Raw genomic sequence first — 288,358 nt, 5'->3', positions numbered from 1 at the left:
GTCCTAAGGCACAGGAGTTACAAAGGCCTCTTGCCTCTAGCTGTTACGGAGCATCAAGTCATCTGTGCACTTAGTGTCAAATATAAATAAATCCAAACTGGCATGAGGAGAGACTTTACTCAAAAGTTATTGTAAAGGAAGGAAAGAACACAAAGCTTGTGTATGTGATTGTGGGAGGTGGTGAGGGGCGTTATTTAACGATTTTTGTTTTCCAGGATTATAGGGTTTATATAAACTTCCACATTTTCATTAGCAGTCCTTGACCTTGTAAGCCATTCAACAATCAATGAGCACTTATGTTCCTGAAATTGTCTTTGATTCTGCACATGTCAATGTTCCTGCCATTAATGAGATTATTGTCTATAGGAGAGATAGGTAGGCAAAGCAGCAAAAACTGCAGTGAATTGTATAATTCAAGAATGTACAGGCTGACCTGGAGAGCAGGGGGAAATGAAGCTTCTTTTCCTTCCTTCTTTTCCTTCCAAAATGAAGAGGAAACAGCCATCTAAGCTTTCTGGTATCCAATCTCCTGTCCTCCATTTTCCCCAAGATGCGACTGGTTGCAGAGATTGAGAAGGGATACTAGGGACATTCTTCTCAATGAAAGAGATCTTGCTCTATGTTCTGCTTAAGGTCTTGGGATAATCTTCTAGTAAGATCTGCCCACTCAGGCTTCATTCTGCTCTCTGGTGTAGGCACTGATTCTTGAGACACAGGCCACTCCACTCTTGAATTCTTAATTTATTAAAGAAAGTGCTTGTTGGTTGGAAACTAATACTCAGGCTGAAATGACTTTAAGTCCAGAGACTGCATTTATGAGCAAATGTAAGAAACGAAGAGGATGCCTTGGAATACGTCCCATGGAAAATCATCCAGAAAAATCAGGGCAGTTGGATCTGCGTGGACGGCGAGATGTTGGTGTTCCTTTCATTAACTGAAGGAGCAGAGGGAGACCAGCAGGGGTATGTACTGCAATTTAGACTTCATCTTGCAACTGCTGGGGAAATATTAGGTGCTTTTAATTTAGGAAAATGATCTGATCAGAACAAGCACCATGTTGGTATGGTTCGCCTTGTAGAAGATTGTCTGAACAAGCTTAAAACTGTGAGGTATGACTCAAGTCAGAAGATTTTTGCCAGAAATTATGGGCAAGATATTTTTGGGAATTAAATCATGACAGTGGCATTAAGAATGAAGAAAAGAGGCAGGATTTATGAAGGGAATAAGTACATCAAGTAAATGGATTTTGATAAATTAATGGTTTTAAGAAATTAGAGTCAGTCCTAAATTTAACACCTAACTTAGACAATTGGCCAGGTCATGAGAAAGATAAATTTGGGGTAACTTATTTCATTATAGATTTTGAAATGTAGAAATGAGGGTCCTAAGGAATGCCAAGGGGAAAAAAAATGGTGAACAAATTGATAGAGAGGTATGCAGTGTGGAGAGGGCTGTGAGAAGTGAAATTGAAGATCATTGGTTTGAGGAGAAGCTGTGGTCATGAGATTCTGTACCTTTCAATATGGCAGCCACAACATGGCCACAGAGCATCGAAACACAGCTCTATGCAGAGCGTTGAAAAGGGGCACCTTAACGCTGTTTTTTATTTAGTTTCAATTAATTTTAATTTAGTTTGTCACACATGGACAGTAACTACCACATTTAAAAAAGTATCACAGGGCCTCCCTGGTGGTGCAAGGGGTTAAGATGCAACCTATGAGGCTATCCACAGTCACTGCAGCACGAGCTCGATCCCCAGCCAGGGAGCAACACACATGGCGCAGCAATCCTCTCCTGTCTCCCCGCTTCTCCCCTCAGCAGTGGATTTCACTCAGTCTGCCTGTTCCGTTCCCCACTCTGTCTCTGGTGAATCCTCTCATCCACCCCCACACCTCTGTCCTGTACCTCAGTTCTCATATGCATGAATAAATAAATCTTTAAAAAAAAAAACAACAAAGTATCACAGAAAGTTCAACTGGATAGCACTGAATTGATTTCTTGAGAACAGCAAATAGGAAAAGGGACTAGGAATTTGACACTTGAGAACCCTACCATTTAATAAGATAAATGAAGATCTTAATTATAAGCAATAAGACTCTGTTTCTATCTAAGCATTCATCGCTCAGTCTCTGCCTTATTTTCTCATGTCCTAGTCTGTTATCATCCTCTAGTCAGCACCCCATTCTCACCATATTGGGCATCTACGTTGGTCTGGTTCATCTCTCCTGTAAATGCTACCTCTACTCAAGATCTAGCATGATATCCTAGCAGTTGCAGCCAATCTTTCTGGTACTGACCATCTCTGCTACCTTGAGTTGTACCACCTAACTACTCCCACTGTCTCTACTCAGCTGCCAGAACCCTTTTGGTTAATCTAATACTGACCCACCAGCATGTGGATGCTATTTTCTAGTCGCCTGATCACACTCCTCCATCACATTCAATAATTAGTGCGTGAATACCAGAGCCTTCCAAGTTCTCTTTGTGCTAACAGGTAAGTCCCAGAAAGAAACATCTGGCTGTGGGAAGGGAAAGCGCCTGGGAGTCTGGTGACCTGAGATTATTTGCAGCTATATTTTTATTTCCATAGTTTTTAACAGGCATGCAAGTCAGGGAGCCCTTTCATCGAGAAGAGAAGAACATCTGATATGATGGCAGGTTGGGCTATTTTGCAAGTCTCTTTCATAAATAAATCCCTCCACATTTGACTTGCTGCAATAGGGTTTCAGGATCAACTGGTTATATTAACATCGTGTTATCTTCACTCAAAGGATTCCAAAAATTATTAGAGATGAGATGGAAAAAAGCAAAGATTTTGCAGATGGAGGTGATTTAGCCTAGCTTTTCTCATCTACAAAGGGGACCCTTGTCTGTTTTATAGGGATGTCACATAATTTATTTTTTTTATAATAAATTTTATTGTTATATTCCCCATACAATTGCAGCCCCCCCATTCTGACCCCAATCCCTCCCCTCCCGCCCCCGCCCCCCTAAAAGTGTCTCTGGTTCATAGTTTTTTGTTGATTTTGATTTTCACTTTCTTATAGTTATTCATTTTCCTGGTCCCTTATTTAAGTTTTCTAGATTCCTGCTATGAGTGAGACCATCCGGTATTTTTCTTTTTCTTTTTGGCTTATTTCGCTGAGCATGATCCCTTCCAGCGCCATCCATGTTGCTGCAAATTGCATGTGTTTATCTTTTTTGAATGCTGAGTAATATTCCATGGTATATATGGACCACATCTTCTTGATCCAGTCGTCTATTTGGGGGCATTTGGGTTGTTTCCAAAGCTTAGCTATTGTAAACAGTGCTGCTATAAACATAGGGGTGCAGGTGTTCTTTGGAATTGATGTTTCTGTGTCCTTTGGGTAAATACCTAGGAGTGGAATTGCTGGATCATATGGAAGCTCTATGTTTAGTAGGTCCAGAAATCTCCACACAGCTTTCCACAGGATGTCACATAATTTAAAGCCTCTGGTATATTAAGTGGGGCCTCTGGTTGCAGTGGACAGAAACACAATTCCAACAAGCTTACACAAAAGCAGATGAATGAGAATGATCCATCAGTATCTCCCAGATGAGCTCAGCAAAATTCCAGAACAAAGTGGAGACAATGTTATCAGAAAAAGCCAGCACCTGTTCCCTCACTGTCTCCACGCTGGGCTTGGGGGTACATTGCCTGCATGTTGTCCTGAAGGCTGGCTTCCCATGGATCAAGGCAAACATGGTCAGAGGCAACCTCCAGACTCACACTCCATTTCCAGGCATCCTACCAATGTCTCCTCTGTCATAGCCCCGGTGTGGAAAACCCTAGAGAAGATTTCTCCTTGACCTATTTTGAATCAGATACAGCCAAGCTAGAAAGGACACTGACATAAGGCAAATATTTTTGAAATATATTCTAAAAGCAATCTACAAAGCAGATGCTTTTCACAACTGGCCAATCACCAAGGGTTGACCACAGCTGAAATAAATTATTGGTGTTCAACAATTGGGGGCATATTAGATGCGATGTTTGCAGAAAGATTAGGTATCAGAAGCCCTCTTTATTAAGAAAGGGACATCAATACTTTATCTTCATGTTGCTGGACATTTGGGATGGACACAGGCTAAGCTCCTCTTGTTTCCCTGCTGAGATTCTAGCAGATAAGAAGGGATGGGAATCACTATCAAGTAGAGTTCAAGGTCTCATGTTTATTAATGGTTGAACAAGAATCTAATCACTCCCAAATGTGTACTTTCTGATCATCTTTATCAGAGGACAATCCTTGAACATGAGAACAGAAGGGTATTTTCACTCCCAGCTCTGAAACGCCTAAGTATCTTGTGCAGGTCTTATATAACTTCCACACAGTGAAATATCGCAAAGCTACAGGGACTCTGGATGTTATGACAGAAAACTGAGAAAGAAAGCATAAGGGCAAGAAAGAAAGAGAGTCACAGTCCAGGCCAGTAGGAAAGGTCCCTAGGCAGAGAGGGTGGACTTTCTATATTATGTCTATCGAGATGTGTCCCTGCGGCAGCCGGGGTGTTCATCCGTCCTGCCATAGGGAGCACAGAAAAGCACTGTGTCTTCCACACTCTTCCCTGTAGGCCAGGTGGATTGCCAGAAGCGTCTTCCTGTATGCTGTGATGTAGAGCTACAAGCAGAGGAGCAGGAAGTTTCGCCCTAATGATGGCTTGACGTTGACTTACTCCACTGAGCTCACTTTCCCATCCAGTTCTTTCCAGCCAGTTTGGGAAGTTCTCACCTGTTTCTCTTCTGCTCCCTCCAGAGCAGTCTGTCTGTCCTCCTACAACAAATCTGTGTATCACATGCCAGTATAGAGAAACCTCTCTCTCTTATTGCCTTCCCCCCAAATAATCCAAGTCACCTCAAAGTGCAGACCAAGTCTTCCCATGGCACTGTCAGTATGTTCCAAACACCATCCCATAGAGTACATGTCTCCCTCCTCCTTTTAACGTATTTATCAAAGAAGCAATACTACCTTTTGCTCCTAAATCTTAACTAAATTTGCAGCAGTGAAGGGATAACACTGGGACATTTAGAAAAAAACATTCTCATCGCAACTTACGAACTGCAGTCAAGACGAGTGAGACCATTGACTGGATCTTAACCAGGTAAACTTTGCCTCCTTGGTATTTAACTGGGTTCTGCTTTAAAATTTACCAGCCCAGCTTAGCTTGAAGTTGAAACCAAGATTTTATTTTTTTTAAGATTTATTTATTTATTTATACAAGCACTGGGTACAGTCAGAAGCGCGGGAGGGTGAGAGAATTCACCAGAGCCAGAGCGGGGAGCAGAGCAGGCAGAAGGACCGAAGGACACTGCTGAGGGGAGCAGCGGGCAGCAGGAGAGGTCTGCGCGCCATGTGGGACCCTCCTCTGGTGGCTGGGGAGCAGCCGGGGATCGAACTGGCGCTGCAGAGGCTGTAGGCAGCTTTGCAACCGAGCACTCAACCGCTGCGCCACTGGGGAGGCCCTGAAACCAAGATTTTAAAGACATGATTCTCAAAGCATGCTATGGCTTGCTTTGCCCACTCAGGCTGCTATGGCAAAATACCTTAGACTGGGTGGTTTATAAGCAACATACCACATAACATATAATATAACATACAACGTTAACGTATTTCTCAGAGTTCTAGAGGCTGGAAGGCCCCAGATTGAGGTGTGGGCGGACTGGGCATCAGATGAGGTTCCCAATGGCCATATTTTTGTGTTGTCTTCTCTGGCCTCTTTTGTAATGGCACTAATCCCATACACCAGGGCTCTGCCCTCATATCTAATTACCTCCCAAAGGTCCCGCCTCTGAATACCATCACTATGGGGATTAGGATACTAAAACATGAATTTTGGGAGGACACATTTAGTCATTAATAATGCATTTCTCTGAATCATGCATATATATGCACGCAGATGTATATGTATGCGTGTGTGTGTGTGTATATGCAATATTCAACGTGCAATATTTTTCCCAAGTTGTTGTGGGAATTGCATATACTTGGAGAATTTCTTTTTACTGCTTTGAAGACTTACATTTTTTGAATGAACAAAGAATATGTTACGCTTTTGCTATTCATTAGGCATGACATTTTTATTCTGTAAAATAACAACATAAGTAAATATAGGAAATAATAAGTCAATATAAGAAATAACAAGAGGCTCACAGTGAATTCTCCAGGGGCAGATGTGAAACACGGTTTACATTTTTCTACAGCATAAAGTGAAATATTTTCCAAGAAGAGAATTTGCAAAGTGAATCAAACGTGGCGGAGAACTGTTTTAAAACACGCATTATGTTGTTTAAGATTTTTTGCAAGTGTTATTAAACAGATTTTATTTTCTTCCACAATTACTAACACAGTATAGGCACATAAAAAAAGTCGTTCAACGTCACTACTGAGGTTGCTTCAATCCAGACATGGGTGGATCTTTCTATGCAGGAGCCCAAGTTCAGCCCAAATGTCAGACTTGATGGCGGGACGTCCGTTTCTGCATTTTGGATTTGCTGCCCCTGGTGGTCTCTGGCCTGCTTCTTGGCAAGGGGCGCGCACCTCAAAAAAATCTCAAGGTAACACCCATCTTTGGAAGCTGCGCTTTTTTCCCTGACTGCTGGAGATCTCTTACTGCAGACAGACCTTGAGTCCTGTTCCAGCCTAGCCTTTTCCTCAGCCACCGACAGCCAAGAAGCTGCTTTCAGGGTTGATGCGCGAGCAAGCAGAAGAGCTTCCCACCTGCGCCTGTCCACCAGGTCCAAGGCCACGCTGCCGAAGCGCCCCCATCTCCTGGCAGCTCCGGGAAGGGCGCCTTCCTGCCCCTTGCTCTAGTGTGAAAAACCCTCACAACAGCAGGAATCAACCTCCCTGGCACTTCGCACTTTGGGGTCACTTACCGATCCCGTGTTAGCTGGAGATAGGACCAATATAGACCGGCAGGATCACAAAAATGCAGGGGGGGGGGGTGTGGGTGCAGGCAGAGAGCCCTCGAGAGGTGAGAGTTGAAGGTTTAGAAAGCAGCAGACGTTGGGGTCCCTGCTGTCATTGCAGCCACGAGAAGCTGTGGCGGAGCCGAGGCGTCTTGGGGTGCAACAGGGAGCCCCCGAGGCCTAGTCCCAGCTTCTTGAGCCAACGGAGTACCCAGGTACGAGGTCACCGCTGCTCGAGGCCACCTTCCTTCACAGAGGAAGCGAGGCTGATAACATCCCCTGCCCAGCTCTGGAGCCCCCCAGGCAGCTGCGTAGGACCCTCCCAAATGCAGCATTTTATGGCACCAGAGTCACAGCTCTCCCTCCCCCATGTCTTGCCAGGACAAAAACAAGCAGGAGCAGGAAGGGCAGAGGGAGACTAGAAACACAGGCTTTTAAACACAAAAGAGGAGCTGTCAATACAAACACAGGGTCCACTGCCAGCCCCCTCTGGGCGGTGGAGTCAGAGGTGGAGGATGCAGGTCCCTGCGAAGGCCCAAAACGCCTCTGGTGTGAGTCCTGACATCAAATAGTCGCCCTCGATGCTCAGGACTTTCCCTCCCTCCACCCTCACCGCTGCCTTAGGAAGTTAATAATATCTTCAAACACAATCACCTGTGTAAGGAAATCCCATCAATGGTTCTCCAGTTTTATGTGGATAAACATCACCGGGGGAACCTGAGGCCGGACCCTCAGGGAGCTGAGTCAGGGCCCCAGCACAGCAGGAGAGGGTGGTTTAGCCACATCCCCGGCTCCTGCAGGGAGGGCAGAACTGGACCCTCAGTGCACACACACGCCCACACCTGAGTGAGCAGGAGAAGCCAGGCAACACGCCACCCCGAGATCAGTAGTTCAGAAATACATGCTCGCAAGCCTCCCCTGAAATGCTTGTTAAATAAATAGGGCCCTAGATTTACCCCTTGGAAATTCTGATTCAATAAACCAGGCAACAGCAAGAATTTGTATTTATGCAACAATTGTCCCACTTCGGACCACACAAATGTGTCCTTTAAGTCAACTGTCTGTGGTTACCTAGTCACAGCCTGTCAGAAAGAGGATAAAAGTCCACTGCCTTAGGACCCCAGGCTGCAGTTCTGTTCTCTATCCTCTCCTTGAAAGCAGCATCCATGAGGCCTGCGTGGCTGGGGTCTCACCCCAATTCAGAAGGAGAGTGTTGCCTGCCTTGCCCGCCCTGGCTCTGTCTGGGATCTCGGCTCCTTCTCAAAGCCGTGATCAGGGCAACTGTCTAAACCTTATCACAAAGAGCTCCCAGCACGGAAATTGTGGAACAGACCGGCTGCATGTTGAACCTGATGAGGAGTAAAAACAGATCCATGGAAACCGTTGTCACAGCCACCAAAACTGCTTAGCCAGCAGCAGGAAGCAAACAAATCCACTGCAACATTAACTCAGGCAGAAGGTTCCAGCTCATTGACAGCAGGCTCGTTTGTTTTCCCATACGGCTCACACTGTCTACCTGGGCTGCGCTTGCAGAGCTCCAGCCTCATCGGGACAGAGCCGGCAGGCTGATGGATTTATGACACGCTGCCTCGATGACATATTTACCAGGGGCAGGAGGCTCGGTGCTCCAAAAGGAGAGGTTGCTGGACACTGAGCCTGCTGGGAAAATAGCAGTTAGAAGAATGGAAGAAGTCTGTGCTGGAGGGCGGCTTTAGGTGCCTCTTCCAGAGCCAGACTTCAGAGGTGGCACAGTGCCAGGACACCTCAGAGAAGGGGCACATCTCAGCACCCAGGTGCTACCTGTCTGCAACCATGAGGACATCACTTGACTCTTCCTAGACTCAATTTCCACCTTAGGAAAATAGGATTAAGTCCCTTCCACTTTCAAAGAGCAGCATAGCTGGACATAGCACCAGGGAGAAATGTGAAGGTGGTCACCGCAGACCCTGATGATGGAAAGATCCGCTAGTCACCCTAGCGGATGACTCGACTATTTCTGAGAAATAATTCCCTCACTTCTCGTTCGTTTTTATCTGATGCACAGGCAAACATGCAGCGTTAACTATGAAAAGGATTGTGGTTTTGATTGATTTATAGCTTTTGTCAGCTAGAAGGGCAAGGAAGAATAAAATGGTGATTATTAAACAAAGACTGGGATGAGAGCTTCGTGTCATCCTTCTCAATGAATGATCACAAACCCCTCTGTAAGTTGAAGACTATTATCTCAACTTTATGGGATGGTGAAACCGAGACTCAAAGAGGTTAAGTACTTTGTCTGAGATGATATAGCTTACAGGTGCAGAGCCAGGATTTGAGCTACATATGTACATTTATAGATATGTGGATACACTGTAGAGAGACACACATGATCTCTACTTACACAGATAGATACACTTACACATGCATAGCTCTATAGAGACACATATATCTAGATGATATAAATGTATATTCAGTAGAATGAATGAATTCCCTAAAACCAGAATTTATTTTCCCACCAGGGTGCATCATCTACACAATAGCCTTCAATTGTCCAACTATCTAATCATGCTTATTTATCATTTATCCATTCAACTTGCTCTTCTTCAACAACTGCTATGTACAAATCTCTGTTGGAAATATAAAGGTAAACTGGACAAGATTCTTTTGCCTGAAATTTTGATAGTTGATAGCAAAGAGTAGAATGTATACAGAAATTAACACAACAGCCCACAGAGCACTGTATGAGCAACAGGAACATTCCAGAAGGGAGAGAGACATGTTTCAGCTGAATCTACAGGGATGTTAGAATTTGGTTGTACAAAGATGGGAAGGAAAAATCATGGGCATGAAGAACAATCTGAACATTTGGCTCCAAGGCAGCATTTAATGCAAGTTCAGGGCGGGGGATAGTTGACAGAAAGTGGGTGATAATTTCAGTGAGGTAGGTAGGATGAACCCATAAATTTCTGCATCTATTTGGTAGCCACGGCTTCTGTACAAAACCCCTAGGAGCCGTCATCTTAGAGACACGCCATAGGCTTACTAGAGATGCATCTACTCCTGACAATTAGAGGCAGGGCAAAGTCTTCCCTCTTCAAGAGCATCCTAGATAGCCGTGACTCCATTTTATAATCTCAACATTCAGGAAAAAAGCTGGTCCCCTCTGCCAGCTGGAGTTGACAAGATGCCCACGCTGTTTTCCTCCATGACAGTCACCACCTGGAGTTAAAACATTTCAGAAGTTCCAAGAAGAAGATATAAGGAAAAGAATTTATATGTTGCTGCAAATATTGTTTCACCTGCCACCCCACATAAGATGAAAGGTGCCTGAGAAAGTGAAAATGCAGTGACAGGGATACACTTGGAGAAGCCAAAATTAAATTCACCTCTGGAAACATCTCCATTTCCTGCCTTAGATTTGTGCAAATGCTAATGACAAGGCTATCACATCCAGCATGAATATGATTAGCATAACTCTGCCTGATGAATTAATTCCTTTTGTAAAACTAAGGGTACAAATGTTTTCCTTTCCCCTTAATCCTCTCTAATAGATGCAGATTTGCCCAAAAAAAAGTTTTTTTTTCCTACTTTATGATGCATTTATTAGGTTGATTCTCACCTTATGCATAGATGAGGGAATGGGGAATATACTTAATTGTGATCTGTGCAAATACAGACCTTCCATTTTCAGGACAAGAGAGAGCAAAAATTATTTTTTTGGTTTGTTCTCAAGAAATTTTATAGTCACATTAAGATGATTTGTTGCTCTGAGATGTCTGATCCAAAAAAAATCATTTCTTTCCTATGCCTGAATGAGTTTAAGAAAATGAACAAAATTTTATTTTGCTTTAGAAAGTACAGAAGAGTACAAATATTTTGGAAATCAATCTGTCAATATGGATCAAGAAATATAAAAAATGTTTAATCCTTTGATCCAGAAATTTCATCTCTGGAATGTGTCTCAAGGAAATAATCATAAATATGAAAATCATGTATTGGCCCAGTGCCATGTTATTTATAATGATGAAAAAAAAGTTAGAAAAGACTTAGATGTTCAACAATAAAAGGATGGCAAAATAAATTACTATGCCACCTTTAAAGGAAACTATACAGATATTTTAAGGAATATTTATGAAAATTATAATACATGTATAACATGATAATTTTTATGATATAGTCATTATGACAGTGATGAAAACTAGTATTTTTTTTAAAGATTTATTGATTCATGCATACAAGAACTGGAATGCAGGCCAGATGTGGGGGAGGGTGAGAAGACTCACTAGAGACAGAGTGGGGAGCAGAATAGGCAGATGGACTGAAGACATTGCTGAGGGGAACAGCGGGTAAGACAGGAGAGGTCTGCCGCGCCATGTGGGTATCTCGCCGGTGGGTTGGGATCCAACCTGCACTGCAGAGACTGCGGATAGCTTCACAGTCCTGCACTCAACCGCCTGCGGCACTAGGGAAGGCCCAATGAAAACTAATATTAATTGACCACTAATAATAAGTGCTTTATACATGTCATTGAATTTTCACAAGATCCCAATGTGATAACCACTGAGGTATTATTTCGGACAACTGAATGTGAATCCACACTTATCTCTATATAAAAGATTTAATTAAAAAAATGGTTGGTGTTGACTTGAGCAAAGAGTGGAGAGAGAAAAGAGCCAGAAGGTAGCAGTAGGTGAACAAAAGACACCATAAACAGATTTTACTAGTATGTGTGAGATATATTTGGCAAGCATTAAATAAAAGGAAAAAATATCCCACGAAAGAATTGATTGGTTGACAAAGAGAAAAGAAAGAAAATGCCAAAGTTTGGAAATTCAGTTTGCAGGGTAGGAAAGCTAACTATTCCTAGGACCCTAGTGTAAAAGATGCAATTTTGAAAGACTTCATATGAAAGACTCAGTACAATTATTCAATTGAACAAGAATTCTCAAAAATTCTCAGCCCTGTGGCAAAGATCAGAAGGGTACAGCCTTCCCAGATATGGTTTCAAATGTCTCCTGATAACAGCTGCCCTTCACTAGAGAAAGAAAGAGGGCTTGCAGCAAAGAAGCTGAAAAATAAATCAGACTCAGGACTTAGAAAAGAACAGGGGTACAGTAACAAGCACATGAGAATGACTTACAAGGAATGAATCAGAAGCTTGCAAAGTTTGTAAGGAAAGTCTTTTTTCCCAAAGAAAATATGGAAATAGAATAAAAGTAATAATGGAAGAAGGGAAAATCGAAGACTTTGATCAAGATTCAAAGCAAGTCTGCATTCACCAGCCTTCCCTGAGCAGGAAAGAGGCTGAAATATCAGCACAAAAAGGAAATAACCCCCCAAGCCCTTCAGATGTGGCCGAGAGGTTGTACAGGCCAGGAACCCTCTAGGAGGTAGAGCAGTGACCTTGGGCCATGATGGGAAGGCACCTTCCTAAGTAGGAGTCGGATGGAGCCCAAGGTGGAGCTTCTCCCCTCTCTTAACGTAGGAAATACTCAAAATTTCTATCAGCTAGAAGGGCGAGGACAGTTTAGTATATTCGTTTTGATAATATGAGCTTCTGAAGTATGTTACAACTTCGATCTGATTCTGCAGTGTAGATCTAGGATTTGCTCTCTGGTAAAAGAGATTGTCCTTGTCTCCCTACAGCAAAACAGTACTTCTGGAGAGAGGGAAGATTACCAAGGGGATAATTAAAAAGAGTTATTGAACATAGGGCAAGACTCCAAAAGCTGAGCAGTCAGAATTCAGGAAGGTACTTCCCTGGCAATGTCTTCATCAACAGAAACAGGAGGCAGGCTTCCAGAAGGCTGAGCAGCCAGCTTCTTAAAGGAACACACCGCGGGTCGAAAGAGCTCACCCTTCCTACTCAAAAGGTCATCTGAAATAAAATATGAAATGTCTAGGGGATTGGCTCTATTATTAAATTAAATCAGAGTAACTGGATATTGCAATAGATATTTCAAAAGCTGTCGCAATAAATAACACCAAGATGGAGATTAGTTCCTGGTCTCATGAAGCATTTCATTGAATCGAGAGAATCTCTGTGTGTGTGTATTTAGGATTCGCTGAGCCTGGTCTGGGATAGCTTCCTGGACACAGAGGTGAGAAAAACTTAGGTCCTCTCTGCAGAGGACATCACCTGACAGGGGGACGCGGAGGCACAGGTAGTTGTGGGGGTGAGATGGAGGTAGCAAGCAGGGAGCAGCAGACGTCAGAAGCCCCAACAAGGGCTGGAGAGGATGCAGAGAGGGGAGCCCTCCCCAAGCAGTGTGGTTGGGCATGTGAACTGGTGCCGTCGGTTGGAAAGTGGTCTGGACTTACCACGACAAACTGAAACTGGAAAGGCCAGACGATACAGCAACCCCACTTTCGGGGCCCCATCTGAAGAATACACCAGCATCAATTCAAAAAACTGTTATGATTATTACCGCACTATTTACAATAGCTGGGACAGGAAGGTGACCCCAGGGGAAGGACCGCGTCATGAAGGTGTGGTGTGTCCGTGCCAGGGACACCGTTCAGGCACGAAGACAGGTGAAATGTGACCATTTACAGCAAAATGGAAGAAACTAGAGGGGAGATTGTGACATAAACGTTCCAGAGAGCTAAAGACAAATAGTGAGTGATCTCACGTATTTAAGTCATATAAGGAGAGTATTGAGAAGAACTGGGAGAGAGAGAGAGAGAGAGAGAGAGAGAGAGAGAGAGAGAGAACTGTGAGATGCTGCAGACGGCCAATTAAATAAGGAATAGTCACCCCAAAATGCCTTTGGTTCAAGAAAAAATGAGGGGAAATTTGGCCAGAACTTCCAAGACCCCAGGAACCCAGAGACCCAGGGATGCTATGAAAAGACTTGCTTATTTTTCTTTCTCACTCTGTGACCTGGGATGACTTTCCTCTCTGCATCTCAGCTTCCTGACCTGGAGAAGAGGAACCGCATATTAATTTCTTGATACTCTGCATAGTAGAAATGTGAAAGAATGAAAAATACACAAGTGGCTCGATGAGAAAGAAAGTGAGAATGGATACGTCTGGTGCCTGGCATTTAGTAACTGCCAAATAATGTCATGTAGCGCAACTCAAAATTGCCACCTTAAAAAATCAAAAGCCAACTCAAACAAACAAATCACCACAACAAAGTTCTCTCTGATGCCTAAGGACACAGCTAACGTTTTCCTCTCTGGGGGATCCCACAAGAAGAAACCCCTCTGTGGTAACACTAATCACATTGAATACTAATTGTTCTTTAATACACCTGTTTTCTAATGAAGAAGATATTTTTTCTAGTGATAGTGTTTTATTTTTATTTTTCACTGCAGGTGTAAATGAGTTTACATTTACAATGTTTTGCACTAAGAATATGTAATTTTTAATTGCCATCAAAATCTGCAATATGTATTATAGATTAAATTACTGGTCCCCATAAAAAACAGTATCATTTCAGACATTTTGCTGCAGCTCGGAGAAGTGATGTCATTTGCTCCTGGTCTTCTAGCTCATTCCGAAAGCTGTGCCCTTTGAGTTTAAATCAGGTGCTCCTTTCTATGCAGCTTCAGAGCAATGAAAACATGAAAGAAAAACTGGGTCAGACAGACAGAGGCCCGTGTCTCTAGGTGCAGGAAGGGAGGGAGGCTAAGCAGGCACTAATCAACTCCACCTCACCTATCTCAGATTCTATTTTTCCACAGCAGAGTTAGAGGCACTCAGCACAGAATTACCTTCTCAGGCGCTGTATAAATAAATAGCCAAAGAGTCGAGGTGTTCACTGAGATACTCGCTGATGCCAGGGTAACACTTATCTCTGGAGAGAGGAAATAGGATTGTGGGCAGAGAGTCTAGCGGCCTATCATTTTTTAAAAGAGCTGAAATAAATATGGTGGAATAACAACATTTGTAAAATACCTCAGTGGCGAGTACACAGGAACACACAGGTGGTGTTGCAGTCCATACTTTGAAAAATGCTTTAAATGTTTGCATGTTTTGCTTGAATTGAGGCTCTCTTCCATGTCCTTCTCAGCCCATGACAGATGCCTTCACTGGCTCACGCAGTGGAAGAACTCCAGGAACTAAATAGCTGGTTACCTGAATCAAAGGACAAGGAGAGAGTCGGGGTCCAGGCAGAGGGTGGAGCGTGACCATGGGCCCTGGGATCTTGTGGGAAGAGAGGAGGACTCCCAGCTAGGAGGAAGTTCCCTCTGGGGGAACCCCAGAAGTTGAGAAAAAGGCCCCCCACGCCTTAGGACTATTTCTGCTCATCTTATATTGTCCATCTACCCAGAGGAAAGAGGGAAACTCTTCTGATCATCCAGGGACCAATCTTTATGAGAAAAGCTTTTCTTTTTTATGACAAAATTTAACCATTCCTTTCCTCCCCAAAGGAAAGGTCAAATTTTCCTTTTCTCTTGATGAAAGGTTGATAATTCTCTAGCAAACATCTGTGGGATAAGAAAATAAAAAGTCTCCATTTCCAGTGCTTCGTGCTGAGAATGATGAAATTAGTAACAGCTGCCATCATGTCTGTCCATGGTGAGTTATTTCATAAATATTAGAAAGCAATAAAAGTGAAAAAAACCAGCATGGAGCTCTTGATATCTGAGCATGCAGATCCTATAATCTTTAGCAACTATCTGTGTTGTGATCACACTGGATAAATACACGTTTTCAGACTTTCAGAATCCACAGTTCCCCTTTCTTTAGGCCAGAAAAAAAAAGATGCTGTCGACCCAATGGTGCCACCTCGTGGTGCTAGGACGTAAGTTGTCTGAACTGGAGGATTTTTATTTTTTCCTCTGAGGTGAGGCTGTGACTGTCATTTATTGAGAAATTCGTTGACAACTGATGAGATAGCAGGTGCTTTCATCCATTCATTTCACAACAACCTAGTGAAATATCCCTTCATTTTCTACTTTAGTGCCAGTGGTGTCCAGGTGTCCAGGTGTGTGAGGGTGAGGTGAGCACGCTGACAGAAGTCGTCTGGTGCCCTGGAGGTAAGATTTAGTGGCAAAGCTTCTGACCCTGCAGCTTCTTCTCTCCCCATCGTACCTCACAGCCTCAACTACACCTGGCCACGAGGCTCAGAGCGACACAAATCTAGAGTTTCCCATTTCTGAAAAAGAAAGATATTCCAAATGGCTCCCTCCCTCCCTCCCTGGTGCATATATTGTTCATCAACCACAAGCCCCTGGACTCTTAGCCTCAGGTCCTGGCAGTCACTCGGCATCTGTCAGCCTCATCCAAGAGGCCACGTCACAAGCAAAGCATCCGAAGGGGCAAATAGATGGTTCTGACCACTATGAAAACTTCACATTCTAAAAACGATCTCTCAAAAATAACTGAGCAGCGAATTGAAAGAATCTATTCAGCAGTCCCAGTCTTGAATTTGAAGAGGGAGATTCTGGCAAAGTGTGGGCCTCGCAGGTTAGTTGAGCCCCAGGCTGCAGCACCGGAGCGGACTCTCCTGTGGCTTCAAACAACCCAAGTTTCTTTTTCTTTTCTTTTTTTTTTTAATAATAAATTTTATTTTTATATTCCCCATACAATTGCAACCCCCCCATTCTGACCCCAATCAAGTTTCCTTTTCACTGTATGCAGTTGGGTGTGGGTCTACAGCTGTCTTTTATCTGGCACCTTTTCCATCTAGACTCTCCATCTGGAAAGCAGGGTCCCTGGGTTGCTGCTGCGAGGGTTGGCAGACCCCGAGGCCCCCACAATGCAGGTGCTCAGCCCCTTGCGCCTAGCATAGGCTGGCCCAGCAGGTGCAGACAGAAGAACAAGAGGCAGGGCGGGGCAGGGAGGACAGGCGAGCAGCCCGTGTGACAGGTGGCCTATACATGCGTATGGGTGGCAGCAGACCTCTCCTGTCTCCCCGCTGCTCCCCTCAGCAGTGGATTTCAGTAGATCTGCCTGTTCTGCTCCCCACTCTGCCTCTGGTGGGTCCTCTCACACACCCCCAACCTCTGGCCTGCACCCCAGCCCTTGCATGCATGAATAAATAAATAAATAAGAGAGAACAGCATGTTCAACAAAGACAGACCAAAAAAAAGGAAAACGTTTTTGACGTCCTGGGCCCCGCTGGTGAGATGAGTCACCCTCTGAAACTAATGGAAAGGAATCAGCAGGTTTCTATGTGTGTTCTGCCTCCTGAGACGCTCCTGACTGTGCTGGGCCCAGAAGGGAAAGGAGAAGGTTGGCAGGACTGTTACTGGGCTGTCCACACCTTGCTGTCCCTGGTGCTGGTCAGTCGTGACGATCACCTTCACCCTGGCTCCTTCTCTCGGCCGTGTCACTTTGTGGTTCTGGTTATTGCAGTATCCGCGGCTATGCCCCAGCTCTCTGTCTCCTGGCTTGGGATGATGTGAAAGGGCACAGAGATTTTTTTTTTCCCTACCCTCTCAGTTTGAGATCAAATAAAGATCAGTGTGTGTGTGTGTGTGTGTGTGTGAAGTGATACCCCAGAATTCCACAGCAGTCAAAAATCTGAGTCTTTAATTTTACAAGCGACTGCTTCCGAAGCTGTGTGGATTGACTTAATTCACTCCCTTTGCATCACTCATAAATCTGAAATCCTGTGTCTCAAACCAGAAGAAAATCAGGTGAAATTAAAAGACCGTGAAGCCTAGGATAAATAGAGTCAGGACCCCCGCGGGAAGGGGACCCGGGTGTCTAAGACAGGGTTAGAGTACGGGACATGGGCTCCAGAATAGGAGTTTCTGAGAGTCCAGGAGGAGGTCGCATCCCGGGCAGTCCCCAGCACTGCAGGCAAAGCCGGCCATCCTTATGCCGAGCCGTCTTCTGGACCCCAGCTGGCCGTGAGTGTGGAATTTTTTTACTTGAGGTGACCTTGGTTCATAGCACAGTATACGATTCAGGTGTGTCTATTCAGTGTAAGTCACCACCCCGCACCCACCACCAAAGCAAGCAGAGTCCTCCACCAGAGCCAGCCGGGCCTCTTCTGCTCCACTGTTCCCTCCCAACCTCCACCCGCAGCCTCTTCCCAGCCTTGCTTTGGCTTACTTTTATTTATCTAGTCCTTTCTTTTGTTTCTTTATATTTCACATACTGAGAGAAATCATTCTGTATTTGTCTTTCTCCTCGGACTTATTTCACTTGGCATCATCCCTTCCAGTTCCACCCATATTGTCACAGCAGCTAGATCTGATCTTTTTCACAGCCGAGTAATATTACACACACACACACACACACACACGCACGCACACGCACACACCCCACATCTTCTTTATCCACTCCTTTCCTGTTAGATGAGCATGGTTTCAATTACTTGTGTTCCAGTTTGGGTGCTGACAGGGGTGCTTTCCAGTAGTTGCTGAGGCTGCCCGACCTTTCCAAGTTCAAGGGCATCGTAAGGGACTTACAGAAAACAGGGTAAACTGGCAAGCAAAGGAAGGGGAAACATTACTATGTGCCTTCAAGATCTAAATGTGCTTCCCTTAGGGAGTCCCCACAGCACTTTCAGGTAAGGTCAGTGTGACTAAGCCAGATTCTGTGGACACTGAGGATCACCACGAAGCTGGGCACCCGAAGCTGCAAGGCTGCTGGCCCAGTAACAGAATCTAGTCACCTGATACCCTCTGTCCATGCTGGTTTCCCTGTGTTTTTGAGCTATGTACAAAAAAACAAATTTTTGTAATTTTGCTGTGAGATTCTAGGCATTTTCCAGAGCATCTCAGTCTCTTGTTTTTATTTTCAGATTTATTTATACCAGCACTGGGTACAGTCAGAAGCGCAGGAGGGTAGAGAATTCACCAGAGCCAGAGCGGGCAACAGAACAGGCAGACTGATGAAATACACTGCCGAGGGGAGCAGCGGGTGTGGCAGGAGAGGTCTGCGCCCCATGTGGGACCCTCGTCTGGCAGCAGGGGATGGATCCGGCGCTGCAGAGGCTGCGGGCAGCTTCACAGCCCAGCGCTCAACCGCTGCGTCACCAGGGAGGCCCGCGTCTCAGTCTCTTACCAATGAAAACTACTTAATGAGAAATGCCATAGTGGATTTTCCAGTAAGTTGTTTCTATTTAGCTAAGGAAAATTAAAAAGTCATTAAAATATCAGCATAAATATTGGATCATAGTATTTAAATATGCCTGGAAGGAACTGTATATAAAATGCTTAAGTGAAAAAAATCAGGATACAAGATGACAAGGTCACTATGGAGACACTTATTAAATATTGTGCGCTTAATGAACTAGTAGGAAGAAATTAAAATCCAAGACTCACTATGATCTTGTAACAATGTTAGAATTAGGAATGATTTTTTCTTTTCTTTTTCCTTTTCCTCTCCAAATTTCTCTAATACCATGGTTTTCTAACACAATTCTCATTAAAAACTGATCATTTGGTTGTTATCATTGTCAACAGCAATTCAAAATAGATTTTATTAAAACATAGATTTTATTAAACCTATGCTAAATACTAAAACGTAGGTTTCAGTATTTAAAAATACATGTTTATATAAGTGTATAAATATTATATAAACAGCATAATATATGCATTATATGTATTATATACACACATGCACGTATATTCTACAATTAAAGATTTGAATTTAAATTTTTTTAAGATTTATTTATTTATGCATACAAGACCTGGGGTGCAGGCCAGAGATGCAAGGGATGAGAGGATTCACCAGAGCCAGAGTGAGGAAAAGAACAGGCAGACTAACTGAAATCCACTGCTGAGGGGAGCAGGAGGGAGACAGGAGAGTTCTGCTGCGCCATGTGGGTAGCTCCTTGGCTGGGGATTGAACTCGTGCTGCAGTGGCTGGGGATAGCTTGATAGCACTGAGACTTAAACTCCTGCACCACCAGGGAGGCCCCTAAGATCTGAATTTAAAGAAAGACCTCCTCGATACGACATTGAAACATTTTCCTAGTTTCTCTGGTGCCTGCTGATCAGGACCGAGGAAATGACACACATTTGAAACTTGGCAGGCGCCGCTGCCATCCCTCCGGACAAGACCTGCCCCTTCCTCTCGCCCAGGGACCCAGAGGACACAGGTTGTGCTGGTGACCAGCTAAGCTTGAGGGCGTGCTCATTAGCTCCAAGTCGTGTTCAGCAAAATGCTAAGTGGGCAGGCGGGCAGCCCTGTTGGGAAGGTAATAAAATACTCATTAAGGCTCATATGCCCGTGGACAGCCTCCTGGTTTTGCTGACATGTGATGAATTTGGTGCCCAGGCCAAAATGCTTCCAGAGGAGTCGCCCTCCTTGTGAGGTTTGGGTGGGATGAGGCGGGGGAGCAGGCCTGGCATCCCCAGCTCACCGCTGCGTTCAGCAGGGCCAGCCCCTCTCACACAGGTGGTGAATAAAAACATGAATAAAACCCCGGAAAACAGAAATCACAAAATCCAGGATTTTCAAAACGGTTTATATTTTGTTAAAAAGAAAGGGGGGTGATGAGCAGGGGAGCTAGGAAGGAAATCAGAGGGACAATCCATGGAGCCCCAAATGTCAGAAGTTTTCAGCCATCTGTCAAGAGAGTTCTTTAAATGTGTCGTTTCTAGAATATTCCAGGCCAGGAGGCAGCGCTTCCTTCTCACCAGACAGATGACTTCTAACAACAAGAAAGCAGATGATGTAAATATCTCCATGTGAGGATCTAGAAGGCCAAGTAAGGAAAAGCCACTCTTTGTTAACCAAACCAGTCTTAACCTAAAAGAGGACGCAGGCCGTGGGCTCACGCTTCTGTCCTAAGTGCAGAAGCCCTGGCGTTTGCTGATGGGCAGATGGGCAGAGTCATCCTTCGTGTATGCACTCATTCAAGAATGCAGAACCAACCTTTGCCAGCTGCTGAGCTGAGCGCTGAGGAGAATTTAGACTCTTGCTTTGAGGGTGTTCCCCAACCACAGAGTTGCTGCCACCCAGGAGCCTAGGCTCAGCCCCTGCACACCCAAAGGATCCAAGCCTGCATTTTACCCAAACGCCCAGGTTTCACTTGACAAGCATTGCATCAGGCAAGTCCTCTAGTCTAGCAAGATACCTGCCTCTTCCACATGTTCCCATGTGGGGTCCCCATGACTGGCATATGGGGACCACCTTTTCCAGGTCCTAAATCGGAAGTGGCATCAAGGGCTCAGCCTGGAGCCCTTGGGGGCCTCCATGTCTCCAGCTGAAAACACTAGGGGCGAACTTGCTCCTGCGTAACTCAGGGATTTCCCTGGGACCTTCCCAGCAGTGTCACCATCAAGGGCTCCAATCGGGCTCATCAGAGTCACCCCGACTTCCTACAGCTCTGTCTTTTCCGCAGCTCCTCACCCCTCCTCCACCTGCACATGTTACTCTGCAGCACCCTGCTTCCTTCTCACCCTTCTGGACCATCAATGAGCCACTCCTCATCCTCCTCATCCTGGGTTTTGAAGCCAAGGTCTACACCAGCCCACAGAGCAGGAACGGGCTGTGCCGATTGGCTCGCAGGTCAGGGAGGCGAGCATCTCCCTCCGTGGGAGAGTGGTGGTAATGCCAGTAGTTGGTTTCACTGCACTTTGCTGGCTCCTTGTAGCTCTGCTGTTGTTTTCTCCATCTCAGCTTACTTCTATGCTCGATCCACCACTGGGTCCTTGTGTTCTTCATGTGTGTGAGTCCAGGCACTCACTCAGGCAATATTTGCTGATTGCTGGCTGTGTGACAGGTGTTGGGCTAAGCTCTACAGGTTTGGGTGAATATACACACTTTATGTATATGTATACATATATTATATATTTGCAATCACCTATTTGTAAACTAATTACACACATTATAACATGGTCTTATTTGAAAATTATTTACTTCCAAGGAGACTTAAATGAACAGGTGTAGACTTGGCATTTTCAATGACCCAAGTGCAGCAAGACATCCAAAGCAGCCAGCAGAGGGCAGAAGACCCTAACAAAAGGTGGATAACCAGCCTTCAGAGTGTAATCCTCCTCCTGAGGGTCTGCTTGGTGCAGGATCTGAGGATCAGGGACCCCTCCAGCAGGTGACATCTGGGGGGGCTTGTTTAGCTATCTGGCGAGCGGTTCTCCATGTGGGTGGTACATTTTGGACCATGGAGGTCACCTTCAGGGTTAAATGTTGGTGCCTTTCTCGTCACAGAAATGAGTAGGGCAAATAATCCCCCTTCATTAGGCAATTTGGTGATTCAATCTTGGAATGAAAGGAGATAAGGCAAGAACAGACATAGAAATTCTCCTATCTGGGGCCTCCCTGGTGGCACAAGGGGTTAAGTCTCAGCACAATGAAGCTATCGGCAACCACTGCATCACGAGTTCGATCCCTGGCCAGGTTGCTGACCCACATGGCACAGCAGACTTCCTTACTCGCCCGCTGCTCCCCTCAGCAGTGGATTTCAGTAGATCTGCCTGTTCTGCTCCCCACTCTGTGTCTGGTGAACCCTCTCACCTCCCACCCCACACCTCTGGTCTACATCCCAGCTCTTGTATGAATAGCTAAATAAATCTTAAAAAAAAAAAAAAAAAAGAAATTCTCCTGTCTGTCAGGCTCTGTATTAGCCATTTATGGGTATCAGTTCTTTTAACCCTTGCCAAGAACCATGAAGTAGATGCTATTTTCATCGTATACATGAGATATCAGTGCTCAGAAAGGCCAGGATATTTGGTCAAAGATACAAACCTAATAAGCAAGATGATACAAAACTCAATTCTGGGACTCTCGGATTGAGAATCCGGGCTCTTTCTATTGCACCACTGGACCACTCTCGAATGCTTTCAATAATTATTTACTGAGTTTCTACTGAATGTGCTGCCAGGTGTTGTGGTTTTCGGAGTGAATAATAATGCATGGCCTCTGTCCTCCAGCAGCAGCACTTAGTGGGGCTAAAGATACAAACAATTTGGCCAGCATGTGAAATGGTAAAATACATTAAGCATTAATACATTAAATAAATAATAGTTGGCTATTAATAATTAAATCAATTATTAAAATAATATAGCTCATCATAGAAAATAAGAGCTTTGCCTTAGATGCACGAGGAGTGTTGCTGGCCGACAGCTACCAGCTGCTGTGCTTTAGGGGTCCCCTGTGATGCTCAGAGCAAGGGGGGGGGCTCTCTACAGACTAGGATCTTCCTGTGAAACATACCTCCTGTGGTGGGAAGTCCACCCAGACTCCAGCCTCGCATGTCTGGGATACCCCCTGATCTGAAGCGCTTCCTTCCCAATGTGTGCTCTCTCCTCTGACAGGTGTCAGACATGCGGTGTGCTCTAAGACTCTCCTCACCTGTCTCCCGCCCATCAGACACTAAAACATGTGCTCTTTTAAATGGAGAATTAGAGTTAAAGCAACAAATGCACTCATGATCCTGGTGTCATAAAACTGCAGAGTGCAAAGATATGGCTGCGTTGCAGAAAGATTCCCTTGTGGGCCTGCTTTATAGACACAGCTGACCTAGGGCTCCATCCACAACAGTGTCTGTTCCTCTAGGCAGGGATTTAGCCTCAAGGTAGGTTATGAAAGGTCAGAGCAAGTCGGTTCAGCTTCTCTAGTGACCAGAGTTAGTCACCTGAAGCACTGAGGTCACAGGTGCAGCCTTGATGAGAAATCAAAACAAATACCTGGCAGGTCAGCACCTTTGTCTTCTAGCCTTTACTGTGTGGATTTACAGAAAGTCAGGAACAGAATGACTAAAAGAGAAAAGAAAGCTTCTTCGCTCAAAGTACTGATCTGACTGTGTTGTAACTGTTGATATACTCGTCTGCTATTGTCACTAACACTTTAGCACCTCCTCTCAGATTGACTAGCCCTATAATGTGGAAGATGTGGAAGATGTGGAGAAGGGAGTCAGCAAATACTTGATGATATAATAATATACACCGATGAAGTTGTAGTTTGGTATTAGTTCAGTGCAATAATGTTAAATATCCCTTTTGAATATTATTATTCAAAATAGTAATATACGATAATGACTCATGTAGCAAAGTTCACACAAAGCAGCCATGACACCTGTATATCTTGTTCATTGAGAGACAAATAAACAGAAGAAAAGAGAACCAGATAGAAAACTTTGAGAGTTTAGAATATTACTGATGTGACACTGTGTGTAGATAGCACTGTAACAGCCTTGTGGTCCCCTGGGATAAGCACTAAGTTGTGTCTCACACCTCTCCATGCAGTTGATGATATTACTCCCCTAACTCATATTTCCGCTAGTGGAAAATAATCAATTAGAATAAGTTCAAACCTTGAAGTTGGGAAGGTCTTGTATAGGGTTACTAAAAGTCCCAAGGTTAGAACATATCTGTAATTTTAATAAATTTGAAGTAGAAAAATAAAATGCAAGTAATGGTATGACTGTTGAAAAGGATATGAGTCAAAGGTAAATCTTAATGTTTGGGTCTGAGACACTGAGAGATTGCTGGTGACATTTTCTAAGATATCTAGGAGTAAAATAACAGAGGAGGTAAAAGATCTATATGTGAAAGCTATAAGATTCTGTTAAAGGAAATAAAAGAAAACACTAAGAAATGGAAAGATAACCTATGCTCATGGGTTAGGGAAATAAAGATCATTACAATGGCAAAAACTAAAGCACTTTACAGATTCAATACAAAACCTATCAATATCCCTCTGAACTTTTCAAGAAAATAGAGCAAACAATTATAACATTTGCATGGAACCACAAAAGGTCCCAAATATCCAAAGCAATTCTGGGAGAAAAGAAGAAAAACAAAACTTCATACTCCCTGACATTAAATTATACTACACAGCAACAATAAACAAAACAGCATGGTATTGGAACAAAAAAAAAAAAAGAAACACAGACCAATGGAATAGAATAGAAAGCCCAGAGATAAACCCACACAGATACAGAGAGTTAATAATTGACAAAGAAGCCATGATATACAATGGAGAGAGGAAAGCATCATTAACAAATGCTGTTGGGAAATATGGATTTTTCTCATACCAAAAAAAAAAAAAAAGAAAGAAACTAGATCCATACTTCCCTCCACATGCAAAAATGAACACAAAATGGATTAAAGACTTAGATATAAGACCTGATACAATAAAAAGCTGAAAATAATACACGGTGGACAGCTTGCAGGACATTAATTGCAAAGACGTCTATGAGGATATTTGCTTAGCTTCAAGGGGAACAAATACAAAAATAAACACGTGGAATAACATCAAACTAAAAAGCTTTTGTACCTAAAATGAAACCATTGCAAAAAACAAAAGGGAGAAGATACCTGCACATCACGCGTCCATACAGTACTAATGCTCAAAAGACATCATTTAAAGGATGTTGAACAATTTTTCACTTGCCTTTAGGCCCTCTGAATCTCTTCTCTACCAAAATATTTATTTAAATCTTGCCCTTTTTTAAAAAATTAATGTCTGTGTTACTGTTGTTGAAGTGCATAAGTAGTACATGTATTTTGAGCATTATAAGCCAGATGCTGCAAAAAAAAAACAATTGCTTTGTACTTATTTACTGCCACAGACGTGCTTCTTGGGTGTTTTCAGAGTGTTCAGAAGTTTCAGAGTACATCAGCTCTTGGTGCAAATCCTGCCATTTAAGTCTAACGGAAGAATCTTGAGCAAATTGCCAAACCCAGCTCCATGAAATGAATGAAATAAGATCACAGACCCAAAGCTCAGGGCCCAGCCTGCCCTGCCCCTACTTCTGTAGCAGAAGAGTAAGGAAAGTCATCTGCGCACCCCCCCCAACAAGAGCCCCAGCTCCCCAGGCCCTTCCGGACATGACTCTTAGGTTTCAACTCAAAAAAGCGGACTGACCACGGAGCGGCCGGTGGGCAGTCCCACTTCAGCGACAGAGCTGGCTGACAGAGAAAATAAACTGGATGAGGAGCTGTCTCAAAAGCAGTTTTATAAATCAGACCCTTGCTAACAGCCAGAGGAAAATATCAAATCTTTCTCCCGCTCTCCCAAGCTCTGTGAAATCCGGTCTGTTTTCCAAAGTCCAGGCCTCAGAGCCCTCCGTTGCCTTGAGAAATAGGCAACGGGACGGGAAGGGACCTGGGGGAGGCCGGCAGGGAGCTCTGGACACACTGTTCTGCTAAGAAGGTGGAAGCGCCGTGGCAGAGGTGTGTGGTCCCGCCGCGTGTAGGCCAGGCCGAAGCCTCCCTCCCCCAGAAACTCATTTATCACCTTGATGGTTTCAGCTCATTTGCAGCCAAGTTATTGTCACCCTTAAAATAATGTGGCTTGACAGGGAAAAAATGAAATCCTTGTGAAAAGTTACATAGTCATCACACTCTGGAGTCAAAATATAGACTGCAGTACCCAAACACGGGGCCCTGGCTGCGGCGGGTGGTATTTCCTCTCTCCCCCAGGCTTGGTTTTCCAACAGGACATTAACATTTATGTCATGTTAACGTGCACCTAGGCGTGGCGTGTGGCCGCCTGCCATGGACACGGAGAAGCACGGGCTGGGGCATGACCGCCAAGACCTGCAGGATAAATGGAGACGCGTGTTTCCTCGCCCAGAGAGTTAATAGTGGGCGACGAGTTAAATGCTCAGTCATCCCCTGGTGCTTACACTCCATCTCAGATGTCAGGAAACTCCTAAATCTTGCGGTGCTACCAACCACAACTGCTTTGCACCCCCAGAACCAATGGAGCCACAGTTGGCACCTCCAGACTTGCTGGTCACCCCGTTGCACCTGGACTTGTGACCTCGATCCACAGTTGCTGGCCTCAGGCTCCCCGTCTGTGAAATGGAGCGATATGAGTGTGCCTGTTTTTTGCAGAGGATATGAAAGCGATTATGGAAAATGACCCACCCTGACCTGTGCATGCTGGTGATGAGCCTGGCAAGGCAGGCTCTTCCCCCTACTTTCTGTTTGGCATTCCTTACCTTGCAAGACTTTAAGATTGTGGCCTAGATACTGCCATTTCCTAGATCAAACTCAATTCCTACTATGGCCTGCAGGTCAGAGCTGCCAACGTTAGCCAGTATTATTATAACCCATGTCTCCTTGCGTGTTGTGATTATTGTTTTAAATTGGAAGTTGCTAAATTTCCTTGGCCCTTTATCTGCGGTACTATTTGAGACTTGGATAGAAATAATGTCTCCTTTGGAATTGATGTTTCTGTGTCCTTTGGGTAAATACCTAGGAGTGGAATTGCTGGATCATATGGAAGCTCTACCTGCACCCCTATGTATATAGCAGCACTGTTTACAATAGCTAAGCTTTGGAAACAACCCAAATGCCCAAAAATAGATGACTGGATCAAGAAGATGTGGTCCATATATACCATGGAATATTACTCAGCATTCAAAAAAGATAAACACATGCAATTTGCAGCAACATGGATGGCGCTGGAAGGGATCATGCTCAGCGAAATAAGCCAAAAAGAAAAAGAAAAATACCGGATGGTCTCACTCATAGCAGGAATCTAGTAAACTTAAATAAGGGACCAGGAAAATGAATAACTATAAGAAAGTGAAAATCAAAATCAACAAAAAACTATGAACCAGAGACACTTTTAGGGGGGCGGGGGCGGGAGGGGAGGGATTGGGGTCAGAATGGGGGGGCTGCAATTGTATGGGGAATATAACAATAAAATTTATAAAAAAAAAAAAAAGAAATAATGTCTCCTGAGATAAATTGTGGAACATCGATATAATTTGTTTTGCTTCTCCCAGAACTTCCAAACATTATCCCTTTATTACTTTTATTTTATTTTTCATTTTATTGCGTTAACCTTGGTTTACAGCACTATATATATGACTCAGAGGTACACGTTCATACCTCTTCGGATGTACATCGCCCACTACAGCAGCAAGGTACCCAGAATTCTCCACCATAGTCCACCGGGCCCCTCTCCAATTTGCTCTCCACCAGCCTCCTCTGATCACCTTAGTTCTACAGATTTCTAGGGTTTGTTAGAGATTTGGTTTTGAGTGAACCTTTATTTTGTTTCTCCATATTCCACATGTAAGTGAAACATCCTGTATCTTTCTCCTTCTGACTTATTTTACTTAACATCATCCCCTCCAGCTTCATCCTTGTTGTCACAAAGGGCAAGAGTTCATCTTTTTTTATTCCATTGTGTATATAAACCACATCCTCCTTATCCACTCCTCTACCCTTAGGCACCACATGGAGTTTTTCCCACACATTGGCTATTGTAAATAGTGCTGCAGTGAACATAGGTGTGCATCTATCCCTTCAAATTAGTGTTTTGTATTCTTGGGGTTGGTACCTAGCAGTGGAATTATTGGATCACATGGTAGATCCACTTTTAACATTTTAAGAAACTTCATGTTGTTTTCCAGATGGGCTGGCCAGTCTGCTGTCCCACAACAGTGTCTGAGGTTTCCTTTTTCTCAATTTAAATTTTTCTGTTGAGGTTTAGACAGAGAGATAGGGTAAATGCAGCCCCCTCACCCAAGAGTTGTCATCTTATAGTCATTGAGGGAGTCTTTAATACAGCAAATTTTCCCATTCACCCTTTCCACATAGCCTGTGATTGAACATTTCTCCTTCTATGAGGCTGACCATTCCTTGGGGGTGTCAGCTTTCTACCAGGAAGGCACTCTACACCTTTGGCAACATGTAGGTTCTGCCCGGCCACCCCGGGAGGCCATGCCAATTTGCCAGCACCTGCAGAGTCAGGATGCATTTCTCAGGGGTAAGCAGCTGGGCTGCTTAAACCCAAGTTCCCAGCCTCACTTATTGTGTGGTCCCTGTAGATTTCTTTCTTTCATTTTAAGTTCAGCAAAGGGTTTAAAACCTTCTTGAAAGTTTATTTTCAAGGAATAAGTTTTTTGTTTCAAGAATACATATGTGTGGCCCTTTGCAGGGGGGAGAAATGGTCAAGGCATGGGGTGGATTGCCCCACCCAGGGCGAGCCTTTCCTGTATCCACCTGAAACAGATATCTTCCTGCAGTCGTGGGCACAGTCTTCTTGCCTCAAGGCTGGTGACCAACGTGCCAAGCTGCCTGAAGACTTTCTGATGGAGATTAGGCTGAGAAACCCCAGCTGTGGAACCGAGATTCTCCTGACCTGCTCTTTTATAGCTGGTTGTGCAACTGCCTCATCCGTGGGGTTTGGCCCTGCCTCACTGGGGTGCAAAACTGCAGACTGTGCAGGTGGCTTTCGCTTTGACTCATTGCGGTGGATTTTTAGTCTGTCCAGATTTTGCTCATTTGTATGCAAGACTATGCATGTGTTTTATATATATTTTAAAATACCAATTTATTTTGAAGTGTAATAAAGTACAAAAAGATGGTTATCTGCCTCTGCTGTCCTTGTGAACTGGAAATCAATATTCTTTCTTACATTCAAACAGTATTCTCTCCCTATCTAAATTCAAGACCTGAGCTTATTCCCTCTTACCACCCAAATGCGTGAATATTATTGTGCATCTTTTACTGACAAAATTGTTTTTAAATTCAGTTTTCTTGATAGGTCTTTCAACCCATAGCATTATTTATCTCTTATATTGTGAACTTACTTTACAAGAATAACATCTCTCTGCTAAGACTCTGTTGGTCTACAAATGTCTGGAGGATATACTTCAATTGAGTCATATAAGAATATGATATTTTTTTCATGTCCATTTGATCTCATTAATAATTTATCAGGACAGATTACTAGTTAATGATAGATTTAATTATCTTATATTTGAGGTATGTATTTTCTAATGGTACATTTAAATTTAGTTTGGAATAAATTTTCTGGAAATATATGCCAGGATCTCTGAAAAAGTTTTCATAATGCAATCTTATAAATTTACTTATATTAATTTATCTTACAAAGCATCAATTATGCATTAAACTTTTGTTTACAAAGATATGAAGGCTAGTCATTATATTTTTATATATCTGAAAAAGATGACAACATTATGAACTGAAGTGTATAATTAATTAAATTATGGTATACCATATGATAAAATATTCAGCAATTAAAGATAATTTCCAAGAATACTTAATTTTGAAAATACGTTTACAATATATGAATGCATAAACAGAAAAACCTGTAAAGATTATATCAGTTCCTTGTCTGTATATGATTATTATATCTCTATTATCTATCAATCATCTATTTACCTATGCATCTATTTATCTATTATCTGAGTCAAAACCGAGGAAATTAGATAATCTGAAAATTCAGTTCTAATTGTTTTACATGATATAATTCTAGTATTTTTGTTTTTTATTTTTCATGTTTTCTATAGTTAATAACATTAAGAAGAAGGAAAGTGGTTCTATTATCACAAATATTTGTTCAAAGTGTTTGAGAAATAGCAAAGTTAAGAAATGAAAAGGGAGAGGAAGGAAGGAGAGACACTTTTTATCTTGGCAGTTTCCATTTCACTTTGGATACATAAAGTAAGTACAAAATTGAAAGCCACCGATGGATGAAGAAGGACCTGGTGGTGGTGTCTCCAGCACCTACAACTCATCAGCTCCGAGTCTGCTCGCATGTAGGAAGGCAACCAACCCGCCAGGGGCTCCAAACAACGGCCCAGGGCAGCAGTCAGCAGAGATCATCCCTGCTGTCTTCAAAGGTGGCTCAGACCACACATTGGGGGGCGCTCACAGGGCGACATTCAAGCATTCAGAGAAGGACCACAGGCCCGGGCCTGATGGGAGTTGAGTGGGCAGAGGCCTGGCTTCCTGTGCCAGAACCTAGTGAAGCATTAAAGGAGCTGAGTGAGGTCACGTTTACAGAGACTGAAGCAACATTTCTGCATCACACCGAGCACTGGCCCTGTGCTTCTGGTATTTGGAATGAGTGTTTTCTTGTCCTCTTTTCCCTTCGAGTGCTATCTGCATCACTGGTACCCAGTTCTGGGCGTGAGGGTTAGGGTTCCAGAAAGACAGTGGGGTTGGGGAGCGTGAGAGAAGTGCTTCACACTGTGGAGTCTTCTGCCAAAGCCCATCGCTATTTACCGAGGGCTGATCTGTGCCTTCTCTGTCTCTCCTAGTCTCCCTTTCTCCTGCCTTGATGTGTGGCTGGATTTCTGTTTTGCTCTTCGCCCAAGGGCTCCTCTGCCATCTCCACCTGTCACATCGCCGGCATTGGATCCACTCCACATACCTTCTTTCCCATCCAGCTTGACCCGGTGCCACTCTGGTAAAATCAACAGTATTGCGACTAATGTGTGCATTTAAGGACTTCCCCCCTAAGAACTGGACAAAGTCCTCTCTTTTTTTTTTTTTAATTTTTTTTATTTTATATATTTTTTACATCCTTTTTCATTTTTGCACAATGTATGCATTTTCATCTTGGTTATATTCCCCATACAATTCCCACCCTCCTTATTTTTCAATGTCTATAAACACCATGTATACCAATTTGTCAACCACTAGAGGCCAAGACAAGAACACAGGGAAAGGACATACAGACATATTGTAACAGGGTGGTCCCCAGGAAAGGGGGAGGTTCCAGGTTCCCTGCCCCACCCAAGGAAGGGTGGAGCTGAGCAGGAAGAGGAGAAGCTGCAGAAGAGACTGAGGAAGAAAGCAGGATGGAGCCAGGAGATCTGGAGGAGGCGCGTGGAGCCTAGAGACACGTGAAGAAACTGCGCTTGTCTTTTGGTCCCGGACTGGGTGACACAGATGTGGGTGAGACCCATGGGGAGGTGACAATGGCAGCTTTTATCTTGATGTTGATTTTGCTCTTTTCCTTCTGGGCTTGTCTGATTGTTTCTGACCCTTTGCTGTGGGTCCCCACTGGAAGGTGCTTTAGACTCATGGCAGGCTTTGGGGCCTTGCTCTGGGCCAATCCCATATGGATGGACTTTTACCCACGAGGGGAAGGGTAACTTTGGGTGCTTGATTTAGAAACTAGACTCTTTGCCTTACCTGTATTGTTTCCTAGTTTTATTAAAGTTCCTTCCCATTAAAGTCTCCTATGTTTTGTGTTGATGCGGCGGATGGCAGAACCCATTTAGAATAGGCAGGTTTACGGGGTTTGGGCTGCCCCTCTCCCTGTCCTATAACAATATGACATACAGACATATGACATACAGGCACAAAGAGCTTTTAGTTACCCTTTATCACGCGTGGGATATCTTATACAACCAGTTTTACTCTACAGGCTCAGACAAAAATCTGAAACCCCCAAAAAAATGTGGAGCATTGCTGGCAGAAATCACAGGTTCCAGTTGTCATCCTGTTAGGGGGAGAGGTTGTCCTGAGCTAATTCCATGCAGGCTTTGTGGACTCCACCCCAGTCCAGACCAAAGCCATCAGGACACTGGGAAAGATAAATCCCGTCACCACCAAAGGGAAGGTGGCTGGGACCTGAGGGTGGAGTTAAGCAGCCAGGGTTGGTATAAAACCAGACGCGTGGGACTTGGGGTCTCTCGCTCGGTCGCTCGCCTCCTGGCTTCACGGCTCCTGGCTCGCGGCCAGCTCTCAGAGCGCCATTTGGGATTCCAGATCGGCGGATCGGGTAGGATGCATTTAAGACTTTATCTCCCACTTTTCTCCCTGAGTTGTACATTTCCTCATTTGCCCTTCCCTTGCAAATAAACCTTTCATGAATCTTTTGTGTGTGCCTGCAGTGGAGTATTGATAAGTCCTTTAAAGCGCACGGGTGAGGACCCACAGTCAGGCACCCCATTTTGTATAGGTGTTAGGGGGGGAAAGGATGTCCCAAAGCTAATTCCATATAGGCTTTGTGGACTCCACCCCCACCCCAGGTCAAAGCCAAAGACACTGGGAACTCCACATCCCATCACCACCCAAGGGAAGGTGGCTGGGACCTGAGGGTGGGGTTCAGCAGCCAGGTTGGTATAAGGCCAGACACGTGGGCTTTGGAGGATCCCCCATTTTGGCTCCCCGCCAGCTCGCAGCATCCGGCCAGCTCTGAGAGTGACTTTGGGTTTCCAGGTCGTCGGATCGGGTAGGACGCATTAAAGACTTTATTTCCCTATTTTCTCCCTGAGTTGTACATTTTCCTTATTTCCTTTTCCCTTGTAAATAGACCTTTTATTACCCTTCTGTGTGTGCCTGGAGTGGAGTATTCATAAGTCCCTTGTAAGCGCGCGGGTGAGGACCCACAGCCAGGAACCCGTTCCATATTGGGGCTGCTCTATAACATAGGGGCTGCTCTGTAACAATCCTGTTATAGGACAGGGAGAGGGGCAGCCCAAACCCCCGCAAACCTGCCTATTCTAAATGGGTTCTGCCATCCGCCGCATCAACACAAAACATAGGGGACTTTAATGGGAAGGAACATTAATAAAACTAGGAAACAATACAGGTAAGGCAAAGAGTCTAGTTTCTAAATGAAGCATCCAGAGTTACCCGTCCCCTCGTGGGTAAAAGTCCATCCAAATGGGATTGGCCCAGAGCAAGGCCCCAAGGCCTGCCACAAGTCTAAAGCATCTTCCAGTGGGGACCCACAGAAAAGGGTCACAAACAACTGGACAAGCCCGGAAGGAAAAGAGCAAAATCAACATCAAGATAAAAGCTGCCATTGTCACCTCCCCACGGATCTCACCCACATCTGTGTTACCCAGTCCACGACCAAAAGACAAGCGCAGTTTCTTCACGTGTCTCTAGGCTCCACGCGCCTCCTCCAGATCTCCTGGCTCCATCCTGCTTCCTTCCTCAGTCTCTTCTGCAGCTTCTCCTCTTCCTGCTCAGCTCCACCCTCCCTTGGGTGGGGCAGGGAACCTCCCCCTTTCCTGGGGACCACCCTGTTACAATCCTACAAACCTAAGACTTTGGAAATAGGAAGAAACAGTTTTATTAATTACAAGAGTTTCATGACCTTGTTTATCACTTCAGGATTTTCAGTGTTTTAGCCTTTTTATTAGAAGCCAATCCTGGGGTATCCTGTATAGCAGCTAAAAAGCCAAATCAACAGTTAACTTTTAAGCAAAAGGAGTCATCTCTTGTTAGCCACCACACAGGCAATACTTGGGATTCCTGGAACAGAATGAGAAAGCAAAATCAAAATATCAGTAATTAACTTTCAATTAAAAGGAGTCATCTCCTTACTTCTGTGAGCCACTCTGGGACAGAAGCTGAAAGACAGATCCAACATCAAAGCACAGATGACACCTCCCCCACACTAGGGAGGGGCAGCAACAACACAGGTATGGAAACCTGGTACAGTTACCTGAGGCACCATAGAGAGTGTTTTCCACAACAGACCTTCCTCAGTAGGAAGCAGAAACTTAGAATCTTGTCTTACACCAGCAATTAAATCCAGAATTCCAATGGCAAACATGCCCAGAACAAATTGTGTAGACAAAATTCACAGCAGCAAATCCTTTCAGATGCAGACAAAATCTTTTTAATTTTTTTGATCCAGACTTTGCAAAAATTCAAATTATCTCTAAGAATCCATCAAGGGTACCAGCAATTACCAGTTACTGCTTAAGGCGACTCTTTCCTTAACACCCAGGCATACATTTGCTAATTTAAACACCACTGCTCTGCAGTTGGCTTGCAAAACCCCTCAGGCAGAGGTCAGGAAGTAGTCAAAGTCAAAGCAACATATCACGGAAGAATCATTATTGCCTTTAGAAATGCTAATGAAACCTCAGAGATCACAATAAGAAAAAAGGTCTGAAGTCCTAGCAACAAGCACTTCTGTATTTTATGAGAGCCTGCCAAGTGGCCTCAGATGCCATCTTTGATCTGGCCACATGGTCCAAGGTACTACCTAATCTTTTGAGTAAAATTGTCTCACAGAACAATTTCCACAAAATCAAATCGCTTAGCAAGTTACTACAAATAAATGACAGACACACAGAATCTTCACAAAGCCCAAGCCAGTTTTTCGACAGCAAATCTACATATGAAACAAACACACTAGAGAAACCAAAAATCACATTTGTGTTTATGGTAGCCAGTGCCATAGGGAAGCCCAGTTTCCCCATGGGGCGGACTAACCACGGATGGCTCTGTCCCAAATCACGGTGGGCACCAAATCTGTTCAGAGCAGGGAGAGGGGCAGCCCAGACCCCCCCAAACCTGCCTGCTCTAAATAGGTTCTGCCATCCGCAGCATCAACACAAAACATATGAGACTTTAATGGGAAGGAATTTTAATGCAATTAGTGAACAATACAGGAAAGACAAAGAATCTAGTTTCTAAATCAAGGGCCCAAAGTCACCCGTCCCCTCATGGGCAAAAGTCCACCCAAGCGGGATTGGCCCAGAGCAAGGCCCCAAAGCCTGCCCCAAGTCTAAAGCGTCTTCCTGAGGGGACCCACGGAAAAGGATCAGAAACAACCAGACAAGCTGGGAGGAAAAGAGCAAAATCAAAATCAAGACAAAACCGCCATTGTCACCTCCCCAGGGGTCTCACCCACATCTGTGTCACCCCGTCCACGACCACAAGACGAGCGCAGTTTCCTCACATGTCTCTTGGCTCCATGTGCCTCCTCCAGGGCTCCTTCTGGCTCCATCCTGCTTCCTCCTTCCTCAGTCTCCTCTGCAGCTTCTTCTGTCCCTGCTTCATCTCCACCCTCCCTTGGGTGGGGCAGGGAACCTGGAACCTCCCCCTTTCCTGGGGACCACCTGCTACAATACAAATGAGAAAAGCTAACTAGGGCTCTAGTCAACAATTCTGATTTGCGGGGGGGGGGGGGGGGGGGGGGGGGGTTCTTCCTAGCAATAAGTAATTCTCCAACACTAGCTGGGGGCCCTAGAAATCAGCTTGACTTTGACAGTACCTAGAGGTCAGATCCCATCAGGAAGGACTCAGTCCAACAAGACCACCCCTCCCCCACCAACTCAGGAGCCAATTAAAGTACTGACTAAAGAGCCTTAGGTTCAAAGTTTCAAAGACCCCAGTTTTGGGGTTTGATTAATTTGCCAAGATGACTCACAGAACTCAGAAACATTCTGCTTCCTAGATCATCGATTTATCATAGAACGGTATCATTCAGGGAGAGGGAGATGGACGGGATGCATGAGGAATTTTCACATTGGAAGAAACTGGTTTCTTCCGTAAGACTCGGGAAAGGTGGGAGCTCCCATGTCCTCTCTGGACTCACCATACTCCACTTTTCCACTAACCGGGAAGCGCACCAAACATTTTCTTTTTGGGATCTTAGGGAAACTTAATTTTATTGGCAAGATTAATGAACTCACTGGTCATTGGAGATCCATTCAAAGGCCAATCCTTTTCCCCTCCTGGGAGGTCGAGCAAGGATTTTGAACTGACTCTCCAACCTCCAAATTACATGATTGTTCTAGAACAATGAGCCCCTGCCCTTGTTTACTTTCCAAAAGTCACTTCATTAACATAGCAAAGACACTTTTCTCTTCCCATCATTTAGGAAATCCCCTGGATTTTAAGAGTAACAGAAATGGGAGGATGACCAAATACTTGCTTTTATTAATTGAATCACAATGTCACAGCTAATCCATGGCATTCCTTCCACATAATTTACTTGCAAGAGGGTAGACTATTGGGATGTGACTTTAAGAAAACCCACACCTGTCTGACTGCATTAGTAATATTTTCTCCTAAAACCTCAGTTTAGCCTAGAGTCGACCATTGCTTCACTCTGGATGTGGAATGTCACTAACACGCTTCATGCCTCATATTTCTCATCTAAGAAGTAAGAATATTCTGGGTTTCAGCATTCCTTCCCAGTTTTAGATTTTATAAAACTTTGATAATGTTTTCCTCTGTTTTGGTTTTATTCTATTATCATCTGAGTTGCATTCTTTGATTTTTAGCTGCCATTCTTTTGATTTTAGCTGTATGAGCGCTATACCTAAATATTAATAACAAAAGAATAGATTTTCACTTAAAAAAAAGAAAGAAATCTAGTTCTGAAGTCACCATTAAGAATTCAAGGTTTTGAGATAGATAACATCAAAATAGTGCATGTTGACCAATGGTTCAATAAAGAATAGCCAATATAGATCAAATGCCTCAATGCCTCATGGTCAGCCACCAAGGATATTAGAAAGAGTTAGTTGCCCTTTGGAGCAAGTGCTTTATAAACAGACAAGTAAATGCAGAGGAGAGAATCTATGGCATGCAAACACCTAGATTACTTAGGGGAGCTGTGGAAACGCACTAAAAGAAGCAACAGCATGTAAGATGCATATTGAACTCATCAGCCAAAAATAATTACTGAACCAATGATAATCATTATCATCTATACAACAAAACGAACTGAGACTTTTCCTTTGCTTTGAAATAGCTGTTTCTTTTACATTTTTCTCTTATCAGTCCAAATTCCCCAAGACAGCTCCGTGCTCACAAATATCAATACACAGACATGAAAAACCACAGATCTCTGCCTCCAGGAGCCCAGCCAGCCTGCCCCGGGGGAGAACGCTCAGAACCCGGCACAGCTGTAAGGCTTTTCCCTTGACGTGTGTGGCATGGAGCTGCGTGTAATGAATGGGAAGTGATGTGGAACCAGAATTCAGAAGGATCCAGGTCCCACTGCAGAGAAAATCTACCCAAGAAGCAGCTGAGTACATAAAAGGTCATAAAGAAAACCAAAACAATGATATTCCCCATTGTGACTGTTTAGTCTTTCTGTAGAGACTCCTGGGGTCCTGACTGTTATCTATTTTTAATATCACTTGACCTGAAAATTTATGCTACCATCTGGAAAAGGAGGGAAGATTTTCCGTAGCTCGAATATAAGTGAAGAAACAAGATGAGGCAAGTGTTTAGGTGGAGAACAGGACGTGACATGCACTGATGCTGATTTACAACCCTGCACACCTGAAGCATATATAATGTTATAAACCAACATCCATTCAATCAAAAAATGAAAAGTCACCAACCTTAAAGTGATCAACAAACCCTTGGCTGAAGGAACACTGAGGAATTAGAAACTCAAGGCCTGAGGAGCGGTGACCAGGCTTTGCTTACTGGCACTCCTTCCTTTCTCATCCTAGATGAGCTATCTGGATGGCAGCCATTGGAGAGTCTGGTGCAGCTGGGCTCATGTGATGAACGGATGTGCCCCATAAACTACCCATAATGTGCAGGGATATTTTTCCTGGAGTTCATGTTCAACATGCGCACTGCCGCCCTCTCACGAAGCACCCTGATGGTTTTCTTGTGGCCCCAGATGAGAAGAAGTGACAGATCTGCTCTTCAGAGTCAGATACGTGTCTCTCACCACCTGGACAGCCTTTCCACGTGAAGCCTCAACAAGACTTTCCCCTCTACTTCTTACCTGAATCCACCAGAGGAGAACTTTCCATAAAGCAGTTCACCCAATATTTACCGAGTGGCTCACACAGACTCAGACTCCAGGGAGCTGTGGAGACTGTCTAGTCAAAGGGCCTTGTTTTACCGAGAAAATAACAAAACCTGTTTTACTCTTGATCTCCAATTCATGAACTAATTCTCTATGCATGAAGAAATATACAAAGGATGGAAGGAAGGTCTATTAGTGTTAAGAAGGACAAGAGTTTTGTGAGAAAAGATAAGGGTCATTTATTGTGTTGAAGCATCATAAGATAAGACCCCTACCCAGAACCACCTTATCTGCCAAGGTCCTTACCTACAGCACCCACATAGTGAGCTGGAAGCTGCTTCAGGAGCTTTGCTCATCGCAGAGATCATGCCTCTGACAGAAGCACTACCTGCTACCCAAGCTTAAAAGCAGCTTCTCAAATTCCTGGCTGTGAGACTTCGGGGAAGCTAACCCAAACCCACTTTGTCTCCTAATCTGTAAAATGGGGGTCACTATTGTGGCTGTCTCCTAGGGTTAGAGTGAGGCTTCCATGGAATAATAAAGACAAAACGACCCAAGACCACGTGAGGCAATATCCTCATGTGAATGCTCATATGTTAGCTTCTATTTGCTGCATCCATTTGGCAGATACATTTTCCAAACTAAAGCTTCTCCAGTTTCTTCACTATCAATCATTTGATCCTCATGCAAAAACGAAACAAAATACTGCCTATATATGCAGTCTTTTGATCCCTCTGATCTTGGAAGATAAAGGCAATTTTGATGACCTTTTGCCCTATTGTAAAGCAGCCATCCCAGAATTTCCTGCCATTTCATCCAGTCCTGGGCGTAGCCCCAGAGGCCATTTTGAGTTTCTCAATTATTTGCAGTTCCATAGAAACTGAACCAGGGCAGAAAAAAATAGATCTTTACTCCAAAGTCAAGGACGTAGGTCACCGTTGCTTACCCCCCAGAGAGCTAGTTCTGATTTCTAGCATTCATTCTTTTCCTTTAAACAAACTCTAGAAGAAGGTTCAGCCAACTACCTTTGTTCGAAGGGACATGAATGGAGCAAACACTAAGAGCAGAGCTGTATCACTGACGATTCGGTCTGGCCGCATTAATAGTACCTTAAACAAGATAATAGTTCAGTTTTTTCTTAGGCAAAACATGTCCAGAGAAAGACAGACCAGGCTGATGAGATGATACATGAAAGATATCATCAGAGATTCAAGCAACATCTACAGTTCTGCTGCACCAGCCTTGGCAAGTGATGTTCATCCTCAGTGCTGCTTCCTGGTGACAAAATGGCCACTGAGGCCCCACCCATTATGTCTGGATTCCAGGCAGCAGAAAGGAGAAAGTGTCTAGTGCACAGGGTTCAACTCCTAGCGAAGTTAGTCTTCTTTAAGAACCTTCCCTAGAGGCTCTCAATTTATCAAATCCATTTTATATCCTCTGGGCTAAAGGTGTGGTAAATGAGTAGTCACAGTCTGGGGACAGCACTTGGGGTCAATTTTTTTATTCCTTCTACCTAAATGACCATGGAATGACCCAACACATTGCAGGTGGAGGGATATAATTTTGGAATCCTCCAGACTCCACTATCAGATGTTAAAAGAGGGTGCAGTACATGCCTGTGGGCTCTGCTTATATGCCCCATCTCCTACCTTTGTACTCTAGGTACCTCTCAGCAAACAGCCTTGGACAGGTGTGGCCTGACTGCACCTGTGGCCTATGTCGCATTGTATAAGTCTTGTCCCAGAACTTCAGAGCATCTGCCTCTTGGAAAGCTCCAGAAATGTGTTCAGTTGTTGAAATGCATGAAGCTCCCTGGAAGCGCTGGAGTTACCATCCCCTGGGGAATTCAAAAAAGGGGACTGAGAACTGGGGACAGGGCTCATCAGAGAGGCCTAGTGAGGCTCAGTCCCAAATGCCCATCAGTGATCCACCTGATGAGATACCCTTGAATAGGCTTTTCTCGTTCTCTGTTTCACATTTCCCAGCATCCCAGCCCTTCCCTGCTAGCTCTTCCCCAAAGACCTCCCCTGTATCAAACTCTTATCTCTGGCTCTTTTTAGAATAACCCAGGCTAAAATCAGGACCTGGAGTAACATAATAAATCTATTTTCAAAATAATAACCTGACTTAAAATGTTGGTTTTCTGCACAGTGCAATTTCTAATTGTACTGTTATTAGATTATTGTCCCAAAATTTCTCTGAGGATTCCCTTTATAACAGGTAAATAATCTGTGGAAGGCTGTGGAGCATGAGGTGGAGACTGTGGATCAGAATCCAGAAGGCTTTTCCTATCCTGGCCCCACCCCTTAGGCTTGTTTACTCTCTCCAAGCTTCACTTTCTTCTTCTGTGAAATAGGGGAAAAAAAAAAAAAAAAAACAGAAAAAATCCATCATACTTCTATCAGTTCTAAGACTCACCTTTTAATAGAGACAGAAAAAAAACAAAACAAGCAAAATAAAATTGCTCAAGGTCCCAATCTGAAAGACACCAAAGACCAGAGATGAACAACTCTGAATTTTTTTGTTCAAGGTGTGCCTTGCTGGAGACTCCCCAGAGGGCATGAGGAATGACAATGGCCAGGTGAAGGCCTCCTTTTCTGTCGAGAGCAGGTCTAAGTCATCTGTTCTGCAGCAGACTGTCATTCTTTTGGGCTCCCCAGGCAGTTTTATAGCCATGTGTCATCCCCTCAGCACAGACCCCAAGAGGAACGCAGGATGGGGTTCCAGCCCCGCCAGCAGATGCATGCACCCGTGCGCCCCTTCCCTGCTCATTCCCTTGTCTCTTCATCCATCGTGTGCCCGCCATGACCCAGCCTGGGGATGGGCAGAGGAAGTATATGGGTGAGTGAGACTCAGGCCTGCCCTGCACGTCTCCCCAGTCCGGTGGGTAGAACAGGCAGACAGACTGACAGGTGCCACACAGGCGCCGTGGCCAAAGCAGCTATGGGATGTCTCCGGGCTACAGAGGATAAGGTCATCCTGCTCACGAAAGAGAGGTGCCTGCCCAGCCGGGGAGAGGATTGCTTTTCACCAGACAGCTGGTGATGAAGGGAGTTCCCGTCTCTCTTTTATTTCCACTAAGATATGCTACATATTTTTCACCTGATAGTGCTGTGGGATCAACACCACAGCCATTTCCGAGTCCATGCACACACCTTTCTCTGGTGTGAAGCGGGGGAGGAAGGACTGGAATAAGACTCCACAGATGCCGACTCCAATCTGAGGTTCTCTTCAGTTTTCTCATTGGTGGTAGGGATAGTGGGGTTCACCTCCCACGTCACTATGGAGCTAAGTGGGGGAGCACCATGTGCCCCAAGGTGACAGACATCCGGCGGGATTCAGCACAGCCTGGGATCACCTGTTGTCTCTTTCCTTTGAATCTACATTTGTTCCAGGGAGAAGGTGCTTCCCACTGTCAGGCCAAAGAACCCTAAAAACTGCCGCTTCCAGGGGAGATGGTATAGGCAATGTCAGGAAGGTTTAAAAAAAAAAAAAAAAAGCAAGGCAAAAAGCAAGGGAAGGAGGAAGCAAATCTATGCATGACACACGGGAAGGGCAATGTCTGCGTTCACCCCTGCATGTGTCAGAAGCAGATTCCACTTTGGCCCATGGCAAGTCCAATCCTTTAAACAAAACCCGAGCCTTAAAATGTCAGCCACGGGCGAGAAGCCATTTTGAGAGCTTACGCTGAGAAAACAGGCATTTTGAATGTGTTTGGCATTAGGGGCGAAGGGACAGGGACCCGCTCCCGACATGTGGCGTCCCTGGCGCCACCTTGCACACACACGCCCATCTGAGCCAGCCGGGACCGAGACCCTGCACGGAAGGGGAAAGTGTGTGGTGTTTGTACAGCTGAAAACAAGATGAAAAACCCCAGGCCCCTCTCACACCCCATTAGGCCCTGACGTGCATGGAGTGTTGCACTCAGCACATAAACACTCCGCTTGGGGAAGCCGTGGTCAGGGTGCGAGCGGGCGGGACAGTCCGGGCCGAACAATGGCATCTCTGTGAGTGGCGGGCATCCCTGCCCTGCGGCATTAATCATCGCTGCCCCCACGCACATTCCAGGGAGCCCCGCGGCCTTTGGGGATGGATAATGGGACAACAGGTAAGAAGACACCCAATCGGAAAATAAACACTCTTGAGTCAGAGTCAACACCGCGCTTTCCTGCTCCAGGGTGGCAGAGGGGGGAATAGGAATCTGGAGCAAACCCTCCTGGGCTTCTGTAGGGTCTGCTCCCCAGGGGTGGCACGGCGGGGGGTGGGGGGCAGTCTGTGGAGCTCTCTGCCTTTCTGCACCCCACACCTCTGCTTGTGGGGCTCCTTTGCTTGAGTCTTCTCCTCCACCCCCACATGCTGACTTGGGGGCACAGGCTTACTCCTTTTTCTAGACAATGGCACAGGCCCCAGTCTCAGGGAAACCTTTCTGTCTCCTGACCTGTGCTTCTCTGTCTACTCTCCCCTGTGTATCTCAGCACCCCACGATCAGACGTGTATTACATGCTCTCTGTGGAGGGGGTCCATGTGCCTGCGTTCCTGGTGCATGAGCATCCATTCTGGTTCTCTGAGGTAATATCATTGGTGCCCACGGAACCCCAGGCCCCCACCTTCATCTCTTCCCTGGTGGCTTCACACGGTTCTCAGCCCGCTGGAGTTGTGTCTGGTGCAGCCGTGTCCCTCCCGCAGAGGCGTTGGAGGCCGAGCCCTCAGGACAGATGAATGTGAAATTATTTGGAAGTGGGGATCTTGCAGATGTAATCAAGTTAAGATGAAATGACACTAAGTTAGGATGGACCCTACACCCGGTGACTGGCCGTCTTATAAAGAGGGAGACTTGGACACGGCCAAGGACTGAACTGTAGTCTCTCCAAATGTTCATGTTGCAGCCCTGACCCCCCAGTGATGGTATTTGGAGCCGGGACTTCTGGGTTGTAATTATGCCGTGTGGGTGGGGCTTCCATGATGGGATTAGTGCCCTATTGGAAGAGATATCAGGAAGTGTCCTCCGTCCCCGTCTCGCTACAGGAGCGAGCAAAGAACAGATGATGTGAACAGTCAAATGGCAGAAACCTACTGGCCAAGAAAAGAGGTCTCAGAAAGAAGCCTACTTCCTATCAAGCTGGCATCTTCATATGGGACCAGCACAAAACCTACCCAGGCTGGCATCTTGATCTCCCCTGACTCATGTGAGAAATGATCTTCTTTGATTAAATCACCCGCTTTATGGAATTTTGTTATCCAGAATCTCAGGGAAGGTGAAAGCAGGAATGGGAAAGATACAGCGACAACACAAGCAACTCCAGGGATTGCTAACAACCACCAGGCACCAGGGAGAGCTAAGAAGGACTATTTTCTTTCTTTTTCTTTTTTCTAGGATTCTTCTCTTGTGACTTCAGTAGAGTATGTCCCAGCCAGACCCTTTATTTCAGACTTCTACCTCCAGAACCGTGAGAGAACATTCCTGACACTTTAATCAGTGCAGTTTCTGGTAATCCTGGGAAACAATACAAAGGTGAAGGCCTCCCTATTCCTCTTTGACTGACCTTTTGACTTTTCCCCTCTCCCCTGAGTTGTAAGACAAGAACTTGACAATGTTTGTCTTTCTACCATCTCCTTCCCTATAGCCAATATAAATAAAAAGTTCATTTTTCCCACATTTAAGACAATAGGAGCGACACCTTTCTCGAACTATAAATCTCTGTCTCCTTCCAGGAATAGCTTCTCCTTTCCTTTAAAACCGAATTTCTCCACATAAGAGTCTGTCCTGCTGTCTCAGGTTTTCAAATTCCATCCATCCTTCATCCTGCTAAAATCAGGGTCTGCCCACACATCTTCACTAAAATCATACAGCAAAGGTCACACACTGTCAAACTCAATAATGTCTTTTCAGCTTTTACCTTCCTTTGCTCTACTGGAGAAGACCTAGACATTTCTTTTTCCTTCGTCTTCTTCAATTTGGGCTGCTGTGATAAAATACTACAACCTGGGCTGCTTACAAACAACAGACATCCATTTCTTCCCCTTTGCAGATATTTCTGGTATTGTCACACGGCACAGAGGGCGTAGGCAGCATTGGGGTCTCTGTATAAGGTGATAATCCCTTCCACAAAGGCTCCACTCTCACGCTCCTATTTCTTCCCCAGAGCCCTGCCTACTAATCACATCGCCTTTGGGGGTCAGAATTTCAACATACAGATCGGGGTGAGGGGGGACATTTGGAGAACACAGCACTTCTACTCGACTTGGAGGCTTGCTCTATCCTCCCTCATTGCTCTTTAGTCTCCTGGTGAGCTCAGTTTTTTCCATCTAAACCTGTATCTTCACGTAGCAGTGAATTCTGGCCTCATTCCTCTCTGCCTTTTATTCTCCATACACTTCTCTAGGCAATTCCATCTATCCAGTGTCTTCAATGATCATCTATTCCTTGGCAAATCACCTTATCAAGTGGTCATTTCCTGACCAGGCTTTAGCAATCCTTCGATAGGCATGAGCTGTGACTGCACCAAATCCTGACACTGTGCTTTCCTTTAGATTAACAATTACATCTTTAAATCATCTCTCCCTTTCAAATCTTCCTGTAAGCAGTCAGGAGGAGCTCTTCCAACCTCTACCCATCACCCTACTTTAGAGTCACTTACACCTTTTTAGGTATTTGTTACAGCAGAAGCCCACTTCTCACTATAAATCTCTGTCTCTGTCCACGCATGTGGCTAAGACAGAACGCCATGGACGGAGTAGATTATATTCCTCAGCATTCTGTATGCTGGTAAGTCCGATATCAAGACACAGGCAGGTGAGCTGTCTAGGGAATACCAGCTTCTCTGTTCATAGACAGAGCTGTCTTCTCAGAGTGTCCTCATGTGGCCAGAGAGATGCTGGATCTCTGGGGGTGTTTCTATAAGGACATTAATCTCACTCCGAAAGGCCGTACCCTTATGGCCCAGTCATTTCTCAGAAGCCCCACCTCCTAATGGCATTACATTGATGGTTAGAATTTCAGCATTTCAATTTTGAAGTGGTAGGGACATAAACATGTGGTGTGGTATATAGCACTACCGATTCCAAGGATGTTTGAGCTCTTTTTGGGGCACTATTAAGTTTCTGGAATATAAACAATGAACTGCTTTGTGGCATTGCCCAGTCTGCTGGGGGAGGCCAACTCATGAAGGAACAGTAGTGTCATGTGGTAAGTGTCACACAAAATAGGAGCACAAGGTTGTGCAAAATATAAACATGTATAAAGATGGTGTTGCTTGTGGATAGAAAATTCTGTTCTTACATTTGCCCGTATTAGCTAAACAGTGTCTCAGAAGATCATGTGGTCTTTCCACTGCCGTGACTTTATCATCCTTCCAGCCTTCTGTCTTAGAGGAGAGAGAGTGGCCTGTATTGGATCAGCTTGGGGACTTTCATGGAAAGTCTGGCATTGAGCAGCTACTTGAATTCTGTCAGATCTGAATGTACTTAAGTATGGAAAAGGCCATTTGTAGAGTTTAAATTCAACAGAGATTAAGTCTCACTTTCAATTTAATCACATATTTTTATAAGGTAAAAGCCACTAAGCTTTCAATACAGCAACATTAACCAGCACTTTAAATGCTTGTCATGTATCTGCAGGGCCCCCTTAGAGATCTTTAGTTTTCTTTAGTTTTTAATATTCTCATTATTGTATTATGAAGCATTCTTCAGCTATTAAAACCTATTTCTGCATAAGTAGAGATTATTTTACAATAAAAAGGGAAACGATCAGCTTCATTCAATTTTCAAGAATCTGCACTGTGGGCCTCCCCTGGTGGCACAGGCTGTTGAGCGCAGCGCTGTGAAGCTGTCCGCAGACTCTGCAGCGCCTGTTCGATCCCCACCGGCCTCAGAGCAACCCACATGGCGAGCAGACCTCTCCTGTCTCACCCGCTGCTCCCCTCAGCAGTGTATTTCAGTCTGCCTGTTCTGTTCCCCACTCTGTCTCTGCTGAATCCTCTCACCTTCCCGCACATCTGGCTTGTACCCCGGTTCTTGTATGCATGAATAAATAAATCTTTTTTAAAAAATCTGCACCAATTATACCTTTAGTGACAATAATTTGTATCAGGAACACATGGAAACCTCAGCTCTACTGGGAGGTCAGTGTGAGTAAGGCTGGCGCATCTAAGATAATGGGAACAATTTCACATAGTTGCAAACAAGCACAGCCTCAGCTCAGGACACCTCCTTTCTCTGATCGCTCCCATAGGATGGGAAGATAAGGATGCTATCCCTCCTCATCTGCAAACCAAAATGCCTAACAAGCCACCCCCATCACTCCCATCAAGCTCCTTTTCCCTGGGCACCACCCTCTGTGCTGGCCCGCTCTGGGCACAGGCTGTTCACTGTGGTCAGACCAGCAGGCTGGTCACTCATCACAGAGGACGAAGAGCAAACCACTCTAACGCCAGAGAAACCATCCCAGGAGGCGACCACACCCGCCAGAGCCTCTGGGGTTGGTTAGGTTCCTGGGGTGAGAGCTTTGTAAGACCTTGTTAGGTGTGATGAAAGGATAACATTGCATTCCCTTTGAGGTTACCCACAAAACAATGTCATTTTTATGAAAAACTACCTCAGAAGTTCATACAGAGCAACTTTTGTTTTAATCAACTCAAAGTTAACTTAAATTTTGGAGACTGACATTCCCAACTATGCCCAGATAAAATTCCTGACGATCATGTTTTTCCTTAATAAATGACCTCGTAACTCAGAAAGGAAAAAAATACTGCAACACGGTGAATTGTGTCTGAAGCAGTGCATTTATTTAATCTTTCTTTCTCAAAGACAATTTTATTGACCGAAGACATGGTGTACAAGACATCTTTTAATTTTTGTATTTTTGTAACTTGTTTTTGAGGTCACGTTGGTTGGCAACACTGTATGTGATTTAGGGTTCTAGGGTTCACAACTCCTTGGATGTTTGTCACCACACCCCACTTAATTGCAAAGCCTTCATCGTAGTCCATTGCCCCCCACATTTTCTCCGCACCCCCACCCTCACCCTCTGGCACTCTCAGCTCAGCGATTACATGTCTGGGTTTTGCTTTGGTTTCATTTGAGCCCATGTGAGTTTCCAAGAAAACCCAACCCCTGTGTTTCAAGATCATTTGCATTTCAGTCTTCTACATATTTTGTGGGTGTTATTGTATGTCCAAACGTTTTCCCACTTTAGAAAGAAATCTTTTTGTTTAGATTAAAAAATAACCCACTTAAGCTGCCGAAATGGAACCCAATCCATTAAGTTCCCCGGGGGCTAAGGTCCAAGTGTGTTACAAACTTGAGAAAACATATCACCATCTCTGTAACCAAAACATCAGGCATGGAAGAGTGTGTTCAAGGATGATTTAAAAGGATGTAAAGTAAGTCTTTTTAAAAACACTATGTAGGTAGCAGAAAAAATCCCCAGAAAATATACACTTGAGTTTATTAAACAAAAAGAAAAATCACATATTATGTAGCCCAAGCGATAGTCTGTGCCTTCGGTTGCTTCAATATATAAAAGTAGTTTTTCCTTTAAAATAAAGACCAAAGGAAATGCCCATTTTTAGCTCTTCCCAGTAGGAGGTCAACGTGGATAATCCAGTCTCACTTATCATTGGGACTGCTGAGCTGACTGCTAATGCCCGGACATAAGCCATGTGCTCCCCCACCAGCCCAATAAGCTCAGGCTTTGGAAGGAGCCTTATGGAGCAAAGTGCTTCCTTCCCCATAACTGTTTCATCCCGGCTGATGACGCCTAATCCCCTTACTCATAATTTTCCCAGAGATAAGCAAGTCCAAGTCATTTTGGGCCGATGAGAAGAGGCTTCCTTAGGGCTGTGAGAGGTTCTGGCTTTTATGGGCAGAAGCTGGGTTTGCAGCCTCCTCCAAGTCACGAAGGAGGAAACTGTCCCCGGGGCTGCTGGTGGGTGTGTTGGGGTGAAGGGGGAACTGGCTTTGGACGGGAGCAGTGGTTGACCCTGATGGTGTTGTTATTACTGGACTGACCATCCTTGAAGCCCACCCCAAGCCTTCCTTCCCATTTGAACGTTGTCAGTTCACGTTGACATGTAAGTTTAGGTTTCCATTATTTGCTGTCAAAGCATCCCCATTGATAGGCCTTTTCCTCTCATAATTTTACACCAAACCATCAAATGGGAAAGGCTGCCAGATTTCAGCCCTCCCTGGGCAGCAAGGAGAAGAGCTCCACTCTATCCTCTCTCCCCTGGGCCCCTCTGCATGGACGGAGCAGTGATTATCTGGTTGGGCAGTCAGCACAAGTGGACGGCGGACCTGGAGATCTCCCGCTTTCTTCTGCACTCATAGGGAGAGAGGAAGCCCCCAGGCCCATGCCGGTGTCTGCCTCTCTGAACAGGCAGCTCCCAAATGCCTGATTCAAGGAAGTGCAGACAGGGGAGATGGAGAATGCCCCAGATTCCCTCCTCATCAAGCTCCCTCCATGCTGGCTGACGATGCATGTTTACTGTGCCCTCTGACATAAGTTCTGTCTTTTTGGGGAGATTTATTTATTTATGCACACAAGAACTGGGGTACAGGCCAGAGGTGTGGGGTGGAGGGGGGTGAAAGGATTCACCAGAGACAGAGTGGAGAGCAGAAAAAGCAGATTGACTGAAATCCACAGCCGAGGGAAGCAGTGGGGAGACAGGAGAGGTCTGCTGCACCATGTGAGTTGCTCCCTGGCCGGGGATCGAACTCGTGCTGCAGTGGCTGCAGGAAGCTTCATAGGTTGTGTCTTAAGCCCTTGCGCCACCAGGAAGGCCCCATAAATTCAGCCTTAATTTGCACAGAATAAAAGGATATTAATTAACACTTCAGAACCCTGCAAAGGTGTTTATATCTGGTGGGAGGGGACCTTAACCTGCTTTCTAAACAATAATAAAAAGCACTCAGGAGTAACTTTTATATAGCAGGGCTGCGCTAAGTATTTGATGCATGTCAGTAACCTTCACAAAATGCTGATTTTGTATATTTATAGGTGAGCTAAGGCCTAAAGGGTAAGTTAGCTTGTTGATAAGCACCAGCACTCACATCAGTGCTCAGATCCATCTCATTTCAAGGCCATCTTTTGAAAAAAATTATTCTGACACTAAACTTACAGGTATACCTAGTGTTCAGCATGCACCACTTACTTAATGTGAAAACAATACAACCTTTTGTGAGAAAGCCAGGTGGGTCTTTCTTGTATGACTTCCCAAAGCCCATGTGACTTGGATGCATGCTCTCTTCGAGACAAGGACTCTGCAGCTATGCTTTATATGTAAGCCATTTCCTTCTGAGAATGTAATTTTCCCAATACTGAGTAAGAAAGTCCCACATGAGAGTGGAAATGCATGGGTAGGTTTCCTGGGCATCTTCCCCGAGGTGCATGGTGACAGATGTGGCAGAGGCTGTGGGTAGAGGTGTAGAAGAACCTATACCCAGGTCTTCCTCTGCCCAGCTGTGGCGAGTAACGTTTGCAGGTGGTAGCACTGCTGTGATATGTGTCTGGGATTGTACCTTCCTCTGCAGATCACAGCTTACCCTCAGTGAGTCTCAGGTTGGTAGTCAAAGGGGGGTAAATCTTAGCGCTATCAATCTATCTGCAGCCACTGCAGCATGAGTTCGATCCCCAGCCAGGGAGCTGAACTACGTGGCACAGCAGACCTCTCCTGTCTCCCCGCTGCTCCCCTCAGCAGTGTATTCCAGTAGATCCACCTGTTCTGCTCCCCACTCTGTCTCTCTCTGTGAATCCTCTCACCCCCTCCCCCAATCTCTGGCCTATAACCCAGCTCTTGTATGTATAAGTAAAAAAAAAAAAAGTCTGATGTTTGGTCCCCTTTTATTATGCTATTCCTGTCAGTTTCTTCTCAAGCCTCTAAACTTGTTTGCTACTTACCTATATTTATGGATATCAAACTTCACAATGAAATGCCTATTATCATAACAATGACACTATTATTAATTATGTTAATTTAATTCTAACCTGTTTGACTCTGACATAAGGACCTTTGCTTTCTGTTTATTCTTAGTTTGAGTGAAAACTACTTTGCTCATTATTTTTTTTTATTTTTCTGAGTCACTTTTACCATATGTATTTTTTCTATGAAAATATGGTTTGAATTTATTTTTGAAATCCATTCTAGAAATTGATAGACATTGACAGGATAATGCACTTTAATAATATTTATCAGTATTATTATTATTATGTTATTGTCTATAATGTCTTTCTAAGTTATGCTATTTTTGTTTCCCTGATGAATCATTTATACTGTGTTTTATACTGTTTATAAGACTTGGAATTTTTTTCCCCTATGTATAAATTGAAATAAATTTAGAAAAGACAAATAAACAAGAAAAAGATCATTTTAAAAAAATTTATAATCTCCTAAGATTTTACTGTCTGTAGAGGCAGCTATTAGAGACATGCATCAAATACATTTATAGCAAATTGCTAGCCAGTTGGGAATGAAGGATAAATAACCAGAATTTCCCATGAAAATGCTGACAGATACTCTTAAAAGAATCATTTTCATGGAAATGTTATATATCACAGCCATTTCATCATAATTGCTGTTGATTTGACTATTTTATGATGGTTTTCACACAGTTCTGGGGTGGTATTCTCACGAGTTCCTGAGGACACTGGGTTTACAGTAAGGAATATCTATAAGTTTGCACATTCCCATTAGTGCAAAAGAAAATCCATAAATAAAGTAGATGACCTAGCAAGAATTAGTCTATGTTTTCAAATTCAAAAACAATGGCTGTCTCTTTCAGAACACAAGATAAAAAAACACATTTTCCCCCAAACAGATCACCTGTAAACAATTTGGAATCAGATAAAATGATTATCTAGTCCTTTACGAGCCACTTATATGGGATATAAAGAAAGAAAACAAAGAAACAGATAAAACTAAACCAAAACAAACTCTAGAACTCTGTGTAACTGGGGCTATCAGAAGAATATTGTGGAGGTGGGGAACGCCCCGTGTGGCCTGCGGTGGAGGGTGGTGGGTGCCGTGGTGGTAGGTGCGGTACCTACAGTCAAGGAGGTGTGGCCTGTCCTCTTAGATCATAAACAGTGTTGCAACACTACCTGAGAAAGAATAAAACAATAGAAAGCATTCAATGAAGAACATCGGAAAAATCATCTCAATAACGTGCTATTTGGTTTAAGTGCAGGTAAATGTATTGCTTTGGTCACAGAAAACACAAGGCACATTTATCACATTTTTTTCTGAAACTACTTCCTTATGGCTTTTGCCCCTTCCTTCTTCCCAGACTGGGAACTCCTCAGTTTCCTGTCTTGTTTCTCTCCCTGTCTCTCATCGGCGGTGTTTTGCCTGACTCGTAACTGGTACCCAGTAATAAAATAAGAGGAATGAATTAACGAATGGGTTTCATAGGCTTGCACCGCTGGTAGTGACTCCATTAAACTGAAAATGAACACCAGCTTGTGTATGGCGGCCTGTCTGACACTCTGTAGATTCATGGGGGCAGGATCCCACCTCTCAGTCTCTAGAATCTGTGCAAGCCCCACCCACCATGTGGCTGAAACTTTAGGAATGAGAGCTTTTATTTTTTTTCTCCCATTTTTTGTAAGTGGTGCTGAATGATGAAAAAAAGGATACAATTCAAACTGCTGGTGATGAAAATAAATTAGTCGGAGGCATCCTGACGGTCCAGGAACTAATACGTGTGCCGAGCAGGCGCGTGTTTTTCCTGGCACACTTGGCTCCCAATGTAAGCAAGCCCAGAAGTTAGTATTTCATTACCTTACGCAATTGTATTATGGTGTTTGTATATGTCAGCGGTGTGTAGGGAAAAGATTAAAAAGAAATTTCTTGTTATAACATATTTTAAAATGTTCTCTATTTCTGCAGCATGGTTTATTTTTGGTTCTCTTTCTCAGCATGCAATTCTGACAATCTGGAGATAGAAAAATCTCTAACAGACACAAATTCTTTGACACAAACTCTATGCACATACAATAGCTGACATGGGCTGCCTACATTTGAATCCAGACTTCATTCCATAGCTGTGTAACTTTGGCAAGTAGAATAATATCTGGGGTGTCCTTTTTTTCTCACATGAGAATGTGTTGAATTTCTAAAAAAACACTATAGCACTTACCTGATCAGGTGGTTGAGTGCTATATAAAGATAATATGTGTCGAACATTAAGTACAGTGCCTGATACCTTTATTTTATTTTATTTTATTTTAATAGAGGCATGTTTTATTTATTTGTTTGTTTGTTTATACAAGCACTGGGTACAGTCAGAAGCATGGGAGGGTGAGAAAATTCACCAGAACCAGAGCAGAGAATTCACCAGAGCGGGGAGCAGAGCAGGCAGAAGGACCGAAGCACACTGCTGAGGGGAGCAGCGGGCGCCAGGAGAGGTCTGCGCGCCATGTGGGACCCTCCTCCGGTGGCCGGGGAGCAGCCGGGGATCGAACCGGCGCCGCAGAGGCCGCGGGCAGCTTCGCAACCCAGCGCTCAACCGCTGCGCCACCGGGGAGGCCCCCTGATACCTTTAAATATTCTATCAGTTAGCTATTTGTGTGAAGCAAATGACCTCACAACACTACAGATAGGTATAAATATGTTATGTTATTGGCACCAACTTTTCACCTTTCCTTGTATTCATGCTCTTTGCTTTTCAATTTTCCAAGGCACTCACGCTAAGGGAAGTCATGTGCAGGAAGTTTCTATACCTGCTGTTGGCAGGAGTCTTACTCATCACGTGAGCTGCACATTTGGAAACACATTTATTAAAAAATCTGGACAATCATGGTCTCACCCAGCGAAGCTCTGTCTCTTCGAAGTGGGTGTTCTCCAGTTTCCACTTGCATACTCGTGGGGTCTCCTCAGTCTAAACTCTAGGGGCAGCAACCACCAGGGATCTGCACATAGTAGGTAGGCAGATGTTGCAGCCAGTTCTCTTGCAGAACTAAATTCTGTTCTCTGACACCTTGAGCTTACAACTTGTGAGATCTGCCAGGGTCTTCAGGCACTTGTGAGATACATATGTGGCGTCTAGACTTCATACAAGCGGCCCGTGAAAGGATTCTTCCCTTCACTGCCATATCTTCAGTTCTCTGCCTGGTGGGACATCCGTGGCGGAGCTGGCTCACTTCTCAGGATGTTTTTAAAGATGTTGTAAGAAGAGCATGAAGAGAAATGAGACATATACAGAGGTTTCCAGTTATTCAAGGCAAGTGCTCAGAAGCTTGATTGGGAAATCATGCTGTTGAACAGTGAGAAACCTCTAAGTGTTACAGGGCGGGGAGAGGGGCAGCCCAGACCCCCCCAAACCTGCCTGCTCTAAATAGGTTCTGCCATCCACTGCATCAACACAAAACATATGAGACTTTAGTGGGAAGGAACTTTAATGCAATTAGGAAAAAATACAGGAAAGGCTAAGAATCTAGTTTCTAAATCAAGCACCCAAAGTCACCCGTCCCCTCGTGGGTAAAACTCCACCCAAGCAGGATTGGCCCAGAGCAAGGCCCCAAAGCTGCCCCAAGTCTAAAGCATCTTCCTGAGGGGACCCACAGAAAAGGTTCAGAAACAACCAGACCAGTCTGGAAGGAAAAGAGCAAAATCAAAATCAAGACAAAAACCGTCATTGTCCCCTCCCCACGGGTCTCACCCACATCTGTGTCACCCCGTCCACGACCACAAGGCCAGCGCAGTTTCCTCACGTGTCTCTCAGCTCCACGTGCCTCCCCAGGGCTCCTCCTGGCCCCATCCTGCTTCCTTCCTTCCTCCCTCTCCTCTGCAGCTTCTTCTTTCTCTGCTCTGCTCCACCCTCCTTTTGGGTGGGGCAGGGAACCTGGAACCTCCCTCTTTCCTGGGGGCCCCCCTGTTACAAAAGATGCTGATATTTCAAAAAGAAGACAAGGAACAATGCTGGGAACCAGGAAAGTCAAAAAGCAAGCTCCAAGTTGTGAAGAAAAACGAACAGCTTGAGGGGGCTGAGTTGCAATGGCGGCTTCATCATGAAGTGCGGAATCCAGGACACGGTTAGGCCTTGCTCCCTGCAGGGCCTGCAGGAGAGCGCGCAAGCACAGCAGACTGCGCCCTGGCTCCTGAAAAGCCCGTCTCCAGGTCTGTCTGACCACAAGCACCCAACAAACTCAGTAAGTAGTAGTTGTAGCGTGGCTGGAGCAAGAATTTGAAGCAGAGGGAAGATCTAGGGCAGAGAGGAGGGAGGAGAGGATGAGTAAGCAGGAGAGAGCACAGTTCTAGCGATCCCAGGGTAGGGACAGTGGATAATCAACACTCATGAGGTTTGTAGCCACAAGGCTAGGAGGTGAGAGGTGAGCTGGGTTTAATCCTGACACAGATTTATGAAGAAATTAGATTAAAGTTGTGGAGGATTGCCAGGCCTTAGGGAAACATGATGAGTAAGCAATGATTAGAGTCTTTCACCCCTACTCCCTACAGCCAGCTTCTCTGCCGGTCTGAGAGAGTGAGATCACCCCATGCACAGAGGACACGGGGCGCACGAAGTCAAAGTCCTCCCTGGAGCCCTCTCCACCAATCCCCCCAGCGCTGAGTCCAGCAGTTACTTTGGGGATCAGCTTGAGGGAACCAGGCAGGACCAGAGGGGGTCACGTGGGGGAAGGAAAAACAAGGGATTGTATGTTAATAAGACCTACCAAGAGTTTTGAATTCTGGGACAGGAATATAATGGGGTCCCAAGGGTTTGATTCCAGATCTTCAAAGGAAAAGGAAAAAAAACGGTATTTGGAGATTCAGACTCTAAGAAATGACCGAGCAGGATTTATCTTGGATTGACTCGATTGTTTTATGACATTAGAGAACACTACGATTTCCTTGTAGCGTTGGTGTTCTAGAAAATGAAGAGAGTGTGAATTAGAGAGCAAAGGGAATGGTGGTTTTATATAGAGCAGGACAATGTTTGACCTAAACTACCAATTTTAGGCCTAAATTGGCATTTGGTTACTAGGAAGACTAAATGGTATAATGAATGGAAACATGGACTCTGGAAGTAAACAGCCTGGGTTTGAATCCCAAATTTCCCACTTAATAATTCCTTTAGCATTTTATTTTATTTAAACTCTATGCCTCAGTGTCTTCATCCATAAGATGAAGCTGAAGGTGACTGCATGTTACCTGCTGAGAAACCATGTATACACACATAGACACACATAGAACAAATAAACTTCTGACTTATGTATTTGAGGGTAAAATCCTTCAACATCTTTATTATTTTATGTGTAGACATGCATTTATAAAATAATCTATAAATGCTGGCCCCAGTACACCAAGGGCAAAGGAGAGATGGCAGAAAGAGGTGGGACAACCAGGTGGGAAGCAGGGGGCAGTTTTAGAGTAGAATTTTCTACTCAAGGCTTGTTTTGGGGCAGCCACAGAGGCGGGCTCTGCCCTGACCCACCAGAACCTTAAGAGTTTATGTAGACTGAGGCCTTAGTGGGGTTCAGTCACATATTCTGTGCAGCAGGTCTCAGCAACACACACCTCTCTGGAGGCTGCTTCCTTGAGAACAGCCTCTGCCTTGGCTGTGGCCATGGGAGGGGGTCGGAAACCTTATTTTCCCAGGTTAACGAGACATCGCACCCTCTCAGTCACCTCCTCCAATAGAAAACACAGTCTGTTAAATGGTAAATTACGTGACATTTGGTAACCATTAATTACTTTTATTTAAAAAACAAGAAAAACATTAATAAATTATAAAAGAGCATTAATTCCACGTGGAAGGATTACCAGAATCAACAGCATAAAACCAAGACTCTTAGCTCTTCCACGTGTCATGTGTGTGCCGGCTCAGCCCAGCCCCTCAGGGGATCCCTCTCTCCATCCACAGGATGGACAATTCTTGCCTCACCTTGATCATGAAGGTCATGCCGAGGTCAAATCAGATCATGGGCTTAAACATCTTTGTAAGCTGCAAAACGCTTGACAACATTCATTGTAATGTTAGGCAATATCTCTAGCTTAAAAAATGAATCTTGGCTTTCCCATAAGAATTTGCTAGGCAGGGTCACGCCACAGCTTCTCTCAACCGAAGTGCTCCTCACAGACTGTCTCTTTTCTTTGAAAAACTTGCTTTGTTTTTCATGCTAATTCCAAGATGCCACACAATGGTCACCTGCCTCTCCACTAGATTATTTCTATTATTGTTACTAATCCTTAAAATAAATAATGTCAAGTCTGATGTTTTGACTGGGAATTTGAGAACATGGGACAGTTGAAAGTTATGTAAAATCCACCCAAAAATAAAGGGAGGGAAAATGAATTCACAAAAATTCAAAAAAAATATTTTTATCTGGAAGAATGACCGACTACATCCTGGTGGAGAAGGGCCTTCCTGGTCCTCAGGCAGCAGGGCCGTTTTACAAAAATGTGGGCCTCTTTCCTCAAAGCCCCTGTGCAGGGTAGTGGCAGGACAGGATAAGTTTGACTAACCTCACGCCAGGGTTCTTAGTGGGCTCTTAAGGTTCTGTTTTTATAGAGTCTTCCAAGTCCCACAACATTTAAAAGTGAAGAGATGTGCGTAGATAAATGCCTGTCTGCTGTCTCACAAACCCTCACCAGCGCTGTGGTTCCCAAGCTGCACATCACAGACCAGCTGAGCTTTCCCCACAGGGATCCGCCACAACATGCATTCGGTGCGACCTCAGGCTACATTTTCCAAGTGATGTTCATGTCTCTCCACAATCTCTTTGCGTTTCACTATTGTCAGTGCCTGTCAGCCGAGCCTTCCACAAGTCAGGCTCCGACTGCACGCACCTCCAACACTTCCCTGCCATTCCGCGATAACAAGACATCTAGCAGAAAGTTGCTGATCCTTTAGTGGTCAGTAAGATTAGGGCTCTGAGTATCCCTCTCTAGGATTACTTGCCCTCCAGAGTCCCCATGATGGTCACCGGTCCAGGAATCACATGTTTATACTCAGGCACATCTGGAGGCAAGGTTGTGGGTGCGTGGGCAAGGGGCAAAGAAATCACAGGGACGAGGGTTTTTCTTCATGGGGCTTCTGGTTTTCACAAAGAATCTTCCCCCAAAGGCTTCACAGCCTCATTGATCTTGCATCTCCTCCATGACCCCTGCTCCCCTCTGCTGCAGGCACCCCAGGGCCTTTGCTGTTCATGCGGTCGCACTCACTGCGTGTGGTTACTGAGTGCTCGACTCATACCTGGTCTGAACTGAGATGTTACATGTTAAATACACACAGGGTTTGAACGCATTTCAATAGAATGTAAATTCTCTTATTATTAATGTTTAATGTTGGTTGCATGGTGATATTTTGGAGCGAGGGATTCCTGTTCCTTTCATTTCTCTGTTCCTTTTTACCAGAAAAGATCGTGAAAGCATCACCTATCGAGGCTGGTTCCACTTCCTTACCTTTCACTTTGCACCACAAGCCCCAATCAGTTTTCTTTGCAGAAATGCACTACACCTCAACTATCAATGCTTCAAATGACTTTATTTTAAAATTCTGTACTGTGACTCTGCTTTTGCTGGCTCGGGTCTCATGTCTGACTTATTTTACTGTGCACAATTCCCTCTAGATCTAGACATATCATTGCAAATGGCAGCAGCCCACCTTTTCACAGCTGTATAGTATTCCATTCCATATATCACCCTATCTTCTGTATCCATTCATTAATTGATAGGTCCTTAGGTTGTTTCCTGGGTTTTGTTTTTTTGGCTTTTATAATAGTGTTGCAGGAAGCATGGCCATATATATGTACATACATGTCTTTGAATAAGTGTTTTTTTTTTTTGCTTTTTTAAAAAGATTTATTTATTTATGCATACAAGAGCTGGGGTACAGGCCAGAGGTGTGGGGGTTGAGAGGATTCACGAGAGACAGAGTGAGGAGCAGAACAGGCAGACTGACTGAAGTACACTGCTGAGGGGAACAGCGGGTGAGTCAGGAGAGGTTTGCTGCGCCATGTGGGTTTCTCCCTGGCCAGCCGGGGATCGAACTTGCGCTACAGAGGCTGTGGATTCCTTCATAGTGCAGTGCTTAACCACTGCACCACTAGGAGGCCCTTGAATAAGTGTTTTCGAGGAATCTCTGTGCTACTTCCCATAGTAACTATACCAATTTACATAGTTGATGACTCCATGTTTTTTAAAACCCTTCTCTTGGCTTCAACCCCACTATATGCTTATGGTTTCCCCTGACCTCACTAGATCTTCTTTCATTTTCCCTCTCTTTGTCTCTGAATATGAAAGAGGCTCAGTCCTGGGATTTCATCTCTCATCAATAGTCACTCTCTCAGGTACCCACTGTTTTAAACACCATTGGAAACTCAATGTGTCCAGAATGTTTCTCCAACACCTGCATTATTGACCAAATCCATATGTCCAACAATTACTGGGTATCTTTGCCTGGTTCTCTAACCCAGCTCTCATACTTAACTTGATTCTCTCTTGATTTGCCTCTCAATCTTCCCTGGTCTTCTCACTCCTAGCGTATGCCACGCATGTCTGCTCCATTGGGTAAGCCTAGCATTTAGAATCTACACTCTCTTTCTCCCATATCCAAACATAGTGTGTCTGATTGACATTATTATAAAGCAAATCTCAAAACTGATTCCTTCTTTCCATCTTACCTGGCTGCTTCCATCATTTGAACTATAGTAGTGGTCTACTAACTCTGCATCCATTCTCCATATGGTGGGCAGAGCGAGCTTCTATTTTGTAAATTACATTAGCCATTCTCCTACTTTAAAGTTGTTACCTTAAATGTTCTCTATTTCATTGGGATAAATCCAAATTCTTAACTCTGACTGGCTCCTGCTTATTTCTTCAACATTTAGAGCTACCCTCCAACTTTTATACAATGCTCCAGACAAGCTCTCCTTTTTAGAGTTCCTTGAACACATCAAAAATATTCTTTTTGGCTGCCCCCACTGTTTTTATTGCTCTTCCTTGATCTTTTCATGTCTGGTTCCTTCTTTTCATTTAGATCTCAGCTTAAATATCATGTTGCCAGAGACCTCATCCCAACTTCCCCATCTAAAGTCATATCCGGTCATATTTCAATTCCCTTTTTATCCTAGTCATTATAACATAGTATTTTTCTCATTTATTTTTCTTTAATTTTTAAAATTTATTTATTTTATTAAAATAAAATTGCATGATAACATTACACACATTTCATGTGTTTCTTATTGAGAATCAACCTGTACAATCTACATTAAGTTCATTGCTAAATGTCCAAATTTATTCTTCACTATATCATTGTCTACTTTCTCCCAATTTTTCCAACCACCTAACCCCTTCCCTGCTGGTAACCACGAATTGGTCTTATAGTCTAAAAGTTTATTTTCTCTCATTTATTTCATCTGTTTGTTCATTTGTTTTTTCTATGTAACTTATATGAGTGAAATCATAGTGTTTGTCTTTTTATGTCTTATTTCACTATGCTAAATTCCCCTCTAGATATATTCATGTTGTTACAAATAGCAGTTCATCTTTTTTACATTTGTAGAGTATTCCATTCCATAGATCGCCCCATCTTCTTTATCCATTCATCAATTGATGGATGCTTAGATTGTTTTCTGGTTTTTGGCTTTTGTTAATAGTGTGGCAGTAAGCATGGACGTATGTGTGTGTGTCTTTGAATAAGTGGTTTTGAGGAGTTTCTATACCTCTTTTCATAATAACTGTACCAATTTACATCACCACCAACAGTGTACAGAGTTCCCTTCCTCCCATAGCCTCTCCAATACTTATTGTTGCTTTTCTTCTGGATAATAGCTATTCTCATGGTTATAAGGTGATAGATCAATGTGGTTTGGTTTGCATTTCTCTGATAATATGAGATGATAAACATCTTTTCATGATCCTATTGGCCACCTGTATGTCTTCCTTGAAGACACTTCCTTGGACAAGTGTCTATTCACGGAGTCCAAGTGAAATCTCTGGCAGAGAAGGCCCTCATCTTGTGTTTCCCCTTCAGTGAGTTCATACAAGTAATACAGGTCTTAGGCTTAGGAGGCATAAACTCCTGATCCCCTCCTGCTATTTGTAAGCTGTGTGGACTCGGGAAAAGCATGTAATTGCCTTTGAACTTCTTTTCCTCATCTATAAAATGATGATATAAAAGAACAGAGCCTTGAATTCATTGGATTTTTACAGGAATCAAACAAGGCCAAGGATAGGAAAACCAAGCTGTAAATTGTAAAGTGGTCTCTAAGTATATGGTTTTGTTATTAGTCCCACAGATTAGTCATATTGGCAGATAAATATTAGGAGGCAGTTATCAAACATCACATCATCTAGACAGCCCTGGCCCTAGAAATGTTGGCATCTGTTCGTTTCACTCCATGATGGAAAAAAGAATAAATAAATCATAAATGATTAATTTAGACTTCCCTCCATGCCTCCCGTTAACAGCTCAAGCCCCCACCACACAGCAGGCTCAGTGATGAACTGGTGTGGTAGAACCTTCAGGATGGCGGCTAACCCTTCTCCAAGTACAACCAGCTGTGAAAACAAATTTAGCTCCACCAACATAGCAAAGGAGCAAAGTTTTTTCATAGGTTAGAGATATAATGTCCATTCCATTCAGAGGAATCCAAACCAAATACCAATGGCTTGTGGGGGTAAGAGGATGTTAAGCATAATAGACAGACTATCTGCTGGTTTACTGAAGGTGAAGGAGGAGACATTTGTCATAGTTTTGTTAGAAAATGAGACTTTATCAAAGGGAGCGAGGGTGAAAGGTCACCAGTTCTATTGGTGCGATTATTATCTTTACATAGCTGGAGTGCCAAAAGAAATGATCCCAAACAGAGCAAAACACAACAGACCTCACTGAAGCACTTCAAGATGAGCCCCAAAAAGCCATAGCACCAGACCCATTGGCTTCATCTTAATTTATCATCTCAGGCCTTGTTGACAAGAGTCGATTAGGTTTTCCATCCACCCAAGCTGAAGCAGATTCCATCACGCCAAACCACTTGGCAGAAGCTGGGACTGATGGTTACTCCTGAGGAAACAATATTTCAGTAATGATGCAACCATATTTTGTGTCCTTACTATATTCCTGAAATTGAACTTCCTGTTTATTATCTCAATTGACCATCCACCTTATGTGTTTCTTTTATCACTTTGCAAATGAAGTAACTGGGACTTAAGCAAATTGGCCCATCATCGCTAGATTCAGGAATTTGCTTTTTAGTGTGAATAAATGCAGAAATGAAAATCATATCAGACACAGGCTTTTATATAAGTATCTTCCCTTAGTGCCTTAAGGAACTGATAGGCCCTTGATAGGCAAAGCATATTTGCTATTTATCCTGACATTGTGCTCACATCCTTGATAGAGCTTCTCATGGTGGAAAACTTAGAAATCTCGAGAAACTCTTCATATGTTCAAACTAGGTTTCTTTAGTATTTGCCTTTGCAGCTGCCCATCAGTCATCAAGCTGCCCCAAACAAAGAAACTAGGGCTAATCTCCTGGTCCAGAGCAATTTTTCCTTCTGTGGAAACTTCTGGGAAGAAGTGGAGACTTCTTTCCTATTCTGAGTGTCCCTCTCTCACCTGGTGACTTGCCTTTAACCCCCTAAAGTCTGCATGTACTCTTTTTGTCTAGCCCTCACCATTTAGTAGCAACTTTGGATCATCTGCCTATCTTTTGTTCTACCTCCTTCCAGAAGCATAGCTTCGTAAAGTTTCCCATTTCTTTGAACAAAAACAAGGCTTTTGTGCAAACCTGTCACAGAACCAGAAGCAGATCCAAGGCTGTCATTTCCATGACCCTCTTCACTACTAGAGATTCTTCATGTTTTATTTAAAGCAATTACAGCTTCAACACCAATGTTGCAACATGAGCTGAAACTTAAAAAATGATTGCAGCCATCATCTATTGATTGTTGTCCATATAGCAGTTAGTTTACCAAGTCTTCCCATACCACAGGCAACCTTTTAAAAGACATCATGAAATTGGGGCCATGATCATTTTTTATTTAATAGATGAAGAAACTGAGGCAAGAAAAGACCAAGAGTTAAGTTAGGGGCCACACAATGACCAAGGAATAAACCCAAGTCCTGTAGGATGTTGATGACTACATGGACTTGGAAGTCAGAACCTTGACTCCAACTCATTTCCACCACTCCCTGTGTGCTCACCTGCCCAGCCCAGGCAATATCTTTGCGCGAGGACCTGTGTGTGAGCTCGAGAGTCAGGTTCCTCCCACTTATCGACCGTGAACCCTTGGACAGTTGAAGTGACCATCCTGTGCCTCAGCGTCCTCAGGTATAACAAAAGGCTCCTCATGGAATCTCTTCCCGTAGAGATTAAATGTGACAATACGGATAAATGTTTACAGCAGAGCCTGATCAGTAAACAGTCCGCAAATAATAGCAAGTGTTGCTGCTACAATGGAAAACCAGCGTCCTCATGTGTTAAGCAGGAAGAATATCTCATCTGCCCCATGGGACGTGGTGGGAACGCATCAGCTAGTACAAGCAAACATCATCAAACAGCACATACCGTTATCCTTTTGCTGTTCGTAGAGACTTGACACTGCTCGAGGCCTGGGAACCGCATCAGCCTTGTTTTTCTCTCTGTGGGTCATTTACAGACTTAACTCAGCCACAGTCTCTTCATGCAGGACAAAGATGCGGGCAGTTTCCCGGGTTGTGAAGACAGGGCAGGTGGTAGAACCAGCAGGGACAGGGCTCAGATGACCCCACCGGCAGCCCTGCCCCCTACACTTAGCAGGCAGACAGGGCACGTCACTGCCACCTCCCAGCCTGTGTCATGGCCCGGGGAGTGGCACCGGTCTCGCGGACAAGTGTGTCGTCTCAATGTGACATACAGAGACGACTATTTTCCACACGACTTCACTTCTCCAAGCCCTCAGAATCCAGCTCAAATCTGTGATTTCCCATGATTACAGAGCTGGGCTTTTCTAGTCAGAAAAGAGGGGAAAATATTCTATTAACTAAAGCCTATTAGAATTTTAGAATTGATTCAATGTAAGTAAAATTGTGTGCTTAGGCTAAATACTGATTTCTGTTAGGCAGAGTATAAAGTATTCAGTGTAAGTAAAGTTTGAGTACAGCGGTGCTGATGCAGTGGAAGGAAAGTCACCTATTGCTTTAGTCTTAATAAACTGATTCAGTTGAAATACAGCCACAGTCATCTATTTCTGGGCATTTGGGTTGTTTCCAGGTTTTACCTATTATAAATAGTGCTGCAATAGTCATAGGGTGCAGGTGTTCTTTTGAATCAATGTGTTTGTGTCCTTTGGGTAGATCCCTAGGAGTGGAATTGCTGGGTCGTAAGGTAGCTCCATTTTTACTGGATCAAGAAGATGTGGCACATATACACAATGGAATATTATTCAGCCATCAAAAAGATAAACTCATGCCATTTGCAGCAACGTGGCTGGAGCTAGAAGGAGTTATGCTCAGTGAAATAAGCCAGAAGGAAAAGAAAAATATCGGATCGTTTCACTTATAGCAGGAATATAGGGGAACCAAATAAGGCATCAGTGTCAAAAAATAATAACAGCACAAAACACAGCAAAGCAAAAACAGACAATTATAAACCAGAGACATCCTGCAGGGGAGGAGGCAGGCGAGGGATCAGAGGGAGGGAGGGAGGAGCACAGGGGACTGTGGTGATGGTGCCCGGGTGCCTTGGGGAAGGAAATTCTGTGGGGACTACACCTGAGGGGGTGGGGAGAAGCAAATATTGTTTAAAAAAATAAAAATTAGGGCCTCTCCAGTGGCGCAGCGGTTGAGCTGGGTTGCGAAGCTGCCCGCAGCCTCTGCAGCACTGGTTCGATCCCCGGCTGCTCCCCGGCCACTGGAGGAGGGTCCCACATGGCGCGCAGACCTCCCCTGCCGCCTGCTGCTCCCCTCAGCAGTGTCCTTCGGTCCTTCTGCCTGCTCTGCTCCCCGCTCTGGCTCTGGTGAATTCTCTCACCCTCCCGTGCTTCTGACTGTGCCCAGTGCTTGTATAAATAAATAAATAAATCTTTAAAAAAAAAAAAAGGTAAAAAAATTAAAAAATTAAAATTAAAAAAAAGAATAGAGACCAAAATAAATAAATAAATACAGCAACATGCGGAGCGAGTGGGAAGGCTGGGGGAGCCTTGGTCTAGAAGCGCTCAAGAGTGACCGGCAGAGGAGGAGAGGTTTGGTCTAACTCTTGACGTTTTCACTGATTCTAGTGTCCTCTCCTCCCTCCACCTCCAGACACCCACAGGATCAGTCTCTTCAAACACTTTCGATAACAATATGAGATAAATAGAAGCTCACAAGTGGCATTCATTTTAGCAACATTTAATAAGCACCTGCTGTATTCCAGGCCCTGAGCTAGTAAGACAAGGAGTCTGCAGGCACACAGGGACTTCAGATAAGCAGGCAACGATCCTTTGAAAATGAGAAGTGGTCCTCTGGTGGTGTAGGGAGTTAAATCTTGGCCCTACGAAGCTATAAGCAGCCTCTGCAGCACTGAGTTCGATCCCCAGCCAGCCAGGGAGCTGACCCACATCAGACCTCTCCTGTCTCGCCTGCTGCGTCCCTCAGCAGTGTATTTCAGTCCGTCTGCCTGTTCTGCTCCCCACTCTGTCTCTGGTGAATCCTCTCACCCCTACCCCCCACCCCGTACCTCAGGCCTGCATCCCAGCTCTTGTATGCATAAATAAATCTTTAAAAAAATAAAGATAAAAGATAAAACTTTTTAAAAAATAAAGTGAGTCATGCTTCGGATTCCACCTCTAAGTTCGGTGACCACAGCCTGAAACCTGGGGCTTCTACTTTCATGCATGTTCTGCATTTAATCTTTCCAGGTGAAAGTCTATTTTGCACATCACCTTGAAGAGGGCAGAGGAATTGCATCAGGCAGCAAAACCAGTGAAGCCTCAGGGAGAAGCAGTCCCCTGACCTCAGAAGCCAGGTGAGCCCAGCCCAGCGCCAGGTGTCTGGAATGCACCCTCCATAAAATGGGTTGGTGGGAGATAGTCCAGACTCTGCCCCAACTTGCGGGGTCTCACTGTACATTCTCCAACACATGGACAGTAAATATCAGTAGCTAACGCATGTGGACAGAAACGCTCTCTTCCTGACCTTTCCCCACTTTTATACTCCCTGCACACTCTGTGCCCCAACACCTGAACACACATGCCAACAACCTACCCTGAGACCCCAAATAAAGCCTTGCTGCCTCCAGGAGCTGCTTAATACCTAGGACATCTGGGGCAAGGCGAAGGTGTGTTTTGATGGGAAGCAAAGATCCAGGCTCTGCGGGATGCACAGCTGTCTGCCCCCTGCGCCTGGGCTCCGCCCCAGACAGCCTGGGGTCTCAGCGCCCTCTGCTCTGTGGCTATTGTCTGCAGACAAGCAAAACCTGCCCTGCCTTAGGGGCCTAATCCACTTCCCTCCCTCCGTTGTAAAAAGCAGCTTCACCTTCATTTGCACCTTCATTCCAATGCTCCTGGGCTCTAATGTGGCTGCTCTTCAGCTTCCCCTTTGAGTGCAGAGAAGCTCTGGGGACTCCTCGCATGATGCAAATGCTCAAAGAGAGCAGACCTGGGGGGGGGGGGGCGGCCAAGCTCCTGACCTGCTCAGAGCGCCCGGAGTCTCCACACGTGAGACAAGAATGTCACTTTTTCTTTTTCCCTTTATTTTTTATTATTTTATATATTTTTTACATCATTCATTTTTGTACACTGTATGCATTTTCATCTTGGTTATAGTCCCCATACAATTCCCACCCCGCCCCCTTATTTTGACCATAACAGGAATTTAGAAAATCTAAATTAGGGACCAGGAAAAAGACTAATTATAATAAAGTAAATATCAAAATCAACAAGCAACTATAAATCTTTTTTACTTTTAAGGTGGGTGTGTGAGCGCGCTTACACTTTCAGAAGAAACCATCACAGATGGGGGAGGCTTAAACAACAGAATTTACTGCCTCGCACTCCAGGTGTCAGAGGTGGGGTCCCTGTGGAGGCCTTGGGGGAAGCATTTGTTCCAGAACTCTCTCCTGGGTGGTGGATGCAGCCAAGCTCCCTGTGTCTTTACCTCATTTTCTCTGTCAGTTTCCGGGGAGCCATTTCGTTTTCTCATCAGGACACTCAGGACCTCCACGAGGACTCGCCCTAGTGACCTCATTTTAATATAGCTCCTCTTTAAGATGCTGTCCCCCAAAAGAGTCTCATTCTGAGGTTTTGGGGGTGAGGACTCATATGTTGGGCCGGCAACATATAACCCATAACAATAGAAGTGCACACATAAGCTGGTTGCTTAGCTGCGGGCTGCTCCTGGCCTCTGTGGCCCTGAGGGGCTGGTTTGCTATGATGACTCCAGTTCTCTCAGAAGAAGCACATCTGCTGCTGCTTCAGGCTCCTGTGTAACGTGTGCATTTTGCCTCCAAGGAGCAGGGCCTGATACAGCAAATCACAAGGTAAAGCAAGTTAGTTATGTTACAGGGCAGCCCCGATATTGAACAGGTTCCTGGCTGTGGGTCCTCACCCGCGCGCTTAAAGGGGACTTATGAATACTCCACTCCAGGCACACACAAAAGGTTAATAAAAGGTTTATTTACAAGGGAAAAGGAAATAAGGAAAATGTACAACTCAGGGAGAAAATAGGGAAATAAAGTCTTTAATGCATCCTACCCGATCCGCCGACCTGGACACCCAAAGTCACTCTCAGCGCTGGCCTGACGCTGCGAGCTGGTGGGGAGCCAAAATGGGGGACCCCCCCCCCCCAAAGCCCGCGTGTCTGGCCTTATACCAACCTGGCTGCTTAACGCCACCCTCAGGTCCCAGCCACCTTCCCTTGGGTGGGGATGGGAAGTGGAGTTCCCAGTGTCTTTGGCTTTGGCCTGGGGTGGGGGTGGAGTCCACAAAGCCTGTATGGAATTAGCTTTAGGACACCCTTTTCCCCCTGACAGTTACACTTGAGTGTGAGCTTCTCCCAGGCTCTCTCCACGACATACTTACACTCACTAAAACAAATTATTTGGCGTCATCTGAAATTCCAGTTTAACTGAGTCCTTCATGTTCTGTCAGCAACTCCAGCCCCACAGTGACACGCAGGAGCATGTGCCCCTGTATCGAGCATTCACACCCGTCACCTCTGTGCACTTCACATGCCCCGATTCCCGCCGCCTCTGAGTTTGGGCCGAGAGCTCATTCCCTCCCTTTCCCCAGTTGCAAGCTGAGGTCGTAACACCCAGTGTGGCTGCCTCAGGAGGCGGGAAGGAAGGAATTAAGGTTAGGGGAGGTCCTGCGTGGGCCCCAGCCCTGACAGCTGACTCGGGAAGAGGCCAGCTTGTCCCCTCCTTCTCTCCATCAGCACACAGAGGAAGCCATGAGCACACAAAGCCGACAAGCCAAGAGAAGAGCCCTCAGGATGGACCCTCCCTGGCTCGCCCGGATCTTGGACTCCCCAGCCTGCAGGTGTGAGTCTGTGACATTTTGTCGTGGTGTCCCTAACACACGACACACCCCTCATGTCAGCTCATCGAGGCTCATACGCAGAGAACGACTTCTAGCTAGGGGCTCGCTGTCAGCTGAATGAACGACAGGTCTTGTCATTTTGGATGCTGCTCAGTGACTTAGGAACCCGCCTTCTCTTTAGGGGTGAATCTGTCTTAATCAGTCCCCCCTGGCACCTGTCCTAACACATCTCCCCACATGGCAATGGCTGTTTGTTTGCTTGTCCGCCTGCCAGTGGGGGTCGGGAGACAGCAGGAACTGTCATTGCCATACTCATGCCTCTAACATTAAGCCAAGTCTTAATTGCTCTCAGTCTGCAATAGCACACAATCAAGAAGAAAAACTGACATGTGATGTTGACCAATGTTTTGGAAACACCTTCTTCCAGCTCCTCCAACTGCAGTCTTCTCTAGGCATGCCTTTTGGAGACAATCCACACCTCTGTGAAGGGCATTGCTGAGACGAGATCAAATGCTTCCTGCTGGAGCGGCGTCTCCATTGCCCTTGGAGGGTTGTCAGTGACCCCTAGAGCCGGTGTGGAAGTGGACCAGCAGCCGGATGGCTCCACATTTCCACATTCTTTCAGCTTGTTTTCTTAAACTGTGGCACATACCCAAGAGCATCCCAAATCCTCAAGAGACATGGGATTTCAGAAAAATCCTTGTCACTTTTGCAAAGCAGAAGTGTGAACTCTTGAGCCCAGGAAGAAAGAGAAGATTCAAAACATATACCGAAGGTTTTGAGCCATCTGCAATGATAGAAGGGGAATAAAAGGTGAGCGGGTTTTTTTAATGCAATATTTTGTTCCACCTGGGGACAAAGTGCCACACAGAGCCACCTCAAAGATTAAGGAAGGTCAGGGATCACAGCGTTGCCGTCACACAAACAGATTACCCTCTTCCTGGACATAGTGGTGCTGCAGCTGGCTCCTGGGAGGAGAATCATGGATCACATTGTTCTTTCTTCCATCTGATCCGACACCATGTAAACAAGCCATGTTGAATGGGAAAGAAATCCTTTCAGGCAAATGATTTCAATGCCGTTGGAAATGCTCACCTTGTGTAAGCAATCAGCTCGCTCTGTGAGGAGGTCTTCCGCGGAAAGCAGCCTTGAGCTTGGATGACGCTAGATAGATGACTGGGAAACATTGATGCAACACCTTACTTATTATTTAGCTATATGAGAAGAATGGTAGCTTATTCTCGATGTGTATGATTTCACTTCACGCAGCTACCCCGATAATGGTACCACTTTTCATAAATTATGATGAGAAAATATGCCACAAATTATTTAATAAAGTGATCACATCAGCATCTGAACCCATGTCTCTCTGTATGTAATTTATTAATTCAGTGGACATTTCATTGTAATTAATCATGTACATGATCATTAATCATTGGATACAAAAAGAATGAGCTATTTTATTTGAGCATGGTTTATTTTTTAACGAATAAAATTGAGCCACAAAGAGGTTGAATAATTTATCTATTTTCACATTCTCAAAAGACAGTTTGATCTTTACTCTCTGGTGAAGCAATTGAAGAAAAAAAGCAGTCAAGCTTTAAGATATGAGCTATTGTGTTGAGGATGGGATGTCGATAATCAATAAAAGGTATGACAATGCACCACCATTTGGGATGTTAGTTTTGTACTAAAAGTAATGTTTCTTAAAGTACTTATAAGTAACTCTCCTAAAAACATAAGAGACTTCTCTGGTATCAAAGGCAGTTGTTTGACAAAAAGGTAAAAAAATAGAGATTGAGATGCTGAGAAATATACTGCTAGATGGAAGGTCACAAAATGAGTGGATTGGGATTAAATACTGGTGATAAAGGTGGCAAAATGACAATCAGATTCACAAGTATATTTAAAATATTTCTTGAGAGTGTTTCATGTAAAATTTCTCAACTTGGGAAGTGGAGCTCAACAGGAAACATCCTGAGCTCCAGGTAGGTCTACCTGAGGTTTTTTTTTTTTTTTTTTTTTTTTAAGATTTATTTATTTATTTATGGGGTGCAGGCCAGGGGTGTGGGGGGGTGAGAGGATTCACCAGAGACAGAGTGGGGAACAGAACAGGCAGACGGACTGAAATACACTGCTGAGGGGAGAAGCAGGCGAGACAGGAGAGGTTTGCTTCACTATATGGGTTGCTCTTTGGCCAGCCGGAAATCGAACTCGTGCTGAAGAGACTGCGGATTGCTTCATAGTGTGGTGCTTAACCCCTTGTGCCACTAGGGAAGCCCGGCCTCCCTGAGTTTATCCCCCAACTCTGTAAATACCATGTGTGGACTTACAAACTAGCCCACCTCTTGGTGATCCAGGGAATGGATATATAATTATGCCTACTTCATTATATTGTTATGACAATATAATTAGATGCTCCTTTCAAAGCACAGGCTATGCCTGATGTATAATATACCTGAAAAAAATAGAAGCAAACTACTAAAAGAACAAAGCTTTCAAATGGAATATAGATATAATATTATATAAATGATCTTATTTCATTTTGAGCTAATAAATTGTGGTTAGACAACTTCTGACTTTGAAATGAGGATTATATCACCATGCCTTCGTTGAACCACTTTCCCTATTAACAACCTATGACTTATTTTGCCTCAAACATCATTGTCAATCAAAACAATCAATAAACAGTCACTTGGGCATCACTCACAGCTCTAAACCGTGGCATTGATTGAGGGAGGTAATATCACAGACAAGGGGACTATGGATTACGTGGAGAAAACACTGAATGCAGAACTGGCCCGATTTTGATCAAATCTTCACTCAAGGTACATTGCCTTTCTGAATCTCAGATTCCTCATCTGGAGACAAATAATTCAGGCAAAATTATATGTATGGTCATCTCCATTCCTCAAATGGAAATTATTACCATTTTAATGTTGCTTTAGTAATATGATACAAATATTAGTATCAATTATTATAATAAATAATTTGAGGTCTACTCCTTCCTGAATCGCCGCTTCAGTCATTAAACCCAATTACCTCATTATCTAAATTCACATAGATTATAACTCTGAACGGCATGGACAAGAATGGCTTTGAAGAAACCAACGTGTCACCTCACGCATTCGGAAAATAATCAAAAGTGTTGAGGCCATATGGCGAAAGGTCCAAGGTCTGCTGCTTCCTTTCCCCAAGCCCTCTTTTGATTTCCATTTCTCTCCCACATTTTGGAGTATTTATTTACCTTTAGCCGAGACGAGACTCTGCAGTCCCTAAAGGGGACGTGGAGATATTCAGTTCTGAAGAGGGACTTGGAGAAAACCATATTTCATGCCCACTGGCATTTGGAAGACCGTCAGACTATCTGTTGGGAAGTTTCTCACAAAGAGTATAAACAGAGAGTTAGAGGGTGGCCGAGCATTTGACTTCCCATCTGACTTGAAGCTCTCAGCACCTCTAACTCACCATCTGCAAGATAGATCATCAGAATGTAACAGACCATTTATTCTGATGACCTTGTTTTACTGATGTAGAAATTGAGGTCCTGAAAGCGAAGCAGTGTGGCCGAGGTCACAGAATGAGTTAGCGCTGCTCCCAATCAGAGACCACACTCTCAGCGATCCGGTTCCTTCTTTTAAGTCAAGCATGAGTTTGTGACAAGAAAGAATTTGGATAATTGTAAATAATGCATCACTATTGAGTCACCTGGCTGTGCTTCAGCCGCACAATGAATTCAGTTTGCAGAGGTTATGGGGTTCACTATCAAGGAGACCTTGGCTGAATCCATATTTTTAATTCAATAGTGTGTATTTCTTTGGACTATGAATGAAATGGTATAACCTATGCTAAGGAGCAGAGCAATGAGGACTCTGAAAAATCCTTTTTCTTCTTCTCAGTACACAGAGGCTATAACAACTTTACATTAGTCCCCGACACCCAGGCACTTTTCTTTAAAAAACCAGAGGCATTTCATGCACTGCTGCCTTTCAAAGAATTTCCCTCAGAGAAATTCACTAAGAGGATGAGCAAATTATTTTTAAGGTGCAAATCCATAAGGACAAAGAGGACAGGCTAGACCAACATTTTTAGAAGCTGGAAAGCAGATGCCTGAGCTGCAGTAACTAACTTAGCAGACTCACTGTAATAGATCCTTAAGGTGGCAGTGAAGGAAGCCAAGAAACAAATTGATTTACACCACCAAAGTCCCCAAAGTCTCAGAAATTGGCTTCTTCACAGACCGCTGAGGATGGGAGTGGAGGTGGGGGGTAAAAGCAAGAGGAAGGAGTGAAACACTATGAAGAGCAGTCAGATGGCTGGAGCTGCCCCTCTTTGATCCAGCATCCACTCACCCTGGTGGTAGAAAGAGGAGGTGTACAGCCTCAGAAGAGGAAGCAGTCTCTGGACAGACGGTCATATTTAGGCCCAAAGATGGGGTTACCATAGGGAAAGAGTGCAGGCTGAGTGCAGAAAATTTGGAGATGAATTCACCAAAGAAATAGACATTTCCCCCAGTCTGACAGGGGTTTCTGTTTCAGAGGGCTTAGCAGCACCATGCATGGAAACAATCCCATGTCAAGACTGACTCGCCATGAAAATTTTTCAGAGCAGTGAAGGAAAAATAGAGATCCTACAAGCTTGGGGGGGCGGGGCAGGCGGGAGGTGGCTTAGGTATGGCAGGAAAGGGAATCAATTTTACATACGAGATTAAGAATCGATCTAATTCTGCATTCTCAATAGCAACAGGGAAAGTTGGAAGGCAGCGGGTAAAACTATTAAACATTCTGAGAGACAATGACTTGCCTCCAAGAACGCCTAGGCGTGGATGACATCACGGGAAGATGCAGGAGACATTTTCAGACCCTCCAGGACCCAGCATCCCCAACCAGGTACTCTTTCTCAGAAACCACCTAACGGGCTTGGTTTGCTTTCTCTGTAGAAGGAAATAAGCCAGGAAAACAAAAACTGTGGGGTCTAGGAACCCAACCAGGTGACCCAACAGAGAGACAAAGCCCCTGCGTGAAGGGCGTGAGAGGGTGTCTGTGCAGGAGTCAGAAAGGGGACAGGGAGGAATTCCTCTAAAACTAAATATGGTCACTTCTAAGGTTTTTGTGCATATTCAAAGGAGACAGTCACAGCTGGAGATGATTCAGCTTAATTAGTCATAAACATACAAATTAAGCAAATAAAACAAAAAGAACAATCTTTTTAGGTATGGCAGGAAGGGGGATCAATTTTACAATACTTTGCAGGAAATGAAGTATAATCACATTATATTATATGGGTCCACTAAGAATACTAAGAGTTTATATAACTGTGATGACATAATACTGGGTGTTGAATTAAATAAAATTTCTAGATAGGTCTAAGGGGGAGGTGGGAAATAAAGAGTTGGGGACTGGGGGTGAAGAAAAGACAAAAACTTTATTTCCTATATTGGAAAACCAACATATAATGTCCAAAACAGAAAAGTCTAGAAGTGCAATCATGTCATTCCAAAATATGGCAGCAAAAACCAAAAGAAAAAAAAAATCAGTTCAAAAAATTATAAAAAGTTGCCTCCAGGAAAAAAGATAGCGTCTGGGGCAAGGCTGGGCTGCTGTTTCTCTTAACCAGTGTTGCACAGCTATCTAATCTTCTGATAAAGGTAAAAAAAAGAAAAAGAAAACCCAGTGTTTTCTAAGCTTCCGCTACAAGACTTGGCCATCTGGCCAACTGTAACCTACCAGATATCTTTATTAATGACCTCCCTTTGCTACGTCAGCCACACACAAATGACAAAACCATGTCATCCCTGGTGGAGGCAGCACTCAAAGGGTCCTTCTGGTACATACCAAGTTTAAATCCCCAACACTGACATTGAGATATGCCTGTCCGGTAGCACCTGAAAATGTCTTGCTCCACCCGGCCACCCATTGAAATCCTTGTCCCAAGAGAATCACTCAGGAAAGGCAGGTCGCTGCTCGCAGCTCTACACTAGAGGGAGATGTTGGTCTTTTTACCAGGCGCTCATTGCAGCGGGGAACAGCTTCTTCAGGCGAGGACTAGGAACACAGCCAGAGGCTTGGACGCGTTCCCCTTGGTCTTGGAGTGTAAAATGCTGGAGTTTGAGGGGATTTTGGAGGGCATCTGGGTCAAGTCTATGTGACCTCGCCCTTTCTGCACTTACGGAAACCAAGGTTCAGATATGAAGAGTGCTTTCTTAAGTCATGGGTAAGGAAGTGAGAAAATCAGAGCTGAAGCCCCAGTTTCCTTCCTTACTTAAGCTGGGCAAATCAGGAATTAACAAGAGAGAAGCTCAAACGTGTTGCTTTTTAGTGCAAGATCATGAGCTGGGACACAATAGAAACTGATACCATGGAACGTTTGCTGTGTTCCAGGCATACCCTGAATGTTGACCACGGGCCAGAATTTTGCATTATTTATTCCTATTCTAACTAAAATCCTGTGAGGTAGGAAGTCACTATTCCCTTACTGACATATGAGGAACCTAAGATACAGGGAGGTGAAGTTTCCTGCCCCAAAATACACAGGTAGTGATTAGCAGAGCAGTCATTCAAACCAAAACTACTATAGATAGATAGATATTGATAGAGGATGGATGGGTGGATGGGTGGATCGATAGATAGATAAATAGATAGATAGATAGATTTATACATAAATCGATGATTGGATAGATGGGTGGGCGGATGAATAGGTAGGGATGGATGGATGAGTGGATGGTTGGGTAGAGGTTTCTGACCTTAACCATCATGGAATTGTTCTGTGAAGAGGGAACAAGCTACTATCATCACCAGAGAAGCTGACTCTTATTTTTGCTCAGTTGACAGGATTTGTCCCCCCGAACCTCAGGAATTCTACAAGATCTCAGCCTAGTGGGCAGAGCTGCCTCTGAGTCTGACTACATGCTGTTCCCAATGTCTGTCACACTGCCCAGCTCAGAGCACAGGCTCCTGAAACGTGACTTGAGTGAATACACACAATCCTAATTACTTCACAAACAAATCATTTGCACAGAAAACATACTCCTGTCACATCTCATAATTCATACCATTTAAGGAAACTCCACGAAAGCTGTTATTGTCCCCTGGCCCATGGAGTTGATCAAACCGAATGCCTAATTCTTCCCCTAAGCCTGTAACACTGATTTTCAGTCCATAAAACACAACCATGTCACCGCGCGCAAGGCCAGCTCCTACGCCCGCTGCAGCACATCATGTCGCGAGCTGACATGTCACTGCTTACAAAACAACGAGCGTCTGTATCCTTTATTGCGCTGCCTGCCAAGTCCTCATCCTCCCGGGTCAGGAAACTTCTAGCTGGTTTACCTCGCTACTCTTCGGAACACTGTGGCTGGGGGAGCTCGGGCTCTTATGTAAAGAGGAGAGTTTCCTAATGGAGTTGACACCCAGGGAAATTTCCTCCTGAAGACTCGACACCCACGTGCAAAAAAATCTAAGATCCCAAGTCTAGAAGTTTGAGGAGTTAAAATTCCCTTGTTATCTGCCTATCTATCTATCTATCTATCTCTCTCTCTCTCTCTCTCTCTCTATCTATCTATCTATCTATCTACCTATCTATCTCTCTATCTATAATTTATGTAATATTTTGCGTAATTTTATTTTATACTTTTATAATAAAATATTTCATATTTCATATTTATTTTATGTATATGATAAATAATACATTATATAATATATAAAATATTTATTTAAAATAAATAAGATGTTTAATATTTAGAATATAAAATTTTCAGCTAAAATGTACACTATTTTAGCATTGGCTAGTTTACAGTTCTGTGAGTTTTAATGTGTGCATTCTGTAACTACCACTGCAATCAAATACACAACAACCCCAACACTCCCAAAACTTCTGTTTCTTTTTTACTGTATTCTTTTTCATTGGGGCAATGTTGGTTTACACACTGTATGTGACTTCGGGGTACAGGTGCACCCTCTTCAGGTGTGTGTCACCACACCACACCCCCCACCAATACTGCTACTTTTTTAAACCACACCTCTTCTTGCCCCAACCCCTGCCAAGTTTTGATTTGTCCCCATCTCTATAATCTTGTCCTTTGGAAGTCACCATATAAATGTCATCACAGGGTGTGTAAATTTGAGACTGGTTTCTTTAACTACGCAAAAGGAATTCTTTCTAGTTATTCTGTGTATCTATAGCTCATTCTACTTTATTGCTGCAAATGCTTCCTTTTATGGATGTACCACAGCATGTTTATCCACGCACCCACTGAAAGACGTTGGGGTTGCTTTCGATTTGGGTAAATTATAAGTAGAGAGGCCATAAACATTCACAAACAGATTTTTTGTATGAACCTAAAGTTTTCAGACTCTCAGGTTAAATGCCTAGGAATAGGATTGATGTGTCTTCTTATAAGTGGATGTTTAATTTTATTAACAAACTGCCAAGATATTTTCCAGAGTAGCTGTCACATTTCTACCAGCAAAGTATGAGAAGTGCTCCCCGCTACCCCCACAGCTGGGTATTGTCAGAATTTTTTAGGCATTGTAATAATTATATACTGTCATTAAGTGGTGGTGTTAATTCACATTTCCCTAAAGGTTTCTATGCTGAACATTTTATGTGCTTGACTTCAGTATAAGCCCTTTGGTAAATTGTCTTTCCAAACAGTTTTGCCTATTTTATTTATTTGTTTGTTTGTTTAATATTTTAAAAAATATTTATTTATTTATACAAGAACTGGGGTACAGGCCAGAGATGTGGTGGGTGAGAGGATTCACTGGAGACAGTGGGGAACAGAACAGGCAGAAGGACTGAAATGCACTGCTAAGGGGAGCAGCAGGCGAGACAGGAGAGGTCTGCTGTGCCATGTGGGTTTCTCCCCAGCTGGCTGGGATCGAATCCACACTGCAGAGGCTGCGGACAGCTTCACAGCTCAACCACCTGTGCCACCAGGGAGGCCCCAGTTTTGCCTATTTTAAATGGGTTTTGTTTACTAATTGCTGAGCTTTGACCTTTATATATATATATATATATATATATATATATATATATATTTTGTATACAAATCGTTTGGCAAGTGCATGACTACTAAATATTTTCTCTTATGTTTTGACACATCTTTGCATTGTTTAACAGCATCTTTCAAAGAGCAACAGTAAATAAATGGTTTTACAAAGTTGAATCAATGATTTTCATTTTAATTACACAGATTGTGCTCTGAGGATAATATGTAAGAACTTCTCACTTAATACTAGGTTACAGATATTTTCCAAAATTTTTAAATTTGGATCTGTGCTCTATTTTGATTTACTATGCATATAAAATATGAGATTTAGGTTGAGATTGATTGTTTTACATGTAGATGTTCAGTTTTTTCCAAAACAATTTATTGAAAATAATATCCTTTTTATTGAATTGTTTATGCATTATTGTCATAATACTCTCAAGGTTTATCCATATTATCAAAAAGGTAACATTGCAACTTTTATGTGACAGAGTAGTATTCCATTATTCACACACATTCACACACACACACATATTCCATACATTCATTGATGAATGCTTAGGTTGTTTCTATTTATTGGTTACTATAAGCAGTGCTTCAGTGAGTATAACATTTGATATACCATTTGAATTACGTTTTCATTTCTTTCTATTGATTCACACTGTGGCTGTACTAATTTATGTCTCATCAATAGTTCAGGAGCACTACCTTCACATTCTCTCTAGCATTCACTATATCTTCTTGTGGTGTGTGTGTGAGTATGTGTGTATGTGCTTAATGATAGGAATGAAATGATAACTTTTTGTGGCTTTGATTTATATTTCCCTCATAGCTGGTGATTTTTAGAATCTTCCCCTGGGCCAGTTGCTCATGTGTATGCCTTCTTTAGGAAAAAAATGTCTACTCAGAACTTCTGCCCATTTCTCAATCATATTATTTGTTATTAAGTGATATGAGTTCTTTACACATTTTGGATAGTAACCCTTTACCTGATACATGACTTGTGAAGATCTTTCCTCCTTCCAAGAAAAGGTTGACTGTTCATTTTGCTGGTTTCCTTCATTGTCCAGAAGCTTTTTAGTTTGATGTAGTTCCATGTGTTCATTTTTTGCTTTTGCTTCCCTTTCCTTTGTAGTCATGTAGGAAAAAAAATCACTGAGATTTTTGTAAGTAACTTACCACCTACGTTTTCACGACTTCTTGTTAGGATGGTCTTTTCATATGTGTCTCTCCAATGTCTAGAAGAAAGTAGATGTTTGTTAAATATGTGTTGAAGGCTTAAAAGAGGAAAGAAATGAATACAAATTTATTGTGTGTTCACTTTATAAGTATTTCCTTATGTAACCTGTCCAAGTTAAAAGAATATAATTGTTCTAGACATGTTTTGCAAGTGACTGTCCTTCATATTTCCTGTCCCAAAACCTTGTGAAAGGTGAATAGTCCCAACCCACAGTCTCTGCTGTCACAGACAATTGAATCAGGGTGGACATTTGCTCAAAGTTCAGCTTACCCAAAGACTGGCTAATAATATGGCTGGAAAGAAAAACATGAGCTAAGCCAATCACCGTAAGATCTCAGAGAATTTTGGAATTAAGTAACTAAGACAATATAGCCAGCTGGAGCAGAAAGATGGCACCAGGGAGATAGCTAATATTTTGTTCAACCTGATAAAAATAAAAGAAAAAAATATTTTCTAGGGAAGAGATAGAGAATCTCTAGACACATCTTTGGGACCTTGGAAGAGAAACTATGGTGAGAGAGAGATTAACTGAGAATATTTCCTACCTGGTTTCCCTTGACAGTTCACACCTAACTATAGATACGCAAATTTTTGACTTAGATACTGTTGAAACCCATGATTACTGTTTTAAAGGAACATTCTTAAACTTCCTGGAGTATATCTACTGCGTGCAATCTCCTGGTCAAAACAGACAACTATGGTCACTAACACAACAATCACTAACTTTCCTTCTTTTCTAACAAGCCCAGATTCTATTTAGATTTTTTAGGTTTGTCTGTGTACTCATGCTTTTCAGGGAAGGTCAATAGCATCCCCAGTCCCCGTGGGGATACATTTTATTTGGTTTAAGCAAAACATTATAGACCCTTTATGCAGGGGAAGAATTAACAAGATGTGCACACAAGAACACATGACATTAGTGACAGAAAGACTTATTCTCGTAAGTCAGCACATGCTGCAGCACAATTTAGCTTAAAACTATCTAAAATATTTTCTAAGGTCGGTTTATATTTGTCAAGGCATCCATTTCAAGTTTTTTTTAGCAAGAGCAGTGTTCAGATATGGCAATCCAATATAGATAGCAGGTAAAAATGAAGCAAGTCCTTGTGATGTAGGGGAGAAGGATCCAGAGGTCTGTCCCCTCTATGTCAGGACCATCCCCACCTCAAGGTGCCTGGAGTTGGGGCAACTTCCCTGAAACCCAAGACTCCACAGAATATCGTGGAAAGTTCTAGATTTGCAAAATGAAATTAAATGTGAACAATTATTAAAATGCCAAAACATAAAGGTAAAGAACAACATTATAGGATGACATTCACAACATCAAAGATGCACGCATAATACATTTATAGAGAATACTTTGTAGCTGTGTGTGCTTGAGGGAGTTGATTAGTCCCTCAGCCTCAATTTCAGCATCCATTCAATGGAGAAATAAGAATACCTACCTCCTCTTAGAATGTTTGGGAGGAGGCTCTAACCTAAATAGATGCGTGCCTGGTCCACATAAGCCTTGAGAGTAACTGGCTCCAAATTGTGATGAACAGTGAATGGGAAGACAGAGACAAAAGCTTCAGACACAGATTCCAAAACAGCCAAAATGCCAGGGCGCTTACCTCCTTTCATCCCCTTACGCTGTCTGCAAAAGAAAACTATGTCCTGCAGAGGGAGTGAGTTGCCCATCAGCAGAAGCATCCAAGCTGAAGTTGGGTAGCCACATTTCTACAACGCTACAGTGATGTGATGGAAGCCAGGTAGGGACTAAGATTAGGGGATCCCTTAGCTCCCTTTGAATGAAAGATTCCGTGATTATGTTGGAAGCTTTGGGAAGGTCTGCCAAAGGGGAATTGTGGGGAACCAGAACTTTCCTGAAATTTCCAGCTCATTTTCCAGGGTAAATGCAGCCCCCACATCCCTACACAGCACACCAAATATTAACCCCCCCCCACACAAACACACACATGTACACAGAGGCATCATTCATATGTTGTAACATAAATCTTTTCACCACAATGTCCATGGTTGTCAGAGAAAGAAATACCGATGTTCAGCCCTATGCACTTGGGTAGCCCAAATAAACAATGGTATAATACCCGGCATTTATTCAGCACCTTGAGCCAAGGACTCACACTTTATGCATGTTTCTTGTTTATCATTGCCACATTCCTGGGAGAAAGGCCGCTGCTTGGAGAGGCAATGAACTTCTGCTTTCGTGGAGCCCGGCTGTGGCGCTACTGTCCTCACGCCGGGTGCTCCTCAGCCTCTCTGGGCCTGGCTAAGCGACCTTCCCGACCACCTCTGGACTCTCATCCGGAGTCACAGGGGCAGCTGTTTCTCCTCACCGCCAGCATCGAAGGCCCCTGTGGGTGAGGACAGGAAGCCCCTGTCCTGTGATGTGCCTCGCCCTGTGCTTCAGCGACAGCTTCCCCTGGAGGATGCTCAGTCATTGGCTCCAGCTGGGGACCAGTGCAGGAAGCCGGGAGGCGCGGGGAAATCCCAGCCCCCACAATCACTAGCAGTGCCGTCTTAGGGGATGTGTGACCTCACTTGGCTCCCTGACCTACAGGTCAGGCCCCTAAGACACAACTTGCAAGGTTTTAGTTCACTCACATGGAATAAAGCATGTCAATTCCCTGGCACTTAGAGGAATTAAAAGTATTATTTTATTAGCATCATCTTGCCTCTGGGTTACCAAGATGGCTGATTCTGAACATCCTGGCCCCCCAGGACTTTGGAATGTGACTGTGTTGGGAGATGGGTCTTTAATTAAGTTAAAATGTTGTTATTTGAGTGGACTCTACCCCAATAGGACTTATAAATAGGGGAAGAAGAGAGTAAAACAGACACATGTAGAGGAAGACCCCAGGACGGCACAGGGACTGGCTGCCATTTACAGTCTGAGTCGGAGGCCTCAGGAGAAACCCACCCTGCAGGTCTCCACAACTGTGACAGCTTTCCTTTGCTTGAACCACCGATCTGTGATGTTGGGTTACAGCAGCCCTGGCTGGTCAATATGGCCAACTTGAGTCCACAGCCATTGGGTCCGCTCAAGCCAACTTGAGTCCACCTATTCCTGAGGTCAGGAGGCCCCTCTGAAAGATGGAGGAAATAATGGCCCAAGGTTCGGGGGGCACCTGAGCAAGAGAAGCGTGATCACACTCAGTGAGTTCTCCGGAGAAACCTCATGGCAAGAAAGCCATTCAGTGTCATTCCCATTTTCCCTCCCTATGACTCAGACTTGAGAGAGTCAGAAAATGAGTTTCAGCCTTGCCAGTGTAGCCCTGGGAACTTAAATAGCCGATTATCCCGATGGGCTTTGATTTTACTCAAGTAAATTCACCTGTCTTCTGCAGCCATCCTCCTAACAACCTAGACCAAGTTGGTAACCTGGGAACATTCAGGACACGGGAAAGATCATCATGTGTTCCTCAGAGGTGTACCACGGTCGAGGGGCTATTTCTCCCCCATTTTCTACTACGTTTCCTTACCCAGGCACGAACGATGTCCCATGAACAGCCAAACTGATCTACACGGCTGATGCGGTTGGTGTAAAGTCAGTGTTGAACTGAAGCGTGTAGAGCAGGTCCTTGAATAATGTTTGACACATTGTCATTCCATTATAATATTGCTAAGAAAAGTGCTGGTGGACATTATTTGAGGATCTGCTTTCACTGTAAGTCAGAGTCTTGCTTTGAGAAGCAACTTCTAAGAACCTATCCTCCTTGTACCACCCAGCCATGCAAACTTGGCGGTTCAGCGGGCAAGACAGACCTACCCACGTGAGTAAGTGGCGAGTACAGTCACCTACTGAGTAGCACTTAGGGCTAAGGTGATGGAGACAAGAGCAGGAGCAGTATCAGGTGTGGGGAAGGGTTGCAATGCCGCCGGAGCCGTCAGTGGGGCCTCCCTAGGAAGATGCATTAATGGCCGCACGTAATGGCTCTGGACCTCAGACTTTCGAAGCCGCTGATCAGAGTGGGCCCCTGGAGAGACAGGTGAATCCTTTGCAGCGCCGTCCTCCTAGGCTGCTCACACTCTCTCCTTGCAACTTGCTGACATGGAGAGTGAGGAGGTGAGGATGAGCTGGCTCTGGAGAAACCAGCCCAAAGCTGCCAAAGAGTCGCGGAAAATAGGCCCTCAGAAGCAAAGCACTGGTTCTCTCCAGTTTTTCTGTGGAAAATGTGTGTGTGGCTCAAACACCCCATCTCCGACTCAACTCAACCCCGAGGATAAAGCACAGGACGTGCCAGATCTCAGTTTCCCGGGGCTGCAGCCTGGCAGCCGCCTCACCCAAGCCTGGAGGAACAGCGAGAAAGAGCTGGTTATAAGAAATTTCCCCTTAGGGTTGGGTGGCCTGTGCGCACTGGGGTTTCTCTACAGCACGACTGTGGTTTCTGCTCGCTCTGAAGATTGCCAGAATGCTTGCAGGGATTAAAAACAGGAAATCCAATGATCCACATAAATGGTATTTTCCTAATGGTAATATTCCGCGCATTGAGAGGACACAGACCCGAGAATTGTGCAGGGAAACGGGACCCCTCCTGGCCTTCCTTTCATGTCAATAACTCCACTATGCAAGTCCTATGTCATTTTTTTACACCCACTCAACCTGTGACATGGCAACTTATGCGATTTGTGTGCTGAGAATGTTGCTTTTGCTGCTTGTCCCAGAAGTGTGGGGTCACTCGGTGGACACCCAACCACCCTCATCGGCCGCACATCACGGTTACTTCAAAGATTTGGAGATAAATTTAATGTCATTCCAATATCCTATGTCCCCGTCTCAGAATTCTGGGTTGAAGTCCACCAGTGAACCTTTAGCTGGAAGTGTAAATAGCAGACGTCATGGGGGGGCGGGGGTACCCCCAGCCCACTAGTCATCAAGATCTAGGCTGCTCTTCAGTTCAAAACATCTGTTTCTCTGATAGAAATAAAAGCCAGCAGAAAAGTCTGGAAAACCATTCTGTGCAAATGATCGAGAGCCCTTAAAATTATTCTTCCTGTTTAATTTAGCTAATCTGCTGTTCGAAATCTGAGATTATCAGAGGCAGATTTGCAGAGATTATCAGAGATAGATACACAAAGACATTCACTGCACCGTTGTTCACATGATAGGAAAAACAGGGAAAATCAAAAATACCTAATAGGGACTAATGAGTAAAGTTTGCTACCTCAACAAAATGGATGATCACACAGTCATCACACATGATGTTTTTCCACAAACACCAAAATAAAAAATGAGTGGGAGCACATCAAACTGAAAGCTTGTGCAGAGCAAAAGAAAAGACCAAAAAATGAAAAAGCCCCTATGGTATGGGAAAAAAATACTTGCAAACCACATATCTGATAAACAATAATAAACACACAAGGACTGCATGTACTCAGTAGCAAATAAATAATCCAATTTTAAAAACTGGGCAACAACACTGAAGAGACATTTTCTAAAGGGTCCACAGGTGGAAACAGGTATATGAAAAGGTGTTCAACATCACTAATCACCTGGAAAATACCAAACAATCTCACCTCGTGCTGGCGAGAATGGCTTACAGCAAAAAGACAAGAGATGACAAGTATTGGTGAGGAACTGGAGAAAAAGGAATCCTGGGCACTGTGGGGGAGCTTGCAAATCAGTGCAGCCAGGATGGAAGTTTCTCAAGTAAATAAAAACATCCAGCAATTCACCTTCTGGGACTACACCTGGGGAAAGGAAAACCCTGAGCCAAAGAGGTGTCTGCGCGCCTTGTTCGTGACAGCAGCATTCACAGGGGTCAAGACCTGGAAACAGCCAACGTGTTCATCCACAGATGAAGGAGCAAAGAAATGGTGGGCATGCTGGGATTTTATTCAGTCACAAAAAGGAGGAAATTCTGCCATTTACAACATGGATAACATTATGCTAGTGAAATAAGTCAGAGGAAGACAATTATTGTATGAGCTCACATATACAAGGATTCTAACAAATACAGAATAAAACCAAGCCAAAAGACCAACTCTTTTAAAAAAATCAGATTTGTATGACACAGAACCATTAATTCAAAAGGGCACCTGCACCCCTATGTTTATATCAGCGCTGTTTACAATAGCTAAGCTATGGAAACAACCCAGATGCCCAAAAATAGATGACTGGATCAAGAAGATGTGGTACATATATACCATGGAATATTACTCAGCATTCAAAAAAGATAAACACATGCAATTTGCAGCAACATGGATGGCGCTGGAAGGGATCATGCTCAGCGAAATAAGCCAGAAAGAAAAAGAAAAATACCGGATGGTCTCACTCATAGCAGGAATCTAGAAAACCTAAATAAGGGACCAGGAAAAAGAATAACTATAATAAAGAAAATATCAAAATCAACAAGCAACTATAAACCAGAGACACACTATGGGGGGGCAGGGAGAGGAGGGATTGGGGTCACAATAAGGGGGGTGCAATTGTATGGGGAATATGAAAAAATAAATCTTAAAAAAAAGAAATATATAAAATGTTTATTTAAAACGAACAAAAAAATCAGATTTGTGGTTACTAGGGTTGGGTTGGGGTGTGTGTGTGGAGGAATTGGATGAACGTGGAAAGGTAAAATACTAAGTGTGTGCAGTGTAACTGATGACTACACATAACACAGCTGTGTGGTGTGTAAGAAAGTCATTAAGAGAGTAGATCTGAGAGTTAACTTTGTGGGGAATTTTCTGTATCTAGATAAGATGTTAACTAGACACAGAGTGGTAATCCTGTCCATGGAGGTACAAGTCAACTCATCATGCTGTAAATCTAAGCTTATGCAGAGTTCTAGGTCAGATATATATTAATATATCTTAATAGAACTGATGAGCTTCTTAAAAATTATGTTTTTCAAGACTATGTAACAGCAAAAAAAACCCCACTTATGTTATAAATAATGTCAAATGAAAGACTTGAGGATACAGAATTATACATATATGGTAAGATTTCAAGTGAGTGTCTTGGACAGCATGTTGCACCCATGTGTGTCTATGTGTGCATTGAGAAGATGACAGGAAACTTGTCTGTTGCCACTATCAGTGATATTCATTCCATTATTAAACAGAAATTTTCTTTTTCACTCAGTACGAAGCCTCATATTATGTCACATCGTGCCATGTTATTTCACGGTGACATAAATCAGGGGTTGGCACATAGTACATGGACCAAGTGCAGTCACCATCTGTTTTTGTAAATAAAGTTGTATTGGAACACAGCCAGACTCACTGGTTTGCATATTGTCTATAGCTGGTCTTATACAACAATGAGAGTTGAGAAAGAGTGACAGAGGCCATATGGCTCTCAAAGTCAAAACATTTACCATATGACCCTTAAAAAATGTTGGTCAATGTCTGATGCAAATTTAAATCAATGATTCTCAACAAGGGGGATTTCACCCCCATGGGAGCCATTTGTCAATGTCTGGAAATATTTTTTGCTTTCACCACTGGGAATGCTGGTAGTACTGCCATCTGGCGGGTAGAGATCAGTGATGCTGCCATACACCCTACAGTGCCCAGGCCAGCTCCCCCAAAGACATGTCCAGCCAAGAATATTAAGAGTGTGGAATCTGGTGACACTTGTAGAGATGAGTCATTGCAATGTTTGTGGTATTCTAGATTTGGCTCACCCAGCCCTTGAGCATAGCTTCATGTTTTTCATCTGTGTGATGACAATATAACTTATTTGATTTTTCTTTATCATTTTTCATTACCCAATATGATAGGGCAGCTTAGTCATGCTTATTGGCACTATTTAAACAAAATTCTTTCTTACTAAGGAAATCAAATCAGTTTAGAAATAAGTGATCATTGATCACAAGGGGCTGATGGGTCCTGGGTGAATGGGTGGTGGGAATTTCACGGGGACTATAACCCAGATGAAAATGTACACATTGCGCAAAAATGAAGATTGATGTAAAAATATATAAAGTAAAAATAATAAAAAAGAAATAAGTGATCATTAACAATAAGATGTTACTACTGCAATACACATACTTTCTTTCACTCATTTTGCAGAGGTAGAGGAAAGAACTGTTTAAAAGCTTACAGATCCCTGGTTATGTTTTAGATGCCATCACATTCTGTTTCTTTTTTTTTTTTTAATTTTTAATTTTTATTTATTTATTTTTAAATAATAAATTTTATTTTTATATTCCCCCATACAATTGCAAACCCCCCATTCTGACCCCAATCCCTCCCCTCCCGCCCCCCACCCCCCAAAAAGTGTCTCTGGTTCATAGTTTTTTGTTGATTTTGATTTTCACTTTCTTATAGTTATTCATTTTCCTGATGCCATCACATTCTGAAGGAAGCTGAAACACATACTTTTTTTCTTTTTTTCTTTAAATTTTATTTTTATATTCCCCATACAATTACAACCCCCTTATTTTGACGCCAATCCCTCCTTTCCCCACCCCCCAACCACCGTAGAGTGTCTCTGGTTCATAGTTGTTTGTCGATTTTGATATTTTCTTTCTTATAGTTATCCTTTTTCCTGGTCCCTTCCAGCTCCATCCATGTTGCTGCAAATTGCATGTGTTTATCTTTTTTTGAATGCTGAGTAATATTCCATGGTGTATATGGACCACATCTTCTTGATCCAGTCATCTATTTTTGGGCATTTGGGTTGTTTCCAAAGCTTAGCTATTGTAAACAGTGCTGCTATCAACATAGGGGTGCAGGTGCTCTTTGGAATTGGTGTTTCTGTGTCCTTTGGGTAAATACCTAGGAGTGGAATTGCTGGATCCTATGGAAGCTCTATGTTTAGTAGGTCCAGAAATCTCCACACAGCTCTCCATAGTGGTTGGACCAGTTTGCACTCCCACCAACAGTGCAGGAGAGTTCCTTTTTCTCCACACCCTCGCCAACATTTGTTGTTGCTAGTTTTTTTAATATGTGCCATTCTCACTGGTGTGAGATGGTATCTCATGGTAGTTTTGATTTGCATTTCCCTGATGGCAAGTGATGTTGAACATTTTTTCATATGCCTGTTGGCCATTTGCATTTCCTCTTCAGAGAAGTTTCTTTTTAGCTCTTCTGCCCATTTTTTGACTGGATTATTTTCTTTGTTTTTGTTGAGTCTCATCAGCTCTTTGCAGATTTTTGTGATCAGTCCTTTATCATTAGTGTTGGGTGCAAAAATGTTCTCCCAGTCGGTGGGGTTTCTCTTTGTTTTTGTTATTGTCTCTTTTGCTGTGCAGAAGCTCTTTAATTTGATGTAGTCCCAGCTGTTGATCTTTGCCTTCACTATCACTGCTTTGGGTGATGTGTCTGTAAAGATGTCTTTGATGTGCATATTATGTAGTGTGAAACACATACTTTTGAAAGGACAATGGAAGCAACCACCAGGGCATCATTCCAAGCTACCTATGAAAAGGTGATATTTGGTCTGTTTGACTCAATAATCTTAACGCATGGTGGAAGGATTGCTGAATGTGATTCTAGAATGGCATGTGCTAAACCTGAAAGTGATAACCAATCCTGCTGAAGTCCATCTACTTCCACTCTTTCTTATGGACTCTTCCTTATTTTTGATGAGATGCATGTAATGTCTCAATTTCAGTCTCAATGAGCTCGCCGATCTTCTGGGAGACTGAATGAATGCATATTTATGAAATAACTAAAACTGAAGTAACATTTTATTCACTGCCACCCATCAGCCTGTGATCTACGTAGTTAGAGACAGAAAGGCAGTCTCACAGCTACCAAGCTCCCAGCACGGTGCCCAAGGTAAGCCCTAGCACAACACAAACATCCCATCCTCTGTGAAATGGAGGTCATGAAAATTATATTCATGAAGTTGTGTGAATACTAATGAGTTAATCTACATATGCCAAAGATGTTAGGTTCGGGGGGACCTCCATGGTGGCGCAAGGGGTTAAGACACAACCTATGAAGCTATCAGCAACCACTGCAGCACGAGTTCGATCCCCAGCCAGGGAGGAGACCAGCATGGTGCAGCAGACCTCTCCTGACTTGCCTGCTATTCTCCTCAGCAGTGTGTTTCAGTCAATCTGCCTGTTCTGTTCCCCTGTCTCTGGTGGATCCCCTCACTCTTCACACCTCTGACCTGTACCCTAGTTCTTGTATGCATAAATAAATAAAATCTTAAAAAAAAGACGTTAGATTCAGGATGTGGTAGATTGTATTATATGAACTACCACTTATTATTTTTCCACATAATGCTCAAAATGATCCTGTATGGGTAGCCATTATTAGGCTTATATACCAATGGTGGACATTGCAGCTCTAAGAGTTTAAGCAACTTGCCAGAGTTCATACAGCTAATAAGCGATGAAGTCAACGCCCTGCCAATTCACTCCAAAATGTTGAAAGGCAAACACACTGGTAGTTTCAGAACAGTTTCCGCAACCCGTCTAGATGACAGTGCGTGACAGGCTGCTAAGGAGTCTCCAGCTACTCCCTTAATCCTGCCCACTCACCCCACCCTCAGAGGCCCTGTCAGAGACAAAATGGGGGCCGGATGCGCGGTGATCCCGATGCAGAGAGGCAATCCTTATGTTCTTAGAGTCTGCCCTGTGATGGCATGATTTCATTCTACGTGCCTTGCCCTCATTTCAAAGGCTTCCAAGGTCTCCATTTTCAGGCTACAAAAACAGTCCTAAAAACCAACTTCTGCCAAATCGCAAGTAATTGAGCAAATTATGCTCCCTAATCACCCATCTTTCTTTGCGTCTCGCCCGTCAAACCCCTTCTCCTGACGTGCTCCGGGGACCCCAGCTTTCTAGCCTCTTCTCTGGTGTCATTCTAATTGGCACTAATAGCTTCACTAAAATTCAGGCATCAAAAAGGTCCCAACAATCAATTTATCCTTTGCCCCCGAGCACTGGCCTCTCTGTCAAGTTCAGGCACTACTAATCCACCTGGTGCTTCGTCCAGACAGCTTATTTTGTCTGCACCTTTTCTTCTTCCACGAAGAACTAAAATGATGACCATCTGCTTTCATTAGTGTGTCCCTTCCCCTCCTTGACCCGTAAGCCCCCATGGAGCTGTGTGGGACTCCCCAGGGCCCAGGCGAGCTGTGTTCCAGGAGTGACCTCAGGGTGGGGGCATTCCTGTGCGGCCCTCCCCCACAGCCGGCCCTTTCTTCCTCACACCTGGGCTGTGAAAAGCCGGGCTCCTCTGCTGATCCTTCACCTTCATCACCTTTGTTTCTGGACGAGGGTGAAAGATCAGACAGGTGAGAAGCGCGAGGTCACAGCCAGTGCGTCGGTTAGTGGAAAACGGGTCTTGGCAGAGGTGAGGCTTAAGAGGATTGTTTTGGGCTCTGCCTGCCAAACTAATCCTCCCAAAGTCACCCCATGAAAAGAAAGGTCTCCTTCTAGAAGGAAGGACCTCAGTGGACAGTTGAATGCTGTTTATGAGTCCACCGTCCTCTCCCCGACACAGACACTGCACACACACTTCCCAGACACACACGTGTGCATCCAGACACCGCTCGGACAGTTCGAAGAGATGCGACACGTGGCAAAGGGTATGAGGGAAGCAGTAAAAGCTCAGAGAGATGATAGACAGGCTGAGACCAGGAGACATAAAAACACATAGACGGGTTTTGCTATGAACCAAGAAAGAGATGGACATGCCATCACCTCTTGTAATGAGGATGAATAATGAGGATAGAGGGAGACGCCAGAGGTCTAAGAACCGACGAGAAAGTGGCTGTCTGGGCAGAGGAGAGAGGAGCGCCAGAGGCCGCTGGGTGCTGGTTTCCCGAGACGGGTGTAGCAGCAGTGAGCCTCTGAGATCAGGAGGGCGGTTGGGCTGGAGATGGGGACGTGGTAACCCGTCAGCGAACAAGCAGGAAGCTGTTGACTCCATCTGTATAAACCCCATTCTTTGCCTGTCTCCCCAGGACTCAGCTGTGTTCTGTATCCAGATTGGCCCCAAGGAGTAGTTAGCACAAGAGAGTGTCAACCAAAGTGCTTTGAAAATGCTGTGAGAACACCCGCAGACCACCCCACGGAAGACGCGGACAGTTATATAAGTGTCCGGGCTGGAGAGCTTCTTGCCAAATCTGTTTTTTTCTGCTTAAGAGTGGCTCCTTTGAGGCCATCCCAGACAAAGCCTATCACCTTGCTCCACATCTACCAAAGACTTTTTAGCAAATATCAAAGAAATTGTCAAATTGAGCTGTGGCCGTTTCACCTCATTTGATAAGAAGATTCTTGCTTTCCTTTTCTGTCAACCGTTCTTTTCCAGAAAACACTCACAGAGATAGTCTACAGTGTCCGCTTGGGAGCCCACACGCAACACGGATCAGGCACACCCAGGCGTGGCCCCTGCAGACACACTTCCAAGCCTCACCCAGATGAGTGGGAACACCTCGCCCTTAGCAGAGGCTGACTGATGCAGTCCCTGGAAAGGTGGGCCATGTCCTGTCCGCTGACCACACAAACCGGCCCTCGAGATCCTGGACGTCTCTAGGGATGCTGCCTGAAGTAGAGTAGGTTTCAATATTTTGCCTTAGCCTCTCCAAGAATGAAAATCTTCCTGTAGTGTGTGGGCAACGCAAGCAAAGATACTTCTTGGTAAGTCATCCCCTTGGTCCCTGGTCCAGTCTTTGCATGATAGAGATGAAGGCTGAAGTCGAAGAGATTTTTGCAAAGTTCAAGGGAAGAAAAGGTTTCTCCAGGATGCCATTCCTGGCTTTTTCTTCCTTTTTAAACCACCAAATAGCAATGGCCTTACCCTCTTTCCAAAGTGCTAGAGATTATTTAGGTAAACTCAGTTATTGGCAGTAATGAAGGTTTCAATTCAAAAGGCTCTTTCGGGTAAAGTGATCCAGAGTGAGAAGTGTTAGATTTGATTTCTTCTTACTGTAAAATCCAGATTTTGCATGGCTATAAGGTTCCTTTTTCAGGAAGCCTGGCAGGGCCAGGACTTAAGTCTAGCTCAACCATGCCTAATGCCATATCCTGTCATTTCCATACCCCTTCCCATTTCTTCTGTACATTCTTCCTTTTCTGACAAATTGAAGGATCATTCTTACCTTAGGATTTGGAGTCTCTTAATTCTGTGTTCAGTTGTACTCAGAGCTACTAGCACGTTTTTATTTTATTTTAATTTGTGTTTACCAAAGCTGTATCATGCACTCCATCAGGCAGTGGGCTCCTCTGGGCCCTTTCCAGAAAATTAAAAACATAAATTAAGTATAAATGGCCAAAGCCACAGAACAAGCAAGGCCTTCTTAGTGTCCACAGAGAGGAGTTCTATTACCGCCACTCGCTTTAGAGAAGAGGGAAGTTACCTGTAATTCTTGTTCTCTTGAAGGTGTGTTTTTTATAATAGGTCCCCATTCACCACCCTGCCTTCCCCAAGGAGTTCTTAGCTGCTTGATTTCTTTGGCTGCAGAAGAACAGGCAGTGGGGGCTGAGCACATTCCTATGACCCCTGGAGGGGATAGATTGCAGTGCTAACAAGAGTTTAGACTCTGTTTCTGGAGTTTAATTTTGCCTTGAGCTGTATGTGAAAAACCAGTCCTCTGTGATAAGGACAGCTCTGCTCTGTGGCAGGCGTGCACCCCTGAAGATGCCATCTCCTTATTAACGGAAAGCCCCCCCTTTGAAGTAATTGTAAGAAGACCACGTGCAGGGAATATGAACTTATTTTTAAGACCTTAGTCTTCCTATAGCTCCTTTTCTATTACTTTGAATCTAAACCAGGCAGACCCATATTTATAAGGAATCATCTTGGTCTCTCTCCCTCCTTAAGACTGAAACTTCTTGATGCAGGAGTGGCGATTCTGCCCAACCCACTTGGCCTCTGTTCTCTCTGGCTGGTGACTGCCTGATGAGGAGGAGATGCAACAGGATGGTGCAGACTCAGCAGGGGGGGAGTGCAGTGTTTGATTGATGACGTCTGCCTTGGTGAAGGAGAAAGCACAGACCTCACGCCATGTTCTTGCCATTCATCTTTATATCCCTGTGCCTAGCATGGTGCCTGGTGCGGAGAGGAGCTCCATAAATATTTGTTGTGCTGAATTAAGCAAAACTTTCCACCTGACTCCCTCTTTCTCTGAGTCAGAAGAACAATGATGGCAAGGTCACCATCTCTTGGTGGGAAGTGGTGGCAGTAAGGCCTCCCTCCCAGCGCAGAGCTGCGACCGTCTCGGGACCCTTACGCTGTTCAGTTGCTCTGCTGTGGACCAATGTTCCTCTGCTATAGGAGACTTTCATGGCCATCAGCATGGAGCTGTCGCTCTGTTAACCTCCACAATGAACTGAATCACAGCCTCTGGGCCTCTAGGTACTAGGCGGTATACTGGTGGGACAATTCTCTCAGCGCACCTGCCTTGCTCCATTAACCACCGACAATCAGAAGGCAGTGGCTTATGTGATGTAGATATTAGCTTAGCCCCCTCTGCTCAGGACCCCACCTCTGAACTTGGGACAGCCTTTGGACCCTGCGCTTAAACCTCAGAGCTGTTTTGCAGATGCGTCCAACGTCTGAGCCCACTCAGTTCTCCTCTGTCCATTCACCCCCTTCATCCTCAGGTTCCTCTGACTTATTATCTCATGCACCTCATGTCCTCAAAATGACACTTCTCTCCATTTGATGCAGCCCTGCAGTGGATTCCAACCCTAAAGTTGGTAACAATCAACTGAAGTCTGAGGTCCGTTATTTAGTATCTGTGAACCCCAGACCAGTTACTGACCTTCTCTGTGGCTTGTCTGCAGCTCCAAGGGGTCTGGGGAGGGCTGAGAAACAGGGGAGAACACAAAGGAGGGCAGTGGGAGAGATACAGGAGCACATGGTGGGGGAGCTTATGCCCATCAAAACACTATCAAGGGATGTCAGCAGTGGTGCTTCAACAACAATTAAAATAATTAATATAAAAGAAAGAAAAAAATGTATAAAAATAAATTGTCAAAACAGCAATAACACATTAAAGGCTGCCAAGAGGATTTGTATGTGTGTATATTGTCCAGTATCTAATACAACAAGAAATACAAGAAGTAATACCATTTATTAGCATCTCATCCCAGAATCTACGTAGCACTAGAATTGAGGGAGCAGATTAAACTCTCACAAGATAAACCAAAGAGCATAGGGCCAGGCCCCTAGCTTCTCATAACAAAAATGTCAGAAACTCGCGGGGACCCTAGCTATGCACGAGCAGTGACTCACCAAAGCCAATCTGAAATCTCCAGCAGAAAATCAATTTTTTGATTATTGACTAACGGAGAAAATAGAGTCATGAATAGGGCATTGGGCCAGAGTTCTGCAGCCTTTGTTTAAGGCCTTGTTCTTCCCTGCATCTCACTCAGCCCTCACCACGGTTCCCCTTCTTACACACAGGCGGACAGACTGTGCACCCAAGGTCTGACTCCTCATAGTCAGGGTCATTCGCCTGCCTTCTCCTCACCTGCATTCTGCCACCTGTGTCCTCACAAAAATGTCTGAAGGACTGAAGGAGTGTCCTCACCAAGTTGGACAGACAGAACCTGCAAAGACAGGGGTTGTCGCTCTCACTGAGGGCGTCAGCGGGCACAGATGCTGGGGGAGCTCCTGCCAGAAGCTCCTCCCACAACCTCATCCCTTTCCACATGGCACTCCTGCCTGAGGGCCTGTCTCAGAGGCCCCGGCCACTGGGGAGCTAGGCGTTGCCACGCCGTCGGCCACATCTGGCCCAGGGTGCCTGCTTCTACAGAACACACCCGAACAAGCATCAGGAGAACACCTCTCCCCACCTGGTGCGAAGTGGTCGACGGGCGAAAAATAACAAACATGTCTGCCATGGGAGGCAAACCTCAGCTGTCCCTGCTCGAGCAACACTGGCCTTTTTCAAAGGCACCAGCAGCCTAGCACTTGGGTTTTTCAGCAGCTCCTCAAAAAGGTGTTTGAAGAGAGGTGGCTTCTGAGAGACCAGCGTCTGGATACAGGCCTTTGTGGGAAGGCGGTGAGCCTTCCCATGTAGGAGCAACTACTCCCCAGTTCTTGCCCATGGTGGACTGCCTGGTCCCCTCCCTAGGAGTGGACACACAGATTGGCCTGGGCCCCGCTTCTGTGGTATCAAATAGGAGATCCAAAGACCAGAACCTGTTACCTGTCAGGGTGACAAACCCACCCAAATTTCACTTCTTAAAGGTGAGAAGTTTCTGGGATTATTGAAAACCTAACAAGATTATCTTATGAATATAACGGCTTCCTAAGTCGCTCAGGTGACTATTATCCTTATGAAAGGATAATATTTAGAACATTCTATAACTCTGAGCAGAAAGGGGCTCCAGGAGTGTATCAGTCCTCGGTAATATCTTCAAAACTCAGTTACCTTGCAGTGTGAATGTTCCTTCTCGAAGGTAAAAATATGAACCCTTTGGAGAGGTTCACTTACTCAAGATTGCCTGTTCTGGAGCATACACGATGAGGCTCAAACCCCACTTCCTTTCTCCAGGGAACACTTGCAGGGAGTCGGCTACCTGGGTGAATTCACCACAGCCCAAGCTCCAGCCTCTCAACCTGCAGGCTTGTGATCCTAACTTGCCAGGACACACAACATAGGCCCATTTCTTGGAGTAGACACAAGAGGTCTATCTGCTCACCTATAAGATGTTCCACCAGCACTTACCCCAGAATTCCCAGGTAGCCTGACTTTACATCACCTGCTTACAAAAGACTTACATAAGCAAACAGATTGCCTAGTACACCGAATCAGAAGAAGCACACCTCCTGTATGGTGCAAGTGTTTTCAGCTGTATGGACGTAAGTGCCCAGATATGACCCTCTAAGTAACAAGGACGAACCTGCTTCTGGGGCCTGCTGGCTGTGTCTTGGGGCCTGGTGACCTCCATTCCATGCGCGTCTTACAAGGTGTCATCAGCGCCTGCTCTGTGACTCTCCTTTCCCTTCACTTCTGCTAGCAAGTTCTTCCTTGTTGGCGTATCCTTTTATCTTTTTTATTATTTTTTGGGGGGAGGGGTAAGTTAAGCCCTTTACTCACAACTTGCACCCACCTGGGGGCTAACCTGTCTTTCCAAAATGGTGTCTCGTATCTCTCCTCTGACCCATTTGCCTGTCCATTTTGCAACTTAACTCTCCGAGACCTTGGGATAGGCTTCCTCTTGCCTCCGACCCCAGCACCCATGCCCAGATCTACATATTTCAAATGCAACTGAAATTTAAAGCCATTACAGAAGCTTTCCAAATGGGCAAATATTTGCCTCAATTATTCTATTTACAATTCCCAAAATATTTCTTCTGTCGAAGTCTGTGTACAAGAAGTGGCTCCCAAACCATTTTTAAGGGAGTTTTGACATCAATGAAACGTTATACTGGCAGGGTGAGTGAAGTGCTTGATTAATAAAGAGTCTCAGTGTTTTCAAACACATATTCCAAGCAGCCTCATTTGAAGAAAACCACAAACGGAGAATGCTTTGCTGCTCACAGTCACAAGGGGGTTGTGTGTTTCATTCCCGCTTACACAGTCCGCTTACTTTGGAGCTGGGCTAGGAAAGAAACATGGCCAGCTGAATAAGGCTACATTCAGTGACCCTGCCCTTCCACCCATGGGCCTGACGGGAGAACGCTATTACCCCTCTCTGCTACTGTTTTCTTAGTTTTTAACCTTTTAATACTTAATAATTCTCTAAAAGACCATCTCCAGAGAAGAGGCAGAGAGGCCGTCGAGCCCCATCGTGCTCGCGAGCTGGGGTCCTGGGACTCCTGGCTTAGGAGTTTGCAGGCTGTGCTTTTGGCACGCTGGACAGAAACGTAATTGAGCATGTTCATGTTAATTACTTTGAAGTGCTTTCCTCTTTTCCTTTACAAAAATACAGCAACTTAAATTGGGTCATTATTTCATATGTCTAAGATCCTGCTCAGTCACTTCGGGGAGCCTTAGAACTGGAGTCAGATGAATTAATTAAAAATGGGCCCCTCAGCTTCCTAATAAAGGAGAAAGAGCAAATTAAAATTAGAAAGTTGAGCTAAAGAATATATTGTCAAGGCAGTTACTAAAACAGAAATGTATAACAAAAATTTTTAAATCACAGAACATCCCCTTTAAACATCCCCTTTAGACCCTATTTCATTCCAGTAATATCTTTTGGATATTACCAAAAATACACCAGGAATCTCTACCCTTAATACCAAGACACTCTCAGATCAAAATAGAGAATTATCGTGCCAATAAGGCGCAGAGATGTTAAGAAACTTATCCGAAGTCACACAGCCAGTCAGTGTGACTCAGCTTTGGTCCAAATCCTTCCCTGACACCCTGGCAGAGCACCACCCCCTAGGAGCAAGACATCATTTGGAGATAAATAACCCACAGATATGGCTACTGTACTTAATTTTGCTGTAAGTTTTAAACTACTACTACTAAATTATTTGCAAGAATGATTATTACTCTTCAACAGCAAATGTGAGTGCATGCACATTTTGTATTTCACTTCTACTTCTATGTCCTCAGCTGGTAGAGGATGCTGAAATGGACAGAACGACCGATGTACAGCGAGCGTCACCCTCTGGGTGGTTCAATCTCACAGGTCACTGACTGCACGTGTTGTCTTGCTGAGAGGGAGACCATGGTGCTGGGCACGTGCTCCAGGCTGCTCTGTTGGAGGAAGAAGTCCCAAGGGGAAGACTGAGCAAAAGGAAGGGGCCCAGGTATTTTTTATCAGAATTACAGGTGCTCGCTGTTAGAAATGCGCTGTTAGACACCCAAGGATGCAAGAGAGCCAAGCAATAGGGAGGAGGCAAGGAGTTCATTTCATTTAGTTCACTTTTCCATGGCATTGGCCCCACCTCGCCTTCCATTACCTTCCAGAGGGTGGTGAGGATAAAATCTCACTTCCTGACCTCCATTTTCTCTACCTCTCATTACCAATCTGCTTCCAGGCTTTTTTTACTTGAATGATGTGTCACCTTCCTCCTCCTGCGTAACAAACCACTTATATCTTGGAGGTGAAGACTATGGCACACGCTTCTGTTCACCACTCTGCTGGGCAGCTAAGCTGAGCTCCGCAAGGAGGCTCATCTTGGCTCATGTGTCTGAGGCTCCTGCTGGAATGGTTCAGATCTGGGATTGCCGGGGAACGTCGGGCCTCTGTGTTCAAGGTGTCACCTGGAGTAATTGACTGGGGCTGGAAGATCCAAGGAAGCTGCCCTTACGCCTGTAATTCTGGCAGAAATGCCTGGATTCCCTCGTCCTGGTCCATCTTTCTTTTAGGACTTCTTCCTCCAACAGAGTAGCCTGGACCTTGTCACCCAGCTCCATGGTCTCCCTCTAAACTGAGCTAAAATGTTGAAAAAGAACCTCACTAAATGTATTAAACTAAATCAGAGTAACCATGATATGAAAATTGAAACAAGTGAACTATACTTAAAGAAGGAAATATGAAGTATAGATAAAAATAAAGTATGGGACTCCCCGGTGGTTCAGCGGGTTGAGCACAGCGCTGTGAAGCTGTCCGCAGCCTCTGCAGCGCTGGTTCAATTCCCGGCAGGCCAGGGAGAATTCCACATGGCACAGCAGACCTCCTCTGTCTCCCTGCTGCTCCCCTCAGCAGTGCATTTCATCAGTCTCCCTGTTCTGCACCCTGCTCTGTCTCTGGTGAATCCTCTCACCCTCCCACAACTCTGGCCTGTACCCCAGCTCTCATATAAATAAAAATAAACCTTTAAAAAAATAAAGTATGGATACTGTCATTTTAAAATATAATGTCAAAATACTCTATAGAATTCCAACAAATTTAGTCCACAGAATGCTAAAAAACAATACAACATTGATAGTATGAGTTTGGCAATAATTCATGGCCATCCCCAAAACATTTTGTAAACTAGCAATAGAAGGAAGTTGCCCAAATATAATTCCCCCCGATCACTAGAGGATTTCTCTCTCTCTCTTTTTTAAAGATTATTTATTTATTCATACAAGAGCTGGGGTACAGGCCAGAGGTGTGGGGGTGAGAGGATTCACCAGAGACAGAGTGGGGAACAGAGCAGGCAGACTGACCAAAATACACTGCTGAGGGGAGCAGCAGGTGAAACAGGAGAGGTCCACCGCGCCACGTGGATATCTCCCCAGCTGGATCGAACCCAAGATGCAGAGGGCGCAGACAGCCTCATAGTGCCGCACTCAACCCACTGTGCCATGGGGAGGCCCCCCTATATTATTTTTTATTAGATATTTATTGTTTTACAATGCACTGTAGGATTTTTTTTTTTCACTGTAGGGTTTAGAGCTACAGCTTCATAACTCTTCAGATGTGGCATATCCTTTAAATAAATGTCTTTTAAAAAGCCATTTTGCTGAAGTGAGCCCTATGTCTTTTCACTTGCAAAGAGCCTTGGCTGTCGTATCCGCACTACCAACCAACAAAGCTTCCAGTCTGGACTCACGATCCTTTCCACATAATCAGTTGCCAAATCCTGTGATTTTACTTATACGGTGTGGTTGGTTTTCATTTTCTCACTCCCCCCTTCCTATTATGGCCCTATTTTATGTGATCATTACCACATGTCTAAACTATGTCAGTGGCCTCCTAACCTGTCTCCTTTGCCTGTGGTTTCTTTTTCTGTCATCTATTCCTCCAACAGTTGTCAGATTATTATTGCACTAAGAATATCCTTGATGATATAACTACCCTGTCCCAAATCCTTAGATGACTCAATAATTCAAACAGAATGAAGCCCCAAATCCAAAAATGCCATCTGACAAGTTTGAACCTACAAGTCTAAGTGTAACCCTTCTTCTGTCCTCCCCGACCTTCTACTCAAGTCCAGTTGTCATCTGTTGTCTGCGTCAGGGCGTGATGCATTCTTGCCCTTTGCCCAGCCAAATGTCTTCCTTCCCCATGCCTTGCAAACCTCATGCAACCAAACCTAACATGCATTTCCAGCCTGACCATACTCACCATTTCCTTCCGAAATCTTCCTGAGAGGACTGAAAAGCTCATCTGCTTCTTCTGCAGACCCAGCGCCTCACCTCTACCAATATCCACACACTTGATGTTTCTACCTGTCTGCTTCTTAAACTTGAGCCTATTTTACCTTTTCCTTTTAGACATAACCAAGCCACATGTGCTGTTTTTCAGGACAACTGCATCAGGAAATGCAGATGATTAAGTAGAAATGGAAGGCTAAGCCAGGCCAAGATATTTCCATAACTCAGCCCATTAAACCTTGGGTAGATAGATAGGGTGGGACCACTGAGATATTTGTGAGAAGGTCCTGTATGTATGAATCCTTCTTTGAGTTTCTGGTGCCATTTGTGACTTGTGTGGTCATAACCCAATGGCCAATGAGGTCAGCAGAAACCCACTTGTGACCACACATGTATAACAGGGATAAATGACAGCAGCACCATTATTGAAAGAAGCTGAATAAAAATGTTTATCATTCTTGAGACTTACACTTCTGAGCCTTTTTTGTTTGCACAGTGGATGACATATCCCAAACCTCTCATTCCAAAGTTCAGGAACAGGGAGAACTCAGGTTAAGAGGCTGTGATGGTTCAGAACACTGTCAGCCCTCTTAGATGACAAAAGGTGTTCAAATGCTGAGATTTGGGCTTAAGAAAGTGTGCTCAGAGGCAGGAGAGCCTGCTGTAGGATCAATAGTACAGAGAAGATGGAAACTATAGCGAAGCAAAGGAGTTGAAAAAACATTGAGACTGAACAAGTTAAGTCTAAATTGTTCTTTAATTCTTCCCAAGAAATTGTTAGGAGAATATACAAGAATTAGCGAAATTGTCAATGCAAGGGTCAGCAAAGGAAGGTACTGTGTTTTCTTAGTAAAATGTCAAATGGGTAGGGTGGGGACAATTATCTGCTCACTTCAGGAAAATAGGTGGCCAGACAGAAAACTTTAAAAATGAAGTCATGTCTGAATTATCCTTTATTGGAATAATGGTGATGATGATGATGACAATGACAAAAATACCAATGCATGCTGGTCTAATATTTGTCATGCATTAGCCAAGCACCAGATGCAATATTAAAAATTTCTGATGTCGTTATCACACATAACTATCACAACCCCAGGAAGTAGATTCCATTGTTAGCTTTAATTTTTTTCATTATTTTATATTATAAATAAATGTAATGTAACCCATTATAGATGCCATGTCATATAGGTAACAATAAATACATAATAAGTAGACATATGTAATATATATATTATATATATAATTCATATATTATAACTATCATGTTTATTTTTATTTTATTACTATTTTACGGATAAGCAAAGACATTCAACAAGTTAGTTATGTTGACCAAGCATATAGCTAGGAGATGGTAGGACTGTGGAATCAAAAGAAGGTCTATCTATTCCAAAATCTGTTTTCTTGACCAATATATTTTATCTCCATGTTAAAACATCTTCTCAAACATTAAGGGGTACCTTAACATGGAAAAAGCATCGTTGCCGATATGATTTCAGAAGTCTCCATAATTTTCCACTCATCCTCCTTATTTTTTCAAATCAACAACTTGTTATGCCCCCATTCCTCCATGAAGAGTGCCCTCACGCCATCACGAGGTGCTGCCTTGCCAGTCCCACCAGCCACTCACCCGCGCTCCTTACTCAACATACACTGCTCTGCACCCCTCCCTTCCAGGCGCCTTTTCACTCCACCGCCTACAATGACCCCCCACTCTTCTAAACCTTCTTCCTGCCATGGAGTCAGGCATAGAACAATCCCATGCGTCTACGCCCTAATTTCTTGAATGACACTGAAAGGAGTATGAAGCAGGAGGACTGCAAGGCTGGATCACCGCGCTTCTGAGTGACCTTGGGTCCTCCTGTCACTTCCCTCTGCCCAGCGTACTCACTTCCAAACACGGGAGATGATCCCCAGAGTCTCACTCGGCTCCCGCAGTCCATAATTCCAAGTTCATAAAAAGGACATTGAAAGGGAGAGACCTTGGCTTTTTGCCTCAGGGATAAAATAATTAAGATATCACTTTGCAAAAAGAGTAAGTGAATTTCAACAGCATCTTGCTTGTCCGCCTGGAGCCGGCTGCCTCGCCAAGGCTGGGCTCCCTTTTGGACTCTATAAATTACCCAAGGACATAGGCTAATTGACACAGTTGAGAGGAGAGGGACACACATAGTCCCAGGCTTGGAGAGTGAGGCCTCTGTGGGGGAGCTCCTAGGCCTGGAGCAGCGCGGGCTTGGGAAGGGCTGCTGAAGGAAGCCATCATTCTGCCGACACATTCATAAAAAGATATTGTGGGAGGGCAGGGATCAGTCTTCTTATTAATCAACAAGGGCAGAATGAGAATTAACAAGCTGTAAGCTGCAATGAGGAATATCGAAGCTAAATATCAGGGAAATTGCGAGACCCCAGGGAACCGTTAGGCAATGGAACAGACTGCTCAGAGAAGCCATGAAGTCACTCTAATTGGGGACATTCAAGACACAGAGCAGATACACGTGTCCCAAGGGAGGGAGTTCCAGGGGAAAGTGAGGGGCTGGACTTTCATGGACCTCAATGACCTCAGCTTTAATAGCGGAGCCCGGTCTCAGGCAGAGTGGGCTGAGGTCGGGGTACGAGGGTGGGGATAAACCTAGAGTCAGGATGGTCTGGTTGTGGACAGCACAGTTGGGGGAATTTTCAGGAACTGGGTTCAAACATTAATTCACGCACGTTTTCCTTCTGAGATCAGTTTCCTTGGCTGTAGAATGGAGACCACAACGACCGTCCTGGGAAGGTCATGACAGGGATTAAATAAGGTCGCCTCTATGAGTCTCTCGGCATGGTGTCTGGCACATGGGCAGTTCAAGGCAAGTGGCATTTATGATGAAACGAGGGCCTCTCCGCCACAGGACGTGAGGCTGCGGAGGTTTCAGCCCCAACTTGCTTTTGTAGCTGGTCCTCGAGCTCTGAGGAGGCCACAGGTTCAGTGTTCAGAAATGGTGAAACTGAACCTCTGAATCCATCACACCTGAAGATGGGGTTGTTGTTAGGAGGAAGCCATTTTGAATCGATGTGGCCCCATGTGGGAAAGGCAGAATGCTTTACTGAGCGGCCCCAGTGCTAGGGAATAATGGGCCAAAGCTAGACAAGGAGCTCAGTGCCCTGCAAGGGGCAGGACCTCACGCCTGCAGCAGATGCTGGGGGTGCCCCGCCGCAGGCCATCAGTCCCTCCACACTTGCCCACAGTGGTGGAAAGCTCTGCATGTGCTCCCAGGGAGATTACCACTCTCTGGTCAACCCTGAATCTGCCTTAGAAAAGGGCCTTTGAGCCTCCCCGGTGGTGCAGTGGGTTGAGCACCGCGCTGTGAAGCTGTCTGCAGGATCTGCAGTGTGGGTTCGATTCCTGGCCGGTCAGGGAGAAACCCACATGGCGGGGCAGACCTCTCCTATCTCACCCGCTGCTCCCCTCAGCAGTGTCTTCGGTCCTGTTCTGCTCCCCACTCTGTCTCTGGTGAATTCTCTCACCCTCCCACACCTCTGACTGTACCCCAGTTCTTGGAAAAAAAAAAGAAAGAAAAGGGCCTTTGCTGGGGGTGGGGGGAAGCAAATATTGTTCAAAAATGAACAATGATGTAAAAAAAATTTAAAAATTAATAAAAAAATTAATTAAAAAAAGAAAAGGGCTTTTGCTGAAGGATGGTTAGTGAATCCTGCACAAGGTACAGCCCAAAGGACAGATTTGTTAATGCCCCAGAGCCAACCCTCCACTGATACAGGGTTGAATCCAATGCATAAATGAGTCTGGCCACCCATCCCTCAGGCAGAAAGTCTAGAATGCGTGGACCCTTCAGAGGTCCCAACAGAACCAAGCCCCCACTGCCTGTAGCTCCACACCTCTCCTGCCTGATTTTCATCCTGCCTGTCTGGGTCTCTCACATCCTCTTCCTGACCCCTGGGAATACTTCCCAAATAAATTAACTGAACTGAAATTCCAGGAGCAGGCTCTGCTTTGGGGGGAAATGAAAGCTAGGACAGTATCAGGACAAAAATTCAGAAGGACAAAAATTCAGAAGGGTGGGAACCTGGAGCGCAAGTCCAGCAAAGCAGGTCGGGAGCAGGCCTTGCCAGGGTGAGCACTGAGACACGGTGCCGTGTTCTCAGTCTTTAGTTTTGAGCATATCTTGGCACCTGATTGGTTGTTAATTAGGTGATTCCCCTTTGACATGCCTCCATCCTCCTCACAAAGGTGAGAGCAAAAGTTCCACACGTTCCATGCCTCCCGTCCTCTCTTCCCACATCTCACAGCCCAGATTCGATCACGCTCCTTTCATCAAGCAGCAACAGCTTTCCAAGATTCCCAGAGTATCTGGAGCTCGGAACTCGTCTGAGAGAATTCCTCTTGGCTTCGTGTGCATGATCTTCCGAGGAGCTCACATGCCAGTTGCGGACTAACCCACAGACCAGAGCTTTCCTGTAAGTGGCTGGACTTGTCTGTGGCAGCTCTCCTAGCTGCAAGGGAGGCAGGAAATTCAGTTTCTCATCTTCTAGAGTGAAAACAAGCAAAGAAAAGGAGTAAAGATGAGCACTTAGCCCGTGGAAAAGATCCATCCCAATTTTCCACATCAGCTAAAATTTTGATCTCAGGCTTTTGCAGAATGAAATCATGGCAAAGCTGCATAAGAACTGGAATGGAGGTTTTAAAAGAATCCGTGAGAATAACAGGATTTTCCAGGATTATTGTCACCTGTGAGAGAGAATTCAAAACTCTCACAAACATATGGGTGCAAAATAATAAACATCATTTGTTTCATAGATGGTGCTAGTACCAGAGATAGAAAGGGACTAGCATGGAAACTATTCTCATGGGACTCCCAGCCCAAGAGGTAACCAAGAAGCTGACTCACAGCCTCTTAGGAATATGCTCAGACCATCGCAGGCAGCCTAGACAGTGATGAGTGTGGTGTGCTGAGAACACTGTGGGGCTCAGGGACCTAACCCAGTTCTCCCCATGGTGCCCCATGGCACCTTTGAGTAATAAGAATGGCCCTAGCTCCTGTGTTTGGATTATAGATTATTTTTTATGTTTATTTTCCTTAACATGGAAAGGAACCATTGGAGTTATAAGTAGGGGAGCAAGGTGATCTGACCTGGATTTTTAAGAAAGCATCTTATAGGGATATGGCAAACGGGTTGTTGGAGAGTGAGTGGTAGGATACAGCTACCAGAACCTGCAGATGCTGGGAGAGAGGAAGGTAATCACCCAGCTCTGGGGCTGGGGCTTTGGAAATACCAAGGGATGACCCTATTCAGAACCTTAGAGTTATTATAAGCTGTGGAATTTAATGTGAAAATAGCAGGAAGTAGAAATGAGAGGGCCCCTGACATTTTTTGGCCTGAGTCATATTGGAAACATGTAGGTATTATTTATTGTGTTGGAGAAGACTGGAGGAGAGATGAGTTGAGAAGAAGAGTCTCTTTAGTTTGTGTTAAATTTGAGTTGTGTATGATTTAATGAAGGGGACATGTCAAGTGGACAGCTAAGTATCAGGCGAAGTCTCAAGTTAGGTAAGAAACACTCACTTCCTTGGGGAGAATTTCTATGGGGGGATCTGCTGGCAGCCCTGTGTCTGTGACTGAGTGCTCCTCACTGCCATCCATGAAATCCTCTGTCTGTTCTCATCCAACTCTCTTCATTTGCCTTCCTCACCTGTCTGTAAACTTGGTTGAGTTCAATGACAACATTTTATTTATCTTTGCATTCGCACCACAAGGTCCAGCACACATTTATTGATGACAACAGTATTTTGGAGACGAACAAAAGAGAATCTCTGCCAAGGAAGAGAAGCACAAAGGCCATCACCATCCCCCTCATCATCTCTGTGTCACAGGGGTTGACTATAAAACGATGGTTACTCACAGTCCATCCTCTGATTTTATTTTATTTTTTTAAAGATGTATTTATTTATTTATACAAGCACTGGGTACAGTCAGAATCGCGGGAGGGTGAGAGAATTCACCAGAGCCAGAGGGGAACAGAACAGGCAGACTGACGAAGAAATGCACTGCTGAAGGGAGCAGCGGGGAGACAGGAGAGGTCTGCTGCACCATGTGGGACCCTCGCTGGCAGCAGGGGATAGAACCGGTGCTGCAGAGGCTGCGGGCAGCTTTGCAGCCCAGTGCTCAACCGCTGCGCCATCAGGGGAGGCCCCATCTTCTGATTTTAAATCAATTATTCTTATCACTAATTCATGTAGACTCAGACTCCTAATAAATATAAAATTGACTAGTTAAGCTGGTTTCAGCCTTTCTTTGAAATATCTAAAAGAAATATCTCCTTTATTTGAGTTTTCCGAGGTGTTGCATGGAGCAATGGAACATGTGTCCCTTGTCTGAACAAGGCACCTACAATGCTATTAGGTGCTTTGTGTTAATTCCTAATTTGATCAGATATTGAAAACAAAGTCAGTAAAAAGTCATGCTGGTTACATGTCTGTCCTTTCCAATGATTGTTTTTATTCCCTTAATATTTTAAGTAAAAGGGCTAATGCTTTAGATTAAGTCTATTTGCATAATTTAAAAATGAAACTAGAGTTGCAGTCATGAAATTTAATAGACGCTTCCCCATGATTTTTCTAAAAGAGAAAATAATCTCCATGGTAAAACCACCATGAAGTAGATTATTTAACACATCAGTTGGATGCAACATGGAGCAATATGTTCTGATAGGAAAGATTTGCAAGAAGTAAGTTAGATTTTTTTTTTGTTTTCATTTTTTCAATTTGTATGTGTGCTTAAGGATTATTAATTGTGAGGTGCTACAATTATGACCAATATACTATGTTATTTGCTTGAGATTTTCAGAATCGTCACTTTACAGTCACCATCAGCCTGTAGCTTGTTCCAGTTACACTCGTTTGTGGTGATTAATTAACCCTGAAGAAAAGCTGACACCACCACTGGGAATAATTCTTTGTTATGTTTGACCATGCTTGTGTGTGTGTGTGTGTTAAACTACTTATGTTTATATCTCCTGAGGCCACATAATTTAATACTCAGTGATTTCAGATAGGTTTAATTGGTGGAAAACCTTATGTATTATTGCTAATATAAGAGGAAACTTTAAGGAAAGCCAAATTGAGTTTAGAAATTATCGTGCCATGGCGTTTAGCGATACCCACGATCATAGTCTACTTTTTTTAGATTATTTTCCCTCCCATAAAATGTAAGCCAACTCTACTTATGAAAAGTGCTTTTGTGCCCCTACATAGACAATGCCTGCCACATAGCATGTGTGCAATAAATAATTCTTGAATAAATGACTGGTTTAGTTAAAAGTTACCTTCACAGTTGATGACAGTGCTTCTCTTGAAAGGATCACCAGTTGATTGCTCTGTTGATATAACAACCCATTAAATCTGTGCAACCCTTTAAAATTAGCAATGCAATTTGCAATTCTCACAGTGCTATAATTTCTATGAGACTCATAGAAACCTCAGGGAGCAGAAAAAGAATTCAAGTCATAGCTGTATAGCAGAGCAAAGCCAAGGTGCAGGTGAAACAAGGAACTTAGCACAGGTCTCAGCTCAAATTCACAGTCTTTCAACAGCACCGCATTTTAGGGGTTAGAGGAAATCATGACAGTTGCCTCCCAAAGGAGCTCATGATTTTCTCTGTGGAGCTCATCAACCCCTCTGGGTGGGAGTGGGGTCCTGTGAGTGATTGTGAGGAAGAGGATATCTACCGCCTGGAAGAGGTCAAGTTCCAGCAGAATGTTGAAGAATTTACAAAGCTGGGAAGTGGGGTGAGGAGAGAGGGAGTCCCAGCACAGAGCTAGAACTTACACCCACTTCTGTCTTTCTCCCATCCCTCACCCTGCTTTATTCTCTTAGTAACTCTCAGCATTTACCTGACATTACAGTATATGCACACGGATTTGTTAATTTGTTAACCGCCTCACCCACAAGAACGCAGATAAACAGGGGCTCTGTGGGTTATCACCACTGCTTCCCCCACTCTTAGAAGAAACATTGGCACATGCTAGTCCCTTAATATCTGCCTGTGGGGTAAATGAGCCACACGTGCAGACACAGGCACGTAACACAGCCAGGGTCCTTTTGGAAAACTGCAAGTCATTCTCTCTTCCCACAGTCTGAGCTGATGAGATGCTGGCCCTCCACTGCTTTATAGTGAAGGACTCAATATATTTTCGTTTTATTTTTCCATAGCTGACACAGATTAGATTTACCTGAAACTTGAAGACACACCAAACGGAAGGTACTAAGCCAAACCCCCTTGCAGATTTCTGAGCTGGCAGCCTGTTACTCCTCACCAGCTCTCTGAGAGCTTCCTTACCCTCTTAAAACTTCTGGACTTTTTCTCCATATTCTTCCTTTATTAATTTGCCTTGTCTCCCTCTATTAATTTATTAATTAATCACACTAAAAAGTGTGGTTTTTTAATATGTCTTTAATTTCATCCAAAACAATATCAACTGATTTTGGGCCTCCCTGGTGGCACACTATGAAGCACTATGAAGCAGTCCACAGCCTCTGCAGCACGAGTTTGATCCCTGGCCAGCCAGGGAGCTACCCACATGGAGAGGCAGACCTCTCCTGTCTCACCCGCTGCTCCCCTCAGCAGTGTATTTCGGTCAGTCTGCCTGTTCTGCTCCCCACTCTGTCTCTGGTGAGTCCTCTCACCCCCTGCATCTCTGGCCTGTACCCCAGCTCTTGTATGCATAAATAAATCTTTAAAAAAAAAAAACAATATCAACTGGTTTTATTTTTTTTCAGCTTGATGATGCACCATTAGAAAAACAACTATTGGCATCTAGTTTTTACCAGAAACAATAACTAAAAACCATCCATTCTGTTACAAATAACATTAATTTTGCAATATCTATCACCTGACTAGATGACCATGTAATTTCTTGAACAAATTCAGGCATTAGTTTTAATGAGCTGGGACAACAGACATAAAGCAGGACTTCCCCAGGCGAACCACTTATAGGTCACCCTAGATGTAGCTAAAGAGTCAAAATACAGGCAGTCATTGTTTTGCTCTCCCTGGGGGTGTGTTTTGCAACTGGTTTATTTGAGATGCTTTGTTAGGACAGTATAGGGCGTAAGGTTTAAGTTTTCTTTAAAAAGATTGGCTGTATCTGCTTCAAACTTTTCCGTGTTAAGAGTATAAGTACTCGGCTCCTTACAACTTCCAAATTTCCATGTTGTGTCCACCAAATACCATAAGAATTTCTACGAAGCTGACAGTGGTAAGGGTTAATATGCACTTCTTTTAGATAGGGAATTGGGGCTCAGAGACACAAGCACAGTGATCCTGGAGCCCCAAGTCATGTCCTAGAGCCTGGCCCTTCATCACCTACTTTGGAATGGGGGTTTCAACTTGCTTGAACCCACAGACCATGGGAGCAGATATCTAGAAACTGAGCGGCCATCCGCAGTGGTATTTTATGTCTGATGATGCCTATAAAATCAATCAACCTTGCATTTTGTAAGCTATTCATATCTTTAAATTTTGTCTTCCTAGTAATGCGTACTCGTTGCTTCAGCTCATAACAAAACCTTTTCCTACAGCTAATTGGAGATATACTGGTCTAAGGGAGACCAGACAATGGCTGCAGCTCTCTGGGGTTGAGCTTCCTCACGTTTAAGACGGGGAAACAGTGGGCCATTGCACCAGGGCTGATGAAGCAACAAAAAACAATCAAGCTCTTAATTGATATTTGTGTAAGTCCTTTGAAAAGTGAGTTTTGAAAAATATGTTTGGGGGCAGAAGTGCAAGCAGTAGGGGGTGGAGGAGGGGCAACCTCAGCACCTCCTCTATGGTCCCTCCTGACCCCCTTTTCACGTTGAATGGGTTTGCTTTGACAGGTTTACCTTGGAAGCTAGGTATCCACTTTAGGCTGCCATTAAGGAAAGATGCTGATTTGAAAAATTCCAGCTTTTCTCGAGAGCATACAAAGTGCTTTAATACCCTTTATCTCAATTCATCCTCATGTAAAGACTCCCTCATGAAAAGAATTCGAAGACCACCAAAAATACAAACTGTGCTTAGGAAAATCAAATAAGTTGAGAAACATTTCCTTGCTGAAGTGTGTGTGTGTGTTCGTGTGTGCGTGTGTGATTGATGGGATGAATTGTATCCTCCAAAATATGTATAAGTCCTAACCCCCAGAACCCTAGAATATAACCCAATTTGGAGACAGGGTCTGATAGAGGTAATTACATTGAAATGAGACCCTAAGTGTGGGTCTCAAGCTATTGTGGCCAGTGTCCTTAGAAGAAAAGGAAATTTGGTCACAGACACAGAAATAGGGGAAATGATAGAAGAGAGAGAGAGAGAGAGAGGGTGTGTGTGTGTGTGTGTGTGTGTGTGTGTGAGAGAGAGAGAGAGAGAGAGAGAGAGAGAGAGAGAGAAGGCAGCTTCTAGAGGTCAGGGAGAGAGGACGGACCACATTGTTCTCTCACAGGCACAGAAGGAACCAGCCCTACTGCCAGCTCGGACTGGGACAGCCACCCCCGGGAGCTGCGAGGCAATTGCTTGCTCCTATGGAAGCCGGCTTGTCTGGGATACCTGCCTTGGGCGGCCCTATGCAGCGGATGGACGGCGTGGCATTCACAATATGGAATCGCTTAAGTTATTTTCACGTGTCAGGTAAGAAAAACACTTCATATGACTTCTGCCCCATCTATTCAAGGAATATTCTGTTCCTATTCCAAGGCAAGTGGTTCACAATTGTGGGTTTCTTCTTCATTTATTTTCTTTTCAAATTCTGCATTTGCAGAGGTTGCTGAAGCCCCCACTCAAGAGCTGCCCTGGAGGCTGGGGAGTCAGGTGTCATGGTGTGCGCCCGTGAGGCCCCTGGGGAGGTGTTTGTCCTCCTTGGGCCTCATGTTTCATTTTAAAGCGAGAAGACTGGAGAGGATGAACTCTGAGGCTATGTGTGATGGCAAAACACGCCCTGAACTCGGAGCGAGGAAGTCTGAATCCAGGTCCTAACTCTGCTACTGCTCAGGAGAGTCGCTCAGCTCCTCCGAGCTTTTGTCAACTCATTTGTAAAAACACGGATAGTCTGCTGGATTCACAGTGTGGCTGGGAGGACATGGTGAGATAATTGAACGTGAACACACCTAGCACATAGAGAATCCAAATGAAAGTCGATTTTATTTTCATTTTGACTCTGAAATCTAAGGGTATAAGCATTTTGATTGGATCAGACAGTATCTCAAACATAATCTGAACTTCTAGGAGGAAAGCAAGATTTGCATCTATGTAGAAAAGCCACTGTAGTCATCCTACATTTTAACTTGGTACCCAAATATTTTAAGGGCAGGGCCAATGTCGTCTGCCGTCACTATGGCTTGCCAGCACATGACATCACTTGGTGTTGAAATCATTCATCATCCTCTCTAATATCCCTCCTGTTGGCTGAGGTTTCTTGGATGTGTCAGAAATGATCTTGCTTAATCCAACTTGCCAGTAATGAGCATCTCCTATTCTTGGCCTTAGTGATCCTCTCTTAAGAAGTTTAAAATGCTGCTTTTGTTGATTATAATATAAGCGCAAAAGCTGCACCCAAATGTTCTGCTACTAGATGTGAAGACAGATGCTTTTAATTTCAGATGAGCCAGAATGAGGCACTTGTGATCATCAATGAAATAAGATCCAAGTGGATACTTAACACTCACAGCCAAGCCTTTGTGACTGCGTAAAGCCCAAAGCCTGCCCCTGAGAGAGCACAGTTCTCCACAACAGACTGATCCCTGGAGCAGGGATGGAGGCGGCATTAAGTCAGCAACTCAGAAAGAGTGAGAAGCTGTTGAATAATCCATCCATTCACTCAGCAGATACATATTAAGCATCTATTAGATGCCGATCTCAGTGCTGCTAGGTGGGGGAAAAAACTTAGTTCCTTTTCCCTTGGTCAAATCAATAAAAGTGTTGATGGGCTCTCGTGTGATCTGCCAAAAATAAAGATGACTGTCACAGGGTGGTCCCTTCAGAAATGCACAGGGAAGACATACAAAAGCCATTTATTACACGCATGAGGGGAAGCAGCAAATAGAGGTCAAACTTCCACTTTATCACTAATAGAGGCAGTACCTGGCAGCTCCTGACAGAGCCCTGGTGAGTATATCGGGAGTACAGAGCTTTAACCAGACCTCCCTATCACGCAGCAGCCATGGGGTCTGCAGCTTGGAATCTAACCACCTTTGACCTGCCCAAGGGGAGAAGAATTTGCAGAAGATCCGGAGGTCATTTACTCAGTTTCAGGGAGAATCAGAGAGACAGGCAGACAGACCAAAAAAAAAAAGGAATAAGAGAAAATGGCAGAGAAATGTGAGGCACATTAGTGGAAACCTAAAAGAATTTCTGATCATTAGACCAATCAGATGAACATGTGGAGATGAGGAAGAAGAACATTCCAGACAAAGAGTGAATATTCAGAGCTTGGAACGGCTCAGAAGATTCAAGCAAGAGATAGAAGACCCACAGGACTGGAGTCTGCAAGAGCAGCGTGGAAGGAGATGTGAGCGGAGAAGCAGAAAGCGGCCAGGCCACGTGAGACAGAGCTGAGAAGCTGGAGTCATGGCCAGCAAATCAGTTCACAAAGGGTCAAGCGTGCCCTTCATGGAATTAGGATTTTTACTGACCTTGGCTCACTTGAGCTGCTCTAACAATATACCAGTTGGGTGGCTGCCTAGGAATAGGACACTTCCTTCCAGTCCTGGAGGCTGGAGAGCCCAAGGTCAAGGTATCAGCAGGTCGGGTAGTCACCTCATCTATGAGGACCTGCGTCTCCCTAGATGACCATCTTCCTGTGGCAGAAGTGGGGAGCAGTCACATGGCGGGGAGCAAGGGGACGCCCCAGGGTCTCCTTCACAAGCACACTAATCCCATTCATGGCAGCTCTGCTCCCCTGACCTAACAGCCTCTCAAGGCCACACCCCCTAACACCACCACCTGGGGATTAAGATTTCATCATGTGAGTTTAGCGGAGACGGACCCACTTATTTCACTGCATTCACCATATAGAAACTGGTGAAAGCAACAAGACTAGAAAAAAAGTTCTAATTTCAGTTTTGTGAGTTGCTTGAGCCATGAAACCCTCCACGCGTGCAGTTCAGTCTCTGGACATCTGGACGACTGTCCACGAGGGCTGTTCACAGTAAACAATATTTGGGATTAAACAGCAACAAGTCGGCTAGGTGAGCCTGAGATCTGGGCCCAGTCGTCATCCAGAAAGGCAACTCTGCAAGTTGTTTTTTTTTTTTTTTTTTTTCATTCCTTCACAAGCCCTTTGGACACAGAGTGCCCCTGTGTGAACCAGCCAGGAGAAAGAAATCCGCTTTGCAGTGCCTGTAATCTGGAAAGCCAGGGAAGAAACATTTAAGCTGTTATTCAAACGAGTTTCATTCCAATTACTACTTTCCTGTCTGTCAGAGCCAATTATTCTCACTGTTGACACGCCATTGCCTGCTGAAGGAGGGGGTGGGGGGGGCACCTCCATATTTTTCTCCTGGTGTTTGCTTCTTGCTCGCCGCTGCTCCCGGGTTCTGCTATCGTGGCCTTGTTGATTTTCCCAGCGCAGCCAGAGCCACAGAGTTGCTTTTACGTGACCATAAAATAAAATGAATGTACACAGGCAAGGCAGCCTTGCTCAAGGCCCGTCCTGCAGCTGGGCGGAGACGCGCTCGGTGCCTACGCGGTGGCCGTTTGCTTTGTGACATCGCGCTCGCCAGCTCCTGTCCTAAGTGACAAGACAGGTCACTTTAGTCTTGTGACCCTGGGTGGAAGGCTGGTCCCAGACGGCCTTGAGTGGCTAATTGCAGCAGTTCATCAGCCCCGCCGGGCGCTGTCAGCACCTGCCTGGCGCTATCAGCTGAGGCTGTCCTCTCGGCTGGCCACTAGGTTGACTAAAGTCGCGCATCAAGGGGGATCTTTGTGTCCTTCTGAAAGGCAAGACTGGATCTCAAAATGATGGCAGCAGGTGTGCTACAGGAGATTGAAATTTTTAGGAAGTTATTCCTCTGCTATTTAAAAACACTTCTGAGATCATATATGTTCTCCTGTGCATTCCTGATGGACCTCAAGGAATCTAATGGGAATCTCCATGGGGTGCAGGGAAGACACAGGCAGGGCCACCGTACCGGTGCACTCATTCATATTACAGCCTAATCAAATGTATTTCTGCCTCCTGCTTTTTCTGCTTTGATCATGTTCAGGTTTTTGGTCAAGGAGTTCTCACACACCTGTCTGGGTCCATTCTGGCGGCTACAGCGAATCACCATAGGCTAGGAGGCTCAAACAACAGAGTTTTATTCTCACATTTCTGCTGTAAAATCAAGGTGCAAGCAGATGATAGATCCAGTGTCTGGAGAAATCCCACGTCCTGATTTGTAGATTGCTGTTTCCCCTGTACCGTTACAGGAGAGGGTGAGGAGGAGCTGAAGGGAGAGGGAAAGAGCTAGAGAGAAGCACCTTGGTCTGTTCATCCCTCTAAAGACGCTAATCCCATTCACGTGCGCTCCAGCCTCATGACCTAATTACTTTCCAAGACTCCACTTCCCAGCCCCACCACATTGGAAATTAGTGTATCAACATATGAGCTCAGGGCAGGGGGCACATTCAAGCCATAAAGTGCTGAAATTTCCTGTTCTCCAAAGCAGATTCTTCCTGTACACAGGCATACATACACGTGCACACATATCTATAGATCCATATCTTCTCCTATGTATTTATTTGTTTCTACTCAATGTCATGGCTGTTATTATGAGCCATAGTAGAACGGGTAAACTTGGAGATCTATGGCAAATTGAGATCCAGATTTTATTATCTTAAATAAGCCATTTTCTAAAAAACTTTAATTGCCAGATTTGTTTGCACACCCATGAGCTGACTGAATTTTAAATAGCTACTAGTTGTCTCATTGGTGTACCACAAAAGTCAATATTTTTTAATTCTTCCAAAAGAATATTAGAGACTGGGCCTCCCTGGTGGCCGAGGGGTTAAGCTCAGTGCTATCACCTCTGCAGCCTGAGTCTAATCTCTGGCCAGGGAGCTACCCACATGGCACAGCAGACATCTCCTGTCTAACCTGCTACTCTCCTCAGCAGTATATTTCAGTAGACTCACCTGTTCTGCTCCCCACTCTGTCTCTGGTGAATCCTCTCACCCCCCACACCTCTGGTCTACACCCTAGTTCTTGTATGCATAAAAAATAAAACATAAATCTTAAAGAAAAAAGAATATCAGAGATTTACAATAAGTGAAGGAGTCAGGGAGTGGAGATATTTTTCTTATATCTGTTGTACAGACACACACACACACATACACAAATGCAAAAACAACTCACTTGAAGATAACATGATCCGGGATCTCTTAAAGCCCGAGGGTGATCCTCTCAGCCACCTTTCATCCCTCCACTGGTCTTCAGGATCTAATAACTGTTTATCATGATGCAATGAATGATTAGCTCACAATCAACTGGTTAATTGTAGAGGAAATACCATTCCTTATTGTCAGAACTGTTCCTATAGTTTTGTTCTCTAAACTTACAAGTCATGTAGTGCACACAAGCTCATTCAATAATATGTTGACTTAGGCACAAGCATAAATACCATCATTTAAGGATTTTCTAAAGTTTCAAAAACATCAAACTCATTATCATTAGAGAAATAGCAGCCTGATGCTCTTCCACGTATCACGCGACTCTGTATTATTATTTATTCATTACATATGGGAGGAAGGGAATGGGGCCCTATGGTGTTCTGGCCTGTGTGGGCCCTGAGGTCTCACTCTGGCCCTCTGCTCTTGCTTTCTTTATTAGCTCCTACCTCCTCCACCCTCTGAATCAAAAATTTGGATGCTTTATTTCTGTCAAAGCACCTAATCTGGACTTTTGTGATGCCGACTAAAAGCAGTTTTCATGGCCTGCAAAATCTCTGTGCAAACACGACCATTAGCCACCTCTGAGACACCCACTGAGACACCCAGGAGCTGGATGGAGGCTGGACCCACGTAAGAGGCAGACCTCCACCCCAGAGGTGTTTATTTTTCTTTTAATCAATTAGTGAAGCAACACAGACCCCCAGAAATGCCAAAGGCCTCTCCCAAAGCACCAGCCGAGCGAAGGTAGAGAAGCCGGGGGATCCCCTGGTGAGTCGCGGCAACGTCAAGACAGCCCTGGGCTTTCTCAAATCTGAGCTCACCCCTCACCAGCCCCCCACGAGGCCTTCCAGGCAAAGTTGTCCCCTTGCTGTAGGACATTACAGGAAAGAGCCCAGTCGGCCCTACAGGGCCCCGGGGCTGGAGAGGCTGGACAAGGCCTGAGCCGCTTCAGCCCAAGGTTGTCAGGCCCCAGCACTAGGGTCTCTGCCACACTGAAGAGGTGGAGGGGGTGAGCCCAGCTGGTGCTCCCCTCCCTTCCTCTGCTGGCTTTTTATCCACTGCTGAACGACTCCCATGGGGAACTTTCCAAGGCTGCCACTTTACCTCCTTAATAATTTTAATTGCTATATATGCCTACTAAAATATAACCCCAAGGACTCTACATTACTCATTGGTTTGTCCTGTGGAGATAAAATTAGATGAGATTACATCCCCAGTTTCCTGAGGAACGCTTCAGGTAACTGAAGATCAGAGCCCAACAGTACAATCCATCTCTCAGGCTGGGTCACTCTCTCCCTCACCTGCTGCAGCCTGGGCTCCCCTTCCTGCTCAACACAGACCCCCAAAATTGGAGGCATCATTCCAAATGCCTTGGAATCCTGTGAATCCGTGAATAGATTTCAGGTCTCACACCACTCAATGGCTTAGCTGCATTCCTACTTAGAATAGCTGTTTTTTTTTTTTAAAGATTTATTTATTTATGCATACAAGAACTGGGGTACAGGCCAGAGGTTCGGGGTGGGGAGAGGATTCACCAGAGACAGAGTGGGGAACAGACAGACTGAAATACACTGCTTAGGGCAGCAGCTGGCGAGTCAGGAGAGGTCTGCTGTGCCATGTGGGTAGCTCCCTGGCCGGGGATCGATCTCGTGTTGCAGAGGCTGAGGATAGCTTAATAATGCTGTGCTTAATCCCTTGTGCCACCAGGAAGGCCCGGAATAGCTCTTCTACCCAAGCCTCTCCCAGTCCCCCCACCCCCATACACCCCCAGTCCCATCTATACTCGAAACCCCCACACGGGTCCTCCCTGCTATAATTACTGTGATGTGCTGACATCCCTTGGAGTCCAGCCTCAGTCCTCTTTTCTTCCCTCTTGAAGCAGCCATCAGTGGAGGCATCCATGCCCCCACCTCCACCCTCATCCCAACACCAAGGATGCCCAAGCTCCCTTCCTGCTGGACTCTCCCTGGACATATCCAGCATCACCAAAGCACCCCCATGGGGGTCTCAAACTCAGTAAGTACAAAAGCAAAAGAATCGCCTTCCTGGCAAAAAACAAATTCCTCCTGCTGTGTCCCCCACTGTCTTGTGTCTATCATGTCTCCTCAGTGACACGGGGAAGAAAAATGAAGTTATCCTTGAACTAAGTGATTTAGTCACAGTTTCCCAGCAAACTGGAAAACAAGAGTGGAGTTTAAATGCAAGACTCCTGGTTCTAAACCATTGGTTTTTCCGTGTCTGTTTATCTGCATCTTATTTATATTTATATATTTACTCAGGTAAAGACAGGCAAACACAACTTTTGAAAAGACTTGATTCCATTTGCTAATATGTGATGAGATTGATTTCGGCGACAGATACAATATATATTTTTATTCCTTGCCATTTTAGATCATCTTAGAGAAATACAGAGCTTGGAGATATAGTACAATTGGTTCTGAAGTCTATTTCTGTCCAAAAGAGGTGAGCCAACAAGGCCAAGCTCACAGCTGAGGCCAGGCACACTCTACCAACAGTTAGCTTAAACAAGAAGAACTTTGACACTTACAATGAGGGGAAAGCTTTCCATGAATTGCTGCTTTATTGAAACCTTGCCCAGCAGATGCAGTTTAAGTGGAAAGGGAATTTCTGCTGCTGTTTATAGGACTGTGGGGGTCAGATGTCAACCAGGGCCTTCTTAAAATGGACTGGAAGCCTTGCCTCTTCCTTGTCAGTCTCCATTTTTTCACTTATGACAAATATTTAGGAATTAAATAATTCTGTGAAGGAAGGCACGATGCCTTTTACAGGCTGCAAGCCTGAGGGTTGCCATGGATGTGAACTTCAGAGTTTCCACAGCATTTCTAAATATTTGCAGAGAACCATTTCCTGCTTCGAGAATGACAAAACTCTCACTCGGAGACTGGACACTTTAGTGCCGGTCGATTATTTCAGAAGAGTTGGACTTTGTGAAAATCCACACACAAATACGCTACAACATTTGGCCTTGGCAAGCTCGCCCAATTCTGGGAAGGTCAAAATAAAGGCTGAATGCCCCATCCTCGGGGCTGTAGCCGAGGGTCAGACATCACGGTGAAGCCACCACATAGGCGGCCGCTCTCTGGATGCAAGTGCTGGAAATAGGGCATGAAATCCTCTATTCGGGAGAACACAATCTGGTATTTTCCTAAAATGTGCATGATTGACTGAACGCATTCAGATAGAGTAACATTTCCTCCCCAATCCAACCTACTAACCTTCAGCCGCCTCTCAAATGATTTCATTATTCAGATATACAAAATTTAGCTTTTTTGGCCTCCTCTTGCTGCCAAAAATTTGCAAACCGTCACTAGGGTCTGCTAGATATCCCAAGAATCAACACTGTCTCCTTTGGGTGCGAAATGCCACCTGCATTCACTGCAGAAAGGAAGCCAAACCCCCACGTGCAGAATGTCTTCCACGTGCACATTCTACAGAGCCCTTGCAAACAGGGCTCTCTCAATGTTCCTGAGAACTGTGTGAGCAGGAGCTGCTTTCCCTGCGAGCACACCCCACTGTGTCTAAAGGTACATTCAAGACAATGAAGTTGCCACTGACTTATTCTTCAAAGGAGACTCTGTGACACTTTCTCCGGCTCACACAGAGGAGGTGTAGATCCACCCCCAAAGGCCATGCTGCGTCCACCACATCACCCATAGGGAACGTGACCATCAGCAGAGTGACCCGAGGCTCACGTGGGACTGAGCGTGGTGAGGCAGAGCTGGGATGGGGAAGCAGCGGCAGGGCAGGAAGTGCAGAAGCAGGAGCAGGGAAACTCTTCTGCGTTCAGGTCAGCCAGCAGGGGCCAGCTCCTAGCACCCCAGAGCCACGGCTGTTCTGGACAGGCCTGTCCCCGCAGCACAGCACGCTGTTGTCAGAACAAGGGGAGCGCTGGGCCTGAGAATCTACATTAAGGCCCCTGGGGCGAACAGCATGCATACCTTCCTTCTTTTGCCCGCAACCCAGGGGTGGTAGCGATTTATTGATGCTGTAGTGTCTGCTTAGACTCTTGGCAACTCCATCAGCTATGTAAACAGTCCTGCAGTCAGCTTCCTCTATGTAAATTCTTGACGTTGTCTTTGTATTCATTTTTAGATCCTGATTAAAATCTAAAAGGTTGTAAAGATTGAAAAGATGTTCAAATTCCACACAATCAGGGGAAATGAAAAGTGAGACTATATATGAACCAAGTTGAAAATAAATAGAAAATAGTTGACATGGCTGTAGAATGAAGAAATACTTGTACACGTAAGTTGGGGATGTAAATTGAAACAACAAATTTAGTTGAAAACAATTTGGTATTATTCTATATATGCGGACACTGCATACCCAGCACCTCTCACTTCTAATAATTAGAGAAACTCTTGCCCATAAGCAACATAACTTACACGTGTATTGGAATACTTGCTTAAAATCTAGTGATACTGGAAAGGAAGGAAGGAAACCCCAAATGAACATTAAGAATAATCTAGATGGCAAATTATGAGATCAATGGTTTTCTCTAAGAAGAATGAAAATGACTGAAATACACAAAACAGGACTTAAGTTGAAAATGCTGACTTAGGAAGTCATGGAGGAATATATAGAATCTATGTCATTTATATAAAGTTCAAACAGATAAAATAAAACATTTTGTTTTTGGTATAAAGATATGTCATGAAATTATTTTTGAAATAAAGAGAAAAGGAATGATTAGACACGGCAGTTACCTAGAGTTGGAGAGCACAGGGTTGGGGCAAGGCAGGAACCAGCAGGTGAATGCAATAGTTTGATAAAACATTGATTATTGAGTTGGATAGAGGATTAATGAATATTCATTTAATTATTAGACTTGTAATCCATGTGTGTATATACGTAGGTATGCAAACACATATAAACACATATGTATTTATTTCACATAATTTTTGTTTTTGAATTATAAATTATTTTTATAGTTTACATGCATAAATTATAAACATATGTGATTATTTAGCTTATTTTTATACTTACTTGCAGTTGGGAAACAGTCCCTCTAAGGTAGATCATTTCTTCTTTTTTAATTATTTTTTTTAAATGTTTACATCATTGTTCATTTTTAAACAATATTTGCTCCCCCACCCCTCAGGTGTAGTCCCCATAGAGTTTCCTTCCCCAAGGCACCCCGTGCACCATCACCTCAGTCCCCTGTGCTCCTCCCTCCCGCCCTCTGATGCCTCTCCCGCCTCCTCCCCTAAAGGACGTCTCTGATTTATAATTGTTCATTTTTGCTTTGCTGTGTTTTGTACTGTTGTTATTTTTTTACACTGATGCCTTATTTGGTTCCCTTATGTTCCTGCTACAAGTGAAACCATCTGATATTTTTCTTTCTCCTTCTGGCTTATTTCACTGAGCATAATTCCTTCTAGTTCCATCCACATTGCTGCAAATGGCATGAGTTTATCTTTTTTGATGGCTGAATAATATTCCATTGTGTATCTATGCCACCTCTTCCTGATCCAGTCATCTATTTTTGGGCATTTGGGTTGTTTCCAGGTTTTGCCTATTGTAAATAGTGCTGCAATAAACATAGGGGTACAGGTGGTCTTTTGAATCAATGCATTTGTGACCTTTGGGTAGATGCCTAGGGGTGGAATTACCAGGTCATATGGTAGTTCCATTTTTAGCAGACTGAAGCACCTCCACATAGCTCTCCATAGTGGCTGGACCAGTTTGCACTCCCACCAGCAATGTGGGAGAGTTCCTTTTTCACCACATCCTCCCCAGCGTTTATTGTTGCTTGTTTTTTTTTTTTTTTTTTTTTTTTTTTGCTATGTGCCATTCTCACTGGAGTAAGGTGGTATCTCAATGTTTTTTTGTGTTTTTTTTTTTAAGATTTATTTATTTATTTATTTATTTATACAAGCACTGGGTACAGTCAGAAGTGCGGGAGGGTGAGAGAATTCACCAGAGCCAGAGCGGGGAGCAGAGCAGGCAGAAGGACCGAAGTACACTGCTGAGGAGAGCAGCGGGCGGCAGGAGAGGTCTGCGCGCCATGTGGGACCCTCGCCTGGCGGCCGGGGATCGAACCGGCGCTGCAGAGGCTGCGGGCAGCTTCGCAACCCAGCGCTCAACCGCTGCGCCACAGGGGAGGCCCCTATCTCATTGTCTTTCTCTCTTTCTTTCTCTCTCTCTTTCTCTCTCTCTTTCTCTCTCTCTTTCTTTCTTTCTTTTTCTTTCTTTCCTTCCTTTCCTTTTTTTTAATTTAAATTTTATTTTTATATTCCCCATACAATTACAACCCCCTTATTTTGACCCCAAGCCCTCCTTTCCCTGCTCCTCATCCCCCATAGAGTGTCTCTGGTTCATAGTTGTTTGCTGATTTTGATATTTTCTTTCTTATAGTTATTCATTTTCCTGGTCCCTTATTTAAGTTTTCTAGATTCCTGCTATGAGTGAGACCATCCGGTATTTTTCTTTTTCTTTCTGGCTTACTTCGCTGAGCATGATCCCTTCCAGCACCATCCATGTTGCTGCCAATTGCATGTGTTTATCTTTTTTGAATGCTGAGTAATATTCCATGGTGTATATGGACCACATCTTCTTGATCCAGTCATCTATTTTGGGCATTTGGGTTGTTTCCAAAGCTTAGCTATTGTAAACAGTGCTGCTATAAACATAGGGGTGCAGGTGCTCTTTGGAATGGATGTTTCTGTGTCCTTTGGGTAAATACCTAGGAGTGGAATTGCTGGATCATATGGAAGCTCTATGTTTAGTAGGTCCAGAAATCTTTGATTTCCATTTCCCTGATGATAAGGGATGTTGAACATTTTTTCAAATGCCTGTTGGCCATGTGCATTTCCTCTTTGGAGAAATGTCTTTTAAGTTCTTCTGCCCATTTCTTGACTGGATTGTTTACTTCATTTTTGTTGAGTCCTGTGAGTACTTTGTAGATCTTTGTGATCAGTCCCTTATCAGTTGACTGAAGTGCAAAGATTTTTTCTCAATCAGTGGGGTGTCTCTCTGTTTTGGTTAATGTCTCTTTTGCTGTACAGAAGCTTTTCAGTTTGATGTAATCCCAGGTGTTTATCTTTTCCTTGACTTTCTTTGCTTTGGGTGATGAGTCTTTAAAGATGTTATTGTGCTCTGTGTCTTTACCTATATTTTCTTTACCTATATTTTCTTCTATATATTTCATGGTTTCAGGTATTATTGTCCAGTTCTTTCATCCATTTTGAGTTGATTTTTGTGCACGGTGAAAGGTAGTGGTCTAGTTTCATTTTTTTGCATGTGGTGGTCCAGTTTTTCCAGCACCCTTTATTGAACAAACTCTCCATGTTCCATTGCATATTCTTTGCTCCTTTGTCAAAGATCAGTTATCCATATAAATGTGGTTTTATTTCTGGGCTCTCTATTCGGTTCCATTGGTCTATGTGTCTGTTTTTGTTCTAATATAAGGTAGGTCATTTCTATCCCAAATCTCTCATCATTCTATATAATTCCAATATTAGGAAAATGCATAATTCTGTACCATAATGAGCTACATTTTCCCTGATTACCTCTTATCACTAGTTATTTTTCAAACTTCCTGCCATTGAATATGAAAGATTGTTATCTTTTGGTGGTTAGTTTTTAACTATTGTATGTATCAATTTCCCTCATCTGAAAATCGAAGAAATATTTCATGGGGTTTTTGTGAAGATGAAATTTTAATTTAAATTTAAAGAGAGTTAAAGAAAGCCTTTCTCAGGCTCTGCATAAACAAAATATGATAGTTTGTATATTATCAACAGCAACAGTCTTATTCTCATATAAAAATTAACTCAGAGCAAGCACAGAGACTGTCGAGTGTGGATGTGACAGTGCTCCTGAGAGGCCCCATAACAGGAGAAGGCTCACTGGCTTGTGCTCTGCAGAAGGGATTTCGCAGCTCAGCTCCAGCAAGGCATTAGCAGGACTTTTTATTAAACAACCGTGATCTTTGCCAAAAAAATTCCAACTTGCAAGCGAAGTAACCCGGAAGAAATAGTCTTGTGATCGGAAGCAAAGTACAAACAGAAATAAATGATGCAAATTATATGCCATTGATGAAGTTTTATCTTTGCATCCAGCAAGCTGGCCATCAGCTTAACCACCCTGTTACCTTCATTTGCTAGTCTCTACAGCAACTTAAAAACCTGTCTCTACACCATACTTCTAAAACACAAACAGTGATGTAACATTGGTTGACAATCAAAAAAATCAAAAGGGCGGACTCCGCCATCAAACAGCCAGCAGTCATGCCTTGAATCACAGCCAAGCAACCGTCTGACCTGATTTCCAAGTAAACCTTCCAAGTCTCAATTTTCTTCTTGAAAAAGATAACAAAGGTTAGCAACACATGAAGCAATTGGAAAGATTGCATGTGCTATTATTTATATTATAAATATTATGTTATTGACATTATAGTGGGGCGGGCACATTCAAAGAGAGCAACAAATGTCTCGACTCTCACCGTTCCCATCCCCATCAGCATGGTCTGTGCCAACCTGGCGCTACTGCCCATCCATTGCCTGAGACCTGGCACTTCCGCACACGGAGCCTGGTCAGAGGCCACTTCTTGACTCGCTTCCCTGTTGATCCCACAGACCTCAACTGAGTCTCCAGCGTCTACGTGATGCTTGTTAGGAGAACCCTTTGGAGTTCACTGGTGCTGTGCTCTTGGTTAAACATGGCTTCCTTGGTAGCAAGAGGGGAAAAGTCTATATTTTAAAAGGTTTCATGGACTGCCAAGAACTGTTATAAAACAATATTTTGATGAGTTATACAGTAAATGAATCAGAAACATATGAGCTTAATTTCCCTGAAAATACATGTGGGTTTAAAAATGAAAGGAAAGGAATCTTGGCACACTTCGCTATGCCAAACCCAAAATGTTAGAAAAATATTTTAAGATGTTAGGATGCACAAATCCTAAATGCAGCTCAATTTGCTCATCCTTCCGTGGCCCGCTCCCAATGTACCTGTTGAGCGTGGTCTGCCATAATCATAATGAGGAAAACCTAAATGCGAAAAAAACAGGTATATTGGAGCTGGATGCTCCAAGAGTGGGGCTGGCCCCGCCACAGGCTGTAGGACTCTCGATTCAGCACTTAGCCTTTTTGGACCTCGTCTCAGGAAAACAGTCCATGGGCTTGCAGACCTCACAGGGTTGTGGGGAGCGGCGAGAATGTGGGTTCAGGGAGCGTGGTAAGACCGGGGTGATAGAGACCAGGCTGAAAGGTGAGATAGTGTCCTCTGGCTGGGACACGTGTACAGATGAGCCCAGACCACATGTCAGGGTGAAGCAGGCATTCCCCAAGGGGCCCATGATAGCTGCAGAGAAAACGATAGCAATAATTAGGCAAGACGTGCAGGGTAGATGATCTGAACTACTCTTGTCCGCCAGTCTCATTTCCCTCAGACCTACTGTCCTCTACCAGGCCTGCTGAGCAAGCCACTGCCCCCACCCAGGAGGAGGGATCCCTCACAGAGAGGGTCTCCAACCTCAACTAGACCCTCAGGGGTCTTTTCCAACTCTTCTGTTTCCCTGCGTTTCTTCTATAATGTTAACTCCACACTCATCAGTGCACTCAAACACTTCTACTCAAACCCCATTTTCTTATTTACAACAAGGATGGGGCCAACATCATTAGCTGAATAATGGCATTAGCTAAATAATAATACTCTCATCTTTACATTTAGTTTTGTCCATCCCCATTGGCACTAGTGAAATAGAACCCAAAGTTAGCAGAGAATAGAACCCACAGTTTCAGAGGGTCAGAATCACAGAAGTCCGTGGGCTGGTAGTTCTGGTTCCATGTCCGTCACCAAGGAGAGCGTGACCACAGTCAGGCGAAAGGCCACAGAGATATTAGGTTAGTTGGTAAGGGGGAGGCAGCAGCTGTGTTCTTTCTATGTGATCCCACTTGGGTAAATGCAGCACCATCCTATGTGTGCAAACACACATCTGTGTAAATATATAGATGTCAAATAAAATATTAGTTGTCGGTAGTGGAGAATGTGGTTTATGGATGGGGTTGCTGTTATTATTGTCTGAAAGTTTTTCTCTTTTTAATTGATTTTTGTAAAGTATTATAAATCTATTTTATGTGTTAAAATACATGGAATTTTTGTTGGTTTTCAACTTTTAAACTCATAAACAATATCTACTTCGGTGAATGTGTCAGTAAACTTTTGCCCCAAGTTTAATGCACAAGGAAAGAGGTTCCTGACACTCAGCCCACTTTCTGAGTGTGCCGTCAGGAACGGAGTCAGCTAGTGTGGAAAGGCTGCAATGGACTAGAAGGAAACCCAAGTCTCCAGTGGCTGAGCCACTTGACTAAGTTCACACCGTCCATGGGACGTCTCAGGTCTTGTCCATAGATGATTGGTTTTACTCCAGAAGGAGCTTTGCAACCAGCTAACAATGTTCTGCAAACGGAGGGAAATTGTTCAGATCTTGACTCTATTATTTCCTAACTATGTGGATAGTGAATCCTTTAAGTAATCTCACAGATCTTTACTTTCATTGCCTGAAAAACTGTTGTAATTACACCCGATTTGCAAAATCATGTGACATAAGACAACCCTGCCAGGGAGTATGACCCAGAATAGGTAGTTAATAAACAGGTGAATGCATGTGGCGACAATGATGGGTAGCTAACTGGAGCATGATGACCAATTTTGTCAACATACTAGTAGAGAAAGAGGTTCCTAATTATAAAACACTCATTACAGAGATTATTCATCATCAGATATAGAACTGTATACATTTTACTTACCACTAAGTGGTCCTTTGTCTGTCTATTTGATCTCTCTCAAAATGTTCATTCTTTTAAAGAATGAACTTTTAAACTCTTTTAAAAGTTGTTTATTTTTCTTGAGAAAAATACTACGACTTCTTTTTTACTTGACAAAATGATGAATATATTATATGGGTAGCTAAAACTTTAAATTCTTTTTCAAGTGCTTTATACGAAAATATAATGCATTAATAGTAAGGACATTTTGCTATTTAGAGTCTATTATTATAATGTCTAGAATGACATAAAATTAATCTAAAATAGCTGGAAAATAGATTAAAAATCTGGGAAAAAAAAAAAAGAAAGCGGCAAAACACTGATGCCTCTCATCCATTGATTGAAATTGATAGAGTTAAGAAAGTTCCTAAGAATCAGAATTGTTTTCCCAATTACTTGTCAGTATCTGTCAATTACATAGATGCATCAACATATAAGGTGGATATTGTTACATCATTAAAAATATGTACAATTTTCTATATTATATATAATTATATTGTATGTATCATTATATATCATTAAAGATATGAGAACAATGGAATATTGTATGGTATATCCATTTGTTGAGGTGTGAAGCAGTTCTCTGAAACTTTTTTTGTAAACCAATCTACTAATGTAAACCAGTGAAATATACTAAAATATATAATGGTCCAGTTGCCATTTAAGAATTGCAATGTAAGAGTCCCTTTTTCAATTTAGAAAAACTTACAATTTAAAAGTCCCTCTTTCAAACAAAAATTCATTTTGAGCAAAAAAAAAAACAATAAGACTATAATTTTTAATTCAATAATTGCCTCTAAAGATTTATTTTTTTAAAGAAATAAGTAAAATCCTCCCCTTTGAAAGAGCCCGAAGCTGAGAAATAAGAAAATGAATTAAAATTCCTTAGTGTTTTAACTTTCCTACGTGAAAAGTTTCCATAGGCCTGATAGGGATGAGTTGGAACTCAGAGGTAGGAACCAGCCCTGTGGGTTTATCTGCAGAGATGTTGGTTAAACCCAGGACCTCTGTGACCTGTTCAGTGCTGGGTTTACATTGAAACTGTTATAAGTTATTACAGAGGTGAAGCAAAGCCAAACAGTCCAACATAAATATATCTGCAGACACACTGGCTACTATATATTCTAAACATGTCGGTAAATGAATAAACAGAGCTTTCTAAATCATTGAAGAAAATATAGTTAGTCCTAAAATCAATAATTTCCATTTTTCAACTTGAGCTCCTCTGTGAAAAAAAAAAGAACCATTATAGCTACATTTTTGGAATGTAAATCACGCGGACTGCCCAGCAACAACTTTTCTGAGATAACAGCCAGAACTTCACACTTCTCAGAGCTGTGTGAAAGCTTTTCAGTTTGGATACTTGACTAATCTCTCCCTGTTGAAATGGTTCCACTGCATTTCACAAATTAAATATTTGAGCCCTACAATTTCAACAGACTGACTCTGCATCTGTCTACAGGGACAAAGAGGTATAATCGGACACTCTGCTGTTCCTGAGCATTTGGGGAAAGCAGTGGCGCGGCTGGCTTGCCCATGAGCAGGGGACCGGAGCCAGCCGCAGCAGACCAAATTCTGTGGTCTGGTTTTATTTGCCTAGTCCTATAACTCAGGGCTTTAAGTCTGCACATTGTTGACCAAAACATTAATTGTGGCAAAATAGTTGGTGTCTGTACTGAAAGAATAAAACCAGAGTGACCCACATGGAGTGACTGTGAATTAGTTAAACAAGGGGGAAAGCCCTGAAGTCCTGGGAGATGGTGTTGGGGTGAGGCAGGAGCAGGGAGGCTGCTGGGTCGGGCCTGTCTGCTAAAGCGGTAGAGATGGGACGCCAAAGATCTGCTGGTTAATACTTCTTTGCCTTCCTGTTCTACTATGAATCAATGTGATTGTCTTTCTCTGTCATCTGAATTTCCTTATCTGTTAAACAGAATCAACGGTGATAACCTGCAGCCCGCTTTTCCTCAGAGCAATTTGCCTGCATCATTCCCTCTAGTAATAGTCTTTAGGAAAGTTAGATATAATCAATGAATGTTGGACACAGGTGAGAAAATCAAACCCAAATGGTCAAGAGAATTTCTCCAGAGGTGGAAGCTATCACAGGGGACTAGGAAAGCAGAAGCTTAAGATAACACATCCGAGTTCAGGAGAAAGGTTTTGATGGTGGAATGAGGTGATGTTGTTCTTTCTGCACTTAACATTATCCAGAATGTCCACTTTAAAGCTAGGGAGGAGGTACAACCTGCCCCAGGCCATGTCTCCAATCATCCAGGGAGACATGAAGACACCAGAGTACTAGCTTAGGCTCCTGGGATAAAGAGGAGACTTTGTCTTCTCTTCAACAGCCCCCGTACCTCAAAGAGTGAACCTGTTTATGGGGGCCAAGGATGGTATCATCTGATTGCAGAAGACTATGAAGGAAACCCTCTGCTTGATGCACAGAAGTGTCCAGATCTCTGAATGCCAGCCATCGTGATGGGCAAAGAGGAGAGCTTTTGGTTTTTTTATTCTGTTTTATTTGGTATTTTTAGCAAAAAAATCTTTTGGACACTAGGAGTACCACCTTCCCTGGTTATAATAAAAATTATTGTCTCTCTCACTTCAGGCAAGGAGCTTCCAGGACCTGGACTCAACACTAAAGCAACATCTGTTCTCACCTATGGAGAGATAGGTTCTACTTCCTGTTAAATATTTTCAATTGCTTAGGCACATAGGATTATTAGGATGATTAAATGATATCATATATGTAAAAGGCTAATAACACGGTGCCTGGTGTATAAATATGCTCAGAGAGTGTGAGATATTATTATAATTATGACTTCCTCACGCTACTTCCAACAGTCACTGTATTATTTGACCTACCTCTAGAATAAGGACTGTATTTTGCCCGATTTTTTCACAAGAGGGTATTATCAATCTTGAATTATGCAACAAGGGCTGTAAACAGCTCCAGAATATTCCAAAACAATGTTTGCTTTGGGGTGCAACCCAACACCTTTCAAAGGAACCGGAACAAGGTGTTCAGAGCAGATGCAAAGCTTTAAGCCTTGGCTTTGTTGCCCTTTGCCAGTTGCAAAAGGAAAAAGAGTGAATTTGCAAAAATACCCTCATGAGACTTCTTGGTATTTGAGCCTGGCTCAAGGCAGAAAATATGAAAAGCCCTGTGTGAAAACCTGAGTCTGCTTGGAGACCTCTGGCCAGCAGAAACTGACCCCGATACTCTTCACAAAGCAAACAAGTTTCTCAAAACCTGGCCACTTGCTCCTAAAGCAACTTAAATTCCAACACTAAGAATATGACTTATTAGTGATACAATTTCCTTCATGAGCAGATGTTGGATGCAGAGAATATCCCAACTAGGGCAGTTCAGATCCCCAAGCCTTCCTATTTTACTTAAGCTGTAGATGTATTTACACAGAAGTTTGGGCAGCATTAAACCACAGCGAGGCAGAGAGGTCCTGGAAGCTCAGTACAAACTCATCCTTCCCCACTTGAAAGGAATCTTTTGGCCCAAGAATTAGCCAAAGGAGTTTCCGGTTCATTTGGAATCCAGGTTTCTAGCACAACATGGCTTTTTGCTTCCCCCCCTTACCTGTTCAACCAACAAGCAAGCTAAGACATTAAGTATTTTTCCACGGCTCTCCACAAATGTGAAATGCTGCTTCTCGCTTGCATATAAATGAGACCTTACAGTTTATAAAATGCTCTTACCTGTTTCCTCATTTCATCTTCACAGGAACTCTGAAAGTGGGGTAGGTGGAGGTGCCAGTTGTGGGGTAAAATAGTAGCAACTCATACGGAATCAAAGGAGCTGAGCTCGGCGCCTAGATACACTACTGACTGTGTGGTCTTATATCAGTTAAGATTTATGTCAACTCTGAGAGACAAAAAAAAACAAAAACAACTTAATAGTGGCTCAGCCAAGATGGAAGTCTATTTATCATTCATAGAAGAGATTCCAAAAGTAAGCAGTCTAACACTGGTATGCTCACGCCTTATATTTTATTGCTCGACTACCCTCAACGTGTGGTTTTTCGCCTGGGTATTAAGATGGTTGCTTGTTATTCAACCATCCTGTCCACATTCCAGTCATCAGAAAGGGAAAAAAGGCTGAGAAAGAAAAGGAGCAAAGAGTGCAGGATACCTGCCTTCCACACCCCCATGTCCATCCACCTTCCACTTACAAGTCATGGTTAGAGTGTGGTCACGTGACCATAAGCAACTGCAAGGGAGGCTGGGAAATGCAACCTTATTTCAGGTCACAAACACAACTAAGTGATCGCAAGTTATATTTTAAAGAATAGTGAAGAAATGGGTTTTGAAGGACAACCAGCAGGCTCTGCCACAACCTCAAACAAGTTTCATGGACTCAACCTTGACTATTCTATTTTTCTATCTCTACCTGATCTTTATTTACTATTTATTCGACTTCTCTATTAGAAGGGAAATCCCATGAAAAGGAACCTCTGCTTAGTTCACCACTAGATGAACTACAATAAGCACAAGTTAAGTGCTGTTCTCTTTATCATAGCATTCAAGGCCTCCATACGTTAACTCACATCTACTTCTCTGACTTTCTTTTTTTTTTTTAAGATTTATTTATTGATTGATACAAGAGCTGGGGTACAGGCCAGAGATGCGGTGGGGCGGGGGGGGTAAGAGGATTCACCAGAGACCGAGTGAGGAACAGAACAGGCAGACTGACTGAAATACACTGCTGAGGGGAGCAGCGGGCGAGACAGGAGAGGTCTGCCTCGCCATGTGGTTTGCTCCCTGGCCAGCCGCGGATCAAACTTGTGCTGCAGAGGCTGCGGATTGCTTCATAGTGCGGTGCTTAACCCCTTGCACCACCAGGGAGGCCCCTCTCCAACTTTCTTATTACACATCTCCCACTGCTCTCATCCTTCATTGCTCTTCAAAGGAGGCATCTGCCTCCAATAACCATAAGCCTCCAGCCTTGTCTTCTATTCTTGTCAAGTCGCCTTTCCTTTGCTCATGCTGTGTGATAATCTCAACTTCTCTTTAAGACTCATTTCAGAAAGAGAATACGGTGACTTAGAGGGAAGGGATAGTAAATGAAAGTTTCATCAAGACCCATTCCAACTGGAACTTTCTTTATAGCATCCGTCTACTCCTATAGAGTGAGCATAGACTATACATTCCCTCTCTTTCCTCCACATTATAAGCCTTCCTCCAAAATTTCCAACTGCAGTTTCATTCTTCAAGTATCTATTGGCTTTGAACTCTGTGCCAAATTTTGTTAGAAAGAGTTTACTCTGTAAAGATATTGCATATACTCACTGCTTTCTTAAACATGTGTAATCATCTCTGCTCCTCAAAGGTAGCCTGGGTATCTATGAAGATAATTTGCATTTGGAACCAGAGCCACAGATAGGATTGAATATAAGAATTTGAAACACGCTAAATAAATACAGCCAGAGATCTTCTGTGCATCCTCACTCCTAGTTTGAGCTTGGTTTTCTCCCACAACTTTTTAAACGTTAAGTTCAGTTGGCAACGGATCTCTTGGGACCAAGCCATACACACGCGCACATAACTGTTGTGTTCCAATTTATGTCACATTCACACCAAAGAACCACATGTACCTGACCTCATGCCCGCTTTAGGAAGATGGGACAACTGGGCTCCGTGTAGTTGTGTGATGAGTTCTGGAAGTAAAAAGGCAAGAAAAGACAATTTCCTTAATTCTTTGACAAAGGATGGTTCTTGGAACTCCTGAAGAACAGTCATTGTAAAGATCCCACTTCACAATAATATCTTACCAGAGCTATGGAAAGGATATTATGAAATAGGATTTGTATTTTAGGTTAAGGAATATTTGCACCAGCTAGACATAGAAGCAGAATCTTGGTAGAATGTACTTCACTGGTGTCACAGAAAGAACACAGGCTGTAGATCCATTCCAGCGCTGTTGCTTGATGTGTAAGTTTCAATAAATACCTTCAACCTCACTAAGCCTCAGCGATTTCAGAGCTGAAATGAGAATAGCGAAGTTTCCTTTGGGGCTTGGGGTATTTAGTCATTTTGCATCGGGAGGACTACTCAAGACTTGAATACTGAAATGTTTACTACTTTTCAAGACAGCCCCTCCAACATTGGGATGGAAAGAACAAAATGAGCTGTTCGGCTGAAACAGAATTCCAGCGGCCCCAGATGCTCCGCTTCAAGTACGGCGCGTGCTGGGGCCGCCTTGGTGAAGAAAAGGAAAAGACCACGGATTCCCCACAAGTTGTGGAGTCGTGCCAGGCAACAGGCCAGGGAAGGAAAGTGGGAAATCAATCCTGGGTTCCTGGATGGGGAAGACTGAGGAAGAAATCGCTGTGTATTGTGGGTCTACTCTGTGCCAGCCTTTGTGGTCAGAATAGTTTTCGATGGTTCAGTTCAGTCCTCTGAGAAAGGCTTCATGGGGACTCAAATCTGGAGAAATGGAGACATACATGTCACTGTCACAGCCGTGCTCACTGAGCAAGATGCCTGTGTATGGCTGCCTCAGAAGCGCTATCTCTTTCTACTACATCAGTGTTGGCTATGTGTTTCTGAGTCACCGGGGCATTTAATAAAAGCATGCATTTCCAGGGATCCCTCTGGAGATCTTGACCAGATAGGGGCTAGGCATCAAGCATGTGAAGTATTGACAATCATACCAGGTAGTCTTTATGGCCAAGCAAGATTTGAATCCCCTTTTGCAGAGATACCCAAAGTATTAAAATATTCCAACATATCAAAATAGCACAAGATAGATAAGGGCTAAAAGATTTTATATATATCTTCCATAATCTGCATCATCTCTGCTCCCGTCCAGTCTTTTATCAAGCCATTTCATTGTTTGGGCAGATATACTCATGTCATGTCGATGATTAAAGCATCTTTTCAGCAGATTGGCCTCACCAGAACATCCCCCAACACACACATTCTGAGAGTCTGCCTGGAGGACCCGTAGTGGGTCAATCTCATTCTAAAAAGTCCAAGCAAAAAATTGTAAGTCAGATAATTGTCCACATCAGAGTGGCTTGAAGGGGGTTTTTCTTCTTAACTCTTCCTCCCTTTCTCTCTTTGCATTGGTCGCTACATTTCTGCTTTCTGAAACTTGCGTGGATAATCTGTGAATACCTACATCTTGCCACTAAGCTTTCCAACGCTTCTGAGCCTTATTTTTTTTTTTTCAAATGAGTCTTCTAAGACCCTGCTTATAAACATTACTTTGAGGTCAACTCATAAGCCAATGTTTGTGAAACATTCCCCTAATAACAGGAAAATTATTTGTTCCCCAGTTATCGTGGAAACAAAACCATAGCATCTCATAAAAATCATGCAATGCATTGAATGTTCTTTCTTTTTCTGAAAACTTTATGTGGACTGGACTCTCTGATTTAAAATATATCCACATTTACTTTGATGGAAAAGTTGTTTTTCTCATTATCTTTGAATAAAATTGAATCTCCATTTATATTATATATAACATATTTGAATATCCATATAAATGTATATGTGTGCTTTTTCTTATCTAAAGATTCTGCCATTCCTGTGTATAGATAAGGACACATAGCATTCACCTGTCACGTGCATCAACACAACAGCCTGAATCAGTTTACTAGATCAGTTATTGGTCCCAAGATTTTGTGACCCAGGATGGGAATTCCTTAGAGAGTAAATTATAGCTCCCTGCTGCCGGATCCTAAGCTAAAGACACTTAGGATGTAGCTATAATATTTGGGATCAGAATCTTCCCCAGCCTCTCTCTCAACCTCAACCTGATTAGACAAACCTACATTTTTTTTCCAGATTACATGTTGTTTCCATGTACACACTCACATTTGACCTTCATATTAACTTTGTAGGACAAATAAAGCAGAAACTGGAAACCCCATTTTACATAGAAAAAATGAGGAACCGCAAGATACCAGACTTGCCCAGAATTACACAGATCTCCAGTCTCTTTCCACACTCACATATTTCTTCTACACGCAGCAATCTCTTAGGCATTTCCATAAGATATTCTTAGTAAATTATTGCAGAATTCATATTCCAATTTAATAAGATTATGAAGAGAAAGCAACTTAATTCTTCTGCCCTTCTGAATCTGTATCATTACAAAAACCCACACTGTATTGCAAAAATGCTAATGCTAATTTAGCTAATAATATTTGTGCACCTCCCCACAAAACAGCCTTCAGAGTATAAATATGCAACTGTGCACTGCCCAACCCAAACAGCTCCTCCCAAGTTATCACTGAGAAGTTGAGACTATTTTTGTAAGCTCCAAAGGGCTAGACTGAGGTCAATATTGGTAAATATTAACTACAATATTTTTTCTTCTGAGTAGTCCAATCTGATATCCAGGAATCCAAATTGGATTGGGATCTGTGTTAAATAAAACTCCATTTTCATGAAATATGCTATTTAGCCAGAATGGGTGGGGATATAGAAAGAGGGAAAATTCATACCTCAGAGAGATCTTGACTCTATCGTCCATCAATCAAGGTGAAAAGCCCACTGCAATCCACTGAGATTGGATTTAACATAAACTTCCTGAGCTGAATTCCATTATTGCCAAAATAACTGGAAGGAAATCATTTAAATACTTTCCAGAATGCCAATATTGGGGCTTATCCAGCTTTTGACTAATAGAATTTTGAGAAGAGTTCCTTCTCCCTCAAAGAATTGCTAAAGCTTTATTTCTAGAAGAACATTGAAAGAGTGTTATTTCAATCTTCTAGTGAAAGATATCCTAAGGAAATAGAACCACACGCTGCTTCAAATGTCCAGTAATCGGGCCTCCCTGGTGGCGCAAGGGGATAAGACACAACCTATGAAGCTATCCGCAGCCTCTGCAGCACGAGTTTGATCCCCGGCCAGGGAGCTACACCCATGGCGCAGCAGACCTCTCCTGACTCGCCCGCTGCTCCCCTCAGCAGTGTGTTTCAGTAGATTTTCCTGTTCTGTTCCCCACTCTGTCTCTGGTGAATCCCCTCATCCCCCACACCTCTGGCCTGTACCCCAGTAGTTACATGTATGCATAAATAAATAAAGTAAATCTTTAAAAAAAAGTCCAGTAATGGACATAATGGCCTCCCAAGGATCGTAATGCCTTTGTTGGATATACAATTACATTAGTAGAAAGAACCAAAGTGCAGCGATCTAATGGAGGACATATCCACCCTTCAGCCAGAAGGGGGGAAATATGGGTGATAAATTCCTCATAGACTTCTTATAGTCAGGTTTGATATGGTCGTGGGGAGAACAGTTAATAGCTCAAACATCTGCTAGAATTCTCATTCAGTTCAAAGAAAAACATGCAAGAAGTTCTTAACTCACCCAATGATAATTTCCATTTTCAGGATCTAGAGGGAAAGAAATACAGTGTGGACATGATTCTTAAGAAGTAATTACTGGTTATGTGGAAATTATTTAACTTCAAAAATGGATTAGGACATTATATTAAATTTCATATAATTGAGAAAATCAACATGGTACAGAATTGGTATGAGGTAACTATTAAAAAGCCCAAAATAAAAATTCGTGTAATCTCATGACATTCATTCACTTATCCTATTACCTTTCCACTATTTTTAAAACATAAATTTTTATTGAGGTAACATTGGTTTATAACATTATATAGTGTTCAGTCATAAAGTATTTTAATTCTCTGCCATAAACACTACATCATGATCACCACCAAAAGTCTCATTTCCAACGACTCTATACACTTGACCCCTGTGGCTTTGCCTACCTCTGAACCACATTCCTTTCTAGTAACCACCTTCACTAATTATTGATTGATATTTATCGAGCACCTACTGTGTGCCAGGCTCTGAGAGGTGCTAGAGAATAAATATGAATAATATAGTATCTGACCAAAAGAGTTTTGATCTGGCAGACAACACAATAAATGAAGGATTTGTGATAAAGACACGCATGGTGAAAGTCATGTCCTTGTGACTGGATTCTTCTGTAGACATCACATCCTATACACATTCTGCATTACACATGTCTACGTGTTGGGCACGGAGTTTTCTGAGTTTCTAATAATTCTGAGTCAATGACTCTTAGAGAGTCATGCACAGTGCCTACATTAGTGGGAGAGTTTGTTCCAGCTTTCATCCTGATTCAATACACACTTCTAAAACACCACTAATAAGCAATCTAAGATGAGGGTAGGAATTAGCATGAGTAGATGAGAAAGCCTATGGAAGGCGATGGTGCGTGTTTCCAAGTAATAACGCAAGACCCAATCTTTAATTACACAACTCACAATCTGGACTCCAAGCAGGTGATATTTATCTAATGACAGTCCAACCATCCTTCAGTTACTGTCAAATAACTCTCCTGCACTCTTCTAAGGAGAAACCATACATGGTGTGATACTGTTCTCAGGTTTATTATTTTTCTCCCGACACAGACATGACACCACAACATCAAGAACCATGTCTTTGGCTATATTCAAATAACTAAAATACACTAACAGCCGCAATCTGTGAAGGATCGCAGGATTTCTGTGAGAAAATGAAAATGTAGATGCAGACATGATTTGCTGGGTTCCTTCAGGAGCTTTTGCAGGCTGCTCCATGTGAGACACAAAGGGCTTCTGTGACACACCTGGTGTGCATCACAAGTGGAGGGCCCGGGCCAAAGAAAATATACAGTAACCAGGAGAGTGAACCCAGGATGCAAGGCACAGAGGTAGCATCCGTGGATGTCTGATATGCCGCTGGCCCCGTCTGGTTAGAATCACATCATCCAAACTGGACCTGGACTAGACCTTCCCGGCCATCCCTCCAGCCCCTCACCGGCACAGCAGTCATCTTGAGGACCAGTTCCAGATCAACTTCATAGGTCTCTGGAGTCAAGAATTCCACAGATTCTATGGACAAGATATTTACCATTTTCTAAAAGGAAAATGCGTCATAGCAGAGATTTTCGTCAGTAAAATAATTGCTGTCAGCTTTTGAAACATAAGGGATTGGATTTTCTACTGTTCTCGGTAGAAGATAAACAATTGAGATAGGTAATAAAATTGCCCTGAGCAGTATGCAGATCTACGGGAGCCTCTGAACTGTACCAAGAGAATTCTGGAGTTAGCCCAAGGAAATGCTATGAATGCTCAAACTTATCTTCCATCGTAAAAGACCAGAAAAGTTGTGACCAGGAGTCAACTAAGATGTTGGGGAAAAGAAGGTGAAGCTGGAAAGCAAAGCTAGAGGTTCTCATCAAAAATAGCTGAGGAGGGCCTCCCTGGTGGCACAGGGGTTAAGCACAGCACTGTGAAGCTATGTGCAGCCTCTGCAGCATGAGCTTGATCCCTGACCGGCCAGGGAGCTACCCACATGGTGCAGCAGACCTCTCCTGTCTCTCCCGCTGCTCCTCTCAGCAGGGTATTTCAGTAGCTCTGCCTGTTCTGTTCCCCGCTCCGTCTCTGGTGAATCCTCTCACCCCCACACCTCTAGCCTACACCCCAGTTCTTGCATGCATAAATAAGTAAAATAATTCTTCAAAAATAGCCAAGGACACTTGATCTCTTTTGGGGTATGGTGGGGGGAAGGGGAGACAACTTCATATTAAGAGAAATACTATGTGCGCCCAGACGTAGAAGCAGAACAAATGTCCAATTTTGAAGGATCTGAAGATAGGCCCAAAGATAAAGCTGAGGAAGTAGAGTTTCAAAACAGGGTGATGAGATTAGTTCAAATTGCTGTGGGAGAAAGGAACGATCTCCTAAATAATTACCTTTAAGAGTCATTAAAAACAACTCAACAGTGAGCAGCGCTCTGTGGCAATCCAATCCCCGACAGAGAGGTGGTTGAAATGGGGCTGTTGTGAGTGAATGCGTGAGGGGGATGGGTGAGCAGGAATGCTGCACCCTTATGCTCAGCCCCTCGTCCTCTGGAGGAACTGGCAGCACTTCTGCAGAACCCCTGGCACTGACTGAAAACACCCGTTTTCAACGGTAGAGTGAATCATTCTTTATTAATTGTGTTGAGGATTTTGTGTACTCTACAAATCTATCAGGGTGATGATAATTTATTAATTAATAGTAATTGATTCCCAGTTACAGAAATTCTCTCACTGCATGCTTTGGAGATTAAAAAAAATATATATATATTGTCTTCTAAGTTTTCACCACTGAGCTTAAAGTGCCTCTGAGAGTTAAACTCCTTTTTCTTTTCTTTTCTTTTCCTTTTTTTTTTTTTAAATATCAGTGCACCGCTTGCTCTTTGGGGACAGGAGCAGTTTACATTATTGGGTACTGAGGGACCACCAAAACCAGGAAATTCATGTTTTATGAGATTTCCCCAAATCAAAGCAACTGGGTTATGGTCAACATCATCCTTTCATTCCCACTGGGGACTTTCAGAGAGGTAATCTTGGGGGCAAAAGAAACTTTTTCAGTGGAAATCACATGCACTTCATTGCTTGCTTTCCTGTTGAAAATCAAGACCCGGTTCCTGGCAATACATGGAGCTTCCGCGCCAAGCCAGACAGGCCTTTCTGTGCTGTTTTGCTGCTCATTCTTGCCACCTACATCTGTCACCTCACACAACACCTTATAAACCTACTTCTTGAATGTAAATTTTCTGTATGTATCAAAAATTTTAAAAATGATAAAATGATGATCCATCTAAGAATTTTGAGAAGCAAAGTCTTTAAAGAACGGAGGTTACTAGCGCCTGTCGGAAGGTTAATCAGTAGTCTTATAAATGGAGTTCATTACAGAATGTTGAAATAAATAGGGACTTGAGAGATCATTTATTTCAACCAGGCCTATGGTACAGACGGAGAACTTGAAACTCATTAGGCACAACTCATCGCACTGTCAGCGCTGAGCGCTACTCAGCCAGACGACAATCCGCCCTGACCCAGCCAGCCACTGGTCATTCTTTACCTCTGGGGTGTGATGAAGCCCTTACGAACAGGAGAACTGTGAAATCTTCCCCAAATGCACATATACTCAAGAGGTCTCATGTAGATTTCGGAAGATTTATTTACCTTGTGAGGTTCATCCTTGGGTCCCCACGGGCCGTGCCATTGAGCCAAGGATGGCTTCCAAAGGAACCACTCACACGGTTCTTGAGTGGACTCTATAATTCATGGATCAGCCAAATTAGAATGTAATTATTTGAAAGGGAAGGGGAGAGGCAAAGAGAGGGTCGGGTCGGGTCGGGTCTCAGCTATAAATACAACACAGCGTCTAACTTTTCCATACTGTAACCCTGGGAAAGTTACTGAACTCTTCAAGGCTCAGTTTCCTCATCTGTATAACAGGCACAATTCTATCGACTTTATGGGGAAAAAACCAGGTTAAGTGCTGTAATGAAAGTGCAATCATTGGCATTCCCTTGCCTTAAGATCAGAGGTGCCAAAAAGAGCTACCCCTGATTTCTGTGCCAGCCTTAAGAAGCTGATGTTAGCCCGGCAGTTTCCTGAACCCAGTGCCCCTCCTACAGCCAAAAGCATTTCAGTGAGTTTCACAACCATTTCCGGCCTGTCCTTCTTAACGGCTGATCTGCATTCCTTAAATCGTTGCATAAATCTCCTTCCATTGCTTTCTTTGCCTGATGGACATGGACCAACTGTTGCGTGTCACTCATCTATTACACTCTTATACACTTGAAGCCTGAGGACTTCTTCTAATTTTCTAATTAATCAATCACTCTTTTACACAGCGAATTCGGTCACCATTGATGGAGCAACCGCAGATGGCTGGCACCAACCTTGGTGCTGGGTGTGGCCTCAGAGGGAGGAAGAGGACAAGTTCACTGCCTGGGGCACTTGAGTCCGATGGAAGCTTGACAAATGACAACCAGGCAAGCCAGTTAAGTGCATTCTCTGCAGTCAAGTCCTGAAATAAATAGGAAGGCTTTCTGTGAAATGAGGCACTAGTCCAACAGCCCTCTTACCCAGCTGCGCAAGCTCTTAGAGAAATAAACAGCATCCTTTTAACCATCCAGGCAAGCTCACGGTTGAGCCAATTTATCTGTATCATCTACAAACAATATTTAACTTCATCTAAGGTAGAACGGGAGCCCAAACATTGGGGTCTGGGTCTGGATCTATGGCCACTCCGCCAACACTGGAGTGTTTCTGGGAGTAGTCAAGGCCAAGGACAAATACATGAGTCCTCCACAGACACGGCTGTCCTTGCTGAGTCCGGGTCTCCTGCTTACAACAGGGCCTTCAGAAGACCCACCTTATCCAGCTCTCAAGGTTGTGGAATGTCCAGAGTTCGGGGTTCCGGGCTGTTGTGGTCCTCTCTGGTTCTGTTGGGTTAGGAAAGATACTCAGGTCAATTAGTCTCAGTTTGGTCAAAAATCTAACAGAAGACTCGGGCTAGATGTTTCTAAAGGATTCTTCCCACCTCATAGCTCCAGCGTTTCATCTGAATGAGGAGGAGTCCTAAGACAGAACATGGGAAACGCACTTCTCAGCTGGGGAGATGGAGAAGCGGCCTGAGTCAAAGAGGGGTTCACTCTCCCCCAATATTTGTCACTCACGTGTGTGACTGCCTTCCACCAGTTTCGCTGGGGTGTAGCAGGCCAGCGCTCTCCCAACGCCACATGTCAGTCATGTGGGAACTCAGCTGCTGGGGATTTCTCAGGGTTGGCACACCAACAGGTGCCAGGTAACCTACTGATTGGGAGAGGGAGGTATCAGAGGCATGGACCAAGATGGGCAGCATAGAGTCTACCTCTGAGACGCCAAGGGGAAATTTCAATTTGGGCAAACATGGAAGTAATGTAAACTACCTCCACGAGCACCCTGGGCCTTCACAGGTGTGGGAGATCGCTGCTGATTTTGTTTTCCCACCACTCATATCCCTTCTCCTCTAACAGCAAGAGGCAATGGCTTCTCCCTTCTGCTCAGCTTGGGGTGGGCCTGGGAGCTAGTCCGTCACCAATCACAGGGTCTGTCCCTGGAGCACAATAACTCATGTGCCCTCAGGGAATAATGAAGAAAAGAAAATAGAACTTGGGGTTGACAAGAAATCCTGATCATCCTGAATCCCGTGACCCAGTCATGCCCAAAACTCATCTTTCATTTCCGCAGGCCAGTGAGGTCCTTTTTCTGTGGACAGCAGCACCAGTGCGGCCCCACTTCTCATACCTCTCTGTGCTATGAACCTCACCTCAACTCCGCGCCCATGCCCTGAGCCTGCACACTGTCTGCACTTTCCCACGCCCTCGCCCCAAATAATTCCTATTCTGAAATGCCCCAGTGAATGCACAGTCACGAGGCTGAGCATTCGTAGGCAGTATTGTCCTAAGGGAATCATGACTGTGGGGTTGTGATGTGCGTTCCTCTCTGCACCACGAGCAAGACTCCAAACGTGGATGAAGGTGAGGGAGGTCGAGCCAGACATTCCTGCTGCTTCTGTGTATGTTTCCCCCTCTGCGCTTCTCCCGGTTGCTCCACACACCTGCTTCAGACCCAGCTGGGCGTCAGGCACGGAGGGGCTGGGCATGGCCCCCATGGAGGGAGATTGGGGCTTTCTTCTTGGCCCATGGTGTCCACTGGCGGTGTGTGTTAAATTTGCTTTGGGACACAAGCTACAAGGTACAAGAGGCCTTTTTTGATTGAACAGTGAAAGGAGCCCATGAAAAATGTGAAATCATAATTTCTGAAAGTTGGAGAACTTAAAAAAAAATGTGGACAGCTGTTGGCTAAGGAACTGAGAAATGTTTAAGTCAGGAAAATATCCTAGGTAATGGAGCCAGGGAGGCCTGATCAGCGGTAAATGCTGCTAAGCCATCATTACACACGAAATAGTTATTAGTCATCTCTGTTTTTACCGAAAGCTTAAGGGTCTGAAGTCCAAAGCTCAGACTCCGTTCTCTCTATCAAAGGAAAAGCCCCGTCCCCTCCAGTACCAGAAACCTGCCAGCAGAACATCACAGGTCAAGCTAAACACACAAAACATTTCAAAGCCTCTGGATGGAAAAATAGAATCCAAAGTCACCGGTTCACCCTGAGCAGAGGGAAAGACTGAGGTTCGAGGGAGGTGAGGTACCCCAGGGGCACGGCGAGGGGAAGAGGGAACCCCAAGTGAAGCCGGAGGCAAAGAGGCCTGGAAACCCTCAGCTCCCCACGAGTCTTTCCCTTTCCGGCCCCCTCGTGGGCCAGTGGGTCACGATGTGGCTGGAACTGGAGTTGCCCCCTTGGGGCCTATATTGGGAACGGAACGTGAGGACCTGGTCTCCGATGGCTGACCCGGCCCTCCCCCAGCGCCACAGTGATTTTCCTGTGTTACCCTAAACAAGTCATCACCTTGGCCTGCCCCTAGTTTTCCCTAATTACAAAATAATTTCTTCTAATGAGGTCGGGTTTACCAGCAAGCCTGCATTCTGTGGTTTGAGGGGTGCCAGGAAGGCACCCCTGGGACTGTCAACCCAGCTCCGTAATTATCACACCCCCCCCCACTACACTTTTTCACCAGCGTGAAATGGCACCATTCACGAATGCAGTTTATCTAGAGACAGGTTTTGAGCCACCGCTTGTACAGCGTTCACGACACCAGGCACGTGGCGCTAGGAAGGGTCCGGGGAGAGGGAACGGACTGAACCCAACAGGTAAATCAGCAAACACACCTGCAGATGGAGACTTCCTGTAAAGTTAGGGAACAATGTGCTTGGGGAAAGCTTAGAGGTCTGAAGCTTAGTTAAGGTGATTAGCAAAGGCACTGAGGAGACTGGCATTTTCCTTGAGCAGGACTCATTAATAACTTTTATTTTCTTAAAATTTTTATTGAAGCAACATTGCATTATAACATTGTATAAGCGTCAGGTGTGCGTTGTCACAAATCAGCACGTGTATGCACTACCTTGCATTTATACTAACAGTCCAATTCTAGCCATCACCATAAAATTGACTCCTTTCATCTGATGAACTCACCTCCTGTTCTGCTTCCCTTCCGGCAGTCACTAATTTGGACTGAGAGTCAAAAAGTTTGCTTTAGTTTTGTTTAGTTCATTCATTTATTTTGTGTCTTTATGTACCACTTATGAGTGAAAACATAGGGTGCGTGTCTTTCCCCCACAGACTGATTTCACTAAGCATAATACCCTCTAGGTCCATCCATGTTGCTGCAAATGGCAGGATTTCATCCTTTTTATAGCTAAGTATTAATATTGATTAGTCATCTCTCTGTTTTTAATGGAAATATTAAAAATCTGAAGTCCAAAGCTTAGACTTCATTCTCTCTAATTAAAAAGCCCATCCCCTCCAATAACAGAAATAGACCAAGAAAGCAGAACAGAAATATATTAAGAAAGGTCAAGCTAAGCCTATGAAAGCAAAGCAATGCAGATTTCAAAGACTCTGGTTTTATATGTGTGTGAGTATACGTGTGTGTACATACACACATTTGTGTGTATTTGTGTGTACAAAAACATACATTTATAAATGTGTGTATACATACACACACACACACGTACACACAAACATACCCCAACCACATCTTGAAATGTACTGTGTGCTATGAAGATCCAGGAACACACAGTCTGGGTAGGATACTAGTATCTGCTGGCCTCTAAGCTGGAAAGGAACTAAATGTGTTCTGAGATTGCAAAGAAAGAGGCCACCAGGCACAGTGCATGGTATACATGTGACCCCAAGTTCTATTTTTTTTTCACTGCAACAGAGAAATAAAATAAATTATTTAATACTACTTTAGTATGAGCTGAAGAAAAGACATAAACCATCCTACCATGGTGTGGGGTTCTAGAAGGATGGTGAGGATGAGGAATGTATACTCTGTTCACTTACAACTGATACTCTATTTTTTTTAAAAAGGGGCCTATAGTACTTTAGAGAGTCATCAATAAGCTTGTGGAAGAGGGAGATGCAACAGGTGTGTGTGTGTGTGTGTGTGTGTGTATGGTGGTGATAACTATTTCAGTTTAAACATGTTGAGTCATTTATTTGAAGTCTTTAGATCAAACAAAAACATTTACAGCAAACCCTCTGATAGTGGGATTACAGGAATACACGTAACACAATGGAAGGCTTTAGCGTACTCACTTTGAAATTTGCATTTCTATTCTGGAAAGAATTTTGTGCTCAAAGTTTTTGTTTATTCTCCAACCTATCCACTTCTTAGAGTAATTATGTCCAATGAAACCAAAACGCCAGTCTTCTTCCATTGCTCATCATACAAACCTCATTTTTATTCATGTTTTCCAGTATCTCCCCAAATGCTTCTATTACTAAAATGCATTATTAAAAGCACCACAGTTCTTAGAATGGCAAATTCCCTACAGCTCCTTAAGATGGCATATGGTGAAATTGATTTGTTGTTCAATTAATAGGCTCCTTCCTAATCCCCTCCTCCATAAGTCGTGCAGCAGGTGGCAATTTGTTGGTCTTAACCAATGAAAAATGCACAACTGAGAGATGGAGTGAGAGGTCCAGAGCCTCACAGAGCCAGACAGGCTAGGAATGAAGAGGTGTATTTGGTGGCAATTAATTTGGTTGATAATGCAAGTGGAACAAAATTGCCTAGACAGAGAGTAGAGGCAAAAAAAGATGAGCAATAAAGGCAAAGGTCAGCCGATGCTCACACAGAAAGACGCAGGCATAGGAAGAATAAACAGTACAAAGGTGTCGTCTGAGCCAGTGACACACAAACCCACTAGCAGCCGAATCTTTTGAGGGCAGAGACCATCATTACTGACTTTAAATTCTCTGTCTCCCTCTCTATCCCATGATAGACACTTGGCCATTCCCAGTTGAGAGAATCTTCATTGTCTCCATCCTTTACTGGGTTTCTGCCTCCCATCAACTCTTGGAATTTCTCTTTATTTTGCCAAAGAGATGGGAAGGGGTGGGAGTGCTTACATCCCCCAGCCCACAGCTCAATCTTTTTCTAGCAGAATGAATATCAAAGCACCAGTCACATGCAGTAGTGATGTTTTATGAAGGCTGACGTGGTGATCACTGAGGTGTCTCTGCCAGGAAGGTCCAGGGCTAGCCTCCCTGGCCTGTGCTCACAGCATTTTCATCAACCAGTCAATATTTAACCTTGTTTTGTAGGTGTCTCTGTTTGAAGGTTAAGATCAAGGTTAAGGTGCCTGAAGGAAGCCTGTCTATACAAGTACGTTCTCCAAGGGCCACACCCCAGTCTTGCGCTGGGGGCACCCCCCGGGCACCTCGGTCCTAGGCTTGGGGGCTGCGTAAACAGTTAAAACTGCACCGACAAAAAAGCACCAAAATGCTAAAATACATGGCACCAAAGAGGCCATGGAAAGGCCACTGGTTTGCAGTGTGAGCACTGAAATCAGAAATAGGGTTGCTGTCCCCCTCGGCTGTGAAAATGCATAAGGGGTGGCACTGTCCTCCCCTCTGATTACAGTCATGAATGGCATCACAGTCTTGCGGGGTTTGGTTTCAGGGTTACAACAAGCTGTAGGATGTAGATCAATGTGCCACTCCCAGACCTATGAATAATGAGTTTCCTTGTCATTACGAATGAAGAAGTGGTGATCTGCTTGCATCACTGCAGCCCAGGCGTGCTCTGCACCAGGTGCACGTTTATCCCCTTAACCCTCACAAGTGCCCCCTGGGGCAGACCCAGGCGATGCCCACCTTGCAGATAAGGGAACTACGGACTGGGAGCTCAGGCGTGGCCTCCACCCCAGCCCAAAGCCAAGTACCCTTCACATCCCGGCATACAGAAACAGCCCACGGGTCTCGCCCTCAGCCTGGCCTGCCATCCACGTGCTTTCTGAAGCAAAGTAATCCTATTCCCAGGCTTGAATTCATTGGAACACTCCCCGAGGGGACAAATGAGGCTAGAATCAGTTTTTGTTTTAAATGGCAATTGCTCCCCTCTTTCTGCCAAACACAAATGACAGTTACTATGTGCTAGGCACTGCCCCCCACGGGGCGCTGACCAGGCTGTGAGTAACCAGCAGCTGCAAAAGCGATGAAAGCTCCGACGCCGAGACCTCCCAGCCCCCACCCGCCCTGTTGCAGAGATTCCATTCAGTGAAGCAAGCGCGTTGGCCATACTCCACCCGGAACACAGCGCATCTCTGTGCCCCGGTGGCCCCCGTCCAGGGCCGCCTCGCTCTCTGCCCGCGTGACTGGGACAGCCCGGAGCTGGGGGGCAGGGGTGGCCACCTCTGCCAGTGTAGACCGTGCCTCTCCTCCACCCGGTCTGCCACACCTCCCTTCCCGGCCCACCTTAGCTCTGGAGAGGGGACAGACAGGATAGCACCACGCTTCCAGAGAGGAGCCCAACCTTCAGGGAAAGAACAAAACAGACTAAAGGTGAGCGGACCTCGTGAACACGCCTTGCTCACACAGGGATTTCACATGTAATCCCCACCACATCTCTACAGGCAAAGCTTTACCTCAGTTTCACAGATGAAGAGACCAAAGCTTAGAGAGGGTCAGTGATTTCCCTCAGCCACAGGACTGGTAAGCAGGAAAGCCAGGACGGGCGTTGCAGTGTCTATATTTGAGCCCAGTGCCTTTTCTTGCTCTCTCCAGACAGGTCAGGAAGAAAAGCAGAGCATCCAGGCAGGAGTATGGCACAAGGAAAGGCCCTGGGGTCGGCTGCTCCACCACTACACACAATTCCAGAATGCTCTTTTTTTGCCTTGGCAAGTAGGATGAGCCCTGCAATCTTTCAGGGCTGCAATACCCCCAGGCTGCAAGCAGCCATGGCTTCGGGACACACCAAGAAGCCACTCAAGGCGAGACGAGGGCCAAGGAGACAGGCGCTGTCGGGAGAGTGGGGGCCAGGGCGGCTGAGGGTGCTCCCGAGGAAGGACATTGGCTGACACCTAAAATGGGAGCAGGAAACAACTGCCAGGCAGAAGGAAGTGCAGGCACAAAAGTGCAGGAAAGATTTGGTGGAAATTGAGACACTAAGAGTTCAGAGAGATGAAAGAAGAACCAAGAATCCAAGGCCATGAGAGGAGCCGGGCCGGCGTCAGAGGTAGCAGCGTCTCCCGCGCCAAGGCCGGAGAGCTCAGCGCAGCAGGCCAGGCCGCGGGCCTCTCGGCTGTCAGGGTCCCCGGTTGGGAGAGGAAAGCGAGGCCATTAAGCTATTTAATCTCCCCCCCAAGTCATTTCCTCCAGCTCCCACGAATGAATCATACAGTTTCCCTCTCCCCATCCACATGGCCTGGGTACTGAGGCTTGGAACAGGGGTCTGCTTTCCAGGTGCGGTCTCACCAGTGCCATATAAAGGGGGGATTATTCCCCTTCCTGCAGCCTGACTCCTCACACAGGCCGGCCCCAGCAGGTTTGGCTTCCCTCACGGCCAGATCACGTTACGAGCTAATATCTAATTTATAAGTTCTCTATCACACCTCGGTTTTACAGCATCGTGGCTTCCAAGTGAACATTCATTTCTTCCTCTTTCAAAATGAGTTGAGTGCCCTACAGCGAGGGTCGGAGAACAGAATGTACAACGGGTCCAATAACATCAAGGCGCCCCGAAGTGCTATCTGGCCCCGAGGATGTAACTTCATCCCCCGGTTAACAATCTGTAAAATGGGGTCTTAATTCTTTCTGCCATTTCAGAGCTACACAGAGTCCAAAGAAGGTGGAAAGTTTTATGCACTGGAATTCATTCTCATACCAGCTTTTCCACTCACCAGCCCTCGCATCTGCAGTTTTCCTATCTGTAACATAAACAAATGGAAATAAATGGGGTTCTAAGGTTCCCCTTAAACACAGCGTTCTTAGCTTGGCTGTGTGATTAGTAGCTACAAGATTATTCTGAGAGGTTCACTCACAACCTAAGATTTAATATCACGATCGGTTCATCACTTTTTCCCTTAAGTTTCAAAATTGTTAAGATTTTTGGAAGTAGGAATAGACAATAAACAACTTGGCCCTAGTTCACCCCACCCCGGGGCCCCTGTGTGTAATTCATAGCACCTGTCGCTGTGGCTTTGCTTTGACCTTGCTTTGGGACTATGTGACAATGGTGAATGTGATCCAAGAAGACCCGAAGCTCTTCTAGGATTGGAGCTTCTCTTGCTTTCTGCTACAGCCATGAAAAAGAAACGCTCAGCCTCTGAGGAAGGCTAGACTACTGTCTCCAGAAGAGGGTGAAGACCACGTGGAGTACACCCAACCTACAGACACCTGAGCAAGTCCAGCCACATGGGAGGCTCAGGAGTGAGCCCAGGCAGGTGCTGCGAGTCCTCAGGGATCTCGTCCCTGCTGATGAGCTGCAAGTAAATATCAGGCATGTGCTGCCGAGTGTGGGGGCTGTTTGTTACATGCAATATGGTAGCAGCCGACACAAAGCTGAACCTAAGAATTTTGCAATTTCTTTAGTCTACAGAAAAACACAATGGAGATTGTGTCTCCCAGCCCCATATTTCTGAATCTTCACGTATTCCTCTCTTCCTGCTTCAGCATGTCTCTCCTCTGAGTTAACAATAATCTTCCCTTCTCTGTCCCAGGTCCTTCCTTCCGACCTCCTCCCTGAGGATCACACCTTCAGGCCTTAGCAAGTAAATGCACCTTGACATCTTTGAGAGTAACTTTTCTTAGAAAGGTGGGCTTAAGAGAAGATTTCCTTCTAGAAACAATTGGCTACAACAACCCATTTTGTTTTGAGGTCTCAAAAAATAAGTTCCCATCTTATTATAGTCATCAAGGGGGGAAATGTTAAGTATCCTAGAGATGACATTGCCCAGCTCTGCTGGGGCTGCCACAGAACCTGGGAAGTGTGACAATGGGAGGACCTAGAGCAAAGAGCTGCATCTAGGGCAGGGAAGCCAAGTGTGGAACCTTCTTAGTGGGACTTAGTATGGAGGGAAAACTGGAGTCCTCCCTTAGAAACCATCATGGCCTGTAGGAATATTCCCAAGCCTATCAGCCTAGGTTGTTGCAGAAGAAGAAAGCCTCAGGTTTAGCAGTGAGGTTTTGCAGAGAACTGAAACCCCTGTGCCTGCAATTGTCACCTAGAAAGTCAATTAAGTAGAAGCAATTTAAGCTCTTGGTGGCTCTTTATAGTAACCCTTATTGACTCTTTCTAGAATAAGTCTCCCCTTTTGATGCTTCTAGTCTCCCCTTGATGCTTCTGGCACAGACATGAATGAAAATGAACGAAAGGGTATGATCACATGAATGCCAGGCAGTTTTTCAAAAATAGTTTTTCAAACTATTTTGCAGAATTGGGTAGCAGAGAAGGACATGATGATGTCCAGTGCTGAGCCCAGAATAGCTGCAGGAAAGTGAAGAGGCAGGTCGAGGCTGGAGGGTGGGGAAATGTGCCTCCTGGGTTGCCTCCAGTCCCACATCTCCTCCCACCCAAGTTCTGCAACATCTAGACTTAAAATGAAGACACTGGAGATGTCAACATCTTCATTAATCTTAGCAGACAAAGGGGACCAGGCTTTGTATGCCCAGTTTCCCCATCATAATTCAATAATCAGAGAGGTCCTCAGGGGGAGCTGATGAGGCAACATGACAGGCCGGAGTTTGACGCGCATGATGCCCCTACCCATGAGGGGCATGCGGGGAGTGGGGTGTACCGTCCTACCAGTGGAATCTCCGTGCTTGGGGGACATGGAGATAGACAGGGAACAGTCGAGCAGCTGGAGGGTTTGCTCTGAGAAAGGACAAGCTTGAGAACAAGGGGCAACCGACCACCCAGGAGCAAGCGTCCAATGAGCAGTTGACTAGAAGACTTAAAGCGAGTCCAGAACTCGCTGGCCTCCTGGTAATGTCTGTGCTGCAGGCACCTCCTTTTTCTTTCTCCCAAGCCCTCACCACCATCTGTCTCCTCTGTTCTTATTGTCAAAGCCTTCTCCCACTCTCGTCATAGTCACGGTCATGTCCCTGCGGAGTAGATCCCTTTTTTTAAAAAAATGGTAGAATTTCCTTCTTCATGTTTTTGGATCCACATGCATTAAGTGCAGGTCTCAGTGTTCAAGGACTTCTTTAATTAGCATTAAATTTATTGTGTGGCATTCAGAGAAGACAGGGAGGGAGAGACAGAGAGCCTATGTATATATGTTTCTGTAGAGTTAAATGCTGTTAGAGTAACTTAAAGAAAAAAAGTATAAGCATTTCCAAAGTCTATTCAGAAAGTGCAGCAGGTTGACATTGAGTAAAATACCACACATTATAAAATGTGTGAAAGAAGATGAATAGGGGCCAGCAAAAATACTTAGTGCCCTCGGGCGAGTAAAAGCTTGCGTGACGTGATTTCCCCGAATTCAAGACCTGAGGGAGGATGAAGGTACACATCCTGGTGTTTCTGTTTTCCTGAAGCGTCCTGACTAATACGCCAATTAAAGGAAACTTGGGAGTACCTATTTTAGAATATAAATGCCTCTGTCCTTCATCTTTTCTCTTAACGTCTTTATTTAATGCAATTCACATTCTACAAACTGCTCTGTCAAAGTGATTTTTTAGCGTAATCATCAACACAACTGAAGTCTAGAACATTTTCATTACCCAAAAATGAAACTTCCTCCCAATCAGCAGTCTCTCTCCACTCTAACTCCTCACTGCCAATCCTTGGAAACTGCTAATACACTTCTTGTGTCTACAGGTTTGCCCACTGTGGACACTTCATATTCATGGAAGCACACATCTGCGGTCTCCTACGATTGGCTATGTTCACTTAGTATATTGCTTTCAAGATTCATCCATTTTTTTTTTTAGCATTTATCAGTACTCCATTCCTTTTCATTGTGGAGTAAGACCTCATATGTATATAACATGTTTTACCATTCATCTCTTTATACACATTTCAATTGATTCCACATTTTGCTTATTATAAATGATGTTATTATACATTTCGGTGTGCAAGTTTTGATAGGTACTTTCAGGTCTTTTTCCCTAGGAACAGAGCTGCAGGGCCTTTCTCCTATCTTTGAGCCAGGGGAAAAGACTATAGAGTGGGCCAAGGAGGAGAGCTCATACAGTTAGCACAAAACCGCTGAGAATGCCATATGGGAGTACATTGATTTCCTTCTGCTGCTGTGACAAATGACCACCAATTTAGGGGCTGAAAATGATACATATTTTCATTTCATACTTCTGGAGTCCAGCAGGTGCACATTTCTTCTGGAGGCTCCAGGGAAGAATCTATTTCCTTGTCCTTTCCAGCTTCTTGAACTGCTTGCTTTCTTTGGCTTGTGGTCTCTTCCTCACTCTTCAAAGCCAGAAGCGTAGGATCTTAAAATCTCTCTCTGAAATCTCTCTCTCTCTCTCTCTCTCTCTCTTCAGAATATCCAGAATAATCACCCCATCTCAAGACTGTTAACTTCATCCATCAGTAAAGTTCTTTTTGCCACATGAAGAGTCATACGCACCCTGTGTTCATAATAGCACTATACACAACAGCCAAGATATTGGAACAACCCAAGTGGCCAACAATGAATAGATAAAGAGGTTGTGGAATACACACTCTGTGGAATACTATTCAGCTATTAAAAAGATGAAACCTTATCTTCTGTGACAACATGGGCTAGAAATTGATAGATCATGCTAACCAAAATAAATCACAGAGTGAAAGACAATTACTTGATGGTTCACTCATTATAAATAAAAAAAAACAAGCAAAACACAACAAAAATAACTCCTCATCTCTGAAAAATATATTGGCTACTGGAGGGGAAGCATGTGGGGGTAGGACAGAGAGGGTGAGTTTGTGTGTGATGGCACTGGAACCTGGGGACTTAGAGAGTGAAATATAAACATAATAAGATATGAAGCTGAACACTTGAAGACATACAATTTTGTTAGCCAGTGGTAAATTAATACAACTTTCTGTAAATATCTCCAAAAGTAAAAGAAAATTCATTCTAGCAGTTATACGCAATCACACTCCTGTTTTGTGTGTATAAATTCATGTTTAGTCCTCAATAGTCTTTCCGTGCATTTTCCTACTTGTTCATTCATCTTTTTTTCTGTCTTATTTCTTCAACAAAATGGCAGAGGCTCCAGCATGCGCTTTGCCTGTATCCTCTGTTCTATACCCAACCCTCATCATCCCCACGCAATGTGGTTGCTTCCATCTTCCCAAATTAGGAGTTGGGCCTTGGGGATGCTTGATGACAGCAACAACAGGAACCCTCCAGGACACAGAGGGTCGCTCTCCCACCCAGTGGACGTGAACACCACGCTTTTCTCTGTTGGATTATGTAATGAACACAGAGCAGCAAACACCGTTGACCATGGGTGCGCTTGAGACAGTTGCCAGCCATTACTCCTCACGGTATATTTAACCTAAGACATGAACTCTTCATCCATGAGACAGAAATGATCATACAATCTCCCAGGATGCCTCTGGCTAACCCAGCATATTGTCATGCCTGGGCGAGACTGGTATCCAAGCAATGGTTACTTGGAATGTTAACATGCATACTCATTTACTAATTTCTTTGTAAAATTTACCCTGTCTTTTCTAATGAAATGCTAGTATACTTTGCATAGGATACATTAGGGAGAACGTTTCATCTAGGATTTTTTTATATATATAAATGATGAAGAGGCAGCCTGGAATAGTTTACATCTGTTACAGAACCCCTGGGAGTAATTTGGAAGAAAAGACTCCAAAGCAGGTGGCTGGGCAGGACATATCAGTCTGTTTGAGGAGCTGGAAGTCCCTCAAAAGTTCACAATCTAAGGGAAAAAGGCCTTAAACTGTGAGAAAAGAGTAATTAATGAGTACAAACCCTGTTTTTATTCATCATGATAAAGTTTCCATACAGAGCCATAAAGAGATCAATTCCACATCTTAAATTCTCCCCTACCTCTGAAGCACCATTAACCAACAGGAATGAAATCCTGCTAGCACACGGCACCCACTGTGAATTAAGTGGACTAGATTTTATGTGCGTCTCATTTTTTTATCCTCACAACTGTTATAGGTTGGGCTATTTCCTCCTTAAATTCATATTTTGAAGTTCTAATCTTCATTATTTCCGAATGTGATCTTATTTGAATATCAGGTCTTTAGCAGTGTAATTAGTGACGTGGAGGTCCTTCACGTGGAACCTAATCCAATATGACTTATGGCCCTTTAAAAGAAAAAAAAAGTGGACACAGATATGTACTCACAGGGAGGACATTATATAAAGATGAAGGTAACGATTGGGGTGATTATCCCACATGTTGAGGAGTTAGCAAAGATTACCAGCCATCCCCCAGAAATTACAAGAAAGGCATGCAACAGATATTTTCTCACAGCTATCGAAAACAACCCAGCCAAGCTATATCTTGGATCTCTAGCTTCCAGAACTGTGAGACAAACTCCTAATGTCTGACCCACCCAGTCTACAACACTTTGTAATGGCAGCCCCAGCAAATTAACACAACGATCCACAGAGAGCGGTGCTATTATTTTTGATGATGTATGCTTACAGAGTTTGATTCCCTTGCCCAAGGAACCGTAAGTCGTGGTTGGCAAAGTTGATAGAACAGCTTTATTCCAAAGTCCATCCTGCTGACCTATATAGGTTCCAGTATTTCATCCTCCTTCTATTCTTTATGAAATGAAAGGATATCTCTTGTTATAAGGTTTCACTGGGGGGTAGCTTCACTCTCAGAAGCCAAGAATGTGTCTGAGACTCCTCATTTACACACATAAAGACTATTGACTGCCCCAATGAGACACATCGCAACTCTTTCATGGTCATAACTGACATGTAAACAGGATGTCATAGCATTTACTGCTGCTGGTCTAGGTTTCAGAGGAAGCCCTGTGAGATGTTGGCATCCCAGAGCCGGAACACACACATAGAGGCAGCAGGGTTCGCCAACGTGAGGCAGCGAGCAGCAAGCCTGTGGCCAAGCCAACACTGGGCGAGGATTCCATGCTGTCTTCCTGCCATGAACAAGATTTATCTGCTTGCTTCTTCTGCATCTGCTCTATCTGCTTCTTATCCACAAATCGGGAAAAACACCAGGCAGTCAAAGTATGGCCTTTGGAGAAAAAGCATGGCCTATGGAGTTGGGCAGAGGTGAGTTCAATTCTCAGTTACCTTGTGCAAGCTCCCCAGTCTCTTTAGCTGTAAAGTGGACTATTGTGAGAATTAGTGAGATTAAATTATAAAGTGTCCCCCAGAGAATCATGCTAGGATGCACTATTAAAAAAAAAAACACAAAAACCTGCCTTAATCCTAGCTTCAGCATTTATTTGGGTGCTATCTTGAGTTCGTTTTGCCTTCCTTTGCTTATCTGTTAATTCATATATATTATGGATGCAGTGGAACTTTCTATATTTTCTGTGAAAATGAAAGGACTCAACTATAAGGAATCTTAAGAGATATAAAAAATGCCCAGAATATAGAAAGCATTATATAAATATTTGTTTAATGAGTAAAAATGACTATACCCTACCTTGCCTCCAAGATGCAAAAGAACCTATTGTGATGAACATAAAAAAAGATCGATTTCACCTAGACAGTATCTGCATTCGTGAGGAAAATAGAAAATTTGAAAATATTATCTGTACTTTGAATACTAAGAATATTTAATGTCTGAATTTTAACTTGAACTCAAATACAAATGTTTCCCTCAGAAAAATCCTCTGGGAAATTCCTTTTCAGTTAACTGTAAATTTAATTGTAAATCCTCTCATCCCCTAGGTCAATATTACTACAAGTTAGACATACTTTAAACCACGTTCCTATGCAAATATCTTTTAGAAACACATGGATGGAGTCACCTCAGAAGAATTCTAATAAACGTGTTGAAAACCATGTCATAGCTGGGTTTGCTATCTGATAACTGGAGATGCTAGCAAGACATATCTCATAGGTTTCCTTTGGAAACCAACCTTAATGATCACCGAGTGTTCAAAGTCAATACCTATTAATGCTCGTACATATGGTATTAATTCTACATTAATTCTGTCAAAAGTGATATCATAGTTAGAAGTTCCAAATGATGACATCACTAAAACAACTTGGTTTTCATAAGCGTGGGACCAGTCAGTGCCAAAATCCAGTTCAATCTATTCATCCATCTATTCTGACAAGTTCAGTTTAATTAGTTCAGGGTTTCATAATGAAGCAGAGACGGGCTTTCTGTCCAACTGCCAGGGCCATTTCTATTCTCTTCAACTTAAGTGCCAAATGCTTACACTGCTTTGCCCAATTTATACCTTTGCCTATAATTACTGGTCCCCAAGGTGTGATTGTCCTTTTTCATAAGAGTTTGTGCAGCTGCCAACATGAAGTTGTAAATAAATTGTAATACCGTTGCTATGAGGTGTAAAAATCCCACAGCTCATATCCAGAGCCTTGTATAATAAACTCAAGTAAACATTCCATTTCCTGCAAGTGATTGTGGTCTGTGACTAGATTTAGAAAACAGGGCAGTAAGTCATCTTTCTTTAATGCATCGTTGAAAACAAAGTCGTATCCCATGAAACCCTAGCCCGTCCTGGACAAAAACAAATAGCTTATTTGTAAAAGACCCTCCAAAGGGGGACCGATTTTTCTGTCACTCACAATGTGAGTTTCATTTCTATTGGCACAAAGTGCTTAAACAATAACAGCCAAGCTCCCCAACAGCACCAATGCCAAAGTCTACGAGATGGGTTTTCTAGTACAGGAGACAACGTGCTGTACGAAGAAAGAGGGAGAAAATCAAAGGAAGGCAAACCCAGAGTGATGGTTCACGCTTCCCCTCACTAGATATATGACCCAGGTCAACTAAAACCACCATGCCTCACTTTCTTCAGCTATAGCTTGGGGGAAATGACGCCTCCCGATGGGATTGACATAACCACGAAATGAGATAATTAAACACAAAGCACCTAGCAACAGTCCTGTTCAAATGAGGGCGAGACAGAAATCATCACTTCTTCTTGTTCTTATTAATCGACAAAAACACTACATTTCTTGGTTTCCACTGGACCAACCCTTATTTAGCTGTATGGTGCATGTCACAGCTGAGAAAAAGCCCTATTTCTTCTAATATTGCTTTCTCTAAAAACTACTCATCTGAAAGGTGATCAAGTTTGCCAAAATGATACCCTAACTACAAATCTAGTAATTTCTAAACTGTCTTCAGACTATTGAGAATTTTCTCATGTAATTTTTTATCAATAAGAGCTCAGTGGTTATTTTTTGTGGTTAATAGAATTTAAAACAATCCAGTGCTTAATATCAGAATTTTATCCTATGGAACATGGAAGGATCATGGGTTCAACTTTTAACATTAAACTAAGTTTACACTTGAGCCAATTAGGTCTAGAAGTAATCTCTGATTAAAATCAGGTGCGCTCAACAATAGCCCAGAATTTATAGTGGAAAATTAATCAAGAGTAAAAATCCATTCCTACTTGTGGCCAAGATCATGAATGCTGTCAAATATACATGGTTTCTCCCAGCGCGTGTACATCTCGGCCTCCCTTGCAGTGAGTTGACTAGTTCTGGCCAATGCACCATAATCAGAAGTGATAAGTGTTGTCTTCGATTAAAGGAAGTTGAGTCAGTGAGCCTCTTCTGTCTCCCTTCTCCAGCTACAATTGACATAGCAAAAAAAAAAAAAAAAAAAAATGGAGAACTAGACATAGAATTTGTGTCAGTGAGAAATTAAGTAGGACAGTTAATATTAAGGATGCAGTAATTGTTTTCCCAGATGTTGTGTTAATTATCTATGTCTTTCTATTAGTCACAGTTCCAAGTTCACCTTGCTTTGTGTTCTAGAGAGGGTATCCATGGTTCCCAGCCTTTTTCAATCCCTCGGTTTAATTGGTGTCACTTTCACATTCTTTCCTTAAAAAGTACACCTCCTATTAAGTTGTACTCAGGCTTCAAGGAATGTTTCCCATGTACAACTGTCATGGAAAATCCACCATGAAGGGCATCATTTTGGTGATCATGACCTTCTCCACCGGGTGCCATATTCACTTTCTCTGGGTCTTACTAAGTCGCTAGGCACCCTGTTCTCTCAAAGCCTTAAATATTAATTTTTTAATACAGACTAGGTAAGTCTGTATTAGTTTTTGCAGCTGCCACAACTAATTATCATAATGTGGGTGACTCAGGAACTTGAACATATCTTTCTGGAAATAAATTTTAAGCCTAATAAAATGCTATGCTAGTGTGAGCCACACAGGATTCTCCCCCACTCTCATTTATATTGCTATCATCTGATAGCAGGTTTTAAAGCAGAGTTCGCCTTGGTCCTCAATGCTTTAGAGTTTTAGTTACAGAAAATAAAATATTTATGTTATATTCTTGCTAGTGGCTCCCATGTCCCTAGGATTCATTTCCATGGGTCATGGACAAACTGATCAATAGGACTTCATTAGACACTGATTGTCAAGGTTGTGTCATCAAGCCAAAATTCCATTTGGAAAGAACATTTTCTACCCTAACAACACCAGTGTCTCTTAATAACCTGCCCACCCAGCATTCAGCATTCCACTGGTCATTCATTAGGATTTAGATTTCCTAAGAATATTCAAGATATAAACCCAAACATGGACCCCAGTAACAGTGAATTTCTTGCATCTCTGTCTCATGAGACCCTGAGATCCTTGTAACCAAAGTGTTACTCATCTTTTATCATTTCTCACTGTCACAGCTTTTATTGACTTTCATTAAAGTGCAGGGGAATGACAAGCTAATATTGTAACATTTCAAAATCACACACTTAACTACCAATATCCTTGTCTTGAATAATTGGTAATTCTATCACTGTAATTTTAATATATCAGAATAGAAATGAACCTTAAGTCATGTCACTAAGTGTCTCATTTTATAAATGGAAAACTGACATCTCAAAATAATAAATGACTTACTCCAGATCACCCTGCTATTTAATAGCACCTCATACCTATCAACTTAGTGTTGGAATTGTTCAAGAACACTGGATTCTAGTAGGAAAACTTGGGTTTGAATCTTAATCCTGGCACTTACCAACTGCTGGGAACTGTTCTAAGAAAGTCATATGGCCTTGCTCAGCCTCAGTTTCCCCTTTTGCAAATAGAAATAGATTCCATCTTTCTAGCCATCTGTGAAACGCAATGAATGCTACACAGGGGAAAATGTCTTTTTTTTAAGATTTATTTATTTATGCACACAAAATTTAGGGTACAGGCCAGAGATGTGGGGCAGGGGTGAGAGGATCCACCAGAGACAGAGTGGGGAGCAGAACAGGCAAACTGAAATACAAGGCTGAGGGGAGCAGCAGGCAAGACAGGAGAGGTCTGCTGAACCTTGTGGATTGCTCCCTGGCCGGCCGGGGATGGAACTCGTGATGCAGAGCCTGCGGATTGCTTCACAGTGCAGTGCTTAACCCGTTGTGCCACCAGGGAGATCCCCATACAGGGGAAAATGTCTTGTAGATGATGCCCACAAAGAATGAGCTGAGTGAGCTCTTCGAGATCAGAGGACATGCAGTGTCCTTGATTGCTACTCCAGCATATGGTTCAGTGACTATAGAAAAGTTGAGCTAATGATCATGTTAATAAGTTAACATGTGAAGACTTGTGCTGTGAAATTAGAAAAGGGAGTCACCTTCAATAAACTGAGATTGTATAGAAATAGAGACTAAAAGCATCGCATCAGTTCTCATGCAAGTTCCATTACTAACTAGCAGTGCCACCTAAGGAAATCTCCTAGCCTCTCTATGTTTTCCCTCTTACCTGTAAAGGGGATGAGCACAGGTACTCACTGTGTGGGCTAAGGTGATAACCCAGTGGCACACAGCCTGGCACAGAGGACTGCCTATCAGTGTTTCCTCTTAAGTTTCATGTTCATACCCTTTCCTGGAATGGACTCTAGCCTAGTTCCCCTTTGTTTGTGTTTTAAGCCAGTTTTGGCACTTCACCATCATCCTGAGAGTTCCCATATGTTTTATCTCATTTTGCATTATTAAAAGAAAGTACAGATCACAGAAGACTTGTATTAACTGATGATTTTTCTCAGTAACAAAAGGCATAGCCAAGGATAAGCCATCGAGATGACATCATGTTGCATCAAAGCAGACCTCTGATACTGCAGGGGAGCTCAGCTTTCAAAGAATATTCCAGAGTATTAAGTAGGCCACCGATGAGATGTTCATAAGCTCCCCGGCAGTGATATAATCTTACCTGTGATTCTCGCTTGGTTTCCCAGGGCTCCTAGGAATGCCATTGTCTACTTAATCTGTCCTGAAGTCAGTAATACCATACATTTGTTGTCAACAAATGACTCCTTGCTCACAACCCGAAGTTACCTCCATAACTAAAAAGAGCCGTTCACCTCCCCGCCTGCCCTTACCGGTGCTTCTCCTGGCAAGACCTGCTCCCACTGTTCCATCCAGCTAACTAAGACTTTCAAAACACAATCAAGTGCCTCTTGTCACATCAAAAAATTCTGCACTCACTATACCTCTACACACACTTAGTTCTAAATCCCAAAAGGAAGGATCCAAGGCTGGTGCATATTTGTCAGTTCAGTGACACATTGCTATGTAGCCAGAAACAGGGTTTTTTTTTTGTTTTGTTTTAAGAAAACCATTTTAGGAGGCCTCCCTGGTGGCCTAGGGGTTAAGTTTTAGCACTTTCGCCAGAGAGCTGGCCCACATGGAGCAGCAGACCTCTCCTGTCTCACCCACTGTTCCCCTCAGCAGTAGATTTCAGTGGATCAGCCTGTTCTGCTCCCCACTCTGTCTCTGGTGAGTCCTCTCACCCCCCGCACCTCTGGCCTAGACTCCTATAGATTTCTTCCATACACGCACAAAATGAAGATCATTTCATTTGTCTATTGAAATAACATCAGACTACAACATAATGTGAGCTTCAGGTGATTCTTCACAAGAAATATCTTTATGAATGAGACATAAATCCATGAAAAAAAAGGACTTTGAGTTAAATCCTTATGGGTTGTTTGAAACAGCAGGAGTTAAAAAAAAATTGAAGAAATGTATATAAAGTAAAAGCCTGGCATTTAAAAAGCTTTACATTTTTTAACTCTTTTCCAGATGATTGGCATAAAATCTGTATTATTTCCCATTATCCATCTAGCTTGTGGAAAACTGATGCTCTATAGAAACATGAAGAACAATGAAATTGAACTATCCAAAAGCACAGAGAGTAGGTAAAGGGTGAAGTGTGACCAGCTTAACAATTACTGACAAATATGTTATTACTGCGACTCACCCCAGTGCCCACCGACATCAAGGCACAAAGGTGAGAAAAATAATGGCCACCAGGTACTGGAGGATCCCATATCTCAATGCCTGCAAGTCCTTCCTCTAATCATCACAAAAACCTTAGATGGCATCTAACTTAGCTGTTATTCTCATTTTAGAAATTTAAAAAGTCTTAAGGTTAATAAATGTTCAATGAATTACTCAGAGGCACAGAGTCAGGGAATGGGGGGTCTTTAATGTGACCCCTTCGCATTAATGCAAAGCCCATGTGCTCACTCCACTGCCTCAGGTCACAGCAGGTAGGAGGATAAAAAACGAATGCAGAATTTGAAATTATCAACTACTTAAAAATGTCCATAAGGACAATTCAAAGTTAATATTCTGTAAGAAACTCTTTTAATAGAGCAATAGAATTGTAGACCATAACATTCAGAATAGATTTTAAAAAGTCCATCATAAAGGCATAAAACCAAAGTGTAAGGTTCAGGCGCTAATTCAGTGTCCTATTTCTCTCATTTGCACATGTGCTTTGATAATGCATTTATTCAGTAACTCATCTGTCAAGAATTTCTGAGCAGGTATTTTTCTAGTCACTGAAAACATCGGGATAAATAAGTGATCCCAGCCTTCAGGAATTTTGCAGTCTCTAGAGAGACAGGCGCACAAATGCGCTGTGATAACAGTGTGTAATGTAACACTCGTAGCAGGGTATTCCTGTGTATATTTCCCTAAGCAGGTTTTATTGTCTTTTAGCCCTCCATCCTCCTTCTCACATCTAGCGCTCCCAGGATATCCAAAATACTGGAAATGAGGTTCACAGCAAGTTAATTTCATGCATCTCATTAGCCTAATACGAGTAGAGTGAAAGTGCTATGATAGTATCTGTCCTCCCCCATCTGTTCGATACTTGCATCTTTCCAAACATCCTATGACTCTCATAGAAGCTACCAGTTACCCCATGACACTCTCTATCCCTACTACTTACTACAACCTTTTTGACCAATTTTGGGCACCTGACAGAAACCAAGATAAGAAAAACTCCCCTAAGACTTTTGGTCTTGGGGCCAGGATCTTCAAGATTAGCTTCTCTGCTGAGCAAATGACATAAGATATAAATCTCAGGGGGCCTCAATACCACGTGACTCATTTTGGAACACAGCTGGTCCTCACCAGGCATCTCAGGTCTGTCTAATTGTCATCACCTTTTAGACACCTCAAAGCTAATTCAATCCAGGACGTCCAACGCCAGACTCATCCTCTGTGTCCTGAACCAGGTCATTTGTGGAGTTCTTCATTGAGTAGTGCTCTAATCCAATTTGTTATGCAAGACAGAAATTTAGGATTCATCATAGGTCTCCTCCTCCCCATTCTCATTACTTTTACCTATTCTGAGCACATCTAAATATGTCTTTACACTCTCTCCATATTCATCATGCCTAAGTGTCAACTACAAAAGTTTCTCCCTGGTCTACCCACATCCCATTGTTCTACATTCCATTCTTCAGGCACAGCCAGCTTTTCATGATTCAACTCTCATGCCAGAATCCTCCATTCTTTTCACTTCATTCTTTGACTAAAGTCCTATAATCAATCCTATGGGCTTCATGTTAATATCACCCCCTGTCTCATGCTCAAGAGCTCTTGTCTCACCACAACAGGACCTTTGCAGAAGGAGTTCCCTCCTACTTCTCAGCTCAGGTATCTCCACCTTGGAGATGGTAATTCTCACCTCCATGATGAGGTCAAGTCACTTCGCAGCAGCTCACAAAGCACCTTAGACCTTTTAAAACTCCAAATGCTCCCAGAATTCTGCTTAGGAAATGTACTGCAGCTGCAGAGCTCCATTTACTTGTGTGATGATCTGGATAAGAAAAATCTCCTCCACCAAAGTCTATGAGATAAGGACTAGGTAGGTAGGGACTAGGTTGGCTCTCTGTCTCCCTGCGACTCTAGACCCTAGCACAGGAACCCATTCGATGCTTTCCAAATATCCAAGATATTACATTGTAATCCTTAATTTATTCTACATATTTTTTTCTGATGAAGGTTGCAAGTAGAAGGTTGCAAGTATTTCAAATAGATTGAGAATGAAAACAAAATTTCTTCAAATAAGCCATTCTGTAAAAAAAAAATCTCTACTGTACTTCTCCCCACAAATGCAAGTTCTTCTCCCCACAAATATTTGTTCCATGCCAATTCCTAAATGCTAACTCTGAAGTCATAGGTTATTCTGTTGAGCACCACCTTCTTGCAGAAACCATCTTTAACTCTTTGTCTTATTCTCAACAGCCATTTGTGGAGTACCAATCACTTTGGCAACTGGACTCAGGATGAGGAAGCCGTGGCCCTAACCATCAGTGTGCTGGTATTCGGTAGATCCCTGGGTGACCACCTTTCCTGGCCTGTCCCTCAGGTACACATTTAATAAATGTCACAGGGATGTGGCAGTGGAAATTTACCCAACGCCAAAAGCCTTGGCAAAACAAAAACAAATATTATCTATGTATTTTCTCTAAGTGTCCCCTTAAAAACACTAGGCATTCTTCAGAGTTGGGTGAGCTCCGTGCTGAATCTAAAGAACCATCCTTGAGATGGAGAGACAAAGTAGACAGTCCAGATGACTCCTATGACATGCTGGTTGGCAAGGGACAAATACTGGCTTTCACGACCAGTTTGGAGCGTCCACGTGTTGGCCATAACAGCACATCTGACTCATTACCATCATTGAACACATCTTCATGGAATAACTATCTGAACCCAGTCCAGACAATTTCACTTTGGCCTGGCTTTGTTACTAATGTGATGTGTGTGACCTTGGGAAAGCAATTCACTTCTCTAGACTTCAAGTTCCTCTTCTCAAAATGAGGGAGTTAGAATTAGATTTCTAAAACCCTTCCCAGCTCTTACCTTCCAAGACCACCCAATCTCTTTGTTCTCAGCTACATTCTGGTTATTTCATTTTCAATATGTCACAATAGCCCAACCTGGTTACTAGGTACAAACAGAGGTAGAGATAGAGATAGAAACAGAGATAGATATATGCACATATAAATTACCTACATACATATAATCTATACATACAGCAATATATACATGTAATTTTCACGTTAGCAAAGGGTATTCTAACCTATTTTTAAAGTAGCTATGACCCACAGCAAGGCAACCCGTTCAATATTGGGGCTGCCCTATAACAGCTAGTCTTTTAATACTACCAAAAATAGGTAGGGAAAAGCCAAATCACATCTTGGCCAGGAAAATACTTGTAATTCCTGGACTCTCACCCCAATATTGAAAGTGAAAGTGCTGGGGCAGAGCACACCAGCAGCTCAGGCACTTCCCAGAGCTTCCCCTCAATATCAAGGGCACGTCAGCTGGTCAAGCAGCCATGGCAAAGATGACCACTGACCAAGAATAAGGGCCACAGCCTGATAAATACACAGTGTTCCTTCCAGGTGGCTGAGAGTTTCCTTTTTAAAATAGCTCAAAACCTAATATGATACAGTTTGTAGATTTGGGGGCCAATTCTAAGAGCCTATTGCCGTGGAGAGTTGAAATGCACTGCAGTGGAAAGAGCCAGTCTCCGCCCCAGAAATGGGCACGCCCAGTGCTGCTCTGAATGGCCTTGTTTTTGAGGAAATGGGCCTGCCATTCAGGCTGAAGGCAGGGGTGCGTGACTAATTATGTTTTCCTTTGCAAACTACTTCACATCCATTATGCAAAGGCCTTAAGGAGCTATTTCTAGAGAGGGCAGGCCACATACAGTCTTCACCATGAAAACACTCAGTAAATACCTTCAGGGGAAGAATGCCAGCTCCACAGTCATCTCCTGCCAGAGGCCTTCTCATTGGAAGAATTCGCTTCTCTTCTTGTGTTAAGTGTTATCAGGTCTCGCCAGCTGTTCTATTCAGAGTTGGGTTAAAAAAAAAAAATAGTAGATGGGAGATTGCAGTTCACTTCAATGTAGCAGGACAGTCTTTTTTTTTTTTTCTTTTATCTTTGGAGGAAATGTCTATTTTTTATTTTATATATATTACTTATTATTTATTTTTTAAACAAATTTGCTTCCCCCCACCCCCTCAGATTGAGTCCCCATGGAATTTCCTTCCCCAAGGCACCCGTGCACCATCACCACAGTCCCCTGTGCTCCTCACTCCCTCCCTCTGATCCCTCTCCCGCCTCCTCCCCTGCAGGATGTCTCTGGTTTATAATTGTCTGGTTTTGCTTTGTTGTGTTTTGTACTGTTATTATTTTTTTACACTGATGTCTTACTTGGTTCCCCTATATTCCTGTTATAAGTGAAACCATCCAATAGAACACCTGTACCCCTATGTTTATTGCAGCACTATTTATAATAGGTAAAACCTGGAAACAACCCAAATGCCCAGAAATAGATGACTGGATCAAGAAGATGTGACACATATTCACAATGGAATATTATTCAGCCATCAAAAAGATATACCCATGCCATTCGCAGCACCATGGTTGGAGCTAGAAGGAATGATGCTCAGTGAAATAAGCCAGAAAGAAAAAAGAAAAATATTTTATATATTTTTTACATCATTTTTCATTTTTGCCCAATGTATGCATTTTCATCTTGGTTGTAGTCCCCATACAATTCTCACCCCCCCTTGTTTTGACTCTAATCCCTCCACCCTTCTCCCCCCCATAGTGTGTCTCTGGTTTATAGTTGCTTGTTGGTTTTGATTTTTACTTTAATATAATTAGTCTTGATTCTTTGTGAGAAAAATGGAATGACTGTTATTCCAGACAAAAATAGAAATGCAGGTTCCCAAGGTGTGAAGTTCAGGTACTGTGGATAGCTGCACGGATTGGCAGACTGCTTTGGAACTTTCTCAACTTTGCATGTGTGGATGTACTGGAGGGGGCCCGAGTCACATCTCTTCCCTCCTTCCCTGCACCCTACACACCAGCCGTCTTTTTTGTTTGTTTGTTTGAAATTTTTCTTAAGATTGTTGGAAGCTTTCTCTTGTATTGATGTACTATTGGGTCATAACATGCCGTGAGTCAGGTGTTCTTCTTTAAAACCAGTTTCTTGAGGAGAGTCGCCCCTTTCCTGGTACATGCAATGATTTTTAGTTATTTTACCGAGAGGCACAGCCATCGTCATAAATCACTTTTAGAACATTTTCATTCCCCAAGATCTGTAGTGCCCACCCCTGCCCCAGCAGCCACTAACCTACTTTATGTCTCGATGAATGTCCCTTTCCTGCACACTCCCTTGCACTGGTCTCTTCAGTCTGGCTCCTTTCACTTAGCATAAGGTGTTTGAAGTTCATCCATAATACAGCACATTCGGTTGTTCATTCCCCATCATGGCGCTGCAGAGACACCCCACATCTTGTCTCTCTAGTCCCCAGGTGGTGCTCTGTGTGTGACTTGTAGCTTGGAGGCTATTATGAATGAAGTTGCTATGTATGTTTGCTTGCGAGTCTGTGTGTGAGCATTGCTTTGGGATAAATACTTGCTGGGGGTAGAATTTCTGGTCTATTTCATGCTTTTATTTAATCATTCCACACATTAATTCATTGACTATACAGTTATTTAAGTAAGGCTCTCTTATGGAAGGATATTAAGTGAATGAAATTTACTCTCTTGGAAGGAAATAAGACAAGCACATAGATGTAAAACCACGCTCTAGGAAGCTGGGTTCGGGAAGAGGAAGAGATTGGGTTCCTTAGGAAAACAGAAACGTTTCCTGGAGGAAGTAGGTCTTGCGTAGAGCGGAGAATAGCAGGATTTTGATCGCTGTCCTTCCCAGTGCTGAGCTGTCCGCTAATTCCCCAGAACCGTGTTTATCTGGAGTCACATGAAGAAGGATGGTCATGCTGATCCAAGGCTGGGATTCACAGCACAGATCACGCTCTCTGTAGATATGAATCTCAATTCTCTGGCTGGGATTTCCTCATTTTGAAATAGGAATCAGTCTTTTCCACTTGAATCTTTGCTTCGCTTACCTGCAGTCTGCCCGGGGGCTGGAAAGCCGTCCTTGAGATGTTGAATGTCAAGGAGCTTCCTTTGCAGCTTTCTAGGCTTGCTGCATTTTAAACGTGTGCGTGTGTGTGTGCATGTGTGTGTGCATTTCAAATATTACTCAACTAACAGGAAAAACAATGATGGCTAAACAGCAGGTAGAAGTAGAGGACAAGGAGGTAATGAATGCAGTGATTCCGGCAACACCAAGCTTGCAGGTAGAAACGCTAATCCAGGTTTTGAACTCGCCCCTCTTTGGCAAGACGATCTGCGACATGTGAGAAATCCATATGGAAAGTGTCCAGGCATTTGCAGCCGACTAAGATCTGGGCTCAAGAGAGACAAAAAGTTCTTCAGTGCCTCTTGCCAAGCACCTCACCGAGGACACGTGGCCACAGACCAAAGCAGCCTGTCGAGGGGCCTCTGCCAGGGATGGATTTTTTTAAAAATATGTTCATCATTTATCTTGGTAATTACAATCCAAGGGGACTGTAGTTCATTCTGAGCGTTAAAAAGCTAAAATGCTGCAATAGAGACTATGTTCCTGTTGCTTTTATTTTTTTTATATCCTTGTTTATTTTTTTCACCATCTAGGATTTCTCCCCTCCTGTTCTTTTTTCTTTTTTCTTTTTTTTTTAAATTATACAGCACGTAGGAGTGGAATGTCTTCATATCCAACTTGCCGGGACTTCGAGGACTCCTCCTGGGAAAAGTAACTGCACTCCTGAGCCTGCAGGCCGTGGCCAGCTGCTGTGACCCCCTCAGGGCCTTGCTTACTTTCTTCTTTTTGGTTACAATTTTCTAAAACGTGTGTCAGGTAAGTGCTGCACAGTGTTGGCATTTGGAGGAGCAAAGAAAGAAGGTTTTCAAATCATCGCATCCCTACATGCGATCAAGAAAGATGAGGGGTTTTCTGGACCTCGGGGTCCCTGAAGAGCAGAAGTAAAAACAATGACCAGCGTGCAGGTCAGACTTGACACCTGCTGGATGCGGCAGGGGTGAGGCCGAAGGAGGAGCGGGGGTGGGGGAGACCACCGTGGTGCTGTGTACTAAAACCAGACCTCAAGTCCTCATGGCTGACAGAAGTCACGCCGGGCCCCCTCAGCCTCGGGAGAACCTGCGATCGCAGCCATGGGGCTGGTGCCATCGGACCCGGAACCTCAAGTCTGCTCTGCTTTGCGAACCAGGCTCCTGCCTTCTCTGGATGGGACGCTCCTCCTGTCTTCTGACTGTAAGAGGGTGGACCCCAGGCAAAGGGGAGGTTCCAGGTTCCCTGGAACTGGAGGGTGAAGCTGAGCAGGGGGGAGGAGAAGCTGGAGAGAGACTGGGGAAGGAAGGAAGCAGGATGCAGAGCAGGGAGGAGACCTGGAGGCAGCTCATGGAGCAGAGAGACGCGTGAAGAAGCTGCACTGGCTTCTTGGTCCTCGACTGGTTGAAGCAGATGTGGGTGAGAGACCCGTGGGGAGGTTTTGATTTTGTTCTTTGCCTCCCAGAGTCTGACTGTCTGTGACCCTTTTCCATGGGTCCTTGCTGAAGGTGCTTTAGACTAGGGGCAGGCTTTTGGGTCTTGCTTTTGGGCCAATCCTGTTTGGCTGGACATTCACTAAGGAGGGGATGGGTAACTTGGGGTGCTAGATTTGGAAACTACATTGTCTTGTCTGTATTGCACACTCATTGTATTAAAGTTCCTTTCCATTGAAGGCCTATATGCTTCGTCTTGATGTGGCAGAGGGCAGAACCTATTTAGAACGGGCAGGTTTGGGGGTTGTGGGGTGCCCCCTCCTTCTCCATAAACAAAGCCCCTGATTGGCCTCCTTTTGGTCACATGGCTACCTTTTAGCCCAGAGTGATAAACCACCCTAATGGACAGTCTCTTCCTGGGGCTCTCCGAAGCACAATGGAGGCTAAGAGTAGAAAATTTAGGAGGGAGGCATCACAAGAGCAGAGACTGGAGGTGGCGTGGGGCAGAAATGATTAGTCATTCAGCCAATTATAGAAATGAGAAGTCCTTAGGCCCCACCGCTACAGCAAGCATCTGATGCTAGAGAAAGTATCTGGAGGCGCAGACCAGAGGTGGGGGATGGAGACTGAGGGCCATTGTGGAGAATCTCAGGTCCTTTCAAATCTACTTAGTCACACCCTGGAAGTAATTTATCCAACCATAGGAAGCAATGCCACAAAGCAATGACCCCTCCAGAAGAGAAGAGCCTCTATCAGTGCAATTTCTGCCCAGGCTAAGAGCAGCCTCCTGCCCTCCTGCGACCCTGCAGGTGCGTCTCTTCACTAACCTTCTCCCTTTGCAAAGCAGGGGCAGAGTTCCCCTCACATGGCTGCCCCCCAGGGACCATCTGGGCCTTTGCTTCCACATACCTGTCCCTTTCAGGGGCAGCTCCTCCTTCCCACTTGTGTCTGTGCCAAAATCTTTTCCTTTTATCTTTTTTTAATAAACCTGCCCTTTTATATAACTAGATGACTCTACCTTGGAGGGAAACTCACCGTGTGCCGCCGAAAGGGGAGCTCCTGCGGAACTTTTCTTAGAGGGAACCCAAGGACCCCGCTCTCTGATGCCAGTGTCTCTCCAAGATGTCGAGGACCACCGGGCGACAGGATGGCGGTGGCAGTCACCTTTGTCCTCAGCAGCTCTCTGAAGCAGTAGGTCTCCCGTGTCTGGAAGGAAGAGGCTGGCAAGGTTTGGCCAACATCCGGGGACCTGTAAGGAGCACTTGCCTGCCTCTGGAGCCCAAGGGCATCACTGTTACGATTTTCCCCCAGCAGCAAAATCTGGGTTCTTTCTACTTTAAGCAAAGCGAGCTGGACCGTTAAAGGCTGGAGTCCAACCGGCAGAGGCTCAGAGCAGAAGAAAGCGGGGAACATTCCAGGCAGTGGCTTCCACAGCCTCCCTCCCAGCAGAGAAGCCGGCATCCTCTGCAAATGTTATAGTGAGAAAAAAGCAGGCAGGGACTTTCCTCTGAGACTCACAAACACTCTACTTAAGGGAAAGTCATCCAGCACAACATTTGCTTAAATTAAAAATAACAATAAAAAGAAAAACTTGACATCTATTCCGAGCCAAAAAGTTGAGCATTAAATAATTTGGCTTTGATAAAAAAAAAATGGATGTTGTTTTGGATAGCTATATTTAAGCGATTTTTGCAAGCCTCAGAGGGAACTAAAAATGCCTTAATTGCTTCCTCGTTTTTACATACTTCATTATATGGAATTTCAGCAGCATCTGTCACCAAATTACCAGCATTACAAAAACATTGTATATTTTACACATAAGAACCCCAAATACCTGAAAATACCTCCAAGTATTTGAGGAGTCAATTGAGCATTTAAAAAAAATGTATTTAATTTCTAGTTAGGCTTGAGTGTCTGGGACACACCCTGAGGCTTTTGGTTTTTTTCATTCAAAATAGGGAATTTTCCATTCATTTCTCACTCACAGACCCGCTCCTGAGGAAGGCGCATCTTCTAAAACACAGGGTAGTTTATTCCCTTGATGTTTTGAAATATGAAAAGTGACAGCAGGGCTTCACCGGACAGAGCAAATGGTGAACGGAAATTTACATTTGGGGAGCCCCTACCAGGTGTCCCTGCAGATCGCTCGCGCCCCCCACCCACTCCGCTGTCTTGGGGACCCCACCTCAGCCGCCTGTCCAGCCATCACCACCGGTAATGCGGCCTTTGGGGGCCAGGGCACAGGTGGTGAGGAGCGATTTTCTCAAAGTCAGATAATATGGGGATGAAACTAGGCTGTAACCCCAACGAGGTGAGACACCAAAACTCGCTTGTCCTCAGAACTCACCACATGCGCTTCTACAACAGCCGCGGCCCAGGTCGCCTCCCCGTCCCCACCCTGAAGATTACCTGTGGCCAGTGTGCTGGCTCTTGCTTTGATTCCAGCGTGACCTCAGGGCTCGCTGGCCTCTCTCCCTCGACCCTGGGTCCAGGCGTCTTCCAGATCTGCACCAGTCATGGGTCATCACACACCATCTCCCCAGCGGGGCTAAATCTCAAAACTCTGCAAATCTGTTCTCAATTCTTCCCTCTCTGTTCACCCCAAACTTGCAACCAAGTCTTGCCAGTTCCTTCTGCATTCGTGTCAAAGTGGCCCGGCAAGCATTCGTGTCAAAGTGGCCCGGCAAGCTCGATGGTCCCCAGCCCCCAGCACGTGCCAACTGCTTTTTTTTTTTAAGATTTATTTTTATTTACTTATGCATACAATAACTAGGGTGTGGGCCAGAGGTCCGGGGGTTGGGGTGAGAGGATTCACCAGAGACAGAGTGGGGGAGGAACAGGTGGATTGACTGAAACACACTGCTGAGGGGAGCAGCAGGGAGACAGGAAAGGTCTGCTGAGCCCTGTGGGTCAGCTCCCTGGCCGGGGATCGAACTCATGCCCCAGATGCTGCAGATAGATAGTAGCGCTGAGATTAAACACCTGCACCTCCAGGGAGGCCCCACGCTGCTTCCCCTCCCAATCCCCTCCCAACATTTCCCTCTGGGCTCTGGGCACTCCAAGGCAGACCCTTCTCTCTGTCCCTGCCAAGTCCAGAGACTGACCTGGGGTATGGGCTTGAGTGTGGGCCACACCCAGGAATAGACATGACCTGTGACAGCACCTGTGCAAACCCCCTGGCGCACAGCAGCCACACAAACGTAGCGGGAAATGCGTCTGCCCTTTGACAAGTCTTTTTTTGACGTAGGTGCCTTTTCTGTCTCTGGCTGTTCTTGTCACTCCAGTCAGACACGCGGTTTGTTGCCCATCGCTCTCCTGTGCCCGCACCCCCTCACCTTCCTTTTGTGCTAGACTCCACCCTGACTGACCTGGACATGCCTCAGACGCATGGACGCACACAGCCAGCCCCGCCGTACAGACAACTCTACCGATGGCTCTAAACTCCAAGCATCACACACTCGCTATCGGATTTCCCTCTGTGGGGGCAGCACCCAGTGGTTTCTCCAAGGCTGGCTTGTAGCCACCGCCACCATGAGGACTTTTCCACCTACCCCCTGCTGGCTTCCTCCTTCAGGACTTGGGCTCAGTCGGCACAGCAGCCTGGGTCCAGGAAGGACAAAGGAAGCCAGGCTGGGGAGCACACAGGGTCAGGGGAGGGGAGCCAGTTGTACAGGCATCGCAGCCCCAGGGCCAGCCGGACATGGTAAGGGCATCCAGGCGCTGGCCACAGAAATATGTCAAGAAAATTGCTACTTCTGTCATGCCTGCATTTTGGTTAAAAAAAAAGAAAAGAAAAGAAAGAAATTCCAAGAAGACAGTCACACAGGAAACTCTTAGTGCAAAGAACTTCAAAAATATGGGTCTTGGTTTCTGCCACCTGCAAACATCATTTCTATTCCCTCCAGCCACACATCATGCATACTTTTTAGCCAGTTCCTGGTCTCAAACATTCCATCCACAGTCTGTGCAGCAAAGATTTCTGAGGAGCCCACGTTATACCTGAGACAGGGGAACTCTGAGGAAACTGAATGGTAGAGACTTGCTGCTTCCCTGGAGGGGACACTCCAGAACCTGACGGATGTCGCAGGAGGCCTGGCCCTGCAGGTCCTCACGGAAGCACCCATCCTGTCCCTTTGGACCCCATACCTGGACTGAAGGTCAACGGGCTCCACCAGGTAGAAAGGGGCTGAACTCTTCAAGGCAGGAAAGAATAAAAACCAAAACACCACACTGCTCCAGGGCACAGACCTCCATTCCTCTGAGCTGAACTTTATTGTTGTTCCAAAACATGCCTGCGTCACTCCTTGACCGACCCACATCCCCATCTGGTGTGGGCCCACCGTGGAAGACCAAATATATCGGCCTGAAGCATGTCACTTGCAAGTTGCCTGGATTCAGGTCTTGTCTGGGCCGAAGATTTAAAAGCCACCACACGCATGTCTCAGCTCTCGGTCGCTCATTTCTCTCTGCCTCATATCAAAGTAGCAGATCTCCCAAGAGCTGCTCCTTCACCCGGGTTCTAAGATGGCAGCCGACCTACGCCGGCCGACTAGACATAAATCACATAGTCACAGCCTTTGAGGTTCAGAGTTTGTTGTTGATGCAGCCAAACTGAATCGTACAGATCTTCCTTCATTTTCTGTGTCTATAGCACAGAAAAACACCCCATGTTCTATAGTATATAATAAACACCCTGCAGCGCTATGCTGTGTGGTATGATGATTATGTTTCATAGTAAAAGCTATCACTTCTATCATTCGTTCAGATTTTCTTTTAATCGAAGATCTAGCTAATGTCTCTGTGTCCATGGACCTGATTTTTCTGATTTCTACTAGCAGAAAAGCAGCTCAAAAACTCCTCCTGAACCAGATCTGTTCTTTCTTCCCTGTGTTCCATGCCAGCTACATAGTCTTTATAAATGGTGTTTTGTTCAATGAAAAGGTAGAGAAGAGAATTTGGGGGAAACACGCTGGCTGCAAAGAGCTGAGTTCTAGATCTAGTCAATTTCTGCACTAAAAATGAGACACATTCTTACTTAGGTCAAAGTTTCCTCGAAGAGACAATTTGCAACAGACTTTCCTTTATTAAAGCTATTTTTAATTCATATAAAAGCATACAAACACGGTGAGCCCAAGATGCACTGGCTGTATGAGAGCTTCACAGAGTGTAGGTCAGGACCAAGCATGGACTAGAAATTTGCCTAATGAATGAATAACTGAATGAATGAGGAAGTGCATGCATGAAACATACATGGAAAATTACTCTGGGCCAAGAAACATTGTCTACTAAGATCACAACGATGAAGGTGCCACCATCCCAAGCATGTAGAGAGCACAGGTTTATTACAAACCACCTTCAAGTTCTCCCTGGTGGTGCAAGGGGTTAGGATGCAGCACTATAAAGCAATCCACAGCCACTGCAGCATGAGTTTGATCCCCTGACAGGGAGCTACCCACATGGCGCAGCAGACCTCTCCTGTCTCTCCCGCTGCTCCCCTCAGCAGTGTATTTCAGCAGATCTGCCTGTTCTGCTCCCCACTCTGTCTCTGGTGAATCTTCTCACTTTCCACACTTCTGGCCTCATCCCAGCTCTTGTATGCATAAATAAATAAATCTTAGAAAACAAAACAAAACAAAAACAAACCACCTTCAATAAAATACAATGACAGACACACAAAACAAATCCCCCACAGAACAGCCACCCACCCAGCCTGGTATTCCAAAAGTGTTTTCACTGCTCACGCTGTTTGCCCTCTGGTAGAAGTATATTCAGAGTCATATTTGAGAAGCAGCTATTTAGGGATTACAAAATATCAGTCACGTGAGATGGGTCCCCTTAAGCATCATATAAAAATGGTTCAAGAAACTTAAGAGGGGCAGGAGGATAATAAAAACTAGGCTTCCATAAATTGGAAATAATGGAGAAATAATGGAGAAAACAGAACTCTTCAAACAACTGCTCTGGAGACATCCCCAGAGATAGAAATTTAAGACAAGAAAAAAATATTTTAAATCTGGGCCTGAAGCTTGATCACCAGGTACTGAAGAAGGAGCCGGTGATACTGTGTTTGTGAGAGATGCATGTCGTTCTCTGCAAGGGGCTGTGGAAGAGTTTCCTTCCAGGTGGGAAATTTAGAATAAGACACAGACAATCTCATTTAGAACAGGAGCTCCTATTAGCTCACGGCTTCAAGCACCATTATTTGCCCACGTCTCTATTTAGAACTCATTCGAACTTATATAGCATATTACATTTAATTAATTGAGTGTTTATGCGTTAAAGACTTATTTGCTTGTGACTACAGTGAAATTTCCAGGATTTATAACAGGAACATTTGAGAACAGTGACATGTGTTTGCCTCTGACTTGTATAGCTTCATTCATTATAATTTTTCCTGATGTTTTGCCTGCCATATTATTAACTTCCCCAAAGCCATGAAGTACCAGCTTGTCTTCTCACGGCAGAGAAATGAGAGGAATAATTATGAACGTGGAAATCCCAGTGAAAACACACTTCTATTGAAAGAGGCTAGCGGTCCAAGAATGAGCTCCCTGGATTTATGGAGACCATTAAAAAAAAAAAAAAAAAAAACACAAGCAGATGCATTTTTTTTATCCAGCATCTTAGAAGCCCCATATGCAGGGAAAAGAAATCTTTCATATATATCTGTGTGTGACACTGGGCAAGAGTTTATACTTTACTATAATTTATAAAGTCTGAATAAATCATCAAAGTCTCAAGTGCGTGCCATGCATAAATATTTAATCACTGCAAAGTGTTCTTTTCAAAAGGTAAGAGTTTGTAAGCACCGTGTTTGATTTGTAACTGACTCTGGGGGGCTCGGCTGAGATGTGTCCCTCACAACTCCTGGCTACTTAAGATCATGGGGGGGAAGGAGGGCCAGGCCCGGTTTCCAGGGGGATCCCTGCGAAGACGTGGGGCGGCCTGGGAAATCACTTCCATGGGGCCATAGATCAGCGGTCATCTTAAAAAGAGCTGGCTGACAGGACCACCAGAGTCAGCCGTGTTTATTGTTCAACCAGGTGCTTGGGGACCATCCAGACCCAAGTCGGATCATGTGAAGAAGCCAGCAGAGGAGGGGCCAGGAGCCGGGGGGCAGAGGACAGGAGGACCCGAGCAGGGGGAGGCAGGGCCCGGGCAGGCTGGGAGGCAGCCCACCCTCCGGGCAGAGATGTTGTTTGTGTTACAGCATCCTGCAGTCTCCATTGTTATTTCTCACAACACCCTGGCCTGCGCGGCACCCTGACCATCTGGGTGGCCTCTCATAAAAGGAAAAGAAGAAGCCCTTGATTTACATTCTTCCCCCAGATAGGTCCCGTGCCTTTCTGCTCCGGGGTGCCCTGTTTACCTGCCGGCCCATCATCTCGCCCTCGTTTACATGACCCTTCCTTGGTGGCCAGTTCCGAATCTTGATTCTAGGAGGAAGGCTAGGTCGGAAAATCATTCCCAATCTCCATCCTTTTTCCCCAAATCTGTGCCCCACGCTCCTCCATGTGCTGAAGCTTTTTCTCTCTGTAATTGTGGGGAAAGCAGTGAAACGCCCAGTCAGGGCAGGTTACTCAGGTGATGAGGTCGGGATGACGAATCTTTCTAAGATCTCATTGAGAATGTGCCATTGGGCATTGAACCTTTGCAAGTCTCAAAGCAAGATTTTGGGGTTTCGAGAACTCCCGATTTCAGCGTTTGTGAACGCCTACCATTTTTAATGATGTGGCTGGAACTGGGTGGGGGTGATGCTCAGTGAAATAAGTCAGATGGAGAAAGAAGAACACCACGTGATTGCACTCACATGAGGAACATCAAGAAATAAAGCAAAGGAACAGATAAAACTAAACCAAAGCAAATCCTAGAAATCTGAGCGTGTAACGGAGACGACCAGACAGGAAGGGTGGAGGGCAGGAGCGAGGTGGCCCCGGTGGATCACCGTGGAGGGCTGTGGGTGCCGGGTGCTGGCCTGATGGCCAACCTCTAAAGAGAGTGACCAGACCCTTCAGTCATTTACCGTGTTGGAAATTAATGTCACTGCAATTGAAAAAGGACATAATTTAAAAATAAACCTGACTTTCAAGGAATTATCTTCCAACCCCTTGGAAGTGTAACAATACTTGTTCAGTACCTTTCAGTATAATACTCCCTGCAGGGCCTCCCTGGTGGCGCAGCGGTTGAGCGCTGGGTTGCAAAGTTGCCCGCAGCCTCTGCAGTGCCGGTTCGATTCCCAGCCATTGGGCAAGTGTCCCACATGGCGCGCAGACCTCTCCTGCCAAGCCTGCTGCTCCCCTCAGCAGTGTACCTCGGTCCTTCTGCCTGCTCTGCTCCCCGCTCTGGCTCTGGTGGATTCTCTCACCCTCCCGCGCTTCTGACTGTACCCAGTGCTTATATAAATAAATAAATAAATCTTAAAAAAAATAATAATACTCCCTGCAGAAGTGACCTAAAGTTATCTTTTCACGACCATCTAGTAGCCAGGAGCAACTCCAAGCCTGATGCCCGCAGCCACACCAAGTTCACTAACAAAACTAACTGGAGGACCAGAGAACTGGGCAGCAGCCTCCCTCATCGGAATGTGGGGACAGTGGGTCCCGGGGTGACTGGCCCTGCTCATCAAGAAGGAAAGGGCTACTTCATCTCACCCCGACCTCTGATTCTGAGAAGCCGGGCCAGTGCGGCCCATGCTGCCAAATGTCTTTGAAAAGAACGTGTGATGTTTACAATGTGGTATCAAGCACCAGCTTTGCCTAGTGAAGTGCAAAGGCACACCTGGATGATAAACAATTTGTTTCAGAGAATGAAATGCATCTTTTGCAATCAAGTATGATTCCAAGAGAAAGGGTTTGAATTGAGGGACCTCACCTCACGACTTTTGCACAAGAACCAGTCCACTGAAATCACCTGACACAGAGGCTCTCTTTCCCAGAAAGCAAGGATCAGGTGAATGGGCCAAAGTGCAGAGAAGAATCAAAGTATCCTTGTAGGTGGCCTGTAAAAGGGTGTCCAGAGATGCCTGCCTCCCGGGGGTCACCCCCGTGTGACCAGCTTCTAGTGAGTTGCTTCTATGACGATCTTCCATCTTGCTTCCAGATTATCTTTCATCTTACTCCCCTATCTTTTATTTATTTTCTCCCTCTCTCTCCCCTCGATCCCTTTCTCTGGCAGGTGTAAGCCACCATATTGAGAACAGAATGATGGACAGAACCATGTGGCAAGGTACTAAGGTACTGATGTTTCTTGGAACAGCCAGAGCAAGCTGTTCAGACCTACAAGCAGGCATGTCAGTGACTGGGAAGCACATCCTCTAGCCCTCTACCAGTACAACCTTGAAACAACCGCCACCCAGACAACCTCTCAACTGTTGCCTGTGAGAAACCCTGAACCAAAGACCCCCCTCAGTCTCAAGCAGATCCATTCAGCCACAAAAGACAAGCGATAATAAATGGTCTGCTAAGCTGCCAAGCTTGGGGAAGCATACTTACACAAAACACATAAATAATATAATAATCCTTAAGCCAACCTTAAGACAGCTTCTCCATAAGTCACTGCTAAGTGCCGCCTAAAACACTAGTAGTTGAGATAAGATCACTGATAAAGAATAATTGAAAACCTCAAATCATAAATCACCTTACCCATGATTGTACCAGGTTGTACCAGTCACTGAGATCCAGCTTATAAATAAATAGACGGAGTGCACGGCAGGCCAGCAAGTGCTTTCCTGTCTATTATCCCAGGCATCTGTCACAGAATGCAGAGGACAGAGTTGACTAGCTATGACCGTCTCGTTCTTCAGCACAGAGGCTTAGTGATTCCCCAGCACAGACGCTAATTTGTGCTTCAGCACTAAATCTGATCTGCTTTTTCCTAAGCATTGCTGATTGATTGACTGACTGATTGGCAGGGTTAGGAGTAGCTGTGGAGACAGATGAGTAGACAGATACAAGGCGTCCTCATCTTTTAACAAAGCCACCTCAAGGGAACCGAAAGAAAAGTCATGAGTACATTTACTGAGCACACGAAGGTACTCGATAACCAGGCATATTGAATCACAAAATTAATTGGAATGGAAATGCTTGGCTTGGATTAAAATAAATTAAAATAGTTTAACTGAAGATGTGTTTTTTTGTGTCTTTTGTTCCTCTATTTCCCATATTTTATCTTAAATTGGGGAGTAAGGAGAGAGGAGTAAGCGTGTGGGCACAGCAGTGGATCTGAACGCTGGCTGTAACTTAGGACGTGTCCACTAACCTACAAACAGGTCTGAACCCAGGCTTGGACACTCACCTTATGCCACAGGCACCTGCTGTTCTCAGAGCAGTGCTCAGTTTACCCAAATACTTCACCAGGAAATCTCCTCCCCCCAGGAAATCTCCCTTTGCTCAGCGCTCTCTGGGTAGGAATCTGCGCGCCTTTGGAGTATCTAGTATACGCTGAGTGGGGAGGATGGTTGAGCGCAAGGTGCACAGCTGCCGGGACCACCACATCCCCTGTCCGAGTTACCCCCACAAAGCCCACTGCAGAAATCGTGATTCTGACTAAGTGTCTGGCCCAGGCCTGACAGACAGGAGGACCCAAAGTTCATGTTCCTGGAAGTAGCCGCCCACCAGCGACAGGCAGGAGGGAGGAACCAGCCCGCCATTATGCTCTCCTGATGGTCAACCCTGAAGTGCTGGCCACACATCTCCCCAAATCCCCCGGGATACTGGAGCCACCCGTGGAGGCCCCTTCTCCACGCTCTCTTGGTTTCCTTCTCTTCCCTGTGCCCTCTCACAGTTATTCCCTGAATCATCTCCAAAAGAAATACCTACCCTTACCTCTTATCTAAAGGACTGCTTCAGGAGAACCCAAGTCTGGGTAGTTTTCATCCATTCAGAGACACTTCTACTTTTTTTAAACTTCTTTTTTCATTTAGTGTTGGTTTACAACACTGTGTATGGTTTGGGGGTACAGGCTCACACCTCTTCAGAGGGATGGCTTCACACCAAAGAAGCACCCATGGGGTCCCAGCAGAGCCCATGGGGCCCCCTCTCTCCTTCCTACCATCTCCGCTCTCCCTCCAGAAGCCCCGTTTCTGCACATCCCTTGGGTTTGTTTGTTATAGTTTTGTCGAACATTGTTTCTTCATATTCCACATCAGTGAGATCACCCGACACTCGGCTTCCTCCATCTGCCTTATTTCATTTAGCATAATTTCCTCCCGCGGAAGAAATTTTAATAGATAAGATAGTCATGTGAGGGAAATAATGGCCGCAAGAAGCCTTCCCAGCAGCATCTTTGGGGTGTCCACAGCGTCTGTCCACATGACAGCAGCTGGGCTCGGTGGAGAAAGCCCGGACCCAGGGGGGAGCAGGACTCCCTGCTGTCATCTCCTCCAGCCCGCTGCTCACCCTGGTCAGTCCCCCTGAGCTCTCCAATCTTCAGTTTTTCTCTCCTGGAGATTTACAGTGTTGGATTATTTGGTCCCTAGGACGCTTTTCAGCTCCATGCCCATGAATCCATGGAAAAGGATGAAGTACATGGCACCTCTTTAAAGGTGTGTCCCACCAGTAATTAATAAACAAGCAGACTTTTCACACCGCGCTGGCTCTGCGAGGGACTGTTTAATTAGGCACTCGAGAGGTTCCAATCTGTCTAGACAGCTCTCTCCCTTTTCCCAAGATGCCTCCGGCCACGCTTCTCTGACACGGAGACAAGGTGCCCCTTGGCTGGAGATGCTGATTTTGCTGGGTGATCATTCTCACACCAGAGAGGCAGCTATGGAACTTTCTTTAGTTTTAATGCTGTTTGTCTTTCCGAGTGGAACTGAGGAGAGTGGTCCAAGAAAGAGTGAAGCCAGGCCGTCCAGGCCATACGAGTCACCACGAAGTAGCCTCTGGCAGAGGCTTTGAGTCTACCTGTCCATCATTAGCAGCGGCCTTTTAAGTCACTACCCTCTCTCCCACCCTGCCCTTGGGGAATAAAGTCTCAGCATTGAAACAGAATTTCCAAGTCATTTAATGGACACCACCCTTTCCCCACCTACACAGCCATCCTCCCCAGGAACTCTGACAAGCGTCCCTCAGCAGGGAAACGGATTCCTCGACACCCAAGGCTCCAGCTTGAGGCTAGGGATTGCCTGGTGCACAGTCGCTAAAGCCCCGATCTTCCAACATTTGTGGATAATCTTACGCAGCTCAACGGGTCTGAGGATTCGAGAGTGACAAGAAGTCGCTGTGAGTCGTGGGAGAGAAAGTCAAAGTGCAGCCAGTTGATTAGAAAAGCACAACTAACCTGGTGTGATCGAAAACGTGAAATTTTTGATCCATGTTCTTTTTCAAATGCACGTGTGAACAGACCAAGCTTTGCAGTTCACTCTCGTCCCGCCGCAGACACCCGAAGTCTGAGCTCCATCCAGTTACTGAAGAGTCTGCCTGAGACACTTTGCACATTTCACCCTCCGTTCAGGGTGAAGGGTCCCCCCACCACCACCCCCACCACCTACGGCAAGGTGGGCCGCCGTCCTGAGAGGAGGTTTGGCTCTTGTCTTCTTTCTCTTCCATCCTCCCCCACTCACTAGCTGCTGCCCCACACCTCGTAAAAGTCTAAAAGAAAGGGCTGCCAAGGAAAAGAGCAGAAGAAAGGACAGTTTTGCTGGAGTGGGTGGCTTCGTGTTCCCTGGGCCTGGCAAGTGGACAGCAGTAACTCTTTCCTCTGTGGGGGCTTTGAAACTTGTTTGGAAACTTCCCTGCTGAGCCCTCCTACTCCAACTCCTCTGGCCTGGGCAGTGCCTCTCCTTCAGTGGGGTGTTGCTCCCCACCCCATATCCCTCAGGGACAAGGTCAAATCCATTGTGTCATGTGAGTCCAAAGGCCCTCCCAGACAGCCCTCAGACCGGCCTTGAAGCAGCTCCAGGTTGGCTCTGTCAGCGTCTGGCCGTGAAACATGCTCTTGAACTTCTTCCTCCACTGGATTCTGCTCTCTCTGGCTGCCACAGGCTGCTATAGCTTTTCCAAAGTGATGTGTGTCTCAGTTCTTGGTGCCACAAACAGCAGGAAGTGTCGCTGAAGCTGTAAGGGAGGCCCCACAGAAGCCCTCCAAACATGAGCTAGAGGGTACACCCCAAACCTTTCCTCTTAGCAGGGAAAAAAAATTGAATTCACACATAGGAGAAATTCTCTGCAAAGAAAATAAAAACCCATTACTATTTGTCTCCATCTTCATGAACTTTTTATATTTTCAAAGAGGGGGCAAAATACGAGAATCATGAGCTGGGTCTTGACCATGGCCTTGGGGAGTTCCCCAAGACAGTCTGACTCACATCAAACGTGTACCATCCACAACCGTACAATTATCCCCATTAGCTGTTTCAAACACCCTCAAACTCTTTCCCCTGTGGTGACCACCAACCTGTTCTCTGTCTCTAAGTGCTTGCTTTTGTTTTATTTTGGGTTTTTTGCTTTGTTTCTTTATATTCCACATGTGTGAATTTATACAGTATTTGTCTTTCCTTGACTTATTCACACAGCATGACATTCTCAGGATCCATTCATCAAAAATGGCAAGATTTCATCTTTATATAACTGAGTAATATAATATCCCTTTATATATGTTATGTAGATCTCTACTCATCCATCAGTGGACATTTAGTTTGTTTCTATATCTTGGTTGTTGGCTGTTGTAAATAATGCTACGATGCATAGGGTTGCATATGTCTTTTTGAATTAGTGTATTTATGTCCTTCCGATAAATACCCAAAAGTAGAATCTCTGGATCACATGGCATTTCTCTTCTTCAATGCTTGAGGAATCTCCTTATTGTTTTCTATAGTGGCTGTGCAGTTTCCATTCCAAACAATAGTGAAGTTAGTTTTCAAAATTCTGTTCCAAATAATATCAGTGACAAATTATTTTCATTAGTTGTTTTAGGGAACTGGTAACATTTTTATAACTATGCCTGCAACAAAGAACACTTAATAAATATCCATGAAGTGAATTTATTAATAAGGTTAATTTGTACTTCTGGATTTCTAAACACTTGAGATTCCTTTGTTTCCAGTAGTTTTCCATAAGCTCTTGAGAAAGAGCTTATCACATAGTAGTTCTGAGTAAATATTTATTAAATGAATAAATAAATGAGGTACTTTTGAAATCTTAAATTACAACATTTGCACTTGAATTTAATAAGCAGTTACTGAGCACTGCTGAATACCTTTGGCTGCAGTCACCTCTCTCAGCACTCCCATAATATCCTGCCCTCTCAAGACAGTTATTAAAGTATATTGCAATAGTGATTTTACTCATCTTCCCTCCCTACTTGTAAAGAATGCATATTATTGATATTTTCTTTTCTGAACACCTAAGATAATCAAGACCGAAATAAGGGACAGAGAATGGATTGAATGGATACCTGTTTTCTGTGTTGGACAATGTGAAAGAGGAGAACATAACAAGTTATCATTTCTCATATAGTTACAGCACTTAATGGTGTAGTCTGGCATATGAAAAAGTCAATCTAGATGGTTTTGACAGGACTAACCACCTATCCTAAGTATTGAACCTGTATGAAACAGATGAACTAATTTACATTTTGTACAACAGACAATGGAGGGCTCTGTTCCTTGAGATACAAGAGGAACACATGAGGAATGATCAGCAGAACCAAGGTCCCAAAAGGACTCATCAACATGGAAAGAAAATTAATGACCAATATTGCACACAAATATAAAGAGGAAAATATTTTTTAAATATTGGTCATGGGCCTCCCCTGGTGGCACAGACAGTTGAGCGCCGCATTATGAAGCTGTCCGCAGCCTCTGCAGCGCCGGTTCGATCCCAGCCAGCTGGTATGGGTCCCATATGGCACGGCAGACCTCTCCTGTTGTGCCTGCTGCTCCCCTCAGCAGTATGTTTCGTCAGTCTGCCTGTTCTGCTCCCCACTCTATCTCTGGTGAATCCTCTCACCCTCCCGCGCATCTGGCCTGTTCCCCGGTTCTTGTATAAATAAATAAATCTTTAAAAAAATAATAAATAAATATTGGTGTTTCAAATTCAACAATATTTTGAAAAGACAATATATCATTATAAAGAGGAGTTGATCTGAGGAAAGTGAGGTTGTTTATAACATTCAAAAATCAATCAATATAAAGCTTACTCCCTAATCATGGGCACAAAGCAAGTGGGATACAGTCACTTACATAATCAAGTAAATTTTGACAAAACATACAAATTAATTTAAGGAGCTCAGACAGTTTTTCAATAAATTGTGCTGGAGTGATTAGTTATGGGGTGGGGGAGTGTCATATACACCCCTATCCCACACCATGAACAAAAATAATGCAGGTTATATACAAAAGTAAACTATGAAATAATAGGAGACTATATATTCATGATCTTGCTATAGGAAGAAATTATCTGGGCAGAACCTTGGAATTACTAGCCATAATTTTAAAAAGTGATTAATTAGATTGCATCAAATGGTATTTCTATGCATCAAAAGACACCATTAAGAAAGAGATGAGAAAAGCCACACACCAGAAGAAAATGCTTGCAGTATAAATCATACAAAGGGCTGTATCCAGAATACATAAAGAACAGCTACACCTCAAAAATAGTGTAAAGAAATCTATACAGAAATGGCAAGGGGGAGACAAAGCAAAACACTTGAACTGACATCTTAACAGGGAAGATTTAGAAGCATTTTAGACGTACATGACAAAGAGCTCAGTATCATCAGCCACAGGAAAATGCAAATTAAACCACATTGAGATGCCATGACACACTCACTGAAATGGCTAAAATTTTAGGCAGAAAATACCAAGTGTTGATGAGGATAAGGAGCAACTGGAACTCACACATTGTTGGTGAGTATATAAAATGGTACAGCCATTTTGAGAAATGGTTTGGCAGTTTCTTATAAAAGTAAACATACCTCTCTCCTATGATGTATGAATTCCACTTCTCTGTATTTACCTAAGAGAAATGAAAACTTATGTTCTATGTCCATAAAAATATTTGTCCAAGAATGTTCAGAGCTCTTTATTCAGGAAAGCCAAAAACTGAAAAAAAGAAACACAAATGTCCCAACAGAAAAAAGGAATATTTTACAGAATATGCATTGAACAAACAAATTTCAATAAATGTGTATAATAGAATGCTATTCAGTAATAAAAGAACAGACTATTGACACATGTGACAATATGGAATGAATCTCAAAATGGTGCGCTGGGTGAAATAAAAACAAGCACAAAGGGTGTGTTCTGCATGATTCCATTTATTCCAGTTCTGGGAAAAGTTCAACCAACAGTTTCAGGAAGAAATCACAAGAGTGGCTGGTGTAAGGGTGAAGGATGTGCAGGAATTGGCTAACGGGTGTCAAGAAGGAACTCCTTAGTGAAAGAAGTGTTTGTATCTTACAGGGGTATGCATTGTTCAGTTTGGAAACTAATCTATAGCTTAAGACCTTCATATTTCTTTAACTGTAAGTTTCAATTCAGTAAACTATGATATATTACTAATAAAAATGTGCTATAGAAATAATAATGTTGTAATAGAAATGATTGACAGGAGTGACATTGGTATAAAATTGGATGTAGGCAGCCTTAAGAGAAGAATGAGATCTGGGTCTTAAAGTACCAGTAGGAGATTGTCTATGGCATGTAGAACAAGACCCAAGTGGGGTTAGTAGTTTGGGGTCCAAGAATTTCCTGACATGACTCAAGTTTGAAATGTATAAGCCAACACAGCTAGGATGTAGTTAAGAGCTTGCAAACTGAAGTCAATCTGCCTGTGTTTATATTTCAGCTCCACAATTTAATAGCTATGAGACCTTGGACAAGTTCCCAAATATCTCTGTGTCTCAATTTTCTTATTTGTAAAATAGGAATGATAATATTACCTCCACTCATTTTTGTGAGCATAATATGCTTTAATACATGTAAAACACTTAGAAAAATATATGGTGCATACTTAGCATTCACTAAAAATTATGTGTCATCATTACTTATGTCATCTGAGGGAGAGGAAAGAATTTTCACCATGGGTTTTAAGAGAGGGGTGGGTGATAGGAGACAAGAATGACATGTGGAAGGTTTTCTATTCCCCAATCAATGCAGTGAACTGAATCATAACACCTATGAAAAAGTCAGCTGAACCCAGAAAACATGATGATATGTAGGGCATCTCCAGATGTTGTTTGATGTCCAGGTGGTGACCGACAGCTGGGAAGAGGTCATTCTCACTTGGGAGAGGTGCTGCTCACAGAGTTCTATGCAGTGGAACTACTAGGATACCTAACCCAGCAACAGTCTCACCCAAACACATATAACAAGGGAGGTGTCAGGTGTTGCTCGTCAGATGCCAAGAAGGGCACTGGGGGAAATGAGCCTGAATAGATATATTTCTGCCCACACATCTCATAACCTATCATAATTGCTGAAAATAACTGAAAAGACTTTGGATAGAGGCTATCTAAATCTATAGTTAGGAAGGTAAGACTTTGAGCTGACAAAATTTGCTTATCAATGATCATGTTGACCTCATCCATATAAGGTGTTAATTCCTGAGGACATTCAGAGGAGATAATTGGGTACATGTATTGTTATAAACATGGGTAGAGAAGAGAACAATACTGATATTAAATAGCCCCCCAAAAAGAGAGAAAAGCATCATCCACTAATATGTACCATATAGCCTATTCTTCTCATTCACGCATTCCATACTATGTTGATTTATTCATTCTGTATTTACATTGCAATGTCTAATATGCACATAACGCTGAACTATTTGCTGTAACAGAGAAAGAAATTCTAAGGCTGACTTCAACAGTTACAATATGTGTGAGAAAACAAAGCTGGCAGCACCTGGCAGCCATGTCTCATGCTCAGATCCTGTGCCACAGACTCCATGAACCCTCCAGAGGCACTGACACCACAGAAGTCTGGAAAATTGGGAAAGACATCCTGGAAAACATGAGCTGAGGCTGTTTGATGGGTAATACATTGGGCTAGTCAAGGCGAAGAAGCAAGGCAAAGTAGAAGAAAGGAACATTCATAAGAATGATTCTTGACTCAGAGGGTTCTTAAGTTTCTCCAGATGTGAAGGAATAGATGTGTATGGAAGAAAAACCATAGCTTCTAGGACATTTCCAATAGGCCAGGGACCCCAAAGTTTTAAGAGTCATCATTTAAAGGGCCAAATGGGTCCAACACATTAAGAGGAGATGGGTAGAATTGATTGCAATCCATCCTCTTAGGAGCAAACTCACCATAGAGTACCTCTGATCTCCTCGGTTGTCCTTACACCCCAAGTCTCATAACTGCGTCACCTATGGCTTGGGCATGAAAGCTCAGTTTAATCTCTTTATCAAATATTAGCTTATTTATTTATTTATTTACCTGTCTCACTGAGCTATGTCTTCCAATCTGATATTGCCATTATCCGTCAAGATAATGACACCTAACTCTTTCACCCTACTTCTGAATCTAGACTGTTAAGAGCAATGGTAGTAGTATTTATTGTTTTTCCCATCACTTCAACCCAATAGTCTCTCTTAGCTTTATTTTATTCTGCAACAGGCCAGGAGATTTCTTCTAGACTGCACAACTCAGTCAAATTTCTTTAGATATTTAGAAATCAAAAGATGTCTTCTAGGTAAATGAAGGTAACTTTATTTGGAGGTAACATGTTTGAAGGCAACATCTTGTTCTTCTGAGTGATCTGTTTCAAACTTTTTACCCAGTCAACTACAAAATCCCTGCGGGAATCAGCTGAGTCAGGATTGCCTTTGCCCAGCCAGCCCTGGCCAACATGAACATTTCATTCCAGAGAGGAAACTCTGCAAGGCAACGTGAGTTTGGAAGAGCTACTACTAAGATGATTCAGGCAAAGAGATATTTCAAGCAGATTCAACTTCTTCACAGGGTCTTTCTGCACTCATGGCATTCAAGTGTGAGCAAGGTTGTTCTCATTGGTGCTGCCAGCAGAGTCTCACACACAATTACTGCATTCCATCCTTCCCACCCAGAGAACACATCAAGTTCTTGGATTGGAAATCAAACGCCAGCTCTCTCAGCTGAGTTGCTATTTGCTATGCTCTCCAATTTCATTCTTCTTGCTGTGCCAAATAGAGAAATATTTCACCAACTATACCTGAGACCATTACATCAACCAGGAGGGATAAGACCCAGACATATTAACATTTTTTTAACGGAGTTAAATTTGGAAATGAAAAAGTACTTTGATGCAACCAGATGAATTCTATTCAAAGAAAAAAAATCAGACTAGAAAAATGAACATTATCCCTATTTACCATGACCCCTAGATCTAACTTCACTTAGTCATTCATTCATTCATTCATTCATTCATTCCACAAATACACACTGTCTTTTAAGGAAGGGGTTAGGAATCAAGAATACAAAAATCTTTTTTCTAAATTGTTTAGAGTCTACAATTTTGACAAATAAGTAAATCAGTAAGTATATAGTAATATACAATATTTAATAGATTGAACTTGTAATATCTGATAGAAAAGAGGGAACTCAAGTGTGCTGGGAATGGAAAGTTGATGTGTAACTCAGACCCAAGCTAAGGAAATGATCTTCAGGTGAGAAGGTCTTTGAATTGGAACATTACTACAGCCCAGGGAATTCTTGCTTGAGAGACGGCACAGAGATATTAAATTATGAGGAATTACATTACACTTTAGGGGCTATAGGAAAACTGCATAGCTAGAGAGCAGAACCCCTGGGAGAGGCATGAGTTGAGAGAGGCAGGCAGCACAGTCATTGACTATTGTGAGCTCACTTGTCATCTCTCAAGTGCTGTAGTCCAGGCGGGAGATACAGAGATACACACAAGCTCAAACTCACAAAGAAAACATACAGAAGAGACACATATGAAGCAAACCAGCATGTACAGTAGAACATGGTCCACTCCCCAATAAAATGAAGTAACTAAAATGTGTGGCATGCTTACTTTATGCCAACGGCTGCCTAAGAGCTTTATATGTAGAAATCTACTGCAGTCTGAGCTTCATTAGCACTGTTATAGCTTCACAAAGCACTATAGCAGTGGAGAAGATAGGGCCTATTCTAGATAGTCCAACAGAAAGAATTTTGTACAAAAACTTAGTTTCCAAGGTACTAGAAAAGCTGATAACAAACAGAGAATGGTAAAGCAACCCAAATATTAGCAGAAACATAAAGCTCCAGCCATACCAAGAGGGATGCAGATGGGTGGGGTGGTGTGCAAAGATGGGGTGATATTATCATAAATCCACCATGGAGGCTACCCAGCAGGAGCTGAACCTTAGAGGAATGATTCCAATGAGCTGACTTTTCCCTTCCTTGACCCACCAATCATGTACCAGCCTCTCCTGTTGACCACACACAGCGGGGAGGCCAGAGAGCCTGGGAAATAAGCTTTCAGAGAAAAAGCAAGTCCTGGACCTGAGAGCTGACTAGTAAGTGACCAGCACAAAATCAATGAGGTGGATGATATAAAAATCATTTTACAGATAAGGAAACTGAAGCACAGAGGAAGGAAATCATTGTATCTCAGAGTTGACCTCTAGAACCCATGTTCTTAACTACCCTGCCACACAGCCATCACGATTAAATAATGGAGTTCAATAGGAACTGAGGGAGAGAGCAGGTGGAGTGTTCCAGACTTAATGGTTCTTGTTCCAAGAACAGGAACACAGAAGAAATTCAAGCTCAGTACAAAACACAGCCTAACAGACAGAACCTATACCTGGTTTAAGGAGTTTAATGAATTCATCTATTGAGTTAAGAATGGATTGAGTGAGCCCCTTAAGTTGAACAAAATCTGGAGAGGAGAGCAAGAAGCAACTCCCAAGGTGGGAAGGATGATTATCACCAAAGACCTCTGTACGCTTGTCAGGTAAGAAGGAAGAGAAGAGAGAAAACAGGGCATACAGTGCTTGCTTATTGACCCTTGCAGCATCATGCAATTGCATTATGGGAATTGTCTCACCCCACAACAACCTCATGACCTGGAAACTATTCTTGTTACGTACATTTTAAAAAAAGGAAACTAAGGTTCCCAGAGTTAGGCAACTTGTGCTATGTCAGTCAGTCATTACGAGAACCTAGATTCAAACCGAAAGCCTCTAATTGCAGCCCTTCCTACCTCAGTTTCAACTGGTCAAGGAACTAGAATGTACAGAGACTGCAGAAGGAAAGGGGGGTGTCTGCTGTGAACCCATTTACAGAGAAGGGAGCAAGGAAGGGGCTGAGGTACAGGGCTACGGGCTGGCAAGGACCTAATAATGAAAAACAAAGTTATTGAGAAGCCAACAAAAATCCTTTTCAAATTCTCCTTTTGCAAAGGCAACTCCACTTATACTTTGATCTTTGACCTGGACCCATACAATTAATTCCACATCATATTTCTGCATATTGCTCTCCAAGGAGAATCAAGTTTACACTTCCCCCCATCCAAACCATAACAGTACTTAATTAGGTGATAATTTATGTAGTACTTAGCATGAACTTTTGGCACTTGCTGGGGAGGCTGTGCAAGTGTACACATGTTATCACCTGACTACATCAAGCCACGGGGACCGGGCATTGGTGAAATGTCTTGGGCTTTACAAGGTATTGAATGACTTTTATAACCCGGTAGTACCTGGCTTCCTGGTAGGCAGCACTGTCTCCAGTGAGTATTAATATACTGGTATTATGCCCACATGCACTTAAAACACTGATTTCGCACACTTCAGAACAACAATGAGCCTGGGAAAGCAGAGAACAAGATGTGGGGTGACTAGTGGGCCTTCCTGGGAGCCATCATTCAAGTTCAGGGACGTGGTGCAGCAGCAGAAGGGAATCATTCAGACCTACTCGGAGGAAAATGAACAGAACATTCCCTGCTGCAGACACGGTCTGTGGTGATAACAAGGTGCTGAACACTTGTCTCCAGCCCTTGTACCCCGGCCTCATCAATGAGACAGATCCAGAAATGGTTTTTTTCCAGGCACCCCATGAGACCTGTAAGGTTATAATCATGTGGCCCCAAAACACTGGAGATGCTCATGTAAGTGGCACTCCCATCAAGAGAAGGGGATCCTGAAAGAGTGCAGGTGCCTCAACTTGAGTGCATGTCTGGGTTCCAGCCCTTGGCTGGGAGGAACAAGACAATCCCATTACGCTCACGGATGAAAGACGAGAGAACACAAGGGACCCTGCTTCGACTCGAACATTGCATTGCATCTGTCCTCTCTAAACTGAACTCAATTCGTAGAGAATTGATTTCACGACTTGGTCCCTTTTTTGCTGATTCCAAGAAGCACCAGAATGATGAAGAGGGTACAGGTTAAGAATGTGGTTCTCCCTGGACTGTCCCAATTCATTCCATGCCCTTGGCCCTATTGAGCCAGGCAAAGTAGCTCATGTCTGAGAACCTAGTAGAAGGAAAGACGACTCACACAGAAGCCATTTGACCCCACGCACATTGGACAGCTGCTCCCTCCTGAAACGTGTTCCCTTTCTCAGCCAGGTCTACCTGGCTCGTGGTCCTCGGCCCACATTGCGGCTGGTCTTTCTCCAGCTTCCTGGGTGGGGTCCTTGACTGTTTCTTGCATCACGACCTCCTGTGGGCTCTGAGGACGCGACCGAGCACTGTGCTTGCCCCCACACCACCCCAATCTTGCCCTGGCTCGCCCCTGGCCCATCTGACTCTGCTTGGATACACCCTCTAGCAGCAGGGCCATGGACTCAGGATGAATGATGAAAGATAGCAAATCAAAACACAAACACAAAATGGCTTAAAAATTCAGCTATGAGAATAAAGTAAAAATGAATCCTTTTCCCCCTTCCTGATTTAGATCTGCCAAATAGAGCAGTAGTGTGTTCTAGATACTACTCCTGCAAAAAGACTCCAAATCAACTGTGGGTCTAAAGTGGTGTTGAAATCAAATCTATAATATTGTAGCTTTGCAAACCATGTACTTGTTCTTTCTCCCAGAATTCTTTTAACATGGAAAATAAGTAAATGTTATTCTCATTCTCGGTGCTGTGAGTAAAACAAAGATGAATAATGTGTGCTGGCTTCAGGGAAGGTGTAACCCAGCTGAAGAATTAACATACAAATGCTGCGGCTCCAGCAAGTCCTACAAGGCTGGGATCTCTGGCCTGGGAGTCTTCTCCGAGGCCCTGCAGTCTGCAGCGCTGAAAACCAACATCACCTCAATAAAAAAAGGGCATTCAGTCCAAAAGCTCCATTTGCAGAGGTCTTGAAGGCCTCCAGTGATAGAGGACTCACCGCTTAATGCAATTCATTTCATCTTTGAGCAATTTTAGTTGCTGGACGTTTTTTAAATGAATAAGTAAATTCATAAAATTGAAATAGATCCAATTAAAACTTTTTCCAAATATAGTTGGTTGAAACATATCCAGTAGAATCTCATCAGAAAACCTAAGGATTCCGTCCTAGTCATGTTGAACGTCAATTATTTGCAACTATCCCCTCTCTAGTTCTCATTTTCAGACACAATACCTTAAAGTTCTTGAATCACTTTTATGGCCCTAATTTTATGTCTCTTCATAATCATTCTGCACAATTTCCTCTTAATTCTGTCCTGCTTGCCTATGCCTTTGAGACCACGGAGCAATGCCAACAGATGAGATGTGGTTTATTTAGAGAAGATTAGTCTTTTCCTAAAAACTCATATTTTTAGTGGCATAGCTTTCAATGTTTTGAAAGCCACCTAGTACATATGGACCTTACAGCAAACTTAAACTCTTTAGAACGCCATGTGATGGTGTGGCTTGGCTACCTCTACATTGTCTATATGGCTGGTTCGGGGAAGCTGACTGTAAACCAGAGAACTAGAGCCCACACCTCCAGTTTGTCTTACTAATCCCAGTTGCTGCTCTGTCCTCAACGTTCTCACTTAGGTCATCTTCTCCAAGTAGGTCCTGTGAGCCTGTGTGCTTAGCAGATTCCCTACTGCCCATACGAATGCTAGTGAGGACAGGCCTACGGGCCATGCTCGGGGGCATGCTGCCAGAAAGTGTCCTCTATTCTGAAAAAAACCCCTGCACAGAACCCATTTTCTGCATCCCCTCCATATCTCCAAACTCTCATCCAAGCTAACCTCATGCTTCAACAGGACTAGTGCACAAATACAGACTAAAACCACCCCTGCCTCCCCCCATGCTCAACGCTTTAGGCAGAGATTCTGTTAACAGAACCATCTACTCTTCAGCTGCCAACCTTCTAAGAGCCTCCCTTCCCAATCTCAAAAAAAAAAAACAGTCTTCCTTTCAGTGGCTGGCAAAGAGCACCATTCAAACCCCCCCCTCCCCCAACTCACTTCCAACCGTTGTCACCACCAAGCAGCCAAGCTGGCCTCCTTGCGGTTCCCCGTGCACATCAAGCAAGCCTCTGCCCTGGGGAATTTGCACTTGAACTTCCCTTCAATCTTTCCAGCACTTACCCCATGTCTCACCGTCTCACCACATGAAGTCTTTTCAACATCACCTGTTCGCTGTGGACTCTTGTGACCAATCTGTGTGCAGCCACACTCTCCTGGCACAGCCCACCCTGTGCCCGGCTTCCCTTTTCTCCATAGCCCATGTCAATATCACTTCTGACATAAGGTCACGTTCACCTGTCTTTCACGGTTATTGAATATCTCCGGAAGAAAGCGGAACATTCAGGTGCATTGTGTACTGATGCCTCCCCAGTGCCCCTGGGCGCTTGACACGAGGTAGGCGTCTATATATTTGTTGAAGGAACTAACGAATGGTACGCTGGTGAGGTGATCCAACATCTTGTTTGTATTGATAGGTTTCATTTATTTAGCAAGCAGGGTGATTTCACTTAAGCTTGACATGGAGAGCGGGGCACTCAAAGCAGGGTCTCAAAGCATTTTTTTTCAAGCATCAAGATGCATCCTATGCCTAAGCCATGCAGGTAGCTCTCCTTCCATTAGCTCTCGCGTCTTGGCTGAAATGACCAGCTTCCACTCAACCCATGAAAACTGCAGACACAGACGTCTATTATGGGCTATTGCCCATACCCCCAAATCCCACCCACAGACTTAGAGCCTTACCTTCTCTCAATGGCCTCATTAACCAGGCAGCACCTTGGAGAAAGCAAAGGAAAAGCCTCCGGCAAACTTGTCCTGTGCTTTCACTGAAATTGCATTTGTACATAAATTAAGCCATAGACCTAGAACCCCATAAGGAACAAAGGTGGCCTTATTTTTCATGATTTCGAAATGATTGTCAATGTACGTCTTTGTGCCGTCTACCCCAAAGATCTCAGAAGCCTGGAGATGTCACCACAACTTTTTAACCTTTCTAGCAACTCATGGAAGCAACTAAAGGCTTTGAGGAGAATGGTCAGAATCAGTCCCAGATCCACCACTTTCTAGCTAGAGGACAGAAGTCAGGTAACCCCACCTCTCTGGACCTCAATATCATCATGTGAAGTAGGAAAGCAGTGATGGTGCCCACCTTACACGTGGTTGGCCTTGCATGTTATAGTGCCTGGGACAGAGAAAGCGCCCGGTGACAATCAGTGCTATTATTTCCTAGTTTTACATTTAGTTGCTTATATTCTAAAATAAATATAATATAGTCTCTGTCTTGGACAATGTGCTGAGTTTGGAAACTGAGAAGAAAAGTGATTCACTGTGCATGCCCCCAAGGAGTTCAGGGTCCAGATGGGTAAAATATCAGCTGGGATCAAAGCAAAAAGCAGGCGGCAGGCTCAGTGGGCCTGGGATTGTACTTGTGAGACAAGGTTACTGACAGAGGTGGCCAGGGCTGAGGAAGCCACACCGGATGTTGAAGCTTCAGGCATCAGCAACAGCGGGAAGCCTTCAGCATGCATGGGCTTGGAGCTGCAGGAGGACATGGCGGTACTGCAGAGACGCAGCTGACAGGGGGCCTGCGAGGGGGTTACCCACACCACTGGTTCAGGAGAGGGAGAGAAATACAGCTAGCTAGCTCTCCCTGCCTCCCTTCTTACTTCTCTCCTCCACCACCTTCTCTCTCTCTCCCTCTCCCTGTGCTTCCCACTGGCTGATTCAACAGGAAGGCAGCGAGCACTGAAGGCCGGCAGGAGCAGTTGTCCAAGCCAACCTTGTGGGTAGAGAGCTGGGGACGGGGGAGAAGAAGGTCTGCGTGAGGAGTGTGGGTCATCCTTGGCGCAAGGAACAAAACAGTCACCACCATAGTTCAGCACTTGTGCCTCACAGAGATCACCCATCTCTGTAGTGAACCCGCGCTGCGAATGAGGAATGTGTTTTTCCCGCACTTGTCAAGAAGGGGAACTAAGACGCCAAGAGAGCAAGCCACTTTTCCATCTCTGTCTTATCTGCTCTGTCTTGCTGTTTGATACAGGCACGTGTGCTTCCCTTGGCTCATAAAGCCTCCCCTTCAAACACTCAACAACTATTTATCGAGTCCTATGCGGAGAGAGTAATTTTCACGCAATACTAACCCTTTGCACTCCGAACCATTTTACGATATTTTGATGTAATTTCTTGTGCCATTTCAAGATAAAACTTCAGGGAAACATGCATGTCTCAAAAAGTTGCGTTGAAATAACCTCAATTACCCGTAATCACTAATAAATTGCAATGTCCCCTGAGAGGGGGCATCCGAGTGATATGCTAGAATTCCCATGTCCCCTGAGAGGGGACAGCAGAGTGCAAAGGGCTAAGTTTTCTACCTGCATTCTCTGTCCTTCTTGCGCAGTTAGGTGTGGCCATGAAGCTGAAGACAACCAGCGAAACAGGAGAGGAAGTGATTTGTATCACTTCCGCTTGGAACCACGAAAAAGTTATGCTAAAATTTCAGGGGCGTAGCCCTGAGGACATGTTCACACAGCTGGGAGATGCTCAGACCTCTTTCAACATGGGTCCCTGAGCAACTGTGTGCAGAGCCTCCTGCTGTCCCTCTCTGTGGCCAAGGCAAGAAATATGCAGTGGCGTGCAGGCATGGCTGGCTGCTCAGCATACCCTCGCCTCCCTGGCTAGTACAGGTGTTAATCTCTTGACAATCTCTTTGTGGTGCAGGAAGTGCCCTGGCAAGCAACTGTCCGGCTGCTCTTGACTTCTAGCCAGCACCACCCAAAACCACATACTTTCCACAGTGGAGAGACAAAGGGGGATCACTCTGTGGAAATGAAAGGAATCAGTGGCAAGATGTGTGAGCTGTCTTAAAGGACAGTGGGACCTTTGTCAGCAGACAAGGGACACAGATGGCTCTTCTGGAAGAAATGCGTGGAGACCAGCAATGCCAGGTGGAGAGAATCAAAAGGATCCCGCCATTATGTGGCATCTGTAAGTACGCCAAGCTTCGTATAGGATTGGGTATAGGATTGGGTATAGGATTGGGTCTAGTTGGCCAAAACAGTGTGGAGGGGAAGCGGATAAACCAGGAGGAAAACCCATAAGGAAATGAAATAAAGAAACTATTGAAGAGTTGACTCAATTTTAACACCAACAGTAAAAGAGAACCAAACCCCGACCTTTTGTCACATGGAAATCGAGAAATTGAAAGTGGGGTTTGAGGTGTTGACTCAGGAGCTGGTTCAAGGGGCCGCTGTCAGCAGTAGGGGTGTTGCTTTCCTTGCAGAAGTCACAGAGGCAGAGACTGAGCCTGGACGACCTCTGTGTGCCAGGAGTGACTTACGTGCATCGTAATTATTTATTTCACAAGCTGTGTGCGAAGAAGCACCATTCTATTGCACGTTATCATTCCAGCTTCATAAAAAAAGCCTTAAAAGTAAGAATTGTTTTTATCTTTTTTTTTTTTTTCAGATGAAGAAACTATGACACCAAGAGTTTCAGTAACTTACTCAAGGTCTTGCAGCCAGGAAGTAACAAAGTTGGCCCCAGGCAGTTTGACTGTGGACTCTGCTTTCCTGAGAACACTGCTTCCGTTTCCTTAAATACTCACCATCGGCCTGTGATGGGTATTTTGCTGCTGATTGTTCTTTTCCCACTTTGCAGATGAGCAAGTGGGTTCAAAGAACAACTCCTTGGCAGCAGCTGTGGCGAGTTCCCGTCAGACTCCAGCCGCAGCCAGACTATAGATGCCGGGGGTTTGTCTGATAAGGACACACATCTGTGCCTCCCCGGGGGCTTTTGAGCCAATTACACAAACCCATGTGGGTCTAAATACACTTCCAAAGAGCTCTCCTTACTGAGATGAGGCCTTCGATTCCTAAAAAAATCAATGAATCAATAAATGGCCATTGAACACCTACAGTGAATTAGATTTAAGCGAGACGTCCCAGACCACATAATAAATTGCCCCGATGCAGGGGTCTCACGCTCAGCTGAAAGCAAGATATACTATCTAACGCAGTGAAACGAACCCATTTGTATGAAACAATGAGTGATAGAATAGAGGGTGAGGAGTTCTAAGACTTCAGAAAGGGCAGGCTGAGAGTGATGAGGGCTGCGGTGAGTGGGAAGGTCTTTAATGGATGTAGAGGAGACCACAAGGCCACTTAGTTGCAAGTCCAGGGCAGAGGAGGAAAAGGTGCGACTGGGTCGATGTGGGAGACACAGGAGGTGGAACGGATTGGCTCAGTGCAGGGCCCGAGTTTCCAGCTAAGGAATGGCACACTGCTCTGTGATGGGCAGCAAGAGAGACTCTAAACCCACCGGGCAGGTGTAGACACCAGTTGAGGGAGTTCGTCTGGTCGCCTCGGAAGCGCTGCTTACATGGAGAATTTCTCCATCAGTGAGTCTGCCATCCAAGTGGCTTAATGGTGAGTCACCTGCACGTAACCTAAAGAAGTGAGAGAGAAGCAGGCCACCAGGGGAGGGAGGGCACTACAGGGAGAGGAGTGAGCAGAGAAAAAAAGCGTTTATAGCGCAGACAAAGACCAGGTTGTATCTGCTCATAATCAACCCGACCAAAATATCCCCTTAAAAGAAAGTTGCTCTCAAAATGCAAGTTAGTATTATTGAGTTGCCCCATTCCCATCAGGACTGTTTTCATTTTTAAACATGTGTGTGGTCACCTCCACATTGAAGAACTATTCACAGCCAGGGAAAACACCCCCAAAATCATTTTCCAGGGCATCTGTGCCCTTGTGGAGGCTGCCACAAAGTTTTAATTGAGTGGGCTTGAATTTCAATGGAAGAGCAGAAGCAGTGCATTTTCAAGAACTAATAATTCTGTAATTTTGTGGGAGGGGTGGACCTTTTTGGCACAAATAGGCAGAAGGCATCTGCCTTTCTCTGCAGCAGGCCCTCACATTTGGAACAAGACCAGGACTATCAAAAGTGCACGCTGTTTCTTTCCGCCTCGCTCAGAGGACCCCGGAGGAAATGTGCCCAGAAAGGGGCCTGCTTGACGAGAGGGTCACCGGGAGGTTTTCCAGATGGAACCTGCAGGAGAGGCCAGGAGAGGGTGGTCCAGCCGCACTGAGTCCTTGGTTTCCTGGTCAGCTTCCCAGTAACGGCAACACACTTCACTCCTAGGGGACTTGCATCTCCTGCACCCATTCATTCCCATGGATCTGTCCGCGCAGAAGGAGGGGCAGTTCAGGGAGACCCCAAGGACCGTGGACTTTGCTGGGTCCACAAAGGTGGATGGGGATCGTGGCCAGGAGGCCCCAGCAAGGCAGTGCAGGCAGAAAGAGTGCTGAGCTGTGAAGAGACAGGAATTCTTGGCTTCTGTACTCCTGGCCTCATGGGTCTCCGAATAAGTCAATTTGCCTCAATTTCTTCTTGTGGGGTGACTGAGGCCCTCATAACCCTGAGATTCTGTGATTCCTGACTCCCTTGGGGGGCAGGCAGGTACCCCACACTGACACCAATGTTACCCAGCCCCTGCCTTCAACATCACGAGGATACTCTACCCCTCCCCAGCGCATCCCTCGAATAGTTTCTCTACGTCCTTTTCCCCAACTCTCATTGGACTTGACAGCTTTGCGGTAATCCACTTCTACCATCCTAACTCCAACTTTCTCTTAAGCCTCCTGCTGGCCAGAAATTGGGGTTCAGAAGTGGGGGACCCCCAGGCTGAGGGCCCCCCAGAAACATGGTCTCGTGCCATGTTGCATTCCCAGTGCCTAGGGTCAAGACTGACATGTGGTATTTGGGGTTCAATGGAGGTCCACTCTCCAGGGAGCACTTCCTGAGCATGCCAGGTCCTGGCCATGCTGGGGGATCTAGCGAGAACCATGGGAGAGCCTCTTCCCAGAAAGGCGCACACAAAACGGCCGAGGCCAGCCAGGCAGGTCCAGGCAGTGGCGTCCCAAGAGCATGTCAGCCATCACAGGCGTCAGAGAGCTCTCGTCTCCAAAAACCCCAGGGCCTTCAGCTTCAGCTCAGTGCAGAGTCAAAATAAAGCAGCGTCCCTATGGAGGGGCCTTCTACTTTTTAGCTGATTTTCCCTTCGTTGGGAACTGCTCTTTCTCTGCTTGGTGTGTCCCCGATGGACCTATCAATCACATGACTTTGTCTTTTCAGGTGCAGTGGGCACAGCCATGATTGGCCAAGGCCGGGAATAATCACTGGACCAAGAGGACATGGGCTGGGCCACTAGGTTGCTATACGTGACAGAGAGGAGAGACCACATTGGCTTCTCCAGGATTACTATTTGGTGAATTTTTATCAACTTAGAGCTATCAGAAATGATCTGGGGCCTCCATGGTGACACATGGCTTATAGGCAGCGCTATCAAGCTATTGGCAGCCACTGCAGCATGAGTCCGATCCCCAGCCAGGGAGCTACCCGCATGGTGCGGCAGACCTCTCCTGTCTCCCCACTTCTCCCCTCAGCAGTGCATTTCAGCCAATCTACATGTTCTTCTCCCCACTCTGTCTCTGGTGAATCCTCTCACCCTCACACCTCTGGCCTACACTCTAGTTCTTGTATGCATAAATAAATAAATCTTAAAAAACAATGGTCTGGCTGCCATGGGCCTAAAAGTGAATATAAGCATGAAGCCAACAAAAAGGCAAAAGCAAAAGGTGGAGAGACACAGCCTTTTGGACCAAATTTGCATCTCTCATGGCTACCATGATATAAGCCACATGTCACAATAGAAGAGAGAGCTTTACGCAGAGCAGTGCTGGGCTGAGGCCCTGATGTGTTGACCAGAGAGGCAGCATCTGCCATTTCCCATACGCCCCAGGAGCTGAGGGCCAGTGGCAACTTGAAGGCAATTGGGGCAGAAGCCAAGGTTGACTGTGTCTTCAGATGGAGCCCCGGAGAAGCGTCTTGGATCCAAGAGAGGGGAGGAGCAGTCTGGGATAAGGAAGATGTGGGTGCTGTCCTCTCCTCTCTCCCGGCCAAGCACGGCAGAGACGGGCGTAACACAGGCATGGCCACCAGCAACTGACAACCTAGTCTCTATGCCTTCCAGCCAGATTATCTGATCATAACTTTCAAATTATCATCCTGAATAATTTTTAATATTTTATTGTGTGTCCAGTAGAGAGGGAATTTCATTCCCTGCAGTGCTACTAACTCTAAGGTCCTAGATAGTTCTCATCGCCCCAACAAGGTGTGAACACCTACAGGCTGGGGTCCTGGGTCAGGCATGCTGGGTGCCCCACTGGGCACCACAGTGCTTGGGAGGCATTCAATAAATATTCATTGGAAGAGTAAATACCACACAACAAGAAATTAGGGTTTTTCCCCCTCTATTGTAAAAACAAGGCAGAAGAAAAGCATTTATTGTACCAAATTATTTGTAGCAGTGAATTTTGCTCTAAAGGAGTCAACAGACCCCTATTACTCTAGGCCTTTGGCCAGGTCTTTAAAATATTTTTGTTATAGTAATATTTTTCTAACTATATATTCCATAATAAGATTTGACCTTAATTTGTTCTTTTACCACAATTGAAGTCAACCAGTTATAGGGCTAGAGGGAACTAATCAAAAGGAACTCAAAAAATGGAGACCATGTATTCTACAACTGCTTCCCTAGCAGATATTAATAGATGCCACACACACACACACCACGCACACACACCACGCACACACGTACACACACGATGAAAGAATAGGAGAGCCCTACAGATTGAACTGCTTGCTCCCCCTTGGAGAGTCACAGTGTGTCTTACATATGGAAACCACTGGGAAGTCCCACAGTAAAGACGCAGCTCCAACACTGATCACCTGGCACTCATCCACTTATTTGAGCACAACATCAATGAATACAGGTGAATCAAGTCCTGCAGGTGGAACCCCAGTTTGGGAAGCTCTGATCCAGCATTTCCTGCCAGTAGAGTGTCATGGAAACCACAGATGCTGCAGGATGGAGCAACATACCCTGCTTTGGGGATGTGGTGGCCTGACACTGGCCTCCAACTTGGCTGCCTGGAATATACTCTACAGTAATTGAAAGTGAGAAAGAACCTGTGGCTTTTCAAAAGAATTTACTCTAATGCTTTGTAGAAATCAAAGGATTGTAATAAAATTGCAGAAATAAAAGGTTAGCAATCCCTACTGTAAAATAAGAATAAAACCATCTATATTTTATAGAAGAAGTCAAGTCAACAGACCTTCCTGTGCCACGATATCTCTGGTTTATTGTCCAGTCTCCCACACCTTGCCTACCAAATGCAGCAAATCACTGTATCAGTACTTGATTATAGAAAAAAAAATAAGACTTCTTCTATTTCTCAATGAGCTCAGATAAAGGTAGATTAATGGAGGAAGTTGATTGAAAGAATAACCTTCAACAAGAAAGACTCTCAAAGTAGAGGTGTGAGGAGGCAAAAGAAAAGAATTTGGGAAAATAGGTGTGATTTTAAGAAACAGGGGTTCATGATATTCTCCAGATCAGACTGTTTTCCTCCAACACTGAGTTTTCAGATAATTCCTAAACCTCTCCCAGGACACCCCCTAGAACCAAAAGCTCTCACTTGCCTTTTGAAACCAGTCCTCCTTTTATGTCATCCACCAGTAGAGAAACCATCCGGCGACGACGCCATGTGCCCCAGCAAACTCAGACAGCTCTCTGCACTTTGTCTCTTTCCCTCTCACTTGCACTGATAATAAGACAACAGAGAATTAAAATCTGTGACTTGCGAGCCACTTTGGAAAACAGTTTGGCAGTTGCTCAAAATGTTAAACAGAGTTAACATGTGTGGAAATGAATGAAAATCAACCAGATGAGCAAAGCAAAGACTGTTTATTCAGAGGCAGAGATAGCAAGGGAGTCGGCCGCCATCATGAGGGTTTGGCAGAGACTCAAAGGCAGGCAGAGCAGTGGGAAGGCTTTTAGTGACAAGGAGGGAGGTGTCCGGTGTGCCTGATGGGAGGCTGTGGGCATGGGCAAGCTGTCGGATGGGTAAATGGAAGAAAATCATCCCGTGGACTGGTTAGGGATGCAGACTTGGCTTTGTCTGTTAGTCCTAAGTCAGAGACCAGGACATAAATTAAGGAAGTTGTCAATTATTAATGGAGTCCTGTTTGTTTTGGTCAATTGTCACAGAAGTTTATAATTTAGCTTTCTGGGTTGTTACGAAAGATAGCAACCTGGCTTTCTGTAAACCCAGCTTATAGCAGGCTAGATTTTGAGTTTATTTACCATAGACATGGAGAGATGTTCCCAGGCCAGTTGTGCCAGGTTGTGGGTCAGAGTTCTGTTTTTATATTTAACCTGATTGTTTTCCATTTGTATGTTCAGTTTCTTGCATGATTCAGCAAGTCTACTCCTAGGTATTTGTCCAAGCAAAGCTAAATAAATCTATAGAACACCTGTGTGCAATTGTTTTCAGTTCACAAAAGTCAAAAAGAAAAGGGGATGATTCATATGTGCAGCAACTGATGAGTGGATAAACCAAAAATAGTGAGTCTATAAAATAGGATATTATTCAGTAATACAAAGGACTGAATGAAACACAATACAATATGGAGCAACTCAGGAGACATTATGCTAAGCGGAAGAAGCCAGACTTAAAAGTTGATGTGCTGCATGGTTTCCTGGCTATGAAATGGCTGGAAGAGGCAAACGTATAGACATGGGAACTGTGATTACCCAGATGGGAGAGGGGCTGTGGGGACTGGCTGTTGATGGACACGGGCTTCTTCTGGAGGTGCAAGTGCTCTAGATTAGATAAAGGTGATGTCACACAACTCTGAGAACGAACTAAAAGCATGCTCGAAAAGGGTGAATTTTATGGCATATGATTACACTTCAATAAAACTATTTTTTTAATGTGTGATGTGTGTATATGCTCCAGAGCCCTCATTAGTTTTGTCAAGTGCATCATAGCTAAAGTACCTCCCTGTCCTTGCTTGAAAGCTGACCTGCGGAAGGAATTATTAGCCAGACTACAGAAAATGTTTGACTTTGCCCACAATCCTAGAAATCTCAGACATCTTTAGGATACAGAAATAAAGGCACAGAAAGGCTCTCAAAGCTAAACAACAACACAGGAATTGATAAAAGAAAGGCTTTGATTCTAATCTGTGATTATTTATCAAGAATGAGGGTAAATCCTGAAAACTTTCTAAATAAAGCAATGGGTCTATTAGGGATGCAGAGATAAAAGGATGAGGTCAAAGGCAACACCAACAATCTCCCAATTTGAGATTAGTGTTAAAGGTACTTGTGTGCAAAATTGCTGCAAACTTCAAATTAATTCCACACCATTCATTTCCCAGTGTTCAGGCATCCCCAGGCCTGAGACAGCCTTTTGCTGGCAGCTGAGCCAGCTGGCCTCAATTACCTGTTTTATTTTAATTTTTTTAAGCCACCAGGGTTTTCTTTAAAAAAAGGAGGGGGGAGTTTTTTTTTTTTTAACCAGTTATCTGAAGCAGCGTTTTTTCCCTTAAGACGTTGACATTCTGGCCACGTGGTGTGGCCCATTGTCTTAGGAAACAGAGTCCTCTCCCACGTATCAGCAGATCCTCTTTCCTGGAGCCAATCAGAATTGAGGAGCGTTTCAATAGAAGTGAAGTATAAGACCCCACTCCTTCCTGGAGCTGGGGGCCAAAACAGAAATGGACAGCAAGAAAGAAAATATACAACCATAAAGACAGAATAGAGTATCTTCAGTATGCTGAGTAATAGTAGCAGCAGTAGGTCATAATCCAAGATAAGCCATCATTATTACTTACATAGTGATAAGTAATGATAATTATTGTTAATAATTTGGTATGGGGGCCTCCCCGATGGCACAGCAGGTTGAGCGCTGAGCTGTGGAGCTGTCCACAGCCTCTGCAGTGCGGGTTTGATTCCCGGCCAGCCAGGGAGAAACCTACATTGCATGGCAGACCTCTCCTGTCTCGCCCGCTGCTCCCCTCAGCAGTGTATTTCATCAATCTGCCTGTTCTGCTCCCCGTTCTGTCTCTGGTGAATCATCTCACCCTCCCATGCCTCAGGCCTGTACCCCAGTTCTTGTATAAATAAACAAATAAATCTTTAAAAAAATAATTTGATCTAAATTTAATATATAATTCCATATAATAAATATAATAACATTAGCCTACACTTACTGAGCACTTACTATGGGAAGCGGGCTCCTCCCAACACTTAACAAGTGAGAGTTCTCTTAGCCAGGAAGCAGCTATCTTATCATTTGCACTTTGCAGATAAGAAAATTAAAGTACAATGAGCTTAAATAACCAACCAAGATCATAGAATTGGGAAGTGTTTTCTCAATATCAGCAGCAGTTATCAAGACTTGCCTCTGTGCCCCTTGCTTGAGATATTAACTTGCAGACACATTAATTACATTTTTGGTTCGAAGTGCTAGCCGTTTGCAAGTTCGAAGTGGCTTGTACAAAAATGGTATTTAATCTGCAATCTCTGAAGTTCTAGAAACTGGGAAAAAAGAATCTAATCAAATCGATTAGGCAAACATGAATTTAACAGGGTGTTCATATTCAGCCCTGCACTTATTTACTGAGTGAACAATTATTTAATCCCGTAACGTAACACCAATAAAAATAGGCAGAAAATTGAAAATAACAATGCGGTGGGGAAGATGATGAATTTTTAAACAAATAATCCAAAACCCATTAAATATGTTGAAAAGCTAACTATATATTACGCATGAAAAACATTTAATAGTTCCATGTTTCCTGCATATTAAGTACCTTAATATCAGTGGAAGCCTGGGTATTTCTTAACTATTTGAATACGATAGCCAGAACACACCCCAAATTTCAGAATGAAGACTATGTAGTTTTAGGTGCTGCAAACTCTTCTAAGTACATGACACACTCATTTTATCCCCACAATAACCCTGGGAACTAGATCCTATAATCATTTCCATTTCACAAGAGAAGAAACTGAGGCACAGAGATATTAAGTAACTGCAAAGGTCGCAGAACTAGTCATGATAAAGTTAACACTCTCCATCTGTCTTACAAGATAAGGTGTACTATCATGTAAAGTCATGCAGGTTGGCACAAAGTGCAGGGTTTAGACAAGTCTAAACCCTCCTGAAAGCAGTCAGGAAGGGCTTCCAGAGGGAGGCAACATCTCAATTTTCTTTCCAGAGGCTTGAGCCTGTTTCAGGTGCCCCAGCAGAGGCCACCTGGGGTGAAATGGATCAAGGCAAAAATCAGACCGTGACCTCCCCAAGGTCAGGACTTGGAACCAATCAAGTGTCTTTCCATAGTTTCACCTTAATTAGAGAGACTTTTGGGTGAAGCTGTAATCTGTCGTCTCACATGACATTTTTATCGCCCGCTTAACATTTCAAATGAAACATTTTTATTGCATTTGATGTTAGTTAAACACTTAACATGTCCTCTTCACGGTTACAATTTGCAATGTGTTCTGACTACATTAAGCAAATATTTAAGAAACATTTGGGCTGTTTTTCCATTTTTAAGTATTTAATCTGTAATAAACATATAGCATGTTAAAAATACATTTCATGTACAGTATGTGTTAAGTGTTAAGAATATATTTTTGAGCCGCCTTATTTGAGTCCGTCAGACTTTCCATTACAACGCTCTAATTTAAGGGGTTTTTAAACCAGCCATAAAAATCTCTTCATGCTGATATTTTGGGTAAAATATCTCTCCTTCCAGAAGGCTTTTTTTAGTTACTGGTGGTTTGTTTTGTAGTATTAGTACCATTAAAGAAAAAAAATGAGGTCTAAAACAAAGATTTTCCTCATAGGATGTTAGTGTGATCTGCTCTATACATTTTTTAAGCAATCCATATGTTAAGGGCATCTTGATAAGGATTCATAGAACTTACCCTAAAATTTAAAAGATAAAATGAAATGTGTTTGAAATGAATATTATCTATATGTTTCTAGATTGTGTTGAAATAAAGATTCAAGGATGTAAGTAAAGATTCAAGGATGTAAATAAAGATTCAAGGATGTAAATAAAGATTCAAGGATGTAAATACAGCTGCTGCTACAGTCCCCGGAAACCCCAGCACAGGAAATAGTGCAGCAACTTTCCTTCAGCACATCACAGTCCACACGCCGGTTTCACATCCCTTCACTCACCTACCTGCCCTTCAGGCTGCTGAGAGGCAAAGGCGCTCATCACCGTGACTCCCAACTCACTGGTAGGCAGCAAGCAAAGTCGTGAGGAGGTTTAGTTATTTGTCCAGAATCACACAGCCAGCTATTGCGAAGCTGGGATTTGAATGATGATCCTCTTGCTTCACTGCCATGATTTGGCACAAAAGTTGCAAAAGATGGAGCCCATCTATGACTTAGTGCTTCATCGAAAGAGTTAAAAAGAAAATCTGCAATAAATAAAATTCAATCCCAGGGTACAGCTACATAACTAGATCTTAACTGATATCCCATTCCATTTTTAGAATCAAGATACTTCCAAGAAACAAACTCAGGAAATGTCCTTCCTCCTTATTCAGGTGATCTAGACTATGAGTCTGGACTATCACTATGGCCCACCCCCAGGAAGAATCTCTTCTCTCTCCATCCACAAGGGATCTTACGAGCTCAGGTGTCCATCTCTCCCACCTCAGTTACAGGTTCTCTGAAAGCTATGGTTTGTCTTACTTGTCTTTGCTGCTTCCTCCATCCTATCCCCACTCACTCCATGTCCAGCACTGTGCTTAGCATATTACAGGGATTTTAAATGTTTGTCAATGGGAGGGATTCATAGAACTTCACAAAGAAAAGGGATGCTTGTGCTATTTCATGGTCTATTCACGACAGAGGAAACCATCATCACCCACACCAGTATTTCTCAAAGCAACTTCCTTGCTTAGCCCCACAAGATCCTATCAAAAGACTCCACAAGGAGGGTGTGTTTGGGAAATGCTTCCTCCACCAGAAAGAAACCCTGGGAGCATCCTGAAATTATCTCTGGCCTTCCTTACTTTTCCTGCTTGGAACAGGCTGCCTATGGGGAGCCAAGGCCCCTGCTGTGTCCGGGGATTCCCCACCCCACCCCCTGCCAGTTGGAGACCTGCTCTGTCCTCTGCAGTGGAAGCAGTAACATCCAGCTGATCCCCAACACAGGCCCCTCAGGCCCTCATACTCAGCTAGTCCCTCAACTTTAAGCAGTAATTAAGATGATGTTTTGGCCTAATTATGGCATACTCTTTGTTTTCTTTTGTGTTTTGCTTTACATTTCTCCATTTGTTCAGAACCTGAGGCGGTGGGTGGGTGGGTGAGTGGGGAGAGAAATGCTATTTATTTTTGGTACCTATAAACTCCAACAGAGAAAAATACCTTAAGTCCTCTGCTGTCAATTAGTTTTCTTTCAATCCCATCTTCCTTCCAAGTGTACCAAAAATATCCTCAGGCCTTCAGGGTAATTATATTTATGATCATTCATTTTTTCATTAGTCTAGAGCAAATATTGTGGGAACTCAAGAAGGATGATGTTCCAAAGTCAACCTCAGGTTTGGAATTGCAAGAAAGAACCACAGATGAAAATGAAATTGGAATCAACTCTCTTTAATGAGAGCCCTGCTCAGGAACCACATATTATACTGTCCCAATACACAACCTGAAGAATTTAGGTGAGCTGGACCCCAAATCATATCTGGGAGACTCTAGCCTGCGAGGCAAGGAACACTTCAAGATCCAAAAGGAGAAACCAAAATTCAACAGAGCCGTCGACAACTGGGTGGAATGTTTGGATGCTGATTTCTAATTCAGACATAATGTCAAATAGCAAAAATGTCATAACTTCAGTCATTGGTTCAACAAATATTTACCGAGTGCCTGTTAAATGCCAAAGTCAGCTAGAGACATTATAGACACAGCAACAAGCTAAAGACAAAATCCCCTGCCTTCATGCAGCTTACAATATAATGGGGAAAGAAATACAATAAAAATGAAATAGGTAAAGTAAGAAGGTTTACATACTATGAGAAAAACAAAGCAGGCGACGAAGATTGAGAACGTGGAGGTGTCATACACCACGGAGACAATCATTTTAAACGAAAGTCCAAGGGAAACGCCATTGAAAGCCTGACACATATGGACATACTCGAAGGAGACTCAGAAAACTGAATTAGAAAGTCTCTCAGCAAAGAAGCAAGATAATAGGGACGTCATGAAAAGGAGTCTATGTGGTACATTTAGTAAGTGGAGGAGCATATCTGACTCAGCTTGGGCTGCCATAAAAAAATACCATAAACAATGATAATTTATTCTCTCACAGTTCTCAAAGGTGGAAGTCCGAGATCAAGGTGCCAACAGATTTGGGTTTTGTTGAATTTTTTTTCCTGGCTTGCGAACAGGCCCTTCTTGCTGTGTCAGCAAGTGACTTTTTCAGGCATGAGGGACTAAGATGTCTGCTCTCTTTTCTTATAGTGGCATATCTCATAACCGGGGACCCACCCTTATGAGCTCACCTAAACCTAATTACCTCCCAAATGCCCCATCTCCAAATAGTGTCACATTGGTGGTTAGGGTTTCAGCATACAAATTTGGGGGGTGGAGGGTGGGAAACACAATTCACTTCATAGGAGGGAACTAGTACAGTTAGAAAGGCCAGTCAATCATTAAAATTACTCCACAATTTGCCCTCAACTCCTTTCCCATCTCACTGTCTGTCCTACTCACCTGGCAGGATCTCAGCCCTGCTTGTACTCAGCTCCCCCTTTCTCGGTGGCTAGAGAAAACCATAGAACTCTGTTCCCTGAATGCGCTCTAACTCATGGCTCCACCTCCCTGGGCTACAGTCATCTCTCCCTCTGACCCCTGGGCTGGCAACCAGTAATCTGTCCCTGCTGAGTTACCTTTTCTAGAATGTCATGTTAAGAATCACGCTATTTGTCATCTTTTGAGTCCTACCATCATTGTATCCACTTCAATCCAAGTCACCGCCGCCCTTCCTACAAAAATAACTTGTTGAAGTGATGTCAGTCCTTCCAACTGTTAGATCTGATTTTAAATCTCAGCCCTCCACCTACTGGACCTGTCAACACTGGTGGACACCCTTGTTTTCTGGAACCATCTTCTTTGCCTGGTTTCCAGGACTTCATGCATCTGTGGTTTCCTACTCCCTCCCCAATTGCTGCTCTCTGGTCTCCTCTGCTGGCTACTCCTCATCTTCCTAACTTCTTCACTTGGACAATACCAGGACTCATTCAAAGGGTCTTTTCTCCTTGGCTGCATCTCACAGCTATAACCTATATTTGATGAGACCAAAATGTGTATCTCTAACTTGGATCATTTCCCTTAACCATAGACTATCCATCCATCCTTCCACCCACACACCCACTCAACCATCTCTCAACGACCCTAACACCTAACATTTTCATAACTGAAATCCAGATGTTACCATGTTTCTCTACCCGATGTTTCTCTAACAGTCTTCTTCATTTTACTCAATGTCAACTCCATTCTCTCAGTGTTTAAATTTTGGATTTGTCCTTGACAAATTACATTGTAAGCTGCATGAAGGCAGGGGATTTTGTCTTTAGCTTGTTGCTGTGTCTATAATGTCTCTAGCCGATCTTGGCATTTTTTTTTTTAATTTTTATAGACTTTAATTTCTGAATTTAACAAATTCTCATTTTCTGGAAAGATGAGTCACAGATTTTGCAAACATTTTACCTAAATACATTTGTGCTTGTCAATAAATAGTTTTTTATTTATGTATAATAGATATCATATATACATAATGTTTGCATTTCAATTTATTTATTTATTTATTTATTATTAGATAATAAATTTTATTGTTATATTCCCCATACAATTGCAGCCCCCCCATTCTGACCCCAATCCCTCCCCTCCCGCCCCCACCCCCCTAAAAGTGTCTCTGGTTCATAGTTTTTTGTTGATTTTGATTTTCACTTTCTTATAGTTATTCATTTTCCTGGTCCCTTATTTAAGTTTTCTAGATTCCTGCTATGAGTGAGACCATCTGGTATTTTTCTTTTTCTTTTTGGCTTATTTCGCTGAGCATGATCCCTTCCAGCGCCATCCATGTTGCTGCAAATTGCATGTGTTTATCTTTTTTGAATGCTGAGTAATATTCCATGGTGTATATGTACCACATCTTCTTGATCCAGTCATCTATTTTTGGGCATTTGGGTTGTTTCCAAAGCTTAGCTATTGTAAACTGTGCTGCTATAAACATAGGGGTGCAGGTGTTCTTTGGAATTGATGTTTCTGTGTCCTTTGGGTAAATACCTAGGAGTGGAATTGCTGGATCCTATGGAAGTTCTATGTTTAGTAGGTCCAGAAATCTCCACACAGCTTTCCACAGTGGTTGGACCAGTTTGCACTCCCACCAACAGTGCAGAAGAGTTCCTTTTTCTCCACACCCTCGCCAACATTTGTTGTTGCTAGTTTTTTTAATATGTGCCATTACAGGAATGCTCTTTCTCTCACGTTCCAGTGCCAATTCAGCGAGTCCTATTTTCAAATTATATCTTTACTTTTATAATTACTTTAATTCATACTTCTAACCCCTGCTAGCAAAATTTTTAATTGGTGGAGACTCAGAGAACTGAATTAGGAAGTCTTCTCAGCAGAGAAGCAAGAAAATAGAACTTCTCTGCTCATATGTATTCATTATATGGAAATGTATCCTGCATCCCAAAATAATTCAACACTTTTTACAGATCAAAAAATACATCAGTAAAAAAATTTAAAATATATATAAATAAGAGTATTTACATAAGCAATAGACAGTAATTTGAAAGCAAGTAAATAAGGATGTAGAGAAGGTGTGAGGCAGGGGTCCTTTATTGAACTCACCAAAAAGAGGAAAAAGAAGTCTCGACAGTGCGTGGAGCAAGTGGCAGAGACTCCAGGGTCCACACTCATTAAAAGGCGCCCTCCCCTTTGGGCATTATTTTATGCATTGCTTTTCAACCTTCAGGTGCTCTGGCAATTGAATTGCTCTTAAAAATTAACTTACAGGATGCAGGAACATCTTTAGGGAAAAATAAAGGATAGATTTGAAGTTTCTTGCAAAACACTTGTCAGCAGAGCATGCGCACAGCAGGCTGGGGAGCCGTGGAAAGCTCAACCTCGCCAGTCCCACTCACAAAATGCTTGTGGTTTCTGCAAACATGAAGTGCAATTCTAACCACTCTACATTATGTTCTCTGACTAGAGACAGTGGGTTGAGTAAATCGTTGGGCATTCCTTTGCCAGAAATTTGAAGTGGCAATGTCACTACTTTACTTAGTATTTTGATTTAGTGTTTTGTTATTTGGCATTTAGCATTTGAAATACTAGCTTAAGCAGTAGTTCTTCAGTATTTTAAGTCAAGTTATTGTATTAAAAAAATGTGAACGATCCTTTGTGAACAGCTTTTGTGGTGAAAAGATGTAAATTGAACAGTCACAAATATTGACTATTGAGAAACTGACCTCTCTCTTCTCCTCCTCCAGGGACACCCTCACCTCTGACCTGGATGGTGACAGTGACCCATGAATCCATCTCTAGGGTCTCTTCTCAATATAGTAGCTCTATCGTCCGTCTGTCCCTGTCACGAACCCTCCTGGCACCGAATCACTCAGCACATGCCGAAGTCCCTACTGTGGGTGCGAGTCCTACAGGAACTCGCCCCTGTCATATCTGCAGTTTATTCCAACTCTGTGCTCCTCATCATCCCACCTGACCCCTCTGACCTCCTTGTAGCATTTGACCGACACTAGGTGGCCTCATGCCACAGGCCATTTGCACCGCCTCGCCCTTGCTGACATGCTCACTGCACAGATGTCCACAGTCTTTCCCTCACCTTCTTCCAGGCTTTATTCAAATATATCCCCTCAGTGAGGACATCTGCTATGGTCTGGATGTTTCTGTCACTCCAAAATTCATGTGTTAAGTACAAATGCCCAGTGTGATAGTATTAGGTGGATCTTGGAGAGAAGGGGGTGCTTAGCGGGCGGAGTTGCCATGAATGGAATGGGTGCTCTTGTAAAAGCGAGCTATGAGGAGAAGCCTGCAGCCCAGAAGAAGGTCTTTGTCCAAATAATGCCATCCTGACCTCAAACTCCCCATCTCCAGAACTATAAGAACGAGATCTCGGTTGTTTACAAACCGCCCCGTCTCTGGTATTTTGCTGCAGCCCGGAGAGACAAAGACACATCACTGGTCACCCCACACTCACCCCTAATGGCCCATCAGCTGTGGCACTCTGTCCTCACCCTGCTTCACTTTCCCCATCACGTTTCTCATTTTCTGATCTCCTTTGAACGGATGCATTTTGCTCCTTGTTTCTCTCCTCCAACTAGAGTGTAGACACCTGTGGCTATTCCCTCCCACTGCAGCAGCAGCACACCTGGGCTCCTCCAGCCGCAGTCCAGAGGCCTGTGGCTCTCCTGGGAGGAGGCCCTCTGCTGGACACCGGGGCTTTGATGCTCGCCCTTCGGAAGCCTGTGTCTTGCTCAGAGTGCGAGAGGGATTGTGTCTCAAAAAATGTCACATTGGAACTCCTAAATCCTTCCAGGTCAGCTACAGTCTTTGAGGAGAATTGGAGATGCCATATGAGAATCCCCCAGTCTTGACCAAACCCCCTATTGCTTAACTGCTGCCACCTTTTGGGCATGCTCGACTCTCAAACAATCACCTTCCAGAATTTCAAAGAAAATTGAAGCAAGCCTGCTCTCCACTCAGCTCCTCCCTCAACCGAACAGTATGTCCAGCATGTACCCCAACAAGCGTGGGGACTCTGAGTGAAGACTCCGGCTTGCTTTCAACAAGCTCCAGGCAGCATTTTACTTTTACCAAGCACCAAGCACCCTCCACCCCCCACATCAGCAGTTATCCCCTTCCTGTTTGGAACAAACTTCATATTCTTCCTTGTCTTTTATATGTTATAGGTCGGGGCAAATATAGCTCAGACTCTCATCCTTGTTTTATATTTGTACATGGAAGTTGGGGAAATTTAAAGTAAAGGAAAAAAAAGTCCTCTCTTTCCATGAAAAGTAGACTGTCAAGACCATTATCTCTCCGAGTACTTAAAAAAGAACCTGGTATGAAACTCAAAATTGAGCAATGAAGTCTTTGTTCTACTTGGTAGCCACAATCCCCCCAAAGCAATGAATGGCATTGATTCATGGAGCAGAGGGAATTGCTAGGCAACATAGTTTACAGGGAAGGAAAAATACCTTGTTTTAATATTTTTTCAAAATATTATCCCTGCTGCAGACATAGGAAAGTATACCCAAAAAGGAGGAACAACAAAATCTCAGTAAGTAGCAACAGAAAGTTTTAACTGTGGCTAATGCCAGTAGGGAGACCACAGAAGATAAAGAAAATATAGAACCCAAAGAAGGTAAATGTAATGGATGAAAAGTGGAATTCAGAATGGAATTTGTTGTCTTCTTTGCCTCCTCCCCCCATAAAAATACCAGAAACCAGAAATCCAAAAAATCCTCCCACTACAGTGTGGTGTCACTTTTTGGATGCAATAGGATAGAAAGGGCTATCAGTATGAGAGGAGTTTTCCCAAGGAATATGGGGTGCTTGAGCAATCAATACAATTATAAAGAATTAATAATTAAGAAACTTCCAAGATCAGATAGAAATTTAACAATAGGGGAACCTTGGGAGTCAAATGACTTTACTGTCTTGCTTAAGCACTGTGTGCAATTTACCAATTTTCTTGCACACACGCAGTGGAAACGGAAGTTGAGGACATTCATCCTCATATACAGTCTGTGTGTTCAATGTGAATTCTGCACTGAGTTCTCAGCATATGTTTCATCTCGTCACATGAGTGTTTCCCAGGGCCTTGGGCACGGCAAGCCTTCTTGCTGTGAAGAGCCAGCAGATGGTTCTTGGACCTGAAACTAGCATTGTGCACTTGAATTTGTTAAAGGAGGTGGCACTGGCAATCTCAGTCAAGAATGACAAGATTCCCCAGTCCACGCCTCTGACGTTCTCCACACCTCTGACATCTCCCCGGACACCAGGCACCAGACTACCTGAATAGGGGCTGTTGGGAAGGAGGAAGGAGCCAGGCGGCCATTGGGGGGAGGAATTGAAGACATGGTGAGGCTGCTCAGCCCCTTGGTCTCAATGGCTTTAGAGCTTTGGCAGGCTGGCTTTTTGGAGATAATGGCAGTCATCGCTTTGACCTCACAGTGGGTTACCCAGTTTGACTGATACATTTTGAATTTCAGGTCTTTCTGTTCCCCCCAGCTTTCTGGGCCCTGACTGGCCTTTCTGCTGGTATGTGCCTGGCACTGGCTTCCCGAGGCATCTTTGCTGCTGGCCCTGCCTGCTCAGCCCGGGTCCCGGCCTGATCTGCTGGGCACTTGGCTGTGAGAGGATGGATGCTTTTGGAGTTAGATGGGGGGCTGCTTATTTGAAATCTGTCCTCTTCTCTGTCTATGCCCTTTGTATTTCTCACCAATTAAAATCCTTTGAGTACACTAGAGTTCAATTTCCCTGCTTTGATGTGCATGGGTGAAACAGGCCTTTATAATGGGCAAATGTTTCCCTTAACATTTGGGATCCCTGGTCATAGCTCAGTTCTACCTGGCTTTTTGGTTTCCTGATGGAAGGTGAGTCTCCCTGTAACAAATTTTTCTTATCCATTTTTGTATCCCTAGTGCTTATCAAATAAACAATATTCAGTAAATGCTGAATGAAGTAATCAAAGCTTTTGGAAATCTACACAGTAACTTACCACATGCTAAAAGAATTAACTCATAAAATTTGAGCATCTGAAGAAATGCTAGGATCCAGCTACTCACTTGAGAGGCACAGAAACTGAGGCTCAGAGTAATTAGGAGACTTGCTTTTAAGGTCAGCTGGGAAAATAATGACAAAACAAAGGCTGGAACCCAAGTCCGTGATTCTTATTTTCTTGTGCTTTCACCTTATTGTCAAAGCAGGACAAGGCCAAGAGAAATGGAAACAACAGCCCCTGAAAAGACAGTTTGTTATAATCACAGGTGTAAATAAGAGGGGGCATTCCATGGTTTGGAAGAACCCCACCCCCACCCCCAGGGGAGTATGAGGGCTGGTCAGGAAGGAACCATGAGGCAGAGTAAGAAGGTTTAAGAGGCACTAATTTTGCATGATTTCAGCTCTGGGGGATGGGAGCTGTCCTAGGGACTGAGTCCAGGGTTAGGACTGGGGGGTAGTGACCCAGATGTGAGGAGCAGACAGAGGAGGGGACTGGGGACATGGCTCTGGGTTGGCCAGTTTGCATATGAAAGGTGCTCCCCCAGAAGGCTGGCTTGCTCCCTCTAGAAATCAGTTAACCCTGGAAAGGTCAGGCCCTCCATGGTCAGCAAGGCCACAGATGTCAAAGCATCAAAATCGAGAAATAATGAGATCACTAACACTGCCGTCACAGGTCTTCACTGCGTCAAGGTTTAGCTTGGACTTTGCAGATGTATGGACCATTTCTTGACTAACGAGCAGTGATCACAAAAGGTGGGTTTCCCCACCACGTTGAAGAGCTCTGAATCCGTGAAGCTATGAAAAATGACTTTTGGATCGTAATCTAGACAATCTTTTCTGATTATTTATCTAAAACTAAAAGCAGGAAATGATTCATTTGATTTCTGCCAGTCCGGGAGTGTTGCCACTTTGGGCTCAGGAAGAGCCAGCTTCCCTTGGCAGTCCTCACTTGCAGGATGATGAATGAAGTTCTATGTTTGGTGCTAGCTAAAATTTTATAGGGTCTAAAAAAGCAATTTATACATGCTTCAGGAGGTGGCTATATATTTTTTCTTTTTTAGATAGCTCTTAGTCACAGCAGGGCACTCAATATACATATATCACACCGAGAGGTCGTTTTACACGAGGAATGAAACTTTGCTGTGTGTGCTGATAAACACGTTCCTGGCCTCCACAGAACTTCTGCATGCTGAGAATGGAGCGGTGAGGTACTAGCTGAATTCTGAACTTTCACACTTCAAGAACCAAAGACCTTCAATGGAATATTGTGAGAAAGGAAACGGTCTAACAAAACATTTTCTTGGGACCAAGAGTGAGTGTCGTTACCCACAAACGAAGCGGCTAGTCCTCTCTTGGAAGGCTCAAGCATGTAACAGTCTTGCACTGGTTGACCAGCCAACCAGTCAACCAAGTTGTCAAGGGTCAAAGAATGGTGGTCAGGGGTCAAACCGATCACTTACGTGAAGCGATGGCCTCTCTAACACTTGCAACCCACCTTGCCTCATCCATTCTACATTTTGTTGAGCGTTTTTAATATATTTTTTCCTGATGTATCTATAAATGTCTTTGTAACGGTGTTCTCTCTTGCTCAAGCTTCTAGCGACACTCTAGATTATCCTCCTCTCTAATCCTCCTTCTTCTCTTTGCAGTTGGAAGGCATGTTGTCACAAAGCACTGTGTAAAGGAAGTCTGAAAATGAGTTGATAAGGACCAGCTCGGCCAGGCATTGGCTGAGGGCTCTTTACCTGTCATGCTCTTCACCTGTAGCAATAGGAGTCCAACATTTATGCACTGGTGAGAAGCACCCTGTAATATTATGGGGAAAAACCTATGATCATGTTCAGTAAGCACAAAATCCACAAAAAGGTAGCCAGGGAAGTATTTGAGTTTGTAGAAGGACTGCTAGAAGTTCACCAAATTCCTGTCCTTTTCCTTCTAGGTTCTCAGCCATGTTCATCCCTCAGGGAGGGCGCCTAACCCCGTTCGCCTGGTGTCCTTATAAACAGGGACTCTTGGGGAGAAGACAGCGGCAGAGGCTGGGTGGGGAAATGCTGCTGCAGGCCAAGTACACCAGGCCAGTTGGAGGCTGGAGGAGGCAGGAAGGCTCCTATCAGAGGCCTCAGGGGCACAGGGGTCTACCAACACCTGACTTCAGATTCTGGCCTGCAGAACTGCAAGAGCATAAACTGAGGAGAGCCCAGGAGACATGGGCGGCTGTGTCACCAGTGTCCAATGTCACATTTTTAGTCAAAGATGAAGAACTGCCAGGGCCTCAAGGCTGATTAGGAGTTGGACCGTGATCTTTGCAAGTGGAGAAAAGAATTTTCCTCCCCGGAAGAGTAGATGCAAGGCCGTGAAGACAATAAATGCTGATGCCTCTTCCCAGAAGCCTTCCCGGGGAGAGAGCATCAGGGCAATCAAAGGACAATGTCGAGAAGGGTGGGAGGGATCTGAAGACTAGGTGGGACTGACTGTTCTCTGGGGAAAGGTCCGCAGAAAGAGATGAGCGAGGTGCAGGGGGAGAGGGTGGCCTGGTTCTGGGAGGAAGCTCCAGGGAGGGTGTGGAAGCTGGCTGCCGAGGAGAGGGTCGGTCAGGACCTGTGCCCTCACAGAAGGACCCTGCATTTGTTGAAGGCTTTCCAGCCGTCTTTGCATTCTTAATAATTGTCTTTGATGTTCTGTTGTCGAGTGAGGAGTATGATGGAGGCACAGATCCTGGGGAAACCAGCAGTCGCATCTCCCCGGGGTTCCAAGCTGCCTGCTGGGGTCACCTTGCCCAACCATCCTGCCTTCCTCTGCCCTTTTGGTCTGGACAGGGCCATGACCAGCGCACACCCAGCTGGCAGGCCCAGGTTCGTGTACTGGACACCACAGTGCAAGCCGGTCTCCCATCCCAGTACTGGGCACAGCCTACCGTGGAGGTGACCCACACTTGGGTTCACCTGCCCATGGAGGATTGAAGAAGTGGGTCAGAGGCGGGGAGACTGATTTCATGCTGGGGTTTTTGTTTCACCCTCGGCCCGGGGGAATCTTTATTCCAGGATGGGAAGGACAAAGACGGGTAGCTGTGTTTGCAAGATGAGAAATGTCACCAGCCAGCCTGTCTTGTCTGGGGGTAAGAAGCAGAACAAAAGTTAGATGGGGAGGGGACTTGAGTGGAAGCAGAGCCCCCCAGTGGCTGGGTCTTGGGGTGAGAGGAGAGAAACCACCCCAGCTATGCAGAGGAAGCTGCTACCCCTGATGCAGGTGTCGCCCATATAGAAAATAAACAAAATGCTAGTTTGGGGGAAAACAACAACTCTCGCCTTGTCTCCTGACCAGCTAGTATGTGTGAGCAGGTTCCACCAACAGTTTCAGGCCAGTCCCCAGTCTCAGCAATGCCAGAAATCGACTCTGTTTCTAAAGGGATCAAATTCTTTTTCTCTCTCCCCCTTAACATTCTAAGGACTATTTTAACACAATGAATCATGAGGTACTTTGGGTTTTTCTCCTCGAGGATCAGATGTTCCATAAATACTGCCCCAATTTTGTTGACAGGTTGATGGATCCGGGATCGCGGGGGGCTGAGCTCCCCTCACCTATCAGGTTAGGGGCGTTGGCGCCACGGAGGCCCTGCAGGCCGCTGCGCAGCTGCATCCTGAGAGGAAAGCTCGGAGCAGACCCCCTGGTCCTGCTCACCCCCGCCCAGGCCTGCCCGGAGGATCCCTTTATGAGGTCACTGCCCCGCTCCCTGTCTGCACCATTTGAGTTATTATTCCCTCTGCGGTCATTTGTGGGAGTGGAGGACATGCGAGGACACAGGAGGCTTCTCACTTCAAATAAAGCATCTCCTCTCCATTGGAAACGGGAAGGCGCAAAGGAGCGCATGTGAGGGGACCCCGGGTTGCCCAGGAGCGGCCCCCAGCCTGGGGATGAGTCATGGCCCTGCTCAGGAGCTGAACAGCCTCCAGCACCTTCCCCGGGGGGGGCCTCCGTCCAGAGGAGTCTCCCGTGTCCCCGCGTTGGTGGAGCTGGAGGGAGGGTCCTCCTTGGACGCGGCCAGGCTGGGAGCGAGCTGGGCCAGCGCCGCAGGGGTCTGTCTGCACCCCTGGTTGGGGGCACCTGCGGGCGCCCCTCCCTGCACCCCAGAGGGAAGCCCTTCCCGAACCGGGCTTGGTGCTAAGAAGCCCAGCGGTGAAGTCACCTCCGACCACCACCAATGGAAGGACCTCCTGGAGAGGTCATTCTATGGACCGGCAGCCAGGACACGGGTTCAGAACCCCCATGCGCCCAGACTGCACCCCCTCCTTGGTGCAGGGGAAGCTTAGAAAAGAGCTGTGAAAATGGAAGCACAGAGAGGCCGTGCGGGTCGCAGAAGCTCAGAGTCAGGCCCAGGGGTTGCCCACACAGACGCTGCCTGGACCACAGCATCCCGAGCCTGGGGGATGCTTCAGGGAGGCAGACGGGGTCTGCCACCAAGTATAAAAGGGACTAAAATCCAGGCGCGTAGTGCATCTTTGGGTCCATGTTCTACTGAGATTCCTCATTGGATTTCTGTGCAAACAAGTTGGAATCATCTGACGCTGGGCCAGGACACCCGTGGGCTGCATGCAAATGCGGCGGCTCTCTGAAGAGAAGCAGTGGGTTGACACAGAATTGGCCGGCAATACTGTTGTGGCAACTTCCCTGGGAATTCAGGCGGCCCGCAGAGAAGTGCGGAGAGATGTGTCCCACAGCAGGCTCAGGGGGCTCGCTCCCCAAAGGGCTGAGCGCCCAAGAGCAGAAATGGCAGGGTTTTATGCAGTTTGTATGAGGAAACTTGCTACCCCGTCCATCACAGCCCAAGCATCCTTTATTTTTCGGGAAGGGCGTCGAGGTAGCCGTGGCTCCCACGGGGACAGGCAGTGCAGTACACCCAGCAGCTTCTTTCCCTCAGCAAGCTGCAGAATCAAAGCCGCAGACTCCCCCAAGCAGCAGGCTTGGAAACTCCCTGCTTCAATGCGGTGGAACATAAGAGGCTCCTGAACACTTGAGTGACAAGAACTGGGGGCAGCGGGCCTCCCTGATGGCCCTTCCTCAGAGGAAGTCCTGCCGCCTGAGGCGGTACCTGCTGGCAGGGAACACACGCTCAGGTCCAGTCACCCCCTTGCGAGGGACAGTGTCAGCCCCAGGGCTCCAAAGTGTCAGCCCCAACCAAAGCCCCGGCAGGATGAGGTCTGCCTGTTGCAACCGCGTATCACTTGGATTCCTCCTACTCAGTCCTTCCTCCCACGGCCTCACTGCCCCAATCACCTGCAAACCAGGGAATCTCAGCCTCTGTCTGGAGAATCCTACTTGGACAGGGGGCACAGTGGTATCAGAAGTGCGAAATCCATCATTGCAAGACTGTTCTTAATTAGAAAAATCATTAACTACATTATGCAGTGATTTATAACAGTAAAAGATGTAGCCAAGTGGAGTCCTTAATAAATCTCTCTCTCCCCATATACAGGCATAGTCACTAAAAACTAGTCCAAAAAATCCCATTATTTATAATTTATTTTGGATGTTCATTTGTTTAAATTATATCATACACTAGATCCTTCAAATATGCGTGCACACAGTATAATATTTTTTACCGAAAAAGATATTTTTAATAGTAACGAGCATCATTAACTGAATTGTGTCTTGTTAAGATCAGTATCACACCTGAGAAAATACTGGCTATTAAATACTAGTCGCCGTGGGACACCTACATAAAAGCCACAAGTGAAATAAGAAGTAAGCTCTATTCCAGCGACGTAGGCCATGTCACCAGGACAGAGCCTGCACTTGGAGAGAAAGGATGGGGGGAAAATGTAGGGGCTTTTCTGTTTCCCATAAGGATTAGCAATATCTGAAGGAAATGTGACAAAGTCTGTGCAAATAGAAGCGTGGGTAATGGATGTCAGGTTTCTCTGCATACTTGGGAGATTTTATAATTGAGATGCAGAGTGGGCCCTACTTAGCCCTGGTTTCTCCTTCCACCATTTCAGTCACCCACCTGTCTGAAAACACTAAGTACAAAAAAATTACTTTGAAAGACAAAGAGAGACCACATTTGCATGACATTTATTATAGAATTTTGATATATATACCTGTTCTAGCTTATGACTCGTTGCTGTTGTGATTTCTTACTGTACCTAATTTACAAATTAAATTTGATCTATCGATGTTTAGGGGAAGACATAGCATACTAGAGCGCATGAGTATCTGTGGTTTCAGGCATCCCCTGGGGATCTTGGAACAGATCCCCCCAGAATAAGGAGGAACTACTATAATTTCTACAAGTATTCACTTTCAGGCTGGATCCCAGCAAGGAACAAAAGCCATAAGGCCAGTAATATCTTATTGTTGGTCCTGCTGTTGACACAACTGTCCGCCCAGTCTTTGTAGAATCACTGTGTTTAGGAAGTGTGAGGTCACCTGCCATATGTAGATGAACCGAGTCACAGTAAAAACAGTCACCGAAAACCTCATTACTTCCAGATTGCCCACGCTTACCTTACTTCAGAGAGATGACACAGCTTTCATTTAAAAACCTTCAAAGAGAGAGAGATCACAAACACCTGCTAAGTAAAGCACTTAATCAGCAGGTGCACTTTCTGCATGGATTCCAGTGAATCAGAATTGGGGGCACTTATCACATAACCTCTGCATACCACATAACCAGTCACATGCGTGATGATTTGTTTGCATCTGTGCATTAGCAATGTAGTAATGTAGGAATTCATAAAATCACGTGATGATCATGATTCATCACTTCGTTTTACTTTACAGCATCATTTTTTCACACCAGATCATAAAATGCTTAAGATTCCAGTCTCATCACAAAGGCTTTGCATATGATGCATGTTTAGGAAATATTTTGATATTACTTATAAAAGCTCTCGTTATATTGTAGAGTTCATAATTTAATAGGTAAACCTGGAGCTATTTTTAGTGAATGTCCAGCTAAAAGGGTGGTATAGTTTAGACAGGTGATTAAAAGCAAAAATGATTCATTTTGTGTATGAGAAAGACAATGGCTGAATTTTAGCAATATCACACTACCACCAAATCCCTCCTTACTTTCCCCCACTTTGACTAGAGAGTAAGAAGTTAGATGTGGCTTTCAAGTGAAGATTACAGACTAGACACACACCTTGAGCATCACGTTATCTGACAACCTCACAAAACAACAGGGAAAAAATATTGTAAGACATAAAAATACCAAGCACAGAGGGAAATAGGAAAAAATGGAGAATTTGGAGCTAGGAAATGTAAGCAAACCTAAGAATGACCTAGAAGACACCAGGGAAATGAGCACCAGCCCAAAACCATCCTCACGCAGCAATGCAGGTGTTCTTTTGAGGGTAGGTAAAACAGAAGAAGTATAGCCCATGGTTACCACACAAAGTTTGTATCCAGAGCTCTGAAAACAAGGAGATTCTATGAAAGTTTGTATTTAATTGTCAGTACCTCCCAGGCACTCAGATCTCTAGAACCCCTCCAGGGTGGGACACTGAAAGGTTATTCTTCAGGAATTCTGAGCAGCCCAAGAAAATTTTCTAAAGATATTTGTATCAGAGATTCCCCTGTAAAAAGACCAGCTGTGGCACTGGGCAGTGAGGACGACCAGGGCCAAATCGTCCAGCCATCTCTCTCAGACCAATTCAAAAAATGAATTAGGCCTTAGACTTCTCAAGAGACATTTTGCAAGCTGGGAGACAGTAGAGAAATGCCTTTAATTTACACAAAGTGTCTCCTATGATGGTTCATTTTGTGTCAACTTGACTAAGTCATGGGATGTCAAGATATTTGGTCAAATATTATTGTGGGTATTTTTTTTTAATAATAAATTTTATTTTTATATTCCCCCATACAATTGCAAATGCCCCATTCTGACCCCAATCCCTCCCCTCCCGGCCCCCACCCCCCATAGAGTGTCTCTGGTTCATAGTTTTTGTTGATTTTGATTTTCACTTTCTTATAGTTATTCATTTTCCTGGTCCCTTATTTAAGTTTTCTAGATTCCTGCTATGAGTGAGACCATCCGGTATTTTTCTTTTTATTTCTGGCTTATTTCGCTGAGCATGATCCCTTCCAGCGCCATCCATGTTGCTGCAAATTGCCTGTGTTTATCTTTTTTTTTTTTTTTATAAATTTTATTGTTATATTCCCCATACAATTGCAGCCCCCCATTCTGACCCCAATCCCTCCCCTCCCGCCCCCGCCCCCCTAAAAGTGTCTCTGGTTCATAGTTTTTTGTTGATTTTGATTTTCACTTTCTTATAGTTATTCATTTTCCTGGTCCCTTATTTAAGTTTTCTAGATTCCTGCTATGAGTGAGACCATCCGGTATTTTTCTTTTTCTTTTTGGCTTATTTCACTGAGCATGATCCCTTCCAGCGCCATCCATGTTGCAGCAAATTGCATGTGTTTATCTTTTTTGAATGCTGAGTAATATTCCATGGTATATATGTACCACATCTTCTTGATCCAGTCATCTATTTTTGGGCATTTGGGTTGTTTCCAAAGCTTAGCTATTGTAAACAGTGCTGCTATCAACATAGGGGTGCAGGTGTTCTTTGGAATTGATGTTTCTGTGTCCTTTGGGTAAATACCTAGGAGTGGAATTGCTGGGTCATATGGAAGCTCTATGTTTAGTAGGTCCAGAAATCTCCACACAGCTCTCCATAGTGGTTGGACCAGTTTGCACTCCCACCATATTGTGGGTATTTTTGTGAGGGTGTTTGGGGTAAGATTAACATTTAAATGGGTTGAATGAGCAAAGCAGTTTGCTCTTCCTTATGTAAAAAGAGCTCATCCAATCAATTGAAGTCCTTAGCAACAAGAACAAAAATGCTGACCTTCCCATGGGTAAAAAAGAACTCTTCTTGCCTGCTTGTCTTCAAAGAGAGATGTTGACTTTTTTCCTGCCTTCAAACTAACTGAAGCATGGGGTCTTCCCAGATCTTGGTTCTGTTGGCCTTCAGAGGGGAACCACCCATTGAATCTTCCGGTTCCCAAGTCGTGGGACTCAACCATCAACTCTCCCACATCCAGCTTGCCAGCTCAGCCTGCAGATCTTTGGACTTGCCAACCTCCATAATTGTGTGAGTCAGTTTCCTATAATAAATCTATGTAACTCTCATCTATTGATCGATCCCCTACCTCCTTCTCTCTTTCCTCCCTCCCTCCCTCATTTCTCTCCTTTCCAGAAAGCCAGTCAGCTCTCTATCAGTCCACCTTCCTACCTACCCATCTGCACATTCTCTTGGTTCTCTTTCTCTCGAGAACCCTAACACACCAGCTTGGGCTGTGAAGTACTAATACAGTGTGAACAGGCAATAATGATATGTCATATCTCAAAAAAACAATTAGGTACCTCCTTTTTTCAGAGAACTAGAAAGAAATGACCTCTACTAAGGAGACAGAAAAAAAAAATGTGAATGTCTTAGGCCTAGGGTTAGGGCTGTACTGTGGTTGGGGTTTGGAGAGGAAAGAAGAAAAACATGTGGAAGTCATAGATACAGGAAACAGAGACAAGGGTGTCCCTAGAATGATGATTTAGGACTATCCCAGTAGCGGCTCTAAGAGTAATGTAATTACCCCAATGGATTAAACCAAAAGGCTATATCAGCGACATCTCTTGGGTGATAAAAATTGAATGTTGGATTTTTTGACTGAGAAGCAATTCAGGAAATTGGGAAGGAGCTTGGGGAAGACTTAGTAATAAAGTGTATTTTATAGGGCCTCCCCGATGGCGCAGCGGTTGAGCGCTGGGTTGCGAAGATGCCCGCAGCCTCTGCAGCGCCGGTTCGATTCCCGGCTGCTCCCCGGCCACCCGAGGAGGGTCCCACATGGCGCGCAGACCTCTCCTGCCGCCCGCTGCTCCCCTCAGCAGTGTACTTCGGTCCTTCTGCCTGCTCTGCTCCCCGCTCTGGCTCTGGTGAATTCTCTCACCCTCCCGCGCTTCTGACTGTACCCAGTGCATGTATAAACAAAAACAAACGAACAAACAAATAAATAAATAAATAAATAACATGCCTCTATTTAAAAAAATAAATAAATAAATAAAGTGTATTTTATAAACCAACCAAACAAATGAAATTAAAAGTTCTGCAATTGAAAGAATGTGTAATATATAACATGACTCCATTCTCATAAACACTGAATTTTATTTTCAGTTACAACTGTAGCTATGAAACAGCCAAGATTCAAACACCTTTGACCAAGAACAATGGCAATCTCCTAAGATTCAACAACGATTGGAAATGACTGGAGCATGTTGAACAGCACCCCCTTACAGGCTGGTCAAGGGAAGAGACAAAGGCGCACTAAGTCCTCATCTTCCATGGTACGGAATCAGACGACCTGAAACTGAAAAACCCAGAAACTGTAGGGCAAGCATGTTCCCTAGAAAGATGGAGGCAAATGATTAATACAACAACAAAATCATGAGAGCGACTAGGATGGAGGTTCCCTAGAGATGGCAGTAGGACTACTCTGCTCTTATCCTTTTGGGATATTTGCATCATCAAATGATTTTGTCAATTTACCTGTAGTAAAAATTTAAGTTAATTTTAAAGAGAAAAATGACTAAAACCAGGAGTCAGGGAACAATAAGCTCCTGATTCCTATTGCTATAAAAGTGCAATTAGAGCTCTTCTGCATAGCAGATTCCAGGAGAGTTAAAGCCAGCAGACTTCAGATCAGCTGGTGAATCAACCAGATGAGTTCACACCAGTTTCGTCTCGTGACCTCTTGTTGTACACTCAAAAAAAAATCTTTCCTGTAAAGGGGAACATGTTTACATATCCAAGCAGAACTTTCACCAAGAAGTATAAATCATTTGTCTTGGATGAAGAAAACATTCATAGTTAATAATTAATGAAATCAAAATGAAAACCTGCACTAGACTAAACAATGCTGGAGAATGCTAAAGGATCAGTGGATACAAATCATAATTTTACAAAAGTGTGTTTTCCTGTATATTTTGTTTTAAACGGGGTGTGCTACTTACAGCTATTGTTTGTAGCAATGTTATAATTTCTATATTTAGCTCTTTACACTAGTTATTCTATTTTTTAAAGGGAAAAAGCATAGTTGAATGCAAAAGCTGTCTTATTTATACTCCCGTTGACCAAGATGCAATACTCTCATTGATTCATATTATAGAACAATAACTAATAGCCTGCCTAAGAAAAGAGATTTTGCACAATTTACCTGCAAAATGTCCAACAAAAATAAGTTTAGTCTTAGAACGGAACCAGGAAACATAAGCCTATAAAGAAATGGAAAACACCATCCACACAAAGTTGCCTGTTAAATACAATATGATGGTTAGTTGATCTATAGGAAATATTTCCACTGGGAGAATATTTTCACCTTGAGAAGAACATTCAGTGGGAACAGGAGACACGGAAGCCCAGTGGGAGAAGACTAAAGGATACATAGAAAGTGAGGAGTTACAGGTACCAACTCTCGAAGAACTTCACTATCCCGGGATAAACAAAACAGGAAGATCAACAAAACAGGAAGATGTGGGATCAAGAAGGTTTTGTCTTTCCACATTTATATAAGAACCATTTCCTTTTTAGCTTCATTCAAAAGCTCCTATAGACAATCTAAAATAAAAGGAGTGATTCTGTATGCCCTGGAAGGGGGAAGGGAGGGACATGCAGAAGGAGGGAGCTGGCAGGCAGGAAGAACACCTGGGCAGTTGAGCATCAGGCCGTGGCTGCAGTGAGCCCTGTGTGGACTGGGGAGATGAGGATGAGAGAGAACAGCGAGAGGCAGAAATAGGATTCAAGTCCAGTCTGAGTTCATGTAAAACATGCTCATGAAGTGCAGCCTTTGTATCTCACAGGTCTAAAACCAGACCTGTCATTCCATTGTTTGGGGACTAAGGATAAATTTGAAAATGATGCCCATACCATTTGTCAATTTTCCAATGAAACCATTTCTTCAAAGCTGAATTTGGATGAGAGAGGAGGTAGGTCAGCACCCACCATCATTGCACAAATGGCTATAAAGACAAGTATGCAGGGAAATGCTCCCGCCAGCCCTTCCAGCACCTCACATCTTCACAGCGGGAATGCATTCATTCACTTAGTATGGCGGGGCCCTGGAGTGGGTTATATCCTACGACAAAACTACAAGTGCTTCCGGCACACTCCTTTAGTTCTGCCTTTCTAAGCTGTTCCTTGGCCCCTGCTGAAGGGGCCCCTGAGACACTTCAACCAACACAATGAAAGGTGAAACTGCACACAGCAGATTTGTTAAACCAGGCTCACACATTCAGAAGGAAATCTCACCCCCAAATAGCATTGCCATTAGCAAACAATATAATATTTATTAAGCACTCGACCGCCTGGAGTACACTCTTGTAACCAGTAAAGATTAGGAGTTAAAGGCCATAGGAAACATGAATTTTCCTTTCGTAAATGCAGACAGGGAGTTAAGCTGAAATAGTGCACGCTCTCTCAGAGAGCGATAATTTTCCACATGGCCTCAACACCAGTCATTCATGTTCCTAGACCCTCAGGAGATGTCATTCTGGCGCTCCTATCCTTCAGCTCTCCCTCTGAGTCTAAACACAACTCCCCTTCCAGGAAGTGAAAACAGTTGGAAGCGAGTCAAGTTGAGGTCCTTCAAGGATATGTATCAGGAAGATTCATTCCTGGCACCTTCCTGAGACAGCTGCCAGTCCTTCCTGACATGTGGGAGGAGGTGCCCAACAGGTGTTTGTTGAGTTTATGAATGAATGATTTCATGAAGAAATGGCTGGAGGGTATACCATCAAGAATGAAGTGAAATGAATACATTGGATAGCTGAATTAAGAATCAGGAGATGCAAGATGTAGCCAAGCTAATGGAAAGCCTCTCCACTCAACTTCACAATGTCGGCTCTACTAGAGAATGGTTTCTCTATCCCACAAGTTTTTTGCCCAAATATTTTATTCTGTTGGAGCAGTTTCCCATCTTTCTTGCCACTGAGTACTTACAGCCCTACCTGGGTACTGTGGCATTTTCATGACATGAGTGAACAAAGGTCATCTCCACTTAGGAAATACTATTGGCTCCCTGTCATGTGCTGGTGCACTGGGATAAGTGCATGTCGTGGACCCCAGTCTTGAAATGCTTGTGGTCAGTCTGAGTTAACAGACAATTTTACTGTGATTCTTGAGATGCTATGCAGGCTTTGAGAGGGGCAAACCAGCAGAAACGTTGGGCCAAGTTCTGGAGACTTCTCAAGGAGAAAATGGATGCTCTAAAGGGTAGACATATCCACATGAAGAAAGATGGGGAAGACTTTCATGCCAGTTGTAAAAAAAAAAAAAAAAAAGGTGTTTTTTTTTCCTTTTTCCCAATCTTCTTGATATTTTGGACTTTTAAGAGTTTTCTTCCAAAAGCACAACCTAAGTCAATGTATCTACTCTGTGGCTTCTAAAATGTGGGGGCTTCTCATCACTTCGCAAAGAGAAGGCAGTGCTGGTCTGGCTCGGAGGACCTTGACTCTTTCATGCAAATGCATCTTTCTCCTCCTGTGGCCAAGGACCTTTCTGTTAGTACTGCATGTTTGTTCAAGTGGTGAGGAAATATTAAATATCAGAGGTTCTCAGCAGACACCAGACAGTAATCATCAACAGCTGGCAGCAGTGGGAGGCTGAGAGAGCAGAAGAGTCCTCTCAGCTGGGGGGCTTGTGCCCAACCCCAGGCCACTCATTGGCCCCAGACCTGGCTAGATAAGATGGGATTAACCATCTGACTACCAACATCCCTCTTCCCTCACACACGATCTTGTCAGTGTCCATCTTACGCAACTCACTCTAGGCTCCCTCAGCAGTGGCAGGAGAATTAACTGTGTGCTGGAATCATTTAGCCTTCCTCCAGGGAAGGGAAACACCATCAGGAGGATTGTGAGTGTTTCAGGAAATAAAAAAGAACATTTCTGGCAAATGGATATGATTCAATTCAGCAAGTGCCTATCAAAAGGTCCCATGTGTTCTACATCACAGACAAGCAATAGGGAATGTAGAAACAGAAGAGCGCAACCTGGTCCTTGAGCAATTGATATCTCCGAGGGAGACAATTACTCAAAAACAATGTTCTAATTGCAGCTAAGGAAGCAAATGTTCTAGGTATTGTGTCATTAAAAAACAAAACAAAAAAAAACCTGTTCTAGTGAACTCAGTCTGGAGTAGAAGGTATGGGGTTAAGAGAGCTAATTCAGGAAAGGCTTCAAGGAGAGGCCACACCTACTCTGTGCCCATTAATAAGAATATATTTTTCCTCCAGAGATGACAGGTGACAGGCATTCAGGATTGCGGGAGACAGACAAGCTCTCTGTCCTCATGAAATGTCTAGTGTCTGAGGAATAGAAAGTGTCACAGGGGGGTCCCCAGGGAAAGCGGAGGTTCCAGGTTCCCTGCGTCACCCAAGGGAGGGTGGAGCTGAGCAAAGAGGAGGAGAAGCTGGAGAAAGAGAAGTAAGGAGAGAGCAAGGAGGGGACCTGGAGGAGGCACATGGAGCAGGGACACATGTGAAGACGCTGTACCTGCTTCTCGGCCTTGGATTTGTACCAGGGCCTTGAGGGACATGGAAGGAGACTCTTGAAACAGGCATGGGTGAGAGACCCGCGGGAAGGTTAACACGGCAGCCTTTATCTTGATTTTGATTTTGCTCTTTTCCTTCCAGACTTGCCTGGCCCCTTCTGCCCCTTTCCTGTGGGTCCCCTCCAGAAGGTGCCTTAGACTTGTGGCAGGCTTTTGAGCCTCAGCAGTCCTGCTTTGGGCCAGCCCTGTTTGGTTGGGCATTTACCCACGAGGGGATGGGTGGCTTAGGGTGTTTTGTGTGAAAACCATTTTATGTATCCGTTCCCTTCTCTTTATTGTACGCTGATTGTATTAACGTTCCTTTAAAGGCCTTACCCTCAGGAGTATGTTTTATCTTGACGCAGTGGAGGGCAGAATCCATTTAGAATGGACAGGTTTGGGGGTCCCCAGGTGCCCTTCATCCTGCCCTGTAACAAATTAATAGGAGAGGACTTTTTGCAGTAGACCTGGAGGTAAAGGCCATTCGCAAGGGGCCAGAAGGAACACCTGTGCAATGCACAGAAGTGTGAAGGAGTCGAGCACACTGGGGAACTGGTTGTTGGATAAACCCAGCAACCCTTCCTCTTGCCCACACATCTGTTAAATCAATATTTATGCCACGGCACAAGGACTGCAATTGCAAGACTGAATAAGCCTGGTGGAATTCATTATTTTTGTCCTCTAAACAAGCCAAGGACTATATCATGTCAAGCCAATCAGTATTGATCTTCTATTTCATATCTTTTTAGATGTTGAATTTTATATTTTTCTTTTTTAAAGATATTTTTTGCTTTCATTAATTTCACTAAGACATTTTGTTGACCTCTGTGCTGGCTATTGTTGCTTGTGTCTATTTCTTCCTTCTGCCTTGACTTTTCTTCGTTTTCAAGTATGTCCTTCATTCAGTCTTTTGGTAAACGCTAAGGATGATAAATTCTTTTATTCTCAGTTTGAAATTTTCTCTATGGAAGCCTCCTACTTGAATATGAGTTGACTCCGGCAAAACATGATAAATTGACAGTTACTTTTATCACTTGGAAAATATTGTTCCATTGCCTTTGGCACCTACTCTGCTAAGGAGAATTCACTGCCATTGTATTTGTTATTGTTTTCCTGTAAATCATCCTCTTCTCTCTGTTTAGTTTCCAGAGTGGTCTTTGTAAACATAATGTTCTACAATTTTACTACAATGGTTTAGATTTAAATTTATTTTTCTTTATCCTGCTCACTTCTGTCATTCTTCAGTTCTGGGAAACTCAAAAGTCTCTGTTCTATCATTTTCTTTTTTTTTTTTAATTTCTCGATTAACTCCTTCTGTATTTTAAATAAATTACTTTGGATTGTCTTCAATTAATTGCTTTCAACCTTCTACAGTCTAGCCTTTATTTCATCTATTGAGCACAATATGTCTATCATTATATTTTTAATTTCCAATTTGATTTTGGATGGTGTGTGTACATGTTCTTTGTTCACTAATAGCTTGTTTTGTTCATATTATCTTCTTGCATGTGTCCCTCACTATCTTTCACATATTTATGTAAAACTTTTTCAGACTGCACTCTCTTTATTCCACGTGCCTTAACTCATCTAATCATGGATTTTTATTGACTGCTTTTAATATATTCATGTTTTATACATTGGTGTGTAGGCTCATTCTGAATAGGAAGTGCTACTGCTTTTCTCTCTGCAAATGGGAGTGGATATGTTTGAGTCTTCATTTACTCCTCCATGTCTACCCTTTCCTGCACCCCAAAGCCCCCTGGAGCACCTGCCATAAATAAGTCTTATATTGGAAACTATGAGATTTTGCTCCAAACACACCCATCTCTACAGTCACTAAGCCAGGAGGTTTTCTTGACTCAAAATTAAAAGGCACATAACTTCTTACAAACTAAAAGTAGCAAATTTTCTCACCAGCAGGAAGATCCATACCCCAGCACCACTGTAAGCAGTGATCCTGGCACCACAGGGGCACTTTGCCCCCAATTACTCCACAGGTCTAAACTCAACCTCCCTGTTTCCTTGGGAGTGCACAGGCCTTCAGGTCTGTCACTGCTGTCAACTCATTATTTTGTTTGCTAAGCCTCAGAGATGCTTACCCTATTTCTTAACTGGTGTAGGGTTTGTTCCCTTTTAACTATCATGTCTATATCTTAGAAGCAACAGAATTGAGTGGACTCAAAACAAATTCATGATCTCATCCTGACATGTTACCCATCCTTCAAAGTCAGATGTTTGCTCATTCTTGCCTCCATGTCTTTCTCTTGATTTTCCTTCTGCTTGGAATGTCCATTGTCACTTCTGCCATACGAGTTCTTCAAGACTCAACTCATGCCTCTTCTTTATAGGAATACTCCATGTTGACCTCCACCATTTCCCCAGCCCCTTGATTTGTTCTCACCATCAACAGATTGTGCACTTCTTGAGAGCAAAGACTAGATTGGTTTCATCTCTCATTCCCCTTAGATTTCACTGTGACTGTTTGATCAATATTTACTGAATGAGCAATGAGTGTAAATGTGCTTGAGTTTTGGAAAGTCCAAATACACAGGGCCATATTTTGACTTCTCTCAAATCTACCAACCTTGCTAAAAATAAAACGTGAGATAAAACAACTTTTCTTTTAAAGACACCCCAAACTCCTAAAGCTATACTCAAGTGTCCTGAAAATGTGTGGAGCTTTTGCAGTCTTTCGGTTCCAAGAAACCCAAAGCAGTTTGTTCTCCTTGCCATTTCGAAAGATAAATAGGATTTGTGGAGAAATTATGCAAACTTTCCCTGGAAAATAAAAAGATTTCTAAAAAACCCACAGGCAAACCTCTGGAAAGCCAAAATCAACTAGCTTCATTTTACATGCAGAACTTTCTACACCTCACATTATAAAATAATGTGGATGATTAAATCTCACTGAAATTTAAGAAAATCAAGGTACTACACTCACCAAGAAATATTAAATGTTATGCATATGTGTGTCTGTCTATGTCTACACACACAAGTAAATAAGACGAGCATCTTCATGCAAGTGAATGAATAAATGGATGAATCAGAGAACATGACCAATATTTTTTACACAACTGGCACCTACACTTCAAAAGTAAAGACTTACAGTTCTCCCAAGCAACTTGCTCTCAAGACCTGTGACTGTGCAATCATCTCTTTGGAATGGCCTCCCCTATCTTGAATACCTGGGACAAGTTTTAGCTTACGTCCTACCTTCTCTGAAAAGCTTCTGACCCTGGGCTTGCCCCTGCTGCTATTTTCACACCTTTCCCAGGGCAAGTATTGTGGTTCCTTCTTTACATGAGTCTGCTCTTCACTGAGCTGTGGCCATCTGAGGGCAAGAGCCCAGAACTTTCCCCTCCAAATCCCAGTCCAGCTCCATGTTTGATACACGGTAGGTGATTTTGATGAATGAATGAGTGAGTGAGTGAGTGAATGAATGGATCCCAAGAATAGAACTACCCTGAAAATATATTTTCCATCAAAGAACAAAGCAATAAACAGCTTCCACTTTGTCAAAAGGGTCTTTTGCTAAACACAGTCTCAAAAGTTTCTGCAAAGCATTGCGCACTTTCCATCTGAATAGCATGGTCCTCCTAAAACTAAAGTAGACGCCCCTCCCTTAAAATATCAGCCATTTTATACCAGCAAATAAACACTCAAATGACATGTTTTTCTATTAAAAACTCATGGGCCTTAAATTTCTTTTTAATCACAGGCTTTAGTATTATTACACGTGTTCCATTAACAGGCATATCCAATGAATTCCCTTTCATAAACACTAGTAAGTTCAGTGCAAACCAGCCAGGTGATTAATTTATAATTCTTGACACATTAGGGAGGTGGGTTGGAGCTAAGAAGTAGCCAGCGAGTCCCAGGATGGACTGCCTTTTATGCCAACTCGAGGGACACACACAGAGAAGGGCTCTTGCAAACACCTGAGCCTGCACACACACACACACACACCACCCATGAACACCCACTGTAGTGAGCTGGCATTCGATCCAAATTTGAGAAATCAATGCCTGAAGGCAAATAGCTGAGCCTAAACTGTTGCAGGTTCCTTTTCCCATAAAAATAATAATAATGAATAAAAATAGTTGGAGTTTGGCCAGAGCCTGCAAATGCAACACAATTTCTAAATTCAGCATCTTCTGTCCCCCACCCACATACCCCCGACTTGCTCCACCACCTCCTCGCCTCCCTAAGCAGGTTACTCTTGATCTCCACTGGAAAGTCATTCAAGAACTACCCCAACCCGGGACGCCAAATGCTTTCTCCCTAAACCTCGCAGACAGATTCAATTTGCAAGAAGGAAAGAAACAGCGGACTGGGGTTGAGGGGTGATAACTGGCTGTGTGATTTTAGGAGACAACCCCCTCTCTGTGCTCTGCCTAAAGTTCCATATGACTAAACGAGAACGTTGGCTGTGAGGAGCTCTTTCCCTTCTTATTTTGTTTTTTGTCACAGTGTAAAGCATGATCTCTGGAGCCAGACTGGCAAGGGTTTCAGTTCGAACCTCTGATTTGTCTGTTAGATAGTCATGCTGACCCCCTAGTGGGCAGGGCACTAGAATGTTGGTGGGGGGTAAGGTGAGCCGTGTACACACGTAGAGGTGAAGACGTAACCCTCCAAATTTATGTAGTCTGGTAAATCACTACACATAAATAAATGCACTGGCCACGTGGGCGATGCCTTCACTGACCATTCCACGGGAACGTTGAGAAGTCAGCCTGGCCCCTAGTAAGCCTTATTTAAAGTGTTGTTGCTATTACTAAGGGGGTTGCGATTGTATGGGGAATATAAAAATAAAATTAAAAAAAAATAAAGTGTAGTTGCTATTACATTAGAAACATTAGGGAATTATTTCTGGAGGCCATATTGTTGACACTTTGTTCTCATTTCTGTGTTTCAGAAAAAAGGGAACCAGAAACCAAAGCCAAAGCCTTAATGTTTACTTCTGGTGACAGGAGGGGACCCTCGTTGCCCCTAATCCCTAACGCCAGAGGCTCTGGAACATCACAGATCAATCAGGCCTGCTGAGCTGAGTTGCTGGTGCTGCTGGGGAGTCTGAGGCACAGGGGAGAGCCGACAATGGGGATTCTGAGTGCTGGCAGCCCCCGGGAAGGGCACTCCCCCCGCCCCCAGGCTAGGTCTCATGTCCCAATTTCATGGTCCCCAAAAATCACACATCAAAAGCCCAGTGACTAACTGTGACTAAATTAATATGGAAGTTGATCCACTTGAAAAACCCTGCAAGGTGGTCCATTAGGGTCACCTTCTGGGGATGCTGGAGGGGTGGCGGGGCGCTCTCCTGACCTGCACGGTGCATGGAATGGGAGGAAACGCTGACAGTGCAGAAAACTTCACTGGACCTAAAGCCCAGGATAGAAAAACAAACTCAATTCAAATGATTCAGCCTTCCAGGATCCCAGCTCCTAAGGTGATTTCTTCCTAAATGAGTCACTGGAAAGTGCTCTTTCAAAAGTAGGTATTTACTTTCCTTCTATAAAAGCTGGAATACATTGCTTAGTAATAATGAGGGAAAAAATAACAGTGACATAAAATGAGGTGGGAGGATGAACCCATGGCACGACTCGCCTTGATCTGTGCACGCCTCTGGAATGCAAGGACCGCCTGATCTTCTGCCTTTGGTCCTCACTGATAGCGCCCTATCCTGGGAGACCCAAGCTTCATAGCCCAGGAACGCCCACCCTGGAGCCTTGTGTCCTGAGAAAGCTCTTGGCCTCTGTGGACTTGTGTCAATGTGTGCTCAACCCAAAGGTTGAATCAACCTCAGCCTTCGTCCTCGATGGTTTTAAGCTGTCCCACCTCAGCCATCGGTGGGATAGGAGTTGCTCAGCCTTTGCACATTCAGGCTTGCACACTTTCCGGGGTGGTGTCCAGCAGGTGGCTAAGAAGCAGGTAGAAGAGTCTCAGCTCAATCCAGGTGGGTTAAGGAGAGTGGAGAAGGTGCCTCATAGGTGAAAGAGTGGAGAAGAGCCTGCTAGAGCCCCTTTTTAAAATTACAGTCATCCGTGAACTGTTTAGCAGTGAACCCTAAATTAAATTATGAGTTTTAGTGAATAAGACTGTATCAAGTTAGATTCACCAGTTGTGACACATACTACTCTAATGCAAGACGTTAATAATAGGAGTAAGGATGTGCAGGGGGAAATGCACCCCTGCGAACACTCTGTATTTCCTGCTCAGTAACCTTAAAACTGCCATAAAATTTGTCAATTAGTTAAAAACCAACATCTCCAGCTCTCCCTTTCTCTAGCACACCTGCCATCACATCTGACTGTCTTCGTTCAGGCTGCTGTAACAGATTACCACAGTCTTGTGCTTAATGCAATAAACACTTATGTCTTATGGTTCCAGGGGCTGGAAAGTCTGAGATCAGGGGAAGAACACTTGGGGTGAGCTGTGTGCCCTCTGCCAGGCTGCCAACTTCTCTTCCTATCCTCACATGGCCGAGAAAGACTGAACTAGCCTATCTACTTTTAAGGGCACTAATCCCATTGCATAAGGGCTCTGTCCTCAAGAACTAATCACCTCCCCAAAGTCCCACCTAATCATCTGGTTTCTCTTCAGGTATATAAATATTTCGCCTTTCACCAAAAGCCCCACCTTCTATACCATCACACTGAGGATTAAGTTTCAACATACGCATGTCTCACAACTTCCAAGACTTGTGGGCAAACAGCATGTAGGATTTACAGAATTAGGTCGTCAGGAATTCCATGTCTGTACACAAACCACATACTTAATTTTGATACAGATGGTATATGGTATTTTCTGTTCATTAAATTCCTCAATATAACTTTATAGTAAGAATGCTCGTCTTGTATTTCATATAGTCCCAGGGGTGCTAGGAAAGGGGATTAAGCCACCCAGCAACACTGCATGAAACTAATTAACTGGCAGAATTCACAAATGCTTACTAGGTTATGTTACTACATGCAGAGGAAGAAAAGGTGGTGGAAATGGGCCATGATGTCTATGGAAAGAAGAAAGTAAATATCAGTCCATATTTCGTGACAAGCACTCAGCGGGAGTGTCCATCATCATTCCATCACCCTGACAGTGCTTGAAGGAGGCATTATCAGTGTTCTCATAAAGATGAATGAACTATTATAGTTCGGGAGACAAGCAACTTTCCGAGACTCCCCAGCTCATATGGAGAAGGAAATCAAGACCACCTCAAGCAAGCAACCTTTCCCATTACTACCCCCGAGTTCTCAACAAGAGAGTTTTTAACTAAAGGAAAATCACAATAGAAAAAAAAAGCCATATAAAATCTCTTTCTAGAACTGATTCTAAAATCAATTTCCACAAGGAAAATTCAAATTCCTTATTGACTTCCAGGGTTGGAAAAATGAGCCAAAATCTTTTATGGAACAAGGCAGAGAGATGATAATGGAGGATCTTGGCTGACTGCTGACCAAGGGCTAAACACACTATGTGTGTTATTTTTTCTGTTTATAAAGCAAACCTGTGGAATATGCTATTATTATAGCAGAACTGCCCCAGGAAAATCAGGACAGGTGGTCACCCTAAATGTAAGTCTTGCTCTTCACTGTGATGGAGCCATTTAGCTCACTGATAGAGCTCTACACCAGCATCACCACAAAGGGCAGAGGTGAGATAAGTGAGTTGAGAGGTTGTTGTGATAATCCAGGAGAGACATGATGGTGGATGTGTGAGAAAGGGTCAGATTCTGGCATGTTTTGAGAGTAGAAACTATGGATCTGGCTAGAGAATTGTGTGAGGAGAGAGCTTGAGAGCTGAAAACTATGGCTTCAAAGTCTACATGGTTTCCTTAACATTATTTACAATAATCAAGTCACAAAACTACCAACATGCCCACTGAGAGATGAATGGATAAAGAAATCGTGGGATACACTCTCGGTGGAATACTACTCAGTCATGAAAAATGATGAAGCAGTGCCTTTGATGGGCAACATGACTGGATCTTAAGGGGATAATACTAAGTGAAATAAGTCAAAAAGTGAAAGTTACTGGATGGTCTCACTCATTTGTGGACCAAAGAACACAAACTGGTAAAACACCACAAAAATAAATTTAGACTCTGAAAAATACGGTGGTCACCAGAGAGGAGAGGTGGAAGGAGCAGATGGAGGGCGTAAGATGAGAGTGTGGTGACCAGTGAGCTTGGGTGAAGGGTGAGGGAAGAATGAGCACATACAAATGGGTATAGCTGTTCTCCCCAAATTATGTGGTTTTGCAAATGAGTGGCAAATAAACACAAAAACAGCCAGGATGTTGGCAAGGCCCCTAATCTCTAGAGCTAGTTCACTTCACTGGGGGTGAGGGGGAAAAGGGAGAGGCAGCACCTCAATGTCCTAACCTGGAACATGTGGAGAGGGGAAGAAGCAGGGGAATGAACGAGATCATTCAACACAGATCTTGGGACACAGTGGCTGCAGCGCAGGCCCAGCCTGCTCCTAGCACACCGGGAAACAGGACCAGCTCGGGAAGTGGCCGTGCAGGTTTACACGTGAGTGGGGTCAATGCCCAGTGAATTACACCCTTGAAGAGCACCATGACTTGTTTCGTCTCCTGATAGCCCTTCCACCTTACGTCTTGCTCCCAGGAAGGATGGCTGGCAGCACTTTAGGTTGTAGTTAAGGCGATGAAGATGATGCAAAGAAAGAACGGTAGATGGAGGTGTCTCTTCAACACCAGTTGTGGTTAGAACCTCAACATCCTGCATTTGCTCACTCCAGTGCCTAAGGGAGTAACTAATCCCCCCACAAGGTAATGCCTGTATATTAACTGGACCGGGCACCCCAGTACTGGGAGTCAGTCAGCTGCTTTCTCAAGGGTAAATCATCATCAAATTATTATTATTATTATTTAGACACATATCCCAAGACAAAAACCAATTTCCGCAAGTTTTTATACTGATGCAATTCAAACTATTATAAACATTGAGTGTGCTATTTTAGGGGGAAAAGTAGTCAGTTTCTGAGGGACATTTTGCTTAGTTGGGGTCCACGCCGGTGCCCGACCATCAGGCTGGACTGCTGGCCTGTGGGTTGGCTCTGTAAGGTGCCGCCACTTCCTGCACATGGATCCTCTCTGATTGTTTTTTTGATCACTAAGTTAAACCATCATCTCACACAAAATAATTCAAAATGGATTAAGGGTTTGGGTGTAAAACCTGAACCCTAAAATACATACAAGAAAACATAAGGGTACATTCCTGAGTCAGCCTCAGAGGTGTGTTTGGGGACTCAGCTCCCACAGCAAGGGAAACCAGGCAAAAATACACAAATGGGACTACATCAAACTAAAAAGCTATCGGCAGCCACTTCAGCATGAGTTTGATCCCCAGCCGGGGAGCTGAACCACAGGGCACAGCAGACCTCCTCTGTCTCCCCGCTACTCCCCTCAGCAGTGTGTTTCAGTCAGCCTGCCTGTTCTGTTCCCCATTCGGTCTCTGGTGAATCCTCTCACCCCCCACCTCTGGCCTATACCCCAGTTCTTGTATGCATAAATAAATAAAATAAATCTTTGAAAAAATGAAAAGACATCCTACTGAATGGGAGAAGTTGTTTCCACATCCTACATCTAACAAGGGGTTAATATCCAAAATATAGAAAGAACTCATAAAACTGAACAATAAAAAAAGATGGAAAAAATGGACAGTGGACCTGAATAAAAAACGTCTCCAAAGAAGACACACAAATAGCCAACAGGCACATGAAAAGATAGTCATCATCTCTTATTATCAGAGAGATGCAAATCAAAACTCGACACATGTGAGAGTAGCCATCATCCAAAAGGCAAGAAACACGCGAGGGGAGCAGTCGAGGTGGATGCCCTTGTGCGCCGTGGGCGGGAATGTAAATTGGCGCAGCCATGAGAGAAGCAGTGTATCGACAGACGGCTCCAAAGAGTCAAAAGAAGAAATTCCAGATACTCCAGGAATCTCTCTTCTGCGTATTTACCCAAAATACACAAAATCATTCATTTGAAGAGGCAGACAGGCAGACGCCTCCCCACCCTTGCTGCAGAGCTATCTACAGGGGCCATGGACAGCAAGCAAACTCAGCACCTGTCGACTCCCAAAATAAAGAAACAAGATGGGACACATATACCCAGTGGAATACTATGCAGCTATAAACAATATGAAGAAAGCTCTTAGCTCATATAAAGCCATATAAAACAGAGGCAGGAGGCGACCGCCTGCCTGGGCATTGCCAATTCTGCAGGAGGCCACAGGCCACCTTCCCAGCAGTCTCCAGACGTTGTTTCCAGACAGAATGCTCACATGTCCACACCCCTCCAGGGTTTCCTTTCTTCTGTGGGTGTTTGTTTTATATTATATTATATTTATTGGGGTAATGTTGATTTACAGCACTCTGTGTTTTGGGTGTGGGTTCGCCCCTCTACAAATGCCTGTTACCATCCCATGCCCACAGCAGAGACAGCCACCCCCGCCATGGTCCATGGAGCTCCTGCGTTTCATATCTAAGAAAACAGCTAGTTCTCATGTAGAAGGGAGGCGGGGAGAGAGGGAGGACAGGAGAAAAGACAAGTATGCAAAGGCCTACCACTTGCAGGCCCTTTGCTAAATATTTGATACACATTATCTCATTTAATCCTAACAATCCTATAAATAGGTGAGGACAGTGAGGCTCAGAGAAGCACCCTGGCTGGCCCCGGGGCGAGAGCAGGTAAGCAACAGCAACTGACTGACAGGACCACCTCCCTGCAGGCAAGGTCTCCTCAGAAGCCCTGCTCCTTTCCGCCTTGGCCTGCTTCCTTGGAACCTGTCAAATCCCCACCCCAAAGCAAGGTCCCCACTCACCCTTGTATTCTTGTTTATTTGCTTGTTTGTTTGTTTGTTTTGGAGATTTACATAGAAAAGCCCATTTCTGCAGAAGCCTCCCTTGGATTCATCCAGCATTTTCCTGGAAAACCAGGAGAAAAGAGCATTTGCGAGTTCAGCGGTGTCCTGGCACAGGGAAGTGGCGAGAAGAAAGGGCTCTTTGTGGCTGGTGTTGCCCATGGACGTAATCTCATTTTCAGCTAATCAATTCATATACAGTAAAAGCCTAATGTGATTCCTCGTTAGCCCAGGGCCATAAAGACCTGGTCCGAGGCTGCCTGGAATCCCCAGGGGCCGGCACCCCCACTCCCCGATCATCAAATCGGCTGCCGTGAATCATGTTTAATGGCCAACCTTATTTTTTAAAAAAGAGGGGGGAGAGCCTCGTCTGATTATTGGTGTCAAAGAAAACAAGCTGGTTTAGCAAAATCTCATTTTTTTTTTTCAGGGAAGGAGGGGGCTCAGGGGCGGGGGTGAAGGAAAAGAAAACCCTGAGTCACTTTTGTCAGGTCTTTAGCTCTGACCAGCAAAACAGACCCTCAAGAGGGGGCCTTTCAGCAGGGGCCTGCAGGGGGGGCCATCAATGGTCCCTTTATTTGCCAAAGATGGATTATTTTAAATAAATCGCAGAGCACTTTCACTGAATAAACAGCGCCTTGGTGGCTGATTGCACAGCACACGCGGCCCTGCGCCCCAGAAATCCTCCAGGACTCCAGGACAGGGCTGGGGAGGCGGGGGGTGGGGGGCAGAAGGGGGCTGGCCTCTGACTTTGCAGAGGGGACCCCAGGTTCAGGTCAGCCCAGACCGGTGTGAGCTTAATCGGGAATATGTATTTAAAATATTTCGGAAAACCACAGGACAGAGACCCAAAACTGCACAAGGCAGCCTCAGAAGTGAGCCATCTGTGTGTCATTTTTATTTGCGTTTGATATGTTAAAGGCCCCGACGGGCATGGCCGGGAAGCCCATTCAAACATTGCAGAGATTCTTTGGCCCAAGCAAGAGGACTTTCTGGGGTCCCCCCACTGTCCAGGGCCCTTCTCCTCCCCCAACAACCCCCTCCGCCCCCCGCCACCACACACCCTGCTGCAGGCCGGTGAGCATAAGGTCTACCGTGAGAACTGCTTCTCAATGGCGATTTTCAAATCCCTTTTTAAGAATCTCTGCACAATCTGACCTTGTTTGAGAAACGGGTTAAATCAAGTGATTTATTATGTGAGGAGCAGAGTGAGTACAGGCAGGAGTCAAGCTGATGCTAGAAGCAGGAAGGGCCCCTTGAGTCCTTCCCCAGGAACCCCAGGAGCCTGAATAAGAGGTGCTGAAGAGTGGGGGACGTGGGCAAATCACGTCAGGAGGACAGGTCCCCGGCTGTGTGGCAGACGCAGAGTATTGATTCTGACAGCCGGAGTTCCAGAAAGTGAAATGACTCTCATCTGCTAATATCCCCCAAATGTAATCACAACAAGCCAACAGCTACCAGCCACCTTGATGAATAGCAATGGAAAAAAAAAAAGATGGATATAGTCAAGCCTCACAAAAATCTTAGAATCGGGGCTTTCTCTTGAGAATGTCAACACATACTACTTTAATAAAGGACTTACCACCCTCCCCCAAACGGAGCTGTGAAATTCTTCCCCAAAGGTGACACCATTAATTGCATTTGCAGTTAACACAATTAAACTAGAGCTGAAAGACTGGCCTGCACCTAATAAATCTCAAATGTTAAGAGGGATAATCAAGTTGATAAATCATCAGGCTACACCACCTGAGAAAGTATATAAAAGCCCAAGGTCGTGGGAAAGGATGAGCAGTTAATGGTGGCTGACAAGTTAGCCTGTCGACCTCAGTGCAGACGGCACAGGTATTTTGTGATTTCTTAGTTAGCTTCGCACAGAATTGTAAAGACTACTTTAAAGGTGCCCACTTTGGAACTTGCTATTGACATCCCAGAGGATGGTCAGCCAGCTCTGCAAATTCAGACTGCCAGGGCCTCCCTGGTGGCGCAAGGGGTTAAGCACCGGACTATGAAGCAATCTGCAGCCTCTGCAGCACGAGTTCAATCCCCAGCCAGCCAGGGAGCTACCCACATGGCACAGCAGACCTCTCTTGTCTTGCCCGCTGCTCCTCAACAATGTAGTTCAGTAGGTCTGCCTGTTCTGTTCCCTATTCGGTCTCTGGTAGATCCTCTCACCCCCCCGCTTCTGTGGACTGTACCCCAGCTCTTGTATGCATAAACACATAAATAAATCTTTAGATTCAGACTGTCAGTCAGAAGCACCTCATCTTACTTCCATAGATGAGTAGGGTGAAGTAAGTTCATAACGACCTTGTGCTCATGACCTTGAAGCAATATGAGGAGGTGGACATACGCACAAGAAAGTTGTCCTTCCACTAGGGTGGCCATGGGTAACTGTCAGTCTGCAAAGTGGGTACAATTTAGACAAGTGACTATCTCTGAGCGTGAGCATCTTCATATAAAAATGGCGGGAGTACTACCCAATTCAATGTTAAAAATGTGGCTTTGAAGATTAAGAACAAAGGAATACAATGAAATCTTGAGAGTAGCCGCAAAATAAATACTGGGTTGTTTTGCTTTGTTTAAGAAAATAAATGCTTCAGGAAAGAGTGTCAGTGACTGAGCCCCAAGTCCTACTCATGAGTTCTAGAAAATTAGGAGGTGATGGGACAACAGTTTGTTTCCAAATCAAAGTAGACCTTAAAAGAGGGACATAGACTTTGTAATGAGCAAAGAGTAGCCATGAATCTTCACTTGATTGTGAATAATACAATCAGAACCCGTCTCATCACAGGACCCTCAGACATAAGGAAATAGACTGGGACATGTTCGCTCTGATTAAAAATAAGTGACGCAGCAGCAATAGAAGAAAGCTGAGGAGAAAGAAAAATCTGAATTTGACGTTTGAGGTCTGAGGAATGAGAAAATCTATTAATTCACTCATTTATTAAAAATACATTTAATGAGCCCCTATTACTGTCAAATATTGATCTAGAGAAAATAAATAAAAAAGAGCTATCATTCTACATAGACTGAGGGTCTTGCAAATAAATAAACACAACGTGCTATGTCTCATAACCAGCATCTACAAAATAAGACACAAAATGGAACCGAATGTGGTCTGTTGAAGCCCAGAAAATCAAGACTGGTCCCCCCCAAAGTAAAGCTATGTTGAAACTCGCTCTATAAACTTCGCCAGAGAGAGAAGACAGGAACAGCATCCAGGCAGAAGGAATAGCATGTGAAGAACATGGAGACCTGAACTTGAATGTCATGTTCAGGAAACTTGGAGAGGTTCAGTACAATTGAATTTAAGGTGTATGGACAGGAATATGAAGTTAAGGATTCAGGCAGAGGCCAAATCAGGAAGGCTGTTAGGCATCATGACAAAGAGCTGAAATTTTCCACATTTGTTGCAAGGAAGCCAATAGAAACGTCCAGGATTCTAAACAGGTCAATGTCATGAATGGAAATAGGAGACCCCAGAGGAAGAACTAAAATGTTGAGTTTGATGTCAATCATGGCGAATGTGTGTGAGAGCAGGGGGGACCCCCAGATCATCAGAGTGGACGGTCAAGGTGGAGATCTGGAGTAACTCCAGCCTTAGGGGAAGTAGCCAGGTAGAAAGATGAATTTTGAAGTTGCTGCATGAAGGTGACTGGTGACTGTTTCCGAGTGGCTAAGACATCCTGGGGAAGGTACAGAGAGAAATCAGAAGAGAATTCTGAAGTAAATTGTGTGCTCACGAAGAAGGCAGACAAGCCAGACAACAAAAGCAAGGACAGGGCAGGCAGGGAAGCCAGGAGGACGGCCAGCCTGCAGTCAGGATTCACAGAGGACAAAGATGGAGCTTGACAGAAGCGAGCGGAACCCCCTCCAATTGAGGGAGTCGGGATGCCGAGCCTGGCAGAGAGGGGGAGACATCAACAGAGCCCACAGAGTAGAAAACACACTCCTTCCCTGAGAAAACTCAATGTTTATCTGGAAACAGCAAGGCTAATCTTTATTAAAATAGCAAATAATACATGACAAGGTATAGCTCGCTGGACAGGGTGTGGTGCGTCTGCTAAGAGCTGCAAAAAATTTGAGAAGGGCAGGCTTGGAGATCAGGAAAGGTTCGTGGATGAGTTTGACTTATCTTGGCCTTGAAGGCTAGGAAAGAGCTGGCTGGGGAAGCAAGATCACAATAGGCCATTCTAGCAGGAGGAAATTCCTGAGCTCCAGCCAGGAGACAGGAATGAGCGCAGTGTTTGGACAAGACAGCTGAGCGCCCCAAACTGTCGGGTAGAGAACCTGGATTTGGAAAGGCTAGGAAACGAGATAGGATAGGTTGGAATGAGCTAACATATGAAGGGCCTTGAGAGTCTGTAGAGAAATTGGTGTTTGTCCCCCAGCCTTCGGCAGAGCAGTATCTTCAGTTCCATGCAGTGCTGGCCCAGGCGGGAGGCATCCGTTCATTTTTTCTCTTTTCCTTCCAGCAAGGGATGAGCTAGATGCCTAAGATCACATAGGCCAAGGTGCGTGGATCAGACAGGTTCAAGAGAGCAGAGTGATGGACGGTAAGAATAGAAAAACTGGAAAGGAGGTGCCACAAGACCAGAAACCTGGCTCCCACAATGCCAAGAGCTGGAGGTGGGGGTAGAAGGGATTAGCAGGGCCACTGACCCAGCTATAGAAACCAAGATCCTCAGGCACCAACGCCCAGATCACAGAGCACAAGATCCACGCAGGTACCAGATGCTGTAGGTAGGGCGAGTCAGGAGCGCAGGGCTGAAGGTGAAGAGATGGAGATGGAGGCCATTGTAGAAACCTGGCCCCTTTCAAATTCTACAGTTTATTCAAAGTCAACAGCAAACAAGCCACTCCTCGAGGGAGTGAGCCCCTCCCAAAGAGAAGACTATATCCCTGCAGTCTCTGAGCTGGCACAGGGGAGCAGTCCTTCTGCCCACCTGCAACTATGCAGGTGCTTCTTTTCACCAACTCCCTCCCTCCGCAGGGCAGCAGCCTCCTGCCTGCCCGTGACCTGTACCCACCGGGGTTTCTCCTCACTGACTTCCCTCAGTGGAGGCCGCTCTCCTCAGGGATGCCCGCCAGGGACCATGCAGGCCTCTCCCAGCAAACCTGTCCCATTTGGGGCAGCTCTTCCTGCCCGCTGGTGTCTATGCAAGTGTCCTTTACTCTTCCGTCCCTTTTCCCTAATAAACCTGCTCTTTAAATATATGGGCCTCCCCTGTGGCGCAGCAGTTGAGCGCTGGGTTGCGAAGCTGCCCGCAGCCTCTGCAGCGCCGGTTCGATCCCCGGCTGCTCCCCGGCCACCGGAGGAGGGTCCCGCATGGCACGCAGACCTCTCCTGCCACCCGCTGCTCCCCTCAGCAGTGTACTTCAGTCCTTCTGCCTGCTCTGCTCCCCGCTCTGGCTCTGGGGAATTCTCTCGCCCTCCCGCGCTTCTGACTGTACCCAGTGCATGTATAAATAAATAAATAAATAAATCTTTTTAAAATAAATAAATAAATAAATATAACTGACATCTCTGTCTCATGGAGAAACTCCCCGGGAAACTCGCTGCTTGCCTCTGAAAGGAGCTCTGGGGAAACCTTTCCCTGAATGAATCCCAGGACCCCACTCTCTAAACCCATCAACTCCAAAACACATCATCAGCATCACCCCATCCTGCTTCCACCGTAACTGGAGATCCAGTCCAGTGAGACACGGCTAGGATTTAGTCCACAAGCCCAAGACAAGCCCATCTCCTGAGGAAGGGCCTGCCACAGGCCTCTTTCTCTGATTGGCTACATCTTTGTTCCAACTAAGCCTGACTCTCCCAAAGGACACAATTTCCCCGAAACCCTCCTTGATGGGGGCTCCCCTCTATCAGAGCTGCTAGAGCTGGAAAGTGAACAGGTGTCCAGTTTCTTCTTCTTGTTACTTCCATCCTTTTCCTCCTGCCTAAAATCCACTGCCTCCTGAGAATGAACGCCATCGGCACACCCACCCTGTGCCTTCTCGTGGCAGCATCTGGAAACCCAGGGGGCCACTTCCTCTTTCCTTCACAGGTTAGCTCTGGCTTCCTGCCGCGCTTTCCAACGTGACTGTGATAATTCCTGGCAGTTATCCTCACAAATAACTTAAATAATCTGGCCCTCGATTCCTGCGCTGCTGCTTCTCCAATGACCTTGTCTTCTACTACCTGGGCCTCCTGGGAGAGCCGTCCTGACCAATTAATCTCAACTGACGCCCTCCCCAGCCCCCAGCTCACTTTCCCTGGGTCTTTCCTCCCGTAATTCTACCCCCCGTCTCAGCTCCCTTCTCTCCAGGCTCCGATCCCATGGGCTGCCACAGTAGCTCTCTGCTTCTTTGCTTTATCTTCTCTGTTGTAGCCCCTGGAAAATCTGAGGGCCCAGTTAGACTGAATTCTGCCTCTGCACCTGGGCCATGGGAGGTGCTAGGGGATACCTCTGCCCTAGTGATGGGTCGCACCCCGAAAGTCCGACAGCCACTCTGGGACTCGGCTTGCATCAGCCCGACCTCTACGAGGTTGGAGGCCAAAGCTTTCTGAGCAGATTAGCTGCTTCTCTAGTTAGGGCATCTTGGTCTCCTACCCTGTTTTGTCACTTAGCCAAAGAACAGTAGCTCGAATCAGCCAAGAAGGGATGATGGACTGGTTCCGGGCCCCTCTGTGACAAACAAGTTTCTCCTTCTCTCCCTTTGGGGGGCCCCTGCTGTTCCCGATCTGGCCTTCTCTCTTTCCTTTGCTGCCTGTCTGAGCCCTGGGCTTCGGGTGGGGGTCTGGCCTTCAGCTCCACTCCAGCCTCTAAAATTACTATTTTCATTTCTCCAACTGCTTGGTGACCGCTTTGTGGCCCTCGGGGTGAGGGAGCCTGGGAGAGGGTGTGACCAGCAGGGATCCCATTAAAATACAGAGCAGCCAGGCGGACCAGTCTTTTTGGCTCCTTCCCTCCTGCTCTCGCCTCCCCGCCCCCAAATATGATCATAACAGCACAGAGCTATAAAGTTGCTTTTCATAGCACAAGTTGAACCCCACTCCCTAACAAGGTTCTGACTGTCAAGAAGAAAAGGAGGACATTGTAAGGAGGGGGTTACAGCAGGGAGGGGTGAGGAGAGGTGGTGTGGTAGAGTGGAAAGATCCCCAGTCCATGAAGCAAACCCTCCTGCCAGCTCACTTTCTGATTTGGAGGGCGTCTGTCCCTTCTGGGCCTCCGTGTCTCCATTTGCAAAATGAGGGTCTAAGTCTGCAGGGCCGTAATGTCCTCTTTAGCCTCTGGGTGCTGGAAAATGCTGTTTGACACCAAACACAGCAGCAGGCTGTGGCTTTATGATGTCTGCTGGCTTTATAACCTACACTGGGAAGCAGCTTTTAAGCAGCCCTGGGACTTAGGGTTGGGAACGGGGCACCACGCCATGGATCTGGAGCCAATGACATCTGGGTCATCTCCGTCTGCCTCGCTGGTCATTGAAACATTCAGGCATCTGTTGAGGTCTGATGATTGATACTGACTTTGATCTGTAGGCTAGAGCTTGACCTTGATGGAATTCCAGCAGCCAGTCCAAGGGTTCATATACAGCACGTGATTGGAACCACCTAGGGTTCCAATAATCCCATTTGTGATATGTGTGTGGTAGAAAGACAATAGAGCAAGGGCATTAAAGTCAAAAGGATTGAGGTGAGCACAATGAATCTGTGTAGATAATGAGCATAAAGACCGAGGGGCAGATACTGGAGGACAAAGAAGAGGGTGGAGGCCCCAGCTGAAGAGTAAGTGAGCAAAGGAGTTGGAAGGAGTAGAAAGCTGTGGTCAGAGAGTGGGAGGTGTGAATTTGATGACTTCCAATGTGGAGCGATTCCAGAAAATGACCAAGTTCAGGGTGTAGCTACACTGAGGACAAGTCATTCAAGGTGAAAAGAAAGAGGAATTGAGAGGCCAAGGGTTTGTCGGTCACGCACACAAACACAGAAGACCTCCAGGATATTGCCCAGGAAGTGAGCCAGTGGCAGTTCTGGGGAAGGGTCAAAGGTGATCACAGTGAATCAGAAGTTCAAAGGGACCAGAAGTGATGTCTACAAATGCTGAGCACAGCCTGTACAGGGGGCGATGGTGTGTCTCCCGCACGCTGTGAAGATTTGATGGGTGAGTTGGTGGAGGCATATGGGAGGCGCAGGTATACCACGATCAGCATCAAGCCCTAGAGATAAAACTTTACTGAGTCACCTATGTCATCTCTGGAGGTCAGTGAACGACTGATCACACGGGTCTGGGGGCCGGGGGGGTCATTTAAGTGCCAGTTTCAGGCACAAACCAGACAGATTGTAAACTGAGTTCAATTCTGACATTTGGACTGACTCATGAGACATTGCATTTGGGTGACTTTGTGTCTCATGCGTGAGATGGCCCGTTAGCTGCTTGCACGGTACTGGGAGTTCACGCAAGAAGGACATCACGAGGCACAGGGTGGCCTGGAGAAGATGGGGGGCGGTCTCTGGGCATGGAGGTGATCTGAATCTAGAAGGACATCCAGGCTGCACAGAGCTGAAGGGGAATGGAGAGACATTTTAGGCACAGCCAGCACTATAACCACATGTGGCTGGGAGTTGCCAGTTAAGAAAAGTACTTCTTAGAGGATTTGATGGAGTTCCCAGACATTCTGCTTGATTTTGAGTCCTGTAAATTTTGAGTCCTGTAAAGGTTGAATGCAAAGCTTTGAGGACCAATCTGTGGGAGTGTGGACGTATGCTGGAAGCAATAGGAAATCATGGGTGGCTTGGGGGCAGATGTGCGGTGGGACCAGAATTGTGCTTCTGAAAAAGACTTGCAGACAGAAGTGTAAGAAAGGGACTCAGAGAGAGAACTGCAGCAAAGAGACTCTTTATGAGACCACTGTGGGCGCCCAAGAGGAGGCTTACAAGTCCAAATGTGGATGGGGTACTGGAAATGCGAAGAAGCAAGCAGACAAAAAAGATTTTTACAGAGGTAGATACAACAGAACTTGAAAGCCAAAATAAATATGAGCAATCCCTGCAAAGCATGCTTCCCACATTATTGGTCAAGCACTATTAAGAATTATTTGGACGTGCTAAGAGATTTGGGTCAACACAAAGATCTCTGACTCCAACTAAAACCAAGTCAACTGTTTATGTCTTAAAAGAAGAAAATCAGATACCAAGAAGGGAAATTAACCTTTCCCTCACAGAAGCCATAAACAGCGTCCAAATGTGGCAGAGAATGAAACCAAGAGCCATGTGTTTAAAAGAAACTTGATATCATTGGCTAACAAAGACAAGACCCAACCAGGAAACAGACTCCAGTATTAAAATGCTAGCACACGGGACTCTTGGAAAATAAAAAATAGACACAGTGGGATAGAAAGACTCTATCGAAACGGATGAACCCAGAGAGAAATGATCTATTGAACCAGAGCTGAGACAGAGGTGACCCAAGCTGCCCCCTGAGGAAAGCTTATTGGCCAACAACAGGCCATGACAGAAAGAGATTCGGCATCGCTGCTTCAGACAGAAGGTGGAAAAACAAGAACGTGGTGGGTCTCAAAGTCAGCGGTGAGGAGTCAGGTTCCCGAAAAGCCCTTGACCTGCAGTCACTGCACCCCTGCCTCTAGTTCCCCAGCTCCGTCTCCTGCCCCCAGGCCACCCTGCCCAAGAGAGGCAAGTGACAAAGATCCCTGTGCTTCAGACGCCTTTTCTGCATCATGAGGATGGTCACTTCCATTTCATGGAGCTGGAAATGAAGTTGATGAGACAGAGGGTGGCCAGGAAATCTGGCAAGTTGGCTTGGTTTGTAATTTGTTTCAAACACCTGGAATGAGGAATATGGAATTTGATGGTTTCCATATTTCTGACACTGGGCTGTGAAGTCACGCTTGGGTCCCATTTTGGGTCCCACTGTGCCTCCACAGGATGGCTGGCTGGTGGGGACCCTTCGCATACGGGTCATTTAAGTGAAGAGCAGAGGACACAGGAAGGAAGGGTGCTTGGTGAGCGGCTGGTAGCAGCTACAATTCACTCTTGCTCTAGTACAACCCCAGATACAAAATAGACGCTAAATAGGTATTCGTTGGGTAAGAGTGTCGACCTAGTCTTCCCGTGAATCCCATGGATTTGGGGGTTCCTGCGTACATCACAGCATCTACGAGAAAGCCCACAGAATCAAATAATAAAAGAAAAGCATAGCTGGTCTCTCTACAGGGCCAGCCTCACGCTACGTGTCATACAAATACTCTCCCATTTAGCATTTGTGACAATCTTGTGAAGTCTGAGCCATTATGATCCCCAATTCACAGGTGAGAAACTTGAGACACAGAGTAGTTAAGTGATTTGCCTGGCGTCACACAGCACGTATTGCGTAATCCTGTTTGCATGCTCTTAGAACGGCACTTTGCCCTGTCAAGAGGAAGCCACAGAGGACATCTTTCTTGGCTCCATCCTTTCTTTCTTGATCCCTCAGTCTCTGCCCCACCCCCACCCCTCCGCAATGTGTTGCCATCCCAGAAATTCTGGGTACCAAGGGTCCTACAAGCTTTTTTTAAAATTATGTCTATGGAGGTAAAGGTGGTTTGCATCCTTGTATCTGCACAGGGGGCTATAGGGTCAAACATCTACCACATGTCTCAACCGTCCTCCGTCCTCCACTGCTCCTGGGGGCTCCGCCCTCCCCCACTCCCACCCCACCACCCTCCTCTTCTGGTTGCCTCAGTTTCACGGACAGATGTCAAGGGTTTATTATGGAGACACAGCCCACTTCAGAGGGGGCTGGCTCCCAGCCCGCGGGAGGGGAGCTGCAGGTAGGATCCAGTTTCAGCCATCAGCCATGCAAATAAGCTGATGCTGGCGCAGATCAGGAACTGCTCCCCAAGTCATTTCCTTAATGACTTGCTAAATTTCCTCCCATCCTCCAAGAAAGGAACACTCCCTGCCAGGCCCTGTGACTCCGTGCTGCAGCCCAGGACAGCCTGGGAATCCTGACCCACACAGAATCTGGGGCTCAGCCCTCAGTGAGCAGACATCGAATGCAGGGGCACAAAATCCTCCGGCAGACCTGGAGTTGGCAGCCAGGACCCCTCTGGACGGGGCAGAGGGCCTGCAGTGACTGACACAGTGCCCTCTTCTAAAGCAGAGGAACCTGTGCTCATAGGAAATCTCCAGAGGGGGCGATAAGCAACAGCAGACTTGCTGGGGTTGTGGCAATAGCGCGGTCCAGATCTTTGCCCCATCACTGTGCCAGGCAGTCCCTCATTGCTCCCAAGGCATTGCCCCCAGTCTCCGCAACCCCTGAGCCAAGCTGGGACCCGCCTACCCCACTTCCCTTAGGGATAAGGAAGGGGTCAGGGTATATGACCAAGGTCCCAGCTGGAGTGCTAGGAACTTTCTAGAACTCAGAGCACCGTACACTCAATGGGCTCAGGTGGGCACATGATGCTATTTTGGCTTCAAAGATGAAAAAATTCTCTCATTTCGGGCTAACTGTAGGCCCTGTTTTCAGCCATCTCAGGTAACAGTTTTCTGAAGGCATTTTATTCTCTCCCGTGAAGCCCTTCGGTGGTAGCCTACTCAGAACATATCATCCTTTGGTATTAGCAACAAAGGCGGCATGAGGACGCCTAGGGTGGGATTGCAGCATTAGTTCCTCCAAGTGGAACAAGCAAGCAACCTCTTTCACCTTGAAATAACAAAATAATCATATGTGAGGCTCAGGAATGTTCTAGAAGCTGAACAGACACAAAGAATAATACAGGCCTCTTCCCTCACAAAGGCCAAGCAACAGGGAATTTTTTCAGGGTGGGAGAATCAAGACTTGGAGGGAATATTTCCAAACATTCTCAGAGGCCACAGCTCAGATATTTCTGGTCACTGCTTTATAGGAAAACCTCTACTTTTGACCAACTACTCACCTTAGAATTCATCCATATTACTAAAACCAACAAAATAATTTCCACTTGGAGGTTAGAAACATCAGTAGCATTTAACCTTCAGTATTTTGAGATGTTGACCATCACAGGAAAGCAATTCCTCTCAATTTAATAACAACCTAGTAATAGAAACTAATTATAGGTAGGTCAAGAAACAGGCATTCTGAACCAAATAAACACCTTCATGTTAGCCAAACTTCCTGAGACCATCACACACTAAAATCTATTCATTAGCCTTTCAATAAACAGTTCTTGAGCACCTACTAATAATAGCCAACTTAATCAGGGCTCAGGATGGCCAGGCCCTTATGTAAACTTCATAACATCCCTCCGGGGCAGGATTTATTATTATCCCCATTTGACAGATGAGAAAACCAAGTCACCAAGAGCTCAAGTAATTTCCTCAAGTCCACACTGCTGGGAAGAAGCAGCATCAGGCTTTTCTCAGGTCTGGAGTCAGAGCCCCTGCTCTGAGCCAACAGGCAGTACTGCTTCTGAGAAGCGAGTGTTCTCTGGATGTTGTAAGAGATGCAGATACAAACAATCAGTAGTTCTTGGCCATGAGGCTTTCCAGGGTCAGGACAGAGCCTGACACATGGAGGATGACAGTAAGAGGGAGCAAGTGAGCAAATTTAAGCAGGGATTGGGTGCAAAGTCCAGGACCAGTTTCTCTCCTCACAGAACCAGGACTCCCCACATCACACAGTGAGGGGTTATTGTTTGCAATGAAGCAACAGTGACAATGTGAGAGGGACAGGAATTTAGAGGTAGGGGACAGCCAGGCTATGGTCAGAATCCCTCCAAATCCCGCCTCATCTCAGCAACTTGTGCCTCCTAGAATGTACGCTGCAGTCAGGAGCACCCCAAAAGCCCATTTTCCCTCTCATCCCTATTTGTCATAGTTTTGGTTTCGTGTTCTCGATAACAGATATAAGTAATTTTGCTAATCATAACTATACTATCCATTCATTGGTCCTGCCCCTCGTGCTCAGAGCCTAGATTTTGCACATATGTATCTTATCCTAAAAATTTGGGGGCCTCCCTGGTGGTGCAAGGGGTTAAGCACAGCACTATGAAGCTATCAGAGCCATTGCAGCATGAGTTCGATCCCCAGCCAGGGAGCTGACCCACATGGCGCAGCAGACCTCTCCTGTCTCCCTGCTGCTCCCCTCAGCAGTGGATTTCAGTGGATCAGCCCATGCTGCTCCCCACTCTGTCTCTGGTGAATCCTCTCACCACCCTCACTGCACCTCTGGCCTGCACCCCAGTTCTTGTACGTGCAAAAAAATAATTGTTTAAAAAATAGTAAAAGTTTCATTCCTATTTGGTAGATGGAATCCAAATATCCAGAAGAATAAAATTCAGGGCAAGTGAGCGCCCTTCCCTCGTGAATTCCTGGTCTTCTAATTCGAGCTCAGTCCTACTCCTCGGCTTGGTGTAGTCACTGTGTGGTGACAATATTCTGTTTCATCATTACATGTTATATTTAACATTACAGCTCAATTTGTGCAAAATCTCCCTAAATCTTTATAATGGTTGTAGATTGTTCTACCTAATATATATATTTGTCAGGAATTATTTAACTGTTACTATGAGGTATGGTGTTATCAAAATTATAAGAAGATTTTTCTCTTTATTTTGGATTTATTGCCTTTTAATAAATTCTCAGGATCAGGATTATTGTGTCAAAGCATGTGAATGTCTCATGACTTGTAATACATGTTACCAGGTAAGACTGCCCTCAGCCAAGCAGACTGTTAACTGAAAATAAAGTCTCCACAACAGACCCAGAGCTTATTAGGTCAGCACAATGAGGATATGAACCCAGGAAGCAACCATCCATCGGATTTAACTCTGTGAGAGCTGTTCCGATGAACAAAATTTGGATTTAGTTTATATAGGTAGGAACAGTGAATCATCGGCATTTAGAATGCAATCCTCTTGACGGAGGCTTCTGGTTCTAAATTGTCCCAACATGAGCTGATGCTAGAAGGAAGCAATGTACCATTTAATCTCTTTCTTTCTAAATAATGTCCTGCAGAGATGCAAAGACTGGGCACCCTTTGTTAAATTTTCTTTATCTGAACTCCTTGGTCGTCAGTGGGTGTGGAGACTGACTTTACTTTCGGGCAGTAGAATTCCTGCAGAAGGGACAGGATGGCGCCTGTTCACATTTTAAGTCTCCGAAGACAGCTTTGTTCTCTTGTATGTAGACTGATGTGGGGACAGGGGGCCTCCCCAGAAAATATGACAGTCTGGAAGGCAGCTATGCTCCCAATGTACCTGCACAGTATTACAATCTGTTCATAATATGAATCCCAAGTCACAGCCCCCATCAGCAAAAAGCAAGATCATTTTGCTTTTCTAATTACTAGGGAAGCCAAATGGTGTCTATTAATCTATCTGCTGTGAATCATCTAGATTCCTTTATACACGCACCTCTTGCTAGCTATTGCATTTGTATTCATGTGTGCTAGTTCTCATAACAAAGTAGTAAATCCTGGCTGCCCATACTCTCTGTGCTAGCCCTGAATTCATTCAGCTAATGATACTCATTATGGCAACAAACACCTGATGCTCGCCCAAGCTGTGTCACCTTTCTAGCCCCAGAAGCCAAGTATAGAAGACACAACTTCAGGCAAACCAGCAACTCTAATAAAGATCTGAGGGATACGCTTTGAATTCCAACTACGAGAAACTTCTCCCCCAAAAGGGAGACAGCATGAAAGGCTGATGATTGGGAGTGGTGCGGTAGTCAAGGAGTGCTCAGCTCAGAAGATCCAAGAATGGGGAGACTGGGGACATCTTCATGGAAGATGCAATGTTTGAGCCAGGCCTGGGGGGCAGCAGGACCTGGGAGCAGCAGAGAGGTGGGATGTCTAGCCAGGAAGCCTTGTGAATCAAAGCCCAGAGCTGACATCACAGCTGCAAAAGCAAGCCCAGGGGTCGCCGGGGGATGGGTGCATCTGGCAAACATTTTCTGCATGAGGACCCCCGAGACATTTGCTTGTTCTCCAGAAGTCTGGCTGCTGTCATGGGGGTCCCTGAGAACACGACCAGTGAGCTGGAAGTGGCCATCTCTTTCCCAGAAGTTTCTCCTTGCGAAGGCAGCTAAGTTGGTGCTGTCTTTAATGGCCAGTGAGGGACCTATTAAATTCTGATCCTTGATGTTCTTCGTGAGACAAATATACTTTTTCCCCGGGCTGCTTGAGCCCAGGAACTGAAAGGGATTCTTTTCTGAGTCAGGGGAGAGTCTGACAAAGTTATGAGGATAAACTGCTACCCCTTTAAAGTCCTTTGTGAAGGGGGTGAGTTGTGGATTGTTCCACTTACTCCCCAGTGTAGCCAGAAGCCAGGAGCCAGCAGGCCACTCCCAGACAGGGTCAGCTCAGGTAAATCATCTCGACCGGAGTTTCTCATGACTCACGTGCCCAGAGGACGACTTGGGTGTTCCTGACATCCAGCCTGAGTGCTCCTGGGAGTACCATGTGGGGACCTGTCTTCTTTGTCCCGTGTGCCCAGGGCTGATGGAAAGAGATACTAAATGCAGGAGATGGTCACTGTCCCTCGTTGCAGGCACCAAAGGATCCCTGATGCTGATGATGGAGGAGTCTCTGGACCGAGGAGAGGACTATTCCCACACTACAAAAACAAGGTTCTAGAGAGGCTAGACCCTTAAGGTCACAAAGGCCCAGTCTTCAACAGCCCGGTGGCTGGCCTGAAGGCTCCAGATCCAGAGTGAGGGGGACCCACGCCCATCCCTGGACAGCAGGCAGGTCTTAGGGTCCAGTGCTGATGAGGGCATCTGTTTTGCTTCAGACTCCAGCCCACAGCAGGCCAGTATAGTGACAGGCCTGATGACCAGCCTCTGTTGTCCCACCTCAAGACCTTTGCACTTATATTCACTACACCCCCCCTGGAATGTTCTCCCCCTAGACATCCACATTTTCCCTCTTTCACTTCTCAGATCTCTGTTCCAGAGCTGCCTCCTCCAAGCAGGCTTCCCTGACCACCCTTTACAAAACAGCAGTTCTTTATCTTCCCCTTTGCACACTGGACTGTCTTCCTAACACTTACAACCTCCTGGAATAGTAAGGATGACCACGTTCCACGTCACCAGGTATCTGTTTTAGCCCCCAATGTGTGTTTTGAGCACCAAGAACAGAGCTGGGCCCATAGTAAGCCTTTATTGAGTGAAATAATCCATTTTCACAAGAGCCTCAAGAAGTTCAGAGAGCTAGGCCCTGAGCCCCACTCTGTGGGCCCCCAGCCTTAGCGCCTCAAGGCCAACTTTGCCCTGAGGCTCTCTAGGGTCCACCCCATTGACAGTGTCCAGCTCCGACCCTGCCTTGTTGACTCCCCTTCTGCACCTGGACCCCCAGGGGAGAAATTAGCTGCACTACAGATTCAGGAGATGAGACGCTGATCTCATGCAAACCCCTCAGAAGCTGAGCCTGGGAGCTTAGGGCTGGTGAGACGCGCCGTGGAGCTGGTACAGGAGGCCTGCTCCCCCACTGCGTCACTCCCCCTGCACACCATCCCTTGTCTCTTCACTACACTCTGAGTAAGTTAACAAAGGAGTGTGCACTGCAGCTGGGAAGGGGACTTCTCTAAGGAGGAAGGGCCACCGGCTGGAGAGGAAGAAACGCAAGGACCGGCCCTCACGCCCAGGGGCCGAGTGGGTGCCTGGGAACAAGAGGTTCAGGTGGCCCTGATCTTGGCAGCGCTGAGACCGTCTGCCCGAGACCTTGCCAATCCCAGGGCGCCACAGGCAAACCACAGCGACTGCGGCCAGCAGGACCAACCACATCCGACCCTGACAGGGGTCCGCACGTGTGCAGCAGGACTGAAAGGAAAAGGCAAAAGAAGGCCCCGGAGCCGAGCGAGACCAGCTAGGAAATCAGCCAAGAGGATGACGGACACGAGAAAACATAATAGACACGAAAACCTGGCAGTGAAAAAAAAAAAAGGCAAAGAAAAGCAAACTGGTTAAAAATAAACGACATCCCAAAACACAACAAAACATTTTTTAAAAGTTTATTTTCCCTAGAATTAATGACAGGAAAACCCCATAAACGTGGCACAAAATGTTTAATGCCCCATTGAATGCCAACATTATGCCATTCATCTGTCTTTGCAGGTGTATTATTTCTAGACCCCAGGATGAAAAGAAAAGTTGCTTTCCACATCTTTTATAGTACTTAAAAATACATATTTCCAGGGCTTTATTGCCAAAGGTCCTGCTTTCTTCCAGAACCCACAATCACTAACCATGTTTCTGCCGCCGAGTCCAGGAACTGGAGTGAAGGGCCGGCAGGAGAGCTCCCTCCCATCCTATGAGGAATCTTTGCTATAAGGACCCTGAGAGCTAGTGATTTCTCCTAAATATTTATTTCTCCCTGAGGGAAAGATTTCTCTAAGAACTTTCTCTCTGCCCCAAATATCCACAATTCTTGATCTGTTTTTCTTCTATTTGTCCACTTAAAGTTTTTGCTGGAATCAATTTTATTAATTTCCTTCTGAAAATTAGCGAGTCAGAGTAAATCACAGGGAGCTTTTTGCTCTCGACCATGGGAACCAGCTGCCCCCAGCTACTTTCTCGGGTTTTCCCTCAGTGCTGGGTCACCAAGGCCGACATTTACCCTAGTTTTTCTCCAGGATGTCTCTTCAAATTGAAGAAAACTTTCAAAGAAGAGCGAGAGAGCGCCTCCCCGGTGGCACACCGCGTTGAGCACGGTGCTGTGAAGCTGTCCGCAGCCTCTGCAGTGCCGGTTCGATTCCCGGCTGGCCAGCGAGATACCCACATGGCGCAGCAGACCTCTCCTGTCTCGCCCGCTGCTCCCCTCAGCAGTGTACTTCGGTCCTTCTGCCTGTTCTGCTCCCCGCTCTGTCTCTGGTGAATCTTCTCACCCCCAAACCTCTGGCCTATACCCCAGTTCCAGTTCCTCTACACAAAAAAATAAAAAGAAATTAATTTTTAAAATAATTGTGGTTCAAATATTGCAATTTATTAATAGCTATGCTTCCACTGTCTTTTTCTTTTTTTTTTTTTTTTTTTTTTTTTTTTTGTGGGACCCTCGCCGGCCGCTGGGGAACGAACCGGTTCTGCAGAGGCTGCAGGCAGCCTCGCAGCCAGCGCTCAACCACTGCACCACCAGGGGAGGCCCTCCACTGCATTTTTCAAGGAAAGTCTTCTTTTAATATTCAGGCATTCATAAAAATAGTAGTAAAAGACAGGACCCAACATTGCCCCCTAAGAAGCTCTGTGGTCCACCACCAAATTGATCATCCTGCAAAATTTTATTCCTGCTGAGATGATCAGATTAACTGTAAACTAAGATTAAAATCACTTTTCAAAGCTGAAGCAGCCATGGCGCAGGAGCTTGGGTGGGTCATAGAAACTTTCTGCACCCAACACGTTCCTCCCCTACAGAAAGAAAGAGCTTGAAAGCTGATCATAGGTCTCAGCATCCGGAAGGGGAGAGAGAGGAAGGGAGAAGGGGGGGATAGAGGGGGAGGGACGCTGTGGGGGGAGAGGGAGGGGTCACAACTGTCGTGGTGAAGGACTGGGCGCTTTGGTGGTGGGAGCGCTACTAAGGTGACCGCATGTGAGGGGGAAATCCTATATTGTCAAACACACGAACAAGGATGTAAAACAATGGCACTTCAATAAAAAGGAATAGAAAGACCGAGCTAGACCAGAAGGTCTCAGCGCTCCTTGGAAACGCTAATATTCGGCTGGTGCAGAGTTTCTCAGCTCGGTGATTTTCATTTGGCTTTATGAGAGCACAGTATTCATCAGCTATCAAGGGACTTGTGCTTGCCATTTAAAAAGCGATAAAAATTACATCAAAAAAATGCTAAAATAAAGGCTTTCCTAGCCAAGACTGTGTTTCCAGAACCCCAAGCCTGGAGATGCACTTCCAGGCTCTCTGTGGCCTTCAGTTTTCTCACTGGCTGTTGGGGTGGCAGCCGCGGGGTGACTTGATGGCTTCTATTCACGACAACCTGGAGACGCCTTAGAGCCCACGGCAAAGGCCAAGCGCGCTGTCCAGTTGGGAGACCCAGATCTCGCCTCCACGCTGCCAGCCTGGGGATGGGAACGGAGTCACCAGAGCCTCGGTGCCGGAGGCCACCAGCCCGGCCAGCCAGCTCCACGACAGGCCCCAGCCGGCTGCCTCGCCCGCAGCCCTCAGAACCTCAGCCCTCCAGCCGCACTTCTGCCCTGACTGCTTTTTAATCTGGCATGATCCACAAATAAAGGAAATTGTGGTTTTCACATCATGATCCAGCTTATTTTTCCACTGTGCATAATAAAAGCAGAGTAACCCATTCGTAGCTTCAAACGTCCTTCCAGCCCGCATTGTTTATTCCTCGGGCTTTCAACAGTTTTTATTTCAAGATGTCACTTTTAACGCGCTTGCATAATTCTGCATTTTATTTCAAGATTCTCTGTCATAACCATTCATTTCCCCCCACCGGCTAAGTTGTTGAAAAAGAAAACTGTGTTTCCAGGCCAGTCCAATCCTACCATTTTAAAGCTGGCAGGATCTGTCTTCCTTTCCCCCCCTGGGAGGATTAATTTGCTTCTTTTTTATTCTCAAAGTTTTATGATTCCAAATAAAGGATATAATGGTGCCATTGAGAGTTGGGGAAATGTGGAAGATAAATAGTCTATGTGGGAACTGCTGAAAATGAGAATCGAAGTTTGGGGGAAGGAGGCAGGAGGGGCGGGGACATTTTTTATCATGTGAATGTGGCCTATTAATGATAAAGGAAATTTCCTCCTCCTAACGAGTCCTGCCTTTATAGACTGCAGTGAGGGCGAATGGTTCCATTCGTGTCATAAACGTAAAGAAGCTGAAATCGTACTCCCAAGAATGTAATATGTTTAATTTTGAAGTTGGGGGAGCAGCCTTTCAAAAATGGATGTTTTTTCTGTGACCTGCATTCCGAAGTCTGGGCTTTTAATCTTGATTTCATTGCCTGAACTGACACATTTAAGAAACATGCTAAAATCATCTGCAGGAAACTCATTGACCCAGGGAAGCAATTTGAATAAATTCTTTTGGTTGAGTCAACCCTAATTAGCTCCCAACTTGGTGGGAGACATCTGTGTGATGATCCATTAATACCGTTGCTGCAAGAGCCCAATTCATCATCAAAGAACTTTTCTTAAGGGCCCTCTGGAATTTTACAAAATAAATTGGGCAAATGTTACTAACCTCCAGGAGCTTATAATTAAGGTCAGCACAGTAGATGTTTATTGACTGGGTACTGCATGCAAAGCAGTGTGGACAAGCCAGGCCAGGTGGGGCATGAATCCTGCCCTCACAGAGTTCACAGGGTGTCTGCTCATAAGCCACACCGTGAATCTGGGACCCCTGGAGGGATTATTCAGTGACAGACAGCTCAAGCACAGGTTACATTTGCACACGGTCCTGAGAAGAGACAACACAATGCATATGCGACAACGGTTGTTATTGGGGCAACCCCAAGAGAAACAGGGGTGATGAGGGTTGTGAGTCCTCATCTGTCTACTTGAAAACTCAGGATAAGACCCAAAAGCAGTCAGGAACAGAAAGAAATTTTTTACAAAACTTATTTATAAGGAGAATGAGAAGAGGGAGAACAGAGAGCAAGAGGTGATTAATTGACCAATATGTGGTCGGATGCTGTGTGTCCTACGAGTAGTGTTGTCCTAGATGAACTAAAAAGCAAGAGCTTCAGACCACACTTGTGTTCAGTCTTTTAAACCCAACATAATCACTTAGCTCCTCCCCTAGTTCCCAGCAGTCCCCACCCCCTGTTCAGGAAGTCAGGTTCGTGGCATGTTGGAAATTGTACTCCTTAGCACCTGAGACCTCTTCCTTGCAGAGGTGAGGGTGGAATCCATTCAGAATGTCATTCACTTGCTCAGAGTTTGCGCCTCACTGTTCTTCTAACAATAGCACCACTTCTGGGACCTCCCTGCTGGCACAGGTGATTGAGCGCAGCGCTGTGAAGCTGTCCGCAGCCTCTGCAGCGCAGGTTCAATCCTGGCTGGCCAGGGAGCTACCCATATGGCAGCAGACCTCTCCTGTCTCGCCTGCTGCTCCCCTCAGCCATGTATTTCAGTCAATCTGCCTGTTCTGTTCCCCAATCTGTGCCTGGTGAATCCTCTCACCCTCCCACACATCTGCCCTGTACCCAAGTTCTTGTATGCATAAATAAATAAATCTTAAAAAAAAAAAAAAAACAATAGCACCACTTCTTGCAAACTTTGGATTTCTCCTATAGCGTGAATTAAATCCAGTCCCTTCATCATGACTTTCAGAGGCTGTGAGCCTGGGTTCTACATAATTGTTTGATAATATCGTATTCAAATTCCTTTGCCCCAACCCTTCCTGCCTCCCAGAACTCTTGGTGTTCCTCCCCAAGCCAAACCAGATTCTGCCCTCAGTCAGATGCTTCCTCAGACGTAGCCTCTACTTCTAAGTCACATGAATTCCCTTTAAGGGGTCCCTTCAGAACAGGACTCCCTCCTCAGTGAGGATTTTCAACTTAAATCTGATCTCCCTCCACTCTCTCCTTCATATCACCCAGTTTCATTTTCTTCATCGCATCCATGGTTCTCAGAAATTATCTCCTTCACTCACTGACTGACTTATTTATTGTCTGATTCTTCCTTTGCCCTACCCCAGAGGTCCACTCCACAAGGACAGCGAATTTTCTGAGTTTCTGCAGTGCCAGGCACTCTGTTAATATTAGGTGAATCAATGAATCAATTAATGGGGAGAAAAGATAAGATAGATCTGCAAGTATTGACAGGTATATGATTGATATATTTGTAATAAAACAACTAATGGAAAAACTGGGTTGGAAACAGTGTATTTGACATGGAGTTAGACAAAACTACATAATAAACAACGCACTTGTAAAAATGTATATAGAACACAGAACAAACAAAATCTAGACTAAAAAAATACAGGTTGATTATGAAATGTCTAGTTGCTTCCTAAACTATTTAGGTATATAAGTAAATGGTTTAGGTCAAATTAAAAAATACACATTAAAAAGATTAAAGATAGGTTGTTCTTAATGGGGTGAGGAATGGGGAGTAATAAAAACACAGAAGGGAGGTCAGGGTAGGAAGAGAACTTGGGAGCTTGGAGGAAACTAACAGAAATGTGATTTAGTAGACAGTAGGCTTGAAAACTGCCATCCAATCTCCAAACTTTCAGACACTTGACTCCTAAGAATCAAAGTTTAAGATGGTGAAAACTTGGGGGTCTCTGCTTCCCCTCCTTATTCCTCAAACTTCACCTTGCTGATGAACCGCACACATGTCAGCATGATGTTCTGTGCCCATCCAATAAATATTTGCTGAAAAATTGTTCCTCCAGCCCCATGTCCCCCATCTCTAGGCCAGCATTTACAACATCCTCACAGGGAAAGAGACCTGTGACATCCATGGAAAGCCCTGCAAAGAGGCACTTGTTTCTGGGCAGGAAGAGAGGCTGTAACTTCGAGTGTGTGGTTTCCGTCCTCTGCACTGTGGTGGTCAAGCCCATCTTTAAGTGTATCCAAAAATGTCAGCTGTCACCTTGGAAGGCAGACATCCAGCACGGCCGCCCCCAAAGGTGGATGAGTTATCAGAAGGCCATCGCCAAGCACTTAATGGACCTCCACTCCTAAATAAACATGGCGGGGGAGGTGGGGTGCAACCCCGAGTCCTGGTTGTTTGTGTGTCTTGTCAGCCTAGTCAATTTCCCTGGCCTGTGACATGACATTCCATCGACTTCCTGGAATATGAGATTGCACAGACCTGCCTTCGTGGGCACAGATGGTGAAAATGGGAAGAGAGAGATGAAGCACCAGTTAGATCCTGCATGAAGTTCGCATGGCAAGGAGCTGGCCAGGCCTCTGCTCAGCACAGGGAGATTTATCCTCCCTGGGTTAGACCATGACCCCTGACCCTTCACCCTCCTTTCACACCAATAACAATGTTATCACATTCCCCAAAGGGCCCGTGAGGTCTGGCCGTCTAGAATCTGGAGCCGGAATATTCTCGAGTGTCTAAATGACATTTTAATTGCACTGGTCCCAGTGGACACCACTTTAACCCTTTCAGGCAAGCATGTACAATTGCACAAAGACAGGCTGAAAGACGAAGAAGGTGCTCAGCACCCAAGACCTGATGCCTGGCTGGAGCTGTGTCCCAGCTCTCCCTTGGCCAGGCAGCCTGGAGGGATACAAAGACTAACTTCCATTTAGGGAGGCCCTTCCAACCAGACAACCTCCCAGGCACCCTCAAGTTTCTCTGCACCCCCATTATTAGACAGGTCATCTGGCTTCATTCTCTGTACCCTGCCTGTTAAATAAAACAGCACCTATTCAGGTCTCTCTAATTATCACCAGATCTAATGTGAATAAATCTGTCCAAGTTGTAGGTGTCAGAAGGGGTGAGACAGAATCTGTTAATGTTCTTCTGTTCCATTGAGCCTGAGTCCAGCAGAACCTCCTCAAGTTTTCTTGCTTCCCTTCCACTATCTGTCGTCAAATATCCACCCAAAATCCCAGAACTCCTGTAACGACTCCTTCATGGTCTCACCAAGCACATGTTAGACACGCCCTATACTTCCTTTTGTGGCCAAGCCTCCGTATCCCATATCCAGCTTTCCTAATTATATCAACTCTCAGGAGTCCTCACTTCTGGGGGGATTCCCTATTTAAGGGAGACTCTCTTTAGAGTCTCTCTTCTGCAGAAGTGGGGAGTTGCCCAGGTCTGTGGGGATCCTGCAGCTGCAGGCCTCGGAGGTACAGGGCCATCAGTTCCCTTGATGAGCTTGCAGGGTTCCTTACCTTGTCCCTTCTCTCCGTAGAAGGCTGCAAGTCACGTGTATGAGAAACTCCAGCTGCCCGCTGCCATTACTTTCCTTGAAACCCAGCCTTCCAGCCTGTCTCTTTTTAATGGTATTTGTCTACCTACAGCAAAAACAAGAGTATAAACTTATGCTAAGGGCCATCTGACTCACAAATTCCATCTGGGAGATTATAAGAATGAGGGGATTTGGGTCTTCCTGGAGAGCACACCTCCCCTAAAAACTGAGCAGACACCATCCAGTTCCAACTTATTCATACCAAATAGAAAAAGAAAAATTAAAGGAGCTCCTAAACCCATATAGCGGAGAAATCTCCTGACTCACGGATGCTAATATCTATCTGAAAAAATAATAATAATAGTAAACAATGTGGGTCAGTAGGCAACTGCTGCCTCAAACAGATGAATTAAGTTAATATATCCTATAATATATATTAGGACATTACAGATGGCTTAGGCGTTTTTGATTCTATGGTCCAAGAAGCTCAGAAAACAATGATCTAAATAAAGTGGAATTTCTCTTCGTAATTCCTCGTCGTAATCTTTAATCGTCACTAAAGTGCATTGTGAAAGTCTGAGAGAGAAAGTTCTAGGAGGCTAGGTTTGTTTCCTACATGTCTGTGACCATCAGATTCTTCCTTTGAGGTTACTCTCCAGCAACGACGACTGAGCCACAGAATAAGCTGGGGGGTGCTGGCCACAGGAAAAGGCATCTCAGAAGCTGCCCTTGCTGCTCAAATTGCTAGCCTTGGCCAGGGGCACAAAAGAAGGCTTTGTGTCCACACGAGACCCAGCCCAGCTCACCAGGAGGGCACACAGAGAAGTGGGGACAGCGCCCGCCCGCTCTAGCAATAAACTGTTCATTTGCTGGGTCTTACACATCTGTCTCCTCCGGGGGCCTCACAGTGTGACCCCAGTAGGTCTTTGCTTCCTATCACAACAAACACTGAAAGTAGGAGAAAATGGAGATGCAAAAACATATACCTCTTCTTGCAAAACTTCAAGTTTTCAAGCAAAGCAGAGGCACAGACAGAAAAATGCTAAAAAGCAGGATAATCGCTTTAACTAAGGTTTATGCAGGACGCCATAGGAAGTAAGGAGGAGAGTCCGGATTTGAGAATCAAGAAAGACTTCCTAAAAGAGAGAGAGGGGGAGGGAGGGAGGGAGCAGACAGGGTGTAAGGGAAAGGGAGAAAGAAAGAAAATAAAAAGGGAGGGAGGGAGTAAGGGGAAGGAAGGACCTCACTGCTGGCCAGACAGACAGGGAGCCGGTGTTCCAGCAGATAAAGGCCCATCACCAGTGGTTCTCAACCAGTGGCAATCTCGCTATCCCCAAGTGAGTAGACATTTTGCAAAGTCTGGATACATTTTTGATCATCACAAAGGAGGATCATCACAAAGGGGTTAGACTTGCTACAGCATAGAGTGGGTAGAGGTCAGGGGTGCTGCTAAACACTCTATAATGCAACCTGCAACCCCAACAACAACAAAGATTTATCTGCTCCAAGTGCCCATAATGCCTAGATGGAGACCCTGCTGGAGCAAAGCACAGCGGTGTAAAGACAGGCAAGCTGAGGTCTGCAAGATTCCGGTGTTGCTGACTCGGGCTAGAGAGGCCCATCTTCCACTCTCTTCACTCTTAGACTACAAACTCAAAGACACCAATTGGCCCTCTTGGTGTTTGTATTGCCCTGCCCTAGCTGGTGGCAAGTACAAAATGAAAGAACTGAATAGATTTCTCAAGAAGCAATGGTGATAATAATGATGTGGGAGCACAGGTGTGTCAAATTCCTGTGGCAACGATAAGAAACTACCATAACCTGGTGACTGAAATATCAGAAATGCATCTGCTCACGTTTCTGGAGAGCAGAAGTCTGAAGTCAAGGTTTGGTGGGATTTGTTCCTTCTCGGGGCCCTTAGGTATCGTGTCTCTTTGGGTGACTCCTCCTCTTCCTTGCTCACGCAAGTACAGCTCATTCTCTGTTGCCAGCTTCCCATGGATCATCGCTTGGCTTTCTCCTGTGCATCTGTGTCACTGGATTTAGGATTCCCTTGGTTAATTCAGGATAGTCTCCTCTTGAGATCCTTAATATCGTCTAAAATCCTTTTTCTAAATAAGGCCACATTCACAGGGTCTAAGTTAGAACTTGTACATGGTATATGGGTCCCAGCTTTCAAAGTCCTGCAATAGGGGATTACATGCCTAGCAGGCAAAGCTAGGGAAAGATACTTAGGAAGAGAAGAATGAATCCTTTATGGCACATAATTTCTCCAAGAGCTGACCACTTCTGGTTTTCACTTCTATTGGACAGCAAGATAAAATTAGAGATCCATTTCATTTCAAAGTACAAAATATTTGCTTACAAGATGTATGAGGATAAAATATTTACAATGCTAAAAGAGTCTGTCAAGGAAAAAGCTCAAACTCCACCCAATTCATATGATATCCTTAGATTTCAAGGGTCTGAAATCTGCTATAGGCAAAGATTCCACCTTTGCTGTTGGTGGCAAGCCTCATTTTCCTGGGAGTAAAGAGTAAAACTTGAGAAGCTCTCTACGAAGCTCTAGATGCCACAAAGTAGCTCAGTTTGAGCCCAGTCCCCAACATAAGGAACACTAGGCCTCTGTTTTAAAATTGGCCCTGTCACCTTAAATTATCTGCACTTCTTGTCTTGACACAACCTCGAAAGCCTGCTGTTCAGACGTGGTTGCATCAAAGCTACGTCGGTGTGAGAGGGACATATTTTAAAATGACAGATCTAAGAAGAAGCCCTCAGCCCTCTAAATGAACATATTATTTTAAAGATGGAAATGACTCCTGGAATACCCTGTAATCCAACATTTCTCAATAAATCTCGTGTAATAAATTCTCTGCAGGGCTGAAGACCTGGTCTCCGGGTAAGCAAGTGCTTCCTGGAGCCATATTGGAGGGAGAATTGGAATAAGTACTGCAGAGAGCAGGGGACCAAGGGTGCCTTTGAAAGTGACTCCAAGATCACGTCACCAAGGTAAGCATGATTTTATAGGAGGGGGGTGAAAGGCTGATTTAACTGAGCTCCCTTCAGACCTCTGGTTGGTAATGAGGGGACTCTTCCATTTTATACAAATACTCTGGTTCCTGGTTCCTCTGAAAGACGGGAGGCTGGGTGGGAAGGTTTTTCCGCTGAATGGCTTTCAATGTAATAATACTTAATACTCATTTTTGAAAGAGTTTCCTCTTTTTCTGAATATTTTCATGAGACTGTAACCCATTTGTGCATAAAATTGCTTGAAAGTGACATGTTGAAAAGTCCGGCAAACACTGCAGTGCACTCTATTTTCAAGGAATATAAAATTGGACTCTGTCTGACACCTTGAGTGCGCTTGTGAAAACAGAATGTCACATCTCAAAGGGTTATTCTTGATAGTTAAAAAATATAAAATAAAATAAACAGACCTCTGCAGGCAAACAGCCCCTTTGTACTCCAGTTTCCATGGAAACTCTGGCAATTGTACTTTTCACAGTGTGGTCTATTTCACTGGATTTTTAAATGTCTGGTTTAGGCAACTATCTTAATGACCCTCAGAATTCAGTAAATAATCTTTATCAAGACACCATATGATATTGGGATAGATCCTAAAGATAGTACCCGTGTCAGAGACCCAGTCGTAGGAAAAAAGACGCAGGCTTGTGGTACTAGATGGAATTGGCGGACCTCACCTCATCCTGAGCAATACTGTTGTGATTATCTTTTTTACACCTTGTCTCTACTTTGAAAATTCTTGGAGTTAAAAGACCCAACATAAATGGTCTGGAATCTTCCTTACAGAAGAATTCCCCATAGTATATGTAGCTGTCCCCTCTCAGGAAGTGGAGTTTAACTTCTCTTCCCTTGAAAACAACTGGACTTAGGAATCACTTTCAAAGAATGGAGAATGGAGGGGGATAATCATAATTTTATAGTAGAGAAACATGGCAGACACTACATTAACCAAATGGTGAAGGTTAATAATCTCAATGATAAGTCACGGGGATCTCACATTCTCCCTGACATGTAGAATTAGATTAGAGACATCTCATCACTGTAGATTTCCTCCCCCAAGCACAAAAATCCCATTCTAATTGTGGATAAAAATAAAATCATCAGATAAACCCCAGTTGAGATCCATTCTAGGAAATAGTTGACTGGGGATCTTCAAAGCTGTCAAGACCATTACAAACAAGGAAAGTCAGACTCAGGTCAGAGGACACTAATAGGACATGATGACTAAATAAAATTGATTTCCTGAATTTGATCCTATAATGTCAAAAAGGATGCTGTGGAAAACTACTCCAAATACAGTCTGTCATTTAGTGAATAGTGTTGTTTATTCATTTTCGACAAACAGATGGTGCTTACCTGTTACAGATAGGGAAAAAAACAGGTGACGTGTTTATGGAACTCAATATGATCTTTGCAAGTTTCCTGTGAATGTAAATTTTTTCATTAAAAGGTGGATTTTAACAAGAAAATCAATTACTGTGCTTTCAAGATTAAAATGAAAAGGACCATGAAAAACTAAGAGAAAATGCCATGTCTTGTGTAATGATATGGACTCATTTAAGGATGACCATATGGACACAGGACGAGAAAAGCAGGCTGACAGTCGAATCCGTAAGGAGTAGGGTCGAAAAAAGGGGGTGCAATTGTATGGGGAATATAACCAAAATGAAAATGCATACATTGTGCAAAAATGAAAAATTACGTAAGAATTATATAAAATATTTTTTAAAGGGCCTCCCTGGTGGTGCAGTGGTTGAGCGCTGGGTTGCGAAGCTGCCCGCAGCCTGTGCAGCACCGGTTCGATCCCCGGCTGCTCCCCGGCCACTGGAGGGGGGTCCCACATGCCACATGCCACATGGCGCGCAGACCTCTCCTGCCGCCCGCTGCTCCCCTCAGCAGTGTACTTCGGTCCTTCTGCCTGCTCTGCTCCCCGCTCTGGCTCTGGGGAATTCTCTCACCCTCCCGCGCTTCTGACTATACCCAGTGCTTGCATAAATAAATAAATAATCTTAAAAAAAAAAAAAGTTCACCTGCCTCAATGGTCTCACTTATAAAAAAAAAAAAAACCAAGAATTTTATTGGTAAATTTAATGTCCTCTAAACACATGTTGATTTAAAATGATGCACACCTGAAATCTATAATCCAATGTTAAAACAATAAAATATGTTAAAAAAAAAAAGTGGAATCCGGTTCTGTTTCACACCAGTCCCAGGGCAGGATGTGAGGGCTTCTCAGAGGGCAGGGCTGTGCTTGACATGAGAAGCGGAGGCATACTGGTGTCATGATGTGGGGACCGTGTCTTGTTTTTCAATTTTTAAACCAAAAATAAGACAACGGATGATGGGAGGATCACTGTGTTTCTAAGGATGAACTTGCAAAAAGCCAGGTTTCTATTTTTATTTGAACATATTTTTTATTGAACTACTTACTTTACCTTTTTGCAGGTTCCTCTCCAGCAGCAAGGAAAACAAAGGAGACTATGAACTAAAAACTAAAACTAAAAATTTTCTGTACAGTGAGACAGTAACCAAAACGAAAAGGTTTCTATTTTTAAAAAACACACAACTGTGCACTTCTATTTTAGTAAGCCTCCTTGGGATGCCATTGTCATTAAGCAGTACCACATTTTTCTATAAATTAGGGAACTCAAAGTTCAAGTTCTCTGGGAAACTTATTTTCCAACTATCAACGAATAAGTGCCAGTTCTGCCACAATAGTGAAAAATTTGGTTTCCATTCAATGAATTCGATCCTGAAGACAAGTGAGGTGTGGGGGGTGGGGGGCCTCCTGGACCGAAATACTCAGAGTGCTCGTGACTTGAGGTACCAGGTAATTTTCCAGGGAGACTTGGCCTTAAACACAAAGGGAGAGTTCACACCGGGACACAGCATCTCTCTGGCCCGACCCCGAAGGCATGTTTGCCTTGACCATACATTTTTTATTGTCCAGTTACGTTTTCAGTAATTCAGCTGATGGGATTTTCAGCCCTGCCCATGGCTGTGAGTCATTCCACAGTCAAATTAACAGCTCTTTTGGAAAATGTTTTTTCAAGACTTGGCCAAAACTTTCCATGCCTTCATTTCATCCTTTTCTTCCCAGAGAAGCTCTTTGAACTAGTCCAACGATTGCATACTTCACACAAGCCTGTACTTCTAGCCGTGGCAAATGCCTGCCCAGCCTCTCCATTTCAACTTTCCTCAGCACCAATTCCCCGATGCCTCTCCCGCTCTCCATAGCGACAGTATCTTGAAACACATAATACAGCTCTCCTTAGAGGCTTCTAAGCCTCGTCATTTTGCTCGAATGGCCCCAGACTCCATCTCCCAAGGGGAATTCAAGTTCCTAGACAAGCTGGCCCCACCTACATCCCCTTCCTGCCCGTGGCCCCGCAGCACTTGGTGGCTCACCAGCCCTAGCGCGTGCCCACCCTGGGCCTCTGCCCCGCCCTCTCCTCTGTCTGGAATCCATGCCCTCCTCCTAGCTCGACCTGGTGGGCTTTTTTTCATCCTTCGACATCCAACTTCTTTGTTGGTTTCTCTGTGACACCAACCTGGAGAGACTTCTTACTCCCTCCTCTGTGACTCCTTGCGACTCCAGGGCGGCACACTGAATTGCAAGTTGCTCTCAAACAGGAAATCGCTTATGCGCTTTTCATGAGATATGAAAGTGCTCATGACTCGAGGTACCAGGTGCTTAGCTTAAAGCCTAGCAGATTAGACCCTCTGGCCTTCTTCACTCTTTACCGCCACCAGCCCCGCCACCGATGGAGAGAACTAGGCTGCAGGGAAACGTGACTCAGTTCCTCTATAAGTTTACGCCAACCTCAGGGCCAAGCTGTCCATGCCTTGCCATCGGGTCAAATCCAATCACTGGCCACCCACAGAACCACACAGGGAGCAGGAGATGATGCTCAACCTACTGTTCTTCTGAGACTCAGCTACCAATTCACAAAGTCAAATGGCTGAACAGCAGACAAGACAGGGCTGGGAAATGTGTCCAAAGAGTCAGGGACCAGTTGCCTGATTCAAGCTCAGAGTCGAAAGAAGAGAATAAGGATTTTGGGTACAAAACAGAAGGGCTCAGATCATTCATGAAATATCTCTTTGGGGTGATTCCTTAAAGACGCCCGTGCTCGATGTTCTCCCCCTCTGTTTCTACGGCCGTTGGAAACTGGCATCGGCGCACTCGTCTCGATACTTCTTTTTTTTTTTTTTTATAAATTTTATTGTTATATTCCCCATACAATTGCATCCCCCCCATTCTGACCCCAATCCCTCCCCTGCTGCCCCCGCCCCGCTAAAAGTGTCTCTGGTTCATAGTTTTTTGTTGATTTTGATTTTCACTTTCTTATATTCATTTTCCTGGTCCCTTATTTAAGTTTTCTAGATTCCTGCTATGAGTGAGACCATCCGTCTCGATACTTCTTAACGGTACGTGCTCCAGCCTCTCCCATCAGTGTGGGAATGACTTGAGAATAATAATTCTGTCACCTTCTCCTCATATTACCAACACCTAATAAGGCACTGAGACCTTGAGAGAAGGGAAGGAAGGAGAATAGAAAACAGGTGAGGGAAATAGAAAGATGGAGAGAAAAGAAGGTAAGGTAAGGTAAGGGCCGGGGGGTGGAAAGATGCTTCTCAACATTAACATGGTGAAAGAATGCTTGATTCCTGCCACTTTCCAGCCACAAACTTCTTCCAGCGAAGTGTTCATGCATACACATGTACTATATACACATACACTTTTGTGCACATAGACACACTCATACATGCACACACACATACTCACTACACACAACACACACATATTTACATGCACATATACACCACGCACTTATACACACATATACATTCACTACACAAAGACACATCCATGCACATCCATGCACAATCACACACACACCTTTAGTGCACACATGACATGTATGCATGTCAGTCATACACATGCGTGTGCACATATGGCATGTATGTACACATCCATTAACCCACATACACACTCTCACACACATACACACGTGACTGTTTACCAGAGACATTACACACACACAATTCATACGCATACATACGGCATACATGCAATCACACACAAGACATACATGCATATACCTGCATACACATATACACCTTTGCACACTCACATGCCCATGTGCCTACTCATGCATACACACACAGGCTTAAACCACCATGAGCACAACCTTCAGAGTCAGCTGCACAACTCCAGCTGGTTCCCCCCAACATACAATGTCTCATTTCTCCTCCAAAATTTCCCTTTCCTGCAAGTCCCCAGGTTCCCTATGTGAGCGGACAACTTTGTTTCGTTTACGAGCTGGGAGGACCGAGGAACAAAGGGCATTGTTCGAAGAGCGGTGTTGTGTCCGGCTCTGTGGCCTCTCCCCGCAATCCCGAGCACAGGCTCACGGTGACAGATTGGATCTGCCCACGATGGAGAGAAGCAGCCTTTAGCTTGAGGCACCTGAGTGCTACATGAAACCATGCAATTCTTATAAACATTACGGGTCTTCTGGAGCCTATGAATTGCCTCTATTTAAACTCAAAAGCCCCTGACATGGTTCCCGGGACCTGTAAACTCTGTGATACCAGCCATAATAACTCCCCTGGCAAGAAATAAGCTTCACTTCCCGCAGCCTATAAAGGACCTCGCCTGACCTTTAATATCAATCCGAGGGATGGAGTGCCTGGGAAAGCCCAGCCTGGGGCTGGGGTGTTGGGGGCTGGCCTGGAGCCCACAGAACCGCGCTCCCTCAGGCCATCTGCGCCTGTGCTGGGACCCCTGCCTGTTCCCCTTTCCTCATCCCTGGGGGTGGGGGGAGATACCACTACTTACCCCACAAGGCTGTGTGGGACTCTGATGCAAACGCTGTCCCGTGAGAAGCCCTGTTGTGCATAATATGGGCCAGACCTTGACAGACACAGACCAGTGGGGAAAACAAAGCCAAGGCTGAGAATTGAATATGTTGTGGGATGTGACCTACATGACAGGGTCTGGTGTAGGGAAGGTCTCGGGAATGTCCACCTTCCTTGCCCAATGACTGACAGATCACAAGACTTAACTGACCTGGACAAAGTCACTTGAGGACTATGGTCTCAGAATAATTACTGATAGTGCCTCCTTTTAGCAAAAGCACGTCAGGTAGGTCAGCAGAGTCGCTGGTTGCTCAGTCAACATTTTCACCTTTGCAGAAGAGTAAATGACAGCCCATGGGGGAGAAGTGAATGGCACAGCTGACTTCCATCCCCCAAATCCATTGATCTTTTTCAACCCCAGAAAAATTCTGGAATCCTTCACCTCCTCTACTTTATCAGGCTTCACTCCTGGCCTAGCCCCACTGTCTCTTTGGAATTCTGATATCAGGAAGGCCCTCTTACATCTTCTGAAATAACATGCATTGTCGATAATCAGACAGGTGTCTGCAAGTGGCCACCTACGTTGATGAACTGAGCAAATGGCTGACATTTATGACTCATGTAGATGACTGCATCTTGGACCCATGCAGACTGAGTGATTGGGAACTGTTTGGGGGTTAGTAAATAAGCAACAGAGACTCCTTTGTTTGTGGCCATGTGCATTATCAGGTACTTCCCAGACACTCGACTACAAAACAAGAATTCTGAAGGGATGGGCAAGTTTGATTTAGCAGCAAACCATGAAGTAAGGAAAGAGAGGATAGGGAAAAACATCCAGATGGCCAACAGGCACATGAAAAAAATGTTCATCAATATTAATCACCAGGGAAATGCAAATCAAAACCACAATGAGATATAGCACCTCAGACCAGCGAGAATGGTCAATATCAAAAAGACCAGAAACAAGTGTTGAAGGGTGTGAAGTAAAAGGAACCCCTTGTACATTAGTGATGGAAATGTAGACTGGCCAGTTCCCATGGAAAACCATATGGACGTTTCTCAAAAATATTAAAAATAGATCCACCATATGACCCAGTATTTCCACACCTAGGTATCTACCAAAAGATTGCCAAAACACTAATTCAAAGGGAAACCTGCACTCCCATGTTCTCTGCAGCACTATTTCCAACAACCACATTATGGAAATAACCTAAGTACCCAACAACAGATGAGTATATTAAGATGTGGAATGCACAGTGGAATATTACTCAGCTATAAAAATGAGGAAATGTTGTCATTTGCAACAACATGGAAGGAACGAAAGGAGATTATTTTAAGTGAAATAAGCCAGAAGGAGAAAGACAAATCCCCGATGTTTTCACTCATATGTGGAACATAATGAAACAAAACAGAACAGGTAATATCAAACCAAGGCAAAACCTTGAACTCTGACTGTAAAATTGAGAATACTAGGAGGGAAGGGTGGAAGGTGGGAGCAAGGGGAGAGGCCCACTGGGCCATGGTGAAGGGTTATGGTGCCTTGTGAGTGGGTGTGGTGTGGGAACACACATCTGAAGAGGTGAAACCTCTGTGTCTGAATTATAGTGTTGTAAGCCAATGTTACCGCCAAAAAAATTAATAATATGAAAAAAGAGAAATTGTTCTAGATAATCTGGATGGTCCTCATTTAATCAGTTGAAGGCCTAAAGAGCAGAGCTGAGGAGGAAGACATTGTGCCTGTGGTCAGCAGCACCAGCTCCTGCGGAGAGCTCCAGCCTGCCCACCCTGAAGTCCTGACCTACAAATCTAACTACCCTAGGAGGCTCGTTCGTGCGTGAACATTTGTTACGCAGCTATGGGTAACTAATACACCCCTGCAATGCGCACCTGCATGACAGAGGGTGCTAAACAGCACTGTGATGACATGCTTCCCCTGACTCAGGCCATTCCTCTAATGTCATAGAAGTTTCAAAGCACATTCATCAAGTGCTATTAGGGGCTGATGCTTTCATGTACTATTCATTCGATCCACACAGTGACCCAGCAAAGTTAGAATTATTAACATCCCTTTAAAGGGAAGGAAAATGGGGGATTAAGCATTATATTCAAGGCTATGAAGCTGGGAAATGACTAAATCAGAACTGGGAGCAAGATGGTCTATCTTCTCCTGCAAGCCCGCACTGCCACAAAGCCAAAGCATCCTCGTGTGGAATCGAGGAGATGCCAAAACCATCCGATGGGGGCAGATGGGTCCTAAGGCCTACAAGGAGGGGAATTTGTGCAAGATGAGGGAGAAGAGAAAATCAGAATGTTTCTGCCCAATGTCTGGCTCAATTGAGTTTTATTGACCTCTCCTTAGAAAAAATAGGAGTTCAGCAAAAATCAGCTTGTTTATTATAAACCCTGAACTCTGAATATAATTGCACTTTGTGAGAGTTGCTTCAAACTCAAAGGAAAGTTACAGAATGGGAGCCTCTGGGTGCCTTGTCATGGGACCACCCTGTTGGGAAGCTGCCCAACTGAGACCTTCCTAACATAGAAATACCCACCTTACCCTGCCCCAACTCAGCTGAGAGTGTCGCCTTGTAGCAACAGTGTACACGACTCTTACCCCACACTGGAGAAGCCTCCTGGAAGAAGCCCCTTAACCTCACAAATCCCCCACATACCAGAAGCTGCATTGGCTTTAAAATCAAAAAAGCAGAGGGGAAGCGCTCACAGAACCCTTAGGAGAGGCTGAGATGTTACAGGCGTGCTCGCGGAGCAGAGACCTTTGACAAATGGAGCGTGAGTCTGTAAGAAAGAGAAGAGCCAAGAGTCACCCTCTTCCGCCCCTCGGATGGATGAACCTTCCAGCAGGAGACAAAAGCATCACTCCATCAAGATCAAAGCTCAGGGAAGTGAGAAGGAGTGCGAGAAAACCAGAGATTCCTCTGGGGTGGAAGTATGTCTGTTTTATGTAACATACATGGTCTGTGTTCTAGAAAGCACGTTGCATAGCAAACCCACTTAATAGTCCTCATAAAATAAAGACTTCCTTTGCATTAAGAATACAAAAAGATGGATATGCTCTTGGCGTGGAATGTAGAAAGCCAAGGTTAAAAGTTCTACCATGTTTTCAGCTCATGGAAAATAACTTTTGATTCATCGGGGCAGAGTCCAGATTTTTCTTGGAAGAATTGAACATAGAGGCTGAGAGTATTTGTGATTCTTCAGCTGCCACAGGCTGTTGAGCTAAGGTACTTACTGCATCAGGGCGTTTCCAGTCATGTGAAGTCAATGCAGGTTCCAAAGGCTGACGTAGGAGATAATCACTGCACCAGGGAGCCTTAATAGTTTGCAGAACTCCCTGATATGTGTTCTTAGAAGACTCTGCATAAATAGCACATGACTCAGAGTCTCACCGAGACTCCCTCTTTACTACTTGCTACTTGGTGCCGATGGCCGTTAATGGACACGCTCAGGCACTGGTGGGAAAAGAACAAAGGCGAGAGAGACCCAGTCCTCTCTTCTAAGAAAAGAAGCATCAAAGGGAAATGAGCATATCAAAGGGCCATGTGTCCCGCGATGCACTTCTCAGCCAAAGGCAGACATGTGCGAAGGGTTGCGCACCCTAGTTCAAGTAACACCCCATTCCTCAATGTCTGCAGAATTTGCAAAGGCTGAACAAAGACCAAAAACAGGAATGTTGGATCCAAAAGACCCAGCCCTGGACTAGAGCAGGAATCCAATGACCCTGCTTATGGGCCTGACCCACCCCTTCTCTTACCCATCTATAAAATGGGATCCATTGCTTTGTGTTGTCAGCGAGTCATCTGCTTCCTTCACGCATGTTAATGGAGAATGTGGCTCCTGGCCAAGGAAGGAGACGAGACATGTACATGGGAAATTCCATTCTCTCCAAAAGTGCTGAATCTCATGTCAAGTAACCTAGCAGAAGAGACCTTGACCAAGGTCGCCCCAAAACTTACCACCTAACATGTACCATCTCCCCCAAAAGCATAAGGCATGATTTTCAGTCACAGTCCCAGACCCGGCACCAGCTTTCTCTCTCTCTTTAATTACTACTTGCCTAATTTTCCCTTCATTCAAGCTACTCCCTTAGCAATACTGTCTGGTCTCCGGAAATCCTCTCTTGCACAAAGAAGATTATAAATCAAAGGGAATGTGGGGCCTCAGAAACCTCCATAGACATGTGCCTGACTACAAATAACTGGGGTGTGCACATTTTTAATGCCAGACAACTTAAAGAAGGTTTACTGTGGTGATGACGATGACAATGATGATTTTAGTGCAAAATAGTTCTAGCTGTATGGACAGGGCGTGAAACTTACATAAATCTCTCTCATCAAAAGTTCTCACAGTGGTTCCAGGATACAATGAAATGATCTGGATACTGTCAGGGCTCTGGAAACTGATCACTCTCACTGGCTGTACAGCTGAAGTCACCTGGCAAACCTGCCCTGAACGACACTATGTCCCACACCCTGTCCCCAGGCTCTGATCCACTTTCTGTTGTGAAACAAGGACCTGCAGGATCTTCGTCCTGGGCAAGAGTCTGAAAGGAAGAGAACAGAGGAACACGGGCCCCAGCACTCGGGGGCGTCCGCTTTCGCTGGCCCTGGACTGGCGGCTTGTCCTCCTTGCACTGCCTCTCTGGTTATTGCCCACCTGCAGAGCCCAGTGCAAATGCCACAACCTCCTGTGGCCTCCCCCGACCCCCAGCCCTGCCCAGGCTCTGCCTCTTCTCCCTGACCCCAGCCTCCAGCACAGAATCCCTGTTCTCTGTGCTCAGTACTCCCGGAGCCACCTCTTAGAAGCAGGGACTATTCAGAGCCCATTTGAGTTCCCCCAGGAGCCCTTCTCAGAAACTAACGTGGTGTCTGGAACTTGCTCTGTGAATACTTATTAAATCACCTCCCCCGCATCCCTATGCCCGGTCGGTTTTCCTTTTCTTTCCTATAACTGCTTGGATGACAGAGAACAACCCCAAGGCTCTTGAAAGGGAGGAATCATCGAATACCAAGTGCCGGGTCAATAAGCATGTTCTCTTTAGCTGACACTGAGAGCAAAGGCCACAGGAGCTCATTTCATTTTTGACCTCGGAGAAGGGGCTCGGGCACAGGGTGGCACCAAACGCGTCTCACTTCCGACCTCGATTCCACAGCTTAGACTCTGTGGGACACCTGGCCTGCTTTCATTCTGCTTTATCCTCAGAAAAAGCAGGATGGTTTCACCCCCGAGATCCTAGGGAAGGGCCGTGCAAGTACATGGACAGCACAAGGCCCCGGGCCACTGCAGCCGATCAAAAGACGTGGCTTCCTTCCCTGTCCCAGAGGAGCAAGCAGACCAAGGCCAAGCCCCTCCTCCTGGGAGCGAGGGAAAAAATAAATGTAAAGGGAATTACCTATGTCAGAAAGTATCAGCACCCATTGCTGCTCCGGGGGGTAGAGTAAATAATTCATGTTCGCACCCAAGATAATTTAATGTCCAAGCTCTGCAGACACCCACCTATGTTTTAGAAGTGGGAATTCATATTAACTTTTTAGTGTGCTTGGGAGTCATAATTCTAAAGTGAAATAAGATTGAAGTGATGATGAAGAGCATACCATTTTTTAAAAGTCAAGTTTTGAATGTTTTTCCTAAAAGAGCCTGGGCCTACCTCTCTTATATAGGACTTGAAACCATCTGCTCTATTAAAAAAAAAAAGACATAACAAAAAAAAGGCCCAATCACAGTTGGCAGTAAGAAAAATTGCATTCCTCCAGCCCTTTGCTCAGGCGTAGAGCCATCAAAATGTTATGCCATAAAATTTAATTTTTGAGTTTTGAATGATTTACAGTGGAGCAGAACTTATAAATCAGAACAGTGACCATTGCTATGAATAGAGATGTATATTTTTCCAAAACGTCTAAATGAAATACTTCGAAACACGCTCTGCAAACCTGCACAGTTCTCCAAAGGCCCGCATAATTGGAGTTAATCGTTCTTGTTCGGACAGAAGGAAATTTACGAACTCCTAAGCACCTCCCCCTCCTTAAGACGAAGTGAGCAAATAGTCATCATCTCTTCTCAGGAAAGCAGTTAATCATGGCGTTATATCATTCCACCACGGCTTGCTTTCTAGCCTCATTTATTAAGTTTTCAAGCTCTTCACAACGTCTTGGAACATGCCTTTGATCAGGTGCAAAACTTAAAACAGCACATGGAGAGCATCGCGGTGGGACAGCCTGGAAAGCACGTGCTCCTGAAGAGTCTTCCTTCCTTTCACACCCAAAGCCCTGGCCAGCGCGTCTTCTAGAGTTGGCCACGTCTGACCATCTCCCTGTTCTGCACCCTCTCCCTCTGTCCCTGGACCGCTGCTACAAGCTCATCTTTCAGCCTCCCCACAGCAAGAGCCAAGGAGTGGGCTGCCAAGTATGTGAACTGCACCTTTCTTCAAATTCCCCAATGCCTTCCCATCACATCAAAGCTGACTTTCTCACATGGCTTACGGGATCTGGCCCTGCCCACTCATGGCCTCATCCTGCCTGCCCTTCAGGCTTCTTCCTAGTCTGCAAAATGTCACTTTGTCTGTACACCAGGATCCCAAATTAGAGAGAGAGAGAGAGAGAGAGAGAGAGAGAGAGAGAGAGAGAGAGAGAGAGAGAGAGAGAGAAAGAAAGAAAGAAAGAAAGAAAGAAAGAAAGAAAGAAAGAAAGAAAGAAAGAAAGAAAGAGAAGGAAAGATATATAAAAGAAAGAAAGAAAGATTTAGATGGGCGGCTAGGGATGGATGGTTGTAGAAACTGCTACAACTGCTAAAACTGCTAAAAATACAGGAAGAAAATCTACCAATATTGGACTAGCCTCGATCTCTGATGGTGGGATTTTAGGCAACTTTCTATTCTTCTCCCTACTTGGATATGTATTTAAACTTTTGGAAAGGAATATATTTTAGTTTAAAAAGGGAAAACCTGCAGACCTGTTGCATAGAAGCCAGAGTGCGGAAATAGGGTAGACAGGTGCCGAGGTGAAGACAGAAGACAGAAGTCTTCATTCTAATGTGCATCACCCCAGCCAGCTTTGCCAGGAATGCATCAACCAAAACATCTGTGGGACAGCTGATGGCTGTCCATGAAAGATGGACAAAGGACATAGAGTCTGCAGGACCCAGCGGTGAGGGGTAGTTGCTGAAAGCAGCAGAGAGAGAGTCTGAAATGGCACAGGTCATGGAGTTTGTAAAATGAATAAATCCTTAAAAGCTGATTGCCCCAACTAGGTTGGAGGCTCTGTGAAGGCAGGGATGACTCTGTCCTCCTTATTTGTTCACAGTATTTGCTGAGCACCTCTTTCAGGCAAACACTATTCTGAGCATGGATAGCCCAGCAGTGAAGGAGAGAGAGACTCGGGCCCTGGCTTCCTGAGTCTGCATCCAGCAGGCAGAGAAAGCAAACCAACAAATGCCAAATAATAGTAGAGAGTAATAAATGATATTGGAGATTAAAATGGAAGAATGCAATGGAGAACCATGAGCTGCCTTTAATGCGAGGCCAAGAAACACATCTAGGAGTGCACACTAGAGCGGAGACAGGAAGGCACCAGGCCAGGACAGCGCTTTCCAGCCAGCAGGATAGCTGGGCCAAAGTTCTGAGTCACGGATGACTTGGAGCGTGAGAAGAACAGAAGTAAAGCCAATGTGACTGGAGCTCAGGGAGGGAGAGGAGCGGTGATGGTAGTGGATGAGGTCAGAGATACACGGGGTCAGATTATGAAAGGTCTACCGATCATGGTGAAGGATTTGACTTTCCTCTAAATGCAATAGAAAGCCATTGAGGGAGTTGAAGCTGGGAAGCAAACTGATCTGAACTGACCAAATCATCACCTCTAAACAGTCCTGGGGGCACAAGTCCCTCTTCACCAAGGCCCCCATAGCCACATTATTCCTGCCAGGCATCCAACAGGGGCAGGACTGTGTCCTCACCTCTCTGTCAGGATGGGAAAGGTAAAGGTTGTGAAAGGAGAGATTTGGAGGCTCCGTGCCATCTCTGGGTCTGCTGTAGGATCCTCCAGGTGTAATCAAGGAGGACGGACTGGATAAACATATTTAGAGCTGCAGCACCCAGAGCTTTCTGGCTGGCACCTGCGCCAGCCCCACACGCCCCCACCTGAGGCTCATTAGGCAGGGGAAGGAGGCTCCAGAGAGCAGCAGCCCCAGTCCTGGGCTTCCACGACTCAACCCAGGAAGTCCCAGTGACTTTCTCTCTTGTCCTCTTAACCCTGCAGCCTGGTGAATGGTCTGACCATGTGTGCTCTGCTTTTCCCTCTGCACTTGATTTACTCCACTCACTCCGGCTGCTGACTTTGGCCCGCTCGCCCGCCAGCGACCACTGCAGGCCGCATCACCCCGGAGGCCTCCCCAGCAGAGCCAGAAAGTGCCCACTCCTGTCGCCAGGCTGGAAAAACAGCCTCCCCCAGCCCCACCCCTGCACTGTCAACACCCAGGCCCACTTTGGGGTGCAGCATGAAAAAGCCGGGGAAAGGGAGCTGGTGTTTTTACGCCGTGTTTGAGTTAGCTGTTTTATCTGGACGTGAACCTGAGCTGGAGACAGGGGGAGCGGAGGGGCTTTCTGGAGGCACAACCAAAATAGACCACTGAAGCGGGCCCAAGTGAGGTCACCGATGTGCCGTGGAAAAAACTTTCAAGGCATTTTATAAATTTTGCCCCCAAAGAGGTACCTCGGCCAAGGAGAACTCACAGCTCTCAGAGATTCAAACCCTCCATTCTCCTTGGTTATCCTGATGGCTCAGGGACTTAAGAAAACAATGCAGACGTGTCCCAAAGAGGTCCAGGAACACCCGTGTCAGCTCACTTTCCTACACATGAGCCACAAACATCACAGGCCACGTGGGGAAGAGCTCGACTTCGAAGGCTCCTCCTCCGCCCCGTCTCTCCCACTGGCACCAGTACCTTCAATTGCCCACATCACCTGTGGTTTCTGGTTCCGCCCGGGAGGACTCCGTTGTTCACGTTTCTTGGTTTTCCTGAGGCATCTCCCCAGCTCCAGAGGGCCTGAGCGCCATATTCTGCTGGTGTCTGTGTCCGCACATGCGGGCCCGGCTCTCCACCCCCTGGAGGGCGGGGGGCACCGGAGACCTCTGCCGGCCTCTCTGAGGTCTCTGTCCCCTCCTTGGGGAAGGCTTTTCTTTCTCTGCCTCAGTTCTACCCTCCAAGTCCTCCCCCAACAGGGACCCCGTCCATGTCATCTCCCCGTGCTCCCATCTTTCTCTCCTCTGAGAACTCCCTCGGCTTCCTTCCACCTGCTTCCAGTGTGGCTGAGGCTCTCGGCTCCTCCCAGACCAGGCGAGTCCCGCGCGAGATGCGTTGACCGCGTGTGCACAGATGAGCAAAGCCAGCACCTTGAGGGTCAGTTTCCTCTGTTGTAAAATACAAATGAAAAAGGTGTTTTTCTAACAGTGTCGTATGAAAAATTAAATGTAGTTATGCATGTATGAAGCTCTTAACCCAGTGACTGGCACATTCGAAGGTTCAGTGTAAGCTGCTGGTTTATTACCTTGTAGTGTATGTGTTGGTGTTTAATTGAATCTGTTCTTCTGCATCGCAAGCTTCTGCTATATCAGGATGGAAATGCAGTCAGCCTTTGAACCTCTCACCATCTTAGCTGGAAATAACACCCCCTATGTGTGCCAAGGACTGTCCTGTGGCTTTATGTGTGTTATGTCAGTTTCAAATGCCAACCTGGGCAGGCTCTAGCACAGCGATAGGCAGGAGAACACGAAGCTAGTGTCGCTGCAAAAGCCTTTTGTGGATGTGATTAATATCTATGGTCAGTAAGACTCAAATGGAGGAAGAGAGTCTTAGATAATCTGGGTGGGCCTGCTTCAGTCAGCTGTGAGATCTCAAGGCAAAAACAAGATATCCCAGAAGTTTCAACAGTTGATGGCAGTGTCAGCTTCTGCCTGCAGGTTCCAGCATGTTCTCTCTGATGGCCTGCCCTACAGATTCCAGACCTGACTAGCCAGCCCTACAAGGCTATAAGCCAGCTCTTTGCAATCTACACATACCTATATATCTATACCTACATCTATTTCTATATCTCCAACTCTATCTATATTTGTAGCTATACCTGTATCTAAATCTAGCCGTCTAGGGCCTCCCCGGTGGCGCAGCGGTTGAGCGCTGGGTTGCGAAGCTGCCCGCGGCCTCTGCGGCGCCGGTTCGATCCCCGGCTGCTCCCAGGCCACCGGAGGAGGGTCCCACATGGCGCGCAGACCTCTCCTGCCGCCCGCTGCTCCCCTCAGCAGTGTACTTCGGTCCTTCTGCCTGCTCTGCTCCCTGCTCTGGCTCTGGTGAATTCTCTCGCCCTCCCGCGCTTCTGACTGTACCCAGTGCATGTATAAACAAAACAAAACAAACAAACCAGCAAACAAATAAAGCATGCCTCTATAAAAAAAATAAAAAAAAAAAAATAAAAAAATAAAAAAAAATAAAAAAAAATAAAATAAATCTAGCCGTCTATATCCTACTGGTTATTTCTTTTGCTAGAACCCTGACTGACAAAACATCAGTGCATTTTAATTTCAGTATCGCTACCAGTAGCTGATGGTTAATTGTAAGTGTCAATGGGCTGAACCACAGGGACCAAACATTATTCTGGATATTTTATGAAGGTGTTTTTGGATGTGATTTGCACTTAAAAATAGGCGAACTTTGAGTAGATTTACTTACTTACCGCTCAAATGTGGGGGGGCTTCATCTCATCAACTGAAACCCCAATTTGAACAAAGACCCACCTCCTCCTGAGAGAGAGAGAGAGAGAATTCTACTTTGGAACTGAACTTGAGCCTCAGTCTGACCCTAGGACTCTATCCTGCTGGTTCACCCTACAGATTTTGAACATGTCAGTCTCTGCAATCATATGAGCCAATTGCTTCAAATAATTTTCTCTCTAGAGGCAACCCTGTTGGTTCTGCTTTTCTGGAGGACCCTGGCGGCCCCACCGTGTGAGAACATGTGCACTGCTAGAATTGCTGTCACCACTGATGTCAGCATTAGTAGCAGTATCAGCATTGCTACCGGTTCAGTATTAGGATCAGCATTATTAGGATAAGGTCAGGCTTAGGATCGGTATCCTATTTGATCCCTGAATCTAGGTAGCAACCAAGGGAGGTGACTTTGCAATCTGAATTCTCATCCTGAGCTATGAGGTGCAAGTGCCATGTCCTCCCATGCCCCATGTGGTCTCCAAAGTCCGGGGACTCACACCTGAAATGCATTTGACAAATATTTATCCTGCCAAAGCAAAGCAAGCTGGAAGATGTGCAAAGTCCAATTATCTGGTGGTATGGAGCACTTAAGAAAGCAGACACTTCAGGGACTTTATTTCCAACTTTGAGTATTTTCATAAGTCCCAAGAAAGTCCATTAAAATAGTTTCCACTGAAGCAAAGAAAGCCCATGAAGCCAGAACACATCATAGACAAGAATCATCGCGTGTGTGCTGTAGGTCAAGTTTTGAAAGAATTAATGTTCTAGGCAGGAGACATCTGAATTATGCACATTATAGATGGACTTCCCAGTAGGTGGACGATCGTGACCCGCCTGAAGTATGACTGTTTTCACCCGTCAGTTATAAATAGCCCCAGGAGACCCTGCCTGTGCTAACAGGGAGAGAGACACCCCCTTCATCTTAAGTCTCATTTTCTCAGTTTGGGGTCTTTTGAGTTAGAAACTTCCCCTTTGTGTCAACAAGGCTTGGGTGAATGTATAATTTATTATACACCATCTGAGGGCTCAAGACAGCACACAGGGATGATTTTTTGTTCATAGGATAACTGTATTCCAACTATCGAATTAAATCGAAAATGCAATGGAAAGGCAAACTATGTCATCATGGATGTCTACACTGGGCATTGGCAAGTATCTCTCTCCCAGATGGAAGGAAGGTGAGGAAGAAGTACGCCCTGGTTCGGAAGCACATTTTGCACACCAGACACTCAAGAGCCCTTCTTGCAATTCATGCAGTTCCCTTCTCCAAGCCCAAGATGCGCCGGGTTCTAAGAGCCTTCCCTACCTTCCTCCACCAAGAACTCCAGCTCCTGCTGCCCGGCCTCCCTGAGACAGAGCATCACTGAAGAATCAGGCTGTGGCTGTCAGCCTGGCCTGCTTCAGAATTCACCTGAGATTAGAGTTGCAAATGTGGTAAACAAAAATGCAAGCTGGCCAGTTAAGTGTAAATTAAAAAAAAATGATGAATATTGTAGAATCCATATGTCCATGAATATTTGCAACATATTCATATTTCAAATTATTCATTATTTATCTAAAATGCAAATTTAACTGGGACATTCTCTATTTCATCTGACAGCGATACCTGAAGTCCTTTTCATCCGCATCGGCCTGCCCCCAGGATGTCTACTGTAATTGCTAGAAGATGGTGTGTAACTGTGTGCACTGCCTGGCCTTTTCTCTTCCTGACCTGTCCCGCCTGCCCCTTCTAGCCCCTGTCCCTACTGAGAGCACCGGTTGACTTCACGTCCTCAGGGGACAGCGTATTTCATGAGATGATTGGGTTTTGTGGCTGCTGCCGCGGAATACTCAGAAAGCACGAGGGCTACTTTGCTCATTTGCCCTTTTCTCTCTCTCTCCTTCCAAATTGGGCTAAGTCTTGGCTTCAGAGGCCAGACCTACTGAGATGGTGCTTGCAGGTGATGAGGTTGTTCTGGCCTGGGAATGTCTTCACTCCAGAATCTGCAGCTAGTTTCCCCGGTGAAGGGTGTGGAGGGCGAGGAGCATATCTGAGGAGGGGGTCGCACTTCAGCAGCGGGATGGAGGAGGGAGGTGCCCCAGTACCGGATTGAGTCAGCCCCCCAAGCAGTGTTCCCGCTCCGCTCTCGCCACTGCATGCCCCACTCTCCTTTACATGGAAGTCAACTCTCGTGTCCTCAGTCTCGATTCCCCTCGGGGCTCCCACCTCCCTCCCAGCAAAGGCCTTGATTTGCCCCAGTGCCTTTATATCACCTGCACACCAGGCTCCTGGGCATGCCCAGCACTTCCAGTGTGGAGTGTGTGTGTGTGTAACGAAATACTGCTTAGCTATTAAAAAAAAAAAAATAAGAGGGCCTCCCCGGTGGCACAGAGGTTGAGCGCTGGGTTGCGAAGCTGCCCGCAGCCTCTGCGGCGCCAGTTCGATCCCCGGCTGCTCCCCGGCCACTGGGTGAGGGTCCCACATGGCGCGCAGACCTCCCCTGCCGCCCGCTGCTCCCCTCAGCAGTGTCCTTCGGTCCTTCTGCCTGCTCTGCTCCCCGCTCTGGCTCTGGTGAATTCTCTCACCCTCCCACGTGCTTGTATAAACAAAACAAACAAACAAATAAATAAAACATGCCTCTAGAAAAAAAAATAATAATAAGATAAACACTTGCCATTTGCAACAACATGGATGAGCTGGCGGGGGAAAGTGCTCGGTGCAACCCTCAGAACAAGAAAGGCAAATATTGGGTGAAAACAAGCCAAGAAAAAAAAGAAAAGAAAAACCCTTGAAAATTTGAGTGCAGAATTGAAATGACCCAAAAGAAGGTGGGGGGAGGTTGGAGTCCAGTGGGGAGGGGACCAGAGGGATGAAGGGGGGCTGCTGAGATGCTGCTAGTGGGTTGATGCGAGGACACTAGTTCTGTGTGACCCCAACTATTCTGTCATCGACGGTGCAGTCTCCCCATTATGTGGATGCAGAAATGGAGGCAGAGAGAGACCCAGTGGGAGGCCCAGGTCCCAGCACTGGAGACGAGGCCCAAGGCCACGGAGCAGGCATCGAGGCAATGCCCCCTGTCTTTCCACAGCCCCACAGGACCGCGGGCGGCCCTACTTTCCTATTAAAATGAGTTGGCATCTTCATGTGAAAGCCATCCTCACCCAGCCAAACAGGGGAGGGGTGCCCCACAACATCTGTTTAAAAAGAGAAAGAATAAGCGTAGCAAGCGCTGGGCTGGCTCAGCTTTCGCGGTCCGTCTTTGTCTCCTGTGCGTGGATGGAGAAAGGACAGCACACGGGCGGAACAGCAGGGAGACAAGAGGCCTCTGGCATCGCTGGGGAAGCCTGTGCTTATTTTTAAAGGTTCCACGGGGACTCAGACATGTGTAAGCCAGGCCGGCCTGACGCTCACGTCTCATGGAGGTGATTCCTTATGAACCATAACGCAGTTTTCACTTGCCCCTAGTGTTATTTGTAGAAATACGTATCAGAAAATGATTATATATTCTCTTTTCAAATGACCCCGATAAGCAGTCTGTTCTTTCTCTCGGGCGGCTTTGTGCAGTTGGGTCTCGAGAGCCCGTCCGCGGAGACCCCCGCCCTGCCACGCTCTGCACAAGGCGAGCTTTCAGCTAGAACCCAGGAAGCGTCGGCGTTTGCTTCAGGACTCTCGTTTAAACCATCCATCCAGTGTGCTCAGTTTGTCATATTTATTTGTGAAACATTTTCTGGCACCTTGTTACAATTACTCTCCACCCCCAATGACAACCTGAGTCCTCAGAGAAAAGTTGAATCATTTGGCTCAAGCCGCCTGGGACACGGGCCGCCCTCTCCTTGAAAAAGCTCGATTTCTCAAGGCTTGGAGATGCCAGATTCTAAAACAAAACTCCCAATGAGGGCCAATCCTCAGCCAAAGGAAGACAGAATGTAGAAAGAAAAATCCTGGGTTATTAAGCTTTCGCTCATAAACAGTTGAAAGTGCTTTTGTTTTCCAACCCTCCAAGCAGGCCTTTGATCTGCGGCTTATGTATCAGCCAAGCAAGGCAAGAAAAGGAGCAAGCCCGCGTGGGCCGCCACCCGAGGCAACCGTCTTTCCGCGTTTCACAGGCAGCTTACGAGAGGTCCCACCAGCTGTTTGAGCAGAGAGTGGCGGTCTGTACAATAGGAGGGTGAACCCCTAACCTCTCCCCAATAGCAGGAAGCCAGGGAGTCGCATCTAAAGAGAAGAGGCCAGTCGTTCCCGGGTTGGAAACGAAGGACTAGCTCACTTCTAAGCCCCTTTCGTGACACAGGGGGAAACTGAGGCCCACCAAGGTGGAGGGACAGGCTCCTGCCATCTTGGCTTACTAATGACCATCAGGCCCAAATCCATGCCCTGTGCAGGGTTCAAGCGATCCCCTTTAGGAAAGAGCTCCAGGGGAAGGTTAGCCCCAGCTGCCAGGGGCTCCGGGCTGCGGACAACCCCAGTTCCCTCTGAGCCAATGTCGTCCTCTGTAAAATGGGGATGGGAGAGCAGGCCCCGCAGAACTAATGCAGCACTGTTTCCATTACGTGCCCTGCGAGTTCCTGACATTCCGTTTTATGAGATCATAGAAAACAGACATTGATCTCTGTCCCCAGGTCCTGGCACCGCCGGTCCTCAAAGCCCTCGTGAATGCCCAGTTGCCACGCGTGTGACAGCATGGTTCGTTCTAATATTTAGTCTTTGACTCTGGCTCCTGACACAAGACTCCTGAATCCCTTAGGAGTTCCTGGGTCACAGGGGCGCCTTGTCTAGTGAGGCTGCTCTGGGGGCATCCTGGACAGGGACTGGTCACTGGAAAGCCACGGTTAGCAGCTGGGAACTTCCCACCGGGGGGTCCACATTCAGCTGGGGAGAGAGAGAGATGGGACATGGAGCTGATAATCAGTCATGCCTAAGAGATGAGCCTCCTGAAAATTCCAGACACACGTGCTTCCAAGGGCTCCTGCCCTGGGGACACGGGAGGTGCTGGAGGGTGATGCACCTCACCCGAGAAGGCGGGGAGGCTCCGAGCCCCTTGAACACCTCCGCCCGCTCGCCTCGCCTCCTCCACCTGGGTGTTCACAAGCGTCCTTGATCAGAACGTTTTGTAATAACAGGTCAACAGTAACTTCGCAGCTTTCCTGAGCTCCGGAACCGCTCCCGCAAATGACCAGCCAGAGGAGAAGGCCTGGGAACTCGCTTATAACTAGCCAGCCAGAAGCACAGGTGACCACCGAGACTCGTAGGTCTGAGCCCTTCACCTGTCTCCAGGTAGATAATGTCGGAAACAAGTTAAATTTTAGGACACCCAGCTGTGCACAGAGAATTGTTTGGTGGGGGAAATCCCCACACACCTAGTGTCGGAAGTATTGTGCGTGTGGTAGCAGTTGTGAGGGTGAAAGAGAAACACAGGAGAACACTGAGCTTTCCCCAACACGCTCTTACAACGCGGTGCTCGTCTGCTTAGGAATCATGCGTCCCACAGACCGGGACAGTCTAAGAGAAAGGCCCAGTGCTTGCTGGTCTTTGTGTCCCTGTACCTGGCACAGGGGCAGTCAGATGTTTGATGACTGAATCATCAAAATGAAGCGACACGTATAGGTTGCCTAACACAGGACTGATCCCTGGAAGACTCACCATCTGCCTCCCAAGTTTTACTTCCGCTCCAACCTAAGACCCTTTGCTCCATGCAGTCTGTTATCCACACGCCCAGGTGGAAAATTCTACCCATGCACGTGGTCAGAAGCTCTTCTAACAGTATAAAAATGTTTGAACCAGAAACAACCACTTTATAAAGATAAATTTAGGTTATCTTTTAATTTAGTAACATTTATTATTCAAAGTAGAGCCATCTCCTATATGTATTGAGTTCCTATCTTAACAGTGATAAAAGACCATTGTCTTCCTCACGCACACCCCCAGCAAAAGGTCTCTTTACTGCCACAGTTTTCAGTGTCTGGAAGGTCACCTCTGCCCTTCCTTCAACCCATTTCAATGCCACCTTCAAGATGCTGGGTAAGCTTACCACTTAAGTGACATCCTTCAGGTAAAATGGACTTTCTCTGAATTTCCATGGGAAGTTTTGACTCTGCCGCACACCTTTATACACGCATCATGCATTTCCTTAGCTCACATAAGTTCACATAGGACTCGCCTATCAAACTAGCTTATAAGTTTCTGCAAGTCAAAGAAGATTCTTCTCATCCTCTTTTTTAATCCCCTAGACTTAAAATGGCAAATAGGTTCCATCCTACAAAACAAGCCTGATAATTGGTAGGAGCTACCTGCAATTCCAGGATAAAAAGAATCCGTGTTTTGCAAAAAGATGTGGGGATTGTATATGTCCTGAGACTCCCTGTTTCATATTAGGGACAGTTGCACCAGCTAGTGTTCAGCCTAGCACTGATTATACTACTTGCCAATCAAGCAATAAATCTACTTGGCCTCCAAATCTGCACACATACACACACACACACATACACGCATGCATCACACACATACACATACAGTGCCTTCAAAATTGGTTCAACCTACAAAAGGATGATCCAGAAATTAAATCTCCTTGTTTGCAGATTAAGAAACTGAGCCAAGTCACCTTTAAGAAGATGACTAAAAGACATTCAGGTGTAACCAGAAGAATATAACCCAATCACTGTCATCACCCCTTAGCCACAGTTTGAAGCAATATTCAAAAGAAGGTAGGGAAGAGGGTCTTGTAGAATCCACGCTGCTCCGTCTTTATCTAATGACCTGGGTCATAAAGTGGGGGCTTAAAAAATCATGGGGCTTTTTTCCTTCATAACAGCATGGCAAGAATATCCATCGGTAGAAGCCAGCCCCCCAGAGCTTCTCATCTTACCAGGCAGCTTTCTAACAGATCCCCCTCTCTGCGCCGTCCATGAACGCCTTGGTCAGGCTCCCACCAGAAAAGCCAGCAGGCAGAGAAAGCACAGGGAAACGCGAGGTCGTGCATGTGGAAATTTAAGCTGCAAGGAGAGCTTGCTAAGTGAGTGATCCCAGCGCTGCGCTGCCGAGGAGCCTGCGCCGGCTCCAGCCGGGCCTCGGAGGTGCAGGCCATTCATCCCGCCACCCCAGTCACCCCGCTCCACGTTCCCAGCGACATTCCGTCTCCCC

This window comes from Talpa europaea (genome assembly GCF_964194135.1).
Source record: "Talpa europaea genome assembly, chromosome: 5".
NCBI lineage: Eukaryota > Metazoa > Chordata > Mammalia > Eulipotyphla > Talpidae > Talpa > Talpa europaea.
This window is presented reverse-complemented; position numbering follows the sequence as displayed.